Source organism: Pan troglodytes, chromosome 1 (assembly GCF_028858775.2).
Source record: "Pan troglodytes isolate AG18354 chromosome 1, NHGRI_mPanTro3-v2.0_pri, whole genome shotgun sequence".
NCBI classification, from domain to species: Eukaryota; Metazoa; Chordata; class Mammalia; order Primates; family Hominidae; genus Pan; species Pan troglodytes.
This window is the reverse complement of record NC_072398.2, coordinates 26,530,365-26,818,722: the sequence shown is the minus strand read 5'-3', so window position 1 is coordinate 26,818,722 and position 288,358 is coordinate 26,530,365. Positions and strand designations below refer to the sequence as shown.

General features: G+C 46.3%; 4 protein-coding genes, 2 long non-coding RNA genes, 2 other non-coding genes and 9 pseudogenes across 9 annotated transcripts; 1 reads left to right on the top strand and 16 right to left on the bottom strand.

The window, feature by feature from the left end:
• The first annotated feature begins 162,834 nt into the window (after positions 1-162,834).
• On the top strand, positions 162,835-162,907 carry TRNAT-UGU (transfer RNA threonine (anticodon UGU)). Its single transcript has one exon. It is a non-coding gene; the product is annotated as a tRNA-Thr (tRNA).
• Positions 162,908-169,753: 6,846 nt separating this feature from the next.
• On the bottom strand, positions 169,754-175,674 carry LOC129136070 (putative uncharacterized protein FLJ44672; annotated as a pseudogene).
• A 2,246-nt stretch (positions 175,675-177,920) lies between these two features.
• Positions 177,921-179,398, bottom strand: LOC129136075 (putative uncharacterized protein FLJ44672; annotated as a pseudogene).
• A 2,841-nt stretch (positions 179,399-182,239) lies between these two features.
• LOC129136072 (putative uncharacterized protein FLJ44672) lies at positions 182,240-183,607 on the bottom strand (annotated as a pseudogene).
• A 2,511-nt stretch (positions 183,608-186,118) lies between these two features.
• LOC129136073 (putative uncharacterized protein FLJ44672) lies at positions 186,119-187,486 on the bottom strand (annotated as a pseudogene).
• A 2,756-nt stretch (positions 187,487-190,242) lies between these two features.
• LOC129138165 (putative uncharacterized protein FLJ44672) lies at positions 190,243-191,720 on the bottom strand. The gene has a single exon (XM_063791537.1). The coding sequence runs from the start codon at positions 191,380-191,382 to the stop codon at positions 190,786-190,788; it is 597 nt and encodes a 198-aa protein (XP_063647607.1). The 5' UTR covers positions 191,383-191,720; the 3' UTR covers positions 190,243-190,785.
• A 2,644-nt stretch (positions 191,721-194,364) lies between these two features.
• On the bottom strand, positions 194,365-197,136 carry LOC129138166 (putative uncharacterized protein FLJ44672; annotated as a pseudogene).
• A 1,015-nt stretch (positions 197,137-198,151) lies between these two features.
• LOC129138168 (putative uncharacterized protein FLJ44672) lies at positions 198,152-199,519 on the bottom strand (annotated as a pseudogene).
• Positions 199,520-203,775: 4,256 nt separating this feature from the next.
• LOC112207380 (putative uncharacterized protein FLJ44672) lies at positions 203,776-205,143 on the bottom strand (annotated as a pseudogene).
• Positions 205,144-208,451: 3,308 nt separating this feature from the next.
• On the bottom strand, positions 208,452-209,316 carry LOC129138171 (putative uncharacterized protein FLJ44672). The gene has a single exon (XM_054674443.2). It carries the CDS (start codon positions 209,086-209,088, stop codon positions 208,492-208,494), a length of 597 nt encoding a protein of 198 aa, XP_054530418.1. The 5' UTR covers positions 209,089-209,316; the 3' UTR covers positions 208,452-208,491.
• Positions 209,317-211,166: 1,850 nt separating this feature from the next.
• Positions 211,167-212,819, bottom strand: LOC129143118 (putative uncharacterized protein FLJ46235; annotated as a pseudogene).
• Positions 212,316-214,873, bottom strand: LOC134809932 (putative uncharacterized protein FLJ44672; annotated as a pseudogene).
• A 436-nt stretch (positions 214,874-215,309) lies between these two features.
• LOC129138164 (putative uncharacterized protein FLJ46235) lies at positions 215,310-228,309 on the bottom strand. Its single transcript, XM_054674429.2, has 6 exons — positions 226,473-228,309; positions 225,939-226,135; positions 225,012-225,076; positions 218,312-218,502; positions 216,196-216,253; positions 215,310-216,102 (listed from the first exon to the last, which is right to left on the bottom strand). The coding sequence occupies exon 6, from the start codon at positions 216,024-216,026 to the stop codon at positions 215,403-215,405; it is 624 nt and encodes a 207-aa protein (XP_054530404.1). The 5' UTR covers positions 216,027-216,102; positions 216,196-216,253; positions 218,312-218,502; positions 225,012-225,076; positions 225,939-226,135; positions 226,473-228,309; the 3' UTR covers positions 215,310-215,402.
• A 3,426-nt stretch (positions 228,310-231,735) lies between these two features.
• Positions 231,736-246,317, bottom strand: LOC129138173 (uncharacterized). 2 transcript variants are annotated; one of them, XR_008541239.2, is made up of 4 exons: positions 246,086-246,317; positions 240,766-241,001; positions 237,859-237,923; positions 231,736-235,800 (listed from the first exon to the last, which is right to left on the bottom strand). It is a non-coding gene; the product is annotated as an uncharacterized LOC129138173 (long non-coding RNA). The 2 variants fall into 2 exon arrangements; XR_008541238.2 differs by having other exon boundaries at positions 231,736-235,630.
• On the bottom strand, positions 240,032-240,135 carry LOC129138550 (U6 spliceosomal RNA). The gene has a single exon (XR_008541880.1). It is a non-coding gene; the product is annotated as a U6 spliceosomal RNA (small nuclear RNA).
• A 579-nt stretch (positions 246,318-246,896) lies between the features above and the next one.
• LOC129138174 (uncharacterized) lies at positions 246,897-256,244 on the bottom strand. The gene is made up of 6 exons (XR_008541240.2): positions 256,135-256,244; positions 254,943-255,074; positions 251,387-251,602; positions 250,439-250,504; positions 248,220-248,278; positions 246,897-247,126 (listed from the first exon to the last, which is right to left on the bottom strand). It is a non-coding gene; the product is annotated as an uncharacterized LOC129138174 (long non-coding RNA).
• Positions 256,245-258,774: 2,530 nt separating this feature from the next.
• On the bottom strand, positions 258,775-284,611 carry HHIPL2 (HHIP like 2). The gene is made up of 9 exons (XM_054674448.2): positions 284,218-284,611; positions 280,035-280,687; positions 278,507-278,650; positions 276,505-276,836; positions 275,144-275,270; positions 268,467-268,612; positions 263,452-263,533; positions 260,124-260,206; positions 258,775-259,402 (listed from the first exon to the last, which is right to left on the bottom strand). Exons 1-9 carry the CDS (start codon positions 284,536-284,538, stop codon positions 259,116-259,118), a joined length of 2,175 nt encoding a protein of 724 aa, XP_054530423.1. The 5' UTR covers positions 284,539-284,611; the 3' UTR covers positions 258,775-259,115.
• Between the last annotated feature and the right edge of the window lie 3,747 nt (positions 284,612-288,358).

Below are 288,358 nucleotides of genomic sequence, written 5' to 3'. Positions count from 1 at the left end.
ATCTTGCTATCACCTAGATCCTTGCTACTCAAAATATGGTCTGCAGACCACTAGCAGCAGCATTCCAGAGCTTATTAGAAATGCAGACTTGGGCCCCTCCCAATATCTAAATACAGAATCTAAATTCTAACAAGGTCTCAGGTGATTTATGCACTTATTAAAATTTAATAAGCACTGTTGTAAACAAACTCCTCAACAAAATACAGAAACCCTGTCCCAAGATAGCTAAGGATCTATCCAATCAATCAATCAACAAAATATTGCCTGATAGCCTGCTCTGTGCATGATGTCAACAGAGTGGCCAAAGTGTCATCCAAACACAAAACCATGAGTGCAAAATAACATCAATAGAATGATGGTTTGGCAATACTTCCTCTAGAAGGCTCTGGGAGCAATACAGAGGGACAAATGAGAGAGGAAACTTTGGTCGTGATAGGATTTTTCTTGAAAGAAGTCCTGGGAGTCCAAAAGTGTATTGGTACAATGATTATTCCTCCAGCTTCTGTAGACTTTGCCAAGGTGCTTCTCCTGATAAGTGAGCAGGGAGATCTGAATGAAGATGTTAAATTAGAAATAACAGGAAATAAGCAAGCTGTGCACTAGAGTGGAGCAAAAACAGGTGAAAACAAGAGGCACAGGCCTGTCCCTAGCAATAACTTTAATAACTAATCTCTGTGCTGCTAGAGGCAATCTTCGTCAGCAGTCATGAGTGAGTGGATGGATGGCTTGTGGCCACTGTGACTCTGTGCTCCAGCTTGGGAGCTGCAACTATAGTTGCCTGTTGGGGCTTAGTCTCAAAGTAAAAGAAAGGAGCATCCTGAAGGGAACATAAACTTGTCCTCTAGCTTCTGTTTGGGTTCAGCAATGCCAAGTAGACAGTTCAGAGGACAGACTAAGAGAGACACAGGATTATTTCCTTCCTCCTCCTCCTCACCATCCCCACCCATTGCTCTAGGTCTGAAAACAGTTTCATCTCTTTATGACAATGGTTCTCAACCAGGCGTGAATTGGCCCTGTTACCTGGGGACAGTTGGCAATGTGTGAAGATATTTTGGGCTATCATGGCTAGATGGCTGTGTGCTACTGGCATGTTGTAGGGAGAAGCCAGGAATGCTGCTAAAGATCCTACAATGCACAGATAGGATAGTCCCCACAGCAAAGAATTACCTGACCCAAAATGTCACCAAGGTTGAGAAATTCCACTCTCTGACCACAGCCTCATGGGAAGCCCTTGCCTGAAGGCTCTCTTCCAGTTAACACATTCCTGCTGTTATTCCTCCCCATGTGCCTCAACTCCCCTTGCAGGTTCCTTTAACTCATACCTCCTCTGAAACAAGCACCAATATTAAATTCTTTTCAGAAATCCCAGCCAAATAAGCCATTTGATTGCTTCCTAGACTGTAATGGGTACAAAGACCAGGATGAGAGAAAATATGACTAGATTTCCCCTGGAGTAGTCAGTCTTAATTGATGACCTGGCCAAACCTAAGGGGGAGAAGCAGGAGGGTCTGGAAGCAGGAGAACTGCAGCTACAGGGCTCATGAGAGGCCTGCAAGGAGAGAGGCTCTCAGAGTGACGGGGAAGGGGTAGCCTTGGAGCATGAGAGGCAGGGCAGGCTGAGGAGGGTTGAAGTCTTTCCTAACCCCCAGTGGATTCAGTGGCACCTTTACCATGATGCTAATGAAGCCAAAGGGTGTCACCCCTTACTTGCATGAGCGCTTTTTCTTTCTTTTTTTTTTTTTTTTTTGAGATGGAGTCTTGCTCTGTTGCCCAGGCTGGAGTGCAGTGGCGCGATCTTGCCTCACTGCAGTCTCCGCCTCCCGGGTTCAAGCAATTCTCCTGCCTCGGCCTCGCAAGTAGCTGGGATTACAGGCGCCCACCACCACACCCAGCTAATTTTTGTATTTTTAGTAGAGACGGGGTTTCACCATGTTGGCCAGGCTGGTCTCAAACTCCTGACCTCAAGTGATCCGCTTGCCTCAGCCTCCCAAAGGGCTGGGATTACAGGCATGAGCCAGCACTCCCGGTCACACGAGCACTTTCTAAGGATGTAGGAAGAGCCCTAACACTGGGCTTTCATGACTATATGTAAAAATTTTCAGAAATAAGATATTTTAATTGCAATTGATTTAAAATGCTGTCTCTTTCCAAGCCAACTTTTCCTCCATCACATTTCCATTCTTATTAGGGGGTAATCGAAGGGGTCCAGCTAAAACAAAGTTGAGTTGGGAATATATATAATCTGGGTTTAGGGGAATATATTTACGCAGTTCACAGACATTTGGGGGTAAAATTAAGTTGTTAGGCATCCAAGTGTAAGAATGACTTTCAAGAGTACTTCTATCATCCATGGCAAGATTCATTTGGCATTGTGTCATGAAGGGGCACGTCAAGAGGTCATATGGTGACATGAACACATCCAACAAGGGGGTGTGGACAGTGGAGAAGAAACAAGGCTTTCAATGCACAGAAACAGAACCCGTCTGTGAAACCTTCTTCCAGTCATTGAATGTGTAAAATGTTAAACAGGAATCTGTACTCTGCAACCTTTGATCAGAATGGAAGTTCTTTCCTTCAAGAATATACTCAGTAATGCAGAGTATACAATTATAAATGTACTAAAGATTTTTTTTTTCTTTTTTAGGGTAGATTTTACTAGTCCCCTCAACCAGACACATTGGTGAGAGCACAAACTGCACAAATGTAGATGCAGTAGCTTTGATGACAAGGGGGTTACAAATACGTACCCACAGCCTGGCACTGCATGGAATGTGAAGGGTGCTAAATAGACTTAATGAATGGATGAATGAACAAACTGGCATGGCCTGGAGGGGAGAGACTTCATAGAAGAGGTAAAAAGTCAAAAAGGAACAAAACAAGCTCTGGAAAGGAGCCTAGAATCCATGAGGTCGAGCAAGGAGGCAAGCCCCCTGAAGAAGACCAGCCCTCCAGAGAGCAACTGAGATTATGCTGGGCAGGAAAGCAAAGCTAGACACTGTAAGTCCTGGAAAGCCAGAGTAGTTTAATGTTTAGATACTAAATAACAGAAAGCCACTACAAGATCCAGAGCAGAGGTTGGGTGCAGTGGCTCACGCCTGTAATCCCAGCACTTTGGGAGTCTGAGGTGGGCGGATCATGAGGTCAAGAGATCAAGACCATCCTGGCCAACATGGTGAAACCCTGTCTCTACTAAAAATACAAAAATTAGCTGGGCATGGTGGCACACACCTATAGTCCCAGCTACTTGCGAGGCTGGGGCAGGAGAATCACCTGAACCCAGGAGATGGAGGTTGCAGCCAAGGTCGCGCCACTGCACTCTAGCCTGGGTGACAAGAGTGAAACTCCAGCTCAAAAAGAAAAAAAAAAAAAAGGTCCAGAGCAGAGTAGTGATGTGATGTGATAAAAGGTGGAGTTTTCTAAAAATTAACTTGACAGGGGACTCAAGATGGACTATAGCAGGGAGCAGACACAGGGAAGCACTGTCGTAACTCAAGTATAAAATGATATGGGCCTGAGTCAGGCTGTTGGGAATGATAAGAAAAAGATGAGTCTTAAGACTCATGGCAGGAATAATCTAATATTACTGAGAATAACTGATATTCAAAAAATCAATTTGAATAACTGATATTCAAAATCTCTGTGATGTCATAGGCTCTTTCTTGGACTTTGCCATGGACATAAGATAACTAGCCTCATGGGTCTGAAGTCTCAGATGAGCAGCTTGGCTATGACAGACTCTAAGGTTACATAATTGGTCCAAGAGAAGGCTCTCCAGATATCTTGGTAACGAAAATCTCTGTGTAGCCAGTATCTTAGCCCTTGTCTGCATTCACAGTCAGCTGCTGCCACTGTCATCCTCTGCAGCTGTTCTACAGCATGTGACATCCTGACTGAGCCTCCGCCGGAAATCCAGTGAGTGCTGATGCCCATTTTAGGGCCTGCTACATGGCAGCGGAAATGCACATCCTCCCGGAGGACAGCGAGTGAGTTCCGGAGCCCACATTCAGATGAGCCTGCACAGACCTCTCCCAAGGAACTTCAGGATGATTGATTAAATCTCTGCCTTTCAGTCCCCCTGATTAGGTATTGAACTATCCCTAGTGGGTTTCCTTCCTCTAGCAAATCATCCCACTCAATAGGAAACTATGGTTTTCCCTTTTTCCTGGTCTTCAGGCAGGAGAAACCAGTCCAGCAAGTGAGCAAATGGATTATTCATAACTTTTGACAATACAGTCAATAAACTGCTGTTGCTAAATGAATCTGCATTATTTATCCCTCTTCCGTAGTCTGCAATTCCATGCTGCCGGATATACTTGTTACCCAGAAATTTAAAGAGATGGTAATATCCCCAGAAATGTAAAGAGATGGCAATACCCATGGTCTCTTTATGTTGTGGCTCACCAGGGCCCTGCTCTTTATGGCGCATGCAATCAGTAAGACCAAGGCTTCAGCTTGGGGAATTAAGGGGCACAGCATGACAGCTTTCCTCTTGCAGGCTGAACTTTTATTTCACTGGCCCAGAGTGGTTGACAACTGTTCTCTAGAATGCCTTATGCTTCCTTTTCTGTAAGAAGGAGCCCTGACTTTTGCTCTTACCTACCCCCCATTTTAACCAGATTAATCTCCTAGATCTCAATAAATGACTATAGAATTGTGGCTAAAAGCCATGCAAGAAATTTTTTTTTAAAGAATGCAGAAATCCAATCAAACTGGAAAATATACAACTTGAATGGTGAAGTACAAGGTTCAACAACTCCTCTAATCATCCAGCAAAAAGATTAGAGACCACCCAATTAGGAGTGGGAAGAGTTCAAGAATTTTTTCCTATCCAAAACAGGCAACAAAATGCTGAAAGAGAGGATAAAAATTTGATAAAGGTAAAACTTGAAAGACATCTATCTTAGTCCATTTGGGCTGCTATAACAAAATGCCATAGACTGAGTGACTTATAAACAATAGAAATGTATTGCTCACAGTTCTGAAGTCTGGGAAGTCCACGATCAAGGTGTTAACAGAGTTGGCGTCTGGTGAGGGTCCCCTTTCTGTTTCATAGATGGTTTCTTCCCACTGTATCATTAAATGGCGAAAAGGGTGAGGGAGCTCTCTGGGGCCTCCTTTCTATGGGCACTACTCTCCTTCATGGAGGCTCCACCCCGAGTCCTAATCATCTCCTGAAGGTCCCACCTCCAAGTACTAGCCCATTGAGGGTTAGGATTTCTACATCTAAATTGGAGGTGACATAAACGTTCAGTTCATAGCAACACCCACAGCACAAACTTGAGTATTCTTCATTCACTTCACAAAAAGTCTCCAATCAAAAGAGGATTCCATGGGTTCTTCTGTGACTGAGTTGAATTATACAGAAAATAAGTATCCCACTGACATCTCTGATGGCTAGTATCCAACTCATGGTCCTAGCTTTTACCTTCATTGCCTTAGCCCACATGATACATTTAATCTGCTCTTTTTAGTCTGAAATATGATTTTAAAGCCATAGGAATGTATAAAAATTAACCAATGATAAAATATATAAAAGCTTTGTTATTAATATTTTTGTCAAATTTTAAAATGTTTTGTAATTATAGGTATTATTTTTTTCTTATTGAAACAATGTATAATTTTAAATTGAAGTTACCTGTACTTTTCATGTAAAAGGTATAAGAAAGTTCATTTGTAAACAGTGCGAACATTTACTTAAACTTGATTTAAGACATTTATAAACATGTTATTTAATTTACAAAAGCTTCTCCAAAGCTAGGAGTTGTTTGCTGGGTATGGGAGTTTTCCCTCTGAAGCATTTGATGCGTTTAAGAGAACCAGAAAAATTGCATTTAATTTACACAAAGATGTTTAAGAGCTACAAATTAATTAGGTTTATAAATGAGGTTAATTGTTTAGGGGAAGTCAACCTGTTAAAATTATTAATTTATTGACTATTATTAATGTACACAGAAATATATCTATTCTTACATAAAGATATATATTCTTATGTAAGTATTTACCAAAATTATAGATAGAATAACAAGTTTTATAAGTTAAATGTAAGGCCTTAAGAAAAATAGGTTTGCCAATTTGTGACTTTAATAGACTATTGGTTTAATTTAATTTTATTTTAGGAAGCCATATGTTCACTATTTATTGAGTATCTCATATGTAGGCATTATGGTTATCATGGGAGATGCTTCAGTGAACAAAATATAGTTCGATATTTCACTCTTGGGGCTTATAATCTAGTAGCAGAAATAGACAGTATACAACTGATGATGCAACTAATGATTTAATTACAAGTCTAGTGTGTTCTGCAAAAAAATGTAGATTGATATTTTTTAACACAGACATTGCAGTCTACTTTGGATGTTTTTATAAATGAGAAAGGCATTTTGAAGCTATTACCTATATAAGAGACATGACAGAAGAGAAAGATGGTTCCCCCAAATTGTCAATCAAGGCCTAAATTTAAAAGTGCAACTAAAAATATTTCTCTTCTTTTTGTGCAATAGATCTCTTAATTTTTCTGTCTATCTGAAATTTCCTGTCTGTTGAGCAACTACGTATTAATTTTAAAATCACCTAACTATAAATCGTCTGTTTGATACACACACACACACAAATCCTTGGGCAAATTTAAAACGACTGTTAAAAACACAAGTCAATGCTTTAACGAAGCCCACTAACTGTCAATTGGTCAAGGCTCCTCCCAGCCCTGGCCTGGTTCTGCCCCAGCAGGGAGGTTTTCAGACTTCCAGGTTGGGTAAGAAGTTTATTTCCTTAGGGGCAATGTTGGTGGTGTCTGTTCTACTTGACCATAAACACCATAATGTAAGAGGCCATTTCTGTTTTGTGAATTATGATATATCCCTCATCTTTTCTATCTAACATTTAAAAGTCCTAACATTAAAAGACCTAACATTAAAAAGTCACTTAACAACTATCAAGTGAGTGAATGAGTGAATGGTGAGTGAATAGCTTGTGGGGCTCCTGGCCTTTCCCTAGACTGTCCAGCCAGGGACTGCAATGCCTTGCCCATCCTTTGACTCTTTTGAGTTCCTTGTTCCTATTTGTCCATTCTTTGACTTGCCCTCTTGCCTCATTCTCTAAACTCTGAACTCCTGTGACTTTAGACTACTTATCTAATGCAACCCACTTTCTTAATGCATTCTCCAACCCACAACCCCAATGTGTCTTTTGGGTCCCTAATGCAAGATTCTTTGGCTATTACCTAAAATCAGAATCATACACTTGGGACAGTTTTCCGGAGACAGATCCTGAGGCAGATGGACAATTTGCTGATAAGACACCACCTTTTATAAGACTTTGTTAACCAGCAGGAGGACTTTGGACACCAACTCCTCAGCAGAGATCAACACATCCTGCAGCAGCAGACATTGCTGGCATTTCTTCATATGAATGTTCATTAAGTCCTTTTAGGTCTGAAGTACTCATAGGAAACCTAAAAGGACTTAATGAACATTCATATGAAGAAATGCCAGCAAAGAGATCCTCCTTATAGCATCATGAAATCATTACAGAAGAATCATTGACGATGAAATATACTTGATAACAAAAGCTTAGTTCTTTAAGCTCTTTTCTTTTCCCTTATTAGTATACTAGTGGACCAATAATCCTGTTTGACCGTCAGTGATAGAAAAATCTCATCCTAACCTCAGCGTGTCATCAATGTACCTTTTTGTACCAGCCTTCTAATGCCTGAGAACCTTCTAAGGCCTGCCTAAAACAACCTTGATTTCTTTCTTAAAGCAGGTGAATTTCTTACCTGTCTGTCTCCATAGTGATGGCTCAAACTCTGCCTTGGATATGCTCTCTGACCTGAATTTCATGCCTGGTTTTGACCTATGACATTGTTCATCTCAGCTCCAGTTTTACCTGGTTTGAGATCTCTGTCCCTCCCTGAGTGAGAACATTGAGTTCCTCCTACAGTTACGCCCATTTCCATGACTAGCTCTCCACATGTGGTTCTGGGCCCGCATCTCACCTCATTACTAAAGAAGTTGACATTTCTAATCTAGCGTCTTCCCTTTTGCTTTCTGTTTCCTTTTTCTCTTCCATTGCTCAACATTTTAGGGCCAATGAATGAAGGAGGAGGAATATCAGAAGGAGAGAACAAGATGAAGAGGATTGAATCTCATTCCTCTCTTTTCATATAGCCAAGAGAAAAGAGCTACAGATATTCTTCAGCCTTAAGGAAAAAAATGCCTAAATAAAAGAAAAAAAAACTCTTTAAACCCCTGGTTCCCCTCCATGATGCCATTTTCTTTTGTTAAAATTAAGAAAATAGATGCATAAGCCATCATTATTCTAAAAAGTTATCTCATATCTAGTGGTACTGCAGAATGTCAGCCTCACTCAAAGGAACATGTACTTCTAACTCTGAAGTTTCTCTGAAATCTATTAAAATTTACAGGATATATGCTGGTTTGAAAACTTTTTTGGTTACCATGGGTTTTAAATGGTAATCGGAATTCAAAGTCAAACTTACATATTTTTAAAGTGATTGTCAAATCGGTCAAAATAAATGGAAAACTTTTGTGAAGTATATAAAGAAATGTAAATGCTTTATGGGAATTGAAACAGATGGACAGTTTCCCTGATAAGGCACCAACTTTGATGTCTTTTGTCACCAAAAGAACCAAATTCCTCAAGGGCTCTTTGCTTGAGGCTTTGATATAAATCCTAATATAAACTGTCCCTAAAATCCAGAAAAGTCACTTGACAACCCTACCTCATCCTTTTTATTTAAAGTCTTAGTTGGGCTTTTTCAAATTTTTAAGAAATGTTAGGGTCATCTCAAGCAACACAATGTTTTGCTAAAGACATGAAGAATAAATCACACATAAAAGATAAAGGCGACTGGGCATACTGGCTCATGCCTGTAATCCCGTCACTTTGTGAGGCTGAGGTGTACGGATCACTTGAGCCCAGGAGTTCAAGACCAGCCTGAGCAACATAGTGAGACCTGTCTCTACAAAAAATACAAAAATTAGCCAGGTGTGGTGATGTGCGCCTGTAATCCTAGCTACTCAGGAGGCTGAGGCAAGGAGGATTGCCTGAGCTCAGGAGGTCAAGGCTGCAGTGAACCATGATTGAGCCACTGTCCTCCAGCCTGGGCAACAGAGCAAGACCCTGTCTTAAAAAAAAAAAAAAAAAAAAAAAAAAAAAAGACACAGACCTCAGGAAACTGGAAAGTTGTTCAGGACACAAGGGAAATTTTCATGTCCCAACAGCAACTCTAATATCTACCTTACCTCTCCTCTAGGCTCCCTTTCTCTGTGCTTCTCTCAACACCTCTCTTGAGTTGTCATTGTGCTGACTCAATGCTCCTTCTTTTTCTGGACTTAGGTTCACCACCTTCTGTCTGTAATCTCTTCACATGTGCTGCCACTGCCTGTGGATCATCTGCTTTCATACTAACATTCCTCATAACAAGCCAGGCATGGTGATACACACCTGTAGTCCTGGCTACTCAGGAGGCTGAGAAGGGAGGATCACTTGAAGCCAGGAGTTCAAGTCCCACCTAGGCCACATAGCAAGACCCTTGTCTTCAAAAAATAAATAAGTACAATAAAAATTTCCTATAAGAGAGTCAGATACTATTCAGAAATAGTAGTAGTATACTTATAGGAAGTAGTATTATTTTCATTGCCAACAATTTTCTAAAAGAAGCCATCTCACTGATAACTACCAACAGCCAGTTTTCTTAATCTGGTGCGAAGTACGGTTTCAGTGCCTATCGTGAGTTATAGTTTTGAATCTGCTGCCTTTAAAATGTCTTCTTTTCAGCATTCAGAGCATACTGCTCATTGATGCTTGCTTCTATTTAATTATAAGGTGAATATTCTAAGAATAAGCCTCGTTTTGAGTTTCCTAGTCATTGTCTACTATTAGCGCCGTCACTGGGCAGATTTCTCCCAAGAGTCACCCAGTTGCCCCTTGAGTAAGGCACCAATCTGTGGAGTCCAGGTAGAAGGGACACACGGCACAAATTGTTTGCAATGACATTTCTCTGAGAAGGGTAGGGAACATGGCAACTACCCAGAACATCTGAGCCACTACATTTGGGTTTTATAGATAAACGGTTCCAACTTATTTTTATAGCAACAAAATTAAATCTAAAGAGGGATCACATATTATTAAATTATAAGCCTCTTCCCACATGTAACCTTTTGCTGCAGATTTATGAAAAATATAACATGCTAGCTTCTTTATCTTTATTGACATCACTGATAGAATATCATGGAGAGCAGGACTGGGCACAAAGACAGAATCCCGAGGCATGTTATAGACTAGCCTGGCCACCAATCAACATTCTTACAGTATAGCACAGTGTTTCAACTGCTTATGACTTTATTCAACTTCATTATCTGCTCTCTGCAACTTAGAAATGAAAAGAACTTTGTCAAAAGCCTAGTTAACATTAAACTATCTTATGGGTTTGGAAAGTTTGGCTTTTCTGGGGTTTGTTGTTGTTTTTTTTGTTGTTGTTGTTATCCCTAAAGCTTGTCATTATTGCCTAGACGTTAGACTCTAAAAGTGAGCTTTAATAGCACTATTGTTATTACCCAGTCTTTTAGGTTACTCCCACTGAGCAACTCCATGCCAGGTTCAGTTCAGAGTAAAACCGATGCCCAAGATACTTTTTCCCTTTACATTCACAAGCTGTTCAGCAGAAAATTAAATTAAAGTAAGCACTGATGAGTATTGCCTGTATCAGTCTGGCGACCCCATCCCAAAAGGATGTGAGGTTAGTGTGACATGTTCTCAATGAATTTGTGTCAGCTGTTTCAGTCACTACTGGTTTTTCAAAGATTCAAACCATCAGTTTGAGGGCCTCAGACTTAGCAGTTTGCTCTCTCCAAATTCCAACTTGTCAAACACTCAAGAAAGGTCTTTCATTAACTGAGCTGAATTTCATTTATAAACTTTAGTTCCCACTAAAGCTCATGCACAAAATCTCTATTCCCAATACAAAATGATAGCCACAAAAACTCAGAAAGAGTGGAGATTGGAAAACTGCCCTTCAGAAAGCTTCCAATGCAGTCGGAAGTTTCGCTCATTGAGTGATTCCCCCCACCCACCCTCCTTCTCCACATGCATAATGCAAACGACTCCAACCTGAGAAAAAAACCTACTGATGTGCTGTGAAGGACAACAGAAAAGATCCTTCAGGGAACATGCCTGCGACTCTCAGACAGGAATCCAATTCTCCAGACATTCAACTTCCTGTTCTGTCCTTGAGAATTTCTTCCTGCAAAGAATTCTGTACCACACCAATGGGTGAACTATCTCTGATCTCTCATGCAATCAGCCAATATTTACGGAGCATATCCTGTGTGCCAGGATCTGACCTGGATGCTGGGGATAAGGCAATGAACAAAACCAAGGCCTTGCTCACTTGGAGCTTATCTTCTAGTGTTTTCGTTTTGTGGAGCTTATATTGCACCCTGTGGATCTGCATCGCGAGACCTTTGCTCATGCTCTTCCAGCTGCCTGGAACTCCCTCCTTCATCATTTCCACTTAACTAATTTCTAACATCTTCAAAGCTCAGCTCAAACCATACCTCCTCTATGACTCTTTCCCAGATCTCCCTGGTTTAAGATTTCTTTAACTGCCAACCAAACACACTCTTGTACCAAATATTTAGTCCTTAATGCCTTATGTATCATTTATATTTATTTATGCACAAATCCTATCTCTCCAACTATATTGAAGCCCTTTGAAGACAGATAATGAATCTTTTGTTATTTTTTAAGCCCCAGCACCAAACAAAGTACCCTGTATGAAGAGAGTACATCGTAAATAGTGGTAGCTAATGACAATGATAGTGAACTGAATAATATTTTTCCTTTAGTCTGGAACAGAGTGAGCAAATAAATCAAGGATATCAAAGAAAGGAGTATTTTCATTGGTGACAATTTTACAAAAGAAACAGTCTCATTGATAACTACCAACAGCCAGTTTTCTTAATTTGGTCCTAAGTATCCCAAGCTCAGTTTAAATGCCTATCATGAGCTATAGTTTTGAATCTGCTGTCTTCTTTTCAGCACATTGCTCATTGATGCTTGCTTCAGTTTAATTTTAAAGTGAATATTCTATGAATAAAAAAGGAAAGTATTTTGGCTTTCATTCCATTTAAACTGAATTGAGTAAGGAATCACTCAGCAGGTATAATGTAGCAAACTGTATAATAACAATAGCAGGGTTAAAATTTACTTTTGGAGAATAAAATGTAAGCAATAACAAGATATGCTTCATAGATAAGAAAATAAAAGGCCAGGCTTTTCTCAAAACTCATGACAGTAACGTGATCAAGCAAGCTTTGCCTGTCAGAGGAAGTCCCTGTGTGTAAGCATTATTGCCATTTTGGCTGCCATTTTTCATAGACAGTCCAGGAAACCTGGGACTTTTGGGAGGCAGAGATCAATAGTAAATTTTTATATTTCAGTGTCACTCTAAAATTTATAGTGCTTTCACACATGTTATCTCATTTGATCCTTTCACAAACTCAGCAGAAAATAGAGCAGGTAAATAATTTTTTAAACTTTAAGACAGGGAAACTGAGGTTCAAGTGTTAAGAACATTACAAGAATTGGCCATATTAGATGACATTCCCATCAATGAATGCTTCCACTTCCATACATGCCCACAAATAACCTCCCTGTTTTTCTGCCTTTGATCCTTCTCTTTGTGCTTGAAATAAAATAGAAAGAGTTCTGTTTCTGTCAAGGGGTTTTGACTTGTTTAGGCCAACTCTCTCACTGACAACCAGAAGACATGGACAAATTCAAAGGCACCTTATAGCTACAAAGGCAGTGAGAACTTGTGAGTTAATATCTTGGAGTGGGGAGAACCTCAGAGAAATGAATCTAATATTTGGTGCTTTATTCCTTCCCAAGGCATTTGTCAACTGAAAAGCAACAGCTGAGAGTTTGAGAAACTGAACAAGGTTTTCGTAAGTCTATAGGGAAAGACAGGGAGATAAAAATAGAAGTTTAGGGTCTCAAAGAAGAAGGATCCCAAAAGAAAATATTCCAGCCTTTTTGTCATGACACAGAAGGAATTCAACCAAGAAGGAAGGACGAAGTAGAAATAAACTCGCCAAAAGTCTATTTCAAAATGACTTCACAGGTTCAAAATAGCTGATTTCCTGGTTGGAATCAGGTAACACTCCCACACCCAGCAACCTGCCAAAAGCAAAGGTGAATCTTTTCTGGGGAAAAATGTCATCCATGACCTTAAACTATTTCCATAATTTTTCAACATAAAGTCCAGCACTCACATAAAAAGTAAAATAGACCTTAAATATATAAGAATTAGTTGTAAAACAAAAGAAAAATGACAGTGGAATAGAACAAACAAAAATACAATGGAATAAAATAGTAACAGGCACACATGTCATCCATATATTGTAACTATGATGAGTAGGTTCAAGAAAATAAATGAGAAGATGACAAATTTTAGGAGTGACAAGGAAACTACAAAAAGAAAATAAATGAAAATTCTTAACATAGGTTAAGAGCTCAAAGTATGGAAAAGATTAAATGCAGCTGAAGAGAGAGTCAGAAGAAAAGATTCAGACTGAAGCATGAAGAAATAAAAATTAGATTAAGAGGCATAAAGTCTAACATGCACTTAAATGGTGTAAAGAAGGAAGAGACAGAGGGGGCAAAAGCAATATTTGGTGTAAAGAAGGAAGAGACAGAGTGGGGCAGAAGCAATATTTGAGAAAATGTTGGTTGAGAATATTTAAAACTAATGAGAGACTTCAAACCACAGGTTCAAGGAGTACCACAAACCCCAAGTGGGATAAAAGGAAAGCCATGTTTATGCACATCATAATAAATTATAAAAAACTAAGGACAAGGAAAAAGCAGTCAGAGAAAAGGGACATAATACTTCCAAGAGAACAGTAAAACCGATAGATGACTTCTCAACATGAACAAATTGAATCCAAAAAAATTTGGTATTAAATCTTCAGAGAGCTAAAAACAAAAATCTGACAATTTAGAAATGTATACACTGTGAAATTATCCTTCTATAATGAGAGATGAATAAAGCCATTTTCAGGCAAACAATAATTGAATTTGTCAGTAAAGTAATCCTACTAAACGAAATACTAAAAGGAGTTCCTCAAGCAAAAGAAAAATAATCCCAGAAGGAAAATGAAGACCCAAAAAGAAAAGAGCAATAAAAAATTAAATAAATGGGTACATGTAAATAATCACTGACAGTAAAAAACAACAATGTTTGATGGGATTTGTGATACATGGATGGTGGGTAGATAGACTGATTGATTGATTGAATGATTGATTGACTTAAAATAAATGTCAAACATAGCACAAAAGTTGGGAAGGGATAAAGACAGTAAAAGAGTTCCACAGTCCTTGCATTATCCACGAAGTGGTAAAAGTACTAACTTATACTAGAATGTAACACATGTAAGGATATATGTTATAATACCTAGGGTAACTACTAAAATATATAGCTAACAAGCTGAGAGGAAAAAATAATTTATAATAAACAATCAAAACATCTGCATGTATCTGAACAAAAAGCTCCTACAATACTGTAAGAACAAAGCAGGCAATCCAGCAGGAAACAAGAGGCTCAAAGAACTGAACAGGCACTACACAAAAGAAGATGCCCACTTGGTTAATAAACTTACAAATACGTGCTCAACCTCATTAGATACTAGTAAAATGCTAATTAAAATCATAATTATGAGATACCATTATTTATGCAAACAACAGCAAAAAGTAAAGAGACTGACAAAATCAAGTGTTGATGAAGATTTGAAGAAAATGGAAAGTAGAACCTGCATACACTGTGGAAGCATAAACTGGTAAAACTAATTTTCAAAACTATTTGGCAGTATTTTACTAAAGTTGAACATGCTTTATAGCCTAGCAATTTCACTCTTAGGTATATATGCAACAGAAGGTATATATTTGAACCAGAAAGCATGTATCAGAATAGTCATAGCAACATTGTCTATAATAGCTAAAAATGGCACCAATCCTTGGCACTACACTGAATAAATTGTGCTATACTCATACCACAGAATACTATACAGTAATGAAAATGAATGAAGTATTGCTATATACAACCCCACACATGAACCTTCCAAACATAATCATAATCATAAGTGAATAAAGCCATGCACACTGGAATATGTGTGGTATGATTCCATTATGTAATGTTTTTTAAAAAGACAGGTGGACAGAGGTGAAGTGTGACACGTATACACTGTGGAATACTATGCAGCCATAAAAAAGGATGAGTTCATGTCCTTTGTAGGGACATGGATGAAGCTGGAAACTATCATTCTGAGCAAACTATCGCAAGGACAGAAAACCAAACACTGCATGTTCTCACTCATAGGTAGGAATTGAACAATGAGAACACTTGGACACAGGGTGGAGAACATCACACACCAGGGCCTGTCATGGGGTAGCGGGAGAGGGGAGATACAGCATTAGGAGATATACCTAATGTAAATGATGAGTTAACAGGTGCAGCACACCAACATAGCACATGTATACATATGTAACAAACCTGCATGTTGTGCACATGTACCCTAGAACTTAAAGTATAATAATAATAAAAAAAAAAGACAGGCAAAACTATTGTGTTAGAGGCTGTAATAGGAGTCACATTTGAGGAAGAGGTGGGGGTCTGTGTTTAGGAGAGGGTATGATGACAACTTCTGGGATACTGGTAGCTGGAAGGTAGTGGTGGCCATACTGACTATGTTCAGTTTACAATACTGTGTACATGATTTGTGCATTTTATGTATATTACTTTAAACAGCAAAAATAAATGAAAATTAAAATTTTGTAAACATATTTACCAAGATCTTTGAAAAGATTCATTTCCTTTTACCCAGTAATTTCACTTTTAGTAATTTATCCTGAGGAAATAATGGTAATGAAATATATTCCATGTTATGAATATAGGTCTTCCTCTATTTCGTACACTAATTTTGTTTCCAATGATGTTTCTATTATAATGCTGTGGTAAAGATCTTAGATTAACAAGTAATTTTTTTCTTAACTTAAAATGATCTTCATAAAACAAATTACCATTGAAATGTTTATAAAGAGTTTATAATATAATAGTCATTACATAAAATAGATAAAAGCAGAGAATTAAATTACAGAGTGAATATGATCACAGCTATGTATTTCTTAAAAAGTTGAAGAAAAAGGATTGCAAGGAAATATGCCAAAGTGCCATCAGTGATTATGATCGTCTTTGTTTAATGAAATTATAGGGTTTTTTTCCTCTGTTTTTTATTTTATTACCTGTTTTATAGTAAATACATATATATTATTTTATAATGGTAAAAATGTAAAATCCCATATCATTAAAATGGAAAACTGTTATTTGTAAAGGAACCCATTCAAATTCTTACCCAGGCAATGCCTCTTCTTCTTCCCCAGGGGCACTGACTTTGAGCTAGACTTACAGCACTCACTACTGTGCCTCATACATCAAAGCACACACATGTTGCCTTGATTTTCATGTTTTAGAACTCAGCTAAAATACAGTGGCAGGGCCCATTGTAACCTCTAGTCTGTCCTCTCTCCAATTCTCCCCACTAGGGAAATCTATCCAAGCCAATTTCAGGGCCTGTGTTTCATGGCAAGTAATTTTAAAGCAGGGCAGTGTTTGAACATTTACACACAAACAACTCATTAGGTGGCAGAATTTGTTGGAAAGAAAACAGTATGTCATCCAAACCATAAAGTGACTACTGAGCCCAGTTCTCTCCCATGCCTCTATTAGTTCCTGGCATAAGCCAAGATGCTTCAGACACGAATTCATTTTCCTCACCCTCTAAGTACTGGCTAGCACACTACTATTGCAGAACCTAGCTTTGGGGGGACTTTTAAATTTTTATGCATTTCAAAACTTTTATCTTAATTAAAGCTTGGAGGTAGAGAGTACCATGTACATAACCACAGAAAATATTCATTTCTTATTGGCAGGAAACCTGAGAAACACCATTTCAGAATCTTTTTTTTTTTCAAAGAATTTCCATGGAAAACGCAGATTTATCTCTTCCAACCATATATGTGTTTGGTTCCTCATGAGTCATTTTATTCATTCATTCCACAAACAATTTTTCTGTACCAGTGTTGTGTAAAACACTGCCAGGTACTGGATATAAAGAAAAAAAGAAATTTCCCCTGTACTCAATGAGCTCAGAGTCTGGGGCAGAGAACAGGTAAGTCAGCATATTCTCAAGTCAGTGGGGACAGGGATATGATGGAGATCAACAGAGTTCAAGGAACTCCCAGGAGGGGTGCTGGATTAGTTTTCCATGGCTGTGTAACAAATTACCACCAACTTGCAGCTTAAGACAACATACTCTTACTAGCTCATTATTTCCATGGGTCAGCAGTCCAAGCACAGCTCCCATAGGGCCTCTGCTCCAAGTCAAACAAGGCTTCTTCTATGTATTAGCCTGGCTATATTCTTTTCTGGAGCTCGGTCCTCTTCCAAGCTCATATGGATGTTAGCAGACTTCACTTCCTTGTGGTTATAGGGCCTCTGCTCCAGGTCACACAAGGCTGCTTATCTGTATTAGCCTCGCTGTATTCTTTTCTGGAGCAAGTGTCCTCTTCCAAACTCATATGGATGTTAGCAGACTTCACTTCCTTGTGGTTGCCCTCTTCTTGCGGGCTGACAATCTAGAACCATTCTTAGCTCATAGAGGCCCTCATAGATCCCTGCCATGTAGCCCTACCCAGACCTTCTCAAAATATGGCAGCTCACTTCTTAAAGCTAGTAGGAGAATCTTTCTGAATTCTAGACCCTCTTTTAAGGGTTCACCTGATCAAGTGAGGCCCACCTAGGATAATCTCCCTTTTGATTAATTCAAAGTCAACTTAATTACATCTGTGAAATCTCTTCATCTTTTCCATGTAATGTAACCTAGCCATATGGGTAATATCCCATCACATTCACCCACACTTGAAGAGAGGGGATAATATGAAGTGTGAGGCATGTAAACCAGAGGGCAGAAATCTTGGGGGCTATATTAGAAATCTGCTTACTACAGGCCAGGCGCGGTGGCTCACGCACTTTGGGAGGCCGAGGAGGGCAGATCACGAGGTCAGGAGATCGAGACCATCCTGGCCAACACGGTGAAACCCAGTCTCTACTAAAAATATAAAAAATTAGCCGGGCATGGCAGCGGGCACCTGTAGTCCCAGCTACTCAGGAGGCTGAGGCAGGAGAATGGCATGAGCCCGGGAGGCAGAGCTTGCAGTATGCCGAGATTGCACCACGGCACTCCAGCCTGGGCAAAAGAGTAAGACTCTGTCTCAAAAAAAAAAAAAAGAAAAGAAAAGAAAAGAAATCTGCTTACTACAGGCATCTACCCCAAAATGGAACTTTCAGTGGCTTCAAAGATGACACCAGAACAAGTATTGAAGATAAGTAGAAAGGGCTGTGGAGAGGAAAACTGTTCTAACTAAAGTTATCAGTAAGTGCAAAGTCCCCAAATGAGAAATATGATAAGTTTAAGGAAATGGTCAGTTGTTTGCATTTCTGACTTTAGTGGTGATAGATGAAGTGTCACTCCACAGACAGAAGAGCAGTGTGACCAATGACAGGTAACCTCAGAACTTCGATTCCTTTACCTATAAAGGCATTCAAGTTATATAGTCAGCACATATTTATTGAATGGTAATATGTGCCAGGCATTGTGCTAGGCTTTTATGACTATGTGATTGTGCTCATTTCCCCTACTAGTTATGAACTCAATGAAGGTAAAGATCACATCTGGTTTGCTCGCCATTTTATCCCTAAAGCCTAGCACAATGCCTGGCCCATATTACCATTCAATAAACGTGCTGACTACATAACTTGAATCCCTTTATAGGTAAAGAAATCGAAGCTCTGAGGTTACCTGTCAATTTATCTTTGGATAAATTGAGTTTGTCTGCAGAGGCCCCATGGAGAAATGACCAGAGGGCTGTAGAAGGTATGAGTCTGTACCTCAGATAGAGAAAGATTGGGACAAAAAGTACAGATTTGGAGCTATCAGTACAGAATCAGTAATCATGTCCTTGTAATGGATGAGATTAGCCAGCACATGTGTGTAGAGAGGAAGCCCAAAGACTAGGACCTCAGACTAGTACTATTCAAAAGGTGCACAGAGGAAGATAAGGCTTTGAGGAAGCTTGGAAAGGAGCAGCTAGTGGTGTAGAAAGGAAGTATGCTACCCCAGAAGCCAAGAGGTGAAGGGGGCCTCAAGGAGGTAGACCCTGTCAAAAGCTGCCCAAATGTTAAGATAAAGACCAAACGGCAGTCTATTTATCAACCATAAGATCTTTGGTTATTTTGGGGATGGCTGCTTACATTGAAAGGAAGGGGAAAACAGATTTCAGTGGGCTGAAGAACGGCTAAGCCGTGGGAAATGGTGCAAGTATAGATGGTTCTTTCAAGCAGCCCCATAGGAAGGAAAGGAGTGAGGTAGGGCAATGCAGTGTAGGGTTTGGTTAAGATAACAGAAGTGAGCATAACTTCAGAGGATGCCATAATTCTGTCATGTGTGTTGAACTGCAGCAATATGTCATAGCTGGAACAGACTATACAAGTCATCTAGAGCATACTCATAGTACACGGTAGTTAAAATCTCTTTCTTTAGAAAAGACCCACCTCTCATGGGTCTCATAGGCCAGATATGGATCCTTCTTTGACATACTTTAATAACATCTGCGCTACCTTCCCTTCAGGGCACTCATGCTGGCATTTTCCACTTATCAGCACTTACTGTACTTTTATGACTATGTGATTGTGCTCATTTCCCCTACTAGTTATGAACTCCATGAAGGTAGAGATCACATCTGGTTTGCTCAACATTTTATCTCTAAAGCCTAGCACAATGCCTGGCACATATTACCATTCAATAAACATGTGCTGACTACATAACTTGAATCCCTTTATAGGTAAAGAAATTGAAGCTCTGAGGTTAAGTTACCTGTCATTGGTCACACTATCAGAGGCAGGTTGCAGTAAAGTGTACACGTTCACCTCCACTCTTTTTGAAAGAATGATCACCTCCTACTCACAGTACCATTAAATCTCCTCTGAATAAGCATCAAATACATATAAACACAATCTTCCAGAAGTAGTAGCTCAAGGCTGTTAACAACTAACCACCAGCATGCTCTGATTCCACAACCCCTCTTTTTAAAATTACCATCTATTGAGTACTCACTCTGTGTTAAGCACAAAAAAAGCTAAGGACTTCATGTCCATTTTCTCATTTGATTTTCATAACAATTGCCCACATTGGTTGATATTATTCCAATTCTACAAAGAGTATAACTAAGGCTAAGAAAAGTTAAGTAACTTGCCAAAGCATTAAATGTCAGGGCCAAGATATAAATGTAGGTCTGTCAGATCCCAGAACCCATGACCTTATCCCCTACGCTCTGCTACTCCACCGACTATGCTCTTCCCAAAATTGTCAACAACTCCATAATTCTATTCCTATCCAAACACACACTTCCATTGGGAAAATACATTCAGTGTTCAGGGAAACTGATGAACCCTTTCAAGGCACTATTAGTTGCTATGAAATAAAAGTATAAAAAGAAAAAGCTATCAGTAAAGCAAATCATAGAATTTAAATGAGTTTAGTGTTAACTCATTTCAGTAGTATAGGCCCCAGGGTCAAGAATATTTTATAAATATATTTTTAGATGTGAAAATATGTATATACATATATGTACATATGTATTATAAACAGATTGTCAGTAGTACTCTTGGTAATAACAAAGGAATATAAGTAGAAGATTTGGCTTCTCTAGATTAATAATTTTAAGTCTTACCTGTTATATATTTCCTTCTCTTTCCAAAAGAGAAACTACATTTATTCTACTGGTTCTTCATCTTTTCTAAGCAAACTTGTAGCAATTTTGAATATCTTGTATGGTGAGAAACAGAAGAAAACTGTCTAGACAAAAATCTTTATCTTTGACATTGATGTGAAAGTCAAACATCTTGACTTCATGGATTAAATTGTCTGTGACTAACAAAATGTAACTGAGACTTTGGCAGAAGCATTGTTCAAAGAGTTGGGAAATAAGGTTTCTGGTTCCTTCCCTATAACCACCAGTCAGCAGCTTGGTGAAGTTAGCAAGATCATTTAACCTCTACAAATCTAGTTCTATATCTGTCCAGTGAAGCTATGAACATGAGATCCCTCCTCCTTTGGCTTCTGTAACTATAATGCAAAAGTGGCTAAAGCATACATTGCTGCCAGATAGGAGGGATCTTGTTAATTCCACCTGAAAGAAAATCCCCCTGATCTATCTCCAGCTCCAACATTGTATTTCTAGATGCCAACTAGACACCTCCACCTAGAATTGCTTCAGGTTCTGCAACTCAACATGTTTAAAACTGAACTCATCATCCTTCCATCAGAAAGAGAAAAAAATAAAACTATACTGCATCTTGTATTCCCTCTTTCTAGTAAAGACATTTTTGTCAATCCAGCCTATCAAGCTAGAAATCTAAGAATACTTTTGACAGCTACTGTTTCCTCAACCACTCTCACTTCATTGGTCGCCACATACTGTTGATCCCACACTCCAGTGGTGCCTCTAATTCAGCATGTCTTCTCCAATTCCACGTCCACTTCCTTAGTGCAGCCATCATCATCTGAAACCTAAACAATTACAATGACCTTCTTGCCTCTAACGTCCCCAACTGCGAATCATTCTCTATGATGGAGTTATCAAAAAAAAAAAAAAACTTATTGGACCATTCCCAGCAGGTTATAAACTTTTGTTGACTCTAAATTACCTATCAGACCTTTTCATATATGTTGGCCATTTTTATGTCTTCTTTGGAGAAATACCTATTCAGGTCCTTTGCATTTTTTAATCATGTTATTTGTTTTTCTGCTATTGAGTTTTAAAAATCCTTTACAAATTTTGGATATTAACCACTTATCAAATATGTGGTTTGTAATTTTTTTTCATAATCTAAGGTGGAGCATGGGAGAAATGGGGAGATGTAGGTCAAAGGATATAAAGTAGCAGATACATAAGATAATACACAAGATAAGTCAATATCTAATGTACAGCATGAGCACTAGAGTTAACAAATTGTATTGCATTAGAGAATTTTGTTAACTAAGATTTTAGCTGTTCTTGTCAAAAAAAGTAACTATGTGAGATGACAGATATACTAATCTGCTTCACTATAGTAAACATTTTACTATCTATATGTATTCCATCACACCATATTGTAAACCTCAAATATACAAAATAAGATGTATTTTAAAAATAACTTATTTACAGCATAAAGGCAAATTCCTTAGCTTGGAATTCAGACAACTAACAATGATGACCCAATAATCAAGAGCCCAGGTTCTTTCAGATTTCTACTTTACTATTCTTTGTGTATCCTCTCATGGCTTAATTTCTCTCATTCTCACAATATGGCACATGTACATCTAGCTATGCAAAACAACAACATCTAGCAGGTCAAGAGGGACTATTTTTAGATGGGCTTCTTAAATTGAAGAAACTCCCAGAAGTCAACCTTGTTTCATGTCTCATTGGCCATGCCTATGAATAAGTCAAGCTCTTATAAGGACCAATATCTAGATGGGCTTAAACCAATCAGGAACTTTCCTTGGGAGGGGTTTGGGACTTCTTCTTCAGTGACCCCTTGTGGTATAATAAAAAATATATATTCGGTCTTGTCTTTATTTCCTGGCACAGAACTCCTAAAACTCTTGAAATTTCCTGAGTGATAAGAGTGTCTTGTCACTTACAACGAGCCCCTTTTGACCACATGTGAGTTCATGCTAATGAGGTGACTCTTGGTGGCGACTCCTAGATAACAGGAGTCTGGTAACTGGTCACCAGAAAACCAATCATGTGATTAGAGGATTAGAACTATCAGCCCTACCCACCAACTTTTTGGAGAGAACAGGGGCTGGAAATTGAGTTCAATCACCAATGGCCAATGACTTAATCAATCATGCTGACATAATAAATCTTCAATAAAATATCTGAAATAATGAGACTAAGGGAGCTTTTGAGTCAGTGAACACATCAAGGTGCTGGGAGGATGGTGCACCTGGAAAGGGCATGGAAGCTCTATGCCCCTCCCTATATACCTTGCCCTATGCATCTCTTCCATTTGGCTGTAGCTGAGTTGCACCACTTATAATAAACCTATAATCATAAGTAAACCACTGTCCTGTGTTCTGTGAGTTGTTCTAGCCAATTATTAAACCCAAAAAGGAGATTGTGAGAACTCCCAAATTTGTAGTCAGATGAGAAGAAGGGTGGGTGGCCTTGGTACTCCATTTATGACTGGTGTCTAAAGCAGTGACAGTCTTACGGGACTGGATCCTTAACCTGTGGGATCTGCACTAACTCTAGGTAGTTACTGTCAGAGCTGAGCTGAATTGTTAGACACCCAGTTGGTGTCTGGAGAATTGGTTGGGGTCAAAAAACACCACACATCCTTGAACACAATTGGGGTTCTACTATGGGGGAAAGAAGGTGAATATTTTTGGAGCAGGCACACAACAGTATCTGCTATACTACCAAAAATTTGGTCCTCCAGGTCTCCACTGATCAGCAACTGAGGAAGTATAAATTGTCACCACATTTTTTAATGACAATACCAAGGAGAGGGTAAAAAATTTGCATATTATAATTTTTTCATCATCGAGGGACTAAAAATCTCTATTACTCCCTATCCATCCAAAGGCTAATCCTTGACCAAAAGAAAACAGTTTAACACTACACCTAAAACCACTGGTTATTGCCACCTGGGGGATTTCCTACTAAAAGTGATACTACATTTTGACCATCTGCAAGGGTTTTTCTTATATTGCATTGTGAACGTATATTCATTAAAACATTGAGATGCCTTTATGAGTTTCTCAGAGCTTTGCTGTTTTAGTAATTAGATAAATTTAAATGAATGATCCACTTTTAAAAAATCTAGTCATAGTTACTGGAAAAACCTGAGAGATGCCATTTTCATAACAAGAAAATCCCATCTCTTTACTTGGTCATTCAGCCATATCACCTTGCTCTGCTTGAGATTCACTTAACCAGATCTCCTTTATAAATTCCTTGTCCCCATGTCATTGGCTTGATGTCTATGATGCACTTGACCCTGTTCTTTTTAGTGCGCTCAGTAGCTCAAATTCACTGAGCATTTGCCCTGAGCTATAAGTGCCTTATTGTGAACCTACCTCATTTAATCCTCACAACAACCCCATAAAATAGATGCTATTTTTGTTCCTCCTTTACAGATGGAAAAAACTGAAGTTTAAAGGGTAACTTGTCCAAGATCACAAGGTTGTGCCATTTTAAAAACAAAAATAAAAAAGGTGGAATTAGGATTTACAATTAGGGACATGTGACATATGACTCTACTCAGTATGTTGCCTCATAATGGTATGCTGTCTGAATACCAATTCCTTTCTGTCTCACAGTGCTGATTCTGGGGATCAGCTTATCCACAATATAAGATAAGCAGACTATGCAAATATTTTTGAGTTTGTAGTTAGGTCTGAGAGGTATGATTCAGCTTACAAAGTATCTGAATCCATGTGATGTTGAATGTGATGGAATAAAGCTGTGCTGTACTTTAGAATGTATGGGAATTGTGTAAGTAAACTATTTAAAAAAACTTGGGGCCAAAAGGAAATGTAATGACAATCCATAGCTTCTGTCCCAAAAGTAGAAAATACATGAGTGCTACATGTATACCCTTAAAGATGATTATTCAGTTTTTGTTTAAATTATAATCAGTGGTTGACAGCACCCTCCAGCTCTATGAACATTTGTTCTACCTACTAAACAAGGGCATGACAAGAACAGTGTCTATCTACTGTTATACAGCACTAGTTGTTCCTTTATAATTTCTCCCTTTCAACCTGGAGTCTGTAGACCACAATTGAACCAGGGAAATCCCAGAGCAAGCTCTCCCTTCAAGATCTTCAGTTCCAATGATCTCATTCCCATTCCAAACAACCACAGGTGGAATCATGTCTTTAATTTATACCTTCATTGACTTCACAAATCTCAAGCACTTAGAAACAACAACTGCAATCATCCACTTGCTCTTAAAGTATCTTTGCACAGGGGGAATGACCCCCCAGCTCCCTGGCCCCACTCCCATAATCATGTTTAATAATCAATCATTTCAACTTTAGTTAAGCTCTGTCCCATTCCCCACATGAACTATTCCTAAGCATCTTTTGTAGCCTTAGGCTTCCACATACCCTTTGCCTCCCTCACTCTCTGGAAAAGGAATATGCTGCCTCAGCTTCTCACTCTCTCTACCTTAAAATGACTCTGTAACTTCACTTACCCTTCCTTCCCTCTTCAAAGGAAGAAGTGCCTTTCTCCATCCTAACTCAACCATTTATATCTTTAGTCCCACTTCCTCCAATCACCTTCAGAACCTCGTTTTTTCTTTTTCTTTTTCTTTTTCTTTTTCTTGAGACAGAGTTTCACCCTTGTCACCAAGGCTGGAGTGCAGCAGCGCATTCTCAGCTCACTGCAACCTCCACTTCCTGGATTCAAGTGATTATCCTGCTTCAGCCTCCCAAACAGCTGGGATTACAGGCGTGCACCACCATGCCCAGATAATTTTGTATTTTTAGTAGAGATGGGGTTTCTCACAAGGTCAGGAGATCGAGACCATCTTGGCTAACACGGTGAAAACCCATCTCTACTAAAAATACAAAAAAATTAGCCGGGGGTGGTGGCAGGTAACTGTAGTCCCAGCTACTCAGGAGGCTGAGGCAGGAGAATGGTGTGAACCCGGGAGGCAGAGCTTGCAGTGAGCCAAGATCGCGCCACTGCACTCCAGCCTGGGCAACAGAGCAAGACCCCATCTCAAAAAAAAAAAAAAGAGAGAGATGGGGTTTCACTATGTCTGGTCTCCAACTCTCAACCTCAGGTGATCTGCCCACCTCGGCCTCCCAAGGTGCTGGGATTACAGGTGTAAGCCACCACACCCAGCCCAGAACCTGGTTTCTCCAACCATCTCCTTTCTGAGATCTTCTCATTCTCTCCCCTATTTTCCTTTTGCTTAAAATACACATCTACCATCCTAAAACAAATCCAAACAGAAATCTCTTTATTCTGTAATCCCCTTGAGAACTTATCTAGCTAGTCTCCTTCACTCCAGAATCTGAAAGATAAGCATGCCTCAAGGTTCTGTGCTCTTCTCTCCACAGTGTACACCCTGTGGAATGCATCAACTCATAGAACTCCAACTTTCATCTATGCAGGTAACTGCCCAGCCCATGGATCTTGCCCAGACTGTTCTTCCAAGAGCTGTTCCTAAATTCCCCCACCACTAGTACTTCTCCACGTGGATACTTCATCAGCACACTGAACTCTATAACTCCAAGGCCAAATTTATGACAGCCACCTAAGCTTTCTCATTTACCCAAATTTGGAACCTTGGAGTCATAGCATCAGAAACTTTGGAACTAACCCAAGCTGTTCATTTTTCAGGTTAAAAAATGTGAAGACCAGAAAGTTTGAATGTTTGAATTCTCCTCCTTTACTTCCTCTGCTGAGAAAGTTTCCAGCAATTCTAGCTATAAACTACTTTCTTTTAATTATTTTTGCTCTGGGACTTAGCTCTGACCAACATCATATCTCTCTTTAGCTATAGCAATAGTTTCATAACATGTCTTTCACCTACAATGTATGTCACTCATCCCTTCCTACCCTAAAACACCACTAACTTTATTCAATACCTTTGACATATGTGAGTGTGTATATATTTGGGACTGTGCCAAGGTCTCTGAGCTTAGACGTAAGGAGAGACTCTGCCTGCATGTATGATCCTTTAAAAAGACACTTAAAGCAGACTATAATGGGCGGGGGAAGGCTGAAGAAGCCCCTTGCAAGAAGGACATAGTGACAGGTGAGCTAAATTTTCAAGGACAGATAGGAATTAGCCAGATGACAAAGAGGGGAATAGAAGTCAGGAAAGAGCATATAGTCGACTCAAAGGCATAGAGCAAATGGTACATCTGTGTGTCATGAAATTCTGAGGGTTTCAGTTTGGCTGGACAAAGACCCACAACAGTGGCAGGACAGCAACAGAGACCTGGTGAAACTGGGTGGGTATACAATATCAAGAACACAAAGGAATAGTATAGACTGAAAGACTTTCAGCAGGATATAAGACAACATCAAATTAGCAAATTAGAAAGATCATTTAGTCATAAATGAGATCAGTTAGGAGGCGAGGTTGAAAACATGGAGCCCATTAGCCGACAGGCTTGAGTAAGAGACTGAAGATACAAAGGAGAGGAGAAAAGAAAGCATGCAATTTGTACCAATTTCATGTTGAGGTTTTGCTAGGTCATTGAGAATAACAAAATGAGGTAAAGAAGTTAAGAATGTTGAGAAGAGAATGTGTCACTAAACCACAGTTCCGAGGATGAGTCAGGCCCACCACCTGTGTTTTCATAGACAAAAATGGGAAATGGCTTTTGCATTTTAAAAGGTACAAAAATTCAAATGAAGATTTCACGATGCACAAAAGTTATATGAAAATCAAATGTCAGCATCCATTAATAAAGTATTACTGGAGCACAGCCACACCCATTTGTTTACATACTCTCTATGGTTGTTTTAGCACTACAGTGGTACAGCTTAGCTGCGACAGAGATTGTATGGCCTGCTAAGCTTAAAATATTTGCTGTTTGGTCCTTTTTAGAAAATGTAAACAAAAAGGTAGCTGAGACAAGTCTCAACTAATTTAGAAAGTTAATTTTGTCAAGGTTAAGGATGCGCCCGTGACACAGCCTTAGGAGGTCCTGACGAAGTGTGCCCAAGGTGCTCGGGGTATAGCTTGCTATTATACATTTTAGGGAGACATGAGATATCAATAAATATGTGTAAGATGTACATTGGTTTGGTCCAGTAAGTTGGGACAACTTGAGGCAGGGCCTTCCAGGTCATAAGTAGGTAGAGAGACAAAAGGTTGCATTCTTTTGAGTTCTTGATCAGCCTCCACAGAATACACACTTTAGTCTGGCTCAGTGAATCTGCATTTTTACCTAAACAATAGGGCAGAGGAAGCAATCACATATGCATTTATCTCAGGTGAGCCTCAGGAATGACTTTGAGTTCTGTCTGTCCTTTGCCCACAAGGAATTTCCTTGGGGACAAATTGTCAGGGAGGTATGTAGCTTCTTATCTCTGTAGCTATCTTATTTGGAAATAAAATGGAAGGCAGACTTGCCTGCCATAGTTCTCAGTTTGACTTTTACCTTGGCTTAGTGATTTTGGGGTTCCAAGATTTATTCTCCTTTCACAAAAAATTTGCCAACCATGGTTTAGATGATGAGCCATGAGACCTTCACTGCTTAATAATATGGAAGAAGAAAGGAAAAGGTACGGGACGGAGATCCCTATGAGGTCTGAGAATAAGTATGGTGAGAATAAGAAAGGCAAAAGAGCCAAAAAGATAGTAGGTATGGTCAGCCCTGGGAGAGAAAGACCTGTGGCAGTTCTAAGTGATGGACTCCCCGAATTACATGAGAAGCCTAGCCACCTGCTTTTCTTCTCATTTTTAAGACCATGAATAGATAAACATGTGTCACCTTCAACTATTAAATGCAACTTGCTGCCTAGCAATTTTTCTTGGCATTTGATCAGAAGATCAAATAACAATGCTTTCACTTACATGTCTATTTTCAAGTTAGTTCTTTTGTTGAAAATGACATTAACATCAATAGCCCTGAACTACTACAAATGTTTGGATTACATTTAAAATATTTCAATTCATCACTTTCCTATGCTGCCTCCCAAAATGAAGTAAAGGGATGAAATCTTTATTAAAACAACAGAATAAGGCCAGGCACAGAGACTCACACCTGTAATCCCAGCACTTTTGGAGGCCAAGGTGGGAGGATGGCTTGAACCCAGGAGTTCAAGCCCAGCCTCGGCAACACAGCAAGACCCCATCTCTACAAAACATAAATATAATAATAATAACAGAATAATTCTTCAGAACAAAAAGAAGTTTTTTTAAAAAAACCCAACTCTTGAATTTGCTAAAAGTTTTTCCTGTGGCTTCATATAGTCTCTGTTTACGCTATCTTCCTAACCCTTATTCCTACAAAGAAGAAATAGGTCTTCTTGGTAATCCCCTGCATTGGGAGCCCCTTATTGATAGAAAATATAGGTAGCCTCTTTCATCTGATTCCACAGCAACTAGTAGGAAGAACTGCCTGCAGTAGATACATTCTGTTCCGGGACTGATTACAGCCAGTGGAACACAGAGAAAAACACCCCTTCACCTCAGTGCTTTCTGGATTACAGCAGAAAAACAATGCACATTTTCCAAGATTGAAGTGATCATAACCACAAGGCAATTTGGCAGCTAAGTGAGGTATTTCTCATCCCCCAGCTTTGCATAAAAATCAGCATGGCACTCAGGCACAAAGATCAAGGACACATTGCCTCCTCTTACTCTATGGGCTGAGAAAGGGAGGGGAAAGCCACTTGAAGTGTCATCAGTAGAAGACACAGCCAGGGAATTAGAGTAATCAGCAGAAAATTGAGCTACTGATCTTAACTACAAAGAACTTGAAAACTATCTATCTATCTATCTATCTATCTATCTATCTATCTATCTATCTATGGAGCTTTACCATTGGTGTTAAAAAGACTCATACTTACATATTTCCACCGAAATCAGAAAAGGAGCAGCAAGTACTGCCTGCTTAGGAATCCAAATAAGAAACTTTACAGGCTTGAACTAAGCCATTATTGCCTATACTGCATTTCCAAGACACAAATGTATAAAATCATGCTCCATTTTACAAAAATGGGGGAGGAAAAGGCATTTCCAAAAATAGGAGAGATTCGACCTAACTACCTGCAAAGAAGTCATAAGCAAAATACGTCTCTTCACTCTGTCACATCCTGGACCTCCATGCACCTCTGACCACGACCCGCCATCTCTTTGCTCATTAAGTGCCTTGTTCATCATGGAGCAAGCCCTGCCCAAGTCAAAGGCGGGGTGTTCTTTTAGCTCCACAAGCACTGAATTGTACCATTAGTTTTCAGATGCTGATACCAGGTCAGAGGTTCCCCGAGCCTGTCTGAAACTGAAAAGACCTCACAGATCCTTTCATCAGAGATTCTGGTGGAATCACCAACAGATGAAAAATACCTTGACATTATGGAACTTAAAGGTAGATCTGAAATCAAGAGAATCACAGCTATGTGGAAACATTTAACATCTTTCTCACACTGATCTTGGGACCTTGAGATATTTTTTATTTTAAATGTCTTTTTTTCATATCAAAAAAGACTGTAAATGCCAAGAAAAAGAATTTACAAGTTTTCAGTTGCCATAGCCTATATTTGAAAAAGTATAAGAGTTTGCATGAAAGCTGAAGCAACTTAGAAATGGCAATTAAGATAGTCTCATCTATGTGATTGTTTTAACACATGTTTCTAAAAGTCAACTTTTTAAAATCCCAATTTAAAAGAGGCCTGTGGAAATATATAGATGATTTGTTTCCCATCTTGTCTTTTTGAACTTGACATTCTTTACCTGGTTCTACTGTTATCCAGGGTCTGCCATTTCAGTGTTTCCCTTCATAGTCTGCAGTCCTGCCATGCATGAAAGGGCCACTCAGCCATGGTAATTCCATCCAGTCCAGCTGGCAGTAGTGCCTTTCTCATGGGTATGGCAGAAAACAAAATCCCCCAGCCAAAGACTCTAAAGCAGCTGTCCCCAACCTTTTTGGCACCAAGGACCAGTTTCATGGAAGACAATTTTTCCACAGCCAGGGCATTGCAGGGGTTGGAGGATGGTTTTGGGATGAAACTGTTCCACCTCAGATCATCAGGCATTAGTTAGATTCTCATAAGGAGCACGCAACCTGGATCCCTCACATGCACAGTTCACAATAGGGTTTGCACTTCTATGAGAACCTAATGCCACAGCTGATCTGATGGAGATGAGGTGGTAATGTGCGCTCGCCTGCCTACCGCTCACCTCCTGCTGTGCAGTCCGGTTCCTAACAGGGAACAGACTGGTACCAATCCACAGCCCAGGAGTTGGGGACCCCTGCTCTAGAGGACCCCATACTATCTGCACTTGACTCAAGGAAACAGCATCACGAAAAACAGCCGGGTTACACTGGCGAATAAAGAAGAATCTCCTGAGTCTGAAAGCCACACAACCAGTCTGGATCATGGAAAAGTACTAGACTTGGGAATTGTCAGAAGACCTGGTTCAAATTGCTTTAATAAAACATAGCCTCTGTGAGAATCTATATTGCAGGACTCTTTATAAAAGCTGACCTGGTCATATTATTATTGTAACTGTAATCATGGGTAATTGTTTCCTTTATAATAGCCATCCAGTCCCTTTATATCCACCCACACCCTTCAGACTGTTAATTTGTGACTCCTTTTTCTTTCTCAGAAGTTTCTAAGTGATAATGTTTAGCTAGATTTTACACAAATACATTTCCTTGGAGCAAATGGAAAGAGGAGAGGAAGGCACATTGAGTATGATTTGACCCACACCCCATACCCACCAGGGGTGGCTCAGCCTGGTAGTCCAGGCTGGTGTGGGGTTTACCTCATCAAGTCATGGACGGAGTGGCAATTCCCCTGGGCCTCCTCCCTCAAGTAGGAGAGGATTTGGGAGTAATTTCTGCAACCCTGGGGTCTTTTCTGCAATGTGCATGATCAATCCTTTGTGATAATCTATGTAAGCACAGACCTCCAATAAATCATTGAGCCACAGGAATTAGAAAAGAAAGGACCTAAACTTGAGTAGAGAAGAAGAAGCAGAATGAAAGGAAGAAGGGCTGAGAAAGAAGAGGAACCCCACATCGATCTCAAGGTGTATAAAAATAAAAGGTAGGTGTAATGCCTTATTTTATTTCACAAATATAAAATGAGGGCCATGATGTGCGCCAGGCCTCAGGATGAACAAAACAGACAAGGGGCCTGGCCTCATGAGCTGATATTTGATGGGGAGGACAAGTAATAAACAAGAAAACAAATAAATGCATGTTAATTGCAGGTTGTGATATGTGCCTGTAAGTAACTAAAGAAGGTTGTATAACTAAGTGGTGGCATGCTGGTGACGCTGTAAAGAAATGGTGGAGATAAAATACTGACCAGAGGGTAGAGGAAAAATGGGTGCAAGAAAGTAGAGAGGGCACCTATCGACAACTCTGCAGGGTCTGCCATTGTAAAAGAACAGATGGAGGTGTTTTCACAATGTGAATGTATTTAATGTTACTGAAGTACACATTAAAAATGGTTAAGACGGTAAATTGTATATCTCTTTTCCAGTCCTAATTTTAAAAAGACAACCATAGAGGTAGATAATGTATGAGAAAGCCCTGAGGTTCACTTATGTCCAGAACCAGCTTTTTTCACTGTTAGGTCAGCTCAGATTCAAGTGACTAAGTACTCTGAAAATGTCATGGTTTTGTCCTTTCTCAGCATAAAGAGGGGAAAAAAGCCTTCATCATGGGTGGCAGAGGAAAGGGTCTAATCTGATCAAATGATTCATTCGTGGATTCAAAATAGCTTTGGTCTGGTAGACCAACAGGCCTACCAGTAAAGGGCAAAGGCATTATTTATCTTTCAGGGGACAGTAGCTTTCAGTGGCCATGAATGAGTGAGAAACATTGCTGGATTATTCATTCTGAGGTGCAATTCTCATTTTTCAAGTTGGCTGTACCAGTCATCGTGTTTTGACTAACCAAAAGGAGATGCCTTTATCATCCTAAAAACTGTCTCTTTGGTATTTCTTGTGTTTTCTAGGAAAAGAACTTATGAAGTTACTCTTTTCTGCAGGGGTCTTCAAAAGGGTCTAATAGCTAGTTCTAAATCGAAGCCAAGAAAAGAGTATGGGTGTGATCATGTATTTCTGTTTCTATATGAAGCATGTGTTCTTCTCATTCACTGATGGTCCAGCCAGTTTGAGGAGCAAGAATGCAGTTTAGAGCCATAAGCTACCCAGAATCATATCGCATGTGACAACTGAACCTAAGATCTGCCACTTACTGTGTTACTTGACCTTTCTAGCCTGTTTGCTCCTGTGTAAAATAGAGATGGTAACAATACATCCTTCAATGTAGTGATGAAGAAATAAGATATAGAACATGCAAAATGCCTAAACAGTGATCAAAATAGTAAGCCACTGAGTGAATCGTTGCTGCTATTCCTAATACTGATAAATTACTAACACTATTAGCAAAATATAAACTGAATATACCCTTTCATAGGTCAATTATATTTATAGGAATTTATTCTACCTCTAAGTATACTCACATGTGTGCAAGACATATGCACACAGATGTGGATTATTACATTGTCTACGACAGAAAAAGACTGGACAAAAACTAAACTTCAAGGACTCAATAAACGGGCTGGTTAAACCAATTCAAGAGCTTCCATGATATGGAATATTATAGAGTCACTAAAAAGGACATGACTGCATTATACAAACCAATATAGAACACTAAGATATGTATTTGTAACTATTTTTAGGCAAGATGTAAAAATAATATCATGCTACTACTTCTATAAGAAAAAAAAATAGGCTTATATACCCAAATCTCTGGAAGGAGATTTAAATATCTGATAATGGTAATTGCCTCCAGAAAAGAGAACTCAGACACTGAAAGAAAGCGAGACAAAGGAGATTTATTTTTTATTACCACCATATGCCATTGTATATATTACCTATCCAAAACATAAGACAGAAAAGAAATGATGAAATGTTAAGCAAATTTTTAAAATAAAACAATACTTTACACAGCAAGCTTTAAGCTATATTGTAAATGTGAGAAACTGATTATTTTTAGAATACAGGCACAAAGATGATGACCTAGGAAGGTTCTGAGATCCAAAAATGGGTAGCTGCATGGACCCCAGTTGAATGGTACGGGAGGAAGGTTCTGAGATTTGGCCCCAAGGATGGAGGGCTAAGAGAAGGGGCAGGAGCCCTGCTATGCTACATTTTGCTGTCTCAGATGTCAGATTCTTGGAGGTTAGGAAGATCCAAAGGCCTGAGTTTTCCACTTCCATTCTCCTGCCAACCCCTGCCCCTCCCTGACACTTCAAAATTCTCTTTTCTTTGCTACTCCTCTCCTCTCTTGCCACATAAATTTACCCATGTTGACAAATTTTATACTTTTTGACAATTCTCCTTGCTAAAATCTAAGTCTAAAGCCTGGAAACCCTGATCGTTCTTCCAATCAGTAAGTTATTTATTTTACAAATATCTATTGAACACCTACTATGTGCTAGGCATTATTCTTAGTGTCAGGAAAATAGAACTGAGAAAGGCACTAAAAAACAACAATTTCTTGAGCACTTCTCATGTGCCAGCTCTCTTGTAAGCAGTTTACAGCCCAGTTGGGGTTGGAAAGGCAAATTACTCAAATTATTAATAGTGTCTCATAGTACTGGCTCAAAGAGGCCTATTGCCAAAGAATTAAAGGAGAGATCAATGAGGGGACAGAGATTTCCTTCAGGTCTTATGAGATAAGAGTTAAAAGGAATCCTGAAAAAGAGAGCAATAGCCTTGTTTTATATCCCATAACGGTCTAAGGGAAAGTGCTATGAGTCCTGCTTAACCTTGTTAGATAGAAGTATCTTCTCCAAATTTCCCTTAGTTCTTGGCCACTTTGCTGTGGTGATTAGCAGTGGGACCTGCAAAAGAAAATTGGCCCATGGGCTGTGTTCAGAGATGCCAAAGAATTGTGGGACACAGGTCCTACCTAGAGAAAGAATTCCATGAGACATATCCACTTAGTATATGGTGGCAGCTACACAAAGAGAAGAGAGCAGGACCTTCACCCAGAGAAGAAGGGGTGAAGGAGGAATAAGCAAGGATGACAAAGTGGGCTTTGCAGCAGTGATAGGCCTGTGTGGCTCAGGCTCCACTGTAACTGCCTGTGGGGCTGGAGAGGAGCCACATCAGGAGAAGGGGCACTAAGAGAGGTCTTAGATAGGGAACATAAGTGGAGAAGGACCTCGCTCAAACGTAGCACCTACCAAGTACTGGGTACTGTTATAGGTAGATGCTTTCCTGCATTTTCTCACTTATCTCAGACTTAGAAGGACAGAGGGAACAAGTTCTACCTGTAAGATGATCAATCCAGCCCTACTTGAGAACCAGGAAACAGCATTCATGACAGATAAGGTATCTTGCAAACTCTGGAGAGGCTAGATATTTGAAGGAAACAAAGCAGACAGAAGCTAAAAGAACACAGAGCTCAGGAGAAGGGCACCATTTTGTGTCCGCTGGCACTTCCAGAGCCCATTATTTGCTGGCACTTGGTTTTAGAGCCCATTTTTGATGGAATAAGTCTATGGCTCTGTGGCAGCTGTGACTTCTTTGGATACAAAGCTATGCAACTTGAGAATTGAAAAAAGCAGTTAAAAGTATATTTGTACAATTACTCAAAGCTACATAAAAATAGAAGTGAAAACTCTCATTTTATCTATGAGCACCGAAGGGCCAGACCTTACAAGGCTACCAGCTTGGAATTTCTAATCACAAATTATATTTCATGACTTCTTCAATATAGGACTAGGAGATCTAAATGCTGAATGAACCTGGGGAGTCTTCTAGATCAACACTAATTAATCTAGAGATTGACAGTATTCTACAGAATCAGTGGTTGCCCAGCCTATGTTTAAATGCTTTCACCAACCAGGAACTTGCTAGCTCCTGAAGCAGACCATTCTGTTTTCATTCACTCAAATTTTGTCTTCCATTGAAAGAAAATTTGTCACACCATAGCCTCTAACCATTAGTCCTAGTTTTAATCCTTGAAGCCTTACAAAACAAGTCTGATATCTCTCCTAAGCTTATTGGCTCATACACTCAACAAGTATCCACTGATACTGAGCACCTACTATGCAGTAGGCATTATTCCAGGTGTCAATAAAACAAAAATGAATAATACACAAAAACACCCAGTCTAATGGAATACACAGATATCTAAACAGATAATACAATAAGTGCAATACTAATGACACAAGGTATAGAAGCCCTGTGAAGCACAGGAATCCCTTTTATGGGTGGAGTCTGAGAAAGTCTTGCTGCAGTAGGTGATGTCAGAGCTGCGACGGGCAGGAGGGTGGAGCTGGGGAAAGGGAGTCAGGAAGGAGAAGGTGTCCAGGGAAGACCTTCTTCCCTTGTGTTGCTGTCCCCAAGAGAGATAGTCCTGCCTGTGTTACTGAAGCATGGAAGGAGGTAGGGAAATAAAGGATTTATCTCAAGAAAATCACCAAAACTGCTCATATTAACTGTACTTTTCTCTGCATGGAGGACATACATACTTCAATGGAGGCAAGTTATATTTTATTTTTATGTTTCTGCATTTTCCAATTTTTCTAAAATGACCATATAATGCCTTTATCAACATAAAAGGCAAAGCATGATGAATCTGAAAATAATTTATCCTTTTTGCCTTTCATTAGCCTCCCCTCATCATGTGGGTGCCTAACTCTGAGCAAAGGGTCTGGTAGGGGCAGCTCTGAGGTAACATGTCTCAGCTTATCCATTCTAGGACTGTCTTTCCAAATTGCTCCCTCTTCACTGTAACACTTGTCACTGTGCCTAGACAGCACTTCTCAATTTATTTTATTTAGCTTGGCAATGTTTAAAATATCAATGTGGCACTCAAACTTCACTTGAATTTTTCAAGTCTTGTTTGTATTCCTTCTTTTTATTATTATTTTATTATTTGTGTCTGTCATCAGGATGGGTTTGCATTTACAAAAGATGTCATGAGATGTTCAGCCTCCCTCATGGGCAGAGAAATGGCATCAGTGGATGATGAGCTCTGTCTTCTTTCCAGATTCTGCTGGAAAGGATGCAAGCCCAACAGGGACAAGGACCACAAATGGAGCAAGGCCTCTGAAGAGCAAACTGGAGGAGGGGTGGTGGTGCCTGAATTAAACTGGGAGTAGTTACCATGGACATTGACCGAGCACTTACCAAGTGTCAGGCACTGTGCTTGGTTTTAATTTATCCTCACAAAAATCCTATGAAGTAGGCATTATTAATGTTATTATTTCTCTTTTTATCTCTCTATTTATTGTGTGTATGTGTACGTGTGTGTGATGGGGAGGCGGAGTAAGTGAGAGTGATAGGAGATGGGTTGATCAGCAAGGCGGGAACTAGACCAGGAAGGGCCTTGTCTGCTTTAAGAATCTGACTGGGGGAGTGGCTGAGAGGTTTTTAAGCAGAGAAAGGATAGGATCAGGTCTACATTTTAGAAAGATACCCACAGTGCAATGTGGGTATCTGTGCTACAGAGAGGTTAAGTAACTTACGAAAGATCTCAGAGGTTGTAAGTGGAAGAGATGGATCTAAATCCAAGGGTCTTCACTACGACCCTATGCTGCAATCTAATAGCAAAGGGAGGTTAGTCAAGGGTGCAGACTATCCAAACCCACAGGGAGCTCTCACCAGCCCAGGGCACTCAGCAGAACCAGCATGAGGACTCAGTGTGTGGGAACCATCACACAGACCACCTGAAGAATAGGGTTTAGGAGGTTTCATTTCATTTCCCTAATCTCATTTACTGAGTAGCCATGGTATGCAAGAATGGTGGTTCTTCCCTCTCCTTATTATTTCTCCATTTTACCCCTCCTCTCCATTCTTAACATCCCAGTCTTAGTTCCCATAATCTCATGAGAGCCGATTCTCATCATCTGTCAACTGGATTATTACAGTAGTCTTCAAACTTGGGTTCAAGTCTCTCAGCTGGCCCTCCATATTGCATTGTGGGTTTCTTTCTAAAATGCAGACCTGATCCTATCCTTTCCCTGTTTAAAACCTCTCAGCCACTCCCCCTGGTCAGATTCTTAAAGCAGACAAGGCCCTTCCTGGTCTAGTTCCTACCTTACTGTTCAACCCATCTCCTATCACTCTCATTTACTCCACCTCCCCATCACACATACATATACACATACACACAGTCACACACATACACACACCCACACACCTGACCCTCTGTGGCCATCCTGAACTATTAACGGTTCCCCAGGTGACCATTTATGGCTCCCACTTCATGGCTTTGCATCTGCTTCTCCTACACCCAGAATGTTCTTTTCCCACTCCTTCGTCTGGTCAAATCCTACTATACTTTTGAAGTTCAGCTCAAGCAGCATCTCCTTTAAGATTTAGATGTGAAAGACCCTTCTCTTGCTTCATCTTTCACAGCACTCATCACATAATCCTACAATAAATGATTTACTGACTGTCTCCCCCAATAGGCTGAGATATTAAAGAGGGGTGTAACAATGTCTTTTTCAATTTTGTATTTCCAGCCTCTATAATCACATCCCGGCTCAGTAAACATTTGTACACTATATAATGATTTGTGTTGGGAGAACCTCGGGTTCTCTGACCTCAAGTTCCCACACAGAGGGAGCTCCACTAGAGTAATGCACCTGGCTTCTCTAGAAGAATAAACTGAGCATGCCCTGGGCTTTGTTCTCTGAGCAAGTCTGCCTTTAGCAAGCTTGCCTTACAGCCCATTCTGCGCAGCAGTAAGGAACCTGCCCTACTGGGGAGGCCTATGAAGGTCCTGTTGTGTCCACAACTGGGTAGGTAAGTCTTTCTTCTTTCTTTTTCTTTAAATAACTTTATTGGGGTATAACTGATATATTAAAAACTGTACATATTTAATGTATACAGTTTAATGAGTTTGGACATATGCATGCTCCCATGAAACCAACAATACAGTCAAGGTAATAAACAGATCCATCACCTCTAAAAGTTTCCTTGGTTTTTTGGTTTTTTGTGTTAAAGGCACAAACATGAGATCTACCCTCTTAACAGATTTTTAAGTGCAAAGTAGAGTACTGTTAAATAGAGGCACTATATTGCACAGCAAATCTCTAGAACTTACTCATCTTGCATAACTGACACTTTATACCCCTTGAACAATAGTTCTTTATTCCCTCGTCCTCCAACCCCCAGTAACCACCATTCTACTCCCTGCTTCTATGAGTTAGATTATTCTAGATACCTTACATAAGTAATATCATGCAGATTTGTCCTTGTGTGACCTGCTTATTTCACTTATTACAAGAGTAAAGACAGTTTGCCATAGACCCAAAGCTATGTTTTCCCATCAGGTTTTCCAGTAATAAGAGGGATACTTTTATCTCTGTCTCTCTGACTCCCAAGTCTACCTTTCAATGGGCTTTAAAGACATAAGAGGAAGACAGATGAGATTTATTGGCTCTCTAAAACCTGAACGATATGTTTAATGAATGAATACATTAATTACTAAGGTTGGGTTCCAGGCTTCAGGAAATTTCCAATCAAATAAGGGCAATGAAAGAGAGAAGGGAGATGGTTTAACTAGAGGTAGGAAGGAGCACTGGGGGGGGGGGTGACAAGAACAAATCAAAGAGGACAGGCTGTGTTTAGAAGACAGTGAATAAAGGAGCTGGAAGTCAGTGGAGAGTGAATGTGGAAATACAAGAAGAGGAGAGTGAATTACTTGGAGCTGAAGCTGTTTTCTTGCTTGAAATAGAGAAAAGTATGTTTCAAAAAACAGCAACATACAGATAAGTGAGGATTTTTGTTTGTTTGTTTTTGTTTTGTTTTTTTTATGGAGTCTCGCTCTGTCACCCAGGCTGAAGTGCAGTGGCGCGATCTCAGGTCACTGCAACCTCCGCCTCCTGGGTTCAAGTGATTCTCCTGTCTCAGCCTCCTGAGTAGCTGGGATTACAGATGCATGCCACCAAGCCCGGCCAATTTTTGTATTTTTAGTTGCGGGAGGAGTGGTTTCACCATGTTGGCTGGGCTGGTCTTAAACTCCTAACCTCATGATCCACCTGCCTCAGCCTCCCAAAGTGCTGAGATTACAGGCATGAGCCACCGCGTCTGGCCAAATGAGAATTTTAATAAAAATGAAAATGAGGACAGACTCTCCAGGCACTGAGATTTTGCCAGGGCAGCTTCTTTGGCACCAGAAGGTTGCCCCATCCAGCTCCGAGGTATTGCCAAGGAGAGGCGGCAATGGGACCACAAGGTTGGGGAAGTCTCTGCTAGGCTGGCTCAGACCCAGCCACACAGAGTTGGAAAGCAGGAGCAAGAAGCAGCACAAGAGATGGGGTGAGGGTGCTGGAAAGTGCCCTGGGCCTGGGACCCAAAACCCAAGTTTGCAGCCAACTGTCTACTTCCAGGTTCAAAGGCTTGGTTTCCTTCTGGAATGATCAAACATGCCTCTCAGGACTGTTGTGAAAATTACATGATTTTGTGCATACTAAGGCTGCATAAACTGTAAGGTGCATTACATGTTGAATATGCAGAACTGCTTCCCTCATGGCTGTGAGTGTATTTCTACAGAATTGCTCCTTTGTTTTCCTCTACTCATCTTTGGCTTTGCTTGCAAGAGTGGCACAAATTTGAATTTGAGAATAAATTTGTTCTAGGACTCTGACTTTCTGGTAAGGGTCAACACTTCTCCCATGAACTGCCACATAGAAACAAACTCCTTTCCTGGATTAAGAAAGGAACAGAGCTGGGTAGGACAGGAAATTAGAAGTAAGAGAGACAAATTAGAACCATCATAAACCTTCTGGCATAGGCCATTTGGAAGGAGCCAGAAGAAGTGAGATGAGTAAATGAGAGCACATGGGATGCTGGCAGGTGGATAAACAGATGGGCCATCTGCCAGAGTGTTCTGGACAAGTACAGGTTGTTGTTCCATCAGACACTGAACAAGTACCAGAGATTATAGCCCAAGATGGACCTGTTTTACACATCATGGAGCTCAGGGTCCCTCGCTTGTGTGAACAATCTAAATGATAAAGAGCCAGGTTACTTCTTTCTCCTCATCGGTACATTTCAAGGGAAATCCACGCCATCTGTTTCTGCCTTGTTGACTCTACAGCCATAGCACTGCTTTAGAGAAATGTGGATGCCATACAAATAACTGCATAAGCATTTTAGTGCGTAAATTAAATATGTTTTAGGTCTTTAGGGAGGGGGGTGTTTGGATTTAAAAAAAACAAAACAAAACAAAAGAATATCTGGTTTCTCTTGGAGAAAGCAATCCAAGTGATAAAAGACAACAGGCCAAATAGGTTCCAAGCATGGTAGGAGGGCTTCTCTAATCTTCTGAACTTCTCACATGAAGGACATGAAGGAAACTGGGTGAAAGAGTGCTGGTATTATCATTTCAGGACAGTATCTGAGCCACATGACACCATCTGTCCCACTGAGCAGTGTAGACAGAGTATGAATGATCAGTTCCACATTTGTCTTACTGATCATTTAATCTCTCCAAAGGCAGCAGCAATGATGGGGGCTATGACTCTGGTTTCATTTTGATCAAAAGAAAAAACAGGTAAAGAATGCAGAAGTGGCAAGCAAATTAAGAAAAGTAAGCCTTACCGCCTGAGAGTTTATAGTAGCAAAAGAAAACAAAAGCAGGCAAATATTTCCCCCATTAGATTACAAGACAGCAAGTAGTTGATCTGGTTCATTGCTTTTTCTCCAATTCCTCACACACCTGATATAGAAAAGGCACTCAATTTATTTACTGATGGGCCTACAAGTTTCTTAAGCTCTAGAAGAGAAATTTAAGAGAAATAATGGATAAGGTTTTATACTGAAAATGTATTTTTAAAAGTTAGTTTTCAAAAATGGGAAACAGAAATTCTGATTATACAATCTATAATAATAAAAAAAGAAAAGTGGAAGAGGGAAACATATCCATTTAGATGCATTTCGCTGTAAATCACATAAAGACTAGCTAACAATGACTTAAACCAAAGGAGATTTATAATTTGCATAAGACGTCTGCAGGTGACTGATGCCAGGGTTGGCTCACAAGCTCCACACAAGGACACTGGGTTGGTGTATGTGTGATTCTTTTGAGCCTGACTTAATATCATAAGATGGTTTTCATAGCTCCAAATATCACATCCTCACACAATCAAAGGCAGGAAGCAGGGAACTGGCCAGATCAGCACAAGGGAGAAACCTTCTGTGATCCTCCTTCACTGTGCTGAAGATAAAATACCTTTCCCAGAAGTCAACCAGCAGAAGTCCCCTTAAGCTTTGTTGACTAGAGAAAGGTCACATAGCTATCCCTAGCTTCAAGAGAGTCTGAATTTTCCTGCCTGTATAATGAGAGCAAACAAGATTGGTGGAGGTTGGGAATGGATCGTGCATAACTAACCAGTACTCCTTGTCTCACATATACACAAACCAATACAGCTTCACCAGGCTCTCTGAAGAGATCAAACTTTAAAAGAACCATGCAGATAATAAACACCACTATGAGAAGTGGAGAAGTTTCCATATGAACAGCAGTTGAGCATGGGTCAGTTGGTCCCGATGGACAGGCAGGTCCCATTCTGAAGGGATAAGGGATGGGCTCTGTTGCCCTCAGTCAGGACAATAACAAGCAATAAGAAATCACTGGAGGTACAAAACTCATTAGTTATAGTAAGCACACAGACAAATAAGATACTCTTAACACTGTAATTGTGGTATGTAAACCACTCATATCTTGAGGAGGAAGACTAAAACACAAACCTGTCAAAAATAATAACTACAACAACTTTTTAAAAGTTAGAAGTATAAAAAATATAAACAGAAGCAACAAAAAATTTAAAAGTGGAGTGGTGGAGTTAAAGCGTACAGTTTTTATTAGTTTTCTCTTAGCTTATTTGTTTGCTTGTTGTTGTTTGCAATCAGAATTAAGTTGTCATCAGTTTAAAATAACAGATTATAAGATGTTATTTGCAAGTCTCATGAGAACCTCAAATCCAAAAATCAAAACAGATACACAAAAAATAAAAAGTAAGAAATTAAAACATACCACCAGACAAAATCATTTTACTCAAAGGAAGACAGAAAGGAAAGAAGGAAGAAAAGACCACAAAACAATAAGAAAACAAATAACAAAATGGTAGCAGAAAGTCCTTAGTTATCAATAATAAAATTGAATGTAAATAGACTAGACTCTCCAATAAAAAGACACAGAGTGGCTGAATGGATTTTAAAAAAAACAAGACCCAGCCTCGTGCTGCCTACAAGAAGACATTTCACCTACAAAGACACACACAGGGTGAAAATAAAAGGATGGAAAAAGATATTCCACGCAAATGGAAACCAAAAAAGAGCAGGAGTAGCTATACTTATATCAGACAAAATAGATTTTAAGACAAAAACTATAAAAAGAGACAAAGAAGGTCATTATATAATGATAAAGGGATGAATTCAGCAAGAGGATAAAGTAATAATTATTAATGTATATGCACTCAACCCTGGAGCACCCAGATATATAAAGCAAATATTATTAGAGCTAAAGAGAGAAAGTAACCCTGAAGAGATAAATCCTAAATAGCTAAAGAGAGCGCTAATATAATAATAGCTGCGGAAGCTGGGGACCTCAACTCCCTACTTTTAGCATTGGAAAGATCATCCAAATGGAAAATCATCAAAGAAGCATGAGACTTAATTTGCACTATAGACCAAATGAACCTAATAGATATTTACAAAACATTTCATCCAATACCGGCAGAATATATGTTTTTCTCCTCAGCACATGGATCATTCTCAAGGACAGACCATATATTAGGCTGCAAAACAAGTCTTAAAAATTTCAAAAAAATTGAAATCACATCAAATATCTTCTCTGATAACAGTGGAATAAAACTACAAATCAATAACAAGAGGAACTTTGGAAATGATACAAACACATAGAAATTAAACAACATGCTCCTTAATGACCAGTGGGTCAATGAAGAAATTAAGAAGAAAATTCAAAAATGTCTTTAAACAAATGCAAATGAAAACACACACAAAAAAACACCTGTGGGATACAGCAAAGGCAATACTAAGAGGAAAGATTATAGCAATAAGCGCCTACATCAAAAAAGTAGAAAAACTTCAAATAAACAACCTAATGATGCATCTGAAAGACCTAGAAAAGCAAGAATTAATCAAACCCACAATCAGTAGAAAACAGAAATAATAAAGATTCGAGCAGAAATAAATGAAATTAAAGCAAAGAAAAAGACAATATGAAAGATCAACAAAACAAAAAGTTGGTTTTATGAAAAGGTAAACAAAATTGACAAACCTTTAGCTGGACTAAGAAAAAAGAGGGAATGCCAAAGTAAAATCAGAGAAGAAAAATGAGACATTACAACAACACCACAGAAATTCAAGGGATCATTAGAGACTATGAGCAACAATATGCCAAGAAATTGGAAAACCTAGAAGAAATGGATAAATGCCTAGACACACACAACCTACCAAAATTGAACCATGAAGAAATACAAAACCCAAATAGACCAATAACAAGAAAGGAGATCAAAGATGTAATAAAAGTTTCCCATCAAAGAAAAGCCTAGGACCTCATGGCTTCACTGCTGAATTTTACCAAACATTTCAAGAAAAGCAAACACCAATTCTGTGAAGAAAGTCATTGGTAGCTTGATGGGGATGGCATTGAATCTATAAATTACCTTGGGCAGTAGGGCCATTTTCACGACACTGATTCTTCCTACCCATGAGCATGGAATGTTCTTCCATTTGTTTGTATCCTCTTTTATTTCATTGAGCAGTGGTTTGTAGTTCTCCTTGAAGAGGTCCTTCATGTCCCTTGTAAGTTGGATTCCTAGGTATTTTATTCTCTTTGAAGCAATTGTGAATGGGAGTTGGCTCTCTATTTGTCTGTTATTGGTGTATAAGAATGCTTGTGATTTTTGTACATTGATTTTGTATCCTGAGACTTTGCTGAAGTGGCTTATCAGCTTAAGGATATTTTGGGCTGAGACAATGGGGTTTTCTAGATATACAATCATGTCGTCTGCAAACAGGGACAATTTGACTTCCTCTTTTCCTAATCGAATACCCTTTATTTCCTTCTCCTGCCTAATTGTCCTGGCCAGAACTTCCAACACTATGTTGAATAGGAGTGGTGAGAGAGGGCATCCCTGTCTTGTGCCAGTTTTCAAAGGGAATGCTTCCAGTTTTTGCCTATTCAGTATGGTATTGGCTGTGGGCCTGTCATAGATAGCTCTTATTATTTTGAGATACCTCCCATCAATACCTAATTTATTGAGAGTTTTTAGCATGAAGGGTTGTTGAATTTTCTCAAAGGCCTTTTCTGCATCTATTGAGACAATCATGTGGTTTTTGTCTTTGGTTCTGTTTATATGCTGGATTACATTTATTGATTTGCGTATATTGAACCAGCCTTGCATCCCAGGGATGAAGCCCACTTGATCATGGTGGATAAGCTTTTTGATGTGCTGCTGGATTTGGTTTGCTAATATTTTATTGAGGATTTTTGCATCAATGTTCATCAAGGATACTGGTCTAAAATTGTCTTTTTTGGTTGTGTCTCTGCCCGGCTTTGGTATCAGGATGATGCTGGCCTCATAAAATGAGTTAGGGAGGATTCCCTCTTTTTCTATTGATTGGAATAGTTTCAGAAGGAATGGTACCAGTTCCTCCTTGTACCTCTGGTAGAATTCGGCTGTGAATCCATCTGGTCCTGGACTCTTTTTGGTTAGTAAGCTATTGATTATTGCCACAATTTCAGAACCTGTTATTGGTCTATTCAGAGATTCAACTTCTTCCTGGTTTAGTCTTGGTAGGGTGTATGTGTCGAGGAATTTATCCATTTCTTCTAGATTTTCTAGTTTATTTGCATAGAGGTGTTTGTAGTATTCTCTGATGATAGTGTGTATTTCTGTGGGATCGGTGGTGATATCCCCTTTATCATTTTTTATTGCATCTATTTGATTCTTCTCTCTTTTCTTCTTTATTAGTCTTACTAGCGGTCTATCAATTTTGTTGATCCTTTCAAAAAATCAGCTCCTGGATTCATTAATTTTTTGAAGGGTTTTTTGTGTCTCTATTTCCTTCAGTTCTGCTCTGATTTTAGTTATTTCTTGCCTTCTGCTAGCTTTTGAATGTGTTTGCTCTTGCTTTTCTAGTTCTTTTAATTGTGATGCTAGGGTGTCAATTCTGGATCTTTCCTGCTTTCTCTTGTGGGCATTTAGTGCTATAAATTTCCCTCTACACACTGCTTTGAATGTGTCCCAGAGATTCTAGTATGTTGTGTCTTTTTTCTCGTTGGTTTCAAAGAACATCTTTATTTCTGCCTTCATTTCGTTATGTACCCAGTAGTCATTTAGGAGCAGGTTGTTCAGTTTCCAAGTAGTTGAGCGGTTTTGAGTGAGTTTCTTAATCCTGACTTCTAGTTTGATTGCACTGTGGTCTGAGAGATAGTTTGTTATCATTTCTGTTTTTTTACATTTGCTGAGGAGAGCTTTACTTCCAACTATGTGGTCAATTTTGGAACAGGTGTGGTGTGGTGCTGAAAAAAATGTATATTCTGTTGATTTGGGGTGGAGAGCTCTGTAGATGTCTATTAGGTCTCCTTGGTGCAGAGCTGAGTTCAATTCCTGGGTATCCTTGTTAATTTTCTGTCTTGTTGATCTGTCTAATGTTGACAGTGGGGTGTTAAAGTCTCCCATTATTATTGTGTGGGAGTCTAAGTCTCTTTGTAGGTCACTCAGGACTTGCTTTATGAATCTGGGTGCTCCTGTATTGGGTGCATATATATTTAGGATAGTTAGCTCTTCTTGTTGAATTGATCCCTTTGCCATTATGTAATGGCCTTCTTTGTCTCTTTTGATCTTTGTTGGTTTAAAGTCTGTTTTATCAGAGACTAGGATTGCAACCCCTGCCTTTTTTTGTTTTCTATTTGCTTGGTAGATCTTCCTCCATCCTTTTATTTTGAGCCTATGTGTGTCTCTGCACGTGAGATGGGTTTCCTGAATACAGCACACTGATGGGTCTTGACTTTTTATCCAATTTGCCAGTCTGTGTCTTTTAATTGGAGCATTTAGTCCATTTACATTTAAAGTTAATATTGTTCTGTGTGAATTTGATCCTGTCATTATGATGTTAGCTGGTTATTTGGCTCGTTAGTTGATGCAGTTTCTTCCTAGCCTCGATGGTCTTTACAATTTGGCATGATTTTGCAGTGGCTGGTACCAGTTGTTCCTTTCCACGTTTAGTGCTTCCTTCAGGAGCTCTTTTAGGGCAGGCCTGGTGGTGACAAAATCTCTCAGCATTTGCTTATCTGTAAAGTATTTTATTTCTCCTTCACTTATGAAGCTTAGTTTGGCTGGATATGAAATTCTGAGTTGAAAATTCTTTTCTTTAAGAATGTTGAATATTGGCCCCCACTCTCTTCTGGCTTGTAGAGTTTCTGCCAAGAGATTCATATGGAACTAAAAAAGAGCCCACATCACCAAGTCAATCCTAAGCCAAAAGAACAAAGCTGGAGGCATCACGCTACCTGACTTCAAACTATACTACAAGGCTACAGTAACCAAAACAGCACAGTACTGGTACCAAAACAGAGATATAGATCAATGGAACAGAACAGAGCCCTCAGAAATAACACCGCATATCTACAACTATCTGATCTTTGACAAACCTGAGAAAAACAAGCAATGGGGAAAGGATTCCCTATTTAATAAATGGTGCTGGGAAAACTGGCTAGCCACATGTAGAAAGCTGAAACTGGATCCCTTCCTTACACCTTATACAAAAATTGATTCAAGATGGATTAAAGACTTAAATGTTAAACCTAAAACCATAAAAACCCTAGAAGAAAACCTAGGCATTACCATTCAGGACATAGGCATGGGCAAGGACTTCATGTCTAAAACACCACAAGCAATGGCAACAAAAGCCAAAATTGACAAATGGGATCTAATTAAACTAAAGAGCTTCTGCACAGCAAAATAAACTACCATTAGAGTGAACAGGCAACCCACGAAATGGGAGAAAATTTCCACAACCTACTCATCTGACAAAGGGCTAATATCCAGAATCTACAATGAACTCAAACAAATTTACAAGAAAAAAACAAACAACCCCATCAAAAAGTGGGTGAAGGACATGAACACACACTTCTCAAAAGAAGACATTTATGCAGCCAAAAAACACAGGAAAAAATACTCATCATCACTGGCCATCAGAGAAATGCAAATCAAAACCACAATGAGATACCATCTCACACCAGTTAGAATGGCAATCATTAAAAAGTCAGGAAACAATAGGTGCTGGAGAGGATGTAGAGAAATAGGAAGACTTTTACACTATTGCTGGGACTGTAAACTAGTTCAACCATTGTGGAAGTCAGTGTGGAGATTCCTCAGGGATCTAGAACTAGAAATACCATTTGACCCATCCATCCCATTACTGGGTACATACCCAAAGGATTATAAATCATGCTGCTATGAAGACACATACATACGTATGTTTATTGTGGCACTATTCACAATAGCAAAGACTTGGAACCAACCCAAATGTCCAACAATGATAGACTGGATTAAGAAAATGTGGCACATATACACCATGGAATACTATGCAGCCATAAAAAATGATGAGTTCATGTCCTTTGTGGGGACATGGATGAAATTGGAAATCATCATTCTCAGTAAACTATCGCAAGGACAAAAAACCAAACACCACATGTTCTCATTCATAGATGGGAATTGAACAATGAGAACACATGGACACAGGAAGGGAAACATCACACTCTGGGGACTGTTGTGGGGGGGGGAGGGGGGACGGATAGCATTAGGAGATATACCTAATGCTAAATGATGAGTTAATGGGTGCAGCACACCAGCATGGCACATGTATACATATGTAACTAACCTGCACATTGTGCACATGTACCCTAAAACTTAAAGTATAATAATAATAAAATTTAAAAAAAAAGAAAAGCAAACACCAATCCTATTCAAAGTATTCCAAAAACAAAAGAGGAAGGAATATTTCCAAACACATTCTACAAGGCCAATATTATCCTGATACTAAAACAAGACAAAAACACAAACACACACACACACACACAAAACTACAGGCCAATATCTCTAATGAACATCTGTGCAAAAATCCTCAACAAAGCACTACTAAACTGAATTTAACAACACATGAAAAAATCATTCATCATAACCATGTGGAGTTTATCCCAGGGATGCAAGAATGGTTCAACATACACAAATCAATCAACACTGATATCAACAGATCATATCAATCAATCATATCAACAGAATGAAGGAAAAAAACCATATGATTTTTTCTATTGCTGCTGAAAAGGCATCCAATAAAATTTAACCTCCCTTTATGATAAAAACCCTAAAAAAGCTGGGAATAGAAGGAAAATATTTCAACACAATAAAAGCCATATTCAACAGATCCACAGCTAGTATCATACTGACTGGGCAAAAACTAAAAGCTTTTCCTCTATGCTCCGGAACAAGAAAAGGATGCTCACTTTTACCACTGGTGAAAGTACTGGAAGTCCTAGCTAGAGCAATCAGATAACAGAAAAATATAAAGAGCATCCAAATTGGAATAGAGGAAGTCAAATTATCCTTTTTTGCATATGATATAATTTTTTATTTAGAAAAACCTAAAGACTCCACTAAAAAAACTATTAGAACTGATAAATTCAGTAAAGTTGCTATGACACAAAATCAACATACAAAATTCATTAGCATTTCTATATGCTAAGAGCAAACAATCTGAAAAGGAAATCCCATTTTCAATAGCTGCAAATAAAATACGATATGTAAGAACAAACTTAACCAAAGTAGTGAAAGATCACTACAATGAAAACTATTTTAAAATGATGAAAGAAATTGAAGAGGACACAAAAAAATGGAAAGATATTCCATGCTCATAAGTTGGAAGAATCATTATTGTTAAAATGTCCATACTTCCCAAAGCAGTCTACAGATTCAATGCAATTCCTATCAAAATGTCAATGACATTCCTCACAGAAATAGAAAAAAAAAATCCCAAAATTTATATAGAACAGCAAAAGACCCAGACTACTCAAAGCCATCCTGAGCCAAAAAAACAAAACTGAAAAGAATCACATTACCTGAATTCAAATTATAGTACAGAACTATAACAACCAAAACCGCATAGTACTGACATAAAAACAGACACATAGACCAGTGGAACAGAATAGAGAACCCAGAAATAAATCTATGCATCTACAGTGAACTCACTTTCAACAAAGGTTCCAAGAACATACATAGGAGAAAGGACAGTCTGTTCAACACACCATGCTGGGAAAACTGGATATCCACATACCAAACAATCAAAGTAGACCCCTATCTCTCACTGAGATAGCCAGGTGGGAAGGGCTCCCTGACAGAACCTCCCATGACCTGCACGCTGGGAGGAAAGTTCACTGGGATGGCGCCTCCAGAAGTTCCTGCAGTTTGCAGTGGGGAGGAGCCTGGCCCCACCTCTTCCCGTGTGGAAAGTGAGATTCAAACTGCGAGGCGGGAAGCGTACCAGCAGGGACTCTGGCTTTGCAGAGCGTCTCTGTATCCCTTCTTTTCCCTTTTCACCCAATAAAACCTTGCCTTACTCACCCTTCAAATGTCTGTGAGCATAAATTTTTGTGGCAGTGTGACAAGGGCCCCATCTTTAACTAAACTAAGGAAATGTCCTGCAACATCACCATATACAAAAATCAAATCAAAATGAATTAAAGACTTAAATCTAAGACTTCAAACTATGAAACGACTAAAACACTGAGGAAACTCTCCAGGACATTGGTCTGGGCAAAGATTTCTTAAGTAATACCTCAAAAGCACAGGCAACCAAAGTGAAAATGGACAAATGGGATCACATCAAATTAAAAAGCTTCTGCAAAATAAAAGATACAATCAACAAGGTGAAGAGACAACCCACAGAATGGGAGATATTTGCAAACTATCTATCTTACAAGGGATTAATAACCAGACTATACAAGGAACTCAAACAACTCAACAGGAAAAAAAATCTGATAATCAGATTTTAAAATATGCAAAAGATCTAAATAGACATTTCTCAAAAGAAGACATACAAATGGCAAACAGGTAGGCGAAAACATACTCAATATCATTAATCATCAGAAAGAAGTGAATCAAAACTACAATGGGATATCATCTCAACCCAGTTAAAATGGCTTTTATCCAAAAGACAGGCAATAATGAATGTTGATGAAGATGTGGAGAAAGGGGAACCCTCATACACTGTTGGTGGAAATGTAAATTAGTACAACCACTACAGAGAACAGTATGGAGGTTCTTCAGAAATCTAAAAATAGAACTACTATACAATCCAGCAATCTCACTGCTGGGTATATACCCAGAAGAAAGGAAATCAGTATATTGAAGATTTATCTGTACTACCATGTTTCTTGCAGCACTATTCACAATAACCAAGATTTGGAATCAACCAAAGTGTCCTTCAACAGATGAATGAGTATAGAAAATATGGTACATATATACAAAAAAAAAATTATTCACTCATGAAAGAGAATGAAATCCTGTGATGTTAAACAACATGGATGGAACTGGAGGACATTAGGTTAAGTGAAATAAGCCAAGCACAGAAAGACAAATTTTGCGTGTTCTCACTCATATGTGGAAGCTAAAAATAAAACAATTGAACTCATGAAGATAGAAGGTAGAATGCTGGTTACCAGAGGCTGGGAGGGTACTGGGGAACAGGGCAAAAAGTGGGGATGATGAATGAATGCAAAAATATAGTTCAATAGAATAATATCTAATATTTGATAGCACAACAGAGTGACTACAGTCAACAATAATTTATTGTATATTTTAAAGTAACTAAAAGGGTGGAATTGGAATGTTCCTGACACAAATAAATAATAAGTGCTTGAGTGGCAGAAAACCCAATTAAACTAATGTAATTATTACACATTGTATGCCTGTATCAAAACATCACATGTACCCCATAAACATATATGCCTACAGTATAACCATAAAAATTTAAAATTAAATTAAAAAATAAATAAATACAACTGTGTATAGAATAAAGAGGATTAGATGTAGACTGAAAAATGGGGATTTACCTCCTAGTTCTCTATTTCACAGTTGAATGACTTCCTCATCTAGTCAACCTTAGTTCCCCATTTGTAAGATGAAGATAATTCCAAGAATACTGCAAAATTAGGTAATATTTGCTAAAGTTGATTTAAAAATATATAAAAGGGTACTACTAACCTATGAAAACTGGAACCCCAAATTAATCAACATCTGAAAAAACAGATATAGAGAGATTATATTATGGAATGTTAATAAATTTTACAAAGAAATTCATAATACTCTACCTATTTTGCTTTTAATCTGTCTGCTTAAATCTGAGATAAGAAAGGATAGAAGAATCAACTCAAGACTAAAGAAAACTTTTGTTTCTGACAATGTAACCAAATAAATACTATTAAAAACCTCTTGGTCTGGGCGCAGCGGCTCACACCTGTAATCCCAGCTTCCCAGAAGGCTGAGGCAGGAGAATTCCTTGAACCCAGGAGGTGGAGGTTGCAGTGAGCCGAGATCACGCCACTGCATTCCAGCCTGGGCGATAGATAGAGACTCCATCTCTAATGCCATAATGAGGGCCCTACCCTCATAACTTCACATAAACATAATTACCTCCCAAAGGTCTTATCTCCAAATACCATCACTTGGGGGTTAGGGCTTCAACATATATAAATTTGGGGCAAAGGGGACACAGTTCAGTCCATAGCATAGAGATAGCAGGATTTCCTGACAGATTGGCAGTATTGGAGGATCCAGCTACAACAGCACAGAGAAGAGGTAACCAGTGAGGTTGGAAATCACAGAAGTCAGGTGAGGAAATGTATCAAAGAGGAAATGATGAATGGTGTCAAATGTTGTTGCCTGGTCAAGTAATATGAAGACTGAGAATTGACCATTGGAATTAGCAACATGGAGGGGAGGGATATTGGCAAAAGCCTAATTGGGGTGGGTTTAAGGAAACATGAGAAGAGGAATTGGAGAAGGCAAATTTAGACTCTCCCAATTTGAATTTGAATTTTTTAAAGAAATTTGTTGCAGAGAGGAACAAAAATTGGGGATATAGCTGGTGGGAGAGTGGGAACAAGAGGAGGTTTTTTTCTAAATGGAAGAAATGACAGCATGTTTATGTCCAGCGGAGAACAAGTTGCTGAAGTTGAAGAGGAAGAGAAGAATTGCTGAAGCACATCCTTGGGTAGTGAGGGGGATAGGATTTAGTGAGCTTCAGATAGGACTACCCAAAGCAACCAGGTGGTTGGGAAGACAGAGACATGGGAGCAGATGCTGGAAGGTGGGTAGAATATGGAGGTAAAGTAGTCTACCAACATTCTTTTCTAACTGCTTCAATTTATTAGTAAAGCAGGAATCAAGGTCAGCAGGTGAAAGTAAGGATGGGGAAGAAGTTGTAAGAGGTTTGAAATGGTGGAATGGTCATCTAGGAAAGTGTGAGAGTAAATGGACCAGGGAAATATACTGTGATAATGACCCTAGGCAAAATTAACTTCTCATTTGAAGTTCATCATCATGAATATAAAGCCAAATCAGGCATCAAGAGTATAATTTTCTTCAGCCCCAGTCAATTGTACAGGCATAGGCACAGAGTAGATGGAGAGAGATTTAACCAGGGTTGTACTTTTACTAAAACCATAAAGAGGGAGAAGGCAAGGGAACAACAGGTACCTACAAAGGAGTGATTATAAGGAATGATGATAGAATTTAACTGGGCAAGGAGTGGATAGAGGATATCAAAAGGATGAAGAGCAATGAAAAGGAAGTAGGATTAATTTGTTGGAGGTTCTCATGGGATTGAGGAATTGCTGGAGGTCAGGGATCTAAGAGAGAAAAGGTGAAAAGATAAGACGGTGTTAATAAAAAATGAGATATGTAAAACTGAGGTTGTAGAGCATAGCAAACAGGTGATTAAGGAGACGCATCCTTAAGTATTTGAAGAGCCGAGCTGTAGTATAGAAATAGACCTTTTTTTGTATTACTCTAGGACCACAGTTTGGAAATTACAGAGAAAAAAAATGTGAGGACTGGAGAAGTATCCTATTAAAGGTGAGATGGAACAAGATGCCTACTAAAGTGGTGAGATCTCTAGAATTGTTCAAGGCTGGATAACCACTCAGTCTTTCATAAGAGACATAAGAGAGAAGGTTTCTGCAATAAATAGATCATATTAGAAAACCATGCAGGGTTTTCTTCCTGAAGTTTCTTCCTTTTTCCTAAAAATATTTTGCCTTATTGTAAGGGAAGTATACAATAGTGGGGCCATATGTGCTAGTGGGGGCTGCCCTCCCTATTCCAGTTACCCTCTATTGTTGTGGTGATAGAGCCCCAGATGTTCTGCAAACATCCACATACGCAGCAATTTTTACAAGTGACCTTTTCCCAGGAGCTCCATCAAACAATGGAGGATAAAGATCAAGTATCAAACCCAAAGGCATTAGACTGATCTCCAGTGCTTTTTTTGCTCTGAGTTCCCCCTATGATGCTCTCCTTTTGTTTCCACACACCATTTTCTTTACGTTATTTGGCCTCATCCACCACCTGGAAAGCCTGCTCCCTTCTTCTGCCCCCCATCTTCAAGTCAACTCAAAACCAACTGGGCATGAGACCACCCCAGACTGCCCCCACCCCTGTTCCAGTCTAGAGTTGCCGCTTTTCTCCTCCAAGCTATTATTATGACATGTTTCACCCCTCGTCGGAGAAGTATTTTTCCCCAGCTTCTCACATTTCTAAGGGACTTCCACTCAAGAGCCCTTTCCTCATGGGAAGAATTACTAGAATAAATAATTCTAAACTCCATCTCTAATGGTTCATCTCCAAGAGAAAAAGAATTATAATCCTACTGATTGAAGGCTGACATTCAGTGGCTATTGTCTTACTAGGGAGAATGTTAAGTGTGCCTCAAAAGCAGGAACCAGGCCAACTGTTGTTGAGTCATTATTGTTGTTTTTCATTTTCTTTGGTCACTGACAGTTTCTCCTCCCGTCCTCATGCAGTATGCACACATGGAAATAGTCCACTCTTCTCTGAAGTCCTTATCCATTTGGCTTCTTGGTAAGTGCATTTAGAATAACCTAGATGAGTACAGTCATATTGGGGTAGAAGTAATGAGTCCCCACTATGACCTCAGACCTAATTCATATTTTCCAATACAACTTACCAGAAGCAATATTTGTTGGGATTACAGGCTGCTGGCCCAGAGTAATAAATCAGCTCTTTTCCCATTTAATGTTGGTTTAAATCTTTCTCTAATCGCTATAATTCTAGTATAGGCGAGGTGAATGGCAATTCAATTCTCTCCTCACACTTAGCATTTGTTCTATGTACTGATCTCTTTCAATGCACAGATACTTTTCTTCCAAACAAGATTTTACAATTTTTGAAGGCACAAACGTCTTACACCTCTTTATCATCCCTCTAGCACACGCCACAGTGTCATCTGGGTAACTGATATTCTACAGTTAACAATATTATCCACAAGCAGTAATAATCCCATGAATCACTAGCCTTGCCCTTGCGCCACCAGCACCCCAAACCAAGCCTTACTATCAAATGAGAGCATCTCATTAATTGGGTAAAAAAATTAGACTTGAGAAGACATTTGTATTCCCGATGTGTTTCATTTGTTCTTCCCACTGGCACTGGCAAAGAAATTTCTCATCCCCTGTCTGTGGGTCTGAACACCTCAGAAACAATATAGATCTTATCTCTGGTCCATTTAGTTGAACATGAAAAGCAAGGTCACTATAGACATTTGGTTCCTGTGCCTTTAGAACCACTACGTCAACTCAGAGAGAATATTTAGCTCTTCTGTCACCTACTGCTTAGAAGCAAAACAAATGAAATTAACAGGTCTTTAATTTTCTCATTAAGGCAGGCATATGGGCTGGAGCTTGTGACAGTACTGCAATGAGTATGAGAAAAATACATATTCATGGTTCTTTCAAACAAGACTTAAGAAAGCAAGAATGCTGCAAATGCTATTCTTTCCTTCTCATTACGTATACAACTATTTCCATTGAGAAAAGAAAGGAAAATGGGACATCTTGGTCATATTTTACTCGACTTCTTTTGCTTCGTGATAATCCCATCTTTGTTCTCAACCACTATCATTACACAGAGGAAGGGTATTTACATGGAAGGAAAAACCAGGATACTTTGAATTATGAAATAAATGGACTGAGGTCAAATCTATTGTCCCGGCCTTCCTAATGGCCTCTTCACTCAGTTACAGTTGTGGTGGTTCTTAACAGAGAAACCCAGACATCTAAAAAACATTGACAGCTCCCATGTAAATGTGAACAGCCCCAGAGACTAAAATGTAAAGCATCCGATAAAATGTTCTTCTCCTTAATGGAGAGTACACCCTAGCAGTATTGAACAATGTTATTTACAAGTAATTTATTGAATATCAGTGCTCTGAGTTGTTTTTTCCCCCTAATGTAGTATTCAGGAAGCACTAATAAAATGGAACTAGTTTCTTCCCTTGTATATTCTTAGATTCATTAAGACTCACCAAAGTCATTAAACCACTCTGCTTAAATTGTCACTTACTAGAACAGACAGAGGTGCAAAAAGCCAACACAATTAAATGTGTGAATCCTTTTCCCAGTGGTCCTGGATTTCCCTGGGCATGATCTCTGAGGCTTGGACCCCAAAACCACACTGATGACTATCATTCATTTGCAATTATTGAACATTCACTTTGTGCCAGGTTCTATAATAGAGTTTGAAGACTTGGAATGGATGTCTTGAGCCTCACTGATGATACGATCTAGTGGGAAAGACAGAAGTAAGCATAAAATAAATGCTATGATAAGTATAAGGAGAGATAGGAAAGAGTTAATAAACAGTTTGATGATACATAGGTAAGAAAGCTTTGAGAGAAGTCCTGACAAAAATCCAAAGTTCACAACACTCCCAGAGGTCTCGAGAATATCTTAAAAATCTAATAATGAGATTATTCATCTCCCTTTTGTTTCCTTCCCGGGGAAGATGGGAAAACAAAAGCAAGAAAATAAAGTGATTTTCCAAGGAACACAAAGGAATGCCAGTTAGCACGCCTGACCCATAACATCACATAGCCCTTCGGAAACTTAAAATTCCACCCGCCCTGCTCCTGCTCTCTGACCACCGAGGCCAGCTTCATCTTTCCAGAACCCATTTTTTATGCCATTAACTCAGATAAAATTCAAGCCCTTCTGATTTCACCAGGGCACATAAATCTTTAACCCCCTTCCCAGAATCCAGTGTATTGGGGTTCAAACTCACTGTACTCAAAATCAATATTTTGAACATCTATCATATGCAGCCCAATAAAAATATAACTATATATCAAGCATTGCTAGGCACTTACATCGCAGCCTCCTATTTAATCCTTACATCCACTTACCAGGCAGGTCCACTATTATCTCAATTTTACTGATGAGGAAATAGAAACTTGTAGAGCGTTCTGGTTATCTGTTGTTTCATCACAAACCACCCCTAAAACATAATGGCTTAAAACAACAACTTATTATTTCTCATGATTATGTGAGTTGACTGGGGCTCAGCTGGGCAGTTCTTGCTCGAGGTCTCTCACACAGTTGCAGCCAGATGTCAGCTGGGGCTACCATTCATCTGATGGCTGAACTGGGCCAGACATCCAAGATGGCTTTTTCACTCCCATGTCCAGGGGTCCAGGGTACCTCCACACGGCCTCTATTTCCGGCAGAAGACTTGGACTTCTTCCATGGCAACTCAGGGCCACAAAAGACCAAGAAAGAAGCTGCTAATCCTCTTGAAAGCTAGGTGAAGAACTGACTTAGCATCACTTCAAATGTACTGTATTGGTCAAAACAGTCTCAGGCCAGCCCAGTTGCAAGAGGAGGGGAAGTAGTTCCCAACCCTTGATAGAAGTATGTAAAAAGATTATGTGACCATCTTTAATCTACCACAGGGAAGACTGGCAACTTACCCAAGGTCACATAACAAATAAGTGCCTGAGCTGGGACTCAAGCCACTTCAGTCTGACTCCAAAGCCCATTAACTAACCTCTCTATTGTTTTCCCAGTGAAGGCACTTCCATTACGCTGCCAGTGTGGGAACAAAAGTAAGTCTACTCAAGACTTCTCCCTGCAAAAGTGTGAGCATAACTGAGGACACAGGCTCCCTTAGGACCTTGGCCCTTCACTGAATCCCACTGCAGCTGTTGGTCCCTGTCTGTGGGTTCAAGAACCTAAGGCCCCATGCCCTGGGACTCAGAGTTCCTCTGATCCTGACACAGAGAGTTCTGGCCTTATAAAATACATCCACAAGTAACCCAGATTTCTTGTCTGAACTCTTAACTATGCCAGGGTTAAGATAGGCAGAAACTCAAAGGGTAACCACAGCATTTTATTATAATGCCAGGTTACACGTCAGGCCAAGCACAGAAATCACCTGAAGGCCTTACCTGAACAACATTGAACATAGAAGTGTGCATAGTTGGGATCTGGGGTCCCTCATAGGGCTCTCCAAGGAACACTATTACACAGAGACTGGTAAGTAGTGATGATCAAACTGGCAGTAGTCATAAAGATTTGGTTAGTAGAGAATTGGGGAAATGAAGGGTGAGGTTGCAGGTGTAAGGTTTTTGTATCTATTTGAACCCCGAGAGCACGCCAACAGACAACACGAGGTGGTGTGGAACAACATGCTGTTTTAATGAGCGCCTGGGTGCAGGCGGGCTGAGGCCTAAAATGACGTCAGCCCCAAGTGAGGACGGGGCAAAGGTTTTATAGTCTTCTGTAAACAGGAAGTGTCCTACTCCGACATAACTGCTATGTTGTACCCAGATGGCCTCTTTCTCCATCTTCAGGGGTCTTCCGGCCAGGATAGCTGTCTTCCGACTGGCTCTCTTCCTGCTTCTGCTATTTTGCTGGTGCACGCTGCTGACATAAGTGGCCTTGGGCCTTGGGACTGGGCCTAAGAAGGGAGGAGTTATTCATCTCCTTAAGCTTTCAGGCCCCGGGGAGAATCTAACAGCACGGAAACAGAGCCAAGAGAGATTACCTCTGAAAGAAAGGGTGGGGAGTGGGGATGCACAGGGCAATGGAGTAAGTAAGGGTATTGGGGGAATATCATGCCCCATCCCAGAGGGAAGTTCAGGGTCTCCAGGAAGAGTCAGGCAAAGGAAGATTCTGAGTCAGGCTATCCACGAGTGGGGCACACCTTTTCAAGCACGTTATCTTCCCTCCAGCCTATACCATCACTCCCCATTATCTCTCTGGGACCAGCATCTTGGAAGTACTCCTTTTTCTTAATCATTCATCAGCCAGTCCTGGTCTGTAGGGACGCCATTTCCATCTGTAAGAACGCTCTGGACCATGTTCATTACTAGAAGCGCACAAATTGCTGCAAACATTTTCCTTTGCTCGAGGCGGTTGTTTTTATGAGCAGTAGTGAAAACAAAATTCCATTACGTCAAAGTTAATTCCTCTGCAGTACACAGTAGCCCAGCCGCATTCAGTAGCTTATAGGGCTGACGGAAGTGAAACGTCAGTGATGCGTTCACTGTTAGAATCATAGAATGGCCAGTCCTTCCATTTACCTGGGGCTGCCTCATCTGGATGAATCGTAAAATGCTAACTGCCTACGCACTGCTCATCCATCAACTGAAGCAGAGGACCCATTAGGCTATCTCAGCCAGCATACACAGGCCTCCACTTAAGACCAAAGAAATGTGGCCTGAGGACGGCTTGCATAGAGCTAATCAGCTCTGACTCACCTTCCTCTTGCCTGTCCGCCTGTTCTCCCAGGAATTCTATTTGGTCCAGGATCTCACAGCTGCTCCCCACAGGCAAAGGCAGCTGGCATGGTCCCACAGGGCACCGTTATGGCCACAAAGCCCCGCAGCGCAATGGGGGAAGGCAGGTGTGGATTTATTTTGCTGACATGGCTTCCTCTGAGGTAGCATTAGAGAGGAACACTGCCTTTTATTTTCCCCCTCACTCCATGGGAAAGGAGAGAAGGAGGTGTCCCTGGGAAGCTGATGAGAGAGGAAGAGAGTGACAACACAGAGGAGAGAAAGGGCTACACGAGAGGGAGCCACAGACACCTTGACTACTTCACAACAAGGGGAAGCTGCTCTTATTATAGAGAATAGGGAGTGACTCAGACAGAGGCTTTCTTTGGGGAGCTGAGAGACTTCAGAAATTAAAGATTGAGGAGGGAGTTCAAAGAGTCTTCCCCTCCCCCATCCCATCATTTTACTCTGTGAATTTATTTTGACAAAATAATTTCAACCCAGCCATAGCCATGTCTGATTCTCTTACCACACTCAAGGAGATGCCAGTGTCCCCCATTTTATTATATCGCTGGAGTAAAGAATGCTAATGAGATTTGTTAAAGAAGAATGGCTTAGCTCCATTAAAGAAAAAACAACCATAAGGAAAGGCATATTGCATACTTGTTCCAGACCATCCTGACTGGCTGCTGATGCTGGATGAGGTCACTAGATCATTTCTTGCCTCCGCTTTCTCTTTTCTTCATCAGCTTGGGCAAGGTTACCATTCAATAACTATCTGGGGCCTCTAAGCCTAGTGAGACGAAGAACTGCGGAAGGTAAGGATGATGACTGAGAGGTTCCTGCATAGCCTTGAGAAACTTAGGTAGGGAAAATTCAGTTGTCAAAAGTCAGATAAATAGTTTTGGGGGTACTAAGATCATTTGAAACCTACCACCCAGGCTGTCTACGGTCACTCATTGCAATATTAAAAAGCAATTGAAAGTGAATCACTGAAAGTGATCCGAGCTCTGAAATCTAATAAGGAAAAAGGAATGTTTCCCAGAAGTTGTGGCATTTGGGGAGTTGTTTGGGTTCTTTGCAATGTTAGGGTTTGAGGTGGATTTTTCATGCCTGAATCACACTCCTCACCCTGACGCTCTGAAGTTCTCAGCAGGAGGAGAATACTCATAAGGAGCAACAGCTCAGTGGGGAACAAAATCAAGTTTTAGTCAGGACTGTGAAAGAGCCTAAAAGCCCCACAGGCAAAACTTCTTGGGCAAAAAACAACTGGAGCACATGGCTCAGGAAGACCTAAGTGGGGCCACCCACCTCTTCCCAATGTAGAGCTTGACTCCCTGTGTTTCAGCATGCACTCCAGGAGCCAGAAATGTGGCATAATTTCATAAAAGACTGGGATCTACTCAAAAAGGGCTAGCCAGTACGTCTCAAGAGACCCAACCAATACACTGCACATTAAGCCTTCCTTGGCGGGGGGTTGGGGCAGGTGCAGAGCTAAGAGAGGGATGAAGAGAGTGTTCAAGAGCTTGTCAGCACTTCCCCCAAGTAAGGAGAGGGCTGGGTGTGTTGTCCTCTATTAAGACATGTTGAAACATGCGAAGAAAACAAAAAAGTCATATAAATAAGAAATTTCCAGAAAATCTTTATAGCCAATGATTGCTTTAGTCAGAAGTTTCTTTCTGAAAAGAGCTAGGCATAAGGGGGAGATTTAAGCTAAGCATGAGATTCCTTCCCAATTCCACAGAAAACCACTTAGGCTCAAGGTAGGGCAATAATCCACAAGTACAGGGAACAAAGCACAGCTAACTGGGATCTCCTGCCATCTCAGGGCCTATGAAGACTTCCAGGAAATGCTATAATATAATTGTTCAGGAAAAGGCTGTGTCTAGATCATTTAGCAGTTGGACACTAATCGTCAGGGCTTAAATAGATTATCACAGCATCAGTGGTGACAAGCAGATGTTTAATGCACCCATAGTCCACATGTAGTTGGAGGAGAACCTTCAACCATGGTTCGGTGCTTCATGCCACTGACTCAGGAGAATTTGATGCCAAGAAAAGATACTGACTGCCCTGAAAAGACTCAAGGGCTTGGCTCATTGACCAGCTGCCTGAGAAGGGGATGTCCTTGGACAGCATGCTATGCCCCTCTGTGTTATGGCTATAACAGAAATAAGGAACAGTTGAATGACACAAAGTCTGACGTCTGCCACTTTTCTCCTTGTGCATTTGTGAACCCGGAAAAGCCATGGAATGTATAACAAAAGCAGATTCCTCACAAGTGCTGGAGGGCAACATGGAGGAATGCTACAACGTCCTGGGAAATTTTTTTTGAGGAGGACAACTAAATGATAGACAGTTGACAAAACTCAGGAAGAGGCAAGGAGATAGACAGAGAATGAAACCCCTTTGACCTGAAGGCTCCTTCCTCACTTCAAGCTTTCAAAGCATCTCAAGTCCATTATGAGGGGCAAGAGGAGGCAAGGGGGAAGAGAAGGTGGAGCAGGCAAGATCTCACACCCTGCTTCAATCACAGCCATTCAATTTAAGTTTTGTATATGGGAATTTATGTCAGATTTAATTTGGCAAAAGGAAGAAGTGTTTTGAACACCATTGTTCTAGAAAAAAAATAAATAATAGAAATTCCTAATATAACATGAAACAAAACTCTTGGCCTCCAATGTACCCAATTATATAAATTGACTCAAGCATAACTGGAATTAGAACTGCTAGCTTCTGTCTAATTTGCCCTCTCCTCTCCTTCCCACAGTTCAACAATCCCAAGATCCTGTGGTGAAAGGGAAAGAGCCCTAGCCTCAGACATGAGATGTGATGTAGAGATTGCTTCTTTTGTTTACTAGTGATGTAACCTGTGCTAATCACTCACCTTCCCTGAGCCTCCATTTTCTTGACTGTAAAAAGACATCCTTCTTCTTACCTCACGGGATTGTGGTAAAAGAACTCTTTCCTCTGAAGGAGCATTATGCAAATCTGTTTGCAACTTTTGAGTATCTTGTAATACCTATGCATTTCCACTTGTCAACAGATTCTAGTACATATCTCAGTCAATGAAACACTTATTCAAATTGACTGAAACTTCTGCCACCTGCAGATAGGCATGAGTGAGTGAATGATCTACACTTCCAAGTTTCAGTAAGTACCAGGGAAGTCATAGGATAAAGAATATGGGAATTCCAGTGAGAACATAATGGGCCCTGTCAACTCCTCAGTGCCTTCCATTGGCCCTATGGGTGGTCCAAAGACTACATTAGTCAGAATTAAAAAGGGAGCCCCTACAGCAGCCCTCTGAGGGGGGCAGGCCAGGAGACCCACTCTTCCATGAATTCCAGGAGCAGCAGCCACAGTGCTATGCTCCTGCCTCCTCCTGTCACTCTGCTCCAGTTACATGCCCCAGAGTCACTGTAGGGCCACAGGAGGTTGCTGCACCCTGTCCTTTCAGGCTCACTATCCCATGCCTTGACAGACAAGATGATGTGGATGGAAGGCAGGCCAGCCCAGTGACCATAAGGCTCAAGAAGGAAAACAGATGAATGATTTCAGTAGGATTCAAAAGGAGAAAAAAACCCTCTGTGTTGCTTCTGTTTTTTCACAGAAGAAAGAAGTCCATTCATAGTTCTTATATATGCAAACAAAGACTGCAAGTGATCTTCTGGATTCGCAGACTGCAGCAATGCCCCATTCAAGCCTCTCAGCCATTCCTCAAGCACCAGAAACCCCAGCATGAGGTTATCAAACCTTCTTATTCGTGAGCACTCCTGATTGCTCTACAGCAGCTACAGATGTAATCCCGAAAATGCCTCCAAATGCTGCAAACAAACAGTCTGTTTTTAACTGTAATGCAAGGTGTTACCTTAAAAGGGAGAAGTGCATGTGGCACTTTTAAATGCTATGCCTCAAGCAACTGTGTGTCTTATAAATCACTGTCCTTATCTTAATTAATGACAATGAGAAGTAAACATGCTCACAGAAAGAACCAGTCTCTAGATGGTAAAACTGGAACCAGATCACTGAACAGCAAGTGGGATAACAGTAAAGTCAAAAAACAACAGGCTGCTCAGGAGAGTGCTCTGTTGTCCCTTGCATAAAAAGCAGGCTTGACTACAGAAATGATTACATGGAAATTTTAAAAGGAATCAGAATGTATTCATAATTGTACTTGACCTTTAAATATTGCCTCGCCATTTTCAAAGCCCTTTCACATGCATCATGAAACCTGATGTTCACAAAACCCCTGGGAACAGGGAACACAGACATGGTTCCCATTTGACAGATGGGCAAACTAAAGCCTGAAGAGGTTATGTAACTTGCCTGGGGTCACACACCTGGTAAGTGACAGAGCTGGGCCTTAAACCTAGGTATCCAGGCTTCAATTTCAGTGCTTCTGTTACATAAAACCTGCTGCTCTGAAAGCTCAGTAAAACTAAATAAATATCTTAGAAGAATGATTAGGTTGTCAGACTTCTCAAAATTACATACCAAAAACAAACTGGCTCGAGTTGAAGGTCAAGAAGTGTAGAGCCATGATGACAGAAGGCATCCTTTTAACATCTCTATGCTGCAAATCTACAGACTCCCATTCTCACTCACCTGTTTTTCCAGTAAACACACTGAGGCATAGAGATGCTAAAGGATGGGCTTAATATCATTTATAAGGCCCAAGATAAGAAAATTTCAAGGTCTTGCCACTGCCAGTTTTGGTGCAAATTAACAGCATCACTTAGTAGCCAATAGATGCTGGGCCCTAGGGAATAAGGGGGGCGATGGCACACAAATTAAACAGAAAATGCACCCGTCCTGGGCAAGCCAGCTGAAACAGCTCTCCCAAAGCAAACAAGATACGCTAATAGAGTCAAGGTCATCTTCACTTTCCTCTAAGGAAAATGGGAACTTCTCTGGGGGCTCTATTCCTGGAAGGTCTACTTGTCATTGGCTGTTGCTCTATTTCTTATGAGTCATCAGTCATTTTAGCCTGATTTTATTTAATTCACTTTGCAGTTTCTTCAATGGATGAAAGGATTCATTTTAAAAGTCTCTGCACCAATTTTAAGAGCTGCTAGCTTCCAAGTCTGTGCAAGCTACCCACCATGTTGGGCAGTTTTGTGTGTAGGTGTGTGTGTTTTGTGTCTTTGCGTGGAGGCACAGTACCATTAAAATATTCACCCTCATAGAAGGAGGCAGACCCCCTGAAACCCAAGTGAGAAACACGGCCTTTACAATTTGTTATTCAACTTATTATTTCAGCATAGAAGAAAACCAGGGCACAAGTTCTGCAAATGCCAGGCTCATTAATGAAATGGGTTTTACACCCAAGAGCTGAATGGGCTATCTAGGCCCTGAGATAGTACATTTTGTGGCAATAATACTTTAACAGATAATGAATCAGCAAATTGCACTGGTGGCTTATTTCATTTACTTTGGATAGGATTGGTCTTCCTGCCACATCATTTTTCTGGTTAAAACCTAGTGGAATGTTTTCCTTTCCAGTTCTCAAGAAATACTACTTTTTGGTGGGGGTGAAACAAAGCCCTAAGCCTTGTGAAGGAAACAGAGACTAACAAAATAGAATGTAACACTGTAGAGGAAACTTCAGACCACCCAGCCAACTACTGAAAGCCAGAGACTTTCAGCCCAGGCTGGGAAGAGACCCAGGGTCTTGCGCTATGAAAACAATATTGCAATTCATCAGCATAACTCCAGCAGGTACCTCTCATTCCCGAGGTGCACCAAGGCTAATTAAGTTGCCAGATGCACTAACCATGTTAAGCATTTTAAAAGACAGGTTTTCACTCTGAAACAGCCTGCTCTCCCCCTTGTTCTGGATACAGGCATAACTGCTTCCAACCTTCCCCAGAATGTTTGGCAGCCCCTGGAAAGAGGAAGAAAGGGGTAGAATGCTTGTTAAGAGTAGGAGAGCGTCATGTTCTCTTAATGCGGGGTTTTTCAACAGTGGCACTATTGACATCTGGGACCAGATAATTTCCTGTTGTGGGGGTGTATTGGTTTGCGAGGGCTGCCATAACTATGCATCACAAACTGGGGGCTTTAAAAGAACAGAAGCTTATTCTGTCATGGTTCTGGAGGTTAGAACGTTGAAATCCAGACATCAGCAAGGTTTGTTCCTTCTGAGGGAGAATGTGTTCCAGGCCCTAGTTTCTGGTGATGGCCAGCAATCCCTGGTGTTCCTTTGCTCATTGACGCATCATTCCAGTCTAAGCTTCCATCTTCTCACAGCTCTCCCTGTGCCTCTGGGTCTTCACATTGCAGTCTTCTAATAAGGACACCAGTTATATTGAATTAGGGGCCCACTAACTCCAGTGTGACATTGTCTTAACTAATAACTACATCTTAAGCCACCCCATTTTCAAATAAGGTCACATTCTGAGGTACTGAGGGTTAGAACTTCAACATATCTTTTGGGGGGCACACAATTCAACCCATACAGAGGGGTCTTCGGGACAATGTAGAATGTTTAGCAGCATCACACAGAGACTTTACCTCCCTTGCCATGACAAGACCATCTGAGATCCTATACTAGGTGTTTATTACAGAACATACCACAGTGAATTGTGATTGGTGAGTCACTGGTCTAGTTCACTCACCAGAGTCAGGGGAGAATAGGGACAGCATCTTATTCATGGATCCACCCCATGTGCTCAAAAGTTTACCCGCTACATATGAGCACTCTCCCTGTCATGACAATAAAAAATGCCTGTAGACATTGTCAAAGGTTCCCTGCAGGCAAAATCACCCCTGGTAGAGAACCACTGTCTTTGGATCAGAAAAGTAAAGTTTAATTCTGATTCTGTTTTAATTAATTGTGCTGTTGCCTTAAAAAATTTGGTCAAACTCTCTGGTCTTCACTTTTTCTCACACATCTCATAAGAGCAGTGGTGTTGCTGAGGCCTGATTGAGATAGTATATGGAAAGAGTTTGCTGCATAATGAGACGCAATAAATGACAACTATTATCTTTTGTAAACCAGGGAAGTTTCTTTTGCAGGATTCTCTGTGGGTCTCAGTATTTACTGCCCTGATACTGAACTCTAGTCCTCGTCCCCGAGAGCTCCAGAAGGCAAAGGAGCTTTCCAGGTGTGCTCTGCATCCACTGCTGGGGGCAGAAAGTCCCCTTAGAGCCCAGCCCAAGCCCTCCCAGCATCTGTGACTGCGGCACCAAAGCTGCAGACAGCCATATATCACAGCCAAGGAAAGGGAAGCTCTGAGTATGATCAGAATGTTAATGTGGCTGCATTGCACCACGGACAGTATCAGCCCAAGTGAACACTGTAGAAAATCCACTGGAGACAGGGATGTGGAAGATGAAGAGAACTGGTTCTTAGGTATTGACTACGGCATACACGCAGAGACTTTACCTCCCTTGCCATGACAAGACCATCTGAGATCCCATACTAGGTGTTTATTACAGAACATACCACAGTGAATTGTGATTGGTGAGTCACTGGTCTAGTTCACTCACCAGAGTCAGGGGAGAATAGGAACAGCATCTTATTCATGGATCCACCCCATGTGCTCAAAATGGGTGCCTGTCACATAGCAGACACTCAATAAAAGTGTGCGTGTTTAATAAATGGGCCACCTTTCATCTCCAAGGTCTCTAGCCTACAAAATGGCATGTTTCTTTAAAGCCCTAATACAATCTAAGGCCCTAATACATCCCATGAATCTTGGGAAATCCCATATTTTTCACATCTCTTCTCATCAAGTAATTTCTAGGTATTCCCAAGGAATGCTAACATGTTCCACAAATCTATTCTGGTTGACATGTAACCCTTTCATCAGTCATTCTCCTGGATGCTTCCTGTCATCTTTTAATTGGCTTTTGTTGCTTACTCCATATAATTTCCACTCATGTGGACTCCACCCCAATTGCCCAATGCACTTTAAGAACAGGCTTATAGCATTTAACAGATCCCTTACCAAAGACTGAGAGACCACGTGGCAACACAAGTCACTTTCAACTGCTATTCACATGGCTACTCTCAAAGTCCCCTAGACTATATTGGACTGCATATCCCTGCCTATTTCCCCTTTCATCAGGTAGGATGGAAAGGGAGAGAGCTCCACCTCCTCAAAGGAATTTCCAGGCCTTCCTCTATCCAAGGACCTAGACCCACCCCAGTTTCAGGACAGAGAAAGACCGGAAGTCTTCCCCACCCCATCTCATTTTCCATCCCAGGATGATCATAGAAACTCATCTCCTTCAGGAACAAAGGGAAGACTGGCCCCTATTGCCCCCCAAAACTATCACTATATTCATCAATAATAATAATACAATTCACCTAAAATGTGGGTTTATTCTGTCTTAAGTAAGACCAATGAGGGCCATCACTGCTGCAGCCCAGGTAACAGTATTCTCATCCCAGTCCTGCCACTTTCCAGTCATTCCTCTAGTGTAAGATAAAGGAAAGATGAAGTTTATTCATCCCTCCTGACATGGTCCAGTCCTCTCTGAACAAATGCAGATCACAAAAACACCCATATCTCCCAAGAAGAAAGAAAAGCTTTCCAACATAACAATGGTCAACTTGCATTACCAAACAGAAGATTTAACATCTCCGTCTAAAGCATTTCTATTTCAATGACTTTACTAGTTCAAGTCTCCTTCAATACATTGATTAGATTTGTGCCTTAGGTTTAGCTAGTAAAAGAGATTTATCTAAGAGAGGACCCTTAAACTATGGGAGTGTATTGGGCATTTTTGTTTGATTGTTGACCAGAATCAAAAAGTTCCCAATTTGGGGGAACTCCCTTTGTGCAGATCCACAGAAGCTAAGTATGGGTGATTCTCATTACTTCCATACCTTGTCAACCCAGTATACACACACACAGGCCAGAGCTCCTGCTATGTTTGTTTTCACACTGCTCAACTCCAAAGTGTGCTATGAACACTATAGGCATCCTTGATTTGTATATTTATTATAACAATATTCTGACAGATGAGAGTAAAATGTCAGGAAGGAGGGATGTCTTTGTCTAATTTATATAAAGGCTCTGTTTGGGCTAGTGGTGGTCGTGGTCCAGGCTCCCCCCACCTCCCCACAATCCTTTAAATCATGAGCTATGATAGTGATACAAAGAGGACTGGTCAGGGAGATTAGCTCTGCAGTGGCTATGACAGTGGTATAGCCCAGAACCTGTGTGTAATGGTTGTAGTATCTGGTGGTGACAGTGTTGAGTGGTGGCAGCATTGTACATCAGCAGCTATAGCCATACCCTGGCCCAAATGTTCATTGAGCTAAGCCTCCATTGGTGGATGACTATTCTCCACACCTGGTTTTCCAGCGTCCCCACTGATGCTGTGGGTTAGTCATGATCCTTCCAACTCCATGCCTCCACTGAGCAGCTAGACATACTAGGAGAAAGACATGACCATGAGAAACTGCCCAGCAATCACACAATGCTCCCATGGTAAATTTGCTTCCCCACTTTTCATGATACCACTTCACACCTTTTTAGCTTTCCTTGAAAACTCTAATAACTCCTCCAATATCTCTTTCTCCAACCCCATCTTTAGCTGATAGCACCATGCTTCATTTCACTGAAAAAATAAGAACAAATGAGAAACATCTGTACCCGCTTCCTCTCCTTCCCCTCCTGTTGAAATGAATGAACCATCCCTGTTCCTGTTTTAGTCAACCCTTCACTGGTACAGTGGAGTTCATCCCTGTATTAGTCCATTTTCATGCTGCTGATAAAGACATACCCAAGACTGGGCAATTTACAAAAGAAAGAGGTTTAACGGACTTACAGTTCCATATGGCTGGGGAAGCCTCACAATCATGGTGGAAGGCAAGGAGGAGCAAGTCATGTCTTACATGGATGGCAGCAGGCAAAGAGAGAGAGTTTGTGCAGAAAAACTCCCCTTTATAAAACCATCAGATCTAGCGAGACTTAGTCACTATCACGAGAACAGCATGGGAAAGACATGCCCCCATGATTCAATTAAATCCCACTGGGTCCCTCCTACAACACATGGGAATTCAGGATGAGATTTGGGTGGGGACACAGCCAAACTATATCAATCCCTATTCACCTACTCAAAGGACTCCAGCCCAGCAGGCATAATCTCTCTCTCCCATATTACCAATTCTCCCTGTTTGTGGAGTATTCCTGTTTCAACTACCATCATTATAACCTGCTATTGGATACAAACGTTCCCATTAGATGAAAAAAACAAAAAACAGAACCTCCTTCAATTCATAAGCACGACTCTCCTCAGAATCCCTGACATGACCCTGTACTACAGGAGAGCAACCAGCCACCAGCTGATGTTGCTTATATTGGAGCCCTGCCATCATGGAGGGGCATCAATTTGTTCTCACCAGAATAGACACTTATTTTTCAATGTGGATTTGCTTTCTCTGCCTTATCCATCATGATTCTGACAATATATCCATCATGGTTCTGAAAATATATCCATTATTGGACTTTCTATATGCCTCATACATGCTTTATATGATTATATCACATAGAACATTGTCTCTGACCAAGGGATTCACTTCATAGGAAAATAAATGAGGAAATCTGGCTGATGCCCATGGAACTTAATAGTACTACAATGTACCCTATAGCTCAAAGTCAGCTTATGGAATGGTGCAATGATCCACTGAATATTTAGTATGACGCTAGCTTGGAAACAACACTGTGATATAGGAGTGCAGTCCTATAGGATGCTGTATATGCTCTGAACCAGCGATTAATATGTGATACTATATCTACCACAGTCAAATACACAAGGCAATGAATCAAAGGGTAAAAGAGTGGCTTATGTCCCAAATGTGGCTGTGTCCAACAGTAGCTGAGTCTGGCAATGACAGCAATATACTGTAGCAATGATGCCCATATCCTGAACTGCTTTTCTTGACTGCAGCCAACTTCAGTTTCTGCCCATTTTCCAAGTGGAATTCTTCAGGCTTCCCTATAGCTTTGTAAGATTATATCCTTCCATTATCCTTCCAAAAAATTCATTTTTCAGCCTAAGGTACTCAGCCTTGGTTTCTGTTTGTTGACCCAGACTGTCATAGAAGGCTCTACACAAAGATAATTCAGAAACTAATTGCAATCCCCAAAATCATTTTTCAGCTTTCAAAAATGTAACATTCAGTCTTTGCTAGGCATCCCATTACAAATGTATGAACGTGAGAATAAATGAACTCCAGCTTTCAGCTCTCCAGAGTAGGTAACTACATGTTAAGAACCCCAAACAGTGAATCTGAGCTGCTTACTTCCTTATACTGCTTGACGTGTTAGTTTTGCCAGCCGTAAAAATGATTCATGGGACCAATCAGCAGCAGAACAAAGTAGGGGATTTGGATTTACTGGGTGTTTTTCTTTGGGGGTGGGGAGTAGGTGAAAGGTGACACTATTCTGATTCCTAAACCATTTACTGATCACAAGAAATTCTTAGATTAAAACCAATATTTTTTAAATTATGATACAAATTGATGTAATGTCCTTCTATCATGCTTTTACCCTCAGCGGGGGGCTACTAGAATAAAAAATGGAACCATATAAAACTTGTGCATCACTATTGGCATATATTTTGACCTTTTTTCATCTCCTCACCACCACCACCAAAGCACTAAAAATAAAATACAACAAATCTATGCAAGAACACAGGATTCCAATCATCACGACCTTTTGTTGTGCAGTCTTCACAGGATAAATGGCTTTGATGCTCATTAAAATATTTAGAACAAAAGCAAAAGGGAATTTAGCAAAAGGCATTCTCTGTCCCCCAACCTCCTACAGGAATATTCATGAGAACAGCCCTCTGACACCTACAACACACTGCTTCTTGTGATATCTTCAATTCATGGCAATGTTTTAAAATGTAGGTTTTCTCATTATTCAGCCAACAGATTAGGGGACAACTGCCATTGAAAATATAACGTATCACTCACAATTCCTGAGAAGAAGGCATGCCATCCCACAAAGGGCCATGTGGGGAAGCACCGGGTGAGTCAGGAGGCAGAAAGGGCAGAAAGGGCAAGGGGAAGATGTAGGCAGGAGATTTTATTGTGGGAAGTAGCTTAGAATTGATTAGTTTGAATAATTTCCATGGGCCGTGGAATATGGGAACGGTCTCTAGTTGTCTGGTACCTGGCCCTAGGATAATTAGAGCGGAGGAATATTGCCTCTTCAAGTGTAGGAGCCAGATAGAGAAGGTGGCTCAAAGTATGAGCTCCAGATTGGTTAGTTTAGCTTGCATATGAAAGGCACACTTCTGGGCGAGTCCTTTGCTATCTCTAGAATTAACTAGCCCTGGAAAGGGCAGTCTCTTCCCAGGCAATGAGGCCCCAGATGCCAGAGCATCAAGAGTACAGAAGGTAAGAAAATATTGTGGGTTTTTTTTATTATACTTGTGCACAACGTGCAGGTTTGTTACATATGTATACATGTGCCATGTTGGTGTGCTGCACCCATTAACTCGTCATTTACATTAGGTATATCTCCTAATGCTATCCCTCCCCCCTCACCCCAGCCCAGAACAGGCCCCAGTGTGTGATGTTCCCCACCTTGTGTCCAAGTGTTCTCATTGTTCAATTCCCACCTATGAGTGAGAACATGCGGTGTTTGGTTTTTTGTCCTTGTGATAGTTTGCTGAGAATGATGGTTTCCAGCTTCATCCATGTCCCTACAAAGGATATGAACTCATCATTTTTTATGGCTGCATAGTATTCCATGGTGTATATGTGACACATTTTCTTAATCCAGTCTATCATTGTTGGACATTTGGGTTGGTTCCAAGTCTTTGCTATTATGAATAGTGCCACAATAAACACACGTGGGCATGTGTCTTTATAGCAGCATGATTTATAATCCTTTGGGTATATACCCAGTAATGGGATGGCTGGGTCAAATGGTATTTCTAGTTCTAGATCCCTGAGGAATCGCCACACTGACTTCCACAATGGTTGAACTAGTTTACAGTCCCAGCAACAGTGTAAAAGTGTTCCTATTTCTCCAAATCCTCTCCAGCACCTGTTGTTTCCTGACTTTTTAATGATCGCCATTCTAACTGATGTGAGATGGTATCTCATTGTGGTTTTGATTTGCATTTCTCTGATGGCCAGTGATGGTGAGCATTTTTTCATGTGTTTTTTGGCTGCATAAATGTCTTCTTTTGAGAAGTGTCTGTTCATATCCTTTGCCCACTTGTTGATGTGGTTGTTTGTTTTTTTCTTGTAAATTTGTTTGAGTTCTTCATAGATTCTGGATATTAGCCCTTTGTCAGATGGGTAGGTTGCAAAAATTTTCTCCCATTCTATAGGTTGCCTGTTCACTCTGATGGTAGTTTCTTTTGCTGTGCAGAAGCTCTTTAGTTTAATTAGATCCCATTTGTCAATTTTGGCTTTTGTTGCCATTGCTTGTGGTGTTTTAGACATGAAATCCTTGCCCATGCCTATGGCCTGAATGGTAATGCCTAGGTTTTCTTCTAGGGTTTTTATGGTTTTAGGTCTAACATTTAAGTCTTTAATCCATCTTGAATTAATTTTTGTATAAGGTGTAAGGAAGGGATCCAGTTTCAGCTTTCTACATATGGTTAGCCAGTTTTCCCAGCAATATTCATTAAATAGGGAAACCTTTCCCCATTTCTTGTTTTTGTCAGGTGTGTCAAAGATCAGACAGTTGTAGATGTGTGGCATTATTTCTGAGGGCTCTGTTCTGTTCCATTGGTCTATATCTCTGTTTTGGTACCACTACCATGCTGTTTTGGTTACTGTAGCCTTGTAGTATAGTTTGAAGTCAGGTAGTGTGATGCCTCCAGCTTTGTTCTTTTGGTTTAGGATTGACTTGGCAATGCGGGCTCTTTTTTGGTTCCATATGAACTTTAAAGTAGTTTTTTCCAATTCTGTGAAGAAAGTCATTGGTAGCTTGATGGGGATGGCACTGAATCTATAAATTACCTTGGGCAGTATGGCCATTTTCACAATATTGATTCTTCCTATCCATGAGCATGGAATGTTCTTCCATTTGTTTGTATCCTCTTTTATTTTGCTGAGCAGTGGTTTGTAGTTCTCCTTGAAGAGGTCCTTCACATCCCTTGTAAGTTGGACTCCTAGGTATTTTATTCTCTTTGAAGCAATTGTGAATGGGAGTTCACTCATGATTTGGCTCTCTGTTACTGGTGTATAAGAATGCTTGTGATTTTTGCACATTGATTTTGTATCCTGAGACTTTGCTGAAGTTGCTTATTAAGAAAATATTGTTAATACAAGCAATGACACTTCCAAGTTCCTGAAGGGCCTTCTGAATCATCTAAGTATAGGCTAAATCTTATTCATCATGATTTTGGCAATAAGATCTCTGACTTTGAGGATTCCTTGAGTTGCCAATGACCAAAAACAAAACAAACCAACACACAAAAAACTGGCTAAAACAGGAAAAAGGGATGTGTTGGCTCATGGATCTCAAAATCCAAGAATATGGCTGGCTTCTGCCATGTTTGATCTAAGCATTGTGGGCCCAGTTTTTCTACATTTCTGGCTCTGTTTTTCCAGACTCTTCCTCACTGGGCTTGCCTCACTATGGCAGGACCACAGGGGCACCAAGCTTACATCTTCTACGACTGAATTCAGAGGAAGAGAGACAAGGTCATTTCCCCAGAATTTCCAGCAAATTTCACCCTGATTCCCATTGGCTCTAAATGGATTACATCACCATCCCTGAACCAGTCACTATGGCTGGGAGATGGCAAGCTGCCTGTTTACTTAAGCCAATCAGGTATAGCCCTGGAGCCAAGGATGGAGCCACCCAAATGAAACTGCATGATTTGGAATGGATGAGGGGCATTTTCCTATAGGAAATGTGGAGAACTGCTACCAGAAGAGAAGAAATTAATGATGGATTTCAAACATATGATGTCTACCAAATATATGCAGCTTTGTATTACAGATGTTTCAATATTAATTATATACATGTGTAGTACTTTGTTTTTTTAATTTAAAAAGGTTCAGAATCCAGTGCCCCTGGCAAAACCCTGATAATTCTGTCCTCACCCCTCATGATTAATATGATGCAATCATTAACTGTTCAATTGTCAGAGGCTATCTGCTTAATTTCAACAACAAATTTTCTGCATTTCAAAAATAATATATACTATTAGTGAAGATTCAAATTATACTAATTCATTTCTTGATACAAATCTATTTTTTTATTTTAAATTTAAAAAGAATGGAATTATCAGTAAGAAACTTTATGCCTTAAACATACCTATCTGCTCTTGGCACTCACTTTCTTAGAAATGACAACGCTGATAGGTTCTCTTGCTGTATTTTAAGGGAAGAGTTGAGGTATTCATGGAGAGAAAATGATGAAGAGGAAGTTAGACAAATCTCCTGCCCCACCACCCTCAGCCAAAAGAGATCCCTCAAAGCCAGGAGAAAGGGTAGGGAACACGTCTGTAGAGATACTATTTAACTGCAGAGTATAGTGCTTCCCCCATCTCCTCTGTCCAGGTTTTTTTGGGGGGGGGGGGTTTGTTTTGTTTTTTACCATGTCAAGGAAGAAATCTGGCCTACCATCAAAGCTAGGGATTGGAGTAGTACACTAACATATGGAAAAAAATGTGATTTTTTTCTATATATTCAATTAATATGTTAAAAATCAAGTTTAACATATTATTTAACATTGAATGTTACTGGTATATAGCAGTGGTTCTCAAACTTTTGCATACATCAGTATCACCCAGAGAACTTGTTGAAACCAGATTGCTGAGTGCAACCCCCAGAGTCACTGATTCAGTAGGTTTGGGTGGGGCCTGAGAATTTGTTCAGCTAACAAGTTCTCAGATGCCTCTGATGCTGGTGCTCAGGGGACCACACGTTGAGAACCACTGGTGTATAGCATGTGTTTTATTTTACTAGTGGCTGATCTCTGTTAAAAACAAGATTCTAAAATGCCATTCTAGCTTATAGAATTCTAAGCCTGACCTTTTGGACCGTTAAGAAAAAGCTTTAATATAAAGTGAAGCTCATGTTGCTTGTTTATGAAACAGCCAGTGAGAAGTAGGAAGTCTACACTTCCCCCTCAGTCCTAGATGCTGAAGCAGGTAAGATCTTTCACATAATGCTTTTAAGGATCGTAACAGCAAGAATAAGAGTATGGACATAGATATTGCCTCCCAAAAGCCCAGACAAGAAGTTAGGGGAAAAGGGAATCTCTCTGTTATTTAGGTTTCAATCAACAAAAGTTAAGACGGCTGGTTTTGAACCTGAGGCCTCGCGAGCTCAGATTTACAATGTTACCAATGGGAAAGAAAATGAACTTGGTAAAAACGTTAAGACATTCCTCTTTGTTTGGGCCATGAAACCTCTAGGGCTGTTTTATATTCTGAAACTGCCTGGCTCATTACAGTGACCAATAGGTCTCTAAATACCATCAGTTTAAAAGGGACTGTTGTAAAAATTCATGATTCATTCGTGCAATGAATCCCCCTTTTTGCTGGACTTAAACTGCATGAAAAGTAATCTTCTCCCTGCACTGAGCATCACCCTGTTTCCAATTCGGAAAAGCTCCAAAAAAAGGGGGGTGGGAGGGCAACAAATTTTACCAGCCATGAGGTGGGGAAAAGCAACATGTCTTTGCACACACATATGGTTTCTATAATCATTTTTTTTTAAAGAAACTGAGTTTGACCTAGCTCTCTGATAGAGACAGCCTGATTGAGGATGACAGGCCTGGAGAACCCACCTGGGCCCCCAGGCAGGGGAGAGCCTGGGCTTGATTTGTGGCCCTGGATAGGGACCTGTGCTGTGTGAGGTGATTTTTTACACCCTTTGGCTGCACTGAGTGACCTCTCCCAAGCTGCTTTTCCCACACGCCAACCAACTGCATATGCTTTCAAACTGGGTGGTGATCTGGAATCCATATAAATAATATGCATCAGAGGAAAACTTACGTCTTTAAAACGGAAGCCAGAAACTTGCACCCACAAAATGGAGCCAGAGTTCCAGAAGCCTGTGCTGTGTCCCTCTGAGACAACATGGCGGCCATTGGAACCTCCACAGCGCCAGGCCTCACATCGGAACCTGACATACACAGCTTACAAAATCCAATTCAGAAGGGTTGAGTACACTGTGAGGTGCCCTTCCGCCTCCCATTTCCCTAAGCCTACTGAGCCCTGGGTGGAGACTGGCTGCATAAAGAAAGGCTTCACACGCTTGAGAGAAGTTGGGTCAGACCTGGGAAGGCTTGTGTCAGCTCCCCCTTCTGCTGCGCTGCTGCATTGCAATGGGAAAATAATACTATGTACACCTTTAGCCTGCAGGAGACACTTGAAGAAGATCAGAAATACCTTAAAATCATGATAGGAATGGTGGACAGAAGGTGACTTTTTTCCAAATTTTAACTTTTAATTCAGCACTAATAATTATGGGGAACCATATGACGTTATATGTTTGTAATGTGGAATGAGTAAAGCAGGCTAATTAACAAATCCACCTCCTCGCATACCATTTTTTTGTGGCCAAGACATTTAAATTTTGAAATATAGAATGCATTATTATTTATGATAGTCACCACCTGTGTAATGAATCACCAAAGCTTATTCCTCCTAACTGAAAATGTGTATCCTTTGACCAACTCTCCCATCCCATCCCCCAAGCCTCTAGTAACCACGTTTCTACTCTTTACTTCTGTGAGTTCAACTTTTTTAGATTCCACATATAAGTGAGATCAGGTGGTATTTGTCTTCCTGTGCTTGGCTTATTTCACTTACCGTAGTGTCCTCCAGGTTCGTCCATGTTGTCGCATATGACAGATGTCTTTTTGAACTCCAACACCCACTTGAATTTCCCACCCTGCTTTCTTGTCCACCACCCACCCCACCAACGTTTCTTTTCCCCCTGCCTAAAATGTTGTTTCCTCCAGATCTGCATACAATAGGCTTCTTCTCATCAAGCATGTCACACACCCCTCCAGAGAGGCCACCCTACACATGCCTGCTTGCCTCACCCTGTTTCATTTCCTTCACAGCACTATCCCCATCTGGAAATACTGAGTTCCAGGAAGACAGGGACCTAATGTGTCTTGTTGACCACTGTACCCCAAGGACTGGCATATGGTAAGTGTTTGGTAACTACTTGCTAAATGAGTGAATGAACCCTGAGGTGATTTTCAACTGGACACTATTCCAGTTTCTCTTGAATAATTGGTCCTGCCTTCTCATGGGGCCATAATTGCACGGAGCTAAGTAGTAACTTTCCTGTTTATGATGTCGTTAATCAAGTTTTGTTTAATTTAGGATTAACCCAGCCAACTTCGGCCATTTTGGGGCCTGCCTGGCATTGTTTGCTGTCTTTATATGTTTGTCTCATGCATCTCTACTCTGTCCACACTAGCCTAATGCAGTGCCTGGCACTTACACGGTGTTTCAATAAGTGAGCATACTGGGTGTTGACTATATTTATGTTCACTAGCACTTTTTCTATGTGAAAAGAAAAGAAGTAATGCGAGATGAGGCTCATACCACCAAATCTAGCAATGTCATGCCAGCTTTGAAAATGCTTTAGTTGAAATAAAAGATGAGGCTTACCTTGGACACCATTTTACCATCACCCAAAGATCAAAAGGGGATAGAGGTGCTAAGGAAGTTTGAGTGTTGATGCACTTTCATAGATAATGTGCTTGAAGTGAGATCTCTCATAGCTTTCTCTATGTGCATTCTCAGCATGACATGCTCAGAATCTAGGGCAAAAATTCTGTTCAAGTGAGATGAAGTCATAATACCTATGATATCACATGACTTAACCAACATAGTACAGGTTTAAAGCATTAAACAAACTCTTTCAGGAGTTTCCTGTGTCACCTCTTTTCCAGCCCACGAGTTCTCCTCCAAGTTGTAGTTTTGGGGAGTCACAGTCCACCTCATTCACCACTTCTCCCTGTGCCCGCTTCTTCTGTCCCTGGAGAAGTGAGGACTTTTGCTTCAGACCCTGAATTCTACTCACCTTTGCCTCCAAGTTAAAATCCTTGGCACAGGCAGTGGCCTACCTGGCTGACCTAGATGGGATTCTCTGTCACTGGACGCACCCATTTAGGGCCTGTCTGCCTCTTCCCAGCTCCGGCAGCATGCCCTGCTTCCCTTTTGTGCTTTCATTCTATCTCTGAACCATATTTTCTCCATTGTAATCAACCCCACAATGAATCCTTATTCTTCCCTCCTGTGAGCCCTCTGTCCTTCTTTCCACCCACCTCCCCCTAACCCTCAATCTAGCAGTAATATTCCACTCATCATTAAAAGAAGACAGACTCTTTTTCAGACTATGTACATTAATACTGCCTTGATATCTCCCCAGACCTGACTAAACACCCAGACCCATGATTTCTATGGAGATTATTTCACCATATTTCTTTTTTATTTTTCCTTAAGTAATTTAGAGGGAAAATGGCTACAATAAAGATGAAGGACTTCGTGGATTTTAGCTATACACTCTGTTCCTCTATCCCTAATCATGAAAGATCAAGGGTGGTCCTCACGTATTAGCAATGCTGTGGTCCTATGAGAGACCCTCTGTCATAATTAGCTTCATCCTCCAACCAACCTCTGCCACTCCCCATCTCGCAATCCCATTCACACCTCCCAGAACTAGAGCCAATAAGCTAGATTTCAGCCCAGAGATTTTACCATCTCCACGAATCTGGTTTCTGTTTGGGGTTGGTTAGTGAATTCACTGTTTGTTGGTTGAAAGGGTTTTATTTTCATTCACAACTTTTCAGGAAACTCTTTGGAGAGTTAAATTCGATTGAGATTCTTCTCCAGGGCTCTCTTCTGGCCATTTCTTCTGGACAGGATAGAGGAAATATAATGTTGTGTTTAAGAAAACAAAACCCAGTTGCTGAATGGTGAGAGGAGGCCAGGAGTCTCTTCCACCACCCCAAAAAGCATCAGAGAGACCTTACCAAGGAAGCGGGGGGGCCTCCTTCTGATGGTCTGTGGCTACTGTGGAATTGTACTCTTATGCATCATCTCCTTCTCTCTGCTAGTCCTGGGCAGCAAACCAAACTGTGGGAACACTTTCTGCCCAGCATGCCTCTTCCTTCAGCTCTAGCCCATTTCTCCCAGCAGTTTGGTGCCCCACTTGCTTCCCTGAGCATGTTCTTCCCTCTTGTGATCTTGACTCTTTTGAAATTAAAAGTCCCTCTCCTGTAATGCTATCAGCATGGCTCTCTTCTCTCAGACACACAGATATACACACAGGGCACAGATTTCAGCTATATGCACACAGCCATGCTGCCACACACAGCCAAGATTTACTGCTCTGGAAATGTTGCCTCTTTGACAGATTTATTCTTTGAAAAGTGAGAGATTCCCCTCCTGGGATGGACCTGAATGGGGTTGATGGGGGAGACAGAAAGGCCTGCATTGCCAGGCAGCCCACCCAGGCTCCAGGCATCTGGAAAAGGTGGCGTTTTTTGCCAGGAAGGGGGCTAATAAAAGGGGAGAAGCAAATATAAATCACAGAGATTGGAGGACTGGCAATGCCACTTGTCCTTGGAAAGAGCCGAGGCTTTAGAGCCATTGCAAAGATTCAGATGCTTCAGGGGATTTATAACAACATCTGGTCCATCTGCAGGTGGATTTTTAGTACCTAGGTAGGAAAGCTCCTATTTCAACAAACAGAAGCTGCAGAGCAGTGAATCTCAAGGTGGGGACAATAGCTTAGTAAGTTACCTGGGGAGCTTGTACAAACTATATATGCCCAGATTCTAAGAGGCCTATCAGAATCATCCAGGTCAGCTTGCATAGCTTTAAAAGCTCCCAGTGATTTCATTATCATCACTGTAGACTATTCCTGGTATATATTTTAGTTCTACAACCCAGGCTGACATACACAAGTCCATGAAGGAAGAGAGCTGGCTCTGACACGTGCAATATTCGGTTGATATGCAGCTCCAAGCTGCCTGAGCGAGGAAACCTTGAGGAAAGGGAGCCCAAAAATCTCCGTAGACATCTGGGAAAGAGTCAGGGCAATGTTTTAGCAGACCCTGAAGAGCTCTAAATCTTCTTGCTACTTATAACTGCAGCCTTTAAAGTTGTCAAAACGCAAATGCGATCTTGGATAGCATCGCTGAAGAGTTTAGTATATGACCCAGACAGCAGTGCAGTTTTGCTGCCCAGGTCCTGTCAGACCACCCAGGGATGGAAGCCTGTTGAGTTTTGAGTGCATCTTTGTAAGAGAGATAGTGATGAACTGGAACTCACCCAGAGAACACCGAGCACACTGTGACTTGAGCAAAAGGAAAGGGGATCATCATCAAGGAAAGTAGAAGGCTGAGAGGAGCAGCACAACAGCCTTTAGAACGCTGAAGAGGCCAGGCATGGTGGCTCATGCCTGTAATCCTAGCACTTTGGGAGGCCAAAGCAAGCAGTTCACTTGAGGTCAGGAGTTTGAGACCAGCATGGCCAACATGGCAAAATCCTGTCTCTACTAAAAATACAAAAATTAGGCAGGCATGGTGGTGCACACCTGTAGTCCCAGCTACTCAGGAGGCTGAGGCATGAGAATTGCTTGAACCTGGGAGGCAGAGATTGCAGTAAACTGAGATCCTGCCACTGCACTCCAGCCTGGGCAGCAGAGCAAGTCTTTGTCAAAAAAAAAAAAAAAAAAAAAAAAAGCTCTGAAGGGCAGGGCTGTGCAGGAAAATTAGAGGTTGTTCTGTTTAGCTGCAAAAAGGAAAAAAGGGGAAATAAAGGGAAAGCACTATGATAAGCATTTAACAAATGTCACCTGTCAGTCCTCACCACAACCCTATGAGGTAAATGTTATCAAATCCATTTCTCAGACAGGAAAACTGAGGCTTAAAAAGTTAAGCCAGGCTTGGTGGTACACACCTATAATCCCAGCTACTCCGGAGGCTGAGGTGGGAAGAATACTTGAGCCTAGGAGTTCAAGTTTAGCCTGGGCAACATAGTGAGATGCTATATTTAAAAGAATAACAATAATAATAATAAATTTTTTAAGTTAAAGAATGTATCCAAGGCAGCCAATTTTCAAAGAATAAGAATTTGATTCCAATCTGTAGGTGACTCCCAGGACTATTCTTCCCATTACTCCATTAAAAAATAATTAGGCCTGGGAATAAAAGTTAGTGAAAAGACTCCACATAGGAAAGAAATGTGGTAGATGCATTTTGGTGCCTCACCCCAGCCACTTTGCCTAAGTTTTTCCTGGTGATGCATCCATCTCCCCAGCAACTGAGCTAAGAGTATTGGCTGATAAACCCTCTCAGCCCCATTCTTGGGAGAATACTCATCAAAAGACTAGCCCCCTGCTCACCCCAAACATCCCCACACTGCAAACCTTAGCCAATGACTAACTAGCACAGAGGTACAAAAGGCTGGACTCCCTGCTTTGCAGAGAGATCGACTCTGTGAGCTCCCTGTGAGATAGACTGCAGCTAGTGGCCAGTGGCGATCTCATTATTACATAGTATTTTCCCCTGCCCTATTCATTTTCCTGAACACACGCCCCTACTTGCAGAAGAATCCCCATCTTGGGCTCTGCTTCTGTGGAAACTCTAAGGTGACTTACCCTCTTTGAACTGTAAAATCAAAAAGGGTAAGTCACCTTAGAGTTTCCATAGACTCTTTGATTTTACAATTCAAGGTCTCCAAAGGGTATAAGTTTACAATGAGAAATGAAAAGAAGGGATGGGAGATTGTATTAGTCCATTCTTGTGTCACCATGAAGAAATACCTGAGGCTGAGTAATTTATTAAAGAAAAGAGGTTTAATTGGCACACGGTTCTGCAGGGTGTACAGGAAGCGTGGTGCTGGCATCTATGTTTGTTGTGAGTGCCTCAGGAAACTAACAATCATGGCAGAAGACAAAGGGGGAGCAGGTGGGTCACACGGCCAGAGAGGGAGTAAGGCAGGAGGAGGTACCACACTATTTTAAACAACCACATCTCTTGAGAACTCACTGTGGTGAGGATAGCACCAAGCCATTCATGAAGGATCTACCCTCATGACCCCAAACACTTCCCATCAGGCCCCACCTCCCACACTGGGGATTACATTTCAACATGTGATTTGGAGGAGACAAATAGCCAAACTATATCAGAGATGAATGATAAGGAAAGCAGGATGAGAAAGGGGGAACTCAGGCTCCTGCACTGTCCTTGACCTACAGAGATGCAACCCCAAAGACTCCTAAGAGAAGTGTGACTGAATGAGGCCCCACCCTAGGCCTCACACCCATGGCCTGAGGTGATTTATGGTTATAGCACAACTTTATTTCCAGATAGGATTTCTATTTAACATTCAGAGAAAATTTCAACCTGGGGTCGAAAAAGAGGAAAATTTTTAAAAAGGAATACAATCAAGGACAACTATTCCTTGTGAATATAAATACCAAAAAGAAACTGTCCCTCATTCCCTTTCTTTCTCTCACTCATGGAGCAACAGAATTGGCCACTAAGCCAAACTTTACATACATGGTTGTCTGCAGTCTGAATATGGAATGGGGCTTGTGGTACACATAAGATGTGCCTCTCCAATCCCCCTTCAGTGAAGAACTTACTGCTGCAGCTGCTGGAAGTGCTATCAGCAGAAAGCCTTCGACTGTCAGTCTTCAGGGACTGCCTCAGTTGCAGACAGCTGCTTCACCCAAGGCCAAGCACCTATCCACGTAGCCCACATCCAGTGACTGATCCACACAAGGATATAAAGGCTATCTCAGCCCAACTTGGGATTCAGACCTGTTTGGAATCCCCTGTGGGCTGGAACTAGTGACTTGTTCCTAATAAATAGAATGTTGCTTACATGATAGAATGTCATTTCCATGACTAACTTACAAAAAAGGTGACTGCCATCTTGTTTGCTCTCACTCTCTCTCTTACTGATATACTCACTTGCCCTTCTAACAGTTCGTGAGATGCTGTATGATGAGGCCCAGATGGCAAGGAACAGAGGGGGGCCTCCAGCCAACAGCTTGTAAGGAACTAAGTCTTCCAGCCAATAGCCTGTGAGGAAATGAAACCTGCCAATGACCACATGGGTGAGCTTGGAACAAATCCTCCCCACTCTATGTGAGACCACAGCCCACAGCTGACACCTTGATTGCAGCCTTGTGAGAGTGCCTGAGACAGAGGGCCCAGCTAGGCTATGCTCAGATTCCTGACCCACAGAAATGGTGAAGTAAGTTTTGAGGTAAATGTTATGTAGCAATAGATGAGTGATACAACAGTGAAGAGCCATTTTATGTCTAGAGCTCCCCAAAGGGTCAGCTGTGGCTGCTGTTGGACCTATATGGGAGTATGACATCTTCTGAAATCTTCTTCTAACCAAATATGCTCCCTCTCCCCTCCTTTGCATGGGTGTTGATGCCAAGAGCATTCCGTAACAAACATCCTGAAAGCCGAACTCCATCTCTGTCTCTATTTCCTGGAGACCCCGACCTGTGAGAGGGTTCATCCAACAAACATCTCATGGAATAACTGCAGCCTCCACACACAATTCCCATTTAATAATAGTATCCCTAAAAGAATGAAACTCAATTCAATTCAACAAACATTTATCAAGTACAGCAGTGAACAAGCAGACAGATGTTGTGGGAAGACTGTCATTAAACACATAATAAGATATGAGTAAAAACCTTTAGATTCATGAGGGAAGAAGACCAAGAGTTAGCATCTCCTGTTTCCATTCCCCTTACCTTTCCCCTCATACAGCACAGGACTTGCAAAGGGCACCTATCTTTCTCTTTCACCTCAGACACTCTTTCTACCATTGTGCAAACCTGGGAAGCTTACATTCTCCCAGGTTCACCTTCCCAGGATGAGGCTGTAACTTCTACCCTTGACATGGAGTATACCAGTGAGACCCCTGGTTTGCAGTAAATCTGTGCGAACCTTCCAGAAAATTAAAGAATACCCTAGGGATAAAGAATCTGTCAATCCATATCTCAAAATAATAAGAGCTATCTACGACAAACCCACAGCCAATATCATACTGAATGGGCAAAAACTGGAAGCATTCCCTTTAAAAACTGGCACAAGACAGGGATGCCCTCTCTCACCACTCCTATTCAACATAGTGTTGGAAGTTCTGGCCAGGGCAATTAGGCAGGAGAAGGAAACAAAGGGTATTCAATTAGGAAAAGAGGAAGTCAAATTGTCCCTGTTTGCAGACGACATGATTGCATATCTAGAAAACCCCATTGTCTCAGCCCAAAATATCCTTAAGCTGATAAGCAACTTCAGCAAAGTCTCAGGATACAAAATCAATGTACAAAAATCACAAGCATTCTTATACACCAATAACAGACAAACAGAGAGCCAAATCATGAGTGAACTCCCATTCACAATTGCTTCAAAGAGAATAAAATACGTAGGAATCCACCTTACAAGGGACGTGAAGGACCTCTTCAAGGAGAACTAGAAACCACTGCTCAATGAAATAAAAGAGGATACAAACAAATGGAAGAACATTCCATGCTCATGGGTAGGAAGAATCAATATTGTGAAAATGGCCATACTGCCCAAGGTAATTTATAGATTCAATGCCATCCCCATCAAGCTACCAATCACTTTCTTCACAGAATTGGAAAAAACTACTTTAAAGTTCATGTGGAACCAAAAAAGAGCCCACGTTGCCAAGTCGAGCCTAAGCCAAAAGAACAAAGCTGGAGGCATCACACTACCTGACTTCAAACTATACTACAAGGCTACAGTAACCAAAACAGCATGGTACTGGTACCAAAACAGAGATATAGATCAATGGAACAGAACAGAGCCCTCAGAAATAATGCCGCATATCTACAACTATCTGATCTTTGACAAACCTGAGAAAAACAAGCAACAGGGAAAGGATTCTCTATTTAATAAATGGTGCTGGGAAAACTGGCTAGCCACATGTAAAAAGCTGAAACTGGATCCATTCCTTCCACCTTATACAAAAATCAATTCAAGATGGATTAAAGACTTAAATGTTAGACCTAAAACCATAAAAACCCTAGAAGAAATCCTAGGCATTACCATTCAGGACATAGGCATGGGCAAGGACTTCATGTCTAAAACACCAAAAGCAATGGCAACAAAAGCCAAAATTGACAAATGGGATCTAATTAAACTAAAGAGCTTCTGCACAGCAAAAGAAACTACCATCAGAGTAAACAGGCAACCCACACAATGGGAGAAAATTTTCACAACCTACTCATCTGAAAAAGGGCTAATATCCAGAATCTACAATGAACGCAAACAAATTTACAAGAAAAAAACAAACAACCACATCAAAAAGTGGGTGAAGGACATGAACACACACTTCTCAAAAGAAGACATTTATGCAGCCAAAAAACACATGAAAAAATGCTCACCATCACTGGCCATCAGAGAAATGCAAATCAAAACCACAATGAGATATCATCTCACACCAGTTAGAATGGCAATCATTAAAAAGTCAGGAAACAACAGGTGCTGGAGAGGATGTGGAGAAATAGGAACACTTTTATACTGTTGCTGGGACTGTGAACTAGTTCAACCATTGTGGAAGTCAGTGTGGCGATTCCTCAGGGATCTAGAACTAGAGATACCATTTGACCCATCCATCCCATTACTGGGTACATACCCAAAGGATTATAAATCATGCTGCTATAAAGACACATGCACACATATGTTTACTGCAGCACTATTCACAATAGCAAAGACTTGGAACCAACCCAAATGTCCAACAATGATAGACTGGATTAAGAAAATGTGGCACATATACACCATGGAATACTATGCAGCCATAAAAAATGATGAGTTTATGTCCTTTGTAGGGACATGGATGAAATTGGAAATCATCATTCTCAGTAAACTATCGCAAGAACAAAAAACCAAACACTGAACATTCTCACTCATAGGTGGGAATTGAACAATGAGAACACATGGACACAGGAAGGGGTACATCACACTCTGGGGACTGTTGTGGGGTGGGGGGAGGGGGGAGGGATAGCATTGGGAGATATACCTAATGCTAGATGATGAGTTAGTGGGTGCAGCGCACCAGCATGGCACATGTATACATATGTAACTAACCTGCACATTGTGCACATGTACCCTAAAACTTAAAGTATAATAATAAAAATAAATAAAAAATAAAGAATCTGTCAATCAACAAGCACCCAAATGGATACACTGGGCCCTGGTGGCAGGGCAAAGTTGAGCATGTCCATCCCCAGAAGGGACACAAAAGAGAGAAGAATGTTGAAGAATGTCCCAACCAAAATACCAGGACATGATCACCTTCCATGAGCCAAATAAAAGTTATTACCATCTGAGAAACTGTGTTTTCTCACCATTTTCTTCATTGCACTTAACATTGCATGAATTATAGTATTCATTTTTTTTCGTTACTTGTATCCCCTTAGAATATAAGTTACTTGAGGGCAAGGATTTTGTTTGTCCACTGCAATGTATCCAGTGCCTGGGACAATCCTAGCCTAGTAGGAGTTCACTGAGTATTGGTTGAATGAAGGAATTAATGAATGAATTAGTTAATTTATTTAGTGTTAATCTTCAGATTTGCAGATTCTGCTACACTTTACTAGCACAGAAGCTCTAGAGGAGCAGGGAGAATAGTGCCCCAAGTAACAGGTGTTCAGTCTAGAGGAGGGCAGGGGATGTTTTCATACTCAGCATTTTCTTCATTTATTACTGAAAACAAACGTATGAGGTGGTATTATTGTGCTGTCCATTTTGCAGATGAGAAAATTGATGAATAGAAAAATCAAGAAGCTTCCCTAAAGTCACACAGCCAGAAAGTTGCTAAGTAGGGATTTGAACTCAGATCTCTCTGACACCAAAGTGTCAGCTCTTTTCACTTACCCTACAGATATTGCATTTACAGAGACACACCGGTAGTATAATCCCTTTGTTTCAACAAATATTTAGTGAGCAGCAAGGGTGCATCAGGACTACAGGCTCTTCAAGAGCAGGGGCCAAGTCTGCCTTTACTCACTGTTGATCCCCACGCCTGGAACCATGCCTGGCATAAAATCAGTGATCAATAAATATTTCTTAAATGAAAAAAACAACTGTGCTAGGTGCTCAGACTATATAAAACAGCCATAGTCCCTGTCCACACTGTTTAGAGTATGGTGGGGTCAAAGCCACATGGAGCATACCAGAAAGGATGATCATCATTATAAGAAAAATTTATTGAGCATTTGCTACATATAAAACGCTCTTCTAAGCATTTTCCATGGATTAATTTATTTAACACTCCCAACAACTCTTTGAAATAGGTACTATTTCCTCATTTGATAATAGTACTATTATCCTTATTTGAAAGATGAATAAACAGAGGCCCAGAGAGGCTAACTTGCCAAAGATCACAAAGCTAATGAGTGGTAGAACCCAAGCAGTTCAGAGACTGTGTGCCAATAAGTGGTCACTGTATTGCCTCTATCTGATAATTATAATCATAACAATAAACATGAGTACCTGAATGCTGAAAATCCCTAATGGCATTTGACCTCATAAACTGGGAAAGGAGTTGAATGACACTGTTTGAAACATAGCACCATCAAAGACACCCTAATGCCAGCCTTCACATTTCCCCAGTGAAAGTTTCCACAAGCCCTTGTCAGCCCAGGCAAAGCCATGGATCAGGAGCCAAGGTCAGTTCTCTGTACTGATCTGATCCATCTGCCCCCCTGCCCTTCTTCTGAGACCTTCCCACCCAAGGGGCTGGCAACTGGACCACATAGCTCCTTGATCCCACCCACAGCTTTTCAAACAGAGGCCATGTCTGCCTAGAGCCACTTTACTTATGAAGACCTTGAAGTATTGATATTCTGATGGTATCAGGCAGGGGATGTCTTAACCCCAAGAAGCAGAGGTAATCACTCAGGGCAGAAAGTTTCTGGAGACTTCCCTCCCTTCAGCAGCATCTGCCTAGAGTACCTTACATGAAGGACATATGCTCAGTTTGTAAGCACAGAGATTTGGTTTCAGATTGATGAACTCATTCTTAAAAGGCTGGAGAGATATCTCTTCAGCTGGTTTTCTGTAGAAGTCAGGATATGGTTATGAACTTCTTTGCACATCTCCAAGGTTTAGGTATGGAGGTAGCTGTTCAAGGAAATGAGCTTTGAGAAGTTGTCTCTCCTGTGCTCCTTCCCTCCAATGGTGTGGCTCCTACATAGCTCCACATTCATACAAAACTGCTGGTGTTTGTAAAAACTTCTAGAAAATGTGAGGGAAGAAGAACACACAACTAGACTTGGGTTGCACAATTCTACCCCACAACCACCAGCCACATCCATCCAGAAGAGTAGCACATGAACTCACCTGAGGTGCCACCCAGAAGACAGGCATTTGACCATGAACTGATGGAAGGGGTAGAATATAAGGACCTTTTGTCCTTTTCCAGGTGGAAATGAGAATTATCTAGCTGTACTTTGTGAAATTTAGCTCGCTCATTCTCCCCATCCCCGTGTGAAATAACTTTAATTCTGACCAGGAGAATTGTGGATCAAAACTAACACCTCCAAAAAGCCAGCAAGGAGCCAGCCCTGCATACAGAGCACAGATGCAATGTGGCCAGCATATGATATAACTGCATTGGTGATTCACCCAGTATATAAGATAACAGCCATGCTTTGCACAGCTTCTTTTCTTCTATAATCTCCAAAATCAGACCCAATCCAAATGTGATGTGTTAAAAAGAGAGAGATCTTTAATGAGCATGGAGAACTAATAGAAAAATTCAGTTTCTTTTAACTGCATTAAACAGAAATGCATAATTAGAACAATGTATTACTGAAAGTTAATTCTAGGGAGGGTAGGCACCTTCAATAAGGTATGTAAGTTTGAGAGTCTATGTGACAGTGAAGATTCAATGAGAAAGGGGCTTCTGGCTAGAAAAATTCTTTCAAATAACCACAACAATGGTAAAAAGCACTAAAGCCTCTTTCCCTTCCAAGGCATGGCTTACAGATGGCTTTTCCCAGACGGTGTAAAAGCCAGAGCTCCACATTTGTCCAGTGAAATGAGTAACATCATCTTCCTTACCTTTTTTTTCTAAGGGGACTAGAATTCATACAGGTTCACCGTTTGCCAATACCCACGTCTTCTGACTCCCAATCTTGTTCTTTGTTCTCAGCTCCACATGGTCACTCAGAAAAGTGGAGCGCAGACTTTATGAGTCCTTCCCCACCCTGCAGAGAATATACCCACTTGGCCAGCCAGAGAGAGACCATGGAGAGGTGCCCCTTGCACATCCTCCTGCACTACTCACACAATACACACATGCACGAGCACACGCGGATGCACGTGCACACACACACACACAGTTGTAGTCAGAGACATGGAGATAAGGAGATAGTTCACTTAAGGGGGGCTCCCAGTCCTGATCCTAAGGTTTTCTGATCTTTCACCTTAAAAATCACAGACCTCTCAGATGGAACCACAGTTAACACACACACCAATAAACACTCCCTCCCCATGCTGTCACTCATCAATCTGTCTAGCAAAGTCCCCTGCTGAGGTCAGAAGTGGCTCTCTCAATGGCCCAGCTTGACCAGGCTTCACACCTAGATCACACATGGATTGAGATGCAGGAAGTGCCACCCACTCCCACCCCATCAACACTTAGAACAATCCTTCATGGTGAAGGGACAGCATGGGCCACAGTGGCTCAGAACAGAACTTAGGGTCAGATGGAGTTGAATTCATACCTCACTTCTTCCATTCTTCAGGCTTTTGCACAGCTCCAGCGAGCACCATTCACACTTTCCAGTGAGCACCATTCACACTTTTACCTAAAGGCATAAGATTCACGGAGAATACAATGTGAATGATCATCCCCCACCCCCCACCCACCCAATGGAGTTGTGACATGCTATGGCCCTATCCACTAGCTATTAGCAATGAACTAATAGTATTATTTGAGAAAGAGCTTGGCCATCACTATATTTGTAAAGTGACCATTTTAATGTCTACATCTCCAACTTATTCTAAGGATCAAATTAGATAATATATGAAAAGTGCTCAGCACAGAGCCTGACACATTGAAACCATCAGTAACTAGTAGCAATGATTATTTTTCAAGTCACCTAATCTAGGATCATGCCCACACAAGAACCATTGAGGTACTTGCTCTAAGAGCTTCATGAAAGGATGTCTATGACTCAGAGAGTTCCTCAACCTTACCTATGAGCCTTACTTGATTTCCCAGCCAACCCCAAATCTGGGTAGCCTCTTACTCCGTAAGTGCTACATGGAAAGGAGTGAATTTGGGGAGAATGAAGCCACTATGAGACACTATTAGAAATTTCTATTAGAATGATAAGGAGCAAAGAGTTCCCCGCACTGTACCACCCATAACCTGCCCCCATGGATGCAGTGTTATACCACCTCATTTTTAGAATAAGGAACCATCAGGCCCTCACCCATACTCTCCAGGCAGGGATTTGTGTATGTAATTAACAGAGATTAACAGCTGAATACAAAGGAAAATAATCCCTTACATTTTTATCATTGTACATGTTGTCTAGTGTGCTGCACAGTTGTTCAGTGGCCCTGCTCAACTGAGATTCCAGGAGAAAGTTAGCCCTAATGCCCTAAGGCAAACACCTTCATACATACATACATGCATATACATAATACATAATGAATTAACTCTCTTCTGTGCATGGTACTATCTATGTACCACCTTTAAAAGAATTGAGAAAATAATCACTTATATCATTTTCTGTGCTTCATGATTCAGAGGAGGAACCCATGAGGTAAAAGGCAGACATCATTACTCCCAATTTACAGAAGAGAAAACTGAGTTAAGAAAGGTGACTCACCCATGGTGACAAGACAAATAAGTGGCACAGGTAGGACTCAGTCTACAGACTCCAACTCAAGTACTCCCTTCTCTCCAAGAGGTGGGCCTAAGAAGCATCTAAATTTAGCACCTGTATCTTTAATCACACAAGCAGGATCTCATCAACTCAGAGACTTTCAAAGAGGAAAGAATTTAAAGTTCATCTACTGCAATACTCTCATTTTACAGATGAGAAAACTCATTTTAATAGATACCATTATAATGTCCACTTCTCCCTAATGAGGTTATTTCCACATTCCATTTAATAGTCCATATTAATATAACATTGCTAATGTAGACACAATGGATTCTGCTAAATAAAAAAGGCGAAGTGGTAACAGATGGATTCACAAATCCTGTCTCTTCAGTGTCATATTTATGTTCAGTACCCTGGCTGGCCACAAACTAGCAGTGTGACCTGAAGAAAGTCACTTCAACCTTTCTGGGCTGAAGTTTTCTCATTTGTATAATGAGAAGATTGGATTAGAGAATTTGTCTTCCATTTAGGTCCCTTCCAACTCTGAAACTCTTATCTGTGAAAGTACTTTGCAAGGTCATCTACTCCAGCCACCACCTCCCCACTCAGAGATAGCATCACTCTAAACTATTATTTGCTAAAACCAGTTTTAGTCCCAAATCATCCTGTGTGTCCATCATATTGCAGATGTCTTTGGTGAAAGCATTTATTTAAATTCTGATTAAAGCTCAAGCAAAGTTAGCTCCAGACAGACAAGCCCTTCAGACATGAAAGAGATGAGAGTTTCCCATTCTCCAGACCAAGCCCTGAAAAACCCCAGAAGCTTTGACCCAGAAGTAGTGATGTCTACACTCACATATCTACACTTACATGAGCAGAACACTCTTTCTTAGACACCTAATATACGCTATTTGTTTTGTCCCACTGAACCCATGGCTAGAGTCCCAAAAGCAGCGGCAGTGGAATCTCCACAAAAGAAAGCCCCAAACTGTCCTGAGATGGAGTTCGTTTGGATTCCAAAGCAAGAAGCATTGAACACTAAGGTGATCAATCCAAAGCATTTATTAGGGGAACTTACAGAAGACTACAGCAATCCTGGCAATGAACAGTAAGAGAAAAGTGGTGTTCTACTTAGACATGTCTGCAGCAGGAGTTCAGGGTATGGAGTTTACATGAGTGTTTAAGGAATGTGGGTCAGGGTCCAGGTCAGGGTCAGGTTTTTTTCTAGTAAATCTAGACACCTTTATCAGTGCCTGGGCATATTCAAAACCCTGATTTGGGTTCAAGCCTGCTGGGAAAATCCTGCAGCTGGTTGAGTCACAGAGCAATCAAGACACTCCATGATTTTTGGTAAAGACACAAAAAGCAAGGGCAACTGGGGACTCTACACTGTTCTAACCTGAGGCAGCCACCTGCTTCTGAGCCTCTCCATCTTCCAGAAAGGAAGCTGGGTGCAACGCATTCCCAGCAACTCAGTCTTACAGGGCCAAGTCTTTCCAATGACTGAAATTCCTCTAAAAGAGAAAGAATGTCCCAAGTGGTCATCAAAAACAAGCTCACAAAGGCAAGGTATGGAGTCAAATAGATACAGGAAGCTCTAAGAAGATGACTACAGCAAGTAGCAAGTTGAACAAAACACAATGGATATTTAGGAATGCAACTTTGTCACAACTGAGGTTTTGTGTTATAATTTTTATTTAAGGAAATATATAAAATACAAAAATTTTTAGAATTTTTTAACTATATAAACCATTTTGTTATATGTGACTCTAAATGGTAAAAAGAAATAAAACAGAATAAAAGATGAATTGCCTTTATAGGCCATCTTCTGCCTCTCTCATTCCCTCGAGACACCCCTGTGTATTCCCACACATACACCCAAGCACACATGCACACACAGGCATCCATAGTCACAAGACCATTCTCATGAATTTAGGGTCTAATCTTTCCATTCATCTCACATTTCAGTTTTTCTAAACATGTTTATATATCTAGATCAAGTCTATTTAGGGTAGTTTGAAATGCAAGGATAATGTGTAATAACTAATCACAATCTCATAATTTTTAATGATTTGTGATGCCTCGTGAGAATTTTTGTACTTAGATTGCCTTTTGCTTATTCCAAGTATAGTAGTTTCCATTATACAAATATATTTGAATATATATCTCTATATATCTGCATATATATGATATGATATGCCTGCTTGTTCTATTAATGATAAGGCACTTGCCCTCAGATGTCCACCCACAAATGCCTAGGTGCCATGGAAATTTGTTCCTGAACTACTCCTTTTGGCACCTCTTAGGATCCCTGTATCTGCTACTTGAGTCCAAATGGGCAAAACTCCCCAGCGTCTACTTATACTCACAGCTTGTCCAGCAGGAAAAGGTTATATTAATATTATGTGGGGTTTGAATCTGGTTTTAATTGAATATTAAATGTATATACCCTTGTTTGCCTTTCAATGTTTCCTTAAGATAAAAGAAGTAGTCCCATTTTATAGATAGGGCCACTGAGACAGTGAAAGTTTAATGTCATTATTGTCACAAGTAGATAAGGGTTGACAGTCACCAGGTCCAAAATGTTAAAAAATACAGTCTGTTCTTGGTCTTAGTCACCAGATAGCCTCCTTTCAAAAGCAAGCAATCACACAGACAGGTGAAACACAGTCCCCAGAAGACTCTTCATGAACTACTTCCGAGTCTCTGAGAACTGCTTCCGGCTTTCTGAGAACTACTTTCACTTCGGGTTTTCAGTTGGGGCGAGGGGGAGTCCCACAGGGGACCAAGAATGTGCGTAATATTGGAAAGGGGAGTGGGAAATAAAGTTCCAGAAATGGGATACTTGACTTTGCAGTCATATGAGGTGAGTACCATACAGCTGGTAGTCAGCAGCAGATTGCAGCCATAAATCTGAGAGGTGGGGCTTGATTTTCACAACGCTCCATGTAGACAAATCTTTCCAGCTCTCCCATCAGCAACCTGTGGGAATAAGAAGGAGCCGGGAGTGCTCCAGAGGACCACCTCATACTTAAATGGAAGCAGTTCCACTTTACCAGAGGTTTCAGAGAAGTTTCGTTTGAGAAAACTTTAAATTAAAGTATGTGCCAACTTGATCCACTGGTAGTGATTGACTGAAGCAGTGTGTTGAAATACTGAGGTCATTTCCAGGCTCTAGAAGAAAATTCTGTGATCAATTACCAATATCTGCCATTGGTACTGAAGGGGAAATAGCATGATGCCATTTATGTGCAAATCCTGTATTAGAAGTAAATATCAAAATAAAAATTTTATGTTCCTATTTGATGCCAGGTGGTTTCCTTATGACCAGGTGGTTTCTCTTCAAACTTTCATTCACATGCTCCCTAAAAGATTTTTGAAAATCTTTGTATCCTTCACTTTTTCAGTTGACATCTAAAATTCTCTATGATAAGTTCAGGGTCACAAAGGGTGTCAATTATGGAGTATTGTAAATATTAATACTCTACAATAGCCGTATTCCTCTTTAAGTATAGATAATAAATTTAAATATCATTTGATACCCACCATTATCCATTTTTAATATGAGCAATTTTTATTTTTTTCCAGCTATTTGCATATTTATTTAATCAACATTTACTGAGTAGCTTTATTTTCTTGGTGCTAGCAGCATAAGATATACAGGATGAGTCCTGTATATATATCAATTTTTAAAATATATGTCAATTTCAAAAACAGGCAAAACTATACTATTTTGCTTAGGGATAAATATGTAGGTGGTAAAATTATACATGAAAGCAAGAAAATGTCTATCATAAAAGTCAGGGTGATGATTACATCAAGGGAAGGTGAGGGAAATGTCACCTTCATCATCATGAAGAGAGGACACACACCTGGGGGAGTTGCAGGGTAGTCCAGGCTTGGGCTAGGTATCCCATTCTTCTGCACATTCTTAGACTGCCTGAGCCTCTTTTTAACAGAAAAAAAGTGATTGCATAGATACGAACTGAAAACACACAGGGTGTGCCGGAATAGGGGAATTTTTGCACTTGAAGGATGCAAATGATGTGCATTCTTTTTTTTTTAATGATTTTACCTTTGTTTATTGACTAAAGATTTGGTTCCTTTATGTCTTCTTAGATTTTCCCTATGTCATCCAAAATGTTATTTTTTAATTTTAAGTTCCAGGATACATGTGCAGAACGTGCAGCTTTGTTACATAGATATACGTGTGCCATGGTGGTTTGCTGCATCAACTAACAGGCAAAATAACCAGCTAACAGCATAATGACAGGATCAAATTCACATATAACAATATTAACCTTAAATGTAAATGGGCTAAATGCCCCAATTAAAAGACACAGACTGGCAAATTGGATAAAGAGTCAAGACCCATCAGTGTGCTGTATTCAGGACACCCATCTCACGTGCAGAGACACACATAGTCTCAAAATAAAGGGATGGAGGAAGATCCACCAAGCAAATGGAAAACAAAAAAAAAAAAAAGCAGGGGTTGCAATCCTAGCCTCTGATAAAACAGACTTTAAACCAACAAAGATCAAAAGAGACAAAGAAGGCCATTACATAATGGTAAAGAGATCAATTCAACAAGAAGAGCTAACTGTCCTAAATATATATGCACCCAATACAGGAGCACCCAGATTCATAAAGCAAGTCCTTAGAGACCTACAAAGAGACTTAGACTCCCACACAATAATAATGGGAGAATTTAACACCCCACTGTCAATGTTAGACAGATCAACGAGACAAAAGGTTATCAAGGATATCCAGGACGAACTCAGCTCTGCACCAAGTGGACCTAATAGACTTCTACAGAACTCTCCACCTCAAATCAACAGAATATACATTCTTCTCAGCACCACATCGCAATTATTCTAAAATTGATCCCATAATTGGAAGTAAAACACTCCTCAGCAAACGTAAAAGAACAGAAAGCACAACACATTGTCTCTCAGACCACAATGCAATCAAATTAGAACTCAGGATTAAGAAATTCACTCGAAACCACACAACTACATGGAAACTGAACAACCTGCTCCTGAATGACTACTGGGTACATAACGAAATGAAGGCAGAAATAAAGATGTTCTTTGAAACTAATGAGAACAAATACACAACGTACCAGAATCTCTGGAACACATTTAAAGCAGTGTGTAGAGGGAAATTTATAGCACTAAGTGCCCACAAGAGAAAGCAGGAAAGATCTAAAATCGACACCCTAACATAACAATTGAAAGAACTAGAGAAGCAAGAGCAAACAAATTCAAAAGCTAGCAGAAGGCAAGAAATAACTAACATCAGAGCAGAACTGAAGAAGATAGAGACAAAAAAAAAACCCTTCAAAAAATCAACAAATCCAGGAGCTGGTTTTTGGAAAAGATCAACAAAATTGATAGACCTAGCAGGGCTAATAAAGAAGAAAAGAGAGAAGAATCAAACAGACGCAATAAAAAATGATAAGGGGGATATCACCACCGATTCCCTGAAAATACAAACTACCATCAGATAATACTATAAACACCTCTAACAAATAAACTAGAAAATCTAGAAGAAATGAATAAATTCCTGGACACATACACCATCCCAAGTCTAAACCAGGAAGAAGTTGAATTGCTGAATAGACCAATAACAGGTTCTGAAATTGAGGCAATAAAAAAAAGTCCAGGAACAGATGGATACACAGCCAAATTCTACCAGAGGTACAAAGAGGAGCTGGTACCATTCATTCTGAAACTATTCCAGTCAATAGAAAATGAGGGAATCCTCCCTAACTCATTTTATGAGGCCAGCATCATCCTGATACCAAAGCCTGGCAGAAACACAACAAAAAAAGAGAATTTTAGACCAATATCCCAGATGAACATCGATGTGAAAATCCTCAATAATATACTGGCAAACCGAATACAGCAGGACATCAAAAAGTTTATCCACCACGATCAAGTTGGCTTCATCCCTGGGATGCAAGTCTGGTTCAACATATGCAAATCAATAAACGCAATCCATCACATAAACAGAATCAACGACAAAAACCACATGATTATCTCAATAGATTCAGAAAAGTCCTTTCATAAAATTCAGCAGCACTTCATGATAAAAACTCTCAATAAACAAGGTATTGATGGAACATATCTCAAAATAATAGGAGCTATTTATGAAAAACCCACAACCGATACCATACTGAGTGGGCAAAAGCTGGAACCATTCCCTTTGAAAACCGATACAAGACCAGGATGCCCTCTCTCACCACTCCTATTCAACATAGTGTTGGAAGTTCTGGCCAGGGCAATCAGGCAAGAGAAAGAAATAAAGGGTATTCAGTTAGGAAGAGAGGAAGTCAAATTGTTTCTGTTTGCAAATGACATGATTGTATATTTAGAAAAACCCATAGTCTCAGCCCAAAATCTCCTTAAGCTGATAGGAAACTTCAGCAAAGTCTCTGGATACAAAATCAGTGTGCAAAAATCACAAGCATTCCTAAACACCGGTAACAGACAGAGAGCCATATCATGAGTGAACTCCCATTCACAATTGCTCCAAAGAGAATAAAATACCTAGGAATCCAACTTACAAGGGTTGTGAAGGACCTCTTCAAGGAGAACTACAAACCACTGCTCAACAAAATAAAAGAGGACACAAACAAATGGAAGAACATTCCATGCTCATGGATTCCCAAGGTAATTTATAGATTCAGTGCCATCCCCATCAAGCTACCAATGACTTTCTTAACAGGATTGGAAAAAACAACTTTAAAGTTCATATGGAACCAAAAAAGAGCCTGCATAGCCAAGACAATACTAAGCAAAAAGAACAAAGCTGAGGCATCACGCTACCTGACTTCAAACTATACTACAAGGCTACAGTAACCAAAACAGCATGGTACTGATAACCAAAACAGAGAGATAGACCAATGGAACAGAATAGAGCCCTCAGAAATAATGCCACACATCTACAACCATCTGATCTTTGACAAACCTGACAAAAACAAGCAATGGGGAAAGGATTCCCTATTTAATAAATGGTGCTAGGAAAACTAGCTAGCCATATGTAGAAAGCTGAAACTGGATCCCTTCCTTACACCTTACACAAAAATTATTCAAGATGGATTAAAGACTTAAATGTAAGGCCTAAAACCATAAAAACCCTGGAAGAAAACCTAGGCAATACCATTCAGGATATACGCATGGGCAAAGACTTCATGACTAAAACACCAAAAGCAATGGCAACAAAAGCCAAAATAGACAAATGGGGTCTAATTAAACTAAAGAGCTTCTGCACAGCAAAAGAAACTATCATCAGAGTGAACAGGCAACCTACAGAATGAAAGAAAAATTTTGCAATCTAGCCATCTGACAAAGGGCTAATATCTGGAATCTACAAGGAACTTAAACAAATTTACAAGAAAAAAAATCAAAAAGTGGGCAAAAGATATGAGCAGACACTTCTCAAAAGAAGACATTTATGCAGCCAACAGACACATGAAAAATGCTCATCATCACTGGTCATCAGAGAAATGCAAATCAAAACCACAATGAGATACCATCTCACACCAGCTAGAATGGCAATCATTAAAAAGTCAGGAAACAATGGATGCTGGAGAGGATGTGGAGAAACAGGAACACTTTTATACTGTTGGTGGGAGTGTAAATTAGTTCAACTGTTGTGGAAGATGGTGTGGTGATTCCTCAAGGATCTAGAACTAGAAATACCATTTGACCCAGCCATCCCATTACTGGGTATATATCCAAAGGATTATAAATCATGCTACTATAAAGACACATGCACACGTATGTTTATTGTGGCACTATTCACAATAGCAAAGACTTGGAACTGACCCAAATGTCCATCAATGATAGAGTGGATTAAGAAAATGTGGCACATATACACCATGGAATACTATGCAGCCATAAAAAAGGATGAGTTCATGTCCTTTGCAGGGACATGAATGAAGCTGGAAACCATCATTCTCAGCAAACTATCACAAGGACAGAAAACCAAACACTGCATGTTCTCACTCATAGGTGGGAGTTGAACAATGAGAACACATGGACACAGGGCAGGGAACATCACATACCAGGGCCTGTCGGGGTGGGGGAGCTGGGGGAGGGATAGCATTAGGAGAAATATCTAATGTAAATGACGAGTTGATGGGTGCAGCAAACTAACATGGCACATGTATACCTATGTAACAAACCTGCACATTGTTCACATGTACCCTAGAACTTAAAGTATAATTTAAAAAAAAGAAGAAAATCCCATTTTCTGAGGGGAAATTCAAGCCAGCTGCAGATATTAGCATAAGTAATAAGGACCCAAATGTTAATCCCCAAGACAATGGGGAAAATATCTCCAGGGCATGTCAGAGAGCTTTGCAGCAGCCTCTCCCATCACAGACCCAGAGGTCTAGGAGGAACAAATGGTTTTGTGGGCAGGGCCCAGGGTACCTGTGCTGTGTGCAGCCTGGGGACTTGGTGCCCTGTGTCCCAACCACTCCAGCCATGGCTAAAAGGGGTCAATGTAGAGCTCGAGCCATGGCTTCAGAGGGTGCAAGCCCTAAGCCTTGGCAGCTTCCATGTGGTGTTGAGCCTGCAAGTGCACAGAAATCAAGAACTGGGGTTTGGGAACCTCCACCTAATTTCAGAAGATGTATAGAAATGCCTGGATGTCCAGGCAGATGTTTGCTGCAGGAGTGGGACTCTCATGGAGAACCTCTGCTAGGGCAGTGCAGGAAATGTGGGGTTGGAACCCCCACACAGAGTCCCTACTGGGGCACCATCTAGTGGAAAGAAAAGGGCCACCATCCTCCAGACTCAGAATGGTAGATCCACCTGCAGCTTGCATTGTACACCTGGAAAAGCTGCAGACACTCAGTGCCAGTCTGTGAAAGCTGCCAGAGGGAGGCTGTACCCTGCAAAGCCACAGGAGTGGAGCTGCCCAAGACCATGGGAGCTCACCTCTTGCATCAGCATGACCTGGATGTGAGACACAGAGTCAAAGGAGATCATTTTGGAGCTTTACAATTTGAATGCCCTGTTGGGTTTTGGAATTGCATGGGCCCTGTAACTGTTTTGTTTTGGCCAATTTCTCCCATTTGGAATGGCTGTATTTACCCAATACCTGTACCCCCTTGTATCTAGGAAGTAACTAGCTTGCTTTTGATTTTACAGGCTCACTGGCAGAAGGGACTTGCCTTGTCTCAGATGAGACTTTGCACTGTGGACTTTTGGGTTAATGCTGAAATGAGTTAAGACTTTGGGGGACTGTTGGAAGATAAGATTGGTTTTAAAATGTGAGGAAATGAGATTTGGAGGGGTCAGGGGTGGAATGATAGGGCTTGGCTCTTTTCCTCACCCAAATCTCATCTTGAATTGTATTCCCATAATTTCTATGTGTGGTGGGAAGGACCTAGTGGGAGACAGTTTGAATCATGAGGGTGGTTTCCCTCATACTGTTCTCGTGGTAGTGAATAAGTCTCATGAGATCTGATGGTTTTATCAGGGGTTTTCACTTTTGCATCTTCCTCATTTTCTCTTGCTGCTGCCATAATAGAAGTGCCTTTAGCCTCCCGCCATGATTCTGAGGCCTCCCCAGCCATGTGGAAGTGTAAGTCCAATTAAACCTCTTTTTCTTCCCAGTCTCAGGTGTGTCTTTATCAGCAGCATAAATATGGACTAATACACCACATAAATGTCTTCTTTTGAGAAGTGTCTGTTTATATCCTTTGCCCACTTTTTGATGGGTTGTTTTTTTCTTGTAAATTTGTTTTAAGTTCCCTGTAGATTCTGGATATTAGACTTTTGTCAGATGGGTAGACTGCAAAAATTTTCTCCCATTCTATAGGTTGCCTGTTCACTCTGATGATAGTTTCTTTTGCTGTGCAGAAGCTGTTTTGTTTAATAAGATCCCATTTGCCAATTTTGGCTTTTGTTGCCGTTGCTTTTGATGTCTTAGTCATGAAGAATTTGCCCATGCCTATGTCCTAAATGGTACTGCCTAGGTTTTCTTCTAGGGTTTTTATGATTTTGGGTTTTTACATTTAAGTCTTCAATCCATCTTGAGTTAATTTTTGTGTAAGGTGTAAGGAAGGGGTCTAGTTTCAGTTTTCTGCATATGGCTAGCCAGTTCTCCCAGCACCATTTATTAAATAGGGAATCCTTTCCCCATTGCTTGTTTTTGTCAGGTTTGTCAAAGATCAGATGGCTGTAAATGTGTGGTGTTATTTCTGAGGTTTCTGTTCTGTTCCACTGAGCTATACGTCTGTTTTTGTATGAGTACCATGCTGTCTTGGTTACTGTAGCCTTGCAGTAGAGTTTGAACTCAGGTAGAGTGATGCCTCCAGCTTTGTTCTTTTTGCTTAGGATTGTCTTGGCTATACGGGGTCTTCTCTAATTCCATACGAAATTTCAAGTAGTTTTTCTAATTCTGTGAAGAATGTCAATGGTAGTTTGATGGGAATAGCACTGAATCTATAAATTACTTTGAGTAGTATGGCCATTTTCATGATATTGATTCTTCCTATCCACGAGGATAGAATGTTCTTCCATTTGTTTGTGTCCTCTTATTTCCTTGAGCAGTGGTTTGTAGTTCTCCTTGAAGTGGTCCTTCATATCCCTTGTAAGTTGGATTCCTAGATATTTTATTCTCTTCAGAGCAATTGTAAATGGGAGTTCACTCATGATTTGGCTCTCTGCTTGTCTATTGTTGGTGTGAAGGAACACTTGTGATTTTTGCACATTGATTTTGTATCATGAGACTTTGCTGAAGTTGTTTATCAGCTTAAGGAGATTATGGGCTGAGACTATGGGGTTTTCTAAATATACAGTCATGTCATCTGCAAACAGAGACAATTTGACTTCGTCTTTTCCTAACTGAATACCCTTTATTTCTTTCTCTTGCCTGATTGCCCTGGCCAGAACTTCCAACACTATGTTGAATAGGAGTGGTGAGAGAGGGCATCCTGGTCTTGTATCAGTTTTCAAAAGGAATGGTTCCAGCTTTTGCCCATTCAGTATGATATTGGCTGTGGGTATGTCATGAATAGCTCTTATTATTTTGAGATATGTTTCATCAATACCTAGTTTATTGAGAGTTTTTAGCATGAAGTGGGTGTTGAATTTTATCAAAGGCCTTTTCTGAATCTATTGAGATAATCATGTGTTTTTTGTCTTTGGTTCTATTTATGTGATGGGTTACGTTTATTGATTTGCATATGTTGAACAGCCTTGCATCCCGGGGATGAAGCCGACTTGATTGTGATGGGTAAGTTTTTTGATATGCTGCTGAATTTGGTTTGCTAGTATATTATTGAGGATTTTCACATTGATGTTCATCAGGGATATTGGCCTGAAGTTTTCTTTTTTTGTTGTGTCTCTGCCAGGTTTTTGGTATCAGGATGATGCTGGCTTCATAAAATGAGTTAGGGAGGAGTCCCTCCTTTTCAATTGTTTGGAATCATTTCAGAAGGAATGGTACCAGCTGATCTTTGCACCTCTGGTAGAATTCGACTGTGAATCCATCTGGTCCTGGGCTGTTTGTTGTTGCTGTTGTTGTTGTTAGGCTATTAATTACTGCCTCAATTTCAGAACTTGTTATTGGTCTACTCAGGGATTCGACTTCTTCCTGGTTTAGTCTTAGGAGGGTGTGTGTGTCCAGGAATTTATTCATTTCTTCTAGATTTTCTAGTTTATTTGCTTAGACGTGTTTATAGTATTCTCTGATGGTAGTTTGTATGCATTTGGGGTCAGTGGTGATATCCCCTTTATCCTTTTTTATTGTATCTATTTGCTGGCTCTCTCTTTTTTTCTTTATTAGTCTACCTAGCAGTCTATCTATTTTGTAAATTTTTTCAAAAAACCAGCTCCTAGATTCACTGATTTTTTGGAGGGTTTTTTGTGTCTCTATCTCCTTCAACTCTGCTCTATCTTAGTTATTTCTTGTCTTCTGCTAGCTTTTGGATTAGTTTCCTCTTGCTTCTCTAGCTCTTTTAATTGTGACGTTAGGGTGTTGATTTGAGATCTTTCTAGCTTTCTGATGTGAGCATTTAGTGCTATAAATTCCCCTCTTAACACTGCTTTAGCTGTGTCCCAGAGATTCTGGTACATTATCTCTTTGTTCTCATTGGTTTCAAATAACTTCTTTATTTCTGCCTTAATTTTGTTATTTACTCAGGAGTCATTTAGAAGCAGGTTGTTCAATTTCCTTGTAATTGTATGGTTTTGAGTGAGTTTCTTAATCCCGAGTTCTAATTTTATTTCACTGTGGTCTGAGAGACTGTTTGTTATGATTTCAAGTTTTTTTGCATTGAGTGATTTTTATAACAGTCAGAAAACTTACATCACTCCTTTTTCTTCTTGACTAATTTCTTTCTACTTCTTCACAAAATTTTATCCTAATGTAATATTTTATTTGCTTAAACATCTTCTATTGGTCACCCTAACTCTCTGTAATAAAATATGTGTATTATTTAAATTATTTTTGAATATTTGGTAACTATAAGACTTTAAGTATTTAAATTTTTTTCTCCAGAGTTGATTTATCATTATAATTATTAACATAACATTTGTCAAAATAACATAAATACATTAAATTTTTTTGCTTAATAATTATTAAACAAATGTTTTTTTAAAAATATAGAGATGGGGTCTTCCTACATTGCTCAGGCTAGCCTCAAACTTTTCGGCTCAAACTATCCTCCCGACCTCAGCCTCCCAGGTGGCTGGGACTACTGCACCCAGCTCATAAATGCAATTTTAAAAAAAGAAACTACATCTCTTAATGAGATTAGTGAAGCTGGATTGCTGAGGTTTTTAATTTCAATTAGATCATCTATCTTTGGATAAAAATTACTTACTGCTAGACTAAGACATAGCTTAGGAGCTGTTAAGAATATTGTAAAAGACTTTGACATGGGCAAAAGATTATTTGGTGTCCTTTCAATGAAAAGCTGGGTGTTGTCTGGCAGGACTCTCCTACCTCCAGTGGGTTATCTGATTCTATAAGAGTATGTGCCTTTGATAGTCTTTGACAGTTTATTTTATAACTCTGTAAACTGTAGCAAGTTGAAAGTAAAGAAAATGATGCTTGTCCATGAAAATGTAAACTAATTTTGTCTGATAGAGATACAATTGATCCCTGCTTTTTAGAAAACATAATTCTAAACATTAGATTTTTTCCCTTTAAGATAACAACCAGTTCTGATCTATTAGCAAATTCGTTTTAGCATTCATGATTGCCTATACATGTATAATATTTTTCCTTTATGAAAATTATCCTGTAACAATAAATTATGTTTCTACCTTTCATTGTTATGGACAAAAGCACTAAGTAACTTTGTTAAAACATCTGTGGTGATGGGAATGGAAGGAGTTTGGCTACAGTGATGACACCTTTCTTTAACTTCTAAATTATATGTCAAAATTCATATAAAACAATCTATAATCAAAATTTATTTGTAATGATCTTACAGCTGAAAATTCAATTTAGTCCTCCTTCAATTTTGAAAGCAAAGAATTGGAAACCTTCAAGTCAACAATGGTGTGTTGAAAAAAAAAAAAGAATTGGAAACCATCTGACTCACACATCTACCAGCCATTAGTCATTTGCTTTCTCAAAACCATTATTTTGAAATCTCTCTTTGTTTGGATACTGGAGGTTTTGATACCCTGGGACAATGTACCACGGTAAGACCCAAAATGGTGATAAATATTCATTTATTTTGTCGAGTGGGAGAAGGCTTATTATAAACAGGGAAGTAGAGAGAAGACCATAGGCTTATTTTAAGAGGGAGAAATTTTAGGAAACAAAATGTTTATGAGTTGAGGATGTGGATATTGATTCCCTTGAAAGTACCCTGGAAAGTCTTTGTGAACTACCTTGAACATATTTGTCCAGTGTGAAGATCACTCCTTTAAGTCATAAGGGAGAAATGCCACCCCCTTTAGAAGCAGTTGAATTCAACAGAACCAGTGACAGAGTTCTCACAACTTTGACTATGCTTCCCAATTCCAAATCCTTGCCTCTTTTCTGACACTCTTCTAGCATCTACCCTACTAGACTGTAGGTTTCTCCCAGCAATGCCCATACAAGCCTTAGCTGCTTTGCCTCTAGGATATGAAGTGACTTGGTCTTTGATTCACTGATTCCCTGAACTTACCCTGACCCTTTTGGTTTGCATTTCCGTGCAACCTCCCATTATGCCAGAGAGTGTTTACAAAATGTTTTTTAAGCTTTGCCCTTCAAAGCTTTTGTGAGTGAAAACATGGGAAAGTAGAGGTCACAAAATACCCCCACAAAAAGCACAAATTTATTAAATCCTATGCTTTAACATACATTTTTATTTGAACTTTGCATATTATTTCATAATTTATCAACATTCATCTTGATATTCTAGGATATTTTAAATTACTTGCCACTGAATAAAATTGATGCTGGAAAAAGACACATCAGGATTATCTTATAACTTAGAGCATTTTCTTGTATTCCACCAGGAATATCTGTTTAAGAAGTGTATCATGAAGCCATTTAAAACAATGAATGGCACCCACTGGATCAGCCTTAGCAGAGAGCAGGCCCCGAGAGAACGAAGCACAAGTTAGATAAGTTTTGAAGTTGGGAAGAAGAAAAATAAGAAAAGTTGGAAACATACAACCGTGCCCATTCCAAATGGACATTGTAGTGCAGTCCTGCACAGCTGTTGGGGAAAACATCCTGCAGCAACAGGTGCTGTAAAAAATAAGGCACTAGAAAGCCATGGAGAAAGAAAAAAAAAGCAAAGACTGCAAAGAGGTATACAAAGGATACAGTTAGAGTATTCACAATTTTGAATAGCTATCCTCCAGAACAACAAAACTACTGGTTGTTGTAAATAGCATATAAAACACAGAGGAAGCAGAGTTAATGCTTTTATTCAGACTTCTAAGCAGCATAACGGTCCTTTGAAATGATAGCTTCACTCAGACAGCCCCTGAATCAGTAGAGCTTAGGAGGTGGCAAAAGAAAAATTGAGTCTTCCTCACCACAAAGGACAATATCAGGGCCAGACATGGTTGCTCATGCCTATAATCCCAACATTTTGTGAGGCCAATGCTAGAGGATCACTTGAAGCCAGGAGTTCAAGACCAGCTTGGGCAACATAGCAAGGCTGCATCTCTCAAAAAAAAAAGGACAATGTCAATGTCTCCTTTCTATCCCAGGCAGAGATGGAACTATACGTTCACTGTTTTCATGGTTTCAGAGGGAGAAATAAACACCAACCTATTATTTTATTACTTCCTTTGCATAATGAACAAGCAGAAACACCTAGCCCAAAGGAGAAAGGGCATTCTTCTCAAGGTTTGGATGACATAATCTCCTACATCCTCTTAGCCCCAGCAGAGGGGGCAGGCATGCTCCCACAGGTTCACTTGCAGGGGGTGCCAAGTCCTTGTCCTGCTTTTTCAGCCTCTTTTCTTTTCTCTCTTTTTTTTTTTTATTATACTTTAAGTTCTGGATTACATGTGCAGAACGTGCAGGTTTGTTACATAGGTATACACGAGCCATGGTGGTTTTTCAGCCTCTTTTCTTAAAGCCACTAAATCATGGGGCTTCTAAATAATACACTATGAAGAGATGGACTCATCACCCACCAAAAATTGCCAATTGGCCAGGTGCGGTGGCTTACACCTATAATCCCAGCACTTTGGCAGGCCGAGGCGGGCAGATCATGAGATCAAGTGTTCAAGACCATCCTGGGCAACATGGTGAAACCCTGTCTCTACTAAAAATACAAAAATTAGCCAGGTGTGGTGGCGGTGCCTGCCTGTAGTCCCAGCTACTCGGGAGGCTGATGCAGGAGGATCGCTTGAACCCAGGAGGCAGAGGTTGCAGTGAGCCGAGATCGCGCCACTGAACTCCAGCATAGTGACAGAGTGAGACTCTATCTCAAAAAAAAAAAAAAAGAAAAGAAGTTGCCAATTACTGATGCAGGGGCTATCTCAGGTCAACTGGGTGGACGCCACATATAGGTAGAAGGCTCTCTTGCTGCCGAGGGTCTATTTCTAATGCACACAAGATGGTCAATAGCCAAGTTTATCAGATATTGACATTGTGCATATAGGATCAGTCCATCGGTACTTATTTATTATTTATCTACTGTGCATCAAGCACCATGCTGGACACTGTGAGAGAGACCCAAAGCAGCAAAAGATTTGGGCCCTGCCTTGAAACCATTCACAAACTGATTGGGCAAATGGGATTAAACCACAAGAGACAATTATTGAGCAATAGAGTTAAGATGTTCCAGTCACAGAAGGTTTTATAGGGGAAAGAAGATATTTAGCCAAACCAGAAGGGTAAACAGTATATGGATGGACCTGAGAGATAAAAAGGCATCCCTCACAAAGTCAGCCCTCTGGGCAGAGGCACTGAGGAAGAAGACACCATAATAGGGATCAAGGGCAGGGAGGGAGAGGAAGGGAATGGAACAGCAAAGACAGGGTGTGACTGGTAAGGACAGTTTATGTCAGGAGCATTGGAAAATAAAGTCACATTAAGGAAAGTCAGGCAGAGAAATGTGAAGCTTGACAAGGTAATGGAAAAGAGGTTATATCTTGTTTCTTATTACATATATTTAAGGTGTACAACATAATGTTTTGATATACATATACATAGTGAAGTGATTACTAAAGTCAAGTAAATTAGCATATCCATAATCTCACCTAGTTACCTTTCATGTGTGTGTGTAGTAAGAGAACCTAAAATCTACACTCTGAGCAAATTTCCAGTATATGATACAATATTATTAACTATAGTTCTCATGCTGTACATTTGATCTCTAGACTTCTTCATCTGATATAACTGTATCTTTGTGCCCTTCAACCTATGTCACACTATTTTCTCCTTCCCCCAACCCCTGGTAACCACCTTTCTACTTCTCTGTTTCTGTATATTTGATTTTTTCTTTTTAGATTCCACATATAAATAGAATATACTGTATTTTTCTTTCTCTGTCTGGTTCATTTCACTTAGCATAATGTCCTCTTGTGCATCTAGGTTGCCAAAAATGGCAGAATTTTCTTCTTATTTAAGGTTGAATAATATTCCATCATATATATATGGAAAAAAATTCTTAAATGTGTATGGAACCACAAAAGACCCTGAGTAGGCAAAACAATCTTGGGAAAGAAAAACAAAGTTGGAGGCATCCCACTTCCTGATTTCAAATTAATCATAAAGCAAGAGTAATAAAAACAGTATGGTACTGGGCATAAAAACAGAAAACAAACCAATGGAACAGAATGCAAATCCCAGAATGAACTCAAGCATATATGTTCAACTAATCTTTGACAAGGCCACTGAAAAGATATAATTGTTTCTTGAGTAAGAAAAGGACACGGAAAAGCAAAGTTCTGGAAAAATTATCTTGAAATAAGTGTTTTAATCTAGTTGAATATGAGTTTTATATATCTTAAAGCCTAATCTGGAGACAATTCTCAAAGAGGTAGGCCACAAACTCAATTTACAATGCTTACAACAGTGCTGAATGCAGGGTGGTTGGTATTAATTCATTCATGCGTTAAGCAAACATTGAGCACCTACTATGTTTTAGGCACTATGCTTGGGACTAGAAGAACAAACATAATGAATGAAATATTGTTCTTGTCCTTGAGTCTATAAGTGTCTCATCCTGACTGTACTATATTGAATTACTGGTCACAATTCTTTACTTCCCTGAAGGAAAGTAAAGAATCCTTGCCATGATCTCATAGGACAGGATATATTCATGACTCCACCAACTTTAGCCTTAGCCATGTGACTTTCTCAGGACAATGCTATGTTACTAAACATAACACAAGTAGCAGCTTGAAGTGTGCTTATGTGGTTGGACAAACCCTCTTGAGTTTCTGCCATTGCCATGAGAAGAGCTTCCCCCAGAGACCTCCTGCCCCTTCAGCCTGGACCCCAGAATGAATGTGTATAGAGCTGAGCTGCCCAGCCAACCCACAGACCTGCAGCCTGAAGGAGAACCACTTCAACTGACCAGCAGATATGCAAGAAATATGGGCTTATTGTTATATGCCATTAAGATTTAAGATTTTGTGTTTCTTATGCAGCAATAACTGACTGATACACTTGCTGTCAAGGCCTTTCCTGCTCAAACGTGTCTACATTTCCCATATTCTCTTCCATTCTCCTCTAAACGTATCTTACAGTTGAAGCGAAGTGGACTGACTGCTCAGTGTGCCCTCAACCAAAACGTGCCTTTGCTTGATTCAAATATAAGTACCAACATCCTTTCTATCTCTGCCTATCAAAATCTTACCTGTCATTTTAAGTGCGATCTTATAAGTTATCTTCTCTCTAAAGCTTTTCCTAATCCTAACTGTATAGATACGGAGCACCCTGGATTCTCTCAGCCCTATCTCCTCACTCCCAGCCTTACCCACCCACCTTACTCTCAGGCCAGAATGACCTTAGTGGCAGCTCATGTTGTTTTAATAATCATAAATTGCAAGCCACCACTGCTGCCACCACAAACCAAGAAGCACCAACAGACACCAACTGACCATCCCTGTGCACTGGACTGACTGGACCTATTGAGGCTCTGGCCTCCCCAGAAACCTCCTAGAGGGCTAAGTAACACAACCCAAAACTGTGAAGAAGTCAGTGTTCATGAAGCAGACTCAGACTAATGAGAGACAGGAGAGAGGCAAAAGCCAGCAAACAAATTGTTCCCTCTTCCTTGTCTATGACAGAGAGATAACTGTCCCATGCATTCTCTCTGGAGATGGCCCATGTGACTGAGCAACCATCTGGATTTGTAGGAAGCTGTAATCAGCTTGATGATGCACTGCCTTGCATTTTCTCTCCCTTCCTGCCTTTTTTTTTTTTTTTTTTTTTTTTTTTTTTTTTTTGCCTCACTGTTGCTTCCTTGATGTTGCATTCCTAGTAAACTATTAGCATACAGAATTCTGCCTCAGGCTCTTTTCTCATGAGAATCCAGCTGAAACACTAGATAAATATGATCTCTTCTTCCTTTGACCCCAAATGGTACCTTTAACTCCTCTTATGGATGTTACTTATTTATACTGCTCTGTGTTAAAGCTATTCTGATGGGTTCACCCACACCAACTGCCATGTGCTTTATGCACAGTAGACACTCCATAAATGCTTTAATTAACTGAAATTGAGTCTGTCTCATTAGATTCAAGTCAATAAGTAAAAACAGTCATTCAAATGATCAAAATATATTTGGCCCGTTGGTCCCATGAAATATATTAGCACCAAAACTCTACTCCAATTTCTACTTTTCCCATAAACATCAACACAAACCAGCTTTTTGTTTCATCCTACCTCATTAAAAATAGAAATACAAATACTTGCAACAATTCTCTGGAGACGCAAAAAGGCAGAGAAAGCAGATGGCTAATTAAGGATCTGGGGTACAGTCTATATTTCTAAAGTCTTATTAGAATAGCAGAGTTACCATCCCCTCACCACCATCATGACAACCTCCTTCTCTCACCCCTGTGTGAAGAGTTTACTTCCAGGACCTTCTAAACACATTATGTTCTCATAAATCCCAGTAGCATTACTGAATCTGCTTAGACTTACAATCTATCACTACAATGATAGCACTAGGGAAAATATTGCAAAATCCAATGCATTATTGATGTCCTCTGTAATGAATGGCCATTCAGTAATTACACTCTCTCCTGTTAAAAATGCAGGAACATATGTGTGGTAAGAATTAAAATGTTTCCTAAAAGCTATAGAAATTAATTGTAGTATTTTCTGATTTCAATGCATTGTGGCTGTAACATTGGGCATCCTTACCCAAGGATTCTTGTAAGCACCATTGCCTTAGCGTAAGTAGTGATTCCCTAAATGTTTTTACCCTCTCTGTGTAACCTCCTTCCCATCCCTTCACCACCAAATCCCTGCTTGTGGCCCATCCTCAGCAGAGGATACAGCCGGAGGCTTAGGCCATGAAAAAACGAGTAATGGCCAGGTCAGGATCCCAAATGGGATAAAAATAGGGAAGGCTTCCAAAGTGTTGCATGTACCTCTGCAGGAAGGATTGTGAACAGAGCAATAGAACAACTAATGGACAACAGCCCATGTAACTATTAAAGCTGTCTATCTAGATAAGAGTGGGCCACTCCAGAGCCCATGATACCCTTGGCTATATTTTGACTATTCTAGCAGAAGCTGGATGACTGTTTATTGGAGGTAATAGGGTTATAAACAGGATTCACGGGTAAGAAGATCTTTTCACCTAAAAGATGTTCAAATTCTGTGTGGTCTTCGTAAGTATGGTTTGCCATTGTCTCTACCTCATTTCCTGAGGAGAGTCATACAGACCAATATAATTGGAATCCATGCATATTCTGAAAGCCTGTACCTATCTGGCCTTGAGGTGCTTGTGCATTAGATATATTTGCTAACATATTTGTATTTCTTATATTGTCTTGTTATGCTTATTATTGGAATGGGTCTGCATTTCCTAAATCCACACCAATTTAATTTGACAGGAGGAAATGCTGGAATATGCTGCTGGTAATGGGAAATGGTCTCTGGTTTGCAGATGGATAATCAAGTTGAAAGAAGGAAAGAAAACCTCTGCATCAGGACACAGAGCAAGATCTCTGATTCCCCCGGGGTGCTGTTTAATCCGTGGTCAGAATGCTTATATGTCTTCCTTTAACAATTACTTAAAACCAGTCAAGATCATTCTTGGCACTTTTTTGGTTGCTTTTTCCAGCTTTGAAATAAAGTGCAATTTGCATTCCTTAAAAATCTAAGCAGTGAGGAAGAGTTAAGTGTCTTAAAATTAATGAGTTGCATTTAAACTTTTGTGTGAGCTCCAAGTCTGACAGATTGGGCGGTCTTGGAAGTGAAATTGTTGTTCAGAAAGGATGTGTCCTTGGTGGTCCCTAGTCGAGGAAAGTCAGTGGGAAGAAAGAAAATGAGGAAAACCAATTACCACAATTTGTACACCAAGAAAGACTGCATGTGATGCGTGAGCAGAATTCCTGAGTACAAATGAAAAAATGATGGCATTTAAGTGGTTTTGCCATCATTTTTGCTCATAATTTTTCACAAGCATCAAAGGGCATAGGATGAGAACAAGTGAGGGGAATAGGGTACATGGTAACAGCCAGATATTTCCAGCCTCTGGTTTGGGTTACTCTGTCCTAGATAACAATGGTAGTGAAATGAGGCTTTTCAGATGATGGAAGAGAGAATATGAGATTTCGCTAATGATTGGTTAAACCAGGTGACTGCGTACTCTCTTTCCACCCTAACTGGGTATACTACAGTATAATTCAATTCTGACACTAATCACTCAGAGTTAGCATCAGACTCCACAGGTGTAAAGCCTCAGTCCTCCACAAGATTGCCCTTACTTCATACGGCAGCCACAAATTCTGGGAATCCCCAGGCCACCCACACTTCTGATGAGCTGGCCACAAATTCAAGGCTTCCCATGATCTTTTCACATTTGATAATTTTCTAGAATGACTCACAGAACTCAGGAAAGTGCTATGCTTATCATTACAGTTTTATTACAAAGGATTCAGATAGGGTAAGGTCTAGGGAAGAGTGCAGGAATTCCATGTCCTCTTCCTGTGGAATCAGAGCACATCACCCTTGGCCCATCAATGCATTCATCAACCAGGAAGCTTCATAGCATTAGTGGCCATAGTTTTCACTGGGGTTTGATTACAAAGGTATGATTGACTAAATCATTGGCCACATGATTGAACTCAATCTTCAGCCCCTTCTCTTCTTCAGAGTCAAGCTGTTCCAAAGCTCCAACCCCCTAACCACATGCTGGGTCTTTCTGGTGACTAGTCTCCACCTTGAAGCTATCTAGCACAGAAAGGATACGCCTATCACTCAGGAAATTCTGAAGGTTTCTGAATCTCTATGCCAAGAACTAGGGACAAGAGACAAGGCCAGATAAAATTTTTATTATGTCATACTTAGTTTGTCCTCAATCTGAAATAAACAGTTTGGAAATGCCATTTACCTGACCTTCACAACATCTTCTACCTTACTAAAAGACAAAATGGTTGCCATCTGTAGTCATGAAGGGGAAAGAGACAGGCAGAATCATTGAGCCTGAGTCCTGTCATCACCTATCACTTTAGGCTCAAGTGAAGGCAGACCTGGAAATAAAGCCCTGAGTTTATTCTGTGTATAGACATGTGGTTCTGGCAGAGTTCAAATATAGTCATTCCTCTTTATTCATAACTCTAAAAATAATAGCTAACATGGATTGAGCATTTAACATGTGCTAGGCATTATTCTAAGACCTTATATGTATTTAATCTTCAAGCCCTTCAACAATTCTATGAGATATTAACCCATCCCTCTTGATGGACATGTAGATTATTTCCAATTTTATTCTTAATAAAACAATATTACAATGAAAGATAAGGGTAAACCCAAAGGTTTGGGTGCCATGAACCAACACTCTGTTTACTCCTCATCTCTCACCTAAGGCATGGTAGAATCGCAGTTACCTTTATGATATTGGTCATGAGATAGCATTAAAGACTGTACTCTGGCATTGATAATGATGCTATGTGAGAAGCTTCTTGAGTCTTGTGTTACTGCCCAGTGCAGGGGCTCAGACCCCAACTGGGGAGCTGTTCCTCCCGCCCAAAAACAAAAGTGAAAGATAAACTTTCCCATACTGTAGTGAAACAGAGAACACAGAAATGAAACACCCACACAGTTGGCCAAAACACAGAATACTTAAATTGGGATAAAGTCCAAGACTTAACCTGGGCCTTACATAAGAGGAGGAGCATCATGCAGGGATAAGGATAAGTGTTCCAGAGTCAGAAGCTATATGCAACTCTGTGTTTTACCAGTTATAGGACCTGAGCAAGAGCCTCCATTTCCTGATGTGTAAAAGGCAGGCACATATAATAGTTTGGGACACACAAAGGAAGAATCCATTTGAAAATACTTCATAAAATATTATAAAATATCAACTAATGATATCTCCCAAATATTCCCTCTCACATGCCCAAGCAGCCAGAGATGTTTGTTATCATCTTGTCTATACAATAGTTCCTTCAAGTGCTTCACATCTGCAATATGGTTCATCCATCCTGTTATAGAGGATGAAGTCTAGGCAAAATTATCCTAATTTTACAGGTGGGGAAAGCAAGGTGAAGTAGAGAAATGTGCAAAGGATAGGTAAAGATAGTTATAGCTGAAGACACTTGGCAAGGAGAACCAGAATACTGCTGACTGCCAACTCAGGGCTCTTTCCAGCCATTTACATTATTGTTTTTAAGGTGGTGTGGGCAGCAGCAAGCAATATAATGCCATGTTCTATCATCTTTGGTCTGGAGTAAAAGATGTAGCAATATGTATCATCATCATTATTATCATGTAACTGTTATTTGTAAATCCATTTTCTCTTTTGCCCATAGTGGCTTAATTTCCCTGAAAATACTGTTTTCATTCTATAATTATTAGCTGCACACACAAAGTTCATGGAATATAGAGCCACGATAAAGATTCATAGTAAATGATGGTCCTGTTTTCTTGCCTCTCCTGGCTTGGGTAGCTAGTGGCCTGTCAGGGAACATACCCCAAAGCAGCAGGCTTCACATCACAACAATGAACCCCTCTCACTGTAATGCGGGACACAACTGAGGGATGCTCAGTGTTAATAGGCTAGATTCCCCATCCAAAGACTGTGATCAACAAATGAAGAGACAATAATGTTGATGGGTTCTAAGGTATTTTGTAGGATGATTTATCAGCATTACAAAGCCCCTCCAGGACCCTTGCATTGTTAAAACACACACTTTCAATGCAGAATGGCACCACAGTGAAAGGATAGACTGAGATTTCAAAGAGCTTGTTTCTTTGAAAGCCATGACACTTTCTAGCTGTGAGAACTCAAGCAAGTCTCAACCTCTTTGGGCCACAGTTTATTTATCTGCAAAGTGAGGATAAATGATGCCTAACCTGTCTACCTCTGAGATTGTCAGAAGAATCAAACAAGATCACTCATGAAATATTGTTTTGTGAACTTTGAGATGAGACAAAGTGGTTTCAATGACATGATGATGATGATAATGATGATGGATTGATTGATGGATGATGTCCTTCACAGACCTGGCACAGTTCTCATTATCATATTCATTTTTAGTGAGCAGAATAACTATGATTAGAACTTTGTGGAACAAAATTACCTCTCCCAGGAATTTCTTTTCTGTAAATGAGATTGCAGTACATGCCCATAGTCAACTCTCACGATGGGAAGAGACTGGATCTCAGAATCTCTCACTTCTTCAAGGCATAGTCAAGAGGCAAAAAGAAGTTAGATGCAATGTTCTGTTTGCTAAAGGATTATGTCTGTGATCAACTAGTGAAGTTCAGTTAAATTTTCAATTAAAAGGACTTATCATTAGAACTGTTAGCTTTGAAAGTAGGCTTGCTGAACTCAATTCCCTGCATTGATATGCAATATCTTGCAAATTTAAATGTAACTGGCAGAATGAGAAGTATAATTTTATTTTCCTAAATCTATAAAGAAGATGAATACCCTTGTTTTAGAAAACAGTAATAGGCATTATAAATTTTCTAATTGTTCTTCTCTTAACAGAGATATTAGCTCCAAGAGGTTAACGCAACTCTGTCTCCTCTAACAGAGTAGAGTTATATGGGACAAGATGCCAGGTGGTCCCATTATTCAGTTCCTTGGGGCCCAGGATGGGGCTATAGAGGACAGGAGAAAGTGATAGTGGTGAGGTCAGCAAGGAGATTCATATTTCATGTCTTTGTGGGGTGAGGGGGTGGTGCCAAGACCTAGCCAGAAATGGATGTCAAACCAGGCTGTCAGTCCTGAGCCTTCAGCCAGCAATGGAATAAAGGTTTCAGGCCAAAAAAGATGTTACTCAACCAGGATAAATCTTCCAGTGTCTATACCTGTGGTAGCATCTTGTCAATTACTAGTATGCATTTGCCAATATGAGCCAGGTTTACTTAAGTGGATTAGGACAATATAAATACTTTGCTAGTTGTATGGCTCCAGAAATCTGCTCATCTAAATATTTTTACATACTTTGTTTAAAATGTGCCACTTTACTCTTTAATATGGACTCAGTTGGGTACAGCGTGAGACTAGCAGTTACTTAATCAATCTCCCTGCCCATAGGTAGGCTTCCTTCTTTCATTCCAAGCAGATGAAATTCTATCCTCAGGAAGTCCAAAGAAGATGTGCTCACAGCTTTCTCAGGGATTTTCCTAGAAATTGAACTGTGTTTACTGAAGAGAAAAAAAAGAAACCCTGTCCTTCCAGAGATTGTGCTTCCCAGTTCCAAAATCACCAAACCAATATTCACCTTATCTCCTCCATTGTACCTTGATCCCTGCTATATTATCCTAGTGACACCTTTCCTTGAAGCTTTTATAATACAGCAAATTTGCTTTTCTTATTTCCAGGGGCATCAGAACAGGAATTATACACTTAAAAATATATGCACTAGATTCTATGCAAACAAGTCAAGTCCAAACATCACTTAATTTGTTTATCAAGCAAGAAGATGGAAGCTCCTTTGCATCTATTCAGGACAGGTGCACAATTAGAAGTGAAAGCCATACTGCATGCAGTACAGCTGGACATGTGCCATTGCTTAAACCAGGAAGGTGAACAGTAAAGCCCCCCCACAACTTGTAACACAGGGGCTCTTACAAGAAGGCCTGGCACTTAATCTCCCTTCCAGCAGATCACAGCCCTTATGCCAACCACTCTGATGCCTTCTTCTCCAAGCCCTTCTTCAAAGAAAGAGCTAGGGATACTGCCAAGAGAGCCACTATCTTCCCTCTGAAAAATGGATCCCAGTGGCATTTGTGCAATGCTACTAGGGTTGGATTATTTCTCTAAGTCAGTTTGAGAGAAGTCCTGCAGTGCTAGACTTCAAAAGTGTGTTCTTAGAGGAAGGAAGCCACTCCCAGCCTCTCAACCACCTTCCTGTCTCCCCAAGACCCCACCCACACAAACACACACATATACATAAGTTTACCAAAAAGTGTCTTTTAGACATAACCCTAGAGGAAGTCTGGCTCTGCGCACAGCACTGCAGAGGTACTATTTGCATTTTGAATTGTTTTTAAGGCAAGAATTTATTAAGAGTGCAGCATACACATATTAAACATCCCCTGCAGGCACTGCCTGTATTGTGCAGATTCATTTATTGAAGACAGTGCTAGTAGTAGTACCAGTAGTAGCTAATTGCTGCCATTTATTGGATGCCTCCTCTGTATCAGATATTGTTCTTAGTACTTTACATACATGATTTCCAATCTTCACATCCCCCTTTTAACTTAAGTTTTTGCTTTTTCTTCTACCGATGCTGAAATGGAGACTCAGAGAAGTTTGAACTTGCTCAAGGTCACACTGCTCACCAACAGCACGACAGAGTCAGAATGTAGGCTCAATTCCATCTTGATTCAAAGCCTGAACTCTTCACACTGCACCACCTCCAGCCCCTTTTCACAGTGAGAAGAAGGTGGGAAAAGGTGCATAGGTTCCAAGTCCAATGTGTCAGTTAGAAAAATCTCCTTGGAAATAATTTATGACCTGGGATACTTAGTTGAAATAGAGTTGGCTTCTTTTGACTTTACTTTTCTTTGCAGACATTTTGGCTCTCTTCTGTGAGTGCTGCTCTCTTTTCTTAATTCGCATTTAGCATGTGACTATTTGCACATGCAAATATGAATACTTTCAAAAAATTATCAAATATGAATACTGAGAATGTCTTCCCCCCCACCATTTACATCTCATCAAAGCACAAGTCAAAATGCTCTTGGGTATATTATTCATCTTTCACTGTTTGTTCTCCTCTGCTTTACCAGTCCATGTCTTGTCTTTTGCAACTCAGCCATGTAGAATAAAAGTGCATTTGTTCTATAATTGAAAATGAATCTGGAGAGAAAGGGCTAAGTCATGCAGTGTGTGAGGAAGACAGGTCGTGGGGAACATTTCCTCTCCTTCCATAAACCAAATGGTTTCATAATCTGTTGTGAATGTAAGGATGTGGAGTGTAGTCCCCAAAAGCCTGCATTAATTTTTTAAGTTTTAAAAATTAAAAATAACATCATAGGAGTGACTGTAAGTGAAGAGGATTACTAAGCTATAGACTATTTTATTTAATAATAGGTTCCATATCTCCAGATTAGCTTTTATTTTATGAACCTAGGCACTTTATAAAACATTCATCTATTGAACACTTTACTTCCTTCTATGTGGAATAATACTCCTCTCTCATCACTCTCTTCCCTGCTCTGCCTCTCTCTTCCCTGACTAACCTCATTCATCTTTGAGGGTTCATGTTAGCTATCAGTTCCCCCAGAAGTCTGACCTAACTCCCAAATCTGGGTTACGAGGTCTACTTATGGACCATCAAAGCACTGTGTGCTCCCCACATCATAGTTCTTTGAGACCTCACTCACAGTTCTTTCCACCCTTACTCCTAACCAAATCCTAGCTGATAAGCATGTCCATGAAGATAAATCACTCATGTGATGACCCTTCCAACAATGAGTTCTTGAAATTCACGAGACTTCCTAACTATTCACAGTTACTCTACTGCACGGGTCCTCAATCCCCAGGCCATAGACTGGTATCCATCCGTGGCCTGTTAGGAAATGGGCCACACAGCAGGAGGTAAGCAGCAGGCGTGAGCAAGCAAAGCTTCATCTTTGTTTACAGCCACTCGCCATCACTCGCATTACCACCTGAGCTCTGTCTGCTGTCAGATCAGTGGCAGCATTGGATTCTCATAGGAATGCGAACCTCATTGTGAACTGTGCACGTGAGTGATCTAGGTTGCATGCTCCTTATGAGAATCTAATGCCCAGTGATCTATCACTATCTCCCATCACCCCCAGATGGGACCGTCTAGTTTCAGGAAAACAAACTCAGGGCTCCCACCAATTCTACATTATGGTGAGTTGTATAATTATTTCATTATATATTACAGTATAATAATAATAGAAGTAAAGTGCACAGTAAATGTAATGCGCTTGAATCACCCTGAAACCATCCCCAACCCGAGTCCATGGAAAAAATGTCTTCCATGAAACCAGTCCCTGGTGCCAAAAAGATTGGAAGTGCTGCCGTACTGCATTTGGACCATCCCTCCTCATGGCCACACTCTGGCTGGGTTTTGTCATCACCCAACAATGCTGAACCCTGATATTCTACTTCTTGGCCATATTTTCCAGTCTTCTGAGTTCTCTCATTTCCTTATTCCTACTATACTTGCTTCCTGGCCTCACAGGGTATTCTCGTTCCTTGACTCCTCCAATTTCTCTTTTTCTTTTCTTTTTTTTTCCAACCAGCAGCACTTTTTCTTTCCTGCCAATGCTACATCTCTGGATGGATTGTTTGAACTCTTCTCTGTCTTCGAACTTTGATTACCTTGGGTCCCTATTTTTCTACCATATTCCTCAGGAAAATCCCAATCCTGAATCAATGCTCCAATTCCTATCCCTATGTCTACCAGATACACTGCTGAGAAAGACCCAGTATTTCACAGGATTGGCTCCACTGCATATTCATGGATTCCAAGTTCGTCTGAGCCTCTGGCATTAACCAACAAGCCTTTGATTTGTCATTGGTCAACACCCTCTTCTATTCCCCACAAAAATTATTTCAAATGTTTACCATCTATTTCCTACTCAGCCCTTAGATTCTTCTCTTTCCATAGATGATCTTGCCTCACGCTTTATCAACAAAACTGCTATTATAAAATGTGCTCTCCCTCACCTTCTCTTGCCTATCTATTAACTTATATATACAGAGTATTAGTCTGCTCAAGCTACCATAACAAAATACCACAGACTGTGTGGCTTAAACGACAGAATTGTTTCCTCATAGTTCTGGAGGTTGGAAAGTTCAAGATCAAGGTTCTAGCATGGTTGAACTCCTGATGAGAGTTTGTTTTTTGGCTTTCAGATAACCACCTTCTCACTATGCCCTCACATGGCCTTTCCTCAACACATGTGCACACAGAGAGTGCAATGCTTTGGTGTCACTTCTTATAAATAGGACATTAATCCTATCAGATAAGAGCCCCACCTTTATGACCCAAGTTAGCTTTAATTACTTCCTTACTCCAAATACAACCGCACTAGGGGTTTAGGCTTCAACATATGAATTTGGTCGGTGGTGGGGGACACATACATTCAGTCCATAATATACAGCCACAGCAATTTTGATTCCTTCCCTCCAAACTCAGAAAATCTGGTATCCTTCTCCCCAGTAATAGTCAACCTTCCACCTGGGACCTTGCTCCCATCTCCCTGGACACCATCTCCTCTACAAGCCTGCTCCAAAAGTTTTCTCCACCCTATGTCTACTCTATGGAGAAGACGAAAGAAGCACAAGGTGGCATCCCAGACCTCAAATAATTTTAGATTTGCTTAGAGAGACAAAATTAAGAGATAATGGGCCCAAAATTAAAGCAGACAGGCAGGACAGGTAAAATCCTCAGCCTAACTAATATAGCCTCATGGATCTACCACCTAATCACAAAAAGTCAGTACTGGAAGGGACTGCAAGGTCATCTGATACTCCTGTTCCAGGCAGGCATCCAACTAAATGGACCAAGAAAGACAGTTGTCTAGCCTTGCATTAAAAACCTCCAGAGAGAAATTCCAACAAGTTTCCATCCCAAATTGGCAGTTGCACTGCCCTTAGGAGCATTCAGCAGGGATATATTTTGATGGTGAGCCAATCCTTTCAATTTTCTCCTATTTCTTAAAATGCCTCATTCAAAAAGACCACAAGGCAATCAACTAAAATTACTTTCTGGAAATGAATAATGTGAAACTCTGGGAAAGTGCAGTCAGCCACAGGACCATCAGAGTTCTGATAGCTCAGTTTCTTCTTGGAGGACTTGATGGCCTCTGGGATATAACCATCTGGCATACATAGTCTTTTAGAGTAGTGTGGCCTTTGCTGGTAGCCAAAAGTAACCTGAGCATTTCTAGTGAGGGACACATACACACACACACGCACACACATATACATTTATTGGCCCAACAAGAATCTCTGATGTACCTCCCTCTACTTTTTCTTTCTCCCTAAGAGGCACAGTTCTGGAGCTTTGAAATTTGCCTGGCCTGCTTGATGGAAGTCATCCAGTCCTGTCCAAGTGACTGACACAGTCTTTGCAACAAGGTCATTAACCCTGGACAGTCAGCCAAAGCCAATTCAGGAGTCACTAAGCTGATGCTCTCTGTTGACTATGAAGCAACCCTCCTTCTCTTCTAGCCTACAGCATCACAGAGAGACACTGAAGCCTAAAAGTGAGGACCCCTGCACAGGGCAGCCAGAATCCCCAAAGAAGACTGCTACTAATGGATGTGAGACCTTCTGTAATAGTCATTAGGGTAAATTTCCTGCTTATAAATATTTCCCTATGTTATAGCCAAACTTTATGTACAAGATTTATATTCTCCACATTTTCAACTTTAAAACAGTTTTCCTTCTTGGAAGGATTTAGTCACTAAAATGCACAAAGAAGGCTTGAAGCTACTGGAAAACAAGTGTAATGGTGTATTGTAAAGAACAGGAAACAAAATTAAAGACAAGACTAAGAACCTGGACCTATCTCCACTACTAATTATACAACAATGAGCAAGGCTGAGTCGGTTGTATCCATGACCCCAAAATAGAGGAACTAGGAACACAATACAATTCAGTTGAAATAAAATGATACATATATTTATGACATTACTATGCATATTTTATTAAAATTGACTACACTTTTAATAATAGAATCTAAAATAATTTATTGTCTTAGTTGATTAATTTCAAATCATCAGTTTCTCTCATCAACTTTAAGAGGCATAATGGCATGGAAGAAAAGAATGTTATATGGGAAGTCATTTTATCTCATTTCACTAAATGAGAAATTCAAGGTCCAGAAAGATTAAATTACTTACCCAAGATCTCTCAGCTTTTAAATGGCTGAGGCCAAACTTCAGCCCAGGTCCTCTGATTCTAAAGTATGATTTGCTCAGCATAAACCTTACAAGACACAAGTGATCTGGGTCCTATCTTTAGCCTCCTTAAACAGAATAACTGTCAGCCCAGAATTTTCTATTCAGCAAAACTAAGTTTCATAAATGAAGGAGAAAAAAAGTCTTTTTCAGACGAGCAAATGCTGAGGGAATTTGTCACTATCAGACCAGCCCTACAAGAAATGCTAAAAATGGGTTATAAATCTTAAAATAAAAGATTGATGTGTGCCACAGTAAAACCTCCTGAAGGCATAAAACTCACAGAGCCTAGAAAATAATAACACAATGAAGGAAAAAAGTAACTAGGTAACAACATGATGACTGGAACAGCACCTCACATCTCAATGTTAACATTGAATGTAAATGGCCTAAATGCTCCACTTAAAAGATACAACTAAGCAGAATAGATTTTTAAAAGTCACAAACCAAATATCTGCTGTCTTCAGGAGACTCACCTAACATGTGAGGATTCTTATAGACTCAAGGTAAAGGAGTGGAAAAAGATATTCCATGCAAATAAAAATCAAAAGCAAGCAGGAGTGGCTATTCTTAGAAAAAACAGACTTTAAATCAACAACAGTTTAAAAAAAAAAAAAAGTCAAAGCAGGTCATTATATAATGATAAGAGAATCAATGGATCAATGCAACAAGAAAATGTTACAATCCTAAATACATATGCATCTAACTCTGGAGCTCCCACATTAAACAATTACTACTAGACTTAAGAAAAGAGAAAGCAACACAATAATAGTGGCGGACTTCAAAACTAGACGGATCATTGACTCTAGTGATCCAATGACAACACCAGACTGATCATTGAGGCACAAAGTCAACAAAAAAACACTGGACTTAAACTGCACTTAGAACAAATGGACTTAACAGATATATACAGAACATTCTACCCAAGAACTGCAGAATATACATTCTTCTTATCAGCTCATGGAACACTCTCTAAAATAGACCATATGATAGGCCACAAAACAGGTCTCAATAAATTTTAAAAACAGAACTCATATCTAGTATCTTCTCAGACCACAGTGGAATAAAAATCAGAAATTAACTCCTAAAGAAACCCCAAAACTATACAAATATATAGAAATTAAACAATCTGCTCCTGAATGATTTTTGGGTCAACAATGAAATCCAGACAGAAATGTATAAGTTTTTTGAAATGAATGACAATAGTGACACAAGTTATCACAACCTCTCTGATACAGCAAAAGCATGCTAAGAGGAAAGGAACTGCCTACATCAAAAAGTCTGAAAGATCACAAATTGACAACCTAATGTCACACCTCAAGGAACTAGAGAAATAAGAACAAATCAAACCCAAAACTAGCAGAAGAAAAGAAATAACAAGGATCAGAGCAGAACTAAGTGAGATCGAAAGCAAAACAAACAGAAAAAAAACAAAAACAAAAACAGCCTGGGTGCAGTGGCTCATGCCTGTAATCCCATCACTTTGGGAGGCCAAGGTGGGTGGATCACCTGAGGTCAGGAGTTCAAGACCAGCCTGGCCAACATGGTGAAACCCCGTCTCTACTAAAAAGACAGAAATTAGCCAGCCATGGTGGCTCATGCCTGTAATCCCAGCTACTTGGGAAGCTGAAGCAGGAGAATTGCTTGAACCCAGAAGGTAGAGATTGCAGTGAGCCAAGATTATGCGACTGCACTTCAGCCTGGGTAACAGAGCCAGACTCCATCTCAAACAAACAAAACAAAAGATCAATGAAACAAAAAGTTGGTTTTTTGAAAAGATAAACAAAATTGATAGACCATTAGCTAAATGAAACAAGAGGAGACAAAATTTAAATAAGTTCAATTAGAAATGAAAATAGAGACATTACAATCAACACCACAGAAATACAAAAGATTATTCAAGACTATTATGAACATCTCCATGCCCACAAACTAGAAAATCTAGAGATCAGGCACAGTGGCTCACATCTGTAATCCCAGCACTTTGGGAGGCTGAGACAGGCATATCAGTGAGGCCAGGAGTTAAAAGCCAGCCTGGCCAACATAACGAAACCCCATCTCTACTAAAAATACAAAAAAATCAGCTGGGCATAGTGGCACATGCCTGTAATCCCAGCTACTCAGGAGGCTGAGGCATGAGAATCACTCAAACTCAGGAGGTGGAGGTTGCAATGAGCCAAGATCATGCCACTGCACTCCAGCCTGGGTGACAGAGCAAGACTCTGTCTAAAAAAATAAAAAAGAAAGGAAGAAAAGAAAAGAAAATCTAGAGGAAATAAATAAATTCCTGAAACATACAACCCTCCTAGCTTGAATCATGAAGAAATAGAAATATTGAACAGACCAATAACAAGTAGTGAGAATGAATCAGTAATTTAAAAACTTGCCAACAACAACAAAAAACCCAGAGCCAGATGGATTCACAGCCAAATTCTAGAAATCATAGATGACACAAATGAATGGAAATACATCCCATGCTCATGGATTGAAAGAATCAACATTGTGAAAACGACAATACTGCCCAAAGCAATCCACAAATTCAATGCAATTTCTATCAAAATACCAATATCATTTGTCTCATAATTAGAAAAAACAATCCTAAAACTCATATGGAACCAAAAAGGAGCTCAAATAGCTAAAATAATAGTAAGCAAAAAGAACAAATCTGGAGGCATCATATTATCTGACTTTAAATTATACTACAAGGTTATATATAAACAGCATGGTGCTGGTATAAAATTAGATACATAGACCAATGGAACAGAATAGAGAATGCAGAAATAAAACTGAAAAATTACAACCAACTGATCTTCAACACATCACACAAAAACATCAATTGGGGAAAGGATACCCTATTCAATTAATGGTGCTAGGGAAACTGGATAGCCACATGTAGAAGAATAAAACTGGATCTCTATCTCTACCATATTAAAAAAAATCACCTCAAGATGGATCAAAGTCTTAAATCTAAGACCTGAAACAGTAAAAATTTCTAGAAGAAAACCTAAGAAAAATTCTTCTGGACATTGGTCTAGGCAAAGAATTTATGACTAAGGCCCTAAAAGCAAATGCAACAAAAATAAATAAATGGGACCCAATTAAACTAAAAAAAAGCTCCCGCACAGCAAAAGAAACAGAGTAAGTGGACAACCCACAGAATGTGAGAAAATATTTGCAGGCTATGCATCCGACAAAGGACGAATATCCATAATCTACAAGGAACTCAAACAAATCAGCAAGAAAACACAAATAATCCCATCCAAAAAAAATGGACAAATGACATGAATAGACATTTCGCAAATGGAGATATACAAATGGCCAATAAACATATGAAAAAAAATGCTCAACATCACGAATCATCAGGGAAATGTAAATTACAACCACAATGAGATACCACCTTACCCCAGCCAGAATGGCCATTTTTAAAAGTCAAAATACAATAGATGTTGGCATAGATATGGTGAAAAGGGAACACTTACACACTGCTGGTGGGAACGTGAATTAGTACATCCTCTATGGTAAACAGTATGGAGATTCCTTAAACAACTAAAAGTAGGTCTACCATCTGATTCAGCAATCCCACTACTGGGTATCTACCCAAATGAAAGGAAGTCATTACATCAAAAAGACACCTACATGCATATGTTTATCACAGCACAATTCACAATTGCAAATATAGGGAACCAACCTAAGTGCCCATCAAGCAATAAGTGAATAAAGAAAATGTGGTATATATATATATACACCATGGAACACTACTCAGTCATAAAAGAGAACAAAATAATGTCTTTTGCAGCAACTTGTAGGGAGCTGGAGGCCATTATTCTAAGTAACTCAGGAATGGAAAACCAAATACCATATATGCTATCATATATGGTATATGATATCACTTGAGCTCAGGAGTTCAAGACCAGCATGGGCAACATGGCAAGACTCCAACTCTACAAAATACACAAAAATTAGCTGGGCATAGTGGCGTGCACCTGTAATCCCAGCTAGTTGGGAGGCTGAGGCATGAGAATCTTTGAACCAGGGAGGCAGAGTGAATTAGTCCATTCTTGTGCTGCTAATAAAGACATACCCAAGACTGGGTAATGTATAAAGGAAAGAGATTTAATTGACTCACGGTTCCACATTGCTGGGAAGGCCTCAGGAAACTTAACCGTCATGGCAGAAGGCAAAGGAGAAGCAGGCACCTTCTTCACAGGGTGGCAGGACAGAGTGAGTGAAGCAGGGGAAATGCCAGACTCTTATAAAACCATCAGATTTCATGAGACTCACTCATTATCACAAGAATAGCTTAGGGGAAACCACCCCCATGATTCAATTACCTCCACCTGATCCCACCCTTGACACATGGGGATTATAGAGAATACAATTCAAGGTGAGATTTGAATGGGAACACAGAGCCAAACCACATCACAGAGGTTACAGTGAGCCAAGATCACCACTGCACTCCATCCTGGGCAACAGAGCAAGACCTGTCTTAAAAAAAAAAAAAATGCAATTAGGAATGTGTCTTTTGCATTAGCTATGACAGCTTTGGTGTGGTCTTCAAAAACAAATTGCCACTTTTCTAGACCTTGATACTCAGATTAAGAATTCTCCATGGAAAGAGTTTCAAACAAAATACTTTTGCTATAGAAATACATCACCAATTTACTAATATTTACAAGAAGTTATGAGGAATATAATGCACCATTATAAAGAATGGGTTAGAGCAGTGTTGTCCAACACAAACATGATGCAAGTAACTTTAAATCTTCTAGTAGCCACATGTTTTAAAAATAAAAGGAAATATGTAAAATCTAGTTTAACAATAATATTGCATTTAATTCAATATATTCAAAATATTCTTTCAACCTATAATCAACATAAAAATTATAAATGAGCTATTGTACATTCTTTTTTATTTTCACACTAAACCTAGAAATCAGGATTGGCTACATTTCAAATGCTCAGTAGCCATCTGCAGCTAGTGGCCACTGCATTGGACACAACAGGGTTAGAGACATCTACTCATCCAGAGGGAGAGGGATGCCCATGGTACATTTTTAGGGGGAAAAATGGAAGGTGGAGGATATTATACAGTTAGGAGCTCATGTTTGAGGGGGAAACCTAGGCATGTATGTCATCTATGCTTGTATGGGCCTATACGAGCATGAAGAAGGATGGTGAAGTATATACACATCAGGCTTTAACACTGGTTATTCATGATAATAGGATTTGAGGGGACTGGGTACTAGATAGAATATTAATAGCTTTTTAAAACTTATATCCTTGTATTGTTTCACATATTACAATGGCCTGTATTAGTTTTGTAATTTTCAGCTGGGCACAGTGGCTCTTGCCTGTAATGCCAGCACTCTGGGAGGCTGAGATAAGAGGATAACCTGAGTCCAGGAGTTCGAGACCAGCCTGGGCAACGTAGCAAGACCCCCCATATCTAAAAATAATTTTTAAAAATTAGTAGGGCATAATGGCATGCAACTGTGGGACCAGCTACTCTGCAGACTGAGGTGAGAGGCTTGCCTGAGCCCAGGAGGTCAAGGCTGCAGTGATCCATGATCACATCACCGCACTCCAGCCTGGGTAAAAGAGTGAGACCCTGTCTCAAAACACAAGATTGTAGCTGGAAGCAGTGGCTCACGTCTGTAATCCCAGCACTTTGGGAGGCCAAGGTGGGCAGATCACGAGGTCAGGAGATCGAGACCATCCTGACTAACAAGGTGAAACCCCATCTCTACTAAAAATACAAAAAAAAATTAGCTGGGCATGGGGGCAGGTGCCTGTAGTCCCAGCTACTGGGGAGGCTGAGGCAGGAGAATGGCGTGAACCCGGGAGGCGGAGCTTGCAGTGAGCCGAGATCGCACCACTGCACTCCAGCCTGGGCAACAGAGCGAGACTTTGTCTCAAAAAAAAAAAAAAAAACAAGATAGTAATTTTCCTTTAGCCTACCGAATAAGTTGCCAAAAGTTTCTAAAATTTATTTAAGAAGAGAGATTCAGTTGCTCTAACAGTCAGGTAAGCACAAGCTTTCCGGAAGAAGGGAAATTAAGGACATTTTATCTTTTACTCAACTCACATAATGACAACAAATTTAGAAGTTATGTAGAAAAATAATAAGTTGTCATTTGAATCTTAGAATCAAATAGTAAGGAATTAGAAGTCACTTCCCACCCTGCCCCATCTGAAGACTCCTGCTTCACCTTGTCTGGTGTCTCACCTGCATGCCTTCCTTACTCAAGTTCTTCGCTCCATTTTAAATAAAAGCACCAGAACTTAAAGAGCCCATTAATAACAGGACAGAAGTAATAAGGCAGACTCCTAGGCAGACCAAGGCTACAGACTACTCTGAGGGATGGGTAGTAGACAGTAGGGTTTTGATGCAATTCTCCTGAAGGCAGATGAAGATGCTAGGCCAAACCCACCTAAGGCAGAGAGCAGCCAGGAGCAGGTGGGAGAAAAGAGTTCAAGAAGGTCTCAGGGGAGAGCCTCAAGATCACCTTCACCACCACTCCCTGATAATTCTGCCTGTTCCTGCAATTCACCAAATTATGACATAATATTTGCACAGGACAAAGGGACATAAAAAACTGTGCCAACAATCTTGAAACTTTTGACCAGAATATACCTTAAAACACACCAGTGATCACCTACATGAGTCAGGGAAACTAACTGGAAAGAAGAGTTGGCTGAATAACTGGTTCTCTAGTCCCTGTAGGTTAGGAAAGCAGTTCCCCAAAAAACAAGATGACATAACACAGCCAATTCCCCACTCAGCCAGAGCCCTTTTCCATAGTTTTTTCCTGGAGAATTGTGGTCCATGTCCTGACACAATCAACATACAAGACTTCCATGGACAGATAGATTCATCTAAAGGCCATATCAAATGATGAGCTATTGTTTCACTGGCTGACTCCCATTCTAACATATGTGAAAGAAACTCCCACGATGATGAACTCAAGATTCGAGTTCAGAGCTCTGAAAGGAATAAACCAGCAGGCACTGATGATGTTTTTAAGGTAGTTGTATGGAATCAAGGTCTGAAAAAAAGAAGCAAAGAAAAAAAGACGGAGAATTTATGGGTAAATAAGGCAGGAGAAATAGGCAGTGAGACAGGTAACAAACCTGCTTGCTGTGTGCAGTTAGTCACAGCTCTCTGCTGCTATATGCCTTTCTTCAGGAAGGAAAAAAGAAGAGTTCAAGAGAGTGTTTGTACAAACAAAAACACATGTCATTTAGGATACCCTCTAAGGGATATAAGGGAAAGAGCATTGTAATTTTGGGTCTCCTAATCCATCTCTGCCAGTGTCTCCCTCTGATAGTTTCATTGAGGCATTTTAAACCTCCATGATGTCAAAACTTAATAATAATGTGATTTATTCTAAATAGCCCTAGATTTCCTTAATAGCCTATTATGAATCCATCAGACATTTATTTGTCCAAGGTCTTGAACTTTTCTATAATTTCAGTGTGTGATACATTTTAGAGAATAAAAGTTCCAAAAAATAAACTCTGTGAAGGCTTTCATTGTATTTGTTCCTAAAATGTCTCTCAGGCTTTAAGGGTTGCCTCTAAATTCTGTTATTGTTTGGTTTGACATCAGGTCAATGCTGGTGCCATTCAAGTCCTCCATAATTTTTGTAATTCATAATGTACCACCCTTAACCTGTATGTACAGAATGGCTAGAAAGCTAGATTTCTCTTACTGTTTCTACTTGGGATTTTGTCTTAGTCCATGTGGGTGGCCATTTAATAATAGCATAAATTAGGTGGCTTATAAAACAACAGAAATTTATTTCTCACAGCTCTAGGGACTGGGAAGTCCAAGATCAAGGTGCTAGCAAATGTGGTGTCTACAGAGCACCTCCTGCTTCCTGGTTCAAATACCTGTGTTCTTGCTGTGTCCTCAGATGGTGGTAGAGGCAAACCAGCTTCCTCAGGACTCTTTTATAAGAGCACTAATCCTATTCATGAGGGCTTTGCCCTCATGACATAATCACTTCCCAAAGGTCCCACCTCCTAATATCATTCCTAATATCATTACCCTGGGGGTCAGGAATCAACATATTAATTGGAGTGTTTGGGGGTGCATAGCAAAGGTCTTCACAGTGAATGATTTTTCCACTAGAAATGACATTAAAGGCCTTAGCCTCACATAAAGCCCCAACTTCATTTCAAGGTACAAGGTCCATATGAAACTTCCAACAAGAGAAATATCTAAATAAAAGAGTGATAACAAGCCCCTGGGAACAAGCCCCTGACCCCTCAGGTTCAGGTTGTATGCTCTCATGGCCCCCACAGTTTCCTCTAACTTGCCTTTTCATCACACCACATTATATTATAATTGTCTGTTATTTATCTGTATCCTGTTTCTCAAGCCAAACCATAACTCTCATGGCAGTTTTATTCTCGGACACATACCCAGTAACTAGCAGAGCCAAGGACAGTGCAATAAATATATGAGGAATCCATGAATGAGCTACTTTATCATAAATAAGCATTTTTAACTAACGTACCAAAACTATGTAATGTGCATCCTCAATAGCTTTCTAGGCCATAGGTGACTGGGTCCCATAGGAAGCCTCTATCATACCATACACTCACCTTGCAGTGGGGCTCTACACTTTAATACACCCAGAAATTGATCAAACTTCACAATTTACTAATAAAAAAACTTCAGTGAAGATTATATAGGAAGATGGGAAAGAAGGTTTACATTCTCATACTGTAGCAAACTTTCTTTAAAATCCCTTGCATACTTTTCTATTCTTTCCCATGAAATTCTCCTTGTACAGCCACCCCCTTTTCCCCCATGGGCTCCTTCTCCCCAGCCCTTCCTCTGCTTCTCTTCACCTGTATGTATTAGAAAAGATTCACTCTAACTTGCATCTGCCCCCTCATCACCCAGCCCTATAAATACAGTAAATGCTTCAACATGGGATCCATCCTCATTAGAAAGCAGAACCATAAGTAGAAAGCAGAACAACATAAGTAAGTTGTCCCTGAAACCTATTTTTAGATGGGAGTTTACAGAGGGTATGGGGTCCTGTCCACTTAACCAGTCAGACCAATTCCACATGCAGTCTACCTTCTGGCCTCAAATCCTGAAGGACTGACTAAAAGAGATTGCATTTTAGTCTGAGAGTCCTGTGAGAATCATCTCTTTCCTCGAAGTGGGAGGGAACAGAGGTTTGAGCAGAAACTGTTTTTAAACATGTTTCAAGGACCTTGAAATACCTCCTACCAAGAAGACATAAAATACTACGGATTCTAATTGTCTCGGTCAAGATTCAACTAGAGAAGCAGAACCAGTAGGAGATACATATATTAGGAGATTTATTACAAGAAATTGCTTACATAATTGTGGAGGCCGGCTAAGCAAGTCTGATATTCCCAGTGCAGGTAGTCGGAAAGGAACATCTCAGGCCAAGGTCATGTGCACAGGCCAAAGTTGTCCTCCATAAGCAGAATTCCTTCTTTTACTTGGGGAAGACTCAGCCCTGTTTTTAAGACCTTCCACGCAATTCAGTCAGGCCCACCCAGGTTATCCTGAGTAATCTCCCCTACTTAAAATCACCTGGTTAAGAGCACTAGTTACATCTGCAAAATACCTTCAGAGTAAGACCTAGATTACTGTTTGATTGAATAAATGAGAACTGTAGCCTAGCCGAATTGACACATCAAAGAAGCCATCACTCTAAGTAAAGACAATAAAAACCAGCAGCACTTACGGAGGTCCCATTCTAAACACCTCACATATGTTATGTCCTTTACTTTGTGCAATCACCCTATATGATATTATTATCTCTATTATACACAAACTCTTCAGGCTGATTATTGGCTAAAATGCCATTGGAAGGCAGCAGCTTCTATCTCAATCCAGTTTATTTTATTTTGTTTTTTTGGAAACGGTATCACTTGGTTGCCCAGGCTGGAGTGCAGTGGTACAATCATGGCTCACTGATGCCTCTCTCTCCCAGGCTCAAGTGATCCTCCCACCTCAGCCTCCCAAGTAGCTGGGACTACAGCTGTGCACCACCACACATGGCTAATTTTTTTTCTTTTCTTTTCTTTTTTTTTTAGTAAAACCAAGGTCTCCTTATGTTGCCCAGGCTGATTTCACACTCCTGGCCTCAAGTGATCCTCCTGCCTCAGCCTCCCAAAGTGCTGGGATTACAGGTGTGAGCCACCCCACCCAGCCTCGATCCATTTTAATTGTCAACCAACTGCTCTGTATTAGCAGCAAGAGGAACGTGAACTGAGGGGAGAAAATCCCTTCTTCAACACCCAGCAGATGGACCTGAGAAAAGGCTCTTGATCCATCCACTATCCAGCCCAGGGGGTGCACCTCTTACTTCCTACTAAGAGTGCTCCCTCATTAAAGGATGTGCAGGCCAAAATTAGTGTAGAGATTGAGTGCACACCAGAGTTTCTTAGCAGCAATACTATTGACATTTCAGACTGAGTAATTCCTTGCAGTCCAGCTGGGGGGTACGCACAGTGTCCTGTGCACTGTTAGGTTTAGCAGCAGCCCTGACCAATACCCACTAGACTCCAAGAGCCCCCCAACCCCTCCACTAGCAACAACCAAAAATGTCTCTGGATATTGCCCAATTTCTCCAGAGGTAAAGGATGGAAAAGGGGGAAAAAGCAGCAAAATCTCCCCAGTTGAAAACCACCGGGGTAGACAGAGTTCCTCTAAAGGAAAGGCTCGGGCTATAACAGGGTCATTTAGAAACAGAGGTCAGTGGTCTTTCTCCAGGGGAGCCACCACCCTTCAGGAATATAATTCTCACTTTCTCACCTTCAGGCAGATGACACTCCCTCAGCCACCCCTCCCATTTGCCTGGATGATACCTACTTATCCTTCAGACTCCCTGAGCCCCTCAAGTCCAGGAAAGGTGCTCCTCCTCTGTGGCCTCTACTGAGGCACTCATTGCATAGTTTTCTTGCCTGTCGCTCACACTAGACCTAAGTTCTACCCTAGCACTAGCTGAGTCCTACTCAGCACTCCTGCACCTGTCATAGTGCCGAGACTCTTGCTTAATTCATGCTCTTGTTAAAATAATAAAATCTAGGTAGGGACTGGTGGCTCACACCTGTAATCCCAGCACTTTGGGAGGCTGAAGCGGGTGGATCACCTGAGGTCAGGAGTTCGAGACCAGCCTGGCCAACATGGTGAAACCCCATCTCTACTAAAAGTAGAAAAAATCAGCCTGGTGTGGTGGCTCATGTCTGTAATCCCAGCTACTCGGGAGGCTGAGGCAAGAGAATCACTTGAGCCCGAGAGGCAGAGGTTGCAGTGAGCCGAGATCCTGCCACTGCACTCAAGCCTGGGCAACAGAGTGAGTGAGACTCCATCTCAAAACAAAAAATAATAATAATAATAATAAAATCTAAATGTTATTGATTGTATACTATATGCCAGGCACTGTGTAAAGAAAGAATGAGTTAACTATAAATAATAAATGAATTAATGTTGAAAGAATACATAAAATAAGCTATATATTATTCATTGTGGCCAAAATTGTACTATTATCTCAACATTTAGAGTATTCCTAAATATACAACACAAAGAGTAACAATTTTCAAAGAATTGGTACTGTATGAAATGTGTTTTACATTAAAACTTTAATGAACATGATTTGTCTATCTGTGATGATACATAGGCCCATTTAAGACATTTCTGTCCTGAGGAGTCATTATTAGGAATAGCAATTATCACATTTCTGCTGGGCACAGTGGCTCATGCCCATAATCTCAGCACATTGGGAGGCCAAGGTGGGAGGACTGCTTGAGCCCAGGGGTTCAAGACCAGCCTTGAAAACACAGCAAGAGCCTATCTCTACTATATATATATATATATATATATATATATATATATATATATATATATAGTAGATATATATATATAGTAGATATATATATAGTAGATATATATATAGTAGATATATATATACAGTAGATATATATACAGTAGATATATATAGTAGATATATAGTAGATATATATAGTAGATATATATAGTAGATATATATATATACATAACTGTCAGATTTTATAGATAGGAGAAACAGTCACACAATGTTCAGTTATTGTTGATAGAATACCAGGTACACAGCCTTTTCTATGGCACAGACATGAGTTTAACATAAACTTATTCACTTTGAACCCCTGAACCATAGTGAAAGGGTCACCAGATTTTCCCTCCCTCAAGAGGCAACGACGATGGGTCCAATAAGACATTTCTATTTGGTACTTAGCCTGGATTTTACACAAGGGACTAAAATGTTATATTATTTGAGCCAGATCCATAAAACTAATGAGCCCTCTGCACTTTATGGTTCTTTCTCTCCATCATAGACTATTATCAGTGACCCTATGAGCCCTTCCCTCCTGAGAGCTGCCCAATGGCTCAGCTGCAAAACTCGGGCATCACCGCCTCCCAGTCCTTCTGCAAGCAGCCCTGCATTTCTGTGCAGATGGCCACCTAGGAATCAATTCATCACATGGTTCCAAAGAGCTCAATACAATTAAAAATACGCAATTTGGAAAAGCCCCAAGCCCAGACCATTGGCCCAGCCCTCTCTATTCATGCTCAGCCCTGATCCTCTAGTGGTCAAGGAGTGACCTAGAAGGAGAGGGACAAGCTTGCTCATGTTCAGTTCTCATTGGCCATTTTGAAATTGCAAGAGAGCAGATGGAGAAGTAACCTCAAATGAATATTCATAAAAAAATCAATTATCCACCTTCTGTGCCACCTGCCCTCTCAACCCAACTTAGCCCACAGCTGTGAGCGGCAGGGGGGCATATACCCAAATCACGGCCTCACCTCGAAGGCATCCGCAGAGGCCAAGAGTCCAATGCCAAGCCTGGAACTTTGGCACACCTGACCTGAAAAGATGGAATGGTTTGTGTTTGTGACCTTTAAAACAAGAACCAAAGCCATAGGAAGATGGCATGGGGTGGTGGAAAGAACAAAACCTTCCAAGTAAGGCTGGTCTGGGCTCAGATCCCAGCACTGAACCTTCTTAACTCCTGTCCCTTAACCCTGATTAAACTGGACAGGTCGCCCAAATGCTGAGCCTCATTTTCCTCACCTGCACAGTACAGATAAAACCAACCTGCATGGGGGTAGGGCACAGATTGGGCAGACTAAGTAAGATAAGAAATATGAAGATACGAAGCACCCAGCCATGGTAGAAATAAACAAATATTAGTTCCTCCTGCCCCAACAATACCATGTCACAGGGGAGAGATCAGATTTGCATGCATCAAAACCATTTTAACAGACTGCTGTTATAATGGATGGATATATGTGATTCCTAGAAGTTTTATGACTCTAACACAGGAGTTTTCAGGGAGCTAAGATATATTTAAGGGATTTACTATTAATATAAAATGTTTCTGAAATATTTTTCCGTTGTTATGTTAAATAATATAGCTCCCTTGCATAAATCCTGTATTCCTGCATCCAAAGCTGTAACAAGGACAAGGCCACCAGGACTTGCCCAGCACTAAAAAATTTAGAACATCCCAATTATCAATTGCACTTTTAAAGGGCAGAATGGTAGAAATGAATGGAACGGAAAGGCCAAGTTCAAGGGCAAGGACGCCCATTTGCCCAAGGGCCTCATTTTGAGCTGAGGGACTGCAGCCTCTCCTCTCTCCAGCCACACACTTAGTTGTTAACTGTGTTTTCCTCCCCTCCCTCATCCCCCCATTCCCAGTGGGAAGCAAAGGAACCAGTTCTGTCTCTGCTGCCCCCAAGTTAATATTCCCCTAGCCTAGGCCAGATCACCTTTTCCCAACCTTCTCACAAAACCATCTCAAAAGTGGGACTCCAGCTTCCTACAGTGAAAATTCCAGCTTTCAACATAATTACCTTAATGTGGAAAGAGAGTGGGGGTGGAGGGGCATTGTCAGTCAATACAGAGGGGTCCTGTGGAAGAAAACCATTTTTATTCTGAGTGCTTATGATTTGCATCCAGGCTGTTTCCTTTTTTGTCTTTTGTTGGTTTTCCAAGTTTGTTAATCTGAGTGTGTGTTTGAAAAAGCAGAAAGTGAAAGGAAGTGGAGAATTTGGGTGATCGATCACCCCTCTGGATAAGCAACCTGGGCTCTTGATTTAATCATGCAGAGAGAGCAGTGAATTATTCTAATCAGGGGCTGCAGAACAGCTTTCCTTGGCCAAACCATAATCGGAAGCAAGTTGCTGGAGGCACCTGGGCCCCTGCCTGCCTTTCACACAGCCAGGTGGCCACCGCCATGATGATCCCAAGCAAGGACAGATTACAGACAACCCAGAGCCTTGAGTAACCCGGGATTCTACTTTCACATTACAATTTCTCACCCATCTCACCAGGAAATGGGACGAAGAAACCCTGACTCAATGTTGCATGTGACACACCTGCCCTCTCTCCCAACAGTCGATGACATTCACACCACCCCCTTCCAACAATGGCTGTGGCTGCTCCGCAGCTCCTGAACTCCCCCAGCCCTTCATAACTAGACATTGACAGCTTGGGAGAGACTGGACAGAAAAGAGAGCTTCTAACCCATTCTCACCACCTCTCCTACCCAGAGCGGAGAATTACGCACTCCCCAGCCCATCACCAGAAACCTTAAGTTGCTCACATCAGAAGCTCAGCTTTGAAATAATGAAACCTCATGTTTAGGGGTGGGAACAAGTGCAGCTTTTTCTCTCAAACCTGGAGTTATGCAGGAGTGCAAGAAAGAGTGGGGGCAGAGTGGAAGAGGAGGGAGAGGGAAGGAGGAGAAAAAGGAAAACTTCGTTCATAGAACACTGCTGATTTGGGACAAGCCCCCAGGCAGATCTTTCTAAAGGTTCATGGCCATCCTCCTACACCGTAGCCTGACTTCTTCTAGAGGCTTTGAAAAAGAGCCCTAAAGGAAAACATACCTCCTTCCCTACACCTGCTCTCTGGAGGAAGCACCTGGGGTGAGATGAAGATTCTGGACTTCACCTGTAATGTATATTTCCCCCTTTTCCAGCCTCCTTTCTGCACGGCCTTGTTGTACCCAGGACCTTACCTCTCTCTCCCACCCTTTACTCACAGGCCCATATGCTCATTTTCTCTACTCACCTAGTCATTCTCAATCTATCTCAGCCCCCAGTTCCACCCATCGGAAACACCTGCTCACCCCAACTGGTTCAAAAGTCCCTCCCTTCTCGGAGGACTTGACGAATGTCCTCTATTCAAAGCACAAGGAGGAATCCATTAGGCCACAGAGCTGATATTTGTCATCACCATCCCCTGGTTCTCTTCTGTAACATTTTTCTACGTTATTATTCCACAGAAACCCTGATGAAAATCACTGGGAGTGATTAAGACAAATAGAAAAAAGCAAACAGAATTCTCAAGCATTCTGCTCCAGAGATGCAGAGGCCTTGTACGGCAGGCAGAGCTTCTCATATGACCCACAGGCTCAGGCCCAGTATTTATCAGCAAAGCTTCACCAGCTGGAATGTCAATGAGAGACTGGAGGATTATATAAGGGGAAGACAGATGTGCCCCCAGTGAGTAGTATGGAGGTCAGCAAGTCACTTTGTCCAGCTTTAAATCTATGAGGTGTGACATCTTGGCAGACCTGGAGATCTCCCTTGTTTTCTTTTTGATAGCAACTCGACATATTGCAGTGTGGGTCACTGTATATATTCAGGCCCTGACAGCTCCACAGAATTCCTTTCCCGCACACAATGGGGACATTCTCCACCTCAGTCTGCAACCTGAAGCTGGGATAGAGCTGGTATTCAGACCCAGCAGGAAGGCCACTCAACCACAGCTGAGAAAAGGCCTGACTTGTCTGCCCCAAAGGTTCAGGAAGAAGTAAAGATCCTGCCACCCCATCCAAGCTGCCTGGTTGGGATGGTGAGCAGTCAAGTTAATGTTCAACTGTATGCGCCAGTGCCTGGCTTTGTGGAAGGCTGAGCAGGGACCCCATCAACCCCTCCCAACTGTCATTCCAGGAAAGGAGATTGAGGATGAAATTTTAAATCTCCTACCCTATGCACAAGAACTAGCCCAGGATACTCTCCCGAAGATAACCTGGTTCTCTGTAGAGTGACTCCGGGTGACATCTACTACAGTAAAGGTATTTGGATGTGCTGAGATACTCTCCCCTACCCCTTGGATCCACGGCCTGTGGTCTTCCTTTCTCCTTTCCAGTCCCCACTGCCAGCCTGCATCCAGTAGCTAGTGTTTTCCACCTAGGGAAGCTCCTCTCCAATTCTCACTAGCCATGGAAATCTCGTAATTGCTTTTGCACGCACCATTACCTCTGCCTGGGATGCCCTTCTCTCCCTCCCTGCCCTTTTGTCCAACAAGAAGTTCCCACTTCCAAGATCAGCTGTGACACCTTCTCAGACCCTCACTCTCTGGTCTCACTGACCACCCTCTGCCTCCCCACTTTGAAAGTCCCTCTCACAAAGCATTTGCTACACTGTTTGGCAATTACATGCTCACATGTGTCCTCCCAGAAGGCTAATCTCCTTGAGAACAGGAGTATTTTATTTTGTTCATCTTTATTTTATTGGTCTCTGAGTCCCAGCCAGCACAACAAGTATCTTAGGTGAATTGCATGCATTGACCAAGGCCACGGTCTTGCTACTGAATTCTTCAAATCTCTCCCAAGACCAGCATTATTCAGCCAGAGGTGTGTGGTCCTGCCCTCCTTTTCAGAGCACAGAGGGAAGCCATGAAGGATGCTTATCACGCCCTGACTCTTCTCTGTGAAACCTCTCGTTTAAGATAGGCTTCTATGGCAGGCCCCATGAAGTAAACCTTTTAAACTGTGAGGTGAAGTCAGGTTTGATGGCAAAGTCCCTTCATAACACCAGGAAGGTCAACAACAGGCTGGAAGAGAGTCAGAAGGATGGAGAGCTCCCTGCACTATAGCAGGGCCTCTGATCCTGACTTCTTGTGAGTGGCGGTGTCCTCATCTCTCAGGCCACAAGCCTGAGGACCCCAGCCCTGTAGCCAGCTCCATGAGCCCTAGACCAGCCACCAACCCCTGAGGGCTCTTAGGCAGAGGCAGCTGTCATGTGGGGTGCCTGAGGGTGGGTGACCACAAACTAGGGGCAGCCACAGGACATCAGATGCTTCACCAGACATTTTTATCCTGCTGGTTTCTGTGGAAAACTCTTCTTTCATATGGGTAGTATGATGCCTTCAGCTTTGTTGTTTTGGCTTAGGGTTGCTTTAGCTATTCAGGGTCTTCTGTGGGATACATTTCATAACCCACCAGAGCTTCAACAGATGAGAAGGGGGACAACTTGATGAAAGAATTACTCAAAGTGGAAGGATCATAATAAAAGCCATGGGCCTCTGTTATTCCATCTAAACATCACCGTGCTCCAGGCCCAAGGACAGCTGGCTCTTCATCACAATCATTCTCGAATTTATGGGGCCTGACTACCTTTCAAGCATGTCTCTTGGCAGAGAGAGATTCCTACAAGCTGGATGATCTTGACTGCATCCACAGAGAAGAAAAAAATGTGTCAAATTTGCACCTGACTGGCCCTCAAATTAAGTCTCTTAGTGTTTCCCACCCACCTCTTCCTGCCTCCTTGGTTAAAAATGGGAGAGGCATTAGGAAGGGTGGCATGGTGAAAAGGGAATATGATTTGAAGTCACACCTTTACCAAGGTTCAAATCTCAGCTCCACCACTTGCTAGCTGGGTAACCTTGAACAAGCTCCATGACCTTGCTAAACCTTGGTCTCTTTATCTTTAAAATGGGAATGAAAATCCATAGCTCAGAAAGCCAATATAAGAAAGAAGATAACGTCTATGAAGCATCTGGCAGAGTTCCTGAAATGGAAGAAGCTCAGTCAATGCTACTCCCCTTCACTTTAACTCAGGTTCTAAAGTGTAGATGTAACATGCGTTAAAAGAATTTCATAGTCAAATAAGTTTGGGAAGTACTTGGTTAAACAAATGTAAACCCATTTCTTCTCTGCAGGACTTCTCAGAGTTTATAATCTGCTAATGTGAGCTGTAAATCTCTAAGACGTACTACACTTTTCAGGCTTCCCGGGCCACCATGACCACAAAACTCTTATCATGGAACATCACTCAGTAATGTTCTATGGTTTGCCATTTAGAAAATGATGCTTTAAAATAAAGAGAAAATAGCAGTTAGATGCCACAGCTACTCAAATGATCTCTTCTTCTGGAGTCTGTAATTGGCCATTATTTCCCTTTAGGAAAACCATCACCAAAAAAAAGAGAATCCAGAATCAATTTTCTTCCCCAAAACTACTCTATAAAAGGACTGCTTATCCCAACCCTTGCATTTTCCTAGATATGGACCCTCAAGCACTACATACTGCCTGAGCCTTTGCCACTCATATCCCTGCTGATATTCCTCGGCACTTGCTTCTCTGGAAGGCATTGAAGCCAAAAATAAAAGTAGAGGGGTAAATGGCCAAACACTTTTTAGGTTTCTGTCTGATTTTATGCTCCACATATGAATTTACACCAAATAGAGATTCCTGGGCCAATTTGTAGCTGCAGAGAAATTTTCAGCCATCTTATTAACTTTGCATGCTCTTGTTAAAAAAAAAAAAAAAAAAAAAAAAAAAAGCAGGCTACAGATTTCCATCACCAATTGGCAAAGAAAGGAACAAAGGACCAGAGCCCAGAGCAGTTGAGCCAGAGAGCAAACTACCACCAGAGGAGGGTGCAGCCTCCCCAAGCATGTAGTTTAGCCCAAAATTGAATTCTATGATCATCACTTCTATTCATCAGTGTAGATCCTGGCCTGTTGTGAAACAAGCCAATACTGCTGGCAAGTAGGTTTCATTTTGTAGAGGAAGAGAATTAATATGCACACTCAGTCTTTCCAAAACTATCTATCAGGTATGAAGAGCCACCACAGACACTTTTGTCCAATAAAGTCCTGCCTAGAGTCCCGCCTAATAGCTTTACACTTTCATTTGTGGATTAGATTCAAGCACAGTTTATCCCTTCATGCAGATGAGAATGTCAGACAGCTCACCTACACCTCTGTGCCCTGAATCCAGGGGCACACTTAATCCTGCTGCTAGGTCAGATGCACAGCACACATGTGTCGACCTGGAGAGGTGGATGAGTGGGAAAGAAAAGGGGCTTTGAAAATAAGGGTTAATGTTACCAAGGCTCAGCATCAAAATCCCCCTCTGCACATCTTTGTTTCCCCTTCCCAGCTCTCTCCAGCTGCATTCCTCTACTCTTAGTAATATCCCAGGGCCTAGAGCAGTGCCAATCCTACTAGAGTTGAGAGACCAGGATGGAGGTAGCTAGGTACTCTCTAGGGGACTCCCTCACCAATTTCCTCATAGCCATTCCAGGGAGGTAGAAACCAAGCTCCAGACAAGACTCTGGAGACAAGGGCCCCGCCTTCCTTGGGTCACTCATGCCTGAGTCCAGCCCTCTGCACCACAGAAGTGGGAATCAAACCACTAGGATCACCTGACTCTTGGTCCTTGGAGGTTGGGGTGAGGGAGAGTGGCAAGAGTCATGAGGAAACTGTGGCACTCAGACTACAAAAATTGTGATAAATCTGTGTATGAATATCTGTCTTTCACCCAATCACTTCATGTAGAACATCATACTATCCCAAGCAGACCCTTCAAACTAAATAGTAAATCCACTAACACAAGATCAATCACATTTACCCGTCTGTGTTAGTCCATTTTGCATTTCAAAGGAATATCTGAGGCTGAGCAGTTTATAAAGAAAAGATGTTTATTTGGACTCATGTTTCTGCAGACAGTACAAGAAGCACAATGCCAACAACTGCTTCTGGTGAGGGCCTCAGGATGCTTACAGTCATGGCAGAAGGTGAAGGGGAAGCAGGTGTGTCACAAGGCAAGAGAGAGAATAAGACAGAGAGGAGGAGGTGCCAGACTCCTTTTAACAAATAGCTCTTGCATGAACTAATAGAGCAAAACCTCACTTATCACCATGGAGATGGCACTAAGCCATTCTTGAGAAAGCCACCTCCATGACCCAACACCCCCCACTATGCCCCATCTCCAACACACTGGAGATCATATTTCAACATGAGATTTGGAGGGGACAAATATCCAAACCATATCACCATCCTTCAATGGTCAGCTCCTCTCTGTAGCCATCTCAGCCCTCCCTCCCTCCTCATGCCCCCTCATCTGTGTTCCTGAGCACCCTATACCCACCTCTGGGACAGTCCATGCACATGGCAGCATGAGTCATGCATTTATGTATCTATCTTTTCTGCGAAGCTGGGTTCCCCCGAGGCAGGATCCAAGCCTCAGGCATTGGTAGCTCTCCAATATCATGCCCTGTTCCTGGCATATGGTGGGTCCTCATGTTGGTGGTCACTGTTAAAGCCCAATCATAAAGCCAAATGGAGTGATGTTACCAGGTCTTGGATGTCAGAAGGTCCTTGTGCCTTGACATAGGTCCAGCATAAGCTGTTATAATATACACCAAATACATGGGACCCTCTTAGGTTCCCTTTCCTTTTCCAGACACAAGTCCTTTGACACACGTCAGTGTTGTTCCTGTCGATTCAGTACCCCATCCCCAAGTTCTGACCTGCAGAGGCATGATGAAGCATTTTCATCGCTGTGGTGAATCTTATTAATACCGGCACACAGATTGGCCTATTCATCAGTGCATATAAAAAACTAGCCACAGAAAAGGAAAAACTTGACCATAGGCCAAGGAGTTTGTGGGGCTTATATTTATCCAAATTATTTTGGCATTAATACCATGCTGCAAAGTCTACAAAATCAAAAACGCGGAACTCTGGAAATGAGCAAGGTTAAACTAAGACCCGTTGCTGCAGTTATTTGTAATTACCACTCACTGCCTGAGTCTGCAGTGAGCTGCCCAGCAATAGCCTGTGCTCCCCTGGGATTCTGCCCATGAGGTCCCTGGTGCCACCTGCAGCCTCCCAATGCCATCTCCAGCCTGGGAAAGAGAGTGAGCATAGGCATGGGAGGCATTAACCAGAGAGAGGATGCATACAGTAATGAGATCAAAGTGGAGGCGAGGGCTTGTGCATTCAGGTCTGTGGATCAGGCTGATGATAGCAGACAAAAGTACAGGAAGGATGCTTACTTCTTGACATCAGTCTTCCAATAACGTGGCCAAGAGTCGAAGCTCTGCTCACCACTCACAAACTGTGAACGTTTGGGCAAGTTACTTATCCTCTCTGGGCCGGTCTCCTCATCCGTAAACTTGGAAATCATGGCCCCTGTGTCACAGGGCTGTCATGAGGATCAAGTTAACAATATATAAAAGTGTGTTTGAACAGTGTCTGGGGCATGATATGTGTTACAAGCTTGTTGTTATCTTTATCTGGACTCGGTCCTCCTTTCTGATCACCTTACTAGGTGACATCACATTCAGCTTTTATTCATTCATTCAATAAACACCTACTGAGTGCAGCTAGAGCACACTTTCCTCTGCAGGGCCAAACCCAAACTCTTTCAAGGCCCAACTCTCCATGAAGCTTTTCCAGTTATCCCCCATGGACGTGACCATCCCCTCCTCCTCACTTCATTTTTTCCTCTCTTTTAGCACTTAATCCTTTTAAGTTCAAATCATAGCTTAAAGCTTCCTGAGGACAGAACCAGTGTCTGATTCATTTTTATGTTTCCCACAGCATCATCTCTCACACTGAGTGTGAAGTCATTAAATAGTGTGGAATGAATAAAGGAAAACTTAGGATGAAAAGCAGGAAAAAGCAGCTCTCTGGGCTTCTCATCACCAGAGCCTGTTTTTAAAAGGTAGCTAGGAGACCATAAATTGAACCCTCTACAAAAATTATTTTGTACTTAGTTTATGCACTGCACAAACCAACACATAATTTTTTTAAATGAGAAAACCCAATGTCTTCACCATAGGATCTAATAGTCAAGAAAAAGGGAAGAACCCAGTGCCCGTTTGCAGTCCTGAATGCTGCTCCCCCATCCCTGCTCCAAGGTCACCGAGCTTCTAGTGAATCCAAGCACCTAACTGCCACCAGACTCCCTGTGGTTCTGCTGAGGCCTTCCCACTGCCCACAGTGCTGGGGTCAAACCTGCCTTGCCCTCCCTAAAACTCTCACTCTCTCATAAAGCTTACCATCTCATCTCACATTTCACCATGATTTGGGGGCCACAGAATGAATGTCCCCATTTCCTCCACTTTATCCCCATCCTTTTTCCTTCCACCACATCTGAGAAGACCAACCACTCTCCCTTCCAAAGGCCCTCTTTCCTGGGCTCAGGTTATCCTCCCCTGGTTCTGACTTCCCCAATCTTGCTTTCCTCCCTCCAGCCTTTTCCCCTCTTCCACTTATTAGGACAATCTCTACTCCTGCACAAACTTAAGCAGTTTACTTAACCTCAACTATAAAAGCTAAGGTAATTTTTGGTTTAGGTTTTTCTTGATTTTTCAGAAAGACAGGCAGGATCTTGCTCTGTTGCCCAGGCTGGAGTACAGTGGTGCAATCATGGCTCACTGAAGCTTTGAACTCCTGGGCTCAAGCAATCCTCCTGCCTCAGCCTCCCAAAACAATGGGATTACAGGCATAAGCTGCTGTGCCCAGACAAAAACTAAGATAATAATAAAACTCATCTCTCAGATCACACATGAGAAAGGATTTGCAAAGCAAAGGGCTTACAAAAATGTTAGGCATTTTCACGTCTTCCTGTGGACAGAGATCACCATTTTTAATTCCTCTTTGGATCATCCACAATGTCTTTTAAAAGGTATGGCATATAGTAGGAATTCAATAGATGAGGCACATATTGGCTTAATGAGTAAGCCCTGGTATGAATGAATCAAAACCCGCACATCCATTTCACTGATCAATTTATCTCTAAGTGAGAGTGTTTGGCCTTAACACCTTACTCTCAATCAAGTGAGAAAATTCCTGCTGGGTGGACCCCCTCTCTCAGAAAAGAGTCTTTTGGGTCAAATTGGTAATGAAGTTGTAATCTGAAACAGTTTCACACCTGAGCTCCTAACAACTCTAGGAGAAAATTCAGCTGTTGGGTGTGGCTAAGATTCATAAATATCATCAATTTGTTAAGAACTTAGATTATGATCAATCATAGAGCTAATCTGTTAGTTGCAGAACACTGTTTTGGGGGGTATTTTGGTTGTTTTGTTTTGTTTTGTTTTGTTTTGTTGAGACAGCATCTTGCTTTGTCACCCAGGCTGGAGTGCAGTGGCATGATCATGGTTCACTGCAGCCTTCCTGTGCTCAAGAGATCCTCCTGTCTCAGCCTCCTGAGTAGCTGGGACCACAGGCGTGTGCCACCATGCCCAGCTAACATTTTTTTTTTTTTTTTTTTGCAGAGATGGGGGTCTCACTATGTTGCCCAAGCTGGTCTCAAACTCCTGAGCTCAAGTGATATTCCTTCCTCTCCTCCCAAAGGATTGCAATCACAGGTGTGACCCACTGCACCCAGCAGAACATTGTTTTAATGCTGTGGTATATAAATTTGTTGACTTCTTTAGGCCAGTGCATATATATTACTTGTTGATGTAAATAATCTGTTATATGAATTTGTTGGTTTTGCTCATCTGTGTACCCTAGGTCTTCAGAAGCTCTGATGAGCAGGGTGTCACATATACCCAGTCCTCCCCAGCGTTAAGGGACAAAACACCTTTCCTATCACACACACTGCTGCCCCCTTAGACTGCCATCCTATACCTTGCTTTCCTTCTCTTATCAAACCCCTGTCACAATAGCCTGCAATACTCCAATATTTGAAGCTCCTGAAATATCATCAGTTCTGCTCCACTCAGCTGCATTCTCCAATGACCTAATTACCAAATTCAGCGCATTTTATTTGATTTTCTACAATGTTTCAAACTGCTAGCCAGCCCATCTGTTTTGAACCTCTTGCCTTCTTTCCCAGACAAGATAACATCTCTGTGCTCCCATTGTTCCTCAGCCCCAACCTGCACCTCATTTCCCAAACTTCAGGCCCCAGCTGCTGATCCCCTGGGTCCTAGGGGCTCACACACCCTTTGGCTTCAGCAGCAACTTTTTTTTTTTTTTTTTTCTTGAGATGGAGCCTCACTCTGTAGCCCAGGCTGGAGTGCAGTGGCACAATCTCAGCTCACTGCAACTTCCGCCTCCCAGGTTGAAGCGATTCTCCTGCCTCAGCCTCCTGAGTAGCTGGGATTACAGGCATGTGCCACCATACCCGGGTAATTTTTATATTTTCAGTAGAGATGGGGTTTCACCATGTTGGCCAGGCTGGTCTCCAACTCCTGATCTCAAATGATCCACCCACCTTGGCCTCCCAAAGTGCTGGGATTATAGGCGTGAGCCACCATGCCCAGCCCAGCAGCACCTTAACGAGGACACACATCTCCAACTCAGGCCTCCCCCAGGCTGCAGCCTGGGATGTCCAGTGGCATGTGGAACTCCACCTGGGTGGCCTGCAGCTCAGCAGGCCCAACACAGGATCAGTCTCCAGTTTCCCAAACCAGCTTGTCCCTTGACTCACATTCCTCATCAGGAGCCAGGCTCTGTTCTGTCACATATCCCACAAGAACAGACTGAGTGCCCACCCTGTGTGGGCATTGCCCAGGGGCGGGGGCTGCAGCATTGAACAGGACAGGGCCGCTGTCCTCATGGATGGGGGAACCCACACAGTAAGCCAAAAATAAACATAAAATATTACATCAGGTGGTGATGAACGCTATGAACAAAAATACAACAGGCTTAGGAGATCATGGCGGGGAGGCCTCCATTTTCTTTTCTTTTTCTTACCATTTTAGGAGTTTATAGTGTTTCACACAGATATGGAACACTCTGGGTCAAGATGAGCTCATTCAGTAAGGGAACCTGGAGAAAGAAAAGAAGCAGGGGACCTGTCCCGGGATGTGTCGACGTTCAGAGATTTGGAGGAGAATGAAAAGGCACCACACCTGGGCCAGGTGTGGTGGCTCACGCCTGTAATCCCAACACTTTGGGAGGTTGAGGGAGGTGGATCACCTGAGGTCAGGAGTTTGAGACCAGCCTGGCCAACATGGTGAAACCCCGTCTCTACTAAAAATACAAAAATTAGCCAGGAGTAGTGGCACACACCTATAATCCCAGCTACTTGGGAGGCTGAGACAGGAGAATCACTTGAACCCGGAGGCGGAGGTTGCAGTGAGCCAAGATCACACCATTGCACTCCAGCCTGGGCAACACAGTGAGACACCATCTCAAAAACAAACAAACAAACAAACAAAAAACAGAAAAAAAAACAAAAAGGCAGCCTGGAGACAGAAGGAGCTGTTGCTGCCTGCAAGTTAGAAGAAAATCAGGAGTGCACTTTCCCAGAAGCAAAGCAAAGAAACATCCCAAGAAGAGTCGGCGGAGCCCAGGGCCCCAGTAGGGTGAAGACAGCATTGGCCATTGGCTTTGGCAACCTGGAGCTCGAAAGAGGAGACAAGGGTAGTTTCAGTGGTGCATGGGAGGGAACCCGTGAGAGAATGGGAAGTGAGGGATGAAGCAGACACAGCAAGAGCACACAGCCCTTCTCAGGAGCTTTAAGAGAAACAGGAGCAGAGAAATGGAGCAGGAGTTAAAACTAAGTCTAACATGAGGCGTTTTATGTTAGGAGATTCCAGCATATTTATATGCTGATGAGTATGAGCCAGGGGAGAAGGAAAATGTGAAGATGTCAGAGAAAAAGAAGTAATTGTAGAAGCAAACACTTGATTGGAGGGAGGGTTTAGGAACCATAGCACACATAGGGAGTTTGGCTTGGGACGAGCAGAGAGTTTTCTTGAACTCCTCCCTTAGATCCCTAATCACTTATCTCTAAGCTATACTCGTGACATCTTAAATCTTGAATCAATCACCAAATGTAGTAATTTATTCACGCCATAGTATTGATCATCTTTTGTCCCTTGATTTTCATTCTCACTGCTGTCATTTGGTAACTAAATTATCACATCTTGGAGAATCACTTGAACCTGGGAGGCAGTGAGCCGAGATCGTGCCACTGCACTCTAGTCAGGGTGACAGAGCAAGACTTCATCTCAAAAAAAAAAAAAAACATAAAAGATGTTTGTTTTAATTTTCAAACCATAACCACACTGAGTCCCTACCTGCCCAGAGCAGCAGGATGACCAGTCTCTTTCCATAATTCCCTTCTCCAAATACCCTGAGTACGGATAAGGTGGCACCTGCAGTCCATGGATCAGCCTGTGAGAGACTCCAATGCTCCCCTTGAAGCTACAATCACTGATGTCCAGACACTGGTCTCTGCTGCCTCCTGTCCCTTCCCCGCTAAGGCAAGGGCCTGGGGTCCCTGTTGGAATCCAGAGGATGAAGCAGGGCAAAGACAAGCCCCCAGTAGCTAGCCACAATGGTCACCTTGCTCATCAACATCCAGCAGACAGGGGAAGAGGAGGAGAGATTGCCCAGGGAGATTGTATAAGCCAGGCCTGGAAGGGATACCCATGGCCACACCTAAAGAGCCTGGAATATTTGGTCTAGCTGTATTCCCAGGAAGAAGAGAAAACAGGTTTGTTGGGTGGTAGTGACACATGAACATCTTACGAACCTGGGATAATAATAGATGTTGCATAAGGACTGGCTGAGGATACGAGATTATAGGTGACACAAAGTTTCTTAGCATATTACTTGGCACTTACATGATGGGCAAATGATCAGCTTCCTAAGTCTTCTCCCTTTTTCCCTCCTCCCTAGTCTCTCTTTTCACCAATCCTTTCTACCATTTGTTTCCTCATTAGTATTTCTAAAAGTTCTACTTTTCTCAAGTCATTACCTACTCCCCACCCCAATCAGAAAATGCTGGTAGTTCCCCCATTGCCTTCAGGACCAAGTCCAAATTCCAGAACCTGGCATTAAGCCTCCCACCCCAAAGGGATCGCTCTTCCACCCCATTCCCATCATGAAGCTGCTCTATTCTCAGAACACACCAGGTGGGTTCGCTGCAAGTGTAATGTGTCCCATCTCTGCCCCCACCCAAATCTTATTCATGTTTCAAAAACGAATTCATATCCTACCTTTTCCATGAGCCTCCTCTGACCACGCAGGCATCCCTTCCTCAGTTGAAGTCCTGTAGCACACATCATCTCTTCTCACTGGACATGTGTGACATTTCTTCACATTATTCATTAACTTCCGTCTGTGTGAATCTTCCTCCCACAATGGTACTGGAGTTCCCTAAGGACAAGAACCATGCCTCACTCTAGATTGCCTAGCACAGTCCTTTTTGCAAAAAAGATGATTAAATAAATGTATTAAGGCACACATTTCAAGAGTAAGATGTACTAGGAAGAGCTCAGATCTGAGCTTTAAATCCCAGGTACAACATTTGCAAGTTGCATGGTTAGAAACTTCTAAGTCAGAGCTAATTACAGCTACCTGACAGGGGGGTTTTGAGTATTAAGTGAGATAATGTATATAAGGCACCTAATATGTACCTGAAGCACGGTGGGCTCTCAACAAATTCCTTTCTCCTGCCACCCTACCTGAAACTGACATAGAATGACAAGGGACAAACCTGTTAGGAGACAGGCAAAGATGATAAAGGTACTTTCCATTCCACAGCTCAGAGATCCTGTTCCAGGAAGCATCTGTTTTGACAAGGTGTGAGGACTCTAAGGGAGGCTGAAACTCTAAGGGAGACAATGAGATGCTAACAAGCTGGAAATCAGATGCATTTCAAGAACCATTTACACCCCAACAGGCTGACCTCAGAAGGGCACTCAAGACTGCCCACTGCTTTGTACTGCAGGAAGGTGAGTGTTCAACCCTAAAGAGGCGCTGGTCCAGGAAGCCCTGGTTCAGTATCCCAGTGGCTGAGGTCTGACCTGTAGCCTGTTCTCAACCAAATGGAGGAAGATGGGGGGTCACTCAGGCCCAGACCAGAAAGCAGGCTCACCTCCCTCTTACTTGCTGTCAAATTTCCTAACCAGTCATTAGAAGAGTCACTCTGTGGGATACCCAGTTGAGTCCATGCTATTAATAACATAATAAATGTGTGCAACTCAGGATAAAAATAATGCTCTGTACCTACATAGAAGGATGTGTGCATGGGCCTGTATGTCCTTTGAAGCACCATTAATGATTGAACAAGAATTCATTGCACCTTTTTTTTCCAGAGCAGCCTCTGACACTTTATAATCTGTGAAGAAAATGGCAGAACTTCTGCATCTCATGTGGAGCAGTTGAGTTTCCTGCCCACCTGTTTTCTCAGATAAACCCGAGTCAGGCTCCCGACTCTCCGGCCCACCCACCCAGGACTTTGCGCAGAGATTTGCCTTCATTTCCTCATCTGTACCCGTGTGACAACACTTACCTTGCAGGTAGTCATGAGCATTAAATAGAGGAAACTAATCTTCCTAAAGTGCTGGTATCGTGCTTGCTATTCCAACCCTGATAGCCATCATTACATTATTATAAGTCAAGCTGAAGGGCAGGAGAATAAATTGTAAGAATTTATTAAGCGTGGGTAGGGACCGAGTCTGGGCAGCCACAAGCAAAAATGAGAAAGGAATTCACATGGTTGGAATGGCATTTGCCCATCTCCATTTTCGAGGCCTCTCTCTGGGTTCAACAGTTCTTCTTAGATCACATATGGCTGTCTGGCCACTTTATTTGTAAGCTTTCTCTGCTTCCGAGATGTGAACTCATTGCAAGCAGCTCATTGGCAGCCCTCCTGCCCATTCTATGCATATTTTACAGAGGAGAGCTTTGAAGCTTAAGCAAAATGGCATTTGCAAGGTCACAGAGCTCACTGGTGGCAGAGCTGGGATACAGGACTATTGGATTCAAAGCCCCCCACCCACTCTTTACCTCCCTCCCCTTTCTAAAGCATGACCCACTGGAGCTTTCACGGTGGGGGCTATAGATTGTGGAAAAAAGTGGCAACATGACTGTGAACTTGCATCTGATCCAGTGATTCCAAATTCCCTTACAATTGAGGCAGAGACTCCGCCAAAGGGACTGGTGAGCCCTGTGACTGGCCCCATCACCATGACAACACTCCTGTTCCAGCGCCTCGAGGGATCTCCACTCTCCTACCTTCTCACGTAGGTGGGAAAGGTGGCGTCCTCACCTACATGTACGGCCAGGTCTCCCATAATTTAAGAAGAGCCAGCTAGATCACTAAAATGGTCTCCATGCTACACGTTACAACTGCACATCTCAGCACCCAAAGCCTTCACTGGAGAGAGAAAACCGTGCCTGGGTGACTCGTGACTCGACATTGGCTCCGGACGTGTCAGTACAGAGGAACGTCGGTACCGGATCCCAGACATAGGGCTGAGCCCAGCTGGTTCTCATTCTCTTCTGGGGCCAGGCCTGCTGCTGGTTTCATTTAATTGAATATTTTGATTGTTTGATTTCTGTAGCCAGAAGCCTGTAGGCAGTAAATGCCCTTTTCCATCAGTTCAAGAAAGAAAATGTACCTGCCGAGGTAGTATTTGCTTCGCTGAGCTGCTGACTTATTTTAAGAACTAAATCTTTCCTGTTACTATATTTTTCACTCTGGGGTGTGCGCGCTCCAAGACTGACAGTAACTCAGGTTTAGGACAGGAGCGTCCTCTCGGCGATAACTTAGCGCCACCTACTGACCACTTGCTCAACAGCGGCCACGTTCAGCAACCACGGTGATCTCGACAGACACGAAAATGTTCTGTGCTCTCAACGAGAAGTTCTGCATGTATTCTTCCCTTCTCACATAGCAGAGCTTGCCTAGCAGAATTGTGCTCCTTTTATTTTTTAATATAAATAAGTTAAGACACAGGGCTCCAGCAAGAAAGCTGAGCAACTTCTCCATTTGGCAACTGTTTCATACTTCCCGACTTTGGCGGCTGTCATTTATAAATGATGAGCTCATGAGTGAGGAGGCTGATGCAACCCTCAGGGGCCCAAAACACAAGCATGGAGAAAGACAGCCCTCCTGTGGGATCTGATGCAATCGTCTTGTCTTCTTTAGGCTTTTATACCAGTGTTTCTAAACTTTAGGTGCAAGATTATCCTCACAGCACCTCTAAGGAGTATAAACCCCACGGTTATTACTTACAGGTTACCACAGCAACTCATATGTAAAGAGTTGGAAAGTCCTTCCTCTGTGGTGATTGAGAGTAGACATGGGGCTGTTTGCAACCCCCTAAACACATTGCCCCCTTGCCACACAATAGCAAAAATTGAGAATTATCATCCTGTCACCACCCAGTGGCTCTGGGCCCTCAAGCTCCCAATTCCTTACAGATATCTACAGCAGAGTCTCTTGACCTTCGCACCATCGGATCAGATAGGTCTTTGTTGTTGGGAGGCTGCCTGCGCATTATGAGCATTTAGTAGTATCCTTGGCCTCTACCCACTGGTGTCACTGGCACCCCACCACTGTCCCCAAACCTCCACCCTTGTTATAACAATCAAAATACCTATAGACATTGCCAAATGTTTCCTGGGGGTACAAAATCACCTCTGCTTAAGAACCACCTATCTGGAAGGCAAATACATGGAATATAAGAAGAACAACAACAGTAATAATTACTAGTACTGCTATCATTTAAAAGGTAAAATTGCACCACCAGCTAATGGATAAGTCATTGGCTTCCTAAAAGGCACTAATTACGTGCTGAGACTTTTATGGCCTTATCTTATTTAGTCTTCACAACCAAGAAACCAGTCTGTGTTGACAAAGCATTCACATTACAAAGAAACTGAAGTTCAGAGATGCCAAGTAACTTGGCCAAGGGTGCAGAGCTGTCAGTAGCTGAACTACCATTTGAAACCAGACTTTCCTGACTGTAAAATCTGAGCCTGTCACCACCTCCAGATCCTGAGGTCACATAGCACAGATAGTCCTGGAACAGTCCTCACTCTCAAAAGTTCTGCCAGAGTATGCTAGCACTATTCAAATAATATATCTAGATTTAGATTTAAAGACATAAAGACTGTAGCTATCCTCTGTAAGAAATTGACCCAAAGTGTGACTGCTGCGGAGGTTTTCCAATAGGGGAATAGAGCGGGCCAGAGTCTTGGCCAGTAATTGACTGTATGGCCTTTATTTGGGGTCAGTTACTTAAGCTCTTGAAGTCTCTTCTTGTTCATATATAAGATAAAAAATTTTGTCAGAGCAATGGTACTCAACTCTGGCTGCACATTAAAATCACTTGGGTAGCTTTTTGCCATGGTTTGGATCTGTGTCCCCACCCAAATCTCATGTAATCCCTGATGTTGGAGGTGGGGCCTGGTGTGAGGTGGGATTGGATCATGGGGGCAGATTTCCCCCTTGGTACTGTCCTCAAGATACTGAGTTCTCATGAGAGCTGGTTGTTTAAAAGTATGTGGCACCTCCCTTCTCTTTCTCTTTTGCTCCTGCTCCTACCGTGAAGACATATCTGCTCCCCATTTGCCTTCTGCCATAATTGTAAGTTTCCTGAGGTCTTCCCAGAAGCCAAGCAGATGCCAGCATTGTGCTTCCTGTACAGTCTGTGGAACCATGAGCCAATTAAACCTCTTTTCTTCATAAGTTACCCAATCTTGGGTGTTTGTTTGTGGCAATATGAGAATAGCCTAATACAGAAAATTGGTACCAGGAGTAGGATATTGCTATAAAGATACCCAAAAATGTGAAAGCAACTTTGAAACTGGGAAATAGGCAGAGGTTGGAAGAATGTGGAGGGCTAGAAGACAGGAAGTTGAGGGAAGGTTTGGAACATCCTAGAGAGTTGTTTAATGGTTGTGATTAAAATGCTGACAGTGACGTGGACAGTGAAGTCCAGCCTGAAGATGTCTCAGATGGAAATGAGGAACTTATTGGGAATGAGTAAAGGTAACCTTTGCTATGCCTTATCAGACAGTTTAGCTGCATTATGCCCCTGCTCTAGAGATCTGTGGGACTTTGAACTTGAGAGTGGTAATTTAGGATATCTGGCAGAAGAAATTTCTAAGCAGTAAAGTGTTCAAGATGTGACCTGGCTGCTTCTAACAGCCTATGCTCATATGTATGAGCAAAGAAATGACCTGAAGTTGGAACTGATATTTAAATGGGAAACAGAGCATAAAAGTTTGGAAAATTTGCAGCTTGGCTGTGTGGTAGAAAAGAAAAGCCCGTTTTCAGGGGAGGAATTTAAGCAGGCTGCAGAAATTTGCATAAATATAAAGGATCCAAGTGCTAATAGCCAAGACAATGGAGAAAAGGCCTCAAAGGCATTTCAGAGACCTTTGCAGCAGCCCCTCCCATCATAGGCCCAGGGACCTAGGAGGAAAGAATGCTTTTGTGGGCTAGGCCCGGGGACTCTGCTGCCCTATGCAGCCTCAGGACACTGCTCTCCACATCCCAGCCACTCCAACTTCAGGCATGGCTCAAAGGGATATAGTACAAGCCACTGCTTCAGAGGGTGCAAGTCATAAGCTGTAGGGGTGGGTTGCCCCTACACACCTGTGGGTGTTTCTCGTAAGGTGGAACGAGAGACTTAGGAAAGAAAAAGACACAGAGACAAAGTATAGAGAAAGAAATAAGGGGACCCGGGGAACCAGCGTTCAGCATATGGAGGATCCCATATGGAGGATCCCCTATGGAGGATCCCGCCAGCCTCTGAGTTCCCTTAGTATTTATTGATCATTTGTGGGTGTTTCTCTAAGAGGGGGATGTGTCAGGGTCACAAGACAATTGTGGGGAGAGGGTCAGCAGACAAACACGTGAACAAAGGTCTTTGCATCATAGACAATGTAAAGGATTAAGTGCTGTGCTTTTAGATATGCATACACATAAACATCTCAATGCTTTACAAAGCAGTATTGCTGCCCGCAGGTCCCACCTCCGGCCCTAAGGCGGTTTTTCCCTATCTCAGTAGATGGAGCATACAATCGGGTTTTATACCGAAACATTCCATTGCCCAGGGACAGGCAGGAGACAGATGCCTTCCTCTTGTCTCAACTGCAAGAGGCATTCCTTCCTCTTTTACTAATCCTCCTCAGCACAGACCCTTTACGGGTGTCGGGCTGGGGGACGGTCAGGTCTTTCCCTTCCCACGAGGCCATATTTCAGACTATCACATGGGGAGAAACCTTGGACAATACCTGGCTTTCCTAGGCAGAGGTCCCTGCGGCCTTCCGCAGTTTTTGTGTCCCTGGGTACTTGAGATTAGGGAGTGGTGATGACTCTTAAGGAGCATGCTGCATTCAAGCATTTGTTTAACAAAGCACATCTTGCACCGCCCTTAATCCATTTAACTCTGAGTTGACACAGCACACGTTTCAGAGAGCACGGGGTTGGGGGTAAAGTTATAGATTAACAGAATCTCAAGGCAGAAGAATTTTTCTTAGTACAGAACAAAATGGAGTCTCCTATGTCTACTTCTTTCTACATAGACACAGTAACAATCTGATCTCTCTTGCTTTTCCCCACAATAAGCCTTGGCAATTTCCATGTGATATTAAGCCTGCAGGTGCACAGAGTGCAAGGATTGAGGCTTGGGAGCCTCCACCTAGATTTCAGAGGATATATAGAAAAGCCTGGATGTCCAGGCAGAAGCCTGCAGCAGGGGCAGAAGCCTCATGGAGAACCTCTACTAGGGCAGTATGAAGGAGAAATGTTGAGTTGGAGCCTCCACAAAGAGTCCCCACTGGGGCACTGCTTAGTGGAGCTGCACAAAGAGAGCCACCGTCCTCCAGACCCCAGAATGTTAGAGCCGCCAACAGCTTGCACCATGTGCCTGGAAATGCCACAGTCAATGCCACCCTGTGAGAGCAACCATGGAGGCTGAACCCTGCAAAGTCATAGAGGCAGAGCTGCCTAAGGCCTGGGGAGAGCATTCCTCACACCAATGTGACCTGCATGTGACACATGGAGTCAAAAGAGTTTATTTTGGAGCTTTAAGATTTAATGACTGTCCTGCTGGGTTTTGGACTCGCGTGGGGCCTGTAGTTCCTTTCTTTTGGCAGATTTGTCCCTTTTGAAATGGGAATGTTTACCCAATGCTAGTATCCTCATTGTATCTTGAAGTAAATAACTTCTTTTTTATTTTTTAGGCTCATAGGTGGAAGGAACTTGCCTTGTCTCAGATGAGACTTTGAACTTTGGAATTTTGAGTTAATATTAGAATGAGTTAAGGCTTTAGGGGACTGTTGGGGAGGCATTATTGTATTTTGAAATGTGAGAAGGAAGTAAGATTGGGAGAAGTGCCAGGGGTGGAATTATATGGTTTAGATCTGTGTCCCCACCCAAATCTCATGTTGAATTGTAATCCCCAGTGTTGGAGGTGGGGCCTGGTGGGAGGTGATTGGATCATGAGGTCAGATTTCCCCCTTGGTGCTGTCCTCAAGACAGTGAGTGAGATCTCATAAGATCTGGTTGTTTAAAAGTGTGTAGCACTGCCCCTTTCTCTGTTGCTCCTGCTCCTGCCATGTAAGACATATCTGCACCCACTTTGCCTTCCACCATAATTGTAAATTTCCTGAGGCCTCCCCAGAAGCTAAGCAGTTGCCAGCATCGTGTTTCCTTTACAGCCTGCAGATCTGTGAGCCAACAAAACCTCTTTTCTTTATGGGTAACCTAGTCTCAGGTGTTGTTTTATAGCAATGTGAGAACAGCCTGATAGTTTTCAAATGGAATGCTTAAGCCCAACCCCAAATCATTTAAACTAGAATCTCTGGGTCCCAGGCAATGATATTTTTAAAACCCGCAGGTGACTCTAATAGGACAGCCAGAATGGATACCCATGAGGCTGATGAACAGTAAGACCCTTCAGTTCTGTTTTTCTAACTTAGGTCCCAACTCTCCCAGGATCAGAAGCCATTCTTTTCTCCCTTACTGGGATCCATTCTGGGGGGTGGCTAGTTTCTCTGTCTCATAAGGCTGTCCCAAAAGCCTTGATTAATTTCCTGGAACTTTCTGACTGTCTCAACTGTCCTGCAGTCCCTGAACTGACCATTCCCAGCATCTCATTCTACCACCAAGAAGTATTGAAACCCCATCCCACTCTCCTGTGGTACATATGGGTTGGAAACTTCTACCAAAAGCTGCAAAGAGCAGGGAACATGACAGAAGACAGCTGTGTCTACTGAAAGACTATCTTCTCCTTAGCCTCGTTGAATGCTTGCCCTGTCTGACTTTAATAAGGTTAATTCTAATCTGTAGCTTTTCCGGAGGTGAGAGAATCTCCCCTTTCTGAACATGACTCACTGGCTTCCATTTCAGCTCCCAAAGAAGAGTGATAATGTCTCACTCAGCAGATGACTGAGAGAAGCTTTGGCCTTATGAGTCCCATGTTCTTCACCCTTTTCTATGCCTCCTGTCACCCCTATTTCTACAACAGGAGAGCTTCGTGCAGCACTCTAAGATACAACTAACAATAAAAGTAATTTATATCACTTACTACTCTCCAGATGCGAGGCTCTGCATAAAGTGTTTACATGCTTCATTTCATTTATTCTTCACAAGTCCCCACATGAGATGGTGTTATAGTTATTACCATCATCATTCCCATTTTATAAATGAGGAATCTGAGTTGACTGTACTGCCTGTTCCTCTTCCTTAGCACTGGTCCCCACAGTCCACCCATTATCTGAATAATGTCTGTTTTCCTACTAGTCTGTATGCTTGGCAAGAGCAGAGGCCACATCAGGATTGGCCGATCACTTAATCCCCAAACTGGCGGAGCAGAGCCAGAACTGAGACATGAGCAGGCTGGCCCCCAGGGCCTTGTGTGCTCACCCTCTGCTCTCATGGAAGGTGAGTCTGCAAAGCTGAGAAGTGGGTTCCTGGGAGGTGGGCAGGCCCTTGGGGTATGTATGGGTCAGGAAGGCAGTGGAAGAGAGAGTTTTAGGAGGAAAAGCAGTCATCGGCTCCACGTGCTGCCAAGACACCAAGGCTTCACCACATAGAGCTTACCTAGTGCCAATGAGGGTCATTTTGGTGGAGCTGTAGGGCCAAAAGACAGATGGGGCAAGTGGAATGTGTGAAAGGTAAGGGTCAGAGTGAATGTGTGGGGACAATTCACTGGAGTTGAAGGGCGGTTTTTATTTTATTTTCCACGAGAGAGACACAGAAGCAGACGGGAAGTATCCAGTTGAGCATGAGAGGTTGAGTGTCCCAGGGATAAAGGGCATAGTGGGTCCTGCAGGGGTCCTCAGAGGGAAGAGAGGACTGGGCCAGGCTTGGTGGCTTGTGCCTGTAATCCCAGCACTTTGGGAGGCCAAGGCGAGCAGATGACCTGAAGTCAAAAGTTTGAGGCCAGCCTGGCCAACATGGCGAAACCTCGTCTTTACTAAAAGTACAAAAATTAGCCGGGCATGGTGGCAGGCATCTGTAATCCCAGCTACTCAGGAGGCTTAGGCAGGAGAATTGCTTGAACCCAGGAGGCAGAGGTTGCAGCGAGCTGAGATCATGCCACTGCACTCAAGCCTGGGCGACAAGAGCAAGACTCTGTCTCATTAAAAAAAAAAAAAAAAAAAAAAAAAAGAGGGCTCTCACTGGGGAGAGATAAAGCTCCTCTACCATAATCGAAGGGCAGGCAGGAAAGTGAACCTGGCCGCACAGGTCCAGGTGGGCAGTCCCTGAAGGGAGGTGAGGCTGGACTTGTGCTGACCTCTTTGCACCCAGCAGCACATTATATCCTGAAAGTGTGTACCCTCCTAGCTCCACTTCCCAGGTGAACAGGAGCTTCAAAAGTTAGGTAATTTTCAGTGGCTGGGAAGGGGGGCTGAAGAGAGGTTGGTGATATACTCTGGTTCTGTGTCCCCACCCAAATCTCATCTTGAGTTGTAATCCAAATTATAATCCCCATGTGTTGGGGGAGGGACCTCGTGGGAGGTCATTGAATCATGGAGATGGTTACCCTCATGCTATTCTCGTGATAGTGAGTGAGTTCTCATGAGATCCAATAGTTTTATAAGGGGCTTTTCCCCTCTTTTGCTCAGCACTCCTCCTTCCTGCTGCCATGTGAAGGACATGTTTGCTTGTTTGCTTCCCCTTCTGCCATGATTGTAAATTCCTGAGGCCTCCCTAGCCCTGTGGAACAGTGAGTCAATCAAATCTCTTCCCTTTGTAAACTACCCAGTCTCGGGCAGTTCTTTATAGCAGCATGAGAACAGACTAATACAGTTGGTCAATGGGTACAAACATACAGTTAGATAGAAGGAAGAAGTTCTAGTGTTCGATGGCACAGTAGGGTGACTATAATTATCAATAATGTATTGTATATTTCAAAATAGCTAGTAGAAAAGATTAGAAATGTTCCCAGCACATCATTTCACCCATGATGAAGTTCAAGTTCCTTCTTCTCATGAAGTCGCAGCTTTTTTCTGGCACTAGATAAGCTCAAAGGTTCCTTCTGGCCCTTACATCCTCATACCCTCTGACCTTGAGTCTGACTTTGGACAGGACAGTAGAAGGTCTGCTCCCAGGAGGAGAGGATGCACGTGGGACAATGATTCAGAGGAGAGCCAGACAGCCCCTACACCAAGTGGGTGGGAGAGCCATCCTGGGCTGTCTCCTGTTTCCCACCACCTCAGGGATACCGGGGATTCTATGGGGAAGGGGAGAGGATGTAGGCAGGGGACAAAGGACAGAATGAGGGTGAAGGAGGTGAGAAAGCAAAGCAACTATCTTCTTAAGGCAAAAAGAAGTCCCTTTAACACACAAAACAGCTGAGGGATGTGGCTGGGACTTACTCGTTTTCATCTCCTTTCCCTCCCAACAAAACTGGACCGTGGGATGCCTTCCCTCCTGGCAGTGCCAGAAGCTGGAATCTCTCCACGTGGTTTTCTGCTGAGGGTCGACCATAGACCAGAAGTAAATGCTCAACCTTTGAAGAACATTCCCTTCTATGTTCGTTTCTGGCATTTCACAGTTTCCTAGCACTTTCAGGTTCACTATTGTGTTGAATCCCTCAAAATGCTCTGAAACAGACAGGCCAAAATTATCACCTCCATTTTACAGTCTTTATAGGATGTCTACTTTATCTTTATTTCATCTTACCATTTAACTTTGTGTCCTTTTTCTTACAGTACAGAAATTGGAATTGAAAAGAGGAGAGGTTCCATTTGTCTATCACATGCTACCTCCTGCTGCTGGGAGATCACGTGCATCAGTATTGGGAGGAGGGGTCGGGGATGGTGCTGTGCCAACTCAAGGGAATGGAAGAAGGGAAATTCAAAATTCATTTGTTGAAGTCCTAAGACCCAGTCCCTAAGAATGTGACCTTATTTGGAAGGAGTCTTTTCATAGGTAATCAAGTTAAAGTGAGGTCAGTAGGGTGGGCCCTAACCCAGTCTGACTGGTGTCCTTATAAAAAGGAGAAATTTGGATACAGAGCTATACATAGAGGGAAGATGATGTGAGGAGACACAAGGAGAAAATGGCCATCTACAAGCCAAGGAGATGCTTCCTTCACTGCCCTCAGAAGGAACCAGCCCTATCAACACCTTGATTTCATACTTCTAGCCTCCAGAGCTAGAAGATAATACAGTTCTGTTGTTTAAGTCACCTACTGTGAGGTATTTTGTTACAGCAGCCCTAGCAAACTAATACACTCCTCAAAATCACCTCTGAGATGGAAAATAAGCCAGCTCTCTAAGGCTCTTGCCAAGACAACATAAGACATTAAAATCAGGCTTATATGTTTCAGGTGGAAGGAACCATGTGCGATGAGAGATGAAGGTAGCTGCAGGTAGCTTGAGAGGGAGGGAAAGTTTGTATATGAAAGATGAAATTACTGAGGAGTTTGACCTTTACCCAGAGTACAGTGAGAAGGCACTGAAGGTTCCCGGAGCTGAGGAGGGACGACAGGCAGTACATCTCAGAGCAATGGGCCGGGGAAGCAGGAGAAGGAGAGAACCAGATAAGCTGCAGAATCGAAGGGTGATGCAAAATTCCAATGTAGACGGAGAGGCAACGCAAGTGAATATAAGGCAAAATGAGAAGACAGCTCCCAAAGCACTTCCCTGATTTCTCTTTTCTCTTAATTTACTAAATGAGCATCATCAGAGATGTCATTCATTTCAACATTTATTGAGCATCTACTATGAGCCAGAGAGTATTCTGGTGTTGAGAAGACAACAGTGAATAAAACAGATCAAAGCCTCAGCCCTCAAAGAGCTGATATTCTATTAGGGAGAGATACATGAAGAATAAAAAACAATAAGCGCATTATCTACTACAAAAGAAGGTTAAGTAGTATGGAGTAAAAAGAGCAGAATAAGGAGGATGGTGCAGCTGTAAACAGGGGATCAGGACAGCTCTCACTGAGAGAGTGGATGTAAGCCGACACTTGGAGATGAGGGAGAGATGCCTGCAGCCCACTTGGTGAGCATGATCTTCATTCTCTCTTTAATGCACTAATGGATCATGTTGTGGCCATGACTTCATTCCTTCAGTAAATGGTTCATTAATCAAAAGGGAATGAAGCATAGTGATCCCGACCATTAAAAAAAAAAACAGGGCCCAGGTGCGGTGGCTCACACCTGTAATCCCAGCACTTTGGGAGGCCAAGGTGGGCGGATCACGAGGTCAAGAGATCAAGACCATCCTAGCCAACACGGTGAAACCCCGTCTCTACTAAAACCACAAAAATTAGCTGGGCGTAGTGGTGCACACCTGTAGTCCCAGCTACTTGGGAGGCTGAGGCAGGAGAATGGCTTGAACCCGGGAGGCAGAGGTTGCAGTGAGCCAAGATCACACCATTGCACTCCAGCCCAGGCAACAGTGCAAGACTCTGTCTTAAAAAACAAAAAAAAGGAAGAAAGAAAGAAAAAAAGAAAAAAGAAAAACAAAGCAGAGGCACTCTGCCTCATCTAGCATTATTTGAGTACTCAGTAAATATGTGTTGAAGCAATTAATTCATCCAAAATCAGTAACTTAGTTTATGAGAACAAAGACACCCCCATAACTTCCCACTTTCCTGAAAGTACCAAACTTGATACAATTTATCAAGGAAGCAAGATTGAAAGATTTATTGAGAGTAAACATACCCCTGAAAATATGACCAGAACACCATTTCATTTTTGCACTTTCCCTCCCAGCCCTTGTCTGTATGCATAAGTTAGGTATGATTTAGTGTATTGTAATCACAAACATATGATTTGAGGCTTCAGTGTTTTCCACTTATCATCATGTTGTAAGCATTTTTCTTTGGCATTTCATAGCCTTTTATAAGTACCATTGATAATACACACATGGGGTCAAATTCTCACGGACCGTCATATAAACCAATGTTGTTTGTAAGATCTGTGAATTCGTGGAAACAAGGGCTCACGTGGGCTCCATAGCTCAGTGGTTAGAGCACTGGTCTTGTAAACCAGGGGTCGCGAGTTCGATCCTCGCTGGGGCCTCCTGTTGGCTTCCTTTTATTTTAATCCATAGCATTTAAATACAGAATAGAGCCCAAAATGGAAAACGTGATTTCCGAAAATGTTACTCCTAGCAGAGCTAAACATTACTTCTCCTGAAATACAAATGATGACCATCCTTAACGTGCTTTAGAAGTGACCCAGAAAAGAAAATCCTAGTCCCCCAACAAAAAGCAGGCAAGGGCAGGAGGAGGGGGAAACTGGCCCGGCAGCCCCAGTATTACCTGGACCTGCAGGCCGGAGTACCGGAATTGGAGGCTCCATGGGCTCGTATTCAACGCCCTGCACACAGGCACCATCCCCTCAATTAAAACCAGTGGGAGGCGGCGGCCTTGGCCGTCAACTCGGCTGCTCGCTAACAGGACGGGCCGAGGCGGCGCCGCGCCTGCAGTTACGGCGCGTGGCCGGCGGGCGGCGCTGTGGCACCGCTCCCCATCGCCTCCCCGGAGGCCGGCGGCTGCGCTTCTCCACGCCCTGCCGGGGCCGAGAGCGCGGCCAGCGTGGCCCGAATGCTAGCCGTTTCTGTGGCTGACACGTGGCAGCCCAGGCCCCATAGCCGGCCTGGCTCCAAGGTCCTGCCCCTTCCGAGGCTACTCCCAAAAATAGTCCCGGGTTGCTTGGGAAGCCAGTGTTTGCAGCCTTTCTGACTCTCCGTGTTTTCTCTGAATTCCTCAATGGCGCGTGACTAGAGAGTCACCAGAAGAAAGTGCCAAGAGCCTTTTTTCTGAACACATGAATTTTTCCAACCCAGGATTTCTTTTCCCAGATCTGAGGGCCAGAGCTTGATAAAGGACTGTGTGTAAGGTCGCCACAAGCCGCGTGTGGCCGCTGGGTGCTTGAAATGTGGCTAGACCAAATGGCCATGTCCTGAAAGAGTAAAATACACATGAGATTTAAAAGACTTGAAACCGAAACAGGATGTAAGCCATCTCACTAGTAATTTTTGAATTGATTCCATGTTGAAATAATATTTTGGATATATTGGATTATATAAAATATAGTATAATTAAAATAATTATAAAAATAATTGTATAATTACAATTAACTATTTTTTTAATGTGTCTATTAGAAAATTTTAGGTTACATTTGTGGCCCCCATCTGCAGCTCTCATTTATCTTTCTGTTAGATGGTGCAGGTTAGGGACCCAGAGTCCTCTGACCTTGTGTTTAAGTTAATTCTTAATCTGGCTACCACTAAGTAAACTGTAATAGCCAGAGAAAGTCTCTCTCATCTCTGGGTCTCCCCAGACTCAGTACTGTGCCTGACAAGCAGTAAGCACAACCTTCGTTGAGATGAAATTAAATATCTCCCCAACAAGCTCTACAAAGCAAGGGAATGTGTTTCCTTTTTTTTTCTTTTTCTTTGTTGTTGTTTTTATTGTTTTTTGTTTGTTTGTTTTTTTGGTTTTTTTGAAAGGGAGTCTCCCTCTGTCGCCCAGGGTTGAGTGCAGTGGCGTGATTTCAGCTCACTGCAACCTCCACCTCCCAGGTTCAAGCAATTCTCTTGCCTCAGCCTCCCAAATAGCTGGGATTACAGGTGCCTGCCACCATGCCCAGCTAATTTTTTGCATTTTTAGTAGACAGGATTTTGCCATGTTGGCCCGGCTGGTCTCGAATGCCTGGCTTTAAGTGATCCACCTGCCACGGCCTCCCAAAGTGCAGAGATTACAGGTGTGAACCACTACAGGGAATGTGTTTCTTAAACTGAGTTCGCTTTTGGCAACTGTAAGACTTTCTGTTTTGGCTTGCAGTATTTTAGATCTAGGAAAACACACTCAACACCCTCATATTTTGTTAATTATTTTGTCCCTCTGTGGTCAGGATATCTACTGGAGCAATGCTGTGAAGGTGAAGTGTTCACAGCGCCTTGAGGACATAGGACCCACTGATGCAAGACAAATACCCATATTATCGCAAAAGTATTAGCCCTTTACTAACACACCGAATGCCTTTTAGCAAAGCCATTTGGGATCCTTGAATACCTTAGTACCAGGACTACTTACTCTGAGTTACTTGGTCATCCAGTAACAAAGTAGTAAGAAAGAGAGGTTTTTGAAGCGCTCTAATCCCATCTCCCTCCAGTCATTGCCAGTCATCATTCCTCTCCCTTCCCCTGACATCGGCTGATCTCTAGAAAGAGCAAGTACCTGCATGTGTGTATTTTTCAACTTTCCAAACTTTTCAACACCTTAGGCTGTAAGGAAAAGGAATACATTTTGGCTTTTCTATGTCCTAGAGATTGTTTTCTAACAGTCCTAGACCCTTCCAGGAAGACTCACCAGCATCATCAGGCATCCTTCCAGAAAATAAAGCCACTTGCTAGAGAAAAACACTCTGCCTCTCCCCGACCTTTCCAACATTTGAGAGGTCCCATTCAGTTTCCCATTCTAGACCCACACACTACCCACCAATGCAAAACCAGTGCTTCAAATGCCTTGAATTTGGTGCGTGCGGTCCTTTAAGTTGATACATGAATTTTGAGCACTTTCCCCCAGCTCAAACACTTCCAGTCCAGACTGTATTTTTGCCACATGTATTTGAAGAAAGACCATATGAGTAAAGAAAGCAGAGTGGCTCAAACATTTAGTCCAGAGGTTAGATCCAATCTCCTCAAACTGGCCTGGGGTTTTCAGCTCTTTCAACAAAATAACCCTGGGTTAATCCCCTCCACCTTTAAGTTGCTGTCTTCATCGGAGAAGAAGCTAAAAGTGTGAAATATCAAGTTGGTTAGACTCTGAAGTTCATTTCGATTCTGGAGAGTATTCATAAGCACTACAAAGGTAGGCAAGGAAAAATAAAACTATGAAAAAGGCGAAGGAAGAAGACTTAAAGATGATCAAAAAAAATGATCTGCAGAACACGATGACTGGTGTTTAGCATCTTCCATAAAGACAGAACAAGAGAAAAAGAATCAGAGGTTTGATGGATTCTTGTTAGGTAAGGTTACCTAAAGTAAAAACATGGAACCTGCTTCTAAGTCTTTTAAAAAAATCTATCCAGAGTATGCCCAATTATAACTCGGCCCCCAGGCCTGCGTTCAGTGAGGCCTCCCGTGGCGTCAGCATGTTCGTGTGGAGGAATGTGGAAGGTCACTCTGTGGCCGTGTTCCCCTGGTACTCCATCCCCTTCCTGACCCCTCCCTGCAGCCACACGAGGCCCAGCAACCTGCCAGTCACTCAGTGGCCTCCAACCAGAGAAAACAACCTGCCAAGTTGGCAGCTGTTGCTCATGAGCGTCCACCAGGTGGGACAGGGAGTGTTGACCCTCGGCAGCCCCCTGGAGCCACCTGCCCTGAAAGCCCAGGGCCCGCAACCCCACACACTTTGGGGGTGGTGGAACCTGGTAAAAGCTCACCTCCCACCACGGAGGAGGAGCCCTGGGCCCCTCAGGGGAGTCCCTGCTGGACAGTGACACAGAGAATGACCATGATGATGCTTTCCTCTCCATCATGTCTCCTGACACCCAGTTGCCTCTACCACTCAGATGATGTCAGGCCCAGTCCCTCAGTGCCCTGCGCAAGGAACAGGACTCATCTTCTGAGAAGGATGGACGCAGCCCCAACAAATGGGACAAGGACCACATCCGGTGGCCCATGAGTGCCGGTCATGATCTTCAGCAAGCGGCACCAGGCCCTGGCAGGGCGCACCAGGGTCACCCCAACCAGTATAACCGGACCATCAGCCAGATGCTGAGCGAGCGGTGGTACACCCTGGGGCCCAATGAGATGCAGAAATACCATGACCTGGCCTTCCAGGTGAAGGTGGCCCACTTGCAACAAGGACCGAAAGAAGTCCAGCTCAGAGGCCAAGCCCACAAGCCAGGGGCTAGCAGGAGTGTAACAAGGGCTCGTGGGAGCGGAGCATATCAGAGACAGGCACTGCCACTGCCCCTGGGGTGTCCTCTGAACTCCTGTCAGTTGCAGCCCAAACACTCCAGAGCTCGGATACCAAGGAGCAGCTTCTGTGGGGCAGAACGGCTGCACACAGTCAGAGAACCTGGCTCAGCCTGGCCCAAGCCTTCTCCCACAGCGGGGTACACAGCCTGGACGGCAGGGAAATAGACCGTCAGGCACTACAGGAACTGACACAGGTGGTGTCTGGCACTGCATCATACTCTGGCCCAAAGCCTTCTACTCAGTATGGAGCTCCAGGCCACTTTGCAGCCCCTGGTGAGGGAGGTGACCAGTGGGCAGCCCTGCTGCTACCCACCTGAGCTGCTCATTCCCAGCACATGGCCAGTGAGGACATAGTGAGTGACGAGGAGCACACGATCATCCATGAGGAGGAGGGGGTGATGATGTCATTGCTGATGATGGCTTTAGCACCACTGACACTGATCTCAAGTTCAAGGAGTGGGTGACCGACTGAAAGTGGGGACAACTCTGGGGAGGAGCCAGAGGGCAACAAGGGCTTTGGTGGGAAGGTATTTGCACCTGTCATTCCTTCCTCCTTTACTCCTGCCGCCCCTTGCTGGATCCTGAGCCCCCAGGGTCACCCGATCCACCTGTAGCTTTTGGCAAAGTCTATGGTCCCACCCTGTCCTCCTCCTACACATACTCGGATGCTTCCTTCTCAACCTTGGCACCCGCCTCCTTCTTACTGGGCCCAGGAGCCTTCAAAGCCCAAGAGTCTGGTCAAGGCAGCAGAGCGGGCCCCCTACGGCCCCTACCCCTGGGGAGGGGGCCCAGGGACGCCTTCCAAGGCGATCTGTTTCCTCCCAATGGATCCTGCCACCTTCTGGTGCAAGAGACCTGAAAGTGTGGCCGACCTGGAGCTACCAGGCTCCTCAGTCATCAGGGTCCCTCCCAACACTAAGGCTTTCCTAGGCAGGAGCTGGGCTGAGCCACCCAGGGGGCAGAGCCTAAAGAGAAACTGACTGGGCTTTCGGGGTCGGGGCAGAGGGAACCCCACGGACATGGATCCCACACTGGAGGACCCCACCATGCCCAGATGCAAGATGAGAAGATGCTCCAGCTGCAGCCCAAAGCCCAACACCCCCAAGTGTGCCATGTGTGATGGGGACAGCTTCCCCTTTGCCTGTACAGGTGGAGAAGCCGAGGACAGGCTCAGGGAACCGGAGATGGAGAAGGCGCTGTCCTCTTCACTGCACGAGCCCTGGACCAGTGCCGGCCCTGATCATGCAGCTCTTCCAGGCCCACTGCTTCTTCCTGTCCACTAGGCCACAGCCACCCTCCAGGCCCACTATGCACACATCTTCTCCTCCAAGGTTTGTTCTGCCCCTGCCCTGACTCCCAGCCCTGTGGGGGTCCTGACTGGACCTCACCTGGCTCAGACTCTTGACACTGCCCTGGCTGCCCCACCACTTCCTCTGCCCAAGAGTCACGTGAGGCTGAGAGTAGGGGCAGGGGCAGCAGTGGTGCCAGTTGGGGGGCGGTCCAGTGGGAGGAGCCTCAGCCTCACGGGCTGCTCCGTGGGACTGATGACTGCATGATCTTCTGGGCACGTCACGGATCTTCAACTGCAGGTGAAACAGATGCTGGTGGTGGGTGCAGGGCCGCTGGGAGCCGCTGCATGGTTCCCAGAGGCTGGACTGGGGCAGGTGCCAACTGAAGCTGCTGGGGCAGCATGGGCAGGATGTTCTGCACACAAACCTTGGAGAAGAAGATGTGTGCATAGCGAGTCCACTGCTGCTGCCCCTGCCCTGACTCCCAGCCCTGCCTGACCCCACCTCACCCTGCTCAGGCTCTGGCGCAACCCTGGCTGCCCTGCCACTGCCTCTGCCCCAGAGTTGGGGCCTTGACAGCCTGGTTGGAAGGGGACACCCCAGCCCTGCCTCAACACCTGGGGGTCTCCATAACTACCACAGGCAGGTGGGCGACCCCAAAGAAGATCCCAGGACTCACAGTACCCCCTGAGAACATGGACAGTATGTGGGGGTAGCAATGGAGGGCAGAATGGTTATCTTCTCCCAGGTAAAGCCATTTAATCCTTTCAGTTTGGGATGGAATAAGGCCTGCCTCTTTTTTTTTTTTTTTTTTTTTTTTTTTTTGAGACCGAGTCTTCCTCTGTCGCCCAGGCTGGAGTGCAGTGGTGCGATCTTGGCTCACTGTAAGCTCTTCCCGCCGGGTTCACGCCATTCTCCTGCCTCAGCCTTCTGGGTAGCTAGGATTACAGGTGCACGCTACCACGTACGGCTAATTTTTGTATTTTCAGTACAGACGGGGCTTCATCATCTTGGCCAGGCTGATTTCGATCTCTTGACATCGTGATCCGCCTGCCTCCACCTCCCAAAGTGCTGGGATTACAGGCGTGAGCCACCACACCTGGCCAAGGCCTGCTCCTCTTATCTATACCCCCTACCCCTGCAGCTGTGCCGGGGGAAAGCTGGGCAGTTTCCCTCCTCCGAGCCCCTGTACATACCATGAATTGTGGGACCTTCAGAGCTTTTCACTTTTCGGACAATAGCTCCTGCTGGGGCTACCAGATGGAGTGTGAAGAGGGCCTTGGGCCACAGGGAGGCGCCTGTGGACTAGGGGGAGTTCATGCACCCCTTCTTTCCCCAGAGGGGCTGAACTCAGGTAAGTATGGGGGTGGGTGCTCCTGCACTTAGATACAGGCAGCGGGAGGGTTTTCTCCCCATTCCCTCTGAACTCCCAACTTGAGCTATACTTTTTAAGAAAGTGATTCACCCTGCCTTTGCCCCCTTCCCCAGAACAGAACACGTTGATCATGGGCGATATTTTTCATTGTGCCAAAAAGTTGCCATGACCGTCATTAAACCTGTTTAACACCAAATAACAAGGAAAATAAAATAAAAAATTCGGGCATGGTGCAGAAACTCACTCCAAATAAATTACCGAACAACATATTTATATAATGGTGGAAATATTCCAAAATTTAATATTTTGGGATTTATACAAACAAGATGAACAAATTAGAGGCCAAGAGGCTGCCGGAAGAGAAAAACGGGGCCTGGGAAGGCCGTTGTGAGGAATGAGCTGGGCCTAAAGAGGCCACTGGCAGGCGGGAGCTGGACCTGCCGAAGTGGCCGAAAGGCAGGAGCTTTGGACTCGGGAGGCCGCAGTGAGGCGAGAGCAAGCTGGGCGTGGAGAGTCCGTTGTGAGGCCGAGGCCGAGGCCGGGCCCGTGCAGGCCTTCGAGAGGCAGGAGGTCGGGCCTGCGAAGGCCCACTGGAGGTCAAGTTCTGGGCCTGAAGAGGCCGCCAAAAGTCAAAAGCGGGGCCTGGGAAGGCCGCCGAGAGCCACGAGCTGGGCTGGGCTGAAAGAGGCCACTGGGAGGCAGGAGGAGCTGGGCCTGGAGAAGCTGACTCGAGGAAGTTTTGCACCTGGAGAGGCCGCCCAGAGGACGGAGCTGGGCCCGGGGAGGCCGACTTGCTGCTCTTCCAGGCCCAATTGCAGGCCAACTTGAGGACGACTTGGGCCTGCAGAGGCCGCCGGGAGGCCCAAGCTGGGCCTAGAGGAGCCCACCGACTGGAGGCAGTTTGGGGCCTGCAGATGCCATCGGAGGACAGGAGCTGAGCCTGGAGAGGCCACCGTGAGGCCTGAGTTGGGCCTGGCGAGCTTGGCTTCTGGAAGATGTGTGCCTACCAGGGCCGCTGGGAGCTGGGCAGGAGCTGAGTCCAAAGACGTTGTTGGGAGACCAGAGTCGGGCCTGGAGACGCAGCCGGGAGGAAGAGCTGGGCCGGGAGAGGACGCCGGGAGGCTGCAAGTGGGTCTGGAGAGGCCGACTTGAGGAGATTCGGGGCCCGGAGAGGCCGCCGGAAGGGAAAAACTGGGCCTGGAAAGGTTGTTGTGAGGAATGAGCCCCATGGGCCTGAAGAGGCCACTGGAAGGCGGGAGCTGGGCCTGCCGAAGCGGCCGAGAGGCAGGAGCTTTGCACTGTGGAGGCCACAGTGAGGTGAGAGCTAGCTGGGTATGGAGAGTCCGCTGTGAGGCCGAGGCCAAGGCCGGGCCCGTTCAGGCCTTCGAGAGGCAGGAGGCCGGGCCTGCAAAGGCCCACTGGAGGTCAAGTTCTGGGCCTGAAGAGGCCGCCAAAAGTCAAAAGCGGGGCCTGGGAAGGCCGCCGAGAGCCATGAGCTGGGCTGGGCTGAAAGGCCACTGGGAGGCAGGAGGAGCTGGGCCTGGAGAGGCTGACTCGAGGAAGTTTTGCACCTGGAGAGGCCGCCGAGAGGACGGAGCTGGGCCCGGGGAGGCCGACTTGCTGCTCTTCCAGGCCCAATTCCAGGCCAACTTGAGGAAGACTTGGGCCTGCAGAAGCCGCCGGGAAGCTGGAGCTGGGCCTCGAGAGGCCAACTTCAGGAGGATTTGGGCCTGCAGAGGCCGCCGGGAGGCCCAAGCTGGGCCTGGAGAGGCCAACTTCGGAACCCTTTGGGCCTGCAGAGGCCGCCATGAGGCACAGGCTGGGCCTACGGGAGCCCACTGACCGGAGGCCGTTTGGGGCCTGCAGATGCCATCAAAGGGCAGGAGCTGAGCCTGGAGAGGCCACCGTGAGGCCTGAGCTGGGCCTGGGGAGCTTGGCTTCGGGAAGTTGTGTGCCAACCAGGGCCGCTGGGAGCTGGGCAGGAGCTGGGTCCAAAGACGTTGTTGGGAGGCGAGAGTCGGGCTTGGAGACGCAGCCGGGAGGAAGAGCTGGGCCCGGAGAGCACGCTGGGAGGCTGCAAGTGGGTCTGGAGAGGCCGACTTGAGGACGCCCGGCCTCTGCCTCCTGCATGGCGGCCTCTGCATGCCCAGCTGTTCCTCCTGGCTGCATCTCCCGGCCCAGCTCCTGCCTCCCAGCAAACAAGCTCTTTTGGCTCAGCTCCCGCCGGCGTTGTAGACCCCGAAGTTTCTGCAACCAAGCGCTCAGGCCCACATACTGCCTCCAGTAGCCTGAACAGTCCCAGCTGCTGCTGGAGAAGAGCCTGAAGCCCCCGCTGTTGCCTCCCAGGGGTGCTCCAGGCCCAGCTCTCGCCCCACGACGACCTCCCAGGCCCAAGTCCCTGCCTGCCTCCCAGCAGCCCGCGTGCGACCCTGCTCCTCCCTCACGGTGGCCTGTTGAGGCAGGGGCTCACGCTGACCTCTCTCAGCGTGGGAGGGGCCGGTGTGAGTCAAGGGCTCACGCTGACCTCTCTCAGTGTGGGAGGGGCCGGTGTGAGTCAGGGGCTCAGCCTGATCTCTGTCAGCCTGGGACAGGCCGGTGTGAGGCTAGGGGCTCCCGCTGACCTCTGTCAGCCTGGGACTGGCCGGTGTGAGGCTAGGGGCTCCCGCTGACCTCTGTCAGCCTGGGAGGGGCCGCTGTGCGGCAAGGGGCTCAGGCTGACGTCTGTCAGCGTGGGAGGGGCCGGTGTGAGGCAAGGGGCTCAGGCTGACCTCTGTCAGCGAGGGAGGGGCCGGTGTGAGGCAAGGGGCTCAGGCTGACGTCTGTCAGCGTGGGAGGGGCCGGTGTGAGGCAAGGGGCTCAGGCTGACCTCTGTCAGCGAGGGAGGGGCCGGTGTGAGGCAAGGGACTCAGGCTGACCTCTATCAGCGTGGGAGGGGCCGGTGTGAGACAAGGGGCTCCGGCTGACCTCTGTCAGCCTGGGAGGGGCCGGTGTGAGGCAAGGTCTCATGCTGACCCCTCTCAGCGTGGGAAGGGCCGGTGTGAGGCAAGGGGCTCCCAATGACCTCTGTGACCCTGGGAGGGGCCGGTGTGAGGCAAGGGGCTCCCGCTGACCTCTGTCATCCTAGGAGGGGCCAGTGTGAGCCTAGGGAATCCCGCTGACCTCTGTCAGCCTGGGAGGGGCCGGTGTGAGGCTAGGGGCTCCCAGTGATCTCTGTCAGCCTGGGAGGGGCCGGTGTGAGGCAAGGGACTCCCGCTGACCTCTGTCAGCCTGGGAGGGTCCGGTGTGAGTCTATGGGCTCAGGCTGACCTGTGTCAGCCTGGGAGGGGCCGGTGTGAGTCTATGGGCTCAGGATGAACTCTGTCAGCCTGGGAGGGGCCGGTGTGAGGCTAGGGGCTCAGGCTGACCTTTGTCAGCGTGGGAGGGGCCGGTGTGAGGCTAGGGGATCCCACTGACCTCTGTCAGCCTGGGAGGGGTCGGTGTGAACCTAGGGGCTCCCGCTGACCTCTGTCAGCCTTGGAGGGGCGGGTGTGAGGCAAGGTCTCATGCTGACCCCTCTCAGTGTGGGAAGGGCCGGTGTGAGTCTAGGGGCTCCCGCTGACCTCTGTCAGCGTGGGAGGGGCCGGTGTGAGGCAAGGGGCTCACGCTGACCTAAGCGTGGGAGGGGCCGGTGTGAGGCAAGAGCTCACACTGAACTCTCTCTCCGTGGGAGGGGCCGGTGTGAGGCAAGAGGCTCACGCTGTCCTCTCTCGGCGTGGGAGGGGCCGGTGTGAAGCAAGGGCTCACACTGACCTCTCTCGGCGTGGGAGGGGCCGGTGTGAGGCAAGGGGCTCACGCTGACCTCTGTCAGTGTGGTAGGGGCCGGTGTGAGGCAAGGGCGTCAGTCTGACCTCGGCGTGGTAGGGGCCTGTGTGAGGCAAGAGCTCACACTGAACTCTCTCAGCGTGGGAGGGGCCGGTGTGAGGCAAGGGCTCACACTGAGCTCTCTCAGCGTGGGAGGGGCCGGTGTGAGGCAAGGGGCTCACGCTGACCTCTCTCAGCATGGGAGGGGCCGGTGTGAGGCAAGGGCTCACACTGATCTCTCTCAGCGTGGGAGGGGCCGGTGTGAGGCAAGAGGCTCACGCTGACCTCTCTCGGCGTGGGAGGGGCCGGTGTGAAGCAACGGCTCACACTGACCTCTCTCATCGTGGGAGGGGCCGGTGTGAGGCAAGGGTCTCACGCTGACCTCTCTCAGCGTGGGAGGGGCCGGTGTGAGGCAAGGGCTCACGCTGACCTCTCTCAGCGTGGGAGGGGCTAGTGTGAGGCAAGGGGCTCACGCTGACCTCTCTCCGCCTGGGAGGGGCCGGTGTGAGGCAAGGGCTCACACTGACCTCTCTCAGCATGGGAGGAGCCAGTGTGAGGCAGGGGCTCATGCCTCTGGGCAGGGTGCCAGAGGCATGAGTTGGGCATCAACAGGCCACCGTGAGGGAGGAGCTGGGCCGCACGCGGGCTGCTGGGAGGCAGGCAGGGACTTCGCCCCGGGAGGCAGCCGTGGGGGCAGGAGCAGGGCCTGCAGAGGCTGTTCTCCAACCAGTGCTGGTCCTGTACAGGGGCGGCAGGAATTAGGCCCGAAGAACTTGGCTGGAGAAAGTTCGGGGCCTACAAAGGCGGTTGGGAGCTGGGCAGGAGTTGAGCCAAAAGAGCTTGCTTACTTGCTGGGAGGCAGGGCCGGGAGAGGCCGACTTCAGGACAACTTGGGCCTGCAGAGGTCGCCGGGAGGCCCAAGCTTGGCGTGGAGGAGCCCACCGACCAGAGACCATTTGGGGTCTGCAGATGCCATCGGAGGGCAGGAGCTCATCCTGGAGAGGCCACCGTGAGGCCTGAGCTGGGCCTGGGGAGCTTGGCTTGAGGAAGCTGTGGGCCGACCAAGGCCGCCAGGAGATTGGTAGGCACTGAGTCCAAAGAGGTTGTTGAGAGGCAGGAGTCGGGCCTGGAGACGCAGCCGGGAGGAAGAGCTGGGCCCGGAGAGGACGCCCGGAGGGTGCAAGTGGGTCTGGAGAGGCCGACTTGAGGAGGTTCTGGGCCCGGAGAGGCCGCCGGAAGGGAAAAACTGGGCCTGGGAAGGCCGTTGTGAGGAATGAGCCCCATGGGCCTCAAGAGGCCACTGGCAGGCGGGAGCTGGACCTGCCAAAGTGGCCGAAAGGCAGGAGCTTTGGACTCGGGAGGCCGCAGTGAGGCGAGAGCTAGCTGGGCATGGAGAGTCCGCTGTGAGGCCGAGGCCGAGGCCGGGCCCGTGCAGGCCTTCGAGAGGCAGGAGGCCGGGCCTGCAAAGGCCCACTGCAGGTCAAGTTCTGGGCCTGAAGAGGCCGCCAAAAGTCAAAAGCGGGGCCTTGGAAGGCTGCCGAGAGCCATGAGCTGGGCTGGGCTGAAAGAGGCCACTGGGAGGCTGGAGGAGCTGGGCCTGGAGAGGCTGACTCGAGGAAGTTTTGCACCTGGAGAGGCCGCCGAGAGGACGGAGCTGGGCCCGGGGAGGCCGACTTGCTGCTCTTCCAGGCCCAATTGCAGGCCAACTTGAGGACGACTTGGGCCTGCAGAGGCCGCCGGGAGGCCCAAGCTGGGCCTAGAGGAGCCCACCGACCGGAGACCATTTGGGGCCTGCAGATGCCATCGGAGGGCAGGAGCTGAGCCTGGAGAGGCCACCGTGAGGCCTGAGCTGGGCCTGGGGAGCTTGGCTTCGGGAAGTTGTGCGCCTACCAGGGCCGCTAGGAGCTGGGCAGGAGCTGAGTCCAAAGACGTTGTTGGGAGGCCAGAGTCGGGCCTGGAGACGCAGCCGGGAGGCCGGCGCTGGGCCCGGAGAGCACGCTGGGAGGCTGCAAGTGGGTCTGGAGAGGCCGACTTGAGGACGCCCGGCCCCTGCCTCCTGCATGGCGGCCTCTGCATGCCCAGCTGTTCCTCCTGGCTGCATCTCCCGGCCCAGCTCCTGCCTCCCAGCAAACAAGCTCTTTTGGCTCAGCTCCCGCCGGCGTTTGTAGACCCCGAAGTTTCTGCAACCAAGCGCTCAGGCCCACATCCCGCCTCCAGTAGCCTGAACAGTCCCAGCTGCTGCTGGAGAAGAGCCTGAAGCCCCCGCTGTTGCCTCCCAGGGGTGCTCCAGGCCCAGCTGTCGCCCCACGACGACCTCCCAGGCCCAATTCCCTGACTGCCTCCCAGCAGCCCGCGTGCGGCCCTGCTCCTCCCTCACGGTGGCCTGTTGAGGCAGGGGCTCACGCTGACCTCTCTCAGTGCGGGAGGGGCCGGTGTGAGGCAAGGGGCTCAGGCTGACCTCCCTCAGTGTGGGAGGGGCCGGTGTGAGTCAGGGCCTCAGGCTGACCTCTCTCAGTGTGGGAGGGGCCGGTGTGAGTCTATGGGCTCAGCCTGACCTCTGTCAGCCTGGGAGGGGCCGGTGTGAAGCTAGGGGCTCAGGCTAACCTCTGTCAGCCTGTGAGGGGCCTGTGTGAGGCAAGGGGCTCAGGCTGTCCTCTCAGCATGGGAGGGTCCGGTGTGAGGCAAGGGGCTCAGGCTGACCTCTCCCAGCGTGGGAGGGGCCGGTGTGAGACTAGGGACTCACGCTGACCTCTGTCAGCGTGGGACGGGCCGGTGTGAGGTAAGGGGCTCAGGCTGACCTATGTCAGCATGGGAGGGGCCTGTGTGAGGCAAGGGGCTCAGGCTGAACTCTGTCAGCGTGGAAGGGGCCGATGTGAGGCAAGGGGCTCAGGCTGACCTCTGTCAGCGAGCGAGGGGCCTGTGTGAGGCAAGGGGCTCCCAATGACCTCTGTGACCCTGGGAGGGGCCGGTGTGAGGCAAGGGGCTCCCGCTGACCTCTGTCATCCTAGGAGGGGCCAGTGTGAGCCTAGGGAATCCCGCTGACCTCTGTCAGCCTGGGAGGGGCCGGTGTGAGGCTAGGGGCTCCCAGTGATCTCTGTCAGCCTGGGAGGGGCCGGTGTGAGGCAAGGGACTCCCGCTGACCTCTGTCAGCCTGGGAGGGTCCGGTGTGAGTCTATGGGCTCAGGCTGACCTGTGTCAGCCTGGGAGGGGCCGGTGTGAGTCTATGGGCTCAGGATGAACTCTGTCAGCCTGGGAGGGGCCGGTGTGAGGCTAGGGGCTCAGGCTGACCTTTGTCAGCGTGGGAGGGGCCGGTGTGAGGCTAGGGGATCCCACTGACCTCTGTCAGCCTGGGAGGGGTCGGTGTGAACCTAGGGGCTCCCGCTGACCTCTGTCAGCCTTGGAGGGGCGGGTGTGAGGCAAGGTCTCATGCTGACCCCTCTCAGTGTGGGAAGGGCCGGTGTGAGTCTAGGGGCTCCCGCTGACCTCTGTCAGCGTGGGAGGGGCCGGTGTGAGGCAAGGGGCTCACGCTGACCTAAGCGTGGGAGGGGCCGGTGTGAGGCAAGAGCTCACACTGAACTCTCTCTCCGTGGGAGGGGCCGGTGTGAGGCAAGAGGCTCACGCTGTCCTCTCTCGGCGTGGGAGGGGCCGGTGTGAAGCAAGGGCTCACACTGACCTCTCTCGGCGTGGGAGGGGCCGGTGTGAGGCAAGGGGCTCACGCTGACCTCTGTCAGTGTGGTAGGGGCCGGTGTGAGGCAAGGGCGTCAGTCTGACCTCGGCGTGGTAGGGGCCTGTGTGAGGCAAGAGCTCACACTGAACTCTCTCAGCGTGGGAGGGGCCGGTGTGAGGCAAGGGCTCACACTGAGCTCTCTCAGCGTGGGAGGGGCCGGTGTGAGGCAAGGGGCTCACGCTGACCTCTCTCAGCATGGGAGGGGCCAGTGTGAGGCAAGGGCTCACACTGATCTCTCTCAGCGTGGGAGGGGCCGGTGTGAGGCAAGAGGCTCACGCTGACCTCTCTCGGCGTGGGAGGGGCCGGTGTGAAGCAACGGCTCACACTGACCTCTCTCATCGTGGGAGGGGCCGGTGTGAGGCAAGGGTCTCACGCTGACCTCTCTCAGCGTGGGAGGGGCCGGTGTGAGCCAAGGGCTCACACAGACCTCTCTCAGCATGGGAGGAGCCAGTGTGAGGCAGGGGCTCATGCCTCTGGGCAGGGTGCCAGAGGCATGAGTTGGGCATCAAGAGGCCACCGTGAGGGAGGAGCTGGGCCGCACGCGGGCTGCTGGGAGGCAGGCAGGGACTTCGCCCCGGGAGGCAGCCGTGGGGGCAGGAGCAGGGCCTGCAGAGGCTGTTCTCCAACCAGTGCTGGTCCTGTACAGGGGCGGCAGGAATTAGGCCCGAAGAACTTGGCTGGAGAAAGTTCGGGGCCTACAAAGGCGGTTGGGAGCTGGGCAGGAGTTGAGCCAAAAGAGCTTGCTTACTTGCTGGGAGGCAGGGCCGGGAGAGGCCGACTTCAGGACAACTTGGGCCTGCAGAGGTCGCCGGGAGGCCCAAGCTTGGCGTGGAGGAGCCCACCGACCAGAGACCATTTGGGGTCTGCAGATGCCATCGGAGGGCAGGAGCTCATCCTGGAGAGGCCACCGTGAGGCCTGAGCTGGGCCTGGGGAGCTTGGCTTGAGGAAGCTGTGGGCCGACCAAGGCCGCCAGGAGATTGGTAGGCACTGAGTCCAAAGAGGTTGTTGAGAGGCAGGAGTCGGGCCTGGAGACGCAGCCGGGAGGAAGAGCTGGGCCCGGAGAGGACGCCCGGAGGGTGCAAGTGGGTCTGGAGAGGCCGACTTGAGGAGGTTCTGGGCCCGGAGAGGCCGCCGGAAGGGAAAAACTGGGCCTGGGAAGGCCGTTGTGAGGAATGAGCCCCATGGGCCTCAAGAGGCCACTGGCAGGCGGGAGCTGGACCTGCCAAAGTGGCCGAAAGGCAGGAGCTTTGGACTCGGGAGGCCGCAGTGAGGCGAGAGCTAGCTGGGCATGGAGAGTCCGCTGTGAGGCCGAGGCCGAGGCCGGGCCCGTGCAGGCCTTCGAGAGGCAGGAGGCCGGGCCTGCAAAGGCCCACTGCAGGTCAAGTTCTGGGCCTGAAGAGGCCGCCAAAAGTCAAAAGCGGGGCCTTGGAAGGCTGCCGAGAGCCATGAGCTGGGCTGGGCTGAAAGAGGCCACTGGGAGGCAGGAGGAGCTGGGCCTGGAGAGGCTGACTCGAGGAAGTTTTGCACCTGGAGAGGCCGCCGAGAGGACGGAGCTGGGCCCGGGGAGGCCGACTTGCTGCTCTTCCAGGCCCAATTGCAGGCCAACTTGAGGACGACTTGGGCCTGCAGAGGCCGCCGGGAGGCCCAAGCTGGGCCTAGAGGAGCCCACCGACCGGAGACCATTTGGGGCCTGCAGATGCCATCGGAGGGCAGGAGCTGAGCCTGGAGAGGCCACCGTGGGGCCTGAGCTGGGCCTGGGGAGCTTGGCTTCGGGAAGTTGTGCGCCTACCAGGGCCGCTAGGAGCTGGGCAGGAGCTGAGTCCAAAGACGTTGTTGGGAGGCCAGAGTCGGGCCTGGAGATGCAGCCGGGAGGAAGAGCTGGGCCGGGAGAGGACGCCGGGAGGCTGCAAGTGGGTCTGGAGAGGCCGAGTTGAGGAGGCTCTGGGCCCGGAGAGGCCGCCGGAAGGGAAAAACTGGGCCTGGAAAGGTTGTGAGGAATGAGCCCCATGGGCCTGAAGAGGCCACTGGCAGGCGGGAGCTGGGCCTGCCGACGCGGCCGAGAGGCAGGAGCTTTGGACTCGGGAGGCCGCAGTGAGGCGAGAGCTAGCTGGGCATGGAGAGTCCGCTGTGAGGCCGAGGCCGAGGCCGGGCCCGTGCAGGCCTTCGAGAGGCAGGAGGCCGGGCCTGCAAAGGCCCACTGCAGGTCAAGTTCTGGGCCTGAAGAGGCCGCCAAAAGTCAAAAGCGGGGCCTGGGAAGGCCGCCGAGAGCCATGAGCTGGGCTGGGCTGAAAGAGGCCACTGGGAGGCAGGAGGAGCTGGTCCTGGAGAGGCTGACTCGAGGAAGTTTTGCACCTGGAGAGGCCGCCGAGAGGACGGAGATGGGCCCGGGGAGGCCGACTTGCTGCTCTTCCAGGCCCAATTCCAAGCCGACTTGAGGATGACTTGGGCCTGCAGAGACTGCCCGGAGGCCGGAGCTGGGCCCGGAGAGCACGCTGGGAGGCTGCAAGTGGGTCTGGAGAGGCCGACTTGAGGACGCCCGGCCTCTGCCTCCTGCATGGCGGCCTCTGCATGCCCAGCTGTTCCTCCTGGCTGCATCTCCCGGCCCAGCTCCTGCCTCCCAGCAAACAAGCTCTTTTGGCTCAGCTCCCGCCGGCGTTTGTAGACCCCGAAGTTTCTGCAACCAAGCGCTCAGGCCCACATCCCGCCTCCAGTAGCCTGAACAGTCCCAGCTGCGGCTGGAGAAGAGCCTGAAGCCCCCGCTGTTGCCTCCCAGGGGTGCTCCAGGCCCAGCTGTCGCCCCACCACGACCTCCCAGGCCCAATTCCCTGCCTGCCTCCCAGCAGCCCGCGTGCGACCCTGCTCCTCCCTCACGGTGGCCTGTTGAGGCAGGGGCTCACGCTGACCTCTCTCAGCGTGGGAGGGGCCGGTGTGAGGCAAGGGGCTCAGGCTGACCTCCCTCAGTGTGGGAGGGGCCGGTGTGAGTCAGGGCCTCAGGCTGACCTCTCTCAGTGTGGGAGGGGCCGGTGTGAGTCTATGGGCTCAGCCTGACCTCTGTCAGCCTGGGAGGGGCCGGTGTGAGGCTAGGGGCTCAGGCTAACCTCTGTCAGCCTGTGAGGGGCCTGTGTGAGGCAAGGGGCTCAGGCTGTCCTCTCAGCATGGGAGGGTCCGGTGTGAGGCAAGGGGCTCAGGCTGACCTCTCTCAGCGTGGGAGGGGCCGGTGTGAGACTAGGGACTCACGCTGACCTCTGTCAGCGTGGGACGGGCCGGTGTGAGGTAAGGGGCTCAGGCTGACCTATGTCAGCATGGGAGGGGCCTGTGTGAGGCAAGGGGCTCAGGCTGAACTCTGTCAGCGTGGAAGGGGCCGATGTGAGGCAAGGGGCTCAGGCTGACCTCTGTCAGCGAGCGAGGGGCCTGTGTGAGGCAAGGGGCTCCCGCTGACCTCTGTGAGCCTGGGAGGGGCCGGTGTGAGGCAAGGGGCTCCCGCTGACCTCTGTCATCCTGGGAGGGGCCAGTGTGAGGCTAGGGACTCCCGCTGACCTCTGTCAGCCTGGGAGGGGCCGGTGTGAGGCTAGGGGCTCCCAGTGATCTCTGTCAGCCTGGGAGGGGCCGGTGTGAGGCTAGGGGCTCCCGCTGAACTCTGTCAGCCTTGGAGGGGCCGGTGTGAGTCTATGGGCTCAGGCTGAACTCTGTCAGCCTGGGAGGGGCCGGTGTGAGTCTATGGGCTCAGGTTGAACTCTGTCAGCCTGGGAGGGGCCGGTGTGAGGCTAGGGGCTCAGGCTGACCTTTGTCAGCGTGGGAGGGGCCGGTGTGAGGCTAGGGGATCCCACTGACCTCTGTCAGCCTGGGAGGGGTCGGTGTGAACCTAGGGGCTCCCGCTGACCTCTGTCAGCCTTGGAGGGGCCGGTGTGAGGCAAGGTCTCATGCTGACCCCTCTCAGCGTGGGAAGGGCCGGTGTGAGGCTAGGGGCTCCCGCTGACCTCTGTCAGCGTGGGAGGGGCCGGTGTGAGGCAAGGGGCTCACGCTGACCTAAGCGTGGGAGGGGCCGGTGTGAGGCAAGAGCTCACACTGAACTCTCTCTGCGTGGGAGGGGCCGGTGTGAGGCAACGGCTCACACTGAGCTCTCTCAGCGTGGGAGGGGCCGGTGTGAGGCAAGAGGCTCACGCTGTCCTCTCTCGGCGTGGGAGGGGCCGGTGTGAAGCAAGGGCTCACACTGACCTCTCTCAGCGTGGGAGGGGCCAGTTTGAGGCAAGGGGCTCACGCTGACCTCTGTCAGCGTGGTAGGGGCCGGTGTGAGGCAAGGGCGTCAGTCTGACCTCGGCGTGGTAGGGGCCTGTGTGAGGCAAGAGCTCACACTGAACTCTCTCAGCGTGGGAGGGGCCGGTGTGAGGCAAGGGCTCACACTGAGCTCTCTCAGCGTGGGAGGGGCCGGTGTGAGGCAAGGGGCTCACGCTGACCTCTCTCAGCGTGGGAGGGGCCGGTGTGAGGCAAGGGCTCACACTGATCTCTCTCAGCGTGGGAGGGGCCGGTGTGAGGCAAGAGGCTCACGCTGACCTCTCTCGGCGTGGGAGGGGCCAGTGTGAAGCAAGGGCTCACACCGACCTCTCTCATCGTGGGAGGGGCCGGTGTGAGGCAAGGGTCTCACGCTGACCTCTCTCAGCGTGGGAGGGGCTAGTGTGAGGCAAGGGGCTCACGCTGACCTCTCTCCGCCTGGGAGGGGCCGGTGTGAGGCAAGGGCTCACACTGACCTCTCTCAGCATGGGAGGAGCCAGTGTGAGGCAGGGGCTCATGCCTCTGGGCAGGGTGCCAGAGGCATGAGTTGGGCATCAACAGGCCACCGTCAGGGAGGAGCTGGGCTGCACGCGGGCTGCTGGGAGGCAGGCAGGGACTTCGCCCCGGGAGGCAGCCGTTGGGGCAGGAGCAGGGCCTGCAGAGGCTGTTCTCCAACCAGTGCTGGTCCTGTACAGGGGCGGCAGGAATTAGGCCCGAAGAACTTGGCTGGAGAAAGTTCGGGGCCTACAAAGGCGGTTGGGAGCTGGGCAGGAGTTGAGCCAAAAGAGCTTGCTTACTTGCTGGGAGGCAGGGCCGGGAGAGGCCGACTTCAGGACAACTTGGGCCTGCAGAGGTCGCCGGGAGGCCCAAGCTTGGCGTGGAGGAGCCCACCGACCAGAGACCATTTGGGGTCTGCAGATGCCATCGGAGGGCAGGAGCTCATCCTGGAGAGGCCACCGTGAGGCCTGAGCTGGGCCTGGGGAGCTTGGCTTGAGGAAGCTGTGGGCCGACCAAGGCCGCCAGGAGATTGGTAGGCACTGAGTCCAAAGAGGTTGTTGAGAGGCAGGAGTCGGGCCTGGAGACGCAGCCGGGAGGAAGAGCTGGGCCCGGAGAGGACGCCCGGAGGGTGCAAGTGGGTCTGGAGAGGCCGACTTGAGGAGGTTCTGGGCCCGGAGAGGCCGCCGGAAGGGAAAAACTGGGCCTGGGAAGGCCGTTGTGAGGAATGAGCCCCATGGGCCTCAAGAGGCCACTGGCAGGCGGGAGCTGGACCTGCCAAAGTGGCCGAAAGGCAGGAGCTTTGGACTCGGGAGGCCGCAGTGAGGCGAGAGCTAGCTGGGCATGGAGAGTCCGCTGTGAGGCCGAGGCCGAGGCCGGGCCCGTGCAGGCCTTCGAGAGGCAGGAGGCCGGGCCTGCAAAGGCCCACTGCAGGTCAAGTTCTGGGCCTGAAGAGGCCGCCAAAAGTCAAAAGCGGGGCCTTGGAAGGCTGCCGAGAGCCATGAGCTGGGCTGGGCTGAAAGAGGCCACTGGGAGGCAGGAGGAGCTGGGCCTGGAGAGGCTGACTCGAGGAAGTTTTGCACCTGGAGAGGCCGCCGAGAGGACGGAGCTGGGCCCGGGGAGGCCGACTTGCTGCTCTTCCAGGCCCAATTGCAGGCCAACTTGAGGACGACTTGGGCCTGCAGAGGCCGCCGGGAGGCCCAAGCTGGGCCTAGAGGAGCCCACCGACCGGAGACCATTTGGGGCCTGCAGATGCCATCGGAGGGCAGGAGCTGAGCCTGGAGAGGCCACCGTGAGGCCTGAGCTGGGCCTGGGGAGCTTGGCTTCGGGAAGTTGTGCGCCTACCAGGGCCGCTAGGAGCTGGGCAGGAGCTGAGTCCAAAGACGTTGTTGGGAGGCCAGAGTCGGGCCTGGAGATGCAGCCGGGAGGAAGAGCTGGGCCGGGAGAGGACGCCGGGAGGCTGCAAGTGGGTCTGGAGAGGCCGAGTTGAGGAGGCTCTGGGCCCGGAGAGGCCGCCGGAAGGGAAAACCTGGGCCTGGAAAGGTTGTGAGGAATGAGCCCCATGGGCCTGAAGAGGCCACTGGCAGGCGGGAGCTGGGCCTGCCGACGCGGCCGAGAGGCAGGAGCTTTGGACTCGGGAGGCCGCAGTGAGGCGAGAGCTAGCTGGGCATGGAGAGTCTGCTGTGAGGCCGAGGCCGAGGCCGGGCCCGTGCAGGCCTTCGAGAGGCAGGAGGCCGGGCCTGCAAAGGCCCACTGCAGGTCAAGTTCTGGGCCTGAAGAGGCCGCCAAAAGTCAAAAGCGGGGCCTGGGAAGGCCGCCGAGAGCCATGAGCTGGGCTGGGCTGAAAGAGGCCACTGGGAGGCAGGAGGAGCTGGTCCTGGAGAGGCTGACTCGAGGAAGTTTTGCACCTGGAGAGGCCGCCGAGAGGACGGAGATGGGCCCGGGGAGGCCGACTTGCTGCTCTTCCAGGCCCAATTCCAAGCCGACTTGAGGATGACTTGGGCCTGCAGAGACTGCCCGGAGGCCGGAGCTGGGCCCGGAGAGCACGCTGGGAGGCTGCAAGTGGGTCTGGAGAGGCCGACTTGAGGACGCCCGGCCTCTGCCTCCTGCATGGCGGCCTCTGCATGCCCAGCTGTTCCTCCTGGCTGCATCTCCCGGCCCAGCTCCTGCCTCCCAGCAAACAAGCTCTTTTGGCTCAGCTCCCGCCGGCGTTTGTAGACCCCGAAGTTTCTGCAACCAAGCGCTCAGGCCCACATCCCGCCTCCAGTAGCCTGAACAGTCCCAGCTGCGGCTGGAGAAGAGCCTGAAGCCCCCGCTGTTGCCTCCCAGGGGTGCTCCAGGCCCAGCTGTCGCCCCACCACGACCTCCCAGGCCCAATTCCCTGCCTGCCTCCCAGCAGCCCGCGTGCGACCCTGCTCCTCCCTCACGGTGGCCTGTTGAGGCAGGGGCTCACGCTGACCTCTCTCAGCGTGGGAGGGGCCGGTGTGAGGCAAGGGGCTCAGGCTGACCTCCCTCAGTGTGGGAGGGGCCGGTGTGAGTCAGGGCCTCAGGCTGACCTCTCTCAGTGTGGGAGGGGCCGGTGTGAGTCTATGGGCTCAGCCTGACCTCTGTCAGCCTGGGAGGGGCCGGTGTGAGGCTAGGGGCTCAGGCTAACCTCTGTCAGCCTGTGAGGGGCCTGTGTGAGGCAAGGGGCTCAGGCTGTCCTCTCAGCATGGGAGGGTCCGGTGTGAGGCAAGGGGCTCAGGCTGACCTCTCTCAGCGTGGGAGGGGCCGGTGTGAGACTAGGGACTCACGCTGACCTCTGTCAGCGTGGGACGGGCCGGTGTGAGGTAAGGGGCTCAGGCTGACCTATGTCAGCATGGGAGGGGCCTGTGTGAGGCAAGGGGCTCAGGCTGAACTCTGTCAGCGTGGAAGGGGCCGATGTGAGGCAAGGGGCTCAGGCTGACCTCTGTCAGCGAGCGAGGGGCCTGTGTGAGGCAAGGGGCTCCCGCTGACCTCTGTGAGCCTGGGAGGGGCCGGTGTGAGGCAAGGGGCTCCCGCTGACCTCTGTCATCCTGGGAGGGGCCAGTGTGAGGCTAGGGACTCCCGCTGACCTCTGTCAGCCTGGGAGGGGCCGGTGTGAGGCTAGGGGCTCCCAGTGATCTCTGTCAGCCTGGGAGGGGCCGGTGTGAGGCAAGGGGCTCACGCTGACCTCTGTCAGCCTTGGAGGGGCCGGTGTGAGGCAAGGTCTCATGCTGACCCCTCTCAGCGTGGGAAGGGCCGGTGTGAGGCTAGGGGCTCCCGCTGACCTCTGTCAGCGTGGGAGGGGCCGGTGTGAGGCTAGGGGCTCACGCTGACCTAAGCGTGGGAGGGGCCGGTGTGAGGCAAGAGCTCACACTGAACTCTCTCTGCGTGGGAGGGGCCGGTGTGAGGCAACGGCTCACACTGAGCTCTCTCAGCATGGGAGGGGCCGGTGTGAGGCAAGAGGCTCACGCTGTCCTCTCTCGGCGTGGGAGGGGCCGGTGTGAAGCAAGGGCTCACACTGACCTCTCTCAGCGTGGGAGGGGCCGGTTTGAGGCAAGGGGCTCACGCTGACCTCTGTCAGCGTGGTAGGGGCCGGTGTGAGGCAAGGGCGTCAGTCTGACCTCGGCGTGGTAGGGGCCTGTGTGAGGCAAGAGCTCACACTGAACTCTCTCAGCGTGGGAGGGGCCGGTGTGAGGCAAGGGCTCACGCTGACCTCTCTCGGCGTGGGAGGGGCCGGTGTGAAGCAAGGGCTCACACCGACCTCTCTCATCGTGGGAGGGGCCGGTGTGAGGCAAGGGTCTCACGCTGACCTCTCTCAGCGTGGGAGGGGCCGGTGTGAGCCAAGGGCTCACACAGACCTCTCTCAGCATGGGAGGAGCCAGTGTGAGGCAGGGGCTCATGCCTCTGGGCAGGGTGCCAGAGGCATGAGTTGGGCATCAAGAGGCCACCGTGAGGGAGGAGCTGGGCCGCACGCGGGCTGCTGGGAGGCAGGCAGGGACTTCGCCCCGGGAGGCAGCCGTGGGGGCAGGAGCAGGGCCTGCAGAGGCTGTTCTCCAACCAGTGCTGGTCCTGTACAGGGGCGGCAGGAATTAGGCCCGAAGAACTTGGCTGGAGAAAGTTCGGGGCCTACAAAGGCGGTTGGGAGCTGGGCAGGAGTTGAGCCAAAAGAGCTTGCTTACTTGCTGGGAGGCAGGGCCGGGAGAGGCCGACTTCAGGACAACTTGGGCCTGCAGAGGTCGCCGGGAGGCCCAAGCTTGGCGTGGAGGAGCCCACCGACCAGAGACCATTTGGGGTCTGCAGATGCCATCGGAGGGCAGGAGCTCATCCTGGAGAGGCCACCGTGAGGCCTGAGCTGGGCCTGGGGAGCTTGGCTTGAGGAAGCTGTGGGCCGACCAAGGCCGCCAGGAGATTGGTAGGCACTGAGTCCAAAGAGGTTGTTGAGAGGCAGGAGTCGGGCCTGGAGACGCAGCCGGGAGGAAGAGCTGGGCCCGGAGAGGACGCCCGGAGGGTGCAAGTGGGTCTGGAGAGGCCGACTTGAGGAGGTTCTGGGCCCGGAGAGGCCGCCGGAAGGGAAAAACTGGGCCTGGGAAGGCCGTTGTGAGGAATGAGCCCCATGGGCCTCAAGAGGCCACTGGCAGGCGGGAGCTGGACCTGCCAAAGTGGCCGAAAGGCAGGAGCTTTGGACTCGGGAGGCCGCAGTGAGGCGAGAGCTAGCTGGGCATGGAGAGTCCGCTGTGAGGCCGAGGCCGAGGCCGGGCCCGTGCAGGCCTTCGAGAGGCAGGAGGCCGGGCCTGCAAAGGCCCACTGCAGGTCAAGTTCTGGGCCTGAAGAGGCCGCCAAAAGTCAAAAGCGGGGCCTTGGAAGGCTGCCGAGAGCCATGAGCTGGGCTGGGCTGAAAGAGGCCACTGGGAGGCAGGAGGAGCTGGGCCTGGAGAGGCTGACTCGAGGAAGTTTTGCACCTGGAGAGGCCGCCGAGAGGACGGAGCTGGGCCCGGGGAGGCCGACTTGCTGCTCTTCCAGGCCCAATTGCAGGCCAACTTGAGGACGACTTGGGCCTGCAGAGGCCGCCGGGAGGCCCAAGCTGGGCCTAGAGGAGCCCACCGACCGGAGACCATTTGGGGCCTGCAGATGCCATCGGAGGGCAGGAGCTGAGCCTGGAGAGGCCACCGTGGGGCCTGAGCTGGGCCTGGGGAGCTTGGCTTCGGGAAGTTGTGCGCCTACCAGGGCCGCTAGGAGCTGGGCAGGAGCTGAGTCCAAAGACGTTGTTGGGAGGCCAGAGTCGGGCCTGGAGATGCAGCCGGGAGGAAGAGCTGGGCCGGGAGAGGACGCCGGGAGGCTGCAAGTGGGTCTGGAGAGGCCGAGTTGAGGAGGCTCTGGGCCCGGAGAGGCCGCCGGAAGGGAAAAACTGGGCCTGGAAAGGTTGTGAGGAATGAGCCCCATGGGCCTGAAGAGGCCACTGGCAGGCGGGAGCTGGGCCTGCCGACGCGGCCGAGAGGCAGGAGCTTTGGACTCGGGAGGCCGCAGTGAGGCGAGAGCTAGCTGGGCATGGAGAGTCTGCTGTGAGGCCGAGGCCGAGGCCGGGCCCGTGCAGGCCTTCGAGAGGCAGGAGGCCGGGCCTGCAAAGGCCCACTGCAGGTCAAGTTCTGGGCCTGAAGAGGCCGCCAAAAGTCAAAAGCGGGGCCTGGGAAGGCCGCCGAGAGCCATGAGCTGGGCTGGGCTGAAAGAGGCCACTGGGAGGCAGGAGGAGCTGGTCCTGGAGAGGCTGACTCGAGGAAGTTTTGCACCTGGAGAGGCCGCCGAGAGGACGGAGATGGGCCCGGGGAGGCCGACTTGCTGCTCTTCCAGGCCCAATTCCAAGCCGACTTGAGGATGACTTGGGCCTGCAGAGACTGCCCGGAGGCCGGAGCTGGGCCCGGAGAGCACGCTGGGAGGCTGCAAGTGGGTCTGGAGAGGCCGACTTGAGGACGCCCGGCCTCTGCCTCCTGCATGGCGGCCTCTGCATGCCCAGCTGTTCCTCCTGGCTGCATCTCCCGGCCCAGCTCCTGCCTCCCAGCAAACAAGCTCTTTTGGCTCAGCTCCCGCCGGCGTTTGTAGACCCCGAAGTTTCTGCAACCAAGCGCTCAGGCCCACATCCCGCCTCCAGTAGCCTGAACAGTCCCAGCTGCGGCTGGAGAAGAGCCTGAAGCCCCCGCTGTTGCCTCCCAGGGGTGCTCCAGGCCCAGCTGTCGCCCCACCACGACCTCCCAGGCCCAATTCCCTGCCTGCCTCCCAGCAGCCCGCGTGCGACCCTGCTCCTCCCTCACGGTGGCCTGTTGAGGCAGGGGCTCACGCTGACCTCTCTCAGCGTGGGAGGGGCCGGTGTGAGGCAAGGGGCTCAGGCTGACCTCCCTCAGTGTGGGAGGGGCCGGTGTGAGTCAGGGCCTCAGGCTGACCTCTCTCAGTGTGGGAGGGGCCGGTGTGAGTCTATGGGCTCAGCCTGACCTCTGTCAGCCTGGGAGGGGCCGGTGTGAGGCTAGGGGCTCAGGCTAACCTCTGTCAGCCTGTGAGGGGCCTGTGTGAGGCAAGGGGCTCAGGCTGTCCTCTCAGCATGGGAGGGTCCGGTGTGAGGCAAGGGGCTCAGGCTGACCTCTCTCAGCGTGGGAGGGGCCGGTGTGAGACTAGGGACTCACGCTGACCTCTGTCAGCGTGGGACGGGCCGGTGTGAGGTAAGGGGCTCAGGCTGACCTATGTCAGCATGGGAGGGGCCTGTGTGAGGCAAGGGGCTCAGGCTGAACTCTGTCAGCGTGGAAGGGGCCGATGTGAGGCAAGGGGCTCAGGCTGACCTCTGTCAGCGAGCGAGGGGCCTGTGTGAGGCAAGGGGCTCCCGCTGACCTCTGTGAGCCTGGGAGGGGCCGGTGTGAGGCAAGGGGCTCCCGCTGACCTCTGTCATCCTGGGAGGGGCCAGTGTGAGGCTAGGGACTCCCGCTGACCTCTGTCAGCCTGGGAGGGGCCGGTGTGAGGCTAGGGGCTCCCAGTGATCTTTGTCAGCCTGGGAGGGGCCGGTGTGAGGCTAGGGGCTCCCGCTGAACTCTGTCAGCCTTGGAGGGGCCGGTGTGAGTCTATGGGCTCAGGCTGAACTCTGTCAGCCTGGGAGGGGCCGGTGTGAGTCTATGGGCTCAGGCTGAACTCTGTCAGCCTGGGAGGGGCCGGTGTGAGGCTAGGGGCTCAGGCTGACCTTTGTCAGCGTGGGAAGGGCCGGTGTGAGGCTAGGGGATCCCACTGACCTCTGTCAGCGTGGGAGGGGCCGGTGTGAGGCTAGGGGCTCACGCTGACCTAAGCGTGGGAGGGGCCGGTGTGAGGCAAGAGCTCACACTGAACTCTCTCTGCGTGGGAGGGGCCGGTGTGAGGCAACGGCTCACACTGAGCTCTCTCAGCGTGGGAGGGGCCGGTGTGAGGCAAGAGGCTCACGCTGTCCTCTCTCGGCGTGGGAGGGGCCGGTGTGAAGCAAGGGCTCACACTGACCTCTCTCAGCGTGGGAGGGGCCGGTTTGAGGCAAGGGGCTCACGCTGACCTCTGTCAGCGTGGTAGGGGCCGGTGTGAGGCAAGGGCGTCAGTCTGACCTCGGCGTGGTAGGGGCCTGTGTGAGGCAACGGCTCACACTGAACTCTCTCAGCGTGGGAGGGGCCGGTGTGAGGCAAGGGCTCACACTGAGCTCTCTCAGCGTGGGAGGGGCCGGTGTGAGGCAAGGGGCTCACGCTGACCTCTCTCAGCGTGGGAAGGGCCGGTGTGAGGCAAGGGCTCACACTGATCTCTCTCAGCGTGGGAGGGGCCGGTGTGAGGCAAGAGGCTCACGCTGACCTCTCTCGGCGTGGGAGGGGCCGGTGTGAAGCAAGGGCTCACACCGACCTCTCTCATCGTGGGAGGGGCCGGTGTGAGGCAAGGGTCTCACGCTGACCTCTCTCAGCGTGGGAGGGGCCGGTGTGAGCCAAGGGCTCACACAGACCTCTCTCAGCATGGGAGGAGCCAGTGTGAGGCAGGGGCTCATGCCTCTGGGCAGGGTGCCAGAGGCATGGGTTGGGTATCAACAGGCCACCGTGAGGGAGGAGCTGGGCCGCACGCGGGCTGCTGGGAGGCAGGCAGGGACTTCGCCCCGGGAGGCAGCCGTGGGGGCAGGAGCAGGGCCTGCAGAGGCTGTTCTCCAACCAGTGCTGGTCCTGTACAGGGGCGGCAGGAATTAGGCCCGAAGAACTTGGCTGGAGAAAGTTCGGGGCCTACAAAGGCGGTTGGGAGCTGGGCAGGAGTTGAGCCAAAAGAGCTTGCTTACTTGCTGGGAGGCAGGGCCGGGAGAGGCCGACTTCAGGACAACTTGGGCCTGCAGAGGTCGCCGGGAGGCCCAAGCTTGGCGTGGAGGAGCCCACCGACCAGAGACCATTTGGGGTCTGCAGATGCCATCGGAGGGCAGGAGCTCATCCTGGAGAGGCCACCGTGAGGCCTGAGCTGGGCCTGGGGAGCTTGGCTTGAGGAAGCTGTGGGCCGACCAAGGCCGCCAGGAGATTGGTAGGCACTGAGTCCAAAGAGGTTGTTGAGAGGCAGGAGTCGGGCCTGGAGACGCAGCCGGGAGGAAGAGCTGGGCCCAGAGAGGACGCCCGGAGGGTGCAAGTGGGTCTGGAGAGGCCGACTTGAGGAGGTTCTGGGCCCGGAGAGGCCGCCGGAAGGGAAAAACTGGGCCTGGGAAGGCCGTTGTGAGGAATGAGCCCCATGGGCCTCAAGAGGCCACTGGCAGGCGGGAGCTGGACCTGCCAAAGTGGCCGAAAGGCAGGAGCTTTGGACTCGGGAGGCCGCAGTGAGGCGAGAGCTAGCTGGGCATGGAGAGTCCGCTGTGAGGCCGAGGCCGAGGCCGGGCCCGTGCAGGCCTTCGAGAGACAGGAGGCCGGGCCTGCAAAGGCCCACTGCAGGTCAAGTTCTGGGCCTGAAGAGGCCGCCAAAAGTCAAAAGCGGGGCCTTGGAAGGCTGCCGAGAGCCATGAGCTGGGCTGGGCTGAAAGAGGCCACTGGGAGGCAGGAGGAGCTGGGCCTGGAGAGGCTGACTCGAGGAAGTTTTGCACCTGGAGAGGCCGCCGAGAGGACGGAGCTGGGCCCGGGGAGGCCGACTTGCTGCTCTTCCAGGCCCAATTGCAGGCCAACTTGAGGACGACTTGGGCCTGCAGAGGCCGCCGGGAGGCCCAAGCTGGGCCTAGAGGAGCCCACCGACCGGAGACCATTTGGGGCCTGCAGATGCCATCGGAGGGCAGGAGCTGAGCCTGGAGAGGCCACCGTGAGGCCTGAGCTGGGCCTGGGGAGCTTGGCTTCGGGAAGTTGTGCGCCTACCAGGGCCGCTAGGAGCTGGGCAGGAGCTGAGTCCAAAGACGTTGTTGGGAGGCCAGAGTCGGGCCTGGAGATGCAGCCGGGAGGAAGAGCTGGGCCGGGAGAGGACGCCGGGAGGCTGCAAGTGGGTCTGGAGAGGCCGAGTTGAGGAGGCTCTGGGCCCGGAGAGGCCGCCGGAAGGGAAAAACTGGGCCTGGAAAGGTTGTGAGGAATGAGCCCCATGGGCCTGAAGAGGCCACTGGCAGGCGGGAGCTGGGCCTGCCGACGCGGCCGAGAGGCAGGAGCTTTGGACTCGGGAGGCCGCAGTGAGGCGAGAGCTAGCTGGGCATGGAGAGTCCGCTGTGAGGCCGAGGCCGAGGCCGGGCCCGTGCAGGCCTTCGAGAGGCAGGAGGCCGGGCCTGCAAAGGCCCACTGCAGGTCAAGTTCTGGGCCTGAAGAGGCCGCCAAAAGTCAAAAGCGGGGCCTGGGAAGGCCGCCGAGAGCCATGAGCTGGGCTGGGCTGAAAGAGGCCACTGGGAGGCAGGAGGAGCTGGTCCTGGAGAGGCTGACTCGAGGAAGTTTTGCACCTGGAGAGGCCGCCGAGAGGACGGAGATGGGCCCGGGGAGGCCGACTTGCTGCTCTTCCAGGCCCAATTCCAAGCCGACTTGAGGATGACTTGGGCCTGCAGAGACTGCCCGGAGGCCGGAGCTGGGCCCGGAGAGCACGCTGGGAGGCTGCAAGTGGGTCTGGAGAGGCCGACTTGAGGACGCCCGGCCTCTGCCTCCTGCATGGCGGCCTCTGCATGCCCAGCTGTTCCTCCTGGCTGCATCTCCCGGCCCAGCTCCTGCCTCCCAGCAAACAAGCTCTTTTGGCTCAGCTCCCGCCGGCGTTTGTAGACCCCGAAGTTTCTGCAACCAAGCGCTCAGGCCCACATCCCGCCTCCAGTAGCCTGAACAGTCCCAGCTGCGGCTGGAGAAGAGCCTGAAGCCCCCGCTGTTGCCTCCCAGGGGTGCTCCAGGCCCAGCTGTCGCCCCACCACGACCTCCCAGGCCCAATTCCCTGCCTGCCTCCCAGCAGCCCGCGTGCGACCCTGCTCCTCCCTCACGGTGGCCTGTTGAGGCAGGGGCTCACGCTGACCTCTCTCAGCGTGGGAGGGGCCGGTGTGAGGCAAGGGGCTCAGGCTGACCTCCCTCAGTGTGGGAGGGGCCGGTGTGAGTCAGGGCCTCAGGCTGACCTCTCTCAGTGTGGGAGGGGCCGGTGTGAGTCTATGGGCTCAGCCTGACCTCTGTCAGCCTGGGAGGGGCCGGTGTGAGGCTAGGGGCTCAGGCTAACCTCTGTCAGCCTGTGAGGGGCCTGTGTGAGGCAAGGGGCTCAGGCTGTCCTCTCAGCATGGGAGGGTCCGGTGTGAGGCAAGGGGCTCAGGCTGACCTCTCTCAGCGTGGGAGGGGCCGGTGTGAGACTAGGGACTCACGCTGACCTCTGTCAGCGTGGGACGGGCCGGTGTGAGGTAAGGGGCTCAGGCTGACCTATGTCAGCATGGGAGGGGCCTGTGTGAGGCAAGGGGCTCAGGCTGAACTCTGTCAGTGTGGAAGGGGCCGATGTGAGGCAAGGGGCTCAGGCTGACCTCTGTCAGCGAGCGAGGGGCCTGTGTGAGGCAAGGGGCTCCCGCTGACCTCTGTGAGCCTGGGAGGGGCCGGTGTGAGGCAAGGGGCTCCCGCTGACCTCTGTCATCCTGGGAGGGGCCAGTGTGAGGCTAGGGACTCCCGCTGACCTCTGTCAGCCTGGGAGGGGCCGGTGTGAGGCTAGGGGCTCCCAGTGATCTCTGTCAGCCTGGGAGGGGCCGGTGTGAGGCAAGGGGCTCACGCTGACCTCTGTCAGCCTTGGAGGGGCCGGTGTGAGGCAAGGTCTCATGCTGACCCCTCTCAGCGTGGGAAGGGCCGGTGTGAGGCTAGGGGCTCCCGCTGACCTCTGTCAGCGTGGGAGGGGCCGGTGTGAGGCTAGGGGCTCACGCTGACCTAAGCGTGGGAGGGGCCGGTGTGAGGCAAGAGCTCACACTGAACTCTCTCTGCGTGGGAGGGGCCGGTGTGAGGCAACGGCTCACACTGAGCTCTCTCAGCGTGGGAGGGGCCGGTGTGAGGCAAGAGGCTCACGCTGTCCTCTCTCGGCGTGGGAGGGGCCGGTGTGAAGCAAGGGCTCACACTGACCTCTCTCAGCGTGGGAGGGGCCGGTTTGAGGCAAGGGGCTCACGCTGACCTCTGTCAGCGTGGTAGGGGCCGGTGTGAGGCAAGGGCGTCAGTCTGACCTCGGCGTGGTAGGGGCCTGTGTGAGGCAAGAGCTCACACTGAACTCTCTCAGCGTGGGAGGGGCCGGTGTGAGGCAAGGGCTCACACTGAGCTCTCTCAGCGTGGGAGGGGCCGGTGTGAGGCAAGGGGCTCACGCTGACCTCTCTCAGCGTGGGAGGGGCCGGTGTGAGGCAAGGGCTCACACTGATCTCTCTCAGCATGGGAGGGGCCGGTGTGAGGCAAGAGGCTCACGCTGACCTCTCTCGGCGTGGGAGGGGCCGGTGTGAAGCAAGGGCTCACACCGACCTCTCTCATCGTGGGAGGGGCCGGTGTGAGGCAAGGGTCTCACGCTGAGCTCTCTCAGCGTGGGAGGGGCCGGTGTGAGGCAAGGGCTCACGCTGACCTCTCTCAGCGTGGGAGGGTCTAGTGTGAGGCAAGGGGCTCACGCTGACCTCTCTCCGCCTGGGAGGGGCCGGTGTGAGGCAAGGTCTCACACAGACCTCTCTCAGCATGGGAGGAGCCAGTGTGAGGCAGGGGCTCATGCCTCTGGGCAGGGTGCCAGAGGCATGAGTTGGGCATCAACAGGCCACCGTGAGGGAGGAGCTGGGCCGCACGCGGGCTGCTGGGAGGCAGGCAGGGACTTCGCCCCGGGAGGCAGCCGTGGGGGCAGGAGCAGGGCCTGCATAGGCTGTTCTCCAACCAGTGCTGGTCCTGTACAGGGGCGGCAGGAATTAGGCCCGAAGAACTTGGCTGGAGAAAGTTCGGGGCCTACAAAGGCGGTTGGGAGCTGGGCAGGAGTTGAGCCAAAAGAGCTTGCTTACTTGCTGGGAGGCAGGGCCGGGAGAGGCCGACTTCAGGACAACTTGGGCCTGCAGAGGTCGCTGGGAGGCCCAAGCTTGGCGTGGAGGAGCCCACCGACCAGAGACCATTTGGGGTCTGCAGATGCCATCGGAGGGCAGGAGCTCATCCTGGAGAGGCCACCGTGAGGCCTGAGCTGGGCCTGGGGAGCTTGGCTTGAGGAAGCTGTGGGCCGACCAAGGCCGCCAGGAGATTGGTAGGCACTGAGTCCAAAGAGGTTGTTGAGAGGCAGGAGTCGGGCCTGGAGACGCAGCCGGGAGGAAGAGCTGGGCCCGGAGAGGACGCCCGGAGGGTGCAAGTGGGTCTGGAGAGGCCGACTTGAGGAGGTTCTGGGCCCGGAGAGGCCGCCGGAAGGGAAAAACTGGGCCTGGGAAGGCCGTTGTGAGGAATGAGCCCCATGGGCCTCAAGAGGCCACTGGCAGGCGGGAGCTGGACCTGCCAAAGTGGCCGAAAGGCAGGAGCTTTGGACTCGGGAGGCCGCAGTGAGGCGAGAGCTAGCTGGGCATGGAGAGTCCGCTGTGAGGCCGAGGCCGAGGCCGGGCCCGTGCAGGCCTTCGAGAGGCAGGAGGCCGGGCCTGCAAAGGCCCACTGCAGGTCAAGTTCTGGGCCTGAAGAGGCCGCCAAAAGTCAAAAGCGGGGCCTTGGAAGGCTGCCGAGAGCCATGAGCTGGGCTGGGCTGAAAGAGGCCACTGGGAGGCAGGAGGAGCTGGGCCTGGAGAGGCTGACTCGAGGAAGTTTTGCACCTGGAGAGGCCGCCGAGAGGACGGAGCTGGGCCCGGGGAGGCCGACTTGCTGCTCTTCCAGGCCCAATTGCAGGCCAACTTGAGGACGACTTGGGCCTGCAGAGGCCGCCGGGAGGCCCAAGCTGGGCCTAGAGGAGCCCACCGACCGGAGACCATTTGGGGCCTGCAGATGCCATCGGAGGGCAGGAGCTGAGCCTGGAGAGGCCACCGTGAGGCCTGAGCTGGGCCTGGGGAGCTTGGCTTCGGGAAGTTGTGCGCCTACCAGGGCCGCTAGGAGCTGGGCAGGAGCTGAGTCCAAAGACGTTGTTGGGAGGCCAGAGTCGGGCCTGGAGATGCAGCCGGGAGGAAGAGCTGGGCCGGGAGAGGACGCCGGGAGGCTGCAAGTGGGTCTGGAGAGGCCGAGTTGAGGAGGCTCTGGGCCCGGAGAGGCCGCCGGAAGGGAAAAACTGGGCCTGGAAAGGTTGTGAGGAATGAGCCCCATGGGCCTGAAGAGGCCACTGGCAGGCGGGAGCTGGGCCTGCCGACGCGGCCGAGAGGCAGGAGCTTTGGACTCGGGAGGCCGCAGTGAGGCGAGAGCTAGCTGGGCATGGAGAGTCTGCTGTGAGGCCGAGGCCGAGGCCGGGCCCGTGCAGGCCTTCGAGAGGCAGGAGGCCGGGCCTGCAAAGGCCCACTGGAGGTCAAGTTCTGGGCCTGAAGAGGCCGCCAAAAGTCAAAAGCGGGGCCTGGGAAGGCCGCCGAGAGCCATGAGCTGGGCTGGGCTGAAAGAGGCCACTGGGAGGCAGGAGGAGCTGGTCCTGGAGAGGCTGACTCGAGGAAGTTTTGCACCTGGAGAGGCCGCCGAGAGGACGGAGATGGGCCCGGGGAGGCCGACTTGCTGCTCTTCCAGGCCCAATTCCAAGCCGACTTGAGGATGACTTGGGCCTGCAGAGACTGCCCGGAGGCCGGAGCTGGGCCCGGAGAGCACGCTGGGAGGCTGCAAGTGGGTCTGGAGAGGCCGACTTGAGGACGCCCGGCCTCTGCCTCCTGCATGGCGGCCTCTGCATGCCCAGCTGTTCCTCCTGGCTGCATCTCCCGGCCCAGCTCCTGCCTCCCAGCAAACAAGCTCTTTTGGCTCAGCTCCCGCCGGCGTTTGTAGACCCCGAAGTTTCTGCAACCAAGCGCTCAGGCCCACATCCCGCCTCCAGTAGCCTGAACAGTCCCAGCTGCGGCTGGAGAAGAGCCTGAAGCCCCCGCTGTTGCCTCCCAGGGGTGCTCCAGGCCCAGCTGTCGCCCCACCACGACCTCCCAGGCCCAATTCCCTGCCTGCCTCCCAGCAGCCCGCGTGCGACCCTGCTCCTCCCTCACGGTGGCCTGTTGAGGCAGGGGCTCACGCTGACCTCTCTCAGCGTGGGAGGGGCCGGTGTGAGGCAAGGGGCTCAGGCTGACCTCCCTCAGTGTGGGAGGGGCCGGTGTGAGTCAGGGCCTCAGGCTGACCTCTCTCAGTGTGGGAGGGGCCGGTGTGAGTCTATGGGCTCAGCCTGACCTCTGTCAGCCTGGGAGGGGCCGGTGTGAGGCTAGGGGCTCAGGCTAACCTCTGTCAGCCTGTGAGGGGCCTGTGTGAGGCAAGGGGCTCAGGCTGTCCTCTCAGCATGGGAGGGTCCGGTGTGAGGCAAGGGGCTCAGGCTGACCTCTCTCAGCGTGGGAGGGGCCGGTGTGAGACTAGGGACTCACGCTGACCTCTGTCAGCGTGGGACGGGCCGGTGTGAGGTAAGGGGCTCAGGCTGACCTATGTCAGCATGGGAGGGGCCTGTGTGAGGCAAGGGGCTCAGGCTGAACTCTGTCAGCGTGGAAGGGGCCGATGTGAGGCAAGGGGCTCAGGCTGACCTCTGTCAGCGAGCGAGGGGCCTGTGTGAGGCAAGGGGCTCCCGCTGACCTCTGTGAGCCTGGGAGGGGCCGGTGTGAGGCAAGGGGCTCCCGCTGACCTCTGTCATCCTGGGAGGGGCCAGTGTGAGGCTAGGGGCTCCCGCTGACCTCTGTGAGCCTGGGAGGGGCCGGTGTGAGGCAAGGGGCTCCCGCTGACCTCTGTCATCCTGGGAGGGGCCAGTGTGAGGCTAGGGACTCCCGCTGACCTCTGTCAGCCTTGGAGGGGCCGGTGTGAGGCTAGGGGCTCCCAGTGATCTCTGTCAGCGTGGTAGGGGCCGGTGTGAGGCAAGGGCGTCAGTCTGACCTCGGCGTGGTAGGGGCCTGTGTGAGGCAACGGCTCACACTGAACTCTCTCAGCGTGGGAGGGGCCGGTGTGAGGCAAGGGCTCACACTGAGCTCTCTCAGCGTGGGAGGGGCCGGTGTGAGGCAAGGGGCTCATGCTGACCTCTCTCAGCGTGGGAGGGGCCGGTGTGAGGCAAGGGCTCACACTGATCTCTCTCAGCGTGGGAGGGGCCGGTGTGAGGCAAGAGGCTCACGCTGACCTCTCTCGGCGTGGGAGGGGCCGGTGTGAAGCAAGGGCTCACACCGACCTCTCTCATCGTGGGAGGGGCCGGTGTGAGGCAAGGGTCTCACGCTGACCTCTCTCAGCGTGGGAGGGGCCGTTGTGAGGCAAGGGCTCACGCTGACCTCTCTCAGCGTGGGAGGGGCTAGTGTGAGGCAAGGGTCTCACGCTGACCTCTCTCCGCCTGGGAGGGGCCGGTGTGAGGCAAGGGCTCACACAGACCTCTCTCAGCATGGGAGGAGCCAGTGTGAGGCAGGGGCTCATGCCTCTGGGCAGGGTGCCAGAGGCATGAGTTGGGCATCAACAGGCCACCGTCAGGGAGGAGCTGGGCCGCACGCGGGCTGCTGCGAGGCAGGCAGGGACTTCGCCCCGGGAGGCAGCCGTGGGGGCAGGAGCAGGGCCTGCAGAGGCTGTTCTCCAACCAGTGCTGGTCCTGTACAGGGGCGGCAGGAATTAGGCCCGAAGAACTTGGCTGGAGAAAGTTCGGGGCCTACAAAGGCGGTTGGGAGCTGGGCAGGAGTTGAGCCAAAAGAGCTTGCTTACTTGCTGGGAGGCAGGGCCGGGAGAGGCCGACTTCAGGACAACTTGGGCCTGCAGAGGTCGCCGGGAGGCCCAAGCTTGGCGTGGAGGAGCCCACCGACCAGAGACCATTTGGGGTCTGCAGATGCCATCGGAGGGCAGGAGCTCATCCTGGAGAGGCCACCGTGAGGCCTGAGCTGGGCCTGGGGAGCTTGGCTTGAGGAAGCTGTGGGCCGACCAAGGCCGCCAGGAGATTGGTAGGCACTGAGTCCAAAGAGGTTGTTGAGAGGCAGGAGTCGGGCCTGGAGACGCAGCCGGGAGGAAGAGCTGGGCCCGGAGAGGACGCCCGGAGGGTGCAAGTGGGTCTGGAGAGGCCGACTTGAGGAGGTTCTGGGCCCGGAGAGGCCGCCGGAAGGGAAAAACTGGGCCTGGGAAGGCCGTTGTGAGGAATGAGCCCCATGGGCCTCAAGAGGCCACTGGCAGGCGGGAGCTGGACCTGCCAAAGTGGCCGAAAGGCAGGAGCTTTGGACTCGGGAGGCCGCAGTGAGGCGAGAGCTAGCTGGGCATGGAGAGTCCGCTGTGAGGCCGAGGCCGAGGCCGGGCCCGTGCAGGCCTTCGAGAGGCAGGAGGCCGGGCCTGCAAAGGCCCACTGCAGGTCAAGTTCTGGGCCTGAAGAGGCCGCCAAAAGTCAAAAGCGGGGCCTTGGAAGGCTGCCGAGAGCCATGAGCTGGGCTGGGCTGAAAGAGGCCACTGGGAGGCAGGAGGAGCTGGGCCTGGAGAGGCTGACTCGAGGAAGTTTTGCACCTGGAGAGGCCGCCGAGAGGACGGAGCTGGGCCCGGGGAGGCCGACTTGCTGCTCTTCCAGGCCCAATTGCAGGCCAACTTGAGGACGACTTGGGCCTGCAGAGGCCGCCGGGAGGCCCAAGCTGGGCCTAGAGGAGCCCACCGACCGGAGACCATTTGGGGCCTGCAGATGCCATCGGAGGGCAGGAGCTGAGCCTGGAGAGGCCACCGTGGGGCCTGAGCTGGGCCTGGGGAGCTTGGCTTCGGGAAGTTGTGCGCCTACCAGGGCCGCTAGGAGCTGGGCAGGAGCTGAGTCCAAAGACGTTGTTGGGAGGCCAGAGTCGGGCCTGGAGATGCAGCCGGGAGGAAGAGCTGGGCCGGGAGAGGACGCCGGGAGGCTGCAAGTGGGTCTGGAGAGGCCGAGTTGAGGAGGCTCTGGGCCCGGAGAGGCCGCCGGAAGGGAAAAACTGGGCCTGGAAAGGTTGTGAGGAATGAGCCCCATGGGCCTGAAGAGGCCACTGGCAGGCGGGAGCTGGGCCTGCCGACGCGGCCGAGAGGCAGGAGCTTTGGACTCGGGAGGCCGCAGTGAGGCGAGAGCTAGCTGGGCATGGAGAGTCTGCTGTGAGGCCGAGGCCGAGGCCGGGCCCGTGCAGGCCTTCGAGAGGCAGGAGGCCGGGCCTGCAAAGGCCCACTGCAGGTCAAGTTCTGGGCCTGAAGAGGCCGCCAAAAGTCAAAAGCGGGGCCTGGGAAGGCCGCCGAGAGCCATGAGCTGGGCTGGGCTGAAAGAGGCCACTGGGAGGCAGGAGGAGCTGGTCCTGGAGAGGCTGACTCGAGGAAGTTTTGCACCTGGAGAGGCCGCCGAGAGGACGGAGATGGGCCCGGGGAGGCCGACTTGCTGCTCTTCCAGGCCCAATTCCAAGCCGACTTGAGGATGACTTGGGCCTGCAGAGACTGCCCGGAGGCCGGAGCTGGGCCCGGAGAGCACGCTGGGAGGCTGCAAGTGGGTCTGGAGAGGCCGACTTGAGGACGCCCGGCCTCTGCCTCCTGCATGGCGGCCTCTGCATGCCCAGCTGTTCCTCCTGGCTGCATCTCCCGGCCCAGCTCCTGCCTCCCAGCAAACAAGCTCTTTTGGCTCAGCTCCCGCCGGCGTTTGTAGACCCCGAAGTTTCTGCAACCAAGCGCTCAGGCCCACATCCCGCCTCCAGTAGCCTGAACAGTCCCAGCTGCGGCTGGAGAAGAGCCTGAAGCCCCCGCTGTTGCCTCCCAGGGGTGCTCCAGGCCCAGCTGTCGCCCCACCACGACCTCCCAGGCCCAATTCCCTGCCTGCCTCCCAGCAGCCCGCGTGCGACCCTGCTCCTCCCTCACGGTGGCCTGTTGAGGCAGGGGCTCACGCTGACCTCTCTCAGCGTGGGAGGGGCCGGTGTGAGGCAAGGGGCTCAGGCTGACCTCCCTCAGTGTGGGAGGGGCCGGTGTGAGTCAGGGCCTCAGGCTGACCTCTCTCAGTGTGGGAGGGGCCGGTGTGAGTCTATGGGCTCAGCCTGACCTCTGTCAGCCTGGGAGGGGCCGGTGTGAGGCTAGGGGCTCAGGCTAACCTCTGTCAGCCTGTGAGGGGCCTGTGTGAGGCAAGGGGCTCAGGCTGTCCTCTCAGCATGGGAGGGTCCGGTGTGAGGCAAGGGGCTCAGGCTGACCTCTCTCAGCGTGGGAGGGGCCGGTGTGAGACTAGGGACTCACGCTGACCTCTGTCAGCTTGGGACGGGCCGGTGTGAGGTAAGGGGCTCAGGCTGACCTATGTCAGCATGGGAGGGGCCTGTGTGAGGCAAGGGGCGCAGGCTGAACTCTGTCAGCGTGGAAGGGGCCGATGTGAGGCAAAGGGCTCACACTGATCTCTCTCAGCGTGGGAGGGGCCGGTGTGAGGCAAGAGGCTCACGCTGACCTCTCTCGGCGTGGGAGGGGCCGGTGTGAAGCAAGGGCTCACACCGACCTCTCTCATCGTGGGAGGGGCCGGTGTGAGGCAAGGGACTCCCGCTGACCTCTGTCAGCCTGGGAGGGGCCGGTGTGAGGCTAGGGGCTCCCAGTGATCTCTGTCAGCCTGGGAGGGGCCGGTGTGAGGCTAGGGGCTCCCGCTGAACTCTGTCAGCCTTGGAGGGGCCGGTGTGAGTCTATGGGCTCAGGCTGAACTCTGTCAGCCTGGGAGGGGCCGGTGTGAGTCTATGGGCTCAGGCTGAACTCTGTCAGCCTGGGAGGGGCCGCTGTGAGGCTAGGGGCTCAGGCTGACCTTTGTCAGCGTGGGAGGGGCCGGTGTGAGGCTAGGGGATCCCACTGACCTCTGTCAGCCTGGGAGGGGTCGGTGTGAACCTAGGGGCTCCCGCTGACCTCTGTCAGCCTTGGAGGGGCCGGTGTGAGGCAAGGTCTCATGCTGACCCCTCTCAGCGTGGGAAGGGCCGGTGTGAGGCTAGGGGCTCCCGCTGACCTCTGTCAGCGTGGGAGGGGCCGGTGTGAGGCTAGGGGCTCACGCTGACCTAAGCGTGGGAGGGGCCGGTGTGAGGCAAGAGCTCACACTGAACTCTCTCTGCGTGGGAGGGGCCGGTGTGAGGCAACGGCTCACACTGAGCTCTCTCAGCATGGGAGGGGCCGGTGTGAGGCAAGAGGCTCACGCTGTCCTCTCTCGGCGTGGGAGGGGCCGGTGTGAAGCAAGGGCTCACACTGACCTCTCTCAGCGTGGGAGGGGCCGGTTTGAGGCAAGGGGCTCACGCTGACCTCTGTCAGCGTGGTAGGGGCCGGTGTGAGGCAAGGGCGTCAGTCTGACCTCGGCGTGGTAGGGGCCTGTGTGAGGCAACGGCTCACACTGAACTCTCTCAGCGTGGGAGGGGCCGGTGTGAGGCAAGGGCTCACACTGAGCTCTCTCAGCGTGGGAGGGGCCGGTGTGAGGCAAGGGGCTCACGCTGACCTCTCTCAGCGTGGGAAGGGCCGGTGTGAGGCAAGGGCTCACACTGATCTCTCTCAGCGTGGGAGGGGCCGGTGTGAGGCAAGAGGCTCACGCTGACCTCTCTCGGCGTGGGAGGGGCCGGTGTGAAGCAAGGGCTCACACCGACCTCTCTCATCGTGGGAGGGGCCGGTGTGAGGCAAGGGACTCCCGCTGACCTCTGTCAGCCTGGGAGGGGCCGGTGTGCGGCTAGGGGCTCCCAGTGATCTCTGTCAGCCTGGGAGGGGCCGGTGTGAGGCTAGGGGCTCCCGCTGAACTCTGTCAGCCTTGGAGGGGCCGGTGTGAGTCTATGGGCTCAGGCTGACCTGTGTCAGCCTGGGAGGGGCCGGTGTGAGTCTATGGGCTCAGGCTGAACTCTGTCAGCCTGGGAGGGGCCGCTGTGAGGCTAGGGGCTCAGGCTGACCTTTGTCAGCGTGGGAGGGGCCGGTGTGAGGCTAGGGAATCCCACTGACCTCTGTCAGCCTGGGAGGGGTCGGTGTGAACCTAGGGGCTCCCGCTGACCTCTGTCAGCCTTGGAGGGGCCGGTGTGAGGCAAGGTCTCATGCTGACCCCTCTCAGCGTGGGAAGGGCCGGTGTGAGGCTAGGGGCTCCCGCTGACCTCTGTCAGCGTGGGAGGGGCCGGTGTGAGGCTAGGGGCTCACGCTGACCTAAGCGTGGGAGGGGCCGGTGTGAGGCAAGAGCTCACACTGAACTCTCTCTGCGTGGGAGGGGCCGGTGTGAGGCAACGGCTCACACTGAGCTCTCTCAGCGTGGGAGGGGCCGGTGTGAGGCAAGAGGCTCACGCTGTCCTCTCTCGGCGTGGGAGGGGCCGGTGTGAGGTAAGGGGCTCAGGCTGACCTATGTCAGCATGGGAGGGGCCTGTGTGAGGCAAGGGGCTCAGGCTGAACTCTGTCAGCGTGGAAGGGGCCGATGTGAGGCAAGGGGCTCAGGCTGACCTCTGTCAGCGAGCGAGGGGCCGGTGTGAGGCAACGGCTCACACTGAGCTCTCTCAGCGTGGGAGGGGCCGGTGTGAGGCAAGAGGCTCACGCTGTCCTCTCTCGGCGTGGGAGGGGCTGGTGTGAAGCAAGGGCTCACACTGACCTCTCTCAGCGTGGGAGGGGCCGGTTTGAGGCAAGGGGCTCACGCTGACCTCTGTCAGCGTGGTAGGGGCCGGTGTGAGGCAAGGGCGTCAGTCTGACCTCGGCGTGGTAGGGGCCTGTGTGAGGCAACGGCTCACACTGAACTCTCTCAGCGTGGGAGGGGCCGGTGTGAGGCAAGGGCTCACACTGAGCTCTCTCAGCGTGGGAGGGGCCGGTGTGAGGCAAGGGGCTCACGCTGACCTCTCTCAGCGTGGGAAGGGCCGGTGTGAGGCAAGGGCTCAAACTGATCTCTCTCAGCGTGGGAGGGGCCGGTGTGAGGCAAGAGGCTCACGCTGACCTCTCTCGGCGTGGGAGGGGCCGGTGTGAAGCAAGGGCTCACACCGACCTCTCTCATCGTGGGAGGGGCCGGTGTGAGGCAAGGGTCTCACGCTGACCTCTCTCAGCGTGGGAGGGGCCGGTGTGAGCCAAGGGCTCACACAGACCTCTCTCAGCATGGGAGGAGCCAGTGTGAGGCAGGGGCTCATGCCTCTGGGCAGGGTGCCAGAGGCATGAGTTGGGCATCAAGAGGCCACCGTGAGGGAGGAGCTGGGCCGCACGCGGGCTGCTGGGAGGCAGGCAGGGACTTCGCCCCGGGAGGCAGCCGTGGGGGCAGGAGCAGGGCCTGCAGAGGCTGTTCTCCAACCAGTGCTGGTCCTGTACAGGGGCGGCAGGAATTAGGCCCGAAGAACTTGGCTGGAGAAAGTTCGGGGCCTACAAAGGCGGTTGGGAGCTGGGCAGGAGTTGAGCCAAAAGAGCTTGCTTACTTGCTGGGAGGCAGGGCCGGGAGAGGCCGACTTCAGGACAACTTGGGCCTGCAGAGGTCGCCGGGAGGCCCAAGCTTGGCGTGGAGGAGCCCACCGACCAGAGACCATTTGGGGTCTGCAGATGCCATCGGAGGGCAGGAGCTCATCCTGGAGAGGCCACCGTGAGGCCTGAGCTGGGCCTGGGGAGCTTGGCTTGAGGAAGCTGTGGGCCGACCAAGGCCGCCAGGAGATTGGTAGGCACTGAGTCCAAAGAGGTTGTTGAGAGGCAGGAGTCGGGCCTGGAGACGCAGCCGGGAGGAAGAGCTGGGCCCGGAGAGGACGCCCGGAGGGTGCAAGTGGGTCTGGAGAGGCCGACTTGAGGAGGTTCTGGGCCCGGAGAGGCCGCCGGAAGGGAAAAACTGGGCCTGGGAAGGCCGTTGTGAGGAATGAGCCCCATGGGCCTCAAGAGGCCACTGGCAGGCGGGAGCTGGACCTGCCAAAGTGGCCGAAAGGCAGGAGCTTTGGACTCGGGAGGCCGCAGTGAGGCGAGAGCTAGCTGGGCATGGAGAGTCCGCTGTGAGGCCGAGGCCGAGGCCGGGCCCGTGCAGGCCTTCGAGAGGCAGGAGGCCGGGCCTGCAAAGGCCCACTGCAGGTCAAGTTCTGGGCCTGAAGAGGCCGCCAAAAGTCAAAAGCGGGGCCTTGGAAGGCTGCCGAGAGCCATGAGCTGGGCTGGGCTGAAAGAGGCCACTGGGAGGCAGGAGGAGCTGGGCCTGGAGAGGCTGACTCGAGGAAGTTTTGCACCTGGAGAGGCCGCCGAGAGGACGGAGCTGGGCCCGGGGAGGCCGACTTGCTGCTCTTCCAGGCCCAATTGCAGGCCAACTTGAGGACGACTTGGGCCTGCAGAGGCCGCCGGGAGGCCCAAGCTGGGCCTAGAGGAGCCCACCGACCGGAGACCATTTGGGGCCTGCAGATGCCATCGGAGGGCAGGAGCTGAGCCTGGAGAGGCCACCGTGGGGCCTGAGCTGGGCCTGGGGAGCTTGGCTTCGGGAAGTTGTGCGCCTACCAGGGCCGCTAGGAGCTGGGCAGGAGCTGAGTCCAAAGACGTTGTTGGGAGGCCAGAGTCGGGCCTGGAGATGCAGCCGGGAGGAAGAGCTGGGCCGGGAGAGGACGCCGGGAGGCTGCAAGTGGGTCTGGAGAGGCCGAGTTGAGGAGGCTCTGGGCCCGGAGAGGCCGCCGGAAGGGAAAAACTGGGCCTGGAAAGGTTGTGAGGAATGAGCCCCATGGGCCTGAAGAGGCCACTGGCAGGCGGGAGCTGGGCCTGCCGACGCGGCCGAGAGGCAGGAGCTTTGGACTCGGGAGGCCGCAGTGAGGCGAGAGCTAGCTGGGCATGGAGAGTCTGCTGTGAGGCCGAGGCCGAGGCCGGGCCCGTGCAGGCCTTCGAGAGGCAGGAGGCCGGGCCTGCAAAGGCCCACTGCAGGTCAAGTTCTGGGCCTGAAGAGGCCGCCAAAAGTCAAAAGCGGGGCCTGGGAAGGCCGCCGAGAGCCATGAGCTGGGCTGGGCTGAAAGAGGCCACTGGGAGGCAGGAGGAGCTGGTCCTGGAGAGGCTGACTCGAGGAAGTTTTGCACCTGGAGAGGCCGCCGAGAGGACGGAGATGGGCCCGGGGAGGCCGACTTGCTGCTCTTCCAGGCCCAATTCCAAGCCGACTTGAGGATGACTTGGGCCTGCAGAGACTGCCCGGAGGCCGGAGCTGGGCCCGGAGAGCACGCTGGGAGGCTGCAAGTGGGTCTGGAGAGGCCGACTTGAGGACGCCCGGCCTCTGCCTCCTGCATGGCGGCCTCTGCATGCCCAGCTGTTCCTCCTGGCTGCATCTCCCGGCCCAGCTCCTGCCTCCCAGCAAACAAGCTCTTTTGGCTCAGCTCCCGCCGGCGTTTGTAGACCCCGAAGTTTCTGCAACCAAGCGCTCAGGCCCACATCCCGCCTCCAGTAGCCTGAACAGTCCCAGCTGCGGCTGGAGAAGAGCCTGAAGCCCCCGCTGTTGCCTCCCAGGGGTGCTCCAGGCCCAGCTGTCGCCCCACCACGACCTCCCAGGCCCAATTCCCTGCCTGCCTCCCAGCAGCCCGCGTGCGACCCTGCTCCTCCCTCACGGTGGCCTGTTGAGGCAGGGGCTCACGCTGACCTCTCTCAGCGTGGGAGGGGCCGGTGTGAGGCAAGGGGCTCAGGCTGACCTCCCTCAGTGTGGGAGGGGCCGGTGTGAGTCAGGGCCTCAGGCTGACCTCTCTCAGTGTGGGAGGGGCCGGTGTGAGTCTATGGGCTCAGCCTGACCTCTGTCAGCCTGGGAGGGGCCGGTGTGAGGCTAGGGGCTCAGGCTAACCTCTGTCAGCCTGTGAGGGGCCTGTGTGAGGCAAGGGGCTCAGGCTGTCCTCTCAGCATGGGAGGGTCCGGTGTGAGGCAAGGGGCTCAGGCTGACCTCTCTCAGCGTGGGAGGGGCCGGTGTGAGACTAGGGACTCACGCTGACCTCTGTCAGCGTGGGACGGGCCGGTGTGAGGTAAGGGGCTCAGGCTGACCTATGTCAGCATGGGAGGGGCCTGTGTGAGGCAAGGGGCTCAGGCTGAACTCTGTCAGCGTGGAAGGGGCCGATGTGAGGCAAGGGGCTCAGGCTGACCTCTGTCAGCGAGCGAGGGGCCTGTGTGAGGCAAGGGGCTCCCGCTGACCTCTGTGAGCCTGGGAGGGGCCGGTGTGAGGCAAGGGGCTCCCGCTGACCTCTGTCATCCTGGGAGGGGCCAGTGTGAGGCTAGGGACTCCCGCTGACCTCTGTCAGCCTGGGAGGGGCCGGTGTGAGGCTAGGGGCTCCCAGTGATCTTTGTCAGCCTGGGAGGGGCCGGTGTGAGGCTAGGGGCTCCCGCTGAACTCTGTCAGCCTTGGAGGGGCCGGTGTGAGTCTATGGGCTCAGGCTGAACTCTGTCAGCCTGGGAGGGGCCGGTGTGAGTCTATGGGCTCAGGCTGAACTCTGTCAGCCTGGGAGGGGCCGGTGTGAGTCTATGGGCTCAGGCTGAACTCTGTCAGCCTGGGAGGGGCCGGTGTGAGGCTAGGGGCTCAGGCTGACCTTTGTCAGCGTGGGAAGGGCCGGTGTGAGGCTAGGGGATCCCACTGACCTCTGTCAGCGTGGGAGGGGCCGGTGTGAGGCTAGGGGCTCACGCTGACCTAAGCGTGGGAGGGGCCGGTGTGAGGCAAGAGCTCACACTGAACTCTCTCTGCGTGGGAGGGGCCGGTGTGAGGCAACGGCTCACACTGAGCTCTCTCAGCGTGGGAGGGGCCGGTGTGAGGCAAGAGGCTCACGCTGTCCTCTCTCGGCGTGGGAGGGGCCGGTGTGAAGCAAGGGCTCACACTGACCTCTCTCAGCGTGGGAGGGGCCGGTTTGAGGCAAGGGGCTCACGCTGACCTCTGTCAGCGTGGTAGGGGCCAGTGTGAGGCAAGGGCGTCAGTCTGACCTCGGCGTGGTAGGGGCCTGTGTGAGGCAACGGCTCACACTGAACTCTCTCAGCGTGGGAGGGGCCGGTGTGAGGCAAGGGCTCACACTGAGCTCTCTCAGCATGGGAGGGGCCGGTGTGAGGCAAGGGGCTCACGCTGACCTCTCTCAGCGTGGGAAGGGCCGGTGTGAGGCAAGGGCTCACACTGATCTCTCTCAGCGTGGGAGGGGCCGGTGTGAGGCAAGAGGCTCACGCTGACCTCTCTCGGCGTGGGAGGGGCCGGTGTGAAGCAAGGGCTCACACCGACCTCTCTCATCGTGGGAGGGGCCGGTGTGAGGCAAGGGTCTCACGCTGACCTCTCTCAGCGTGGGAGGGGCCGGTGTGAGGCAAGGGCTCACACTGACCTCTCTCAGCATGGGAGGAGCCAGTGTGAGGCAGGGGCTCATGCCTCTGGGCAGGGTGCCAGAGGCATGAGTTGGGCATCAAGAGGCCACCGTGAGGGAGGAGCTGGGCCGCACGCGGGCTGCTGGGAGGCAGGCAGGGACTTCGCCCCGGGAGGCAGCCGTGGGGGCAGGAGCAGGGCCTGCAGAGGCTGTTCTCCAACCAGTGCTGGTCCTGTACAGGGGCGGCAGGAATTAGGCCCGAAGAACTTGGCTGGAGAAAGTTCGGGGCCTACAAAGGCGGTTGGGAGCTGGGCAGGAGTTGAGCCAAAAGAGCTTGCTTACTTGCTGGGAGGCAGGGCCGGGAGAGGCCGACTTCAGGACAACTTGGGCCTGCAGAGGTCGCCGGGAGGCCCAAGCTTGGCGTGGAGGAGCCCACCGACCAGAGACCATTTGGGGTCTGCAGATGCCATCGGAGGGCAGGAGCTCATCCTGGAGAGGCCACCGTGAGGCCTGAGCTGGGCCTGGGGAGCTTGGCTTGAGGAAGCTGTGGGCCGACCAAGGCCGCCAGGAGATTGGTAGGCACTGAGTCCAAAGAGGTTGTTGAGAGGCAGGAGTCGGGCCTGGAGACGCAGCCGGGAGGAAGAGCTGGGCCCGGAGAGGACGCCCGGAGGGTGCAAGTGGGTCTGGAGAGGCCGACTTGAGGAGGTTCTGGGCCCGGAGAGGCCGCCGGAAGGGAAAAACTGGGCCTGGGAAGGCCGTTGTGAGGAATGAGCCCCATGGGCCTCAAGAGGCCACTGGCAGGCGGGAGCTGGACCTGCCAAAGTGGCCGAAAGGCAGGAGCTTTGGACTCGGGAGGCCGCAGTGAGGCGAGAGCTAGCTGGGCATGGAGAGTCTGCTGTGAGGCCGAGGCCGAGGCCGGGCCCGTGCAGGCCTTCGAGAGGCAGGAGGCCGGGCCTCCAAAGGCCCACTGCAGGTCAAGTTCTGGGCCTGAAGAGGCCGCCAAAAGTCAAAAGCGGGGCCTTGGAAGGCTGCCGAGAGCCATGAGCTGGGCTGGGCTGAAAGAGGCCACTGGGAGGCAGGAGGAGCTGGGCCTGGAGAGGCTGACTCGAGGAAGTTTTGCACCTGGAGAGGCCGCCGAGAGGACGGAGCTGGGCCCGGGGAGGCCGACTTGCTGCTCTTCCAGGCCCAATTGCAGGCCAACTTGAGGACGACTTGGGCCTGCAGAGGCCGCCGGGAGGCCCAAGCTGGGCCTAGAGGAGCCCACCGACCGGAGACCATTTGGGGCCTGCAGATGCCATCGGAGGGCAGGAGCTGAGCCTGGAGAGGCCACCGTGAGGCCTGAGCTGGGCCTGGGGAGCTTGGCTTCGGGAAGTTGTGCGCCTACCAGGGCCGCTAGGAGCTGGGCAGGAGCTGAGTCCAAAGACGTTGTTGGGAGGCCAGAGTCGGGCCTGGAGATGCAGCCGGGAGGAAGAGCTGGGCCGGGAGAGGACGCCGGGAGGCTGCAAGTGGGTCTGGAGAGGCCGAGTTGAGGAGGCTCTGGGCCCGGAGAGGCCGCCGGAAGGGAAAAACTGGGCCTGGAAAGGTTGTGAGGAATGAGCCCCATGGGCCTGAAGAGGCCACTGGCAGGCGGGAGCTGGGCCTGCCGACGCGGCCGAGAGGCAGGAGCTTTGGACTCGGGAGGCCGCAGTGAGGCGAGAGCTAGCTGGGCATGGAGAGTCTGCTGTGAGGCCGAGGCCGAGGCCGGGCCCGTGCAGGCCTTCGAGAGGCAGGAGGCCGGGCCTGCAAAGGCCCACTGCAGGTCAAGTTCTGGGCCTGAAGAGGCCGCCAAAAGTCAAAAGCGGGGCCTGGGAAGGCCGCCGAGAGCCATGAGCTGGGCTGGGCTGAAAGAGGCCACTGGGAGGCAGGAGGAGCTGGTCCTGGAGAGGCTGACTCGAGGAAGTTTTGCACCTGGAGAGGCCGCCGAGAGGACGGAGATGGGCCCGGGGAGGCCGACTTGCTGCTCTTCCAGGCCCAATTCCAAGCCGACTTGAGGATGACTTGGGCCTGCAGAGACTGCCCGGAGGCCGGAGCTGGGCCCGGAGAGCACGCTGGGAGGCTGCAAGTGGGTCTGGAGAGGCCGACTTGAGGACGCCCGGCCTCTGCCTCCTGCATGGCGGCCTCTGCATGCCCAGCTGTTCCTCCTGGCTGCATCTCCCGGCCCAGCTCCTGCCTCCCAGCAAACAAGCTCTTTTGGCTCAGCTCCCGCCGGCGTTTGTAGACCCCGAAGTTTCTGCAACCAAGCGCTCAGGCCCACATCCCGCCTCCAGTAGCCTGAACAGTCCCAGCTGCGGCTGGAGAAGAGCCTGAAGCCCCCGCTGTTGCCTCCCAGGGGTGCTCCAGGCCCAGCTGTCGCCCCACCACGACCTCCCAGGCCCAATTCCCTGCCTGCCTCCCAGCAGCCCGCGTGCGACCCTGCTCCTCCCTCACGGTGGCCTGTTGAGGCAGGGGCTCACGCTGACCTCTCTCAGCGTGGGAGGGGCCGGTGTGAGGCAAGGGGCTCAGGCTGACCTCCCTCAGTGTGGGAGGGGCCGGTGTGAGTCAGGGCCTCAGGCTGACCTCTCTCAGTGTGGGAGGGGCCGGTGTGAGTCTATGGGCTCAGCCTGACCTCTGTCAGCCTGGGAGGGGCCGGTGTGAGGCTAGGGGCTCAGGCTAACCTCTGTCAGCCTGTGAGGGGCCTGTGTGAGGCAAGGGGCTCAGGCTGTCCTCTCAGCATGGGAGGGTCCGGTGTGAGGCAAGGGGCTCAGGCTGACCTCTCTCAGCGTGGGAGGGGCCGGTGTGAGACTAGGGACTCACGCTGACCTCTGTCAGCGTGGGACGGGCCGGTGTGAGGTAAGGGGCTCAGGCTGACCTATGTCAGCATGGGAGGGGCCTGTGTGAGGCAAGGGGCTCAGGCTGAACTCTGTCAGCGAGCGAGGGGCCTGTGTGAGGCAAGGGGCTCCCGCTGACCTCTGTGAGCCTGGGAGGGGCCGGTGTGAGGCAAGGGGCTCCCGCTGACCTCTGTCATCCTGGGAGGGGCCAGTGTGAGGCTAGGGACTCCCGCTGACCTCTGTCAGCCTGGGAGGGGCCGGTGTGAGGCTAGGGGCTCCCAGTGATCTCTGTCAGCCTGGGAGGGGCCGGTGTGAGTCTATGGGCTCAGGCTGAACTCTGTCAGCCTGGGAGGGGCCGGTGTGAGTCTATGGGCTCAGGCTGAACTCTGTCAGCCTTGGAGGGGCCGGTGTGAGTCTATGGGCTCAGGCTGAACTCTGTCAGCCTGGGAGGGGCCGGTGTGAGTCTATGGGCTCAGGCTGAACTCTGTCAGCCTGGGAGGGGCCGGTGTGAGGCTAGGGGCTCAGGCTGACCTTTGTCAGCGTGGGAGGGGCCGGTGTGAGGCTAGGGGATCCCACTGACCTCTGTCAGCCTGGGAGGGGTCGGTGTGAACCTAGGGGCTCCCGCTGACCTCTGTCAGCCTTGGAGGGGCCGGTGTGAGGCAAGGTCTCATGCTGACCCCTCTCAGCGTGGGAAGGGCCGGTGTGAGGCTAGGGGCTCCCGCTGACCTCTGTCAGCGTGGGAGGGGCCGGTGTGAGGCTAGGGGCTCACGCTGACCTAAGCGTGGGAGGGGCCGGTGTGAGGCAAGAGCTCACACTGAACTCTCTCTGCATGGGAGGGGCCGGTGTGAGGCAACGGCTCACACTGAGCTCTCTCAGCGTGGGAGGGGCCGGTGTGAGGCAAGAGGCTCACGCTGTCCTCTCTCGGCGTGGGAGGGGCCGGTGTGAAGCAAGGGCTCACACTGACCTCTCTCAGCGTGGGAGGGGCCGGTTTGAGGCAAGGGGCTCACGCTGACCTCTGTCAGCGTGGTAGGGGCCGGTGTGAGGCAAGGGCGTCAGTCTGACCTCGGCGTGGTAGGGGCCTGTGTGAGGCAAGAGCTCACACTGAACTCTCTCAGCGTGGGAGGGGCCGGTGTGAGGCAAGGGCTCACACTGAGCTCTCTCAGCGTGGGAGGGGCCGGTGTGAGGCAAGGGGCTCACGCTGACCTCTCTCAGCGTGGGAGGGGCCGGTGTGAGGCAAGGGCTCACACTGATCTCTCTCAGCGTGGGAGGGGCCGGTGTTAGGCAAGAGGCTCACGCTGACCTCTCTCGGCGTGGGAGGGGCCGGTGTGAAGCAAGGGCTCACACCGACCTCTCTCATCGTGGGAGGGGCCGGTGTGATGCAAGGGTCTCACGCTGACCTCTCTCAGCGTGGGAGGGGCCGGTGTGAGGCAAGGGCTCACGCTGACCTCTCTCAGCGTGGGAGGGGCTAGTGTGAGGCAAGGGGCTCACGCTGACCTCTCTCCGCCTGGGAGGGGCCGGTGTGAGGCAAGGGCTCACACTGACCTCTCTCAGCATGGGAGGAGCCAGTGTGAGGCAGGGGCTCATGCCTCTGGGCAGGGTGCCAGAGGCATGAGTTGGGCATCAACAGGCCACCGTGAGGGAGGAGCTGGGCCGCACGCGGGCTGCTGGGAGGCAGGCAGGGACTTCGCCCCGGGAGGCAGCCGTGGGGGCAGGAGCAGGGCCTGCAGAGGCTGTTCTCCAACCAGTGCTGGTCCTGTACAGGGGCGGCAGGAATTAGGCCCGAAGAACTTGGCTGGAGAAAGTTCGGGGCCTACAAAGGCGGTTGGGAGCTGGGCAGGAGTTGAGCCAAAAGAGCTTGCTTACTTGCTGGGAGGCAGGGCCGGGAGAGGCCGACTTCAGGACAACTTGGGCCTGCAGAGGTCGCCGGGAGGCCCAAGCTTGGCGTGGAGGAGCCCACCGACCAGAGACCATTTGGGGTCTGCAGATGCCATCGGAGGGCAGGAGCTCATCCTGGAGAGGCCACCGTGAGGCCTGAGCTGGGCCTGGGGAGCTTGGCTTGAGGAAGCTGTGGGCCGACCAAGGCCGCCAGGAGATTGGTAGGCACTGAGTCCAAAGAGGTTGTTGAGAGGCAGGAGTCGGGCCTGGAGACGCAGCCGGGAGGAAGAGCTGGGCCCGGAGAGGACGCCCAGAGGGTGCAAGTCGGTCTGGAGAGGCCAACTTGAGGAGGTTCTGGGCCCTGAGAGGCCGCCAGAAGGCAAAAACTGGGCCTGGAATGGCCGTTGTGAGGAATGAGCCCCATGGGCCTCAAGAGGCCACTGGCAGGCGGGAGCTGGGCCTGCCGAAGCGGCCAAGAGGCAGGAGCTTTGGACTCGGGCGGCCGCAGTGAGGCTAGAGCTAGCTGGGCGTGGATAGTCTGCTGTGAGGCAGAGGCTGGGCCTGTGCAGGCCTTCGGGAGGCAGGAGGCCGGGCCTTGACTTTTGACCAAAAGTCAATAGCGGGTCCTGGGAAGGCCGCCGGGATGCATGAGCTGGGCTGGGCCGAAAGAGGCCACTGGGAGGCAGGAGGAGCTGGGCCTGGAGAGGCTGACTTGAGGAACTTTTGAACGCAGAGAGGCCACCAAGAGTCCGGAGCTGGGCCTGGGGAGGCCGACTTGAGCACGACTTGGGCCTGCAGAGGCCGCCGGGAGGCAGGAGCTGGTCCTGGACAGGCCAACTTGACGACAGTCTGGGCCTGCAGAGGCTGCCGAGAGGAAGAGCTGGGCCCGGAGAGGCCGCCTGGAGGAAGTCCAGGGCCTGGCGAAGATGCAAAGCAGCAAACGCTAGGCCTGGAATGGCTGCCCTGAGGCACGGGCTTGGCCTACAGAGGCCACTGGGAGGCAGGAGCTTGGCCCGCAGAGGCTCCCTAGAGGGAGGAGCATTGCCCCAGGAGGCCAAGGTGAAGAAGATGTGGGCCTGGAGAGCCCACTCTGAGGTAGATGCCGGGCCTGTAGAGGCCGCCGACAGGCAGGGGATGGGCCCATTGAGGCCACGAGAGGCATGAGCTGGGCCTCAACAGGCCAGTGTGAGGCAGGAGCTGACACTTGGGCACGTTGCAATAGGCATGAGTTAGGCCGAAAGAGGCCACCGTGAGGGAGGAGCTGGGCCTGTACAAGCTGCCAAAAGGCAGGAGCAGCTTTGGACTGGAGAGGCTGCCGACAGGGAAGAGCTGAGTGTGAAGAGTCTGCTGTGAGGCAGAGGCTGGGCCTGTACATGCCCTCGGGAAGCAGGAGGCTGGGCCTGGAGAGGCCGACTTGAGAAAGTTTTGCTCCTGGAGAGGCCACTCAGAGGCGAAGAGGCTGACTTGAGGTCGATTTTGGCCTGCAGAAGCCACCGGTAGCTAGGAGTTGGCCCTGGAGAGGCTGACCTGAGGACAATTTTGGCCTGTAGAGGCCACTGGGAGGGAGAGCTTGGTCTGGAGAGGCCAACTGGAGTAAGTTCAGGGCTTGGAGAGGATGCGCAAAAGGAAACGCTCAGCCTGGAAAGTGTGCTGTGAGGCATTTGCTTGGCCTACACAGCACTTGGAGGCAGGAGCTGGGCCTGCAGAGGGTGACTTCAGGACGATTTTGGCCTGCAGAAGCCTTTGGGAGGAAGAGCTTGGCCTGGACCGGCTGACTGGAGGAAGTTTTGGGACTGGAGTATGCGTCAAAAAGCAAAAGTTAGGCTAGGAAAGGCCACTTTGCGGCATGATCTTGGCCTACAAAGGCAATTGCAAGGCAGGAGCTTGGCCTGTAGAGGCTGCCAAAAGGCAGGAGCTTGGCCTTAGGAGGCTATGATCAGGCAAGTGGTGGGTCTGGAGGGTCTACTGTGTGGTAAGAGTCTGGGCCTGTGTAGGCCGACATGAGGCAGGAGCTGAGTTAGGAGAGGCCAACTTTTGGAGAATTTGGGCCTGCAGAGGCTGCCAGGAGGCAAGAGCTGTGCCTGGAGAGTCCATCTTTTAGCATGAGCTGGGCCTAAAGAGACCATTGTGAGGCAGTAGCTGCCTGGGAGGCAGGCAGATTCGTGGCCTGGGGAGGCCACCGTGAAGCAAATGCTCAGTTTTCGGACGATGCCATGAGGCAGGGAGAAACTTGGCTTTCGGTGGCCGCAGTGAGGGAATAGTTTGATTGCTGAGGCTGCCGGGAGGCTGAAGGTGGGCCTGGAAGGCTTTACCTTAAGAAGTCTGTGGCCTACAGAGGCTGCCAGCAGCTCAGCAGGAGTTGGGCCAAAGGAGGTTGTTGTGAGGCAGGAGACGGGCCTGTAGACGCACTGGGAGGATGAGCTCATCCTGGAGATGCCGAGTTAAGGACATTCTGGGCCTGGAGAGGCTGCAAAAGGCAAAAGCTGTGCCTAGAAAAGTCGCCATGGGCCATGAGGAGCTGGGCCTGTAGAGGCTGCCAAAAGGCAGGAGCTTCGCCTGAGGATGCCACAGTGAGACACCATCTGGGTCTGGAGGGTCCACTGTGAGGCAGAGGCTGGCCTGTAGAGTCCGACAGTAGACAGAAGTTGAGCAAAAGGCTGATTTGAGGAAGTTTTGGGCTTCAAGAGTCAGCCACGAGGCAGGCACTAGGCCTGGAAATGGCCCGACAGTCATGAGTTGGGCCTAAATGGGCCACTGTGAGGGAGGAGCTGTGCCTGTTGAGGCTGCTGGCAGGCAGGCAGAAATTTGGCCTTGGGCAGCTGCCATGAGGCAAGAGCTGGGTCTGGAAAAAGCCCCTGGGAGGCAAGAGCAGGGCCTGCAGAGGCTGTTCTCAAGTCAAAGCTGGGCCTGTTCATGCCACCAGGAAGCAGAAGGTGGGCCTGGAGAGTTTGACTTGAGGAAGTTTTGGGCCTACCTTGGCCGCCATGAGCTGGACAGGAACTGGGCCAAAAAAGGCTGTTGTGAGGCAGCAGTTGTGCCTGTAGACCCAGCCAAGAGGAAGAGGTGGGCCTGGAGAAGCCCCCATGAGGCAGAGGTTGGGCCTTCAGATGCTGACAGGAGGCAGGAGCTGGGCCTGGAGAGGTCCACTTGAGGAGATTTTGGGCCTTCATAGGCCACCAGAAGGCAACAGTTGGAACTAGAGAGTCTGACTTGAGTAAGTTTTGGGCCCGGAGATGACGTCCTGGGACAGGAGTTGGGCCTGGAGAGGCCAACGTGAGGCATGAGCTGGATGTAGAGAGGCCAGTGTGAGGCAAGACCTGGGCCTGTCTAGGCTGCTGGGAGACAGGCAGGAATCTGGCCAGGGAAGGTTGCCATGAGACAAAAGTTGGGCCTGGAAAGGCCCTTGTGAAGCATGAGCTTGGCCTAAAGAGGCCACTGGGTGGCAGGAGCTGGGTGTGTAGAAGCTGCTGAAAGGTTGGGAGCTTGGCTTGGGGGGTCCACAGTGAGGCAGATGATGGGCCTGAAGAATCTGCTGTGAGGCAGATGTTGGGACTGTAGAGGCCGACGGGAGGCAGAGGCTGGGCCTGGAGGGGCCCCCAAGATGCAGGAGCTGGGCCTGGAGAGGCTGCCAAGAAGCATGAGCTGGGCCTGGTGAGGTCGACTTGAGAAAGTTCAGGGCCTGGAGAGAAGGCTGGGAGGCAGGAGCTGGGTCTAAAGAGGCCATTGTAACAATGGAGCTGTGCCTTTGGAGGCTGTTGTGAGGCAGTAGGCTCATCTGCGGAGACTGCCGTGAGGTAGGGTATGGGCCTAAATAGGCCATTGTGAGTCATGAGCTTGGTCTGTAGAGGCTGACTGGAGAAAGTTCTGGGCCTGGAGAGGCTGCCGGGAGGTAGGAGCTGGGCCAAAAGATTTAAGCACATTTACATTTATTAGGCACTTTATTTCCATTATTACACTGTAATATATAATAAAATAATTATAGAACTCACCATAATGTAGAATCAGTGGGCGTGTTAAGCTTGTTTTCCTGCAACTGGATGGTCCCACCTGAGCGTGATGGGAGAAAGTGACAGATCAATAGGTATTAGATTCTCATAAAGACAGCGCAACCTAGATCCCTCACATGCACGGTTCACAACAGGGTGCGTTCTCCTATGAGAATCTAATGCTGCTGCTGATCTGAGAAGGTGGCGCTCAGGCGGGAATGTGAGCAAAGGGGAGTGGCTGTAAATACAGACGAAGCTTCCCTCACTCCCTCACTTGACACCACTCACCTCCTGCTGTGTGGCTCCTTACGGCTCCATGGCTCAGGGGTTGGGGACCCCTGCTCAAGTGCATCCAAAGCAACCCTTCCCACACCAGTCTTCATAGTGGTCAAGGGCAGCAACCACTTAGCTCCCAAGGCATGTGCCTCAGCTGGCATTTCGTCACAATCAACAGTAAGTGGTAGCTTGAGTCATTGTGAGGTCACTTCCTGGAAATCACCAGCATCCCATTTCCCACTGGCAAAGAGCTCAGCACTGCCCCCTGGGAAACCAAACCTATGCCCAAATCCCATCTGTGTGGGTGTATCTCCTGGGACCCTTCCTAACATATTAGAGTCCAATCAGGAAGCATAAACCACTCAAAAGTTTAAAGTGGTAAAATTTAATATGGAGAATTATTCATTATAACAGGTGAACAGCATAATGAGAGATTGGCTAGCACAAAGTAAAGAGAACTCTAGAGAATACAGGACTAGCCCAGGCCAGGCATGGTGGCTCATGCCTGAAATTCCAGCAATTTGAGAAGCTAATGCAGGAGGATTGCTTAAGGCCAGGAGCTAGAGACCGGTCTGGACAACACAGTGAGACCCTGTCTCTATCCAAAAAAAGAAAAAAGTTAACTGGGAGTGGTGGTGCACACCTGTAGTCCCAGCTACTCGGAATGCTGAAGTTTGAGCCTGGGAGGTCAAGGCTGCAGCGAGGCGTGATTATGCCACTACAGTCCAGCCTGGTGACAGAGCAAGACCCTGTCTCAAAGAACAAAACAACAACAACCATTTACAGACAGAAAAGAAATAGAGCTAATAAGCTAAGGAAAGATGTTGAAATGTGACAAGTAAAGTAATATGAGGTCTTTTATCTATTTAAAATAATCAAACAAAAAATGACTTACTAAATTATAATACCCTGTGCTGGCAAAGGTGCAGTGAAATGGGCACTTTCTTATACTATAAGGGGTGTTTAAATTGTATATAAGCCTTCCCGCGTAAAGCTTGTCAATTTTTTAAAATAATGGAGACAGGGTCTCACCATACTGCCATACTGCCTCCTCCAACTCTTGGCCTCAAGCAGTCCTCCTCTCTTAGCCTCCCAAAGTGCTAAGATTATAGCTGGGAGGCACCCAAAATCCTGTCAATTTACATCAAGGGTAATGAGAATGTCCATTCACCATGTCTCACAGTAATCTTACTTCTGGGGAGACAATTCAATCTAAACAAAAGGTCATCTGTACAAACACAGTAAAAATCTGGGAGTAACTGAAGACAGAGTTGGTAAGTGAAATAAGAAACAGTTATAAGAAATTAAACTATGATATCAATAGGCACCTGGTATAAAAGGTCAGTTGATGTTAGCTGCTACTTTTTTGTTGTTTTGAGACAGGGTCTCACTCTGTCACCCAGGCTGGAGTGCAGAGGCCTGATCATGACTCACTGCAGTCTCAGCCTCCCTGGGCTCAAGTGATCCTCCCACCTCAGCCTCCCAAGTAGCTGGGACTACAGGAACATGCCACCACACTAGGCTAATTCATGTATTTTTCTGTAGGGATGGTGACTCCTCCTTTGTTTCCAAGGCCTATCGCAAACTCTTGGCCTCAAGCCATCCTCCTGCCTCAGCCTCCCAAAGTGTTGCGATTACCAGTGTGAGCCACCACAGCTGGCCAGCTGCTACTTTTATCAATATTATTATTATTCCACTCAATTAAAAATTATTATTTTCAAGGCTATGCAACAGTATGTATCCTACAGCCTAATGTAAAAACATATACAGTCGCCATCCCTCAGTATAAAGAATTAGTTCCAGCCCCCCATCTCTGCATATACCAAAATCCATGCTTACTCACGTTTCGCTGTCACCCCTCTGGAATCCACGTATATGAAAATTCCAAATATTAGTTGGGCATAGTGGCAAGCACCTGTAGTCTCAGCCACGTGGGAGGTTGAGGTGGGAGGATCGCTTCAGCCTGGAAGGTTGAGGCTGCAGTCAGCTGCGATAGCACTACTACACTCCAGCCTTGGACAACAGAGGGAGACCCTGTCTCAGAAAAAAAAAAAAAAACAAAATAAAACAGGTTAGAAATTGTAATGAGGTCTGTTGGGCAAAATTCCATATAAGCAAAGTATAAATTAATAAAGCAAATCGTGATAAATTAGTACGATTGACTTTCTGGAGTTTCTGACAATAAAAGTAAGGAAAATGCAAAACACAAAGACAGAGAGTAAAAAGAGAAATTAGGAAAGCATTCCACATGTTTAATAGGAAGACACTGGCCATGTTCGTGCAGCGGCAGTATGTCGTGACATGACATACCTTGGAGAGAAGTTAACAGATGAGGAAGTTGATAAAAATCATCAGAGAAGCAAAATACTGGTAGCGACACTCAAATAAACCATGAAATTTCCATAACTTATGTCAGCAAAGTGGGAATATTGTACAGTGTGTGTTGAAGTTCCTATACAACATTGATTATCTGCCTTTTGTTTGTAAGGAATGTATATACTAAAAGTTCTTCTTGCTGTCAAAAGAATATGTGTGAATAAGTCATTTTAACTTATTCTTCTGTTTTTCTTTTATCTTCCTGCCATCATCCCACAGCCTTACTTTAGAAATTTTTTCTTTAGAAAATTGAACAAGTGCTCCTTGTGGTGGCACATACCTCTAGGATGGGAGGCAGGGGTGGAAGGGTCACTTGAGGCCATTAGTTTGACGCCAGCCTGGCCAACAAAGTGAGACCCCATGTCTACAAAACAATTTAAAAATTAGCCAAGTATCGTCATGTATACCTACAGTCCTAGCTACTCAGGAGGCTCAGGTAGGAGGATCCTTAGCCCGGGATTTCAAGGCTGCAGTGAGCTGTGATAGCACTACTGTACTCAAGCCTGGGTGACAGGGTGAGACCCCATCTCCTAAAATAAAAAACAAAGAAAAAAATAGTTCAAGTAGCAAGTTGTATGTGGCTTACTCTGAATATTTCTAAACTAGAAATTCTCAATCTTTTGGGGTCTAACATCCCTTTACCTTTTTTAACTTTATTGAAGATCTCTAAGACTATTTCTTTCTGTAGATAATTATATTAAAACTAGAAAATAAGACACAATTTTTAAAATATTATTCATCACATATTAAAGCCATTACATGTTGATATAAGATTTTAAAAATATTTAATATTCATTACATATTAATAATAAAACCATTTACATGTTGATATAATACTTTTTTTTTTCTTTGAGACAAAGTCTTGTTCTTTTGCCCAGGCTGGAGTGAAGTGGCTCAATCTCAGCTCATTGCAACCTCCGCCCCGCAGGTTCAAGCGATTCTCCTACCTCAGCCTCCCAAGTAGCTGGGATTACAGGCGCCCACTACCATGTCCAGCTAATTATTGTATTTTCTTAGTAGAGAAGGAGTTTCACCATGTTGGCAAGGCTGGTCTTGAACTCTTGACCTCAGGTGATCCACCCGCCTGGGTCTCCCTAAGTGCTAGGATTACAGGTGTGAGCCACCGCACCCACCCCAATTAATATATGTTTTAAAACACTGATTAGTCAGGCAACAACACCAGCAGGGGTCTCCTCATTCCCAGCGACGCAAACCCCACTGCACGGCTGAGGGGTTGCAAGGGCTGCAGAGCCAAAAGGCTCTGACTTGAGATATTATTTTACTTGTATTTTTATTTGTATTGTGAGACAGGTCCTGCTCTGTCACCCAGACTGGAGTGCAGCTGTGCACTTACAGCTCGCTGCAGCCTCGACCTCCTGGGCTCAAGCCATCTTCCTGCCTCAGCTCCCCAGTAGCTGGTAGTACAGTTGAGTGTCACCATGCCTGGTTATTTTTTTAATGTTTTTGTAGAGTGAGGGATCTTGCTATGTTGCCCAAGCTGGCCTCAAACTCCTGACCTCAAGAGATCTGCCCACTTCAGCCTCCTGAGTAGCTGAAACTACAAGTACACATCACCATGCCTAGCTACATTTATTTAATTTTGAAAAATATTTTTGTAAAGAGCAGATCTTGCTGTGTTGTCCAGGCTGGTCTTGAACACCTGCCCTTAAAAGATACTCGCACCTCTGCTTACCAAACAGCTGGGACTACAGGCATGAGCCATTGCAATGAGCCTGAAGAGATTTCTCTAATCTAGCATCCCATACTTGGTAGGATTGGGAAAGGCAGTAGTGTTTTTTAAAATTACTTAATAATTTCAGTAACAATCAAACTCAACCTTGACCCCTGCCTTCTCTCACACCCCATATCCAGTCTGTCAGGAAATCCTGTTGATTGTCTTCGACATCTACTAAAGATCCCCACCCAGCAGCTCCCTGGCCTCCTCCCCTACTTCTCCCCTCTGACCATCTCTCAACACCACCATGACCCTGGTCAGGACCACCATCATCTCCCGCCTGGATGTTGCCAAAGCTTGGCCCCCATGCTTCTATCACATCTTCCCACAGTCTTTCTCAACTCAGCAGCCAGAGAATGCTTTTAAATCGGGAGACAGATTATGTCGCCTCTCTGCTCAGAACCCTCCCGCAGTTCCCATCTGAGTCAGAGTAAAAGCCAAAGCCCCACCAATAACCTCCCAGGGCTTATGTGATCTGTACTGATCCCCACCCAGCAACTCCCTGGCTCCCTCCCCTAATTCTCTCCCTCTCTCCATCTGCTCCTTGGGCCTCCTTCCAGAGCCGGAGACACACCTCAGACAGTTTATTCTATTGTTTCTGCTTACAATCCTCTTCCCTCAGCACCTTGGCCACCTCCTTCCCCTCCTTCAAGTCTTTACTCAATTTTCACTTAGGAGGCCACCCCTGACCATTCTATTTAACATTGCCATCTGTCCCCATGCCCACCATGCTCATTTCTTCTTTCTTTACTTTCTTCTTTCTTTTTTTTCAAGATCTCACTGTCACCAAGGCTGGAGTGCAGTGGCGAAATCACACCTCACTGCAACCTCAAATTTCCAGGCTCAAGCGATCCTCCCACCTCAGCCTCCTGAGTACCTGGGACTCCAGGTTCATGCCACCATGCCTGGCTAAATTTTTTAGTATTTTATTTTATTTTATTTTGAGACAGAGTTTCACTCTTCTTGCCCAGGCTGTAGTGTAACAGTGCGATCCCGGCTCACTGCAACCTCCACCTCCCAGATTCAAGTGATTCTCCTGCCTCAGCCTTCCAAGTAGCTGGGATTACAGGTGCGTGCCACCACGCCCAGCTAATTTTTGTATTTTTAGTAGAGCCGGGGTTTCACAATGTTGGCCAGGCTGGTCTCGAACTCCTGACCTCAGGTAATCTGCCCGCTTCGGCCTCCCAAAGTGCTGGATTACAGGCGTGAGCCACCACGCCTGGCCAATTTTTTCATTTCTTGTAGAGACAAGGTCTTACTATGTTGCCCAGACTGGTCTTGAACTCCTGGCTTCAAGTGATCCTCCTGCCTAAATTCCTAAAGTGCTGGGATTACCGGCATGAGCCATCATGCCTGGCTTCATGTTCATTTCTTCTTGCTGCTGCAACATAGTCTGCAGTTTCCTACATTTAGTGGCTTAAAACACCACAAATCTACCATCTTACAGTTCTAGGGGCCAGAAACCCAAACTAGGTCTATTAAGGCTAAAGTCAAGGTGTCAGCAGGGCTGCATTCCTTCTGGAGACTGTAATATGTTCCCTTGGCTTTTCCAGCTTCTAGAAGCCACCCCCATTCCTTGGATCATGGCCCCTGACTCCATCTTCAAAGCCAGAGGTGAAGCATCTTCAAATCTCCCTCTCTTACCTCTGCTTTCATCACCACATCTCCTGCTCCAATTCTGAATCTCCTACTCTCTTTCTTTTATAAAGACCCTTGTGATTGCTGGGCATGGTGGCTCCCACCCAGAATCCCAACACTTTGGGAGGTCAAGGCAGGAGGAACACTTGAGGCCCGAAGTTTGAAACTAGCATGAAAAACACAGTGAGACCCCCACCTCTAGAAAAAAATAAAAATAAATATTAGCCCGACATGGTGGTATGCACCTGTAGTCCCAGCTACTTGAGAGGCTGAGGTGAGACAATCGATTTAGCCCAGGAGTTTGAGATCAGCCTGGACAACATAACTAAATCTCATCTCTACAAGGACGAGGTGGGAGGATCACTTGAGCCACAAATTGAGGAATTTGTGGCCAGCCTGGGCAACAAAAGAAGACCCCATCTGGCCAACATGGCCAACCTGGCCACCATGGTGAAACTCTGACTCTATAAAAATGAGCTGGGCATGGGTGACATGCATGTGTAGTCCTAGCTACTTGGGAGGTTGAGATGGGAGGATTGCTTGATCTCAGGAGGCCAAAGCTATAGTGAGCTATGATCACATCACTGCACTCCAGCCTGGATGACACAGGAGATTCTGTCTCAAAAAAAAGAAAAGAAATATATATTTAATCTCTGTCCCTGGTTCGTGGCACAGAGCTTCTAAAGCTCTTACAAAGACCTCAGTGATAGATGTGACAGGAACATCTTTTGTTTTAATATTTGGTCTTGGTCCCAGGTTTCTAACACAAGAGCCTCTAAGAACTTTGGGATCTCCAGCATGGTAAGAATGCATTTGGGGATGTTGTTGAGATGACTGGGTGACTGCAAGCTCCTAAATTTCTTCAAGAGGAGGGCTGATTACCATGCAACCACATGGTAAGAGGCTTGGAACTTTCAGCCTCATGCACTGAACTCCAGGAGGAGGAGGGGCTGGAGACTGACTTAATCACCAACAGCCAAAGATTTTATCAATCATGCTTGCATAATAAAGCCTCCATGAACACCCTGAATGGGGTTTGCAGAGCTTTCAGGGTTGCTGGACACAGGAGATGCTGGGAGGGTCGCATGTTCAACAGAGGGCATGGGAGTTCTGTGCCCCTCCGAACTTAACTTGCCCTGGGTATCTTTCTTTTTTTTGAGACAGGATCAGGCTCTTTTGTCCAAGCTAGAGTGCAGTGGCACAATCTCAGCTTACTGTAACCTAAGCCTCCCCAGTCCCCAGCTCAAGGTATCCTCTCATCTCAGCTTCCCTAGTAGTTGAAACTCTAGGTGCACACCACCACACCGGTTATTATTATTATTTTTTAATTTTTTATAGAGACAGGTTTTCACCATGTTGCCCAGGCTGATCTCAAACTCTTGAGTTTAAGTGATCCTCCCACCTTGGCCTCCCAAAGTGCTGAGATTACAGGCATGAGCCACTGCATCCAGCATGCACGTCTCTTTCATTGACTGTTTCTGAGATGTATCCTTCACAATGAACCAGTAATAGGAAATGAACTGGCCAGATGTGGCTCACATCTGTAATCCCAGCACTTTCAGAGGCTGAGTGGGAGGATCACTTGAGACCAGGAATTTGTGGCCAGCCTGGCCAACACAACAAGACCCCATCTATACAAAAAATAAAAGAAACTAGCCAGATGTGGTGGTGCAGGCATGTAGTCTCAGCTACTAGGGAGGCTGAGGTGGGAGAACCACTGGAGCCCAGACAATCAAGGCTGCAATGACCTATGACTGCACCATTGCACACCAGCCTGGGCAACAAAATAAGACCCTCTCTCTCAGAAAAAAAGAAAATAAACTGTTTTTCTGAGTTCCGTAAACTGTTCTAGCAAATTATTAAACCCAAGAAGACAGTTATGGGAACCCCCGATTGGTAACAGGTTGGTCAAAAGTACGGTGACAACTTAGGACTTGCCATTGGCATCTGAGGTGAGGATGGCCTCATGGGACTGAGCCCCTAACCTGTGGTGTCTGTGCTAACTCCAGGTAGTGTCAGAATAAAGTCATGGGATACCCAGTTAATATCCAGAGCACTGAAGAATTTGGTGTAGAAACTCCATACATACATTCAGTCGGAAGTGGGTGAGTAGAGACAAACATGGGCTTTTCTGTCACCTACCTGCTTAACTGCATAGGAGAGGCAATATGTGGTGCTCATGAACAAAGCAAACATTAAAGTCAGACCAAACCCAACATTTGACTCAGTCTTAATATCCAGGTGAGCTTGGGCAAATCATTCATTATTCCTAAGGCTTCATCACTCCATTCATAAAATGGGGATAACTGTGGCACCTACCTGTGATTCTGTGAGAATTAACGAAATATTATGCTTGGGGTTATTGTGATCATTATACCTCTTCCAAACTATTTGACAAGGACAGTGATGGATGATGACATCAAAAAATCAGAAACTGCAATGAGGTCTCTCAGGCAAAATTCCATACAAGCAAATTACTGTGTCTACAAAGCATTCCTGCCACACTTAATTCACCATTCCCTGAACAAAATATGCCATCTTCGTTGTTCAGGTCTGTACAGTGCTGGTTTCCCTTCCCGGGCAGTTTGCGCTATCCCATCCCAGCCCATTCCCCATCCCTCCACCTCCCCCTTCCCTCCCCACTCTCATACAACTCTTCCTCGTCTTTCAGGACTTGGCTTCAATGTCACCTTAACTGGAAGCTTCTCTCACTCTCCAGAAGAGCTTCACATTGCACTTGATGCATGCACTATTATTTGATCATTTTTAAGTTACAGTCCAAATCTTTTTGAACCTGAATAACATGTTGCCCAGTCAGTCTCTCTTCCTGGATTCAGAAGTCTTTCATGGTAGATCCAGCTGGAAGTGACAAAAAGACATCTTTTGACATAAAGGGATGACACAGACAGACATAGGTTCTTAAATGTCTTAAATGTTATGTGAAAATTAAACAGAATTCAAAGACTTGTGGGGAACACTTAGGAGGGAAAGTTACTGGGAATGTCATAAAGGGTTAATTTGTGTTTTATTTTATTTTATTTTACTTTATTTTTTGAGACAGTCTCATTCTGTCACCTAGGCTGGAGTCGTGGTGCAATCAGGCTCACTGCAGCCTTGACCACCTGGGCTCAAGTAATCTCACTTAATTTTTATTTGGTTTAAGAAAGTCTTGGTTGAGGGTGGTGGCTTATGCCTGTAATCTCAGCACTTTGGGAGGCTGAGAGAGGTATATTACTTGAGGCCAGGAGTTTGAGATCAGCCTGGGCAATATATTAAGACCCTGCCTCTACCAAAAAACAGAGTGAATGTGTGGAAGACAATTTTTCCACAGACTGGGAGTGAGGGAATAATTTCAGGATGATTCAAGTGCATTACATATATTGTGCACTTTATTTCTATTATTACTACATAGTAATATATAATGAAATGATTCTACAACTCACTATAACGTAGACTCAGTGGGATCTCTGAGCTTGTTTTCCTGCAACTAGACTGTCCATCTGGGGTGATGGGAGACAGTAACAGAATATTAGGCATTAGATTCTCATAAGGAGTGCACAACCTAGATCCCTCGCATCCACACTTCACAACAGAGTTTGTGCTCCTATGAGAATCTAATGCTACTGCTGATCTGACAGGACATGGAGCTCAGGTGGTCATGCAAGCGATGGGAGGGGCTAGAAATACAGATGAAGTTTCCCTTCACTTGCCTGCTGCTCACCTCCAGCTCTGTGGCCCTGTGGTTGGAGACTGCTGCTCAAGTGCCTTCGAAAGGATCCATCCCATGCCATTCTTCAGAGTCATCTTTACTGCTGCAGTGGTCAACTTGTAGCACCCCTAAGCTTGCAGGACATATGCTTCAACTGGCATTTCACAATCAACAGTATGTGGTAGCTTGAGTCATTGTGAGGTCACTTCCTGGAAATCACCAGCATCCCATATCCCATTAGCAAGGAGCTCAGCACTGCTTCTTGGATAACCAAACCTATTCCCAAATCCCATCTGTGTGCGTCTATCTCCTGGTACCCTTCCTAGCATCAATTCTGTATTTGTAGGAGTCCAATCAGGAGACACAAACCACTCAAAAGTTTAAACTAGAATGAGCAAGATGGCTCATACCTGTAATCCCAGCACTTTGGGAGCCCAAGGTGGGTGGACTGCTTTGAGCTCAGGAGTTTGAGAACAGTCTGGGAAACATGGCGAAACCTCGTCTCTACAAAAAACACAAAAATCAGCTGGGTGTGGGGGCACTTACCTGTAATCCCAGCTACTCGGGAGGCTGAGGCAGGAGAATTGCTTGAGCCTGGCAGGTGGAGGCTGCAGTGAACAGAGGTTGTGCCACTGTACTCCAGCCTGGGTGACAGTGTGAGACCCGGTATCAAAAAGAAAAAACGTATATATATGTAAATTTAATATAAAAAGTATTAATTTTGGCCAGGCACAATGGCTCATGCCTGTAATCCCAGCACTTTGGGAGGCCAAGGCAGACAGATCACCTGAGGTCAGGAGTTCGAGACCAGCCTGACCAGCATGGAGAAACCCCATCTCTACTAAAAATACAAAATTAGCTGGGCATGGTGGCACATGCCTGTAATCCCAACTACTCAGGAGGCTGAGGCAGGAGAATCGCTTGAACCCGGCAGGTGGAGGTTGTGCTGAGCCGAGATAGTGCCATTGCACTCCAGCCTGGGCAACAAGAGTGAAACTCCATCTCAAAAAAAAAAAAAAAGGTATTAATTTTTACAGAGGATCAGCACAATGAGGGACACACTAGCACAAAGTAAAGACAACTCTAGAGAATACAGAACTAGCAGAGGCCAGGCATTGTGGCTCATGCCCTCATGCCTGTAATCCCAGCAATCTGGGAATCCTAGGCAGGAGGATCACTTGAGGCCAGGAGTTGGAGACCAATCAGTGCTAAATAGTGAGACTCTGTGTCTACCAAAAAAAGGAACATTAGCCAGGTGTGGTGGTGGTGCACACCCGTAGTTCCAGCTACTTGGGAGTCTGGGGTGGGAGAAATCCCTTGAGCCTGGGAAGTCTACACTACAGTGAGCCAAGATTGTGCCACTGCACTCCAGCCTGGGCGACAGAGTGAGACCCTGTCTTAGAAAGAAAAAAGAAAAGAAAGTGTTAATCCCCCTATGGGAATCTCCTCTTCTCCTGCCCTCTCTGGAACCTCACTTGTCAGTTCTTCCTCCCACTTTCCTGTATCTTTAACCTATCCCCCACTTTTAGCTCCTTCCCATCATCATTTAAATTACTCAAACTTCCTCTGTTTAAAAACCTCTCCCTAAACTCAGTGAGAGGTCTCCTGCACACCCATTGAGCCATCTGCTCTCCCTGGTGCCTTCTCTACAGCAGCCTGAGCCATGTCTCTAATCCATGAATCTCATCATGTTACTCCCCCATTTACATCACTTCTCCTTGCCTCAGGGATTAAGTCCAAACTCCTTAACAGCCCCTGCTCTGCCCTGCCTTGCAAGGCAGCCTCACTGCTTGCCCCTCTCCATTTCATCTGCTATGGAGTCCAACTGAGCCTCATCTGCCCCTTCAACGCACACTCTTTCTCCTCTGGGAGTCTCTGAAGTGGGTAATATCCTCTGCTTATAATATGCTTCCCCTTAAACCTCTACTCTCTTCCTAGCTAGCTTTGACTCCTCTGTCACTTGTCTGCTTTGGCATCACCTCCTCATAGAAGACTTCTTTGACTCCCGAGATTCTCAGGAGCATGGCAGGTGAGGTGCTCCTCCCATGAATGGATGGAGATTAGGGAGTGTGTGTTATTCATGCTTAATTCACCAGTGCTTAGCTGAGTACCTGGCATAAAATAGTGACTGTGGTGGCCAAAGTAATAACCCCCACCGCCACCAATTGCTCATGTCCTATGTTACACAGCACTATTACATAGGAAGGGGGAATTAAGAGTGCAGATAAAATTAATGTTGCTCATCAGCTAACCTTAAAACAAGATTATCCTGGAGTACCTAGGAGAGCCCATGTAATTACAAGCATTCTTTAAAACTGGAAGAGGGAGGCAGAAGGTTAAGAACCAGAGATGGTGGGCACAATGGCTCACGCCTGTAATACCAATACTTTGGGAGGCCAGGGCAGGAAAATCCCTCGAGTGCAGAAGTTCAAGGTCAGCCGTGGCAACATACTGAAGTCCCATCTCTACAACAAAATAAAAACAAAATTCACTGAGTATCACGATGCTTACCTGTAGTCCCAGCTACTGGGAAGGCTGACATGGTAGGATTGCTTGAGCCTGGGAGTTTGAGGCTATAATGATCCATGATAGGACCACTGAACTCCATCCTGAGTGACAGGCAAGGTCCTGTTTCTAAAGAAAAAAAGGACATTGGAATCAGGGTCCTCTCCATCCTGAGGTGCCTACAAGGCATCTCTCTCTGCAAACGCGTAAACATCACCCTCCAACTCCTTACAGAGTGGAGCAGCAGGAAAACTCCTTCACCTCATTTCTGTGCTGCTTAGGAGGCCTGGACAGCCCAATAACCAGCTCCTTGCTGATGAAGCAATCAGGAAATGGCTCGAGTTGAGCTAAGGAGAATTTGGATCCTTCTTCTGGTTCTCAATAGGCAGGGTAGGGGCCAGGCATGGTGGCTCATACCTGTAATCCTTGCACTGTGGGGTGCCAAGGTGAGAGGATTGCTTGAGGCCAGGAGCTCACGACCAGCCTGGGCAACATAGCAAGACCTGGGTGGCATACACCTGTGGTCCCTACTACTTGGTAGGATGAGGTGGGAGGATTGATCACTTGATCCCAGGAGTTTCAGGCTGCAGTGACCCATGATCACACCACTGCACTTCAGCCTGGGTGACAGAGCCAGACCATGTCACAAAAAGAAAGAAAAAAAAAAGAGAGAGGGAGAGAGACTTTACACAGGCACCACCACATTTGGCTAATTTTTAAATATTCTGTAGAGACAAGGTCTTGCTAGGTTGCCCAGGCTAGTCTAAAACTCCTGGCATCAGGCTGGGCATGGTGGCTCATGCTTGTAATCCCAGCACTTTGGGAAGCTAAGGCAGGCAAATCACCCGAAGTCTGGAGTTCGAGACCAGCCTGGCCAACATGGTGAAACTCTGACTCTATCAAAAATACAAAAATTAGCTGGGCAGTAGTGGCATGTACCTGTAGTCTCACCTACTCAGGAGGCTGAGGCAGGAGAATCACTTGAACCTGGGAGGTGGAGGTTGCAGTGGACCCCATCACTGCACTCCACCCTGGGTGACCGAGTGAGACTCTGTCAAAAACAACAACAACAACAATAACAAAAACAAAAACAACAACAACAAAAAAAACTCCTGGCATCAAGACATCTTCCTGTCTTAGCCTCCCAATGCCCTGGTATTATACTGTTTCCTATAATTGAAGACACTTGTTCTTATACTGCTTTAAGGTATAAAGGAAGAAAAAAAACAGATAATGGCAAATGTTGGTGAAGGCCGGGCATGGTGGCAGCCTGTAATTCCAGAACTTAGGGAGGCTGAGGTGGGCAGATCACTTGAGGCCAGGAGTATGAGACCAGCCTGGGCAACATGGTAAAATCCCATCACTACAAAAAATATATAAAAATTAGCCAGGCATGGTGGCGTACACCTGTAATTTTCAGCTACTCAGGAGGCTGAGATGAGAGAATCACTTGTGCCTGGGAGGTCAAGGCTGCAGTGAACTGTGATGGCATCATTGCACTGCGGCCTGAGAGACAGAGCAAGCGCCTATCTAGAAAAAAAAAAAAAAAATGTCAGTGAAGATGTGGAGGAATTGGAACCCACATACATTACTGGTGGGAACATAAAATCGTGTAACCATTTTGTTTGGGTATTTCTTTTCTTGTCATTTTAATTGGATTTTTAAAAAATCAACACAGGGTTTCACTATCTTGCCCAGGCTGGTCTTGAATTCATGGGCTCAAGCCATCCTCCTAGCTGAGCCTCCTGAGTAGCTGGGATTACAGGTGTGAGCCATTGCACCCAACTGGTGTAGCCACGTTAGAAAACAGTCTGGCAGTTTCTCAAAAGGTTAAATGTACAGTCATCCTATAATGCAACAATTTCACTCCTAGGCATATATCCCAGAAAAATAAAAATATATGTCCACACAAAAACTTGTACAACAATCTTCATAGCAGCATTATTCATAATGACCAATACATGGAATACATGGAAACAACCCAAATATCCACCAACTGATGAACAGATAAACAAAATGCAGTGTGTCTCTACCATGGAATTCTGCCATAGAAGGAATGAAATATTGATACACACTATGACATAAAGGAACTTTGAAAACACCGTGCTAAGAGGGAAAAGAAGCCACAAAAGATCACACATTGTACAATTCTATTTGTCCAGATTAGGCAAATCTATAGTGACAAAAAAATTAATCAATGGTTGCCTAAGGCTGGTGGCGAAGGTAGGTGGGGAGAGTAGGAGGTAGTGGCTAAGGGGTATGGATTTCTCTATAGGGTAATGAAAGGTTCTAAAAGTGACTGTGGTGATCGATGCACAGCTCTGTGAATATTCTAAAACCTACTGAATTGCAGATTTCAATAAATAAAGTGAATGATATGTGAATATTTTAATAAAGCTATTATTTAAAATAATAATAATAGGGGGCTGGGCACAGGTGGTCATGACTGCCTGTAATCCCAGCACTTTGGGAGGCTGAGGCAGGACGATCACTTGAGGTCAGGAGTTTTGAGCCCAGTCTGAGCAACGTGGCAAGACCCCATCTCTATGATAAAAAATTAGCTGGACATGGTGGCACATGTCTGTAGTCCCAGCTACTTGGGAGACTGAAGTGAGAGAACCGCTTGAGCCCAGGAGTTTGAGGCTACAGTGAACCATGATCATGTCACTGTACTGTAGCCTGAGCAACAGAGCAAGATGCTGTCTCTGAAAAGGAAAGAAAACAAATGCAAGTTTTTATCACTTTGTGAGTGTAGCCAAGTTGGAGGAGAAATAGACAATAATAAAAGAGCACTGAATAATGACGGTGAGTGGCTGGTTAGGCTCAGTTGCTAGCTAAATGGCTTCTAAAAAATTCAATAAAGTTACAGCTCTGGGGACAGTCATGTAGTCAAAGAATGAATGCTAAATTCATTACAAATGCCCATGGTCTTTATTTACATGCCTTCTAGTGAAAAATTCCTAAGTGCCTAAATAGCAAGTCTGCAATGATAGCAGCTGTTTATTAAAGACTACAAAAAAGAAATGGAGGCTGGGCGTGGTTGCTCACATCTGTACTCCTTGAATTTTGGGAGGCTGAGGCAGGCAGATTGCCTGAGGTCAGGAGCTCCAGAGGAGCCTGGCCAACATGGTGAAACCCCATCTCTACTAAAAATACAAAAATTAGCTGGGTATGATGACGGGCGCCTGTAATCTCAGCTACTCAGGAGGCTGAGGCAGGAGAATTGCTTGAACCCAGAAGGTGAAGGCTGCAGTGAGCCAAAATTGCACCACTGCACTCCAGCCTGGGTGACAAGAGAAAGACTCTTATCTTAAAAAAAGAAAAAAGAAAAAAAAGAAATGGCATCTTCTTCAAGAATTACATCGTGTTTCATGATAAAGAAGCTCTAATTTTGCATTTGTTCAAGTATTGATGAGATGTAGCCAATATGACACCCATCTTGGATAAAATGCAAACAACCCAATTTCATTTTCTCATTAACAAAACCGATTAAGTAGTCTAATATCAATTCTGATCTTATTAAAAACTGATCAGATTTTTAAAAAATATGGAATTATGGAGCCAATAAGATGTTACAACCTGTTCCAAGGGGAATTCCAAAATCCACACATATCTGAGACCATCAAGTATGATGAAATATATTTGATTACTATATTGAAAAATAAACTGATTACATAGCCAACAATTGGACAGGGGTCTCCTCATCCACAGCCACACAAACCCGATCATGCAGCTATGTGGTTACAAGGCCTACATAGCCTAGAAGGGACTGGTCTGACTTGAGATTTCATTTGTATTTGTATTTTGAGACAGGGTCCCACTCTGTCACCCAGGATGGAGTGCAGTGGTATAATCATAGCTCACTGCAACCTTGACCAACTGGGCTCAAGAGATGCTCCTGCCTCAGCTGCCCCCATACCTGGGAAAACAGGCAAGTACCACCATGTCAGGCATTTTTTTCATTTTTGTAGAGAGAGAAGTCTTGCTATGTTGCCCAAGCTGGCCTCAAACTCCTAGAATCAAGAGATCTGCCCATCTCAGCCACATGAGTAACTGGGGCCATAGGTACATACCATCATGCCTGGCTATATTTATTTTATTTTATTAAAATTTTTTTTATTAATTATTTTATTAGAGAGGAGGTCTTGCTGTGTTGCCCAGGCTGCTCTCAAACTCATGGCCTTAAAACATACTCCCATCTCTGCCTCTCAAACTGTTGGAACTATAGGTGTGAGCCACTGCACCTGGCCTAATTTGAGATTTCTTTTATCTAGCATCTTTTACTTGGTAGGATTGGGAAAGGCAGTAGTGTTTTTTAAAATTACTTAATAATTCAATCAGAATCAAACTCAATCTTGACCACTGCCTTCTCTCACAGCTCACATCCAGTCTGTCAGGAAATCCTACTGACTGACTTCAACGTGTATCCAGGCTCTGACCATCTCTCACCACCACCGTGAACCCGGTCAGGATCACTATCATCTCCCAGCGGGATGTTGCCACAGCTTGGCCCCCATGCTTCTACCCAAATCTTCCCATAGTCTTTCTCAACTTGGCAGCCAGGTCGTGCTTTTAAATCAGGAGACAGATCACGTCGCCTCTCTGCTCAGAAGTCCTCGGTGGTTCCCATTTTAGTCAGAGTAAAAGCCAAAGCCCCAGCAATAGCGTCCCAGGGCTTACACGATCTGTACCGATCCCAGCCCAGCAACTCCCTGGCCTCCTTGCTGACTTCGCTCCCTCTATCTCTTTGCTCCACTGGCCTCCTTCCAGAGCCTCAGACACACCAGAGAGTTTCCTCCTAATGCCTTTATCCTGTTGACTCAGCCTACAATGCTCTTCCCTCAGCACCTTGGCCAGCTCCATCACCTGCTTCAAACTTTTGCTCAATATTCACTTATGAGGCCAACCCTGACCACTCTACTTAACACTGCCATCTGTCCCCATTCCCACCATGCTCATTTCTTTCTTTCTTTTTGAAACAAGGTCTTGCTTTATTGCCCAGGCTGGAGTACACTGGTGCAATCACAGCTCACAGCAACTTCAACCTCCCAGGCTTAAACAATCCTCCCGCCTCAGCCACCCTAGGAACTGAGACTACAGCTGCATGCCACAACACATGGCTTTTTTTTTTTTTTTTTTTTTTTTTTTTGAGACGGAGTCTCGGTCGCCCAGGCTGAAGTGTAAGGGTGTGATCTTGGCTCACTGCAATGTCTGCCTTTTGGGTTCAAGTGATTCTCTGCCTCCCGAGTAGCTGGGATTACAGGCACCCACCACCACACCTGGCTAATGTTTGTATTTTTAGTAGAGATGGGGTTTCACCATCTTGGCTAGGCTGGTCTTGAACTTCTGACCTCGTGATCCACCCTCCTCGGCCTCCCAAAGTGCTGGGATTACAGGCGTGAGCCACTGCGCCTGGCCTTTTAAAAAAATTTTGTTTAGACATCAGGTCTCATTATGTTGCCCAGGCTGGTCTTAAGCTCCTGGGCTTAAGCGATCCTCCCACCTCAGCCTCCTAAAGTTCTGGGATTACAGGCATGAGCAACTGTAACATGAGGTCCCAGCTTCATGTTCATTTTTTGTTGTTGCTACAACAAAGTACCCTACATTTAGTGGCATCAAACACCACAAATCTACCATCTTACAGTTCTGGGGGCCAGAAGCCCAACTAGGTCTATTAAGGCTAAAGTCAAGGTGTCAGAGGGGCTTCATTCCTTCTGGGGGAGGCTCTAGACAGAATGTGCTCCTTTGCCTTTTCCAGCTTCTAGAAGCCACCCCCATTCCTTGACTTACCTCGTGACTCCATATTCAAGGCCAGAAGTGCAGCATCTTCAAATCTCCCTCTCTGACCTCTTCTTCCATTACCACATCACTTTCTCTAATTCTGACTCTCCTACCTCCTTCTCTTATAAAGATCCTTGTGATTGGTGGGTATGGGGGCTCCCATCTGTAATCCCAACATTTTGGGAGGCCAAAGAGGAAGGACTGCTTGAGGCCAAGAGTTAGAGATCAGCCTGGGGAAAATAGGAAGACCCTGCCTTTACAAAATTAAAATTAAAATCAGCTGGACATGGTGATGCATGCCTGTAGTTCCAGCTACTGGAGAGGCTACGGTGGGAGGATTGCTTTAGCCTAGGAGGTCAAGGCTGCAGTGAGCTATGATCACATCACTGCACTCCAGTCTCAGTGGCAGAGTGAGACTCTGTCTCCAATATAAGAAAAGAAATATACATTTGGTCTCTGCCCCTGGTTCCTGGCATAGAACTTCCAAAGCTCTTATAAAGCCCTTCGTGACAGAGGTAATAGGAGCATTTTCTGTTTTGATATTTAGTCTTAGTCCCAGGTTCCTGACACAAGGGCCTCTAAGGTCTTTCAGATCTGCAGCATGGTAAGAATGCATGTGGGATGCTGCTGAGCTAACAGGGTGGCTGCAAGCTCCTAGACTGCTTCAGGAGGAGGGCTAGCTGCCAGAGAAAGCAACCACATTTTTTTTTTTAACGGAGTTTGGCTCTTGTAGCCCAGGCTGGAGTGCAATGGCACAATCTCAGCTCACTACAACCTCCACCTCCCGGGTTCAAGCAATTCTCCTGCCTCGGCCTCCCGAGTAGCTGGAATTATAGGGATGTGCCACAATGCCTAGCTAATTGTTGTTATTTTTAGTAGAAATGGGGTTTCACCATGTTGGTCAGGCTGGTCTCAAACTCCTGACCTCAAGTGGTCCATGTGCCTCAGCCTTCCAAACTGCTAGGATTACAGGAGTGAGCCACTGCACCTGGCCCCAACCACATTTTTTGAGGCTTGGAACTTTCAGCCTCACCTGCTGAACTCCAGGAGGCAAAAGGAACTGGAGATTGACTTAACTACCAATGGCCAATGATTTTATCAATCATGCCTCCATAAACACCCAAACAGCAGGGTTTGGAGAGCTTCTGTGTTGCTAAACACAAGGAGGTCCTGGGAGGGTAGTGTGCCCAACAGAGGGCATGGAAGCTCTGTGCCCCTCCCCACTTACCCTGTCCTGTGCATCTCTTTCATTGGCTGTTCCTGAGATGGAGCCATTACATTGAGCCAGTAATAGAAAATAAGGTGGCCAGATGCGCTGGCTCATGCCCATAATCCCAGCACTTTGGGAGGCAGAGGTGGGCGGAATCACTTGAGCCTAGGAATTTGAGACCAGCCTGGGCAACATAAGAAGACCCCATCTATACAAAAAATAAAAGAAATTAGCCAAATGTGGTGGTGGGAACCCTGTAATTCCAGCTACTTGAGAGGCTGAAGCAGGAGAATCACTTGAGCCCTGGAGGTTGAGGCTTCAATGAGCTATGATTGCACCACTGCACACCAGCCTGGACAACAGAGCGAGGCCCTGTCTCTTAAAAAGAAAAGAAAAAAACCTGTTTTTCTAAGTTCTGTGAGTTGTTCTAGTAAATAATTAAACTCAAGAAGAGGGTCATGGGAAACCCTGATTTCTAACTGGTTGGTCAAAATACAGGTGACAACCTAGGACTTGCAACTGGCATCTGAAGTGAGGGTGGTCTTGTGGGACTGAGCCCCTAACCTGTGGGTTCTGCGCTAACTCTAGGTAGTGTCAGAATGGAATTGTGGGATACGCGGTTGGTATCCAGAGAGTTGGAGAACTGGTGTAGAAACTCTGCACACACATTTGGTCAGAAGTCTGTGAGTAGAGAGAAACGTGTTGCGGGAAGTCAGGGACCCCAAACGGAGGGACCGGCTGAAGCCACGGCAGAAGAACATAAATTGTGAAGATTTCATGGGCATTTATTAGTTCCCCAAATTAATACTTCTATAATTTCTTAGGCCTGTCTTTACTGCAATCTCTGAACATAAATTGTGAAGATTTCATGGACACTTATCACTTCCCCCAATCAATACCCTTGTGATTTCCTATGCCTGTCTTTACTTTAATCTCTTAATCCGGTCATCTTCGTAAGCTGAGGATAAATGTCCCCGCAGGACCCTGTGATAATTGCGTTAACTGCACAAGTTGTTTAAACAGTATGAAACCTGGGCACCTTGAAAAAAGAACAGGATAACAGCAATTTCAGGGAACAAGGGAGATAACCTTAAACTCTGGCTGCCTGTGGGCCGGGTGGAACAGAGCCATATTTCTCTTCTTTCAAAAGCAAATAGGAGAAATATTGCTGAATTCTTTTTCTCAGCAAAGAACATCCCTGAGAAAGAGAATGCATCCCTAAGGGGAGGCCTCTGAAATGGCCGCTTTGGGGACGGCTGTCTTTTACAGTCGTAGATAAGGGATGAAATAAGCCCTGGGCTCGCGTGGCGCTCCCAGGCTTATCAGGACAAGGAAATTCCCGCCTAATAAATTTTGGTCAGATGGGTTGTCTGCTCTCAAACCCTTTCTCCTGATAAGATGTTATCAATGACAATGCGTGCCCAAAACTTCATTAGCAATTTTAATTTTGCCCCGGTCCTGTGGTCCTGTGATCTTGCCCTGCCTCCATTTGCCTTGTGATATTTTATTACCTTGTGAAGCATGTGATCTCTGTGACCCACACCCTATTCATACACTCCCTTCCCTTTTGAAAATCACTAATAAAAACTTGTTGGTTTTGCACCTTGGGGGGCATCACGGAACCTGCCGACATGTGATGTCTCCCCTGGACACCCAGCTTTAAATTTTCTCTCTTTTGTACTCTTTCCCTTTATTTCTCAGACAGGCTGGCACTCAGGGAAAATAGAAAAGAACCTACATGAAATATCAGGGGTGAATTTCCCCCGATATCACACGGGCTCTTCTCTCACCTGTCTACCTGCTTAACTGCATAGGAGAGGCAATGCATGGTGCTCATGAACAAGGCAAGCATTAAAGTCAGACCAGACTAACATTTGACTCAGTCTTAATATTCAGGTGAGCTTGGGCAAATAGCTCATTAACCCCAAGTCTTCATCATTTTGTGCATATAATGGGGATAACTGTGGCACCCACCTGTTTTTGTGAGAATCAATGAAATATTATGCTTGATGTTATTGTGATCATGATACTATCTGACAAGGGCAGTGATGCATGATAACATCAAAAAATTAGAAACTGTAATGAGGTCTCTTGGGCAAAATTCCATACAAGCAAATTACTGTCTCTACAAAGCATTTCTGCCACACTTAATTCACCATTCCCTGAACAAAATGTGCCATCTTCATTGTTCAGGTCTGTATAGTGCTGGTTTCCCTGCCTGGGCAGCTCACTCCATGCCATCCCAGCCCAATCCCCATCCCTCCACCTCCCCCTTCCCTCCCCACTCTCATACAACTCTTCCTTATCTTACAGGACTTGGCTTCAATGTCACCTTAACTGGAAGCTTCTCTCCCTCTCCAGAAGAGCTTCCCATTGCACTTGATGCATGCACTATTATTTGATCATTTTTGACTTACAGTCCAAGTCTTTTTGTACCTGAATAACATGTTGCCCAGTCAGTTTCTCTTCCTGGATTCAGAAGTCTTTCATGGTAGGTCCAGCTAGAAGTGACAAAAAGACATTTTTTTAAAAAAAAAAAAAAAGAGGGATGACACAGACAGACATCAGCACTTAAAAGTTTTAAACGATATGTGAAAAACAAAATTTAAGGGCTTCTAGGAGAAATGTAGGAGGGAAGGTGTTACTGGGAAATATGATAGAAGGTTAATTTTTATTTTATTTTATTTTTAGAGAAAGGGTCTTGCTCTATCGCCTAGGCTGGACTGCAGTGGTGCAATCACAGTTAACTGCAGCCTCAACCTCCAGGGCTTGAGCAATATTCCCATCTAATTTTTATTTTGTTTAAGAAATGCAGTCTTGCTCTTAGCAAAGCTAAAGTGCAATGGTGTGATCATAGCTTACTGCAGCCTCAACCTTCTAGACTCAAGTGATCCTCCAGTCTTAGCCTCCCCAGTAGCTGGGACTACAGGTGTGCACTGCAACATGTAGCTCTTTTTTTTTTTTTAATTTTTCGTAGAGACAAAGTGTCACTATGTTGACCAGGTTGGTGGTGATCTCCTACACTCAGGCAGTTCTCTCACCTCAGCCTTCCAAAATGCTTGGATTACAGGTGTGAGCTGCCACAACTGGCTGAGGGGTTAATTTTTAATTATATAAAGAGCTCAAAGCAAATATTAGAAGGAGCCTAAATGCCTCCAGCAGTTGACTGGTACTGGTAAATTGTGATACATCCATATAATAAAATATTATGCAACCATGAAAAGGATTAAGATAGATCAATAGGTATTGGCACAAATGTCCACGAAATATGAAAATATGAAGTGATGTTCAATCACCATGTATGTATCTTGAAGGATATGGCCCATTTTCTCAATTGCAATTATTTCCTGAGATAAGATTATGGGTCTAAAGAGTGAAGGACATTTTTCACTTATTTAAAAGTATTTATTATTTTTATAATTTAATAAAAGATTAAACAGATCATTGAATTAGTAAAAGACAAAGTAACTCTATAAATAAATGGAAAAGACACAGATACCCCAGGCATGGTGGCTCATGCTTATAATACCAGTACTTTGGGAGGGGGTGGTGGGGGGATTGCTTGAGGCCAGGAGTTCCAGACCAGCCTAAGAAACAAAGCAAGACCTCGTCTCTAGTAAAAATAAAAAAATAAAAATAATTGGCCAGGCATAGTGGCATGTGCCTATAGTCCCAACTACTGAGGTGGAAGGATCACCTGAGCCTAGGAGGTCAAGGCTGCAGTGAGTTGAGACTGTGCCACTACACTGAAGCCTAGGAGACAGAGCGAGACTTCATCTCAAAAAAAAAAAAAAAAAAAAAAAAGGACAATAAAGAAATAAAGCTAATAAGCTAACATAAGGAAAGATAAAATATGTGACAAATAGGCTGGGTGCATGGCTCACAGCTGTAATCAAGCACTTTGGGAGGCCGAGGCGGGTAGATCACGAGGTCAGGAGTTCGAGACCAGCCTGATCAACATGGTGAAACCACGTTTCTACTAAAAATACAAAAATTAGCCGGGCATGGTGGCATGTGCCTGTAATCCCAGCTACTCAGAAGGCTGAGGCGGGAGAATCGCTTGAACCTGGGAGGCACAGGTTGCAGTGAGCCGAGATCACACCACTGCACTCCAGCCTGGTCGACAGAGCGAGACTGTGTCTCAAAAAAGAAAAAAGAATGGGTGACAAAGTAATAATATCAGGTCTTTCATTTATCACACAGAAAATAACTTGTTAAATTTTAATACCTGTGTGGGCGAAGGTGCAGTGAAATGGCCATTTTCTTGTAGTATTAGTGGTGTTTAAAATGTATATAAGCCTTCCAGCATAAAGCTTGGAAATTTTTTTTAAATCATACAGACTGTGACTCATTATACCGCCTCCTCCAACTCCTGGCCTCAAGCAATCTTCCCACCTCAGCCTCCCAAAGTGCTGGAATTACAGGCTGACAGCCACCATGCCTGAAAGCTTTGCAATTCACATCAAGGGTAATAAGAATGCTCATGCCCTGTGACTCACAGTAATCTCACTTCTGGAAATTTCATCTTTGGATATAATTCAACCTAAACAAAAGGTCATATGCACAAACACAGTGAAAATCTGGGAGTAATTTTTTTCTCTTTTTTTAAAAAAATATGGAATGCTTCACAAATTTGCATGTCATTCTTTCACAGAGGCCGTGCCAATCTCTCTATTGTTCCAACTTAAGTATGTGTGCTACTGAGGCAAGCATGAGTAATGTAAGATAGAGTGGTTAAGTGAAATAATGAAGAATTATGGAGAATTTAAAAATCTATGCTATTTATAGGCACCTAGTAACAGCTCAGTAAATATTAGCTGCTACTATTATTATTTTTATGGTAATTTCACTCAATTAAAAACTGTCATTAAAAATTACCATTGTCATGGAACATAATGTCTCCTACTGTATAATTGTAAAAACAGATACAATTTGTCCCTTGGTATATGGGGGGATTAGTTCCAACTCTCCCATTTCTGTATATACCAAAATCCACGCATACTCAAGTTTTCGAAGTCAGTCCTGTGGAACCCACATATAACACAAATGGGAAAATTAGTGAGGTGTGGTGACAAGCACCTGTAGTCCCAGCTACTTGTGAGGCTGAGGCAGGAGGATTGCTTGAGCCCAGGAGGTTGAGGCTGCAGTGAGCCATAATTGCACCACTGCACTCCAGTCTGGGCAACAGAGTGAGACAGAAGGTTGACTTTTTAATAGAATTTTTCTGTTCACTTCAAGATATGGTCAGGATTGTGGCATATGAAAATTCTTCATAAAATTACTATCTAATCCAATTAATGCTGGAATTGAGAACAGCAGAAGTGTCATCTCAGAGCTACTCACAATGAAAGGTGATGTCTGGGGCTCAGGTGTGTTGAGGTCCCCATGCCTGGACTATGGGTGCTGAGTGGGATTTACTTGTCCACCCATTTTCTATATTCCAGCACTGGGAAACTAGGGTTTATCCATCTTGATAAGATGTCATTTAAATTCCACTTCGCAAGAACCACAAATGGAAGAAAGGCCATGAAACCACAGGACAGTACTTGTTCTCAAGGGAATCTTCAGCTTAGGTGGCTCTGTAAAAGAGAAATTACATTGTTGAAAAGTCATTGCAGGTCAGGTGAGGTGGCTCATACCTATAATCCCAGCCCACTGGGAGACTAAGGCAGGAGGATTCCGTGAGGCCAGGAGTTCAAGACCAGCCTGAGCAACACAGTGAAACCTCATCTCTACAAAAAATTAGAAAATGAACTGGGTGCGGTAAAACATTCGTATAGTCCCAGCTACTCTGGAGGCTGAAATAGGAGGATCGCTTGAGCCCAGGAAGTGGAAGCTGCAGTGAGCTCTGATCTCACCACTGCACTCCAGCCTGGGTGACAGAGTGAGACCCTGTCTCAAGACACACACAAACACACACACACACACACACACACACACACACACACACACACACCCCCAATCTCAGTCTGTCCAGCCTTGACTAATCAAAAGGGCCTTCTGGTTACAGAAGAGGTATGCTCTTTGTAGGACAGGGAGAGACCAGCAAGCTTGTTCACAGACTTTTCCTCATCCTCTGCTTAGTTTTCCAAGAACCCTCACAGTGGAAATGGAGTCTCTGGGAAAATGACCTAAATCTTTGGGTTACCAGGGGAGAAATATGCCTCCTTTGTCAATTAATAAATGGAACATCTGCTTTAAAATCCAGGGAGTTCTGCTAGAATGAATCACTCCCTAAGACCCTGACCTATGCATGGAACATGAAAAACTGAAGTTTAACTGGGCGCGGTGGATCACGCCTGTAATCCCAGCACTTTGGGAGGCTGAGGCGGGCGGATCACCTGAGGTCAAAAGTTCTAGATCAGCCTGGCCAACGTGGTGAAACCCCGTCTCTACTAAAAATACAAAAATTAGTTGGGCATGGTGGTGGACAACTGTAATCCCACCTACTCGGGAGGCTGAGGCAGGAAAATCGCTTGAACCCGGAAGGCGGAGGTTGCAGTTACTTCTAGAAGAATTTCCATTAGCCCTTTGAAATCCTTCAACATTCATGAAGGCCAAAGAGTTTTCACCTAATTTAATCTGATGGGTATGTGACCAGAGTCTTTCTAGGGAATAGAGACTCCCAAACAGTTCAGCTGGGCAGTGAGGAGAGAATTTATTACTCAAAATCAAAGGGAAATGAAAAGAGGCCAACATAGAATGTCATTATTCTTTCTTGGCGGGGAATGGATTCCAGAGTCATTCTGTGACCTTTACATGACCTCCTTATTAGCATCTAAAAGCTTCCAGTGTAGGATGCAGCCAGCTAGGTTCTCTTCTAATGTAATAAAATTTGCTTCAGCAAATCTTATGCAGAGCCATCTCCAGGCTCCAGAAATAATAGGCTATAAATTACTGGATCTCCCATTTGATACAATGAAGTATAAGCACGGTCCTGAATGACTCCTCTACATACTACTCTGGGTGGCTTGAAGTGAATTTGATACAAGAACTGGAGCGAGCTCAAAGCAGAGCTAGATCTAGGATTAATGTGCTTGGGCCCAGCTCCTCACTACTCACCTATGAGTCTAGTTCCAGAACCCAAGTAGAGGGTGGGGAAACAAGGCTCCTGACTTTTTTTCCCTAATGTCTGCATCTCTTTCACATTTCTTATCTCCTTGCAAAGAAACTAAACAGGCTCAGCTGAAATAACTAAATGATTAAACCCTATACAGAGAATCTCCAAAGACTGACAAAATATCATTCAAGACTGTTACAGAGACAACCTTGAGGATGACTTGATGTACCAGTGATCTACAATATTTGGGATCATTCCAAATTCCCATCAAGGATCTGCCTATATCAACAAAGGAGCCAAGGACCAACCATTCAAATGGGCCCTGCTGCCAAGCCTTTTTTTTTTTACAATGCCATCTCTTCATATTGTTCCATTTAACAAAACTGCAGCCCTTCATCTATCCTTAAGTCCCTTGGCCAATGGTACAGAGCCAGAGTATGCTACTCCCTAGCAGGAAATCAACAGGATGACCTACTAAACACCATTCAGAAGATGCTAAGACCCATGAATTGCAACAGGGAAGAAAAGACAGAGAATTAGTCAGACAGGTACATGCTGTGCCAAAAATGCACTACAGCCCCCACCCAATTCTGCCTAATCCTAGCTGGGCTGACACCAACCTGATGAGACAGGCCTATAAGATCTCAAACTAAAACAGAAACTCCTGAACTGGGTTCTTTCAAACCCAGGAAGCAGCAGTAAATCATTAAAGAACAGATAAGTTCTTAAGGTGAGGGAGAGTTTCAGATAAATGGAATGCTGGTAGAACACAGGGCCCAAAGGAGCAAAAGTTAACCTAAGCCCAGGTAGAACCTTGTTTACTAGAGTATTAGGCATGGGTTGGGGCAACTATTCTAACCAGAGAAACTGGCTTCAGTGAGGGCAAGTTGGCAATCCAAGGTATAGCATGCATAGGGCTGGCAAAATTCAGGGTGACTGAAGCAAAAGCTTCAGAACCAGAAAGACCACATCTGGGGGTAGAGCACAAAACTCTCAAGAGATGAATCTTTGTAAGAATGAGGCAGAACTATATAGCAGTTTTAGGAGATCTGTTGGTGCCCAGCAAGAGCTCCAAACGGGCTATATGCAGGGATGCAGGCTGTAGTCTCAGGAGAGGAGGTTCACAAAAGTCATTCAGTCCAAGACCTCAAACTGTGTTCTCTACTAAAAGGAATCAAGTTTCCCTAGAGAAATGGCTGACTCCATGTATGGTGCAGTATATTGATCCTGGAACATCTTTTTTGCCAGAAAGCAAGGAAGCCATCAAAGTCCAACAGGATCACATCAAAAAGACATGAAAGTCAACTTGAAGAGATAATTATTAACCTAGATGAGACAATGTAAGCATCCAAAACAATAAAGACTGCAAAGACCTGAAATACATCAAATGCAAACAATAATCTATGAGTTCATAATGGTATTCAGAAAAAAAACTACTGGTCATTAGAGGGAAGGTTACTAGGTCACTAACTTACTACTCTGAAAAGTGACTTAAGATGAGAGGTAGGGTGGAGAATTAGCTATTTATTCAGTCTTTCCTGTACAAACATAAATTTTTAGGGAGATTGAAGCAGATGAAACAAATCTGGAAAAATGGAGGTAACTTCTTAATCTGCGGGTTGGGTGCATGGAGGTTCAACATATTTCTTTTGTGTATATTTGAACCCCCTACAAAAAAAGCACAAGACAGAATGTGAGCCAAGCAGCTTAGGGTTTAGGCAAGGCTTCTGCCTACAAGAGACACTAGGATATGAGGGGTAGTTTTAGCCCTGATGGGCTGAGCCAACTGGAGGTATATAGGGAGGTGCTAAATTGCAGAGGTATCATGTTGCCCAGCACTTGATCAAATCCTAGATCCTAGGTCTGCTTGGTAGCATGCTTCCTAGGTAGTGGATCTGAGGCTACCTATAGAACTTCCTTTGCAGTCATAATTCGCTCAGAAACTACAAAAGTGCTTGCTCTTGAAAATGGAGTCTTTGTCCATTTCACGCTTCTATAAAAGAATACCACAGACTGCATAATTTATAAAAAGGAAAAAAGGAAGGAAAGAAAAAAGGAAGGAAGGAGAGAAGGAGGGAAAAAGGGAAGGAGGGAAGGAAAGGAAGGAAGGAAAAGAAGGAAAGGAAGGAAGGGAAAGAGAGAAAGAGGGAAGGAGGAAGGGAGGGAAGGAGGGAGGGAGGGAGGGAGACAGAGAGGGAGGGAGGGGAAGGGAAGAAAAGGGAGGAGAAGGGAAAGGAGGAAGAAAAGGAAAGGAAAGGAATAAATTTTATTTCTTAACAGTTCTGGATGTTAGGAAGTCCAAGGTTGAGGGGCCTGCATCTGGTAAGGGTCTTCTTGCTGCATCATCCCACTACAGAAGGCAGAAGGAAAAGAGAGTGCAAGAAAGCAAGAGGGCAAAAGGGCTGAACTCTGTTTTATAATAAGCCCACTCTGTGATTACTAATCTATTACCACAATAACAACATTAACTCATTCATGAAGGCTATTTTATTAGGCCCCACATCCCAACTGTTGCATTGAGGATTGAGTTTCCAGCACATAAACTTTGGGGGACACATTTAAACCATAGCAGAGCACTTAGGTTAATTCAACTAAGAGGAGCTGGGAAAATCAAAGGCATGAGAAAGACAGCAAAAGCTAGCAGAGAGAAATGCATAGGTTAAGGAAAAAAGTCACAGTGAATCCTGTAGTGCAGGCTACTTTATCAAAAGCACCTAAAAAAGATCTCATTAACTCCCCCAGCTCACCTCCACTCACATCTAAAGAGCCACACACAGCACCACCAAAGGCAGCACAATGAGAACAGCATTCTCCTCAACAGACAAGCTGGGAGTATCTAGACACCTGACCTCAATAGCTCCAGAACAGCCCTAAAACAGTTCCTTCCTAACCACCACTCAAGTCACCAGCTTGGAAAGTATTAAGAAAACCCAAATCCTGACACACCACTATGAAACAACTTAAAACAGCAAAGAACAACCCATTTAAACAGCAATGCCAGCTGCTGGGAAAAAAAGGAACAATAAGTAGAGGAGAAACAGACCTCTTGGGGTCCACCAAGACCCAGTCTCTCAGCTTCAGCACTTTCAAATGCAGAATCCATACCCCTCTGGGGCCTGTGGAGCTCCACAAGGCATGTCATCCTCAAAGATAAATGAGCAGGCAAGCTGGCTAGAAAACCACTAAGGGTATTATTCTTTAAAGAATCTTTATAGGGTCAAAGAGGAATGGGTCTTAACTGGCTATGTGAACTCCCCACAGATTCTGAGGATGATGTCAGTATCCCTTTCCAGATGTGTTTAACACTTTGCAGTCACTTGTATTCCTGCCACTGAGTGCCAGTGCTTTGCTAATTTGAACTGATTCCAGCTCACGCTGACCCCAGCTCCCTGGATGTTACCATTAGCCAAGACTGTCACCCATACTGTACCCTTTCAAAGAATCCTAAAAACAGCTCTTCACCTACTCTTCCAAGACAAGTAAAAATGTCTGCCAAAGAAATGGGGAAAAAAGATTCAGAGAGTGAAAACAATTAATATACTAACAAGAGAGCAAAAAGCAAAGGGGGAGGAGAAACTAGGAAAATCATATATGGGCTCACACCTATTTCCAAAGCTGGGCTAATGTCCTTTTGCTTGTGTCTGAATAAGGCATCAATTTTAAGCTGCTAATGAAAAAAAAGAAAAAGAGAAAAAAGCAGGCCCAGGCTGGGCGCAGTGGCTCATGCCTGTAATCCCAGCACTTTGGGAGGCCGAGGCGGGTGGATCACCCAAGGTCAGGAGTTCTAGACCAGCCTGGTCAACATGGTGAAACACCATCTCTACTAAAAATACAAAAAATTAGGCAGGCACGGTGGCGCATGCCTGTAAATCCAGCTACTCAGGAGGCTGAGGCAGGAGAATTGCTTGAACCTGGAAGGCAGAGAATGTGGTGACCCGAGATCACGCCATTGCCCTCAAGCCACGGCAATGAGAACAAAATTCGGTAAAAACAAAACAAAACAAAACCACCATAAAATAACTCAGACTTAATTAAATACAACCCTAGTGGTGAATGACTAAAGATGGATTACTCATAACAGAGATAACAGTCCAATAAGAATCCAGGAATCTTACCTTTTAACAACAAAAAAATCCTTTCCTTCGAAAGTAACATCCTCTCAAGGCCAGGAATTCCATTAGTAGAAAGCCTTCCTAAAAAACAAAATCCCTGGCCAGGCATGGGTTCACGTCTGTAATCTCAGCACTCTGGGAGGCCGAGGCGGGAAGATCACTTGATGTCAGGAGTCGAGGCGGGAAGATCACTTGACGTCAGGAGTTCGAGACTGGCCCGGCCAACATGGTGAAACCCCATCTCCACTAAAAATACAAAAATTAGCCTGGTGTGGTGGTGGGCACCTGTAATCCCAGCGACTTGGGAGGCTAAGGCAGGAGAATTTCTTGAACCCAGGAGGCAGAGGTTGCAGTGACCAGCAAGGTTGCGCCATTGCACCCCAGCCTGGGCGATAAGAGTGAAAACTCTATCTCAAAAAAAAAAAAAAAAAAAAAATTCCGTTGGGAAGGCCTTCTACATAAAAATCTTCAACATGAGACTGGAAAAAAGGGTATGGGATCATCACAGGACCTTTGGCTTTTACAGCTTGAGCTATAAGAACAAAAAGAAAAAGGGATATCATTTAAACACAGTATGTAGAAAAGAATAATTATTGAATCTGTACTGGTCTTTAACTTTTACACTTTGATCTTTAATTCTGTTATTGTGATTGAGTCCAAAGAAAAATAGTATGAGTAAAATAAAAAGAACACCAAAAATGCTAATATTCTGTTTACCAAAGTCTGTAGTGAAATATCCCATTAAATCCAAGTGCAGTGACACACCCATAATCCCAGCACTTTGGGAGGCTGAGGCGGGTGAATCTCCTGAAGTCAGGAGTTCAAGGCCAGCCTGGCCAACATGGTGAAACCCCAACTCTACTACACATACAAAAATTAGGCAGGCATGGTGGCAGAGGCCTGTAATCCCAGCTACTTAGGAGGCTGAGGCAGGGAGAATTGCTTGAACCCAGGTGGTGAGCTTGCCATGAGCTGAGATCATACCACTGCATTCCAGCGTGGGCGACAGAACAAAACTTCAACCTCCAAAAAAAAAAAAAAAAAAAAAAAAAAACAGCTAGCAGGTGACATTTGCTATGGGGAGACTAGGGATATGATCTTGCTGCAATCCTTCCATTTTAGTAAATCTAAACAGTGTGAATCCATTCTGTTTCGTCCCCACTCCACTCCAGAGCCAAAACAAGAAAATCAATTATATTTCTAGTTCTTTAAAAACATATCTAACTAAATCATCTAATTAAAAGATAATATGCATGGTTCCATACTCTAAAAGAAAACTTATGTCCTGCATATCATGGACATTTGATGAATGCTTATTCAGTTGACTGGTGTAGACTTCAATAATAACCTGTTCAAATTATGCCAGATGAATCTTGCATCTCAAAAGTAGAACAAATATTGTTCTTTCAGTTTTGTCTACCCATAGATGCAATATTTACTAATAAAAAGAAAATGAGTTTATTGTTCTAGAGAGTATGAGAATTTTGACAACATGAATTCTCCTGTCCTAGGACATAATTAATACTTAGAGGCATACTATTTCATGTGGAAGCTACCATTAAATCAATGTTAAGTGTTAATTACCTCACATAATTTTCTAATCTGACTTAAGACTGAAGACGTACCTCACAAAGCTGATTTATCAAGTTGTAAATCTTCACCTGTTGAATTCATAAGTTCATGTCTGAAAGGTGAGAATAAACACTTAATATTCACTAGGCAATATTCAGCAAAGTAATATCCACTAGTACATATTTAATATTTCATCATGAACTGCGAGTGTGAAGAGAAAAGACAGGCTGGGCACAGTGGCTCACACCTGTAATCCCAGCAGTTTGGGAGGGAGGCCGAGGCAGGCAGATCATGAGGTCAGGAGTTCGAGACCAGCCTGGCCAACATGGTAAAACCCCGTCTGTACTAAAAGTACAATAATTAGCTGGGCATGGTGGCAGGCACCTGTAATCCCAGCTCCTCGGGAGGCTGAGGCAGGAGAATTGCCTGAACCCAGGAGGTGGAGGTTGCAGAAACCATGATCACGCCACTGCATTCCAGCCTGGGCAAGAGAGCAAGATTCTGTCTCAATCAATCAATCAATAAAAATATAAGGAGGAAGCATTTACTGTGTATTTATATGTCTGGTATTATATGAAGCACTTTACTATCTTATCAAATCTTCGGGACAGATCTTCAGTTCTCATGACCACAAAAGAGGATACTAAAGCTCAGACAGGAGAAGAGACGTGGCCAGCCTGTGTCCCCAGGGCCTATGGTCTTACCACTAGGTTACAGTGTTTCCAGATATCACATGTTGTGAGATTTTTGCTTTAAAATGAACCAAAAAAAAACAAAGGCGAAAAAGGCATAAGCTATTAAAAAGTGGGAGAAACACTAAGAGAACCTTAAGCATGTAACTTAAAATATTATGGAAATGTTATTGAATTCATTAGCAAATTTAATGCTAGGTTTTCATTGAGGAGTAGGTTATATTACTCATGATGAAGAAAAATGTTCATTTTAAGTATATTAACATAAATACCATCAATATTGTTTATCATGTTTAAATGTTCACTTAAAGCAATTCAGTTAAAATTCTGCATATCATACAATTTTATAGTTTGCTAGTAGGTTACAAGTAAATAGTCACCCAAATAAAAACATCATGTGTTTTCCACTGGTTGTTGCTCTTTTTAGGTGAGCATTTGATGTATACCAACAGAGAGAGGATAATAACAAATCGCTAATTTCTTTCATCACTATATAAAGGTGGCTTCAGGATAGAATAGTACAAGGGCAATGATGAATTTGAAATCTAACATCAATTCAGTGATGCATCAAGATAAAAGTAGAGACAATAGGGGCACCTTGGTGAGTACTGAACATTTTATTTATTTATTTATTTTGAGATGGAGTTTTGCTCTTTTTGCCCAGGCTAGAGTGCAATGGTGCAACCTCGGCTCACCGCAACCTCTGCCTCCTGGGTTCACGCGATTCTCCTGCCTTGGCCTCCCGAATAGCTGGGATTACAGACATGCGCCACCACACCCGTCTAATTTTGTATTTTTAGTACAGACGGGGTTTCTCCATGTTGGTCAGGCTGGTCTCGAACTCCCGACCTAGATATCTGCCTGCCTTGGCCTCCCAAAGTGCTGGGATTACAGGTGTGAGCCACCGCGCCCAGATGAATTCCAAATTTAACAAAGCAGACTAAGAGAAACAATTCATTTAAAAAAATAATATTTGGCCAGGCGTGGCGGCTCACACCTGTAATCCCAGCACTTTGGGAGGCTGAGGTGAGTGGATCAGGAGGTCAGCAGTTCAAGACCAGCCTAGCCAAGATCATGAAACCCCGTCTCTACTAAAAATACAAAAATCAGCCAGGCGTGGTGGCTGGTGCCTGTAATCCTAGCTGCTCGGGAGGCTGAGGCAGAGAACTGCTTGAACCCGGGAGGCAGAGGTTGCAGTGAGCCGAGATCGTGCCACTGCACTCCAGCCTGGGCGACAGAGTGAGGCTCCGTCTCAAAAAAAATAAATAAATAATTCAATGAAATCCCTAAGATCCAGGGCTTTGCAAAAAATATGTAAATAAATTTCCAATCTCCATACTGAAAGTTTAAAAGAAATGTTAACTAATAACTAAAGAAATACAACTTTTCCTCAGCTTTGCAGCAATCTAGAAACAAAGTGTGTAGACACTACAAAGCACCTTATAGGGAGAAACATGTAAGGATGGCATGACTCGCCGGCAGCCCTGGGCTTGTCCACGGTACCCCCATGATGAACAGTAACTCCATTGTGTAAACACCCATGAACATAAGATTACAGGACTTTTCCAGTTTAGACATACCATATTTTCTTTCAGACAATTCTTCAATTTGTTTACGTAGATCAGCGATACGATGATTCCATTTCTCTGAAAATCAAGCAAAAGTTGCTTCTCAATAATACGTCCCTATGTCAGAGCAGCACTAACGTATAATGACTTATTTCATATATTTTACATTCTAACAGTCCATATCATTTTACTGCTTTCAAGAAAAAATTTCCCCTTTTTGGTGGTTCTTAGAATTGGTTTAATGGGAGACTATTAGAGAAGCTGAAAAGCAGGAGGGCAGAAAAGTTCAATCAAATTAAACACAATAACAGGGAGGTCACAATGAGGCGGTCTCCAGGGGTCTTTTAGCAAACTTCCTAAAACATGTCTCAGCTGTGTGAAATAAGACTTTACAGCAGCCGGGTGCAGTGGTGCAGGCCTGTAATCCCAGCACTTTGGCAGCAGAGGCAGGCAGATCGCTTTGAGCTCAGGGCAACATAGCCAAAACCCCCCTCCCTAGCCCCACCCCCACCCCGTCCCTACCAAAAATACAAAACAGCAGGGCATGGTGGCGGGAGCCTGTAGTCCCAGCTACTCAGGAGGCTGAGGCAGGAGAATCACCTGAACCCAGGAGGCAGACATTGCAGTGAGCCAAGATCACGCCACTGCCAGCCTGGATGACAGAGCAAGACTCCACCTCAAAAAAACAAAAACAAAAACACAAGGTTAAGAGGGACCCCCGACCTTACAGATACAAGTTTAAGAGGGACCCCTAAGCAAAAAATGCCAACCCTTTTTCTCCCAATCATTGAAACACCAGGAGGGTGTAACAGTTTTGCAGCCTAGCTGTAGCAGGCTGATGCCCCCAAGATGCCCATATCCTAATCCCGGGAACTGGTGAACATGACCTTATATGGCAAAAGGGGCTTTGCAGATATAATGAAGTTAAGGGTCTTTGGCTTTTGGGGTTGATGTACTCACTCGGATCCTTAAAAGAGCAGAGCAGGTGATGGAGAGGGTGGGAGGTGTAGTGACAGAAGCAGGAAACTCCAGTCATTCGAGACGGGCAGCACAAGCTGAGGAGTGCAGGCCACCTCTACGGCCAGGAAACGGATTCTCCCGCAGAGCCTCGGAAGCCACCGACCCTGCTCCCACCTTGACTCAGTAGGACTTACTGTAGAATTCTGGCCTTCAGACCTGTAAGGGAATACATTTTGGTTGTTTTAAGTCACTAAGTGTGTGGTAATTTGTTGCAGCAGCCACAGGAAACTAGTATTGTAGTGAAGCCTCAAAACCCCCCTGAAGGGGCTGGGCTCAGTGGCTCATGCCTGTAATCCCAGCACTTTGGGAGGCCGAGGTGGGTGGATCACTTGAGGTCAGGAGTTCGAGACCAGCCCAGCCAACATGGTGAAATGCCATCTATACAAAAAGTACAAAAACTAGCCGAGCATGGTGGCACATGCCTGTAATCTCAGCTACTCAGGAGGCTGAGACAGGAGAATTGTTTGAACCCAGGGGGGCGGAGGTTGCAGTGAACTGAGATTCCACCACTGCACTCCAGCCTGGGTGACAGAGCGACGCTCCATCTCGAAAACAAAACAAAACAAAAAAACCCCACCTGAAGGTTTCCAGTTCTGCCAGCAGTCTCCCACCCAACCCCCAGAAGCAGACATTCCATTGCTGTGGGCCATGGTTAGGCAGAAGGAAGCACCTCCTCATGGCAGAGGCCTACCCAGGAGAAACCCAAGGGAAGGCACTGCTGGGCTGGCCCCTCTCTGCCAAGGCCATGTTCTTTTTTTTTTTTTTTTGAGGCCAGTTTCACTCTGTCTCCCAGACTGGAGTGCAGGGGCACAATCTCGGCTCACTTCGACCTCTGCCTCCCCAGTTCAAGTGATTCTCCTGCCTCAGTCTCCTGAGTAGCTGGGATTACAGGAGTGTAGCATGCCTAGCTAATTTTTGTATTTCTAGTAGAGATGGGGTTTTGCCATGTTGCCCAGGCTGGACTTGAACTCCTTGCCTCAAGTAGTCCACCTGTCTCAGCCCCGCAAAGTGCTGGGATTACAGGAGTGAGCCACTGCACCCAGCATTTGCCAAGACCTTTGATGGCAGGCTTTTTCCAGGTGATCAGTCCTTGTCTGGTCTGGCTCTGCCCCACTCTCCTTCTCACCTAGTTGGAATCCCTAGCTACTTTTCAGTAGAGGAGAGTGTGTACCCCAATCCCAACTTGGTTCAGATCTGCATTTAACTCATGGAACCTGGCTGCTCCCCAGGTCCTGAAGAAAAAAAGGGTCTCTCTGTGGGTATGAAAAAGGATGGGCCTGTCCCCAGGACCCTGTGAGAGGGAAGCCCAATGTCCCACCAGGTTGGCAGGGCTGGGGAAGGGAAAGTGTTATGGCAGCCCCAAGAAAAAAAAGAGGCAGCAGAGGGAGCAGGACAGCGCTCACATGGAACTCATGCCACTGCCTGAGTGAGGGGAGGGAGGAGTGCACGCCAGTGACGTCAGGGGGCAGAGAGGCGCAGTTCCAGGGCGGCTTTCCCCCTCACTTCCTGCCATGTTACTCTGATCGCCTCCAGGTGAGCCTGCCCACTTTGTGCCCAGGGGCCTGTAGAAAACCACAGCTCCCCATGGTTATGGCCCCAGGAGTGGGGCAGAGCAGGGAGGAGTCCTGGACAGAGGAGAGGCAGGGGCAGGAGGGAGTGGGCCTCAAACTCCAGGAGGGGGCCCTTCTCATGGGTCCTGCTTTCTGGCTTCTCCTTCCTTACCCCTGGGCTGATCACTCGGGGAAGAACTGAGACAAAGTTTCTCACCCTCAGGCCCAAAGGGTTTAATTACTGGGCCCTTAGGGAGGTGTGAGCCCCCTGAAAGGATGCAAGGTTTTGTTTTGTTTTGTTTTGTTTTGTTTTGTTTTGTTTTGTTTTTTGAGACAGAGTTTCGGTCCTGTCGCCCAGGCTGGAGTGCAGTGGCGTGATCTCACCACACTACAACATGCGCCTCCCAGGTTCAAGTGATTTTCCTGCCTCAGCCTCCGGAGTAGCTGGGATTACAGGTGGCTGCCACCACGCCTGGCTAATTTTTTGTATTTTTAGTAGAGACAGGGTTTCGCCATGTTGGGCAGGCTGGTCTTGAACTCCTGACCTCAGGTGATCCGACTGGCTCCGCCTCCCAAAGTTCTGGGATTACATAAGCCACTGTGCTAGGCCACGACGAAAGGTTTTGTGTGGAGAGCATGTACATGCCTTTCTGGGAAAACAGTCCACAGCTCTTATTCTCAGCAGGCTTCACGGTCAAAAAAGGTTAGAACTCTTGCTACAGAGCTGTGGAAGCAGCTAGGTGAGGGGCCTGCCAAGGGCACTCTGGGCACTACCTGGGCACTCTCGAGCCCATCATCCCCTAGGCAGGCTGCACTGCTTGGTATTTGCAGAGCTGAGGGGGTGGGGCATGTGGGGACTGTGAAATCGCCCTGAGATGACCCACAGTCCTCAGCTGGGAAGTGAGCAGGGCATCTCTTGCAGCGTCCTCCATCCCTAGAGTCATGGGGCCAGGAGAACTGGCCCTTGCAGCAAGTGAAAAGCCTATTATTGACTCCCTCCGTAGCCATGTAGACAGTGAACCAAGACACTCATATCAGGTAAATGCCTTGTTCTCTGTTACCGAGGTAACCAGTAGGCATTCCCAGATACAGTGAAGGTCCTCACACCAAGATATGCACCTGGCCACCTGAGGAAAGAGAAAGGACTATCTGAGGGGATGGGGCTGAGCTGGGTGTGGAGTGGTCCTTGTGGGTCTTGGAGAGTGGGAGGGGGAGCAGCATGAGCCAGGCCTCGAGGCAGAAGGACAACCGGGAGACAGCCTGGAAAAAGTGCTGGACCCACAAGGGCTCAAGGCTGGCCAGAGGGGAGGTGGGATAGCTGCAAAGTCCTGAGGTCTGAAGATTGGCCCTGGCAGGAAGAAACCAGATAAGGTGGGGTGTTACCTACACCCTCGGGGCCAGATGCAGGCCGGGGCCAGATGCAGGCCAGAGCCAGCCAATTACCAGGCCCTTAGGGAGGTGTGAACCCCTTGAAATGTTGCAAGGTTTTTTGTTTTTGTTTTGGAGACAGAGTTTCGCTCTTGTCGCACAGGCTGGCACCTTTGCCCAGAGAAGGCACCAAGACTTCTGGCTCTGGGTGTGACCTCAGTCTGGGTAAAAGCCCCAGCCCCCACCAGGACCACCTACCCCCTAGACTACTTCAGGTGCTGAGCCCAAGCCAGGGGCAGGAAGCTAAACTGATGCCTAGGGTAATCCCAACAAAGTCCCTGGTTCCCCGCAGCTATGGGGCTGACGGGGAATTACAGCCCAAATCCCAGATGCTGGCTCTCAAACTAACACTGAGCCCTCAGTGCCCACAGGGAGATATAATCAGCGCACTTTCCAGATGGGGAAGTGGGATCAGAGAAGTGCAACAGCCTTGCCCATTGCCCCAGACCAGGGCTCCAGGCCCAGAGTGTTCTTTTGTCACTGTGTTCAGAGGGCAGCAGCTGCTGTGATGTACCCACCTGAGCCTGGCAGCTTTCTCCAACTTTGGAAGCCCGGGAGCATGGCACCTGTCCACAGATGCACCTGGCATGAGGCGTGCCCAGAGGGACAGAAGCAGATGAGTTTCGTCTCCTCCACTGGATTGTGAGGGCCTAGGAGACAAGGGTCGGCTTGAGAAGGCAGTGAATAGCGAGCAACCTGAGGCAGTGCCCCTCTGGATGGATGCGCAGTGCCTGGATGGAACCTGGCTCAGACAGAGCTCAGTTCTGCAGGTCCCTGAGGTATGGAGAGTTCACAGCTACCAAGTGTAGGAGTCTGGATTCAAAGCCAACGGCATGACTCCAAAGTCCTTGCCCTAGCCCCTGGACCACCCTTGCAGGCCCATCAGATGCCCAGGCCAGCAGCACAGGCGGCCAAGACCAGGGAAACTTGGGGAGCCTCAGAGCACCCCCAGGTATTCCAACCTAATCCTGGTACCCCGCCTCTCACCACCCTTCTTCCTGCTTTAACCTCAACCCCTACACAAAGCCTGGGCCACTTAATGTGGCATCAAACAGATGCCTCAATAAATCAGTCTAATCTTGAAAAAAAAAAGACTTAACAGATATACAATTACACGTTAGAATGCTAAAGACCATAAACATATAACAACTTAAAGTACATATAAATTCAATATATATCCAATCATTGTAACTATGACAGTAGAATATTAAAATACTATTTTCAAAATGTATACAAGCTTAATGTTCTATGTATTCAAACTATTTATTCAAAATACAAATCATCAACATAAATTGCCACTAATATTCAGTCCCTTCACAGGACACATGATTCACTGGGAGTTAATAAATTAGCAGCCGGCAGGCAGCGACACACAGCAAAAATGAAAACCAAGAGGTGAAATAGTTCTGAAATAAAGGTTTTAAAGCTAACAGAAATCACTGAATTACTAAGTCATTAGCACTAATTTTGAGCCAACTAACTAATTAATATGAGATGATACAACATCCTATACTTTGGTAAATACAGACTATGTTTAAACAATGTCTGTAACATGACTTGTAAAATGCTCCTGGCTTTACAAAGATGTGATTAAGATGTAGTAACACATGCTAAACCATTTCCCCCTGCAGAGCATGTGGTAACTTTCATCAGTCACATTGAGAGTCCAGAAGATAAAGGAAAAGGTCATGGATTTCGCTGAGAACTTACCAGAGTTGAACTCCCTCATTTTCCGTTCCCCAGCATTGGCGGGTTCTGGGACTGGTGGCTGTGGTGGCTCGCTGGTCTTTGTCTCTTAGAAGGTGGGGAATAATCATCATCTTGAAAAAGAAAAAATGGTCATTACTGAAGGAACCATCTTAGGTTACAGCCACCTCTGGGTCAATTCCCAACATTCAAAAGCTGAGCAGGGCTTTAAAGCTATCTTATTAATAATTATTTCTGTATTGCGAACTTCAGCATACTTTTTTCTAGTTACATTTGAAATGTTATTCTTTTGGGATGTGCTCAAGTGAATACTGCTTTTTCCTCTGCCTTGCTTCATTACTTTTTAGTTTTCTTCATTTGAATCATCATTGTAAGTCTCCCCTTCTCCTCAAATAACTTTCAAATTACTGCCAAGAACTATGTTATATCTTAAGGCTTTTGAGAAAAAACTTTCAATGAAGATAGCCACCTAAAGTTATACAAATATAGAAGAAACGGGATAAAATAAAGCTTAGATTGGAAAAAATATTTAAGATTATACAAAATTCACGCGTAAACAAGGGAAGCTGAGTAATTGTATGTTCAAATACTTTTAACAAGTGCAAAACATGTAGGCTTAAAGAAATAGAGCTGGCCAGGCATGGTGGTTAACGCCTGTAATTCCAACAGTTTGGGAGGCCGAGGCAGGCAGATAACTTGAGGTCAGGAATTCGAGACCAGCCTGGCCAACAGAGTGAAACCCTCTCTCTACTAAAAATACAAAAATTAGGCCAGGAGTGATGGCTCATGCCTGTGATCCCAGCACTTTGAGAGGCCGAGGCGGGTAGATCACCTGAGGTCAGGAGTTTGAGACCAGCCTAACCAACACAGAGAAACCCCGTCTCTACTAAAACTACAACATTAGCCGGGTGTGGTGGCACATGCCTGTAAGCCCAGCTACTCGGGAGGCTGAGGCAGGAGAATCCCTTGAACCCGAAAGGCAAAGATTGTGGTGAGCCGAGATTGTGCCATTGCACTCCAGCCTGGGCAACAACAGCGAAACTCCGTCTCAAAAAAAAAAAGAAAGAAAAAATTAGCCAGGCATGGTGGCGCATGCCTGTAATCCCAGCTACTTGGGAGGCTGAGGCAGGAGAATCACTTGAACCCAGGAGGCTGAAGTTGCAGTGAGCCGAGACTGCACCATTTCTAAAACAGTGATCATATGACCTTAAAAGTTAACAACCCTGGTATTTTACATTTTTGTTCTCTTTAAACCAAATTGTCTACATTCTTCTGGATGTTTTGCATAATATGAAGAACTTGATGAAAATAGGGACCATTTCCTCCCTTAGTTATTCATTCCTCAAATACATAGTTTAAAAGTCACAATCCTTCATTGAGGGCCTCCATGAAGGCAGGTGCACAGCAGATTGCAAGAGGGAGTTGATTCTAGTCCAGCTGAACTGTTCCCTGTTCCCTCACACCACTGTGATCCAGTTACTTAATCTCACAAAGTTTCACTTTTCTCATCTTCAGTGTAGGTTATATGGCAATAGAGAGGAGCAGGGTTTTGACGTTTCAAGATAGGGTATAAGCTTGGCACACAGTAGGTGTTCAAATAAAATGTAGTTAAGTTTATTATGCTATGTGCATAATAAGGCCAAATAGTGAAACTTCCTTTGCAAAGATTATAACAGTGCGAGAAGCCTGGCATAGCTGACTCCCTCTTGCCTCTAGCCTCACGGGCTGGCTGTCCTCACTCATTCATGACCGAGGCCAAGCTAACCATGGGAGGAATTCAGTTTATAGTTTAACTTTGAAGCAAGAATTATAATAGTCCCTCCCTAAAACAAACTCCCTCCTTGCTCAGGGACTGAAGCTGCCTTTGTAAAACTGACGAAAGGCCACTAGATAATGGGAAGGGCCTGAATTCTGCTAAAATGCAAGCATAGTTTCTATAATCCCTTACTGCTCAGGAGTCATGTGGTCAGAGTTCACAAGATTTATGACTTCTCCAGTTGCTCCTATAGATAACATCACTATTGTAGCACCTAAGATTGGTCTTTTGAGATGTTTTTCAGATGGTTGCATTCTGGAAACCAACTAACCCTAACCGGATTTGTGATTCATCACTCAACAGGTCCTGTGGCCCCGATCCAGAGGCAGACTCAGTGCACAAGGACAGTTCCTCACACCCCTATGATTTCATCCTCAACCAATCAGCAGCTCACATTCCCTAGTCCCTCCCCCACCAAACTATCCATAAAAACTCCAGCCTCTGAGTTCTCTGTGAGACTGATTTGAGTAATAACTGCAATCCTTCTACTTGGCAGGCTCTGTGTTAATTAAACTCTTTCTCTACTGCAATACTGTGGTCTCAGTGAATTGGTTTTGTCTGTGCACTACACAGGAAGAACCTGTCAGGTAATTACGATAGTAAGTGCTGGAGGTACAGAACTGAACCTGCTCTTGTTCACTTCATGAGCTTTGGGCTGGGGAAAGGAGATACCACATTTAAAGGGTCTTTCCTTGTAAGCTTGTCACAGGCTTCCTCTTAGACCTGGGGTGAGGCAGGAAGGTGAAGTATGGTTCTTATGCAAGAGTGGTACAGCATGCTAGATTTCCTAATGTCAAACAAACATCCAGGATATCAAAGGATATGTGCCAGTTTGAGCAAATGTTGATTTATTACCTCAGGTTGTAGGCATTTACAAGACAAAATGGAGACATCCAGTGTGATTCCAAGCAGGCTCATGGACTAGTGCTTACCATAACCCAGGTGCACCAGCAATCTGGGATATGGTCTCCCACAGAAGCACTGCATACAGAGAAGGTGCATTTATTTATTCAGTAGACAGCAAGATTTCCCAGGGAGAGGAAAACCGCCCTGCCCCACCTCTACCCTGGCTTCCCAGACTTCTAAGGTCTTTATTCAGCAGTGACTTTCATTTGATGAGGTGGCTCTCCTCTCTCACGTCACCCTGTCGGCCACCTTGACCAATAGGTCAAGGGAGACTTCTGCCAGCTCGCCTCTGCTCTGCTGATGGCCTCATCCTGCCACTGTGGCTTTTCAGGCTCTTCCTCCTCTTGCCCTGGCGGACATGGGGCCCCACTCTGGCTTTCTTCTTTGTACCAGGCCCTCGCAATGTATTCTTGCTGCTTGTAGGAGAAGCCAGCTTCTTGGAGGAGCCTTTCTCAGACAAACCCTGGGCTGGGCCAGAAGCTAAGGTTGCACTGGAAGATTTTCTAGCAGCTTTCTCTGATTGCTCCTTCAGCAAGTCCAAGACTGTCTCTGAGAAATCAGTATTTATTTAGTGAAAAATATAAGTCCCAGAAAGTAGCTATAAGAGAAAACTATAACTGCATTATAGTTCTTTAATATAAATTATTCTTATTAATACTTTTAATTCCCTAACTGGCCTTGGTCTAAATATATGACTTTTTTAGAAGGGTCACTCCAGTGATACATGGTTCTGTAATAGTTTCCTTAAGATAGTATCCTTCCTCTGTAAGTCTTTCCTGACTCCCCACCCTGCCCCAAGGAAACATTCCTCATTCTAGGGGCCCTCTAAGTGCCCTGAGCATCCTTCTATACCAGAACATTAGTGCTACATTTATTTCTTTATTTGCCTGCACTTCCCATCCCCACTATTTAACTCTGAACTCCTACATGTCATAGGCTTTAAGTGTTCATTGCTGTATCCCTAGGGATTAGCATAGTTCCTGCCACAAAGTAAGTATGAAATGAATGATGCCAAATGAATGAATACATGAACGATTAAATGAATGAATCAACAAACGAATGAATGAACGAATAACTAGAGGAAACCGGTCACAGTAGAAATGGGTATCCTTACACTCATAACTCCTCTGTTATGCAGAGGAGACGTATAGACTTAGTTTCCCTCAGGGGGTAACTAAGACTCCACCATGGGAATTATAGCCTGCTTGCTGAGGGCACTGCCTTAGCCTCCACACCAAGGCCTGAGCCTAAGACTCAAAGATGGACTCACTGGCGAGTGGTCTGAACGGGATCCGCTTACTCTTGGTTCTCACAGGCACTGGCTTGTATTTGCACTTGCCTGGGGGTGCTCGCCTAAAAACACAAACAGAAAGCATGAGGACGCAAGACTCTGAAGATGCAACCAGAAAATCAAGGTTACCAGAGGGCGTATATTTGCAAGAATTGGGGTCAGCCTTTACTTATCCATGGGGATGGGGTAGATGTAACAGGAAATATGCTATGAGCTCAGAAGGAGAGGTAAAAGGGCACAGACAGAACAGGGCACCTCAGGCCCTTGAGACACAGTGCAGAGAGGGAGTTAGGAGTATGGGCATGGTGGCAGTCAAAACGGGTTCACATCCTGGTAACCAGGGGCAAAAAAACCTTGCTAAGTCTCAGTCTCCACACCTATAAAATGCAAAAACTAATATTACCCATCTTGCTTGGAACAGTGCCCAGAACATAACAAGAGCTCACAGATGAGGATGATGAAAATGATGATGAGGATGATTCTGCTGCTGCTTCTGATGGTGGTGCTGGTGACTCCCTTTAAAGAAAATGTCTTCAAGAACTCAAGGCACAGCCCTCAGGCAATGCCAGCTTCTCTGCCTAGTAACACACACATTCTTAAACTGCTTGTCCCCGGGTGCATCTTCTGAAATAAAAGGGACTTTGAGGACAGAGAGTACTTCCACTGTAGAGAGCAGAGCTGGAACTTCCCAGCCTGTCCCCATTGCTTTCTCTGCCTCTGCCTTGCTCCAACTCTATCTCTCACTGCAATCCTCCCAAGTCCAGGTGGGGGGGAAAAAAAGGTAATTGTATTTATTTTAAAAACACTTACGTAGTGCTTAGGCACCATTCTAAATACTTTGCAAATATTAACTCATTGAGTCTTCCTAACAACCTGTGAAGTAAGTACTATTATTATACTCATTTTACAGAGGGGAAACTGAGGCTCGCACAGGCTAAGAAACAGGCCCAAGGCCACACAGTTAGTCAGTGGCAAAGCCAAGATTCCAAGCCCAGGCTCAAGTCCACGTTCTCAACCACTGTATTTAGCTACCCCTAAAGGAAGGGTAGGAGGAAAAAATGGGAGGGAGAAAAGGATACATAAATTAACCAGGTGCCCTCAAAATGCTGGGATTGGTGCATTTCGTGCAAAGACAAGCTGAATAAGTAATCAGAGCAGAATCTGGTCCACTTATAGAAGCTTTAAAAAGTCTATATGATTCGATATAGTTATAACTGAATGGAGGGAGTAGTCCTAAAATGACCTCTCCACAAAGAGAACTGAGTTCCTATTCCAGGTTCCTCTTAGTAGCTGTACCTGGGGCAAGTAATTTAACGTACCTAGCCTTCAGTTTCTTTATCCATAGAGTGAGGATGTTAACCTGCCTGGTTGGAATTCTGTCAGCATTAAATGAGAGCCCACATGCACGGCACTTAGCACAGTGCCTGGCACACAGGAGTAACTCCATAAATGTCAACTTCAAAAAAAAAAGGTGAATAAGTAAGGATGTCTTCAGTGTGAAAACGCTTTATGGGCGCTTTCTGTGTGGCTTCTCACAGCTGCTCTTGTGAAAGTGGGGAGTTAAATTACCTGCCAACTGAATCAGAAAACTGCCAAAGAAAAGAAAAATGGATTCACATAGGAAGCCTGTTAATGGAAAGAGAACTCCCCACCAAGGCATCGTCAACCATCAGAAGCACTTTAAAGACCCTGAGTCTGCTCCATCCCCTAAGCCCAGGAGAAGTGCACAGAAGCAGACCCAGCAGTGGGAACAGCCCAGTATTAAATTCACCCCTTGGCTATCCACCCTCCACCATCCACACATCACCCCGGGCACAGCCTCAGGGACGGAGCCTCTTCCAGGAACTTCCGAGAACACACAAACTGAGAGCCCTGTGGCCAAATACAAGCTCAGATAGAGCTGGTCCCCCAGCCCTAACCAGTGGCTGGACCTATTTGCCTCATGTCTGCTGAATGCCAATCCAGATAAGGGTAACATAAGCCTCAGGGGAAATTTTTCTTCTGCAGGTCTATCTGTAAGCTAATTCAGGGGGAGATTTTCTTGCTTTGGCAATAATTTTTAGATAAATCTAGAGCACTGGGGCAGGGTGCATGGTGGCACACACCTGTAATCCCAGCACTTTGGGAGGTTGAGGCAGGTGGATCGCTTGAGCCCAGGAGTTCGAGACTAGCCTGGGCAACATGGCAAAACCCCGTCTCTACTGAAAATACAAAAATTAGTCGGGTGTGGTGGTGCATGCCTGTAATGCCAGCGACTTGGGAGGCTGAGGCACATGAATAGCTTGAACCCAGGAGGCAGAGGTTGCAGTGAGCCGAGATCGTGTCACTGCAGTCCAGCCTGGGAAACAGAGCGAGACTGTGTCTATTAAAAAAATAAATAAAAAATAAAAATAAAAATAAATCCAGTGCGCTGCCCAGATTCCTCAGGATGGATACAATGCATCACCCTCCCTGGGGCAGATAACCTGACCCAGACCCAACCACCTCTCAAGTGGGAAGTGGTATTGTGGCTTTTGCCTGTGCTGGTGGAGGTTGGTCAGCCTCTGAGAGAGATAGGCAAAGAAGCAGAAGGAAACAGCATAGAGCCCAGCAAGTGAATAAACACTAAACTCCAGAAAAGGTGGAGCTACTGAGGAACCTGCCAGTTAAACGTATTTGCCAAAGACCTGGAGATCTGCACCAAGCCCAGGGGACAGGGGAGCAGTACTTACTCAGGTGCTTAGAGGTCTACACCTGTTGTTAGATGACCTCAGACAGACATTTCCAGAAGCATATTAAAAAAAAAAAAAAGGCTGGGCATGGTGGCTTACGCCTGTAATCCCAACACTTTGGGAGACCAAGGCAGGTGAATCACCTGAGGTCGGGAGTTCAAGACCAGACTGACCAACATGGAGAAACCCCATCTCTACTAAAAATACAAAATTAGCCAGCTATGGTGGTGCATGCCTGTAATCTCAGCTGCTTGAACCTGGGAGGCGGAGGTTGCGGTGAGACAAGATGGCACTATTGCACTCCAGCCTTGGCAACAAGAGTGAAACTCCATCTCAAAAAAAAAAAAAAAAAAAAAGCCACAGACCTAGACTAACCCTAGAAAGGCTCAAGGTCTTCATGTCCAACTGCAAAGAGACCATTTCCCAAGTATTTCATAATTGCTATAGATGCATTGTCCTATGCCATTATTTGTCCAAACTGCTTTTCACCTAGAACATGAGTTTGCTTCGGGACAATGAGGACTGTTTTTATGGCCTGCCATGGAGATAAGAAATGAGAAAAATGCATTTGAGAAGAAAATGACATCAAATCTCACCTTGAAGGGTCAACAAACTTGTAAATAGATCCATGTGGTGCATATGCACTTGGGTAAGAGGTCGCCAGGAAATACAGCTCCCCTAAGGCAACAAAAATAGACAGGCAATAATGGGACATCAGGCAGCACTGAGACACAGAGTTGGATGCACAGAAAATGGTCAAAAAGAGGTTATGGCCCTAAAATGCAGTGAGCGCCAAGAACGGAATCCCAGAAACCTAACTGGCATCAGCTCTGCTGGGCTGTGAGCTCCTTGAGGAGAAAGTCCATCTTTGAACCCCCCAAAGATTAGCTCAGTGTATGGCCTAGCAGAGGCAATTTCACGTGTATGTTTGTTTATCAAACCAAACAGTTTTCTCCCTTGTCACCTCCTTGCTCTCAGAAACTTCACCTCAGTGAATCTCCATTTCCTTCCCCACCTCTTTCCTCTATGAACACTTGGATATATACAGTCTGCAGGCTGAGGACCATCTGTCAATCGCTTTATTTTGCCCCTTCTTTAGTCCTTTTGTTTCCCTTCAGCCTCACTCCCATTTTCCTCTTTCATTCTGTCCTTGAGTTCCTTATTTCCTGGTGACCCTCCCCACTCTCCACTTCTTCTCTCGGTCTTTTCCATGCCCCACAAAAATCACCTCTACCCACTCTCTCCTGTATCTCTCTGATATGGTTTGGCTGTGTCCCCACCCAAATCTCATCTTGAATTGTAGCTCCCATAATTCCCACATGTTGTGGGAGTGACCCAATGGGAGATAATTGAATCATGGGGGCAGCTTCCCCCATACTGTTCTCCTGGTAGTGAATAAGTCTCATGAGCTCTGATGGTTTTATATAGTTTTATAAGAGGAAATCCCTTTTTCTTGGCTCTCATTTTCTCTCTTGTCTGCCACCATGTAAGAGGTGCCTTTCACCTTCCACCATGATTGTGAAGCCTTCCCAGCAATGTGGAACTGTGAGTCCACTAAGCCTCTTTTTCTTTATAAATTACCCAGTCTCAGTCTCAGGTATGTCTTTATCAGCAGTGTGAAAACGGACTAATACACTCTGAGAAAGAGCCCCCTGCTCCTTACCATTTCTCCCAGTTGGAACTCTGGGAAATGTTCTTTTGTCACAGTAACTACCTCATTCCACATTGCTTTTTAGTTATTTGTGAGGGACATTATGCTATGCGGTCATGAGCCCCAGTGGAGACTCCCAGAAGTCTGGTTTGATTTCTGATAACACCAGTTCCTCTCCATGCTATCTTGGGAGACCTCTTCACCTGCACAGCCCTCGAGATATTTATTCATTTGTAAAATGGGGATCACAATGCCTCAAGTGATTGTTAGGTATTCAATTAGAAAGTGTTAGATAACCAGGCCGGGCGCGGTAGCTCATGCCTATAATCCCAGCACTTTGGGAGGCTGAGGCAGGTGGATCACCTGAGCTCAGGAGTTCAAGATGAGCCTGGCCAACATGGCAAAACCCCCTCTCTACTAAAAATACAAAAATTATCCAGGCGTGGTGGCACACGCCTGTAATCCCAGCTATGCGGGAGGCTGAGACATGAGAATCACTTGAATCTGGGAGGCAGAGGTTGCAGTGAGCCAAGACCGCATCACTACACTCCCAGTGCAGTAGGCAACAGAGCGAGACTCCGTCTCAAAAAAAAAAGAAAGTGTTCGATAATCGTAGTTATTATTACTTTCTTATCTGTCTGACCCAATGTTTGTGCCATTACACTGAATTAAATTCACTTGCTGTTATGTGCCTTACACAACTCTTTCTCAATTTTATGAAAGAAAATGTCTATTAAGTTGCAATTCTGAAAAACCTAAAGCTTTATACAGCTCTGAATTATTTAAACAACTAATTTTTTTTTTTTTTTTTTTTTTTTTTTTTTTTTTTTTTAGACAACGTCTTGCTCTGTTGCTGACTGGAGTGTAGCTGCACAATCACAGCTCACTGTAGCCTCAACCTCCTGGGCTCAAGCAAACCTTCCACCTCAGTCTTTTGAGTAGCTGGGACTACAGGTGCATGCCACCACATCAGGATCATTTTTTAAACTTTTTGTAGAGACGGGGTCTCCCTATGTTGCTCAGGCTGGTCTCAAACTCCTGCACTCAAGCAATCCTCCCAGCTCAGCCTCCCAAAGCAGTAGGATTACAGGCATGAGCCACCACACAACAGCTCTAAACAACTGCTTTTTGTGGAGAACAGAGACCAGCATTTGCCTTGTGCTAAGTGTGAGCCTCATGGTCTTTGCATAGCCCCTACACAGGGTAGCAGCTGCCTAACAAACTATGATTTGTGTACTGACAAACTAGATTTATAATCTTCCCCATGTAAGAGATCTGATGAACTAGGGCACATCCTCCTTTAGAGTCAGTTTGCTTTGTCTGAATGGGAAGCCCAGGCACCATCCAGAGTGATTCTACCATTAGATAAATGTGGTGTCTACGAAAGGTCCACATGTACACAGGCAGGGGCCCCTCGAAACCATGCAAAGGCCTTCTCAGTCTAAAAAGAAAATTGAAAACCGTGCCTATAGAGGACTGCAGTTTGTGTAAATTACATGTCTTCCACATTCCATAGACTTCCCATTGTAATTTTAGGAGAAAACAATGCTAGAAGTGAATTTCATCTGTAGCATCCAACTCATATTTTTAATATACGTCTTAGGGGAGAAAAACAAAAAAACTATAATATGCCATTTAAAACAAAAATGCATGCTATACAAATTTACTGCAAACAGAATTCATTTGACCAGCCATCTTGGGAATGCCCTTCAGTGACTAACTTTCAGAAATCCCATCAATTAAACCTCAGCAATGGGCAGCTCCACACCAGCCAGTCACTCAGCAGCAATTCATACCAGCTATCAACTCTCAGGACCCAGGATGTGAACTGCAGCCATAGGTGAGGCAGAGCTCAGGTTCCAAGTAAAAAGTAACTTACCTAAAGCCAGTGGACTGATAATAAAATAATGAAATAAGGCTCAGATCTAAAAATGCCTCTCAGAGGAAAAGAATATGGCAAGAGCAGAAAATATGAATCAGTTTATGCAAAAACACAAGAGCAAGCAACTCTGGAAAAAAAAATAATTTGCCTCAGGAACAGCCTCATTAGCCTCAGGGCCACCCTTGGGCAAAGGCTTGGGAACACTTTGGCAAGTCTACCCCATGAAATTCAGCCAAGGACTGTGTTTTGTTTGCCAGATGTACCATGACTGTTTTTTTTTTTTTTTTTTTATGCTGTCTGTTTTCTACTGTGAGAAGTCTACAAGCACAACAAATCAAGCCACCAAAGCCAGGTTCTCTGTGGCCTCCTGAAGAGGAGCAAGCCACAGAAGATGGCAGCCCAGAATCCCTGGGCAGGCCTGCCTCTGGGGTTCCAATCTCTGGGGTGGTGCTGGACACAGGGGTGTCCGGCAGAGGAGAGGCTCCACCATCGCCTGCAGCTTTCACGTCTCTCACTTTCCACTGGCCATCATCCTGCCAGCCTGTGGTTTCTCTCCTTTTTCGTATGTTTGGACTTCCAATTTGGAACTCACATAGACTTTTTCCTGTTAAAATACTTGAAGTTTCCAAAATTCTTGAAGTTTCCTCTGCTCCTATAAAACATTCATCTCAAACTATCTGTTCATCGGCTAGCTGAGAGGAAAGGGTCCGGGAGCTGACTGGGTCTCTTTATATCCTACTCAAGTGAAGGTCCCAAGGCAGCCACCTCATGGCCCAGAGGGGAAAGAAACCAAATACTTCAGAATCCTTTGAGACTCTGGTTTATACCTATAGAGAATCTTTTTTTTTAATTTTTTCTTTTCTTATGTATTTTTTGTGTTTTTTTATTTGTTTTGTTTTCTGTTGTTTAATTTTTTTTTTTCACCTATAGAGAATCTAGATGTGGAAGGGACCCTGAGAGATCACCTTATTATCTCTGCCTTTAAACATGATGATATCTCGTGCCAAATACTGAAAAGTTCACTGTCCTCACATAAAAAAAGAGAAATATTTAAAATTTGAAAACTTTATCCTTCAGAGTGAAACATAACTTATGTAAAGCTGAAGTTAAAAATCGGCTTTCTGATGATAAAATGCTTGGAAATGTATTAGAGCTGAGTCTCTCTGTGTCTCTCTCGCTCATGTGTACACGTGCACATCATGCTTCACTGATCCCCTTAACACGTGCCTAGTCTGTCTATTGAGCAACCTCCTACCTAGATGTCTACCTTTTTCTCAGATTTCTAAATAAATAAATAAAATTCTCCTTTTCTCACAGACTCTTGGCAAGGTCAGGAAAGAACCTGGCCCAACCAGTGAGATGATCACCAGAGGTCCCTTTCCCAGACAGCACCGGCAGCATAAACACCCACTGCCCATTTAGTCTGGCCCACTGTTGGCCCTTTCCACATTCCTAAAACTGTGGTTCAGAATAGATATTCCCCTCACAGTGAGTTGTGTGGTTCAATCAGGAAGGAGTAGGTTGGCATATTCAGTCTGTTTCTTCATTGGTGAAATGAGCATTATAATTACATCATGGGGCCGGGCGCGGTGGCTCACGCCTGTAATCTCAGCACTTTGGGAGGCTGAGGCGGGCAGATCACCTGAGGTCAGGAATTTGAGACCAGCACGGCCAACACGGCAAAACCCCGTCTCTACTAAAAATACAAACATTAGCTGGGCATGGTGGCGGGCACCTGTAGTCCCAGCTACTTGGGAGGCTGAGGCAGGAGAATTGCTTGGACTCTGGAAGCGGAGGTTGCAGTAAGCCGAGATGGCGCCACAGACAGAGAGCAAGACTCTGTCTCAAAAAAAAGAAGAAAAAATAAAAAATAATTATATCATGGGGGTGTTATGATTATGAAATAAGGTAAAAAATGTGAAGTGCTTAGAATAGTATCCAGTACATTATAAAAGATGACTAAACGATAGTGATCATAGTAGAAGTGATAATTACTATTTAAAATAAACGTTCAGTTGATGCCTGTGATTATCCGAGTTCCAGTAAGCAGAAATCAAACAACTCTGTACATTTGTTACCTGCTTCATCTTCAGCAAAGGAGATGATGAACTTGCTATGGGTGCTGATCAGCCCTGGGAAGGCACAGGATGTGGTGCTGCCCAGGCAAAGATCCTGCTTCTTCCATTTCTTGTTTTTTCTATCTTCCTGCAAAGCCATAAGTCGACTAGACAAAAAATAAACCCTTATGTTTAGGAATCCATATATCCACTCTGCAGAATACTTTTTCTCCTAGAATCAGGGATCCCTGAGTACTAGGATTGAGTCCCCCATTAAGAGATCAATAACTAGCCTGCCTCCAAGCAACCAAAAAGCTTCTTCAGAGATATTTCAATCACCCACTTGCCCTAGATGAGGAAGTTCATGTTCTATATAAAAGGAGTTTGGACGAGGCCCAGTGGCTCACACCTGTAATCCCAGCACTTTGGAGGACAAGGCAGGCAGATCACTTGAGGTCAGGAGTTCACGACCAGCCTGGCCAACATGGTGAAACCCCCATCTCTACTAAAAATACAAAAATTAGCCAGGCAGCGTGGTGCACACCTATAGTCCCAGCTACTCGGGAGGCTGAGGCACAAGAAATGCTTGAACCCAGGACGTGGAGGTTGCAGTGAGCCAAGATCATGCCACTGCACACTCCAGCCTGGGTGACAGAGCAAGACTTTGTCTCAAAAAAAAAAAAAAAAAGAGTTTGACGTGCTGTGTAGGCTGCACCACTATAAAAGACTGATCTTATTTTCATTAGTTGTGTGACCTTTGGGTAGTTGCCCAATATCTCTAAGCTTCAGATTCCTCATCCATAAAATGGGGAGTGATAACATACTTTACCATAGGTGAGAATTTTGAAGGTTAAACAAAATAATATACATAAAGATCTCACCAATGTGTGTGGCACATAGTAAGGGTTAAAAAAACTACTAACTGATATTATTATTGCTGTATGTTTATATAGTAGCAGAAAGATGCTTCCTATCCCTCTATCATCTATCTGAACTAAAAGCAGGTTTTTAGAAGAAAAGGGAAAGGAAGTTGGTTAGACCCTGGGTGCTCATCAGAATCACCTGGAAAGTTTTATGGAAACAGAGATCCTAAACCCAGGGGATTTTGATAAGTACACCTCAATTAAGAATCACTGCCTGTGAATGGGTGCAGTGGCTTATGCCTGTAATCCCAACAGTTTGGGAGGCTGAGGCGGGTGGATCACCTGAGGCCAGGCGTTCGAGACCAGCCTGACCAACACGGCAAAACCCCATCTCTACTGAAAATACAAAAATTAGCTGGGCGTGGTGTTGTGTGCCTGTAGTTCCAGCTGCTTGGGAGGCTGAGGCATGAGAATTGCTTAAACCCAGGAGGCAGAGGTTGCAGTGAGCCGAGCGAGATTGCACCACTGCACTCCAGCCTGGGTGACAGAGTGAGACTCTGTCTCAAAAAAAAAGAAAAAGAAAAAAAGAAAAGAAAAGGAAAAAGAATCACTGCATATTAACCAAATGATGTGTGTATGGGGGCAGGGTGGTGAGTGGAGGTTGTAGGGAGAAAAACATGAAGAACAATGAAATCCCAAAGCTCTAGTAAGTGATGATAAAGGACCTGACCAATTAGTAACTTTACCCCATCTCTGTAACTAAGAATTGCAGCATGAAAATAGAACATCTTTTCTAAAAGGGACCAGATTTACTTTCCCATCTTAAACATTCCAAAACCTGCACAAGATAGAATAATAATGGCTTGAAATATACTGAAGATCAGGCAATGGAGGAGTGTGTTCTCTGACAGACAGGAAACAAACAAGGTGAACCCTATGATTTTTCCAGCATACTACCTTGAGAGTTTCCAGCACAGGGAGGGAAAATACAGGCAAAGCCCAGCAGGCTCCTTGAGCTGAAAAGATATTGCTGAGAGTCCAGGAAGACCAATGCAGTAAGACATTGCAGGACAGATACTGGAGAGAAGAAAATTGCACAGAGAAAGAATGCCAGAGAGCTGCAAAAGGTTCCCCTGAAGTAATCATCAGTATACTCAACAGCAGATACATGTGAGAAAATATTTTAAAACAAAGGAAAGAATTAGAAGAAAAAGTACTTGGCATTTACTTGAGATCAGGAATAGCATAAGTATCACAGGGTATAGGTAGAATTCAGTAGTGAGGAATAGAAAGCACTAGAAAAAGCACTACCTTGGTTCTGTTTAGCAAATATTAATAGCAAGACCTGAAAGAATCACACTACTTCCAAGTAACTTAACTATGTCTCCAAGCAAAATTCAAAATCATTCATAGGAATACAAAAATATCCAGCACCTACTAAGTTAAATTAATATTTCTGGCATCCAATCAAAAATTATGAGGCAAGTAAAGAAGGAGGAGAATACAACCCATAATAAAGAGTAAAATCTGTCCATCGAAAGTGACACAGAACTGATGAAGATGTTAAAATTAGCAGACAAGAACATTTAAACAATGATTCTAAACCCCGTCTCTACTAAAAATACAAAAATTAGCTGGGCGTGGTGGCGGATGCCTGTAGTCCCAGCTACTCAGGAGGCTGAGGCAGGAGAAGGGCGTGAACCCAGGAGGCGGAGCTTGCAGTGAGCCGAGATCGTGCCACTGCACTCCAGCCTGGGCGACAGAGCGAGACTCCATCTCTAAAAAAAAAAAAAAAAAATAGAGAGAGATATGAGAGATACAGAACAGACCCAAATAAAGTTTCTAGAGGTGAAAAATACATTGAGATTACACACACACACACACACACACACACTCAATGGGATGAATGGCTGGCTAGACATTACAAAAGAAACAATTCATGAACTAAAGACATAGCAATGGAAACTACCCACAATAAAACACAGAGAAAATTTTTTAACATAAATAGATCATCAGCGAACTATGGAACAACTTTAAGCAGCCCAATATACATGTAATTAGAGCCTCTGAATAAAAGGAGAGAAGGAGTGGGGACAGAGGAAAACACATTTAAAGATATAACGGCCAAAAATGTTCCATATTTCTTGAAAGCTATAAATTCACAGATCCAATAACTGCAACAAACTCTAAGCACAGAAATATGAAGAAAACCAAACTAAGGCATATTTTAATGAAATTGCACAAAACTAATGATAAAGAGAAAATCTTAAAAAGCAGCCATAGGAAAAAAAATGATATATTACATATGAAGGAACAAACAGAAGTCTGGCAGCGGATTTCTCATTGGAATGGTGCAAGCCAGAAAATAGTGGCGCAGCCTCTAAAGAATCAAAGAAAAAAACATGTTAACATAGACTTCTATACCTAGTGAAAATATCTTTCAAAAATGAAGGCAAAATAAAGACTCCAAAAGTGAAAACAATTCATCACTATAGACCCCATTGACAAGAAATGTTAAAGGAAGTTCTTCAGACAGAAGAAAAATGATATCAGATAGAAACATGCATCTACCCAAAGGAATTGAGAGCATTAGGAATGATAACATTCTTATTGCCACTGTAACAAATCACCTCAACTACAAATTACGACAACTTTGTGGCTTAAAACAATATACACTTATTCTTTTATAGTTTTGGTTGCCAGAACTCTGAAGTGGTCTTCACTAAGCCAAGATCAAGGTGTTGGCAGGACTGTGCTCCCTCCAGACGCTCTGGAGGAGAATCGGTTCCCTCACTCTTTCCAGCTTCTGAAGGTCGTCCCTATGCCTTGACTCATGGCCCCACATCACGTCACCTTTTCTCCCTCTGCCATCGTTGTTGCATCACCTTCTATCTCTCCCATCTTCAAATTTCCCCCTACCTTCCTCTTCTAAACACACTTGTGATTTCATTTAGGACCCACCCAGAAAATCCAAGATAGTCCCCCAAGTCATATACAATATGTTCTGGGACCACAGTAAATCTAAAATAGAAATCAATAGCAGAAAGATCTCTGGAAAATCTTCAGGTAATTGGAAACTTAATAGCACACTTTGAAATAACTCATGTGACAAAGAAATCAAAAGGTAAATTAGAAAATATTTTTAACTGAATAACAATGAAAACACAATATATCAACATTTACAGGATACTGCTAAAGTAGTACTCGGGGGAAAATTTATAGCACTAAACACATATATTAGAAAAGATGAAAGGTCTCAGATCAATAATCTCAGCTTCCATCTTGAGAAACTAGAAATAGAAGAGCAAATTAAATCCAAATCAAGCAGAAGGAAGAAAAAAGAGAAGAAATCAATGAAATAGAAAAAAACATAAAAATAACAGGAAAAATATCAATGAACACAAAAGCTGGCTCTTAGAGAAGATAAATAAAATGGATAAACCTCTAACCAGACTGATTTAAAAAAAAGAGAAGACACAACTACCAACTGTATCTAGAATAAGACAAGTGACATCACCATAGTTTCTATAGATATTAAAAGAATAATAAAGGAATATTATGAACAACTGAATGCCAAAACATTTGACAACGTAGACAAACTGGAAAAATTCCTTGAAAGGCACAGACTACCAAAGCTCACTCAGAAAGAAATAGATAAGCTGAATAATTAAATCTAATAAAGAAATTAAATTTGTAATTAAAAGTCTTTTCACATAGAAAACTTCAGGCCCAGATGGTTTTTCTTGGAAGGAAGAACACATAAGGAAAAATAATACCTATGTTACACAAACTCTTCCAGATAATTGAACAGGAGTACTTATTCTGTAAAGCCTGTTTACCCTGATTCCAAATCTGACAAATATATTACAAGAAAGAAAAACTATAGTTCACTATTCCTTCATGCACATAGATTTTAAAATTTCAAACAACATGTCAGCAAATCAAATCCGTCTATATGTAAAAAGGGTGGGGCCGGGCAGTGAGTCATGCCTGTAATCCTAGCATTTTCGGAGGCCAAGGTGAGAGAACAGCTTGAAGCCAGGAGTTCAAGACCAGCCTAGGCAACATAGTAAGACTCCATCTCTACAAAAAAAAAAAATTTTTTTTTAATTAGCTGGGTGCCACCAGCTACTTGGGAGGCTGAGGTGGGAGGATCACTTGAGCCCAGGAGTTCGAGGCTGTAGTGAGCTATGATCGTGCCATTGCAGTCCAGCTTGCATAACAGAGCAAAACCTTGTTTCAAAAAATAAATAAATAAATAAATAAGATAATGCATTATGACCAAGTGGTATTTTCCTCAGAATGCAAGACTGCTCTAGCAATTTTTAAATCAATCAATGAAATTCACCATATTAAGAAACTAAAAATTTTAAAAGCCCACATGATTCATCAAAAGATGAAAAGAAGCATTTGACAAAACCCAACATCTATATCTAATACGAATTTTCAAAGGACTAGAAATAAAAGAAAATGTCCCCAGCCTGATAAAGGGTGTATAGAAATCACCTACAGCTGACATCATATTGGTGTGATGTTACTGTGTAACATCACACCAATATGATGGTGAAAATGAATGCTTTCCCCTATTTCTATTCAACACTGCACTGAGATTAATGTAGAGCAATAAGCCAGTTAAAAAATAAGAGCAGGCTTCCAATTCAAAAAAAAAGAAAATAAATACAAAAAATTAGCTGGGTGTGGTGGCAGGCACCTGTAGTCCCAGCTACTCAGGAGGCTGAGGCAGGAGAATGGCGTGAACCCAGGAGGTGGAGCTTGCAGTGAGCCGAGATCGCACCACTGCACTCCAGCCTGGCCGACAGAGCGAGACTCCATCTCAAAAAAAAAAAAAAGAAAGTAAAAGTGTCTCTATTCACAGACCTTCTAATAAAATTATGTTCCACATAGAAAATCCAGTAGAATCTACAAAAAAGCAATCAGAATGAACAAAGAGTTCAGCAAGGTTGCCAGATATAAGCTCAATATAAAAAAATTCTATATACTAACAATTAACAGTCAGAAACTGGAATTTAACAAAATAACATTTACTATAACATCAAACAGTAAGAGACAGATAAATATGCAAGATCTCTACACTGAAGACTATAAAATACAGTAGCCATATTATTCACAATATTTCATAACTGGGAATAGCCAAAATGTCCATCAGCAACACGGAGAACAGATGAATAAATTGTGGTGTATTCATACAATTGAATTTTACAAAGCAATAAAAAAGACAAATTACTGATACATGGAACAACATTGATGAATCCCACAGACATTACCAAATTAAAGAAGCCAAGCACAAAAAGAAGAGTACATATTATAATGATTCCATTTATATATGAAGTTCCAGAAGCAAAACTAAGCTGTGGTGAGAGTGCTTATCTCTGGCTGGGGTGTGTGTGTGTGTGTGTGTGTGTGTGTGTGTGTGTGTGTGTGTGTGAACTTCTTTTTGGCCTGGATGGCTACATGTACATATTCACTGGGGACGGGGGACAGGCTGGAGACCCGATCCCTTTGGCATGTTTGGAAATGCTCAGAACAAGTAAGCTGGATGGAAGCTGGGCCCCTGTCCCTTTAAAGTGAGCCCCTGGTATGAGAGAGAGACAGAGAGAGAGAGACAGAGAGAGAGAGGTAATAGACAAGAAGGAGCCTTCTAGGGTGATGGAAGTGTTCTGCCTCTTGATATGGCTGGTGGTAATATGAGTGCATACATTTGTAAAACATCACACACTTGTGCTCTTACGTGATTATATTTCACCATATGTAAGTTATACCTCAGTAAAAATGTTAAAATAAAAAGAGGGAGAAGGGACATCAGTCTTTCCTTACCCACTCATGAAGTCTCCAAAGATATACAGGCCATTGAGATTTGGGGATTCACAACCACGGTAGACATAACCTCCAGTGACTGACTTCCCCACTGCATGGCCATAAGCATAGATTGGCAGAACATCATCTGTCCAGGAGAGAGGAAAGAGAGTGAGTGTCATGGCCTAAAATTGAAAGCTTCAAGGAGGAAGAAGGGGACTTTTTAATGCAGTTGCCTAATTCAGTAAAGAACACTTTACCTCTTGGTCTTCAGTAGGACAGGCAAGCAAGTGAATCATGTTTATTGTTCTCAATAGGCCATCCACAATATTTGCAAACTTCCTACTTAACTGCTATCTGCAGGCAGAGAGGAAGCCAAAAATTCCCTCCATCTATGAGGCAGTGACCTGGAAATCCACATGGCTAAGTTTTCCCCCTAGGTTGATATGGCAGAAACCCAGGTTTAAGGATATGAAAAATATTGTCACAGTCTGTAAGACTGCTTTATAAGTTAGAGGACAAGAAAAGACTAAGAAGAAGTAATAGAGTCAGAACACTAGAATTTTGAGCCAGGTGGAGTTTCTAAAGTACACCTTGATTATTGGTGTTTAGAAAGTGTCCTGGGCCGGGCATGGTGACTCACATCTGTAATCCCAGCACTTTGGGAGGCCGAGGCAGGCGGATCACGAGGTCAGGAGATCGAGACCATCCTGGCCAACATGGTGAAACCCCATCTCTACTAAAAATAAAAAAATTAGGTGGGAGTGGTGGTGCATGCCTGTAATCCCAGCTACTCAGGGGGCTGAGGCAGGAGAATCACTTGAACCAGGGAGTCGGAGGTTGCAGTGAGCCGAGATCGTGCCACTGCACTCCAGTCTGGGTGACAGAGCAAGACTCTGTCTAAAAAAAAAAAAAAAAAAAAAAAAGAAAGAAAAGAAAAAAAAAGAAAAGAAAGTGTCCTCTTACTTGCCTATGTGCAGAATATCATTTCAGTGGCCTGTCCCAGTTGGGAAATAAATAAAAACATACACCAATTTTGGTCTGCCAGTGGTTCTCAAAATAATATGCCTAAAATTAATGTGGGTAACTTATTTAAAATACAGATTCCTGGGTCAATCTCATGCCTCCAATCCACCCAAAATTCAAATTCATTAGGTCGAGGGCAGAGTCTAGGAATTCACTTTTTTAAAATAGCCACTGCCAAGATGTCTCTGGTGCCAGTGAGTGGCTGGAGGACCGGTTGGAGAAGCACTACACCACAGGACACAAACAAGGCGTGATTTAAATGACCTGCAGGGCAGGACATTCAGGTTTTATTCCCCACCTCCACCTCCAGCCCACTCAACTCATCCAAGAAATCACCCAGAGAGCTTCTTACTTACCCAAAGAGGCATTGTGACAAAGTTTTTTGTCATAACATGCAAACCCTTCCTTTGCTCTCCAGCCATAGTTTCCACCTTTCACAATGAGGTCAACCTCTTCAAACCTGTTCTGGCCCACGTCCCCACAGAATATCCGGCCTCGGCCCTGGCGCGTGACGGGGTCCCCTCGGTCCACAGCACAACGCCACATGTTCCTGATCCCATAGGCATAGATGGCGGGGTGGGCCCCTGGCTCAGAAACAAATGGATTGTCCGAGGGGACTCGGTACCGCTTGCCATCTGAGCCTGCCCTGTTCACATCGATCCTTAAAACTTTTCCCAGCAGGGAACTTCTGAAAGAAAGAAGGCCAAGAAGCAGAATGAGGTAAGCAAGGAAAGCCACAGGACTGGAAGAGATCACCCAGAAGGGCCGACTCATAGCTGATGCCAAGAGACTGCTAAGGATCACATGGGAAGATTTGACTTCTTATTTTCCTTCTTTTTTTGTACCAGCAAGTATGAGCTTGAAGATTTTCTTTTAAATCTATACAAGATATTTAAGACTGCCCCATGTTTGGCTCTAAGAGAACTACGAGGCAAAAGTTTGATGTGATCTTGGTCCATGTGACCCTGAGCAAGTTGCAGCTTCAATTCTTATTTTAATGATGAGCACAGCTTCTCTCTGATTTGGTCTAATATGACAAAGTTTTTAAAGAAGCTAGTTATATTGTTTATTGTTTATTTAACAACATGGTCAGTTAAAAGAACAGAATAGAAGCTTTGGAGAGGCTCTGCCAATGACTGTGGTCTCTGGGGCTGACGTTCCTCATTTGAAAGTCAGAGGAGAGTAACTGATGGCCTTGTGCCACTGCTTCCTGTGAGGATAAGAAATTTCACACTCAAGTAAAGGGTCTGGGATCTAATGGACACATGATAATCAGAGGCTGCTATTATTTTTTATATATTGGCCAGGTGCAGTGGCTCATGCCTGTAATCCCACATTTTGGGAGGCTGAGGTGGGCGGATAGCTTGAGGCCATGAGTTCAAGAACAGCCTAGGCAATACAGTGAGGCCCCATCTCTATTTAAAATATATGGCTAGATAAATATTATTTACCTTGCGGTGTGGTTGTGATGTAAGGGTTAAATGAGTTACTGTGTATATAGCATTTAATGCAATTCTTGAATCACAGTAGGTATTCGACAAATGTTAGCTTTGTATTATTATTAACCTCAATATTTTTATTACTAGGAATAATAGAAGCCAAGTGCTTACTGGGTGCAAAGGGCAGAAGGACCACATGACCTTTATCTAGGCAACACAGCATCACTGGGCTCTGGCGCCGTATTGTGTGGGTTGGGATTCTGTTTTTTCCACTTACTCATTGTACGACCTCTGTGTCTCCATTTTCTTGTCTGTAAAATGGATACTATTATATGTATACTTCATAGGATTCATTCATTCCATGTGTAATTATGGAAAGACTCCCTTGTGCCAGGCACTGTCCTGAGTGCTGGTGATATATCAATTAACAGAATAGATATTAGATATAAATTCTTGCCCTTGAAGGTTGCTAAAATTACCTTCTCAAATGTAAAGTACTTAGACCAGTGCCTGACAAGCTGCAAGCACCCAATACACATTGGCTCTCAGTAGTTAACTTCTCATGTGTCTCCAGGGCCTAGCACAGCGCCTGGAACATGGTGTTCAATAATATTATTGAGTTGAATTGAATTAGTTGATTAGTGTGGTGAATAATGATCTGCTAATATATATATTTTTAAAATCCTGAATTCTCCTTTACATAACACTCTGACAGTTATATTGAGCATCAATAATATTAACTACCAAAATATACTATGTCTGAAATTTATGGAACAGAAAACCAAACGTTCCTCCCGTTGCCTCAGTGGAGTGGACTACATCTTGCAGTGTGTGATTTGAGTTTGATGCCATCCCTGCAAAAACACCACACCAGGGGCTCACTCTGAAGGGACAAGGGCCCAGCCCCCATCCAGCTTACTTGTTCTGAGCATTTCCAAACAGGCCAAAGGGATCTCCAGCCTGTCCCCCGTCCCCAGTGAATATGTACATATAGCCATCCAGGCCAAAAAGAAGTTGTCCGCCATTATGGTTTGAGGCTGGTTCTTCAATCTCCAAGATGACCCTGGAAGAGAAAAAAGAAACCAAACGTTAGGATTTGACACAAGCTGAAGCTGCATCCTCTTGAGATACCCAGAAATGACTGGGCCAAGCCACCGAGATTTGCCAAGCCAGCCAAGACCTGCTTCTGAGTTTTTAAGGATCACAAAGCAAGTAGCTTTGGGGCTCTGAGATGCCCCTTGTTTCCTGGTATAACTCTTTCATGGCTCATTTTCCTTTGTCTTTTTTTTTTAGACAGAGTCTCACTCTGCATCCAAGCTGGAGTGCTGTGGTGCAATCTCACCTCACTGCAACCTCCACCTCCAGGTTCAAGCAATTCTCCTGCCTCGGCTGAGAGCCTCCCGAGTATCTGGTGGGATTACCATCCCACCACATCTGGCTTTTTTTTTTTTTTTTTTTTTTGAGATGGAGTCTTGCTCTGTCACCCAGGTTGGCATGCAGTGGCGTGATCTTGGCTCACTGCAACCTCTGCCTCCCAGGTTCATGCGATTCTCCTGCCTCGGCCTCCTGAGTAGCTGGGACTACAGGCATGTGCCACCATGCCTGGCTAATTTTTAATAGAGACAGGGTTTTTCCATATTGGCCAGGCTGGTCTTGAACTCCTGACCTCAAGTGATCCGCCCGCCTCAGCTTCCCAAACTGTTGGGATTACAGGCATGAGCCACCATGCCTGGCCTCATTTTTCTTTCATACCATGGTTTAATGAGCTGTGGACCCAGCCAGGGTAACAACCATCCTTTTCCAGGGCTTGCCCTTACTCTCTGCCCTACCAGAATGCTCCATCCCTTCTTTTGAGTAACTTAAGAGGGGTTAATCTATCAGTTCTTTATGCTCTTTGCAATCCTCCAACCTGTCTACCACGGGAAAAGAAACGAGAGAAAGGAGAAGAAGGAAAAACAAAGGCAGAGTGGTAGGGTGGAAAGAGCATGAACTTGGGGTCAGTTAAAACTGAGTCCTCACCTGGCCATGCATCCATAGCTTGATGGCCTTGTGCCACAGCTTCCAGTGAGAATAAGAAATCCCACATTCAAAGTAAAGGCCCTGGGATCTAATGGCACATAATAATCAGAGGCTACTATTATGTTTCATATGTTGATATTATCTATAATCCTTTCTCAGACCCCTATGGCTGCTGGTCCTTACTTACCCTTTGTAAAGACAGGAAAGTATGTCTTTATTTAGGGTAACTGTAAGGTGATGGCTACATGCCATTAAACAGCCTTAACTCAAGAGGCTAACTTGGGCCGTTCTCAATCCACAGTGACTCCTTTCTCAACAGTTCGAGTAGTGCTCTAAAACCAGTGAAGTTCCCCTCTATTATCTCACAGACCTGGCTGGCATTATTTCGGAACACAGTACAGCTGTAGGCTCTCATGAGTACCTCTCACCTCTCTGATTTCAGGTCAGCTTTGTTAGGATCAGCCCGAGAAACCTTCATCTCACTAATTCGGATCTTTTCTACCTTCTTCTTGTCCAGGCACGAATAATAAATATAGAACTTGCGATTGTGGCGGAATTTGGGGTGAAAAGCCAACCCCAAGAAGCCTCTCTCATCCCCGATCCATGGGGTGGTCAACACGATGTTCTTGAGGTCCAGGAAGGGTTGCTCCAGGCGACTCCCATCAGGGAGGTAGACCCACACCACTCCTACCTGCTCAGCAACAAAGAAGCGATGGGTGCCGTCCCCAGCATGGACCATGGAGACGGGGTTCCTCAGCCCGTTGGCCACCTCGCTCAGGCAGAGCTGCAGGCAGCCCTGAGGATCTTGGGCCACCATGCCCAGGTGGCGGTTGAGATAGTCGTTCCTCAGGACATTAGGGAAGCAATAGTCCTTGTCAGGAAGGTCCAGGAGGTGGCAGAAGCGGGTACCGTCCCTTCCATGAGACTCCTGGAGGCCGCGGTCATTGGTCAGCAGGGAAATGGCTGAGTGACAGTTAGAATGGAAGGCAGAGCAGTAATCAGAGCAGAGGCCCGGGAGATTCCGGAGAGGCGTCTGGGTGTTTTCGGCGTCGTACAGGTGGGCTGCGTAGGGCGAGCACTCCTAAAAAAGAACGCGGAGCTCAGGCTCAGCATCAGACCTGCCACACCGGCACTTGTCTCACGTTTTGAGCAAGCAGAAAGAAAAAATGGTGCTAGGCGGAAAAAATCAGGATTTTGGAGTTTTTGTTACCAACTGCTGCTAAAACTCTTCCTGTGATTTTCTACCCAGTTAATGCTCCTAGAAGGCAGAAAACAGGGAAAATCTCTCATATTCACTGTACTATCTCTAACATTTCAGCTTAGTTTTTGACATTTAAAGTTTTATTAAATGATGCATGAATATTTTTTCAAAAAGATATTACTAAATTTCTAGATCTCTTTCTTATTTTTTAATTTTCATTTTATTTTATTTTTCATAGAAACGGCCTCACCATGTTGCCCAGGCTGATTCCTAACTCCTAGGCTCAAGTGATTCTCCTGCCTCTTCGATCTCCCAAAGTGCTGGGATTACAGGCATGAGCCACCATGTCGGCCCAGCCTCATTTTCTTATGGATGCTATATCTACCAAGATGTTATTTCTTTATACAAATCTGAAACAATTTGGCAAAAATTTTACATTTGTTCAAATCTGGTTGTTGGAGATACAGTGTTAATTATTTTTCTGTGCTTTTCCATATTTTTGGAATATTTTACAATGAAAAATAAAATTATCAGAATTGACATTGGATGTATCACTCTCAGAGATTAGGTGTTTAGCAATTTCTTCAATTATTTATTTTAAAAATTTCAGTGTTTAATATATGCAAAGTACCATGCTGGAACCTATACACATTTGAATTGTGGCTATAGGGCAATATGCCTGCTCCTTACACAAACATATAAGGACTATTTGCTCAAAGGAGTATCTGCTACTTGGACCTCCCTAGACTATAACATTTTTTAGGAGGAAAATAGAATATTGTGAGCAGACGAGCGACTCCCAGTAGTGATGAAAGACAGAGGCAACTGAGATTAGGAAGGTAAGAAAGCCCAATTCAAAGGGTGTCATTTGGAGCCGTGCATTAGAGCAGAGTTCACCCATTGGCCCAGAAGCCCCCTTCTGATCACTAAGGACTCTCCTGAGCCAGCCAGCCTGTGCAGAACCATCTCATTCACCTCTGTGCTGCCATCGCTTCACAAAAGGACCAGCAGCATTTTTCATGTATATGTGAGTTCCCTGTTCTCTCTTATTTCCTCTGATTGTACACTGCAGAGTCAGCTTTCGGTCATTGGGCAGAGTGGAAGAAGGAGCTCAGAGATTCACAGGCTCCCCTCGGGGTGTCTGTTTCCATTTAAGACACTTATCACAGCAGCTATCAAGAAGCAACATGACCCACTCTTAAGTGTCCCCTTGCTCATTCTGTCCACTCTCGGAGACTGGGAAAAAGGGAGAAGGGAGGCTGAATTAAGGATCCAATACTAGAGAATAGAAGGGGGCTGTGGAAAGAGAACCATCACTATGGCACACTCTCATGCAGCCATTTAGAGTTTGCAAATTTGCTTCTACTCAATTAGCTCAGTAACTACACAGATACTTCCCTACTTCAAAGGGAAGAAAAGCAAAGCCCATAAGGTCTCTAGCCAGGCGCAGTAGCTCACGCCTGTAATCCCAGCACTTTGAGAGGATGAGGGGGGCAGATCACCTAAGGTCAGGAGTTCAAGACCAGCCTGGCCAACATGGTGAAACCCTGTCACTACTAAAAATAAAAAAATTTTAAAAATTTAAAAACCCAGGCATGGTGTCATGTGCCTGTAGTCCCAGGTACTCAGGAGGCTGAGACAGGAGAATCGCTTGAAGCCGGGAGGCAGAGGTTGTAGTCAGCCAAGACTGTGCCACTGCACTCCATCCTGAGTGACAGAGTAAGACTCTGTCTCAAAAAAAATAAATAAATAAATAAATAAGAGTCCTATGTGACTCTCCTGTTGAGTCTGTCTTACGTGCCAGGCACCGTTCTCTACATTGATTGGGATGCAGCAGTGAGCGAAATGCACAAAGTCTCTCTTCCAATGGAGCATATAGTTTGGGGAGCTCAGAAAACCGTTAAGTAAACAAGCCAGTGCTGCTGTAACTATACTTTAGCACGGTGTGATCAAAAGGCACAAAACTTGGAGCCTGAGCATCTGGCTCTGTGCCCCAGGATTGTTTTACCTTGGGTAAGTCATCTAAACTCTTGAGCCCTCATCAGTAAAATGAGGATCATAACAACTGCCTGCAGAATCATTGCTGGGTACACACTACATACGTTGGGGAAGAAAGAGGACCTTATAAATGTGAATAAATAAACATGTGTAGGACTGTTTGGCTGAAATTGTTCTTATTCCTCAAATCCCTAAAACAACAGAGCTGCTGACTTTGACTTTCTGAAACCTCATGCAAGAGGGAAGGGTCAGGGGTATAAATTTTTACCAGGGATGATCTCAGAAATAAACATTCTCAGTGCTGCTTGTAAAAGCTCAGCTTCTACCCTAATGGGAATCCTAGAGTTAATTCTCCAGGAAACAGCTGTGGAGTGGTGTCCAAGAGTACAGCCCCAGGCGGTGCCACCCAGGTGGCTGACTTTCTGGGCCAGGCTCAGCTGTAATTCTCTCCTGGACTCTGGGAAGCTCGGTTAACCACTTCACACCCTATGTGGGAGTTACAGTGGTCTGCAAGTTCAGGAACAGTGGCACCAGGAGTCATGAACAGATGCCTGTGGATAGCCAAGTCATTGTGCTGACAAGCCCAGGGGGTCTCAGTTCAAAAGGCTGCCTGGACTTCTTGCCTCTCCTCCCCAACCTCATTAGAGGGGTCCTCCCCAGGCAGCCTCTTTTATCAGCTTTCCAAATGCTGACCTCTCCCCATTAACCCCCAAACACCCTCTTCCTACAAAGTCTGTGTGTGCAGCCTACACCCGTCTTGTTTTCAGGCTGAGCTCAATCAAAACGATGCCTCCCAGGCATGTGGATTTTGGCTGTTGGGCAACCAGGAGAAGGAGAAACTCTGTGAGTCACTGCTACTCAGCAGCTTGCATCTCTCTCTTCCAGCTCTGGAGTGCTGGGCAGACAGAACTCTGGAGAGAGTCTCCAACCCCTGCCACCGCCAGGGTGACGCCAGAGATGCCCTGGCACAAATCACCCAGATGAAAAGGACTGGACCCCAGCAGATGCCACCACTCCCTCCCTTAACGCGCTCGGTAAATTCCACGGGTTTAAGTGCCTAGCTCTCTGAGCACCGCAGAGGATGCAAATAATTATTTGCCGTGCACCACAGAGGGAGTGTGGCAAATAATGGCTGCTCTGAGAGCTCCAGGAAGAGTGTCCCTCTCATTCTCCTGGAGCCTGGAGAAGAATCAGGGCCAGCAGAATCCCAGAGGGAGAGCTTTGGGGAACCCATGGAGACCAAATTCAGCACACACTCATGTCAGTGTGCGTGTCCAAAGCCGGCAGCTCCAAGATGAGGCACCCGGCACATGACTTCTAAAGGGCTGGGCTCCCAAAGCACCCTCCGCTCAGGACCCACACCATGCAGCCCAGCACCCAAACCCCTGGGGCTGGAAGGCACTTTTCACTACCTGGCAAAGGATGTCTTTAATGTAATCTCCACACAGCTCATGTCTCTTCAGATCAAAATATTCCATGATGTCCCAGTACCGGGCAGCGATGCGGCGGTCCTTGTGCTGGTCACAGCAGCCGAAGGACTCATAGTCAGAGCAAAACTCAAGGTGCAGAGGGGGCTGGAAAGGGGGCCCGTAATCCAGGCACTGGGGGTGTCCCTGCAGCAAGCCCACCTGGCCCAACAAGAATATGAGGCAGAGGCAGAGAATGCCAGAAGAGAGCCAGGGGGCCCGGCAATGCAGACCACCACACAGATTAGGAGTGGACGTTCTCAGCATTTTGGCCTTGGGAACACTCGGGCTGCTGTGTTTGCTCAGGTTGGCTTCCCTGCTCTGCCCAAGGTCCTCCCTCTCTTCCTCCCCCTACTCCACCCTGTTTTCTCCTCCTTCCTCCTCTTCCCCGCCCCTCCCTGCTGAGGTAGTTTCTGAGCAGTGTCCCTTCTGTGGGCTCCCTTTGAAAGCAGTGGGAGGTGTCCCTTCCCCCCTCCCCCAACCCATCTAAACATGAAGCCCCACTCTAGTGCTGCTAGTGTTATGGGGGCACACCTTTGCTTAGCCAAAAGTGCAGTGGTGTCAATGGCAGAGGTGCTCGATTCCTTAAAACTGCAAAGAATTCCTGCTGTCTGTGGGGATGCCCGGAAATTCACACTTTTTTATGTTTCTTCACAGGCTGAGAGGCCCAGAGTCACCATGAGAGCACCATATATTACGTCATCCCAGACTTCACACTCTGTAGAAGGAAAGCTTCAAGCGTTTCTACAGTGCTGAAGGGCCCCAAGGCGGTAGGAGATATGGAGGGGCCATGGCAGGAGGCAGGGTGTGCTGTATAGCTCCTGGGATCAGGCAAGGTGTATATTTGGAAGGGTAGGAAAAGAGGGCATTTCATGAATCTTGCATCCACAGTAAGGACCAAGGAGAGGAAGGAGGACACAGTGAAGGAAAAGAAGGGGAATCTTAGTCCATGCTGCTGTAACAAAACACCACAGACTGTAATTATAAATAATAGAAATGTATTGGTCACAGTTCTGGAGGCTGGGAAGTCCAAGATCAAGATGGCAGTAGGGGCTGGGCATGGTGGTTCATGCATGTAATCCCAGCACTGCGGGAGCCTGAGGCAGGAGGATTACTTGAGCCCAGGAGGTTGAGACCAGACTGGGCAACGCTGTGAGACCCCATCTCTACAAATATAAAAAGAAAATTAACCAGCCATGGTGGTGCACACCTGTAGTTCCAGCTACTTGGGAAGCTGAGTCAGGAGGACTGCTTGAGCCCAGGAGTTTGAGGCTGCAGTCAGCTATGATCACGCCACTGCACTCCAGCCTGGGCAACAGAGCAAGACCATCTCTAAAAATAAAAAAAAAAATAAGAGATGCCAACAGGTTCAGTGTCCGACAAGGGCTCTGTTCCTCATTGATGGTGACTTGTTGCTCCCATGGTGGGACAGGATGGTTCAAATCCACTCCTTCAAGACCTTTTATAAAGACCGTAATCCTATCCATGAGGCCTCTGCCTTCATGACCTAATCACCTCCCAAAGGCTCCACTTCTTAATACTACCACATTGGCGATTACATTCCAATATATGAATCTGAGGTAGGGAGGGACACATTCAGACCATAGAAGAGGGAGGGTGGTCCAGTGAAAACAAGGAATCAACAAGGACTGTTTGGGACAATTTCCTCAGGAAGCACAGGACAACTGGGTGCCTTCCTTTGCCAAATCTATACCTGCTGTAGGGACACTCCTCCTCACTTAGTATATGTTCCCACATTAGTATTTTAAAAATGTGTTTTGTGGCCGGGCACAGTGGCTCATGCCTGAAATCCCAGCACTTTGGGAGGCCGAGGCGGGTGAATCACCTGAGGTCCGGAGTTCAAGACCAGCCTGGCCAACATGGTGAAATTCCATCTTTCCTAAAAATACAAGAATTAGCGGCCAGGTGTGGTAGCTCACACCTGTAATCCCAGCACTTTGGGAGGCCAAGGCAGGCGGATCACAAGGTCAGGAGTTCAAGACCAGCCTGGCCAGCGTGGTGAAACCCCGTTTCTACTAAAAATACAAAAAATTAGCTGGGCATGGTGGCGCATGCCTGTAGTCCCAGCTACTCAGGAGGCTGAGGCAGGATAATTGCTTGAACCCAGCAGGCGAAGGTTGCAGTGAGCCAAGATCATGCCACTGCATTCCAGCCTGGGCGACAGAGCAAGACTCCATCTCAAAAAAAAAAGATTAGCTGGGTGTGGTGGCGGGCACCTGTAATCCCAGCTACTTGGGAGGCTGAGGCAGGAGAATCGCTTGAACCCAGAAGGCAGAGGTTGCAGTGAGCTGAGACTGTGCCATTGCACTCCAGCCTGGGCAACAAGAGTGAAACTCCATCTCAAAAAGTAATAATAATAAAATAAATATAAAATAAAATAAAAACGTGTTTTCCTTTGTCCACATCCGTTGCACATAACAGGCTTTGATAAATATTTCTTGAATGAATAAATGCAGAACAGGAGTCCCAAACTCACACAGCCCCAAACCCAAACAAGCATGAGCCAAGGTGTAGGCCAATGGGGACATTTGGCACTTGAGCTAACTCTCCTTTCAGCATTTTCCATGGTTCTGGTCCACCTTGAATTTCCTTACTGGCAAAAGCTTCTGTTTGAAACGCAGATGAAGTCCAAGTTTCTTCTTGTTCCAGATGTGCTGCTTCAGAGGGTGCCCTACCTGGCTGCCCAACTCATCGCCAGAAACAGTATTTGCCAGGGTATCATCAAGAAGGGACAGTGAACCTCAGTCTAGCCAAGTCTATACTCACAATGTTCTGGATTATGAAAGCCCCAAATAGCATTTAAAATACAAACAAAATTGGCCAGGTGTGGTTAATGCCTATAATCCCAGGACTTTGGGAGGCCAAGGCAGGAGGATCATTTGAGCCCAAAAGTTTAAGACCAGACTGGGCAACATAGTGAGACCCTGTTGCTATAAAAATTTTTAAATTAGCTGGGTGTGGTGGCATGTATCTGTAGTCCTAGTTACTTGGGAGGCTAAGGTGGGAGAATTGCTTGAGCATAGGAGTTCGAGGCTGTGGTGAGCTGTGATCACACCACTGCACTCCAGCCTGGGTGGCACAGGAAGATCCTGTAGATAGGTAGGTAGGCAGATAGACAGATGCATAGATAGATAGATAGATAGATAGATAGATAGATAGATAGATAGATAGGAGGGAGTAGTCAGAATGATCATCAGAATAGCCCTGCTTTCCTATTTGTACTGTTCAGTACTACACCTAGTTGGCCGGGTGCAGTGGCTCATGCCTGTAATCCCAACACTTTGGGAGGCCGAGGTGGGTGGATCACTTGAGGCCGGGAGTTTGAGACCAGCCCGGCCAACATAGCGAAACCCTGTCTCTACTAAAAATACAAAAAAATTAGCTGGGTGTGGTGGCACACGCCTGTAATCCCAGCTACTCAGGAGGCCGAGGCAGGAGAATCACTTGAACTCAGGAGGTGGAGGCTGCAGTGAGCCGAGATCACACCACTGCACTCCAACCTGAGTGACAGAGTGGGACTCTGTTTAAAAAAAAAAAAAAAAAAAAAATATATATATATATATATATATATATATATATATATATATATATACCTAGTTGAGTGGTGCTTTTTAAAACATGGGTCACACCTATAATCCCAACACTTTGGGAAGCTGAGGTGGGTGGATGGCTTGAGCCCAGAAGTTTGAACAGACTGGGCGACATAGTGAGACTCTGTCTCTACAAAAAAAATAAAAATAAAAAATTAGCCAGATGTGATGGTGCATGGCTGTGGTCCCAGCTACTCAGGAGGCTGAGGTAGGAGGATTGCTTGAGCCCAGAAGTTCAAGGCTGCAATGAGACATGATTGCACCACTGCACTTCAGCCTGGGTGACAGAGTGAGACCCTGTCTCAAAATAAATTAAAATTAAAATAAATGTCATCCATGATTCACTGTTGACTGTGCTATTTCTTCTGGGTTATTTGCTCAAATGTCACAGAATGTCATGCTTCTGGAAGCCTTAAGCAGGAGGAGTAACATGGACTAATTTCAGCCAGTGAATTCACCCCCACTGCCTTCTCAGA

Bases quoted from the DNA above. Each gene is read 5' to 3' on its own strand.
- LOC129138165 (XM_063791537.1), bottom strand. From the start codon at position 191,382: ATGGGGCTCATTCCTCACAACCTTTCCAGGCCCAGTTTTTCCCTTCCG.
- LOC129138171 (XM_054674443.2), bottom strand. From the start codon at position 209,088: ATGGGGCTCATTCCTCACAACCTTTCCAGGCCCAGTTTTTCCCTTCCG.
- LOC129138164 (XM_054674429.2), bottom strand. From the start codon at position 216,026: ATGGCCTATTTAGGCCCATACCCTACCTCACGGCAGTCTCCGCAGATG.
- HHIPL2 (XM_054674448.2), bottom strand. From the start codon at position 284,538: ATGCTGAGAACGTCCACTCCTAATCTGTGTGGTGGTCTGCATTGCCGG. The intron at 268,613-275,143 runs GTAAGGAAAGAC...TTTTTTGTCTAG, and splicing joins TTTGGAGACTTCATGAGTGG to TCGACTTATGGCTTTGCAGG. The intron at 259,403-260,123 runs GTGAGTCCATCT...CTGATTTCTCAG, and splicing joins CCCGTTCAGACCACTCGCCA to AGACAGTCTTGGACTTGCTG.